The sequence below is a fragment of the Oryctolagus cuniculus genome, chromosome 5, assembly GCF_051225735.1.
Source record: "Oryctolagus cuniculus isolate XC-2025 breed Fujian yellow rabbit chromosome 5, ASM5122573v1, whole genome shotgun sequence".
Taxonomy (NCBI): domain Eukaryota; kingdom Metazoa; phylum Chordata; class Mammalia; order Lagomorpha; family Leporidae; genus Oryctolagus; species Oryctolagus cuniculus.
This window is the reverse complement of record NC_142871.1, coordinates 31556847-31829102: the sequence shown is the minus strand read 5'-3', so window position 1 is coordinate 31829102 and position 272256 is coordinate 31556847. Positions and strand designations below refer to the sequence as shown.

At 43.7% G+C, this 272256-nt stretch overlaps 3 protein-coding genes, 1 long non-coding RNA gene and 1 pseudogene across 9 annotated transcripts; 1 reads left to right on the top strand and 4 right to left on the bottom strand.

The window, feature by feature from the left end:
• Nucleotides 1–78508: 78508 nt before the first annotated feature.
• On the bottom strand, nucleotides 78509–130940 carry IL20RA (interleukin 20 receptor subunit alpha). Of its 4 annotated transcripts, none has more exons than XM_089332627.1 (7): nucleotides 130559–130940; nucleotides 102710–102845; nucleotides 96173–96351; nucleotides 94724–94899; nucleotides 94033–94177; nucleotides 88894–89033; nucleotides 78509–78846 (listed from the first exon to the last, which is right to left on the bottom strand). In XM_089332627.1, the coding sequence occupies exons 1-7, from the start codon at nucleotides 130653–130655 to the stop codon at nucleotides 78769–78771; spliced, it is 951 nt and encodes a 316-aa protein (XP_089188753.1). In that variant the 5' UTR covers nucleotides 130656–130940; the 3' UTR covers nucleotides 78509–78768. The 4 variants fall into 4 exon arrangements, with proteins under 4 accessions (XP_089188753.1, XP_089188752.1, XP_008261791.3 ...); XM_089332626.1 differs by lacking the exon at nucleotides 78509–78846 and adding an exon at nucleotides 78868–80533; XM_008263569.5 differs by lacking the exon at nucleotides 78509–78846 and adding an exon at nucleotides 83826–85677.
• LOC100349506 (non-selective voltage-gated ion channel VDAC1 pseudogene) lies at nucleotides 107670–109431 on the bottom strand (annotated as a pseudogene).
• Nucleotides 130941–131264: 324 nt separating the features above from the next.
• LOC149126456 (uncharacterized) lies at nucleotides 131265–220979 on the top strand. 2 transcript variants are annotated; one of them, XR_016233680.1, is made up of 4 exons: nucleotides 131265–131531; nucleotides 139596–139656; nucleotides 210128–210190; nucleotides 220649–220979. It is a non-coding gene; the product is annotated as an uncharacterized LOC149126456 (long non-coding RNA). The 2 variants fall into 2 exon arrangements; XR_016233681.1 differs by lacking the exon at nucleotides 210128–210190.
• IL22RA2 (interleukin 22 receptor subunit alpha 2) lies at nucleotides 195891–209606 on the bottom strand. Its single transcript, XM_002714759.6, has 5 exons — nucleotides 209324–209606; nucleotides 207953–208088; nucleotides 205545–205723; nucleotides 198980–199149; nucleotides 195891–197589 (listed from the first exon to the last, which is right to left on the bottom strand). The coding sequence occupies exons 1-5, from the start codon at nucleotides 209382–209384 to the stop codon at nucleotides 197440–197442; spliced, it is 696 nt and encodes a 231-aa protein (XP_002714805.1). The 5' UTR covers nucleotides 209385–209606; the 3' UTR covers nucleotides 195891–197439.
• A 220-nt stretch (nucleotides 220980–221199) lies between the features above and the next one.
• IFNGR1 (interferon gamma receptor 1) lies at nucleotides 221200–249862 on the bottom strand. 2 transcript variants are annotated; one of them, XM_008263570.5, is made up of 7 exons: nucleotides 249703–249862; nucleotides 232952–233066; nucleotides 231079–231245; nucleotides 229488–229660; nucleotides 227988–228168; nucleotides 223981–224108; nucleotides 221200–222312 (listed from the first exon to the last, which is right to left on the bottom strand). In XM_008263570.5, the coding sequence occupies exons 1-7, from the start codon at nucleotides 249785–249787 to the stop codon at nucleotides 221746–221748; spliced, it is 1416 nt and encodes a 471-aa protein (XP_008261792.2). In that variant the 5' UTR covers nucleotides 249788–249862; the 3' UTR covers nucleotides 221200–221745. The 2 variants fall into 2 exon arrangements, with proteins under 2 accessions (XP_008261792.2, XP_051710261.1); XM_051854301.3 differs by lacking the exon at nucleotides 249703–249862 and adding an exon at nucleotides 249414–249629.
• Nucleotides 249863–272256: the final 22394 nt, after the last annotated feature.

Below are 272256 nucleotides of genomic sequence, written 5' to 3'. Positions count from 1 at the left end.
AGCATTTGATAATTTTCGTTCTTTTCGAAAAATCAGAACAAAAATCAGAAGCGAAAATGGAGTTTCAGTTCCATCAGTCTGGTTCAATAAGCTGGAATTCTGGTGGTTCGTTATTGGTCCTGGTTACTGGTTTTCCCAGGCAGTGGATTGCTTCCACAGGTGCCCCTTGAAGCCCTTGAAGTGTAGGAACCCTCCGCTGGTTGCAGTTGGGAATGGTTGACCAGAGTTATAATGACTTTCAAAACAAGCGTTAATTTTGATGCCAGCATGCCAGAGGGCAACATCCTGTCGCAACTCCGTGAAGCTGAGAATTAATGAAAAGCAGCAAAGTTGAACAAAGTATGTATTTTTTTGTTAGTACCACTGTCAGAGAAATGGCTGGAGTAATTGTTGTACTGGGAAAAAAAATAATCTCCTTGGGTTAAAAATGTGAGTTTGCACTTACTGTGGGAAGATTAACTCTTTCATGTCTACGCACTCCTAGAGGCATCTGTTGGAGCTCTCCAGAGAAGCGGAACCTGCGTGGGAGACGATGTAAGGAACCCAGGCTGGCAGGTGGGAAAGGCAGGCAGGGTGTCTGAGCTGCAGTCTTGAGTCAGAGTTGCTCCTTCTGGAGACTACAGTCTTCGCTCTTCAGGCTTTCCCCTGGGTGGGTGAAACCCATCTCTGCCCCAGAGAGTCACCTGTTTACTCACAGTCTATGCATGTCAAATGGTCATCACATCTCTACAATGTCTTCCCAGCAACATCTAGACTGCTGTTTGAGGACAACTGGGCACCACAGTGGGCCAGATTGACATACGAAATTAACCATCACAGACACTTAGCATGGGAGGGGATGGGGTCCAGTGGGGATGGGGGAGGCAGGGATGTGATAGGAAAAGAAAAGCTCTGGAAGATTAAAAGTGCAAGTTCTGTCACATTTTCTCATTGGGCAAAGCCTAGGAGTCTCTACATGGAGCACGGAACTCAGTCCCAGGGCAGGGCAGCTGTGACTCAGGGCTGGGGCTCAGCTGCAGCGGGCTAAAGCAAGTGGCAGGCCTGGCTCTCAGGGAGGTGCTTCCGCCCCTCTGCTGACTCAGGTCCACCCTCGTCTTTGGCCTCTGTCAGACCTTGCGCCAGGCAGACAGGAGGCTTCCAAGGAGCTCCAGGATCCCGCTGTTGGGGGAACTCCACTAGAAGCTACTCTCCATTGTGCCCCAGTTCTGAGCGCTCAGATTCTCTCTTCTTTCTGAGATGACGCCTCTATCTCATACCCAGATGTGCACCTGCCTTGACAGTCTGTTCCTGTATCAGTTCTTCAGGATGCAGAGGCTGCCTTCTGCTTACTTGCCATTTCTCATCTGGAATAGGTCTCGGCAACACGGCCTGATGTCAGACGGATCTTCCGCTGCCATCTCCTTTGCTGCCCCTCTGACTGCTGTCCAGCTCTCTATTATTAATTAAGGCATAGCTCAATCAGAAGCACCAGGCCGGCCGGCGCCGCGGCTCACTAGGCTAATCCTCTGCCTAGCGGCGCAGGCACACTGGGTTCTAGTCCCGGTCGGGGCGCCGGATTCTGTCCCGGTTGCCCCTCTTCCAGGCCAGCCCTCTGCTGTGGCCAGGGAGTGCAGTGGAGGATGGCCTAGGTGCTTGGGCCCTGCACCCCATGGGAGACCAGGAAAAGCACCTGGCTCCTGGCTCCTGCCATCGGATCAGCGCGGTGCGCTGGCCGCAGCGCACCAGCCGCGGCGGCCATTGGGGGTTGAACCAACGGCAAAAGGAAGACCTTTCTCTCTGTCTCTCTCTCTCACTGTCTACTCTGCCTGTCAAAAAAAAAAAAAAAAAAAAAAAAAAAAAAAAAAAAAAAAAGAAGCACCAGGCCAATGATTGCTCTGAACATCACAGGTGAGAGCATGCATGTTTCTGGGAGTGCTGAGCAGAGATGGGCAGTGACTTAGACTCCTATAAGTCCAACAGACTTGGGAAAAGCAATCACTGGCTGTTACAAGGCCTAGTTCTCCAAGTGATTAATGGCAATACTTGGGGCATGTGTTTAGCACATCTGAGTGCCTAAGTTCTGTTCTTGGCTCTGGCTCCCAACTCCAACTTCCTGTTAATCCTGACCCTGAGAATCGGCAGTGATGGCTCAATTAATTAGATTCCTTTCTCCCCAGCGGGAGACCTGGATTGCAAGCCTGGCTTCCAGCTCCAGCCCCAGCCATTGTGGGCATTTGGGGTATGAAACAGTGGATGGAAGCTCTGTCTGTGTGTCTTTTTCTCTGTCTCTCAAATAAATGAAAATAATAGGGGCCGGCGCTGTGGCGCAGTGGGTTAATGCCCTGGCCTGAAGCGCCGGCATCCCTTTTAGGCGCCGGTTCTAGTCCCGGCTGCTCCTCTTCTGATCCAGCTCTCTGCTATGGCCTGGGAAAGCAGTAGAGGATGGCCCAAGTCCTTAGGCCCCTGCACCACGTGGGAGACCTAGAAGAAGCTCCTGGCTCCTGGTTTCAGATCAGCACAGCTCTGGCTGTTGCAGCCATCTGGGGAGTGAACCAACAGATGGAAGACCTCTCTCTCTGCCTCTCCCCTCTCTGTGTAACTCTGACTTTCAAATAAACAAATAAATCTTTTTAAAAAAAGAAAACAATAATGAAAAATAGCCATACTCATGATATCAAAACTGGGCTTAAAAAGTCCTTAACTGATTCACTGTTTTGCATTCAATTTGGGAATTTTCTTTGGCCCATCTTCAAGCTCTTTCAAATAGATGCTTTCTTGGCTTCTATTTCTCTGCTTATGTTACCAATCTGTTCTTGGATGTTATCTGCTTTTTGCATGACAGTACTTACCATGTTAATCATAGCTATTTAAAATTTCATGCAGACATGAAACTCCAAAATTTGTATCATATCTGAGTCTAGTTCTGACACTTGCTGTGTCTCTTAAGATGAATTACTTGCCTTGCCACTCAGCATGCCTAATAATTTTTTCATTATTAAAAGCCAGATGATATATTGGATACTAGGAACAGAGGCAACTAGCCTGTAACTGTGAGATTTCATGTTAATCCTACTAGAAATTGGGCTCTGTGTGGTGTTTAAGGCAACTGTAAGTGTTGGAGGCTTCTGATTCCTCTGCTGTCCTTGTGTTATCTTCCCGTTCTCCTTGAGCTTCCCTAGAGGCTCCTCCTTAAATAGAATTGGGCACATTGATTTGGTTGTGAAGTGTGGAAGAAGAGGAGTGCTCTGCAATATTAAATCCAGTGTTGTAGTGGGCTGTGCCCTTCACAGGTGTTTCTTAGCTGTTCTTTCCCTCTCCCTTATGAGACCAGAAGACCAAAGGCTCTTCCTGCAGGTGGTGTTGGCTCTTTTGTCTTTGCCCCCGGCCAATAGACCTGTGTTAGGGAGAATGCTCTGGACCTATTTCACAATGATTACTTTTTCCTTCCCCTTGCCCAAGGGAAAGGGGACCTTTCTCAGCTCTTTACCACCTGTGGGTGCCCCCCAGGACTGTGGCCCCAGCAGTTTCTCACTCTCATGATAGTTCATATTCTGCCTCCAGAAATTTATTCAAATTGCCATTTAAATGTTTCCACTAATTTATGGCTCCAGTGATTCTGCTCTTGACATGGAGATGTCAGCTGTAACTTTCAGTATTTACCTGTCTCTTGGATTCAGGGATAGCAACATGGCCTGTCACCTCAGTTCTCTAATGGGTCCAGGAAAAGCCATTGATTTTCAGTTTGTTAATCTTGTTCCTTGTTGTAAGGCTGGGCACAATAACTTCCAAGTTATTTTTACTTGCTGAAACAGCAACCAGAAGTCCTAGGTGAAAACTTCTGAAAAATCTGCTGGATTTCTGTGAAAATGGAAGTTAGACATTCCAAAGGAAGATTCCAAAGGAAGATAAGCTACCAGCCCTTCCTGCGTCCTCTGCTCTCATATCGCATGTTGAACACTGGCCATTCTTGTACTCAGCAATGATATATGCATGCACATCTAATCCAAGTGCATTGTGAGTAAGAGTTAATGCATGTGGACATCAGTATATGCCATGGTAGTTGTAGTAATATCAGTTTCCCCTTCTCTTTCTTGGGTGCTGTACTTCTGTAGTAGCCAAAGTCTTTCCCACTTCTGGATTTCCTTTTACCATGTTCCAACAGCTTGCTATGACACTTGTAATTCTCAATGTAATCTCCCTTTGTAGACTGCTAACCTGATTCATCTGTTGCCTTAGTCTCTAGATGCCATGTTAGGCCTACCAGGCTGGACTTCATCATGGCCTCTGCTGCAACTGTGCCCTCTCCCTGCTCATCCTCTGCCCCCTGCACCTTTATATACATGACCAGAACTTCTCATTCTGCATGTGCTTCCTGCCTCACCGGCTTTGCCCTGCTCCTGAGATAAATCAGCAGGGTTCTGCAGAGAGCCTGTGAGCAGAACAGTGTACTGCAGAATACCAGAACACACAACTGATGAAGTGGAATCCCAAGTCCCTCCTGGTAAGCCCTCCCCTTCCTACTCTGCATTCATGTGTTTCAGACTGCGCTGTCTTCATTCCTGCACCCCCAGGATGTGACCCCAGCCAATCCAATCAGCATTTCCTCTGCTTGGCCACAGAGGTTAGTCTGGGGATGGTCATGGGACTTGGTCAGTACCATTGAGGTACAAACATGCATTTGGAAAGACTACTGTTGTATGTCATTTTCTTACTGGACTTCAAACTGTGGGATGGAGTGAGGTGAGGCAGGTGTATTGTTGCCATCTTGCCATTAGAAAAATAAATAATAAAAAGAAAACAACAGAAAGTGGACCAGGGAGGAAGGAAAGGAGAAAGGGAGAGAAGAAAGGAGGAGTGTGGGGGGGGGCCCACTGGCATTGACCCTGGCATTATACTAACTTACATCCTGAATTCCCACAACCATTGAAATTGTTAATTACATAAAGCAAAGTCTCTTTCTGTTGTTGTTATTAGCTTAAGCCATTCTGAGGTAGAATTTCTGCCATTTGCAACCCAAAGTGTTTCAAGTAATGCAAGGTAAACAAATGATTCTCATCCAGCAGTGTAGAGTGGTGGATAAAAATAGGGTTTTTATTTGTTTTGGCTTTGCTTTTGCTATTTCACCACACAAGGTTGCCCACTGTTATGGTTTGCACCCAACAAGGTGAGCCTCCCTGTCTCCTGTCACCCCTGGCTTCTAACACACCACATTTTGCTTATTTTCTTCTATTTAGTTTGGAATCCCATCAGTTCCTGCATTCTTCCTTCACATGTTTACTGGGGATTGGAGAATGTTGTATATTGCACACTGCCATAAATATAACACCTGATTCTATGGTTGTCATGTTTGCTGTTTGCTAGGTGCAATGCTAAGTGTTTTATAGGTGTTAATTCGTTTCATTTTCTCTACCTTCCTATGGGTTGCCATTTATATGATCTCAGCCATACAAGGAGTAAGTGTGTGTGTGTGTGTGTGTGTGTGTAGTTTTGTGGTTGCAGGAACTAAGATACCAAAAGAGCAGTTGAGGTGCCATGAAAAGTGGAGTGTAGAAAAGGATTCAATTGCTGTTCTAAATGAGTATCCCCAAGCGATTCAAACTTTTGGATCAATCTCTCCTTTAATATCCAAGCAAAAAAATAACTTATACCTTCACCTTGTATGACCTGGGAATGTACAGACCTTCATTAGTGTTTCTGAGGATTCATTGAGCACCACCCCTCCCCCTCCCACAACAACAATTGCTTGATGCTAATTGCTTCCTATTCCAGGCTGCTGTGCTGATCACTTTTTAAAAAGCCAGCTGAATTGAAATATAATTTAGATATCTTAAAATTGGCCCACTTTAAGTCCATCATTACTGGTCTTTATTGTATTTTCAGAGTTGAGTCGACATCACCATCGTCTAATTTTAGAACACTTTCTTCCCTTCAAAAGGAAATCCTGTACCCATTATAGGTCACTGTGCTGTTCTTCCTCATCCTCCCAGGCCCTGGCAATAGCTAGTCTACATTTTGTCTTTGTAGATTTGCCCATTTGGATTGGTCACATCTTGCTAATCTGAACTTGCTTTTCCAGATAGTTCTTCCTAACCTACTCTTCCTAACCTACTCTTACACTCCCTCTTTTTCACTGAAGGTATTGCTGCTCCAAGGCTTGCACTGGGATGCAGTTACAATAGCAATCTATGAAGAGGGCATTTCCATGTAGAAATGGAAAACTTGAAGGTCAGAATCAGGGGTCCCTGCTCTTGGAGTTTCTGTGTTGGCTTTCATAGCTGGACCGTATCTAACTCCAAACAGGACCTTTCCCCATACTTAGCCTTCCTGTAGATTCCACTTCCTCCCAGTTCCTAATTTTTTAATATTTTTCTCAAGAAGTAACAAGAACACCTGTGACAGTGTCGTCTAAGACAAAAACACAGACATTCTCCAATTGACTTCTTCACCACTTCCCAGGATGTGGAAAACCCTTAGATATTTAAAAACCTCACCTCTTGTCTGTTCCTCCTACACAAAACTCATAGAGGAAGTTATCCTGAACAACTTTACAGTGAACACAAAGTTGATTGTCTGCCCACTGGTCACTTTCCCCCTCCCCACTCTTCCCTATTCACAGACCTCACAGTTTGTTCAGGTACAAGCAGCAATGGATGAGTCAGCATTTTTCTGACCCCATCATGGTGGACCTGTATCTCTTTGTCAGTGTTTGGTCTAGGAGTGGTCCTGTGGCCCTGCTGCAGTGAATGAAATGAGTGAGTAGATGGGCTAGGGAAGGGGCTCTGGGCAAGTTCTTCTCTATCAAGAGGAGATGCTTGAGAAGGCGTGTGCTGTCTGAACTGCAGCTGCCATTTGGCAACTATGAATGGACAATTCCAAGGATAAGCAGCAAAATACAAGGAACTAAGGAGAACAAGGAAGGAAAACCTGGTTCCCCAGGGCCTTTGCTGTGCTCCTGAATGCCACACTGGTACCGCCAACTTCCAGACTTCTTGTTGCATAAGAGAATAAGTTCCTACCTTAAAGCCGCTTTTAATCGAGTATCATTTCTCTTTCAACTAAACTTTTCCCACTGGTATCACTTAAATTTCATAATCCATTTTGCTTCAAAATGAAAAGCAAAACTTTTCTTGGTTGCAATACCAGTTTTCATCCATGCATGAATCCATCGACTGCTTACGCATTGACTTAACAAAAATTTATTAAGTACATATTTTACACCTATCTCTGAGCAGTTTGTTTCCCCTCTTTAATATCCCTTGACAGTAAAATTAACTTATCAGTTTATAGACATGCTCTTCCTAAATGGTTAGTTTGATGACAAACACTTGTCTAATCCAATATAACTAAGGCTTATATTCTGAAGTCTCTGTGAAGACCAAACAGGGTAATGTTTCTCATATTCACTACAAGTTTTAAAAAAAGAAGTAAAAACTCCACAAAAGCTGGCAAAAGACAAGAAAAGTTTTTAGCAAAGGAAGTCAAGTGACTTACATACAAGAAAAAATTCTTAACCTCACTTAAATAGGAGAAAATGAAATTAAACTGCAATGAGGGGCTGGAGCCGTGGCTCACTTGGTTAATCCTCTGCCTGCGGCGCCAGCATCCCATATGGGTGCCGGTTCTAGTTCCTGTTGCTCCTCTTCCAGTCCAGCTCTCTGCTGTGGCCCAGGAGGGCAGTGGAGAATGGCCCGGGCTGCTTGGGCCCCTGCACCTGCATGGGAGACCAGGAGGAAGCACCTGGCTCCTGGTTTCAGATTGGCACAGCGCCAGCCATAATGGCCATTTGAGGAGTGAACCAACAGAAGGAAGACCTTTCTCTCTGTCTCTCTGTGTCACTGTCTACCTGTCAAGCAAACAAACAAACAAACTGCAATGAAGATAGCTGTGTCAGTGAGGCTGCAGGAACTCAACACTCATGTTATTCACGAGCTAACATGTTGGCATGTTAGCATGAAGAAAACAAACAAAAATAAACAATACACCTATTATTTTTAAAAATGTGTTGATTTATCTGAGAGGCAAAGAGGTAAACAGAGGGAGCTCCCATCCACTCCCCAAGTGCTCAGGATAGCCAGGGCTGGGCCAGAGCCTAGGAATTCACTCCATGTCTCCCATATGAATGGCAGAAGCCAACCATTTGAGCCATCCCTGATGTCTCTCAGCACCTGCATTAGCAGGAAGCTGGAGTTAGGAGCTGGAATTGGCCATCAAACCCAACACTCTGATACGGGATGCTGATGTTTCAACTGCTAGGCAAACACCTACCCTACTGCACCTTTATTTGATCCAGCAAGTCACTATGGGAATTTGTCTAAGAAATATAATTGCACACGGGCAGAATAGCATATATACAAGGTCTCAGCTATTGTTTGTCAAACCAAAAATTATTAAAACTACAAATTTCTAAAGAGTACTGATTGAATAATTTGGGATACAGTCAAGCAATAGAATATCTGCAGCTTTTACAAATAAAGACAACGTTCTTTTGGGGAATGATCTTCAGAATAACATTGTGGAAATGTGTGTGGCGCAGGAAAGTGCATATTGTATGCTACGATGCATCTACACAAAGGCGTGACACATGTTTCTGAGCCTAGAATGGAGTCTCTGGAAGAATACCTAAGAAACTGGCCATGGCAGTTGTCACTGTGGAAGGGAATCTGCTGGCTTTGATATACAGGTTGGAGGGAGACACACTCTTGTACCTCTTTGTGCTTTCTGAGTTTTGAGTCCTGTGAATTATCTACTCACAATCAAAGTCACAATTTTAAAAGACATGCCATCATCAAGGGGGAGAAAGTCTGTTTTTCTCTCAAATTTCCCTTCCGTGAGTTCTTAGTAAAATACTGTTGCTTGTTTTCAGCTTTGGAATATAGAAGATGAGCTATCAAGAAAGATAGCCAAGGCTCAGTGAATCCTTAATGATCTCCTAAGTATGGAGGATAAATAAATGTCTAGACAATAATTCAAAACATGTGACTGTGCCCTATACGAATTTGCTTTTGATAAATATGATTTCGAAAAGTTCATGGAAAATGGAATTAACAGCTAAGTTTATTTTGGGACAAAAAGTTTGAAATCTATGCATAGTTTGAAATCTATGCATAGTTTTTTTTTGTAATGTATGTTTTCCATGAACTTTCTGAAGACCCCCACCCGGTATGTAGCGATTTAAAACGCTTTTGGATCAAAATAACCAATCTTTTGATTCTACTTTCCGTGAGCTTCCTGAAGTGCCCGTGCCTCCTGTGTGGAACTGCCGTTTTCCCTAGGCCTCCTTTTCCTCGTCTTCCTTTCACTTCTGGAACACCCTCAGTGTCAGCCCCAGATCCGGCTGCCAACCTCGCTGTGCTCTCCCAACTCTCCTTGCAGTTAGCGGCAGCCACGTGATTCATCCAGCCCCCGGGGACGGCGGGGGGGGGGGGGGTGTGAAAGGGGTGAGGACAACGTTTCTGTCACTTGTTTAAAAGACGCTTGTTGGAGCCGGCAATGTGGAAATGTATATCAAGAGCCTAAATTTTCTTTCATCTTTTTGTGATAAATATGCATCTCGGGGCTGGCACTGTGGTGTAGCGGGTAAAGCCTCTGCCTGTAGTGCTAACATCCCGCATGGGTGCCAGTTCTAGTCCCGCTGCTCCTCTTCCGATCCAGCTCTCTGCTATGGCCTGGAAAAGCAGTAGAAGATGGCCCAAGTCCTTGGGCCCCTGCACTCACGTGGGAGACCCGGAAGAAGCTCCTAGCTCCCGGCTTCGGATTGGTGCAGCTCCCACCGTTGCGGCCATCTGGGGAGTGAACCAGCGGATCGCAGACCTCTCTCTCTCTCTCTCTCTCTCTCTCTGCCTCAGCCTCTCTGTAACTCTGCCTTTCAAATAAAATAAATATTTTTTTTTTAAAAAAGATGCTTGTTGGTAAATTTTGGAAATAGGTAGTGAGGAATGTTGCACGGCACTGTGCCTGTGCTCATTGCCACTGAGTTGTTCACTTAACCATGGGGAAAGGGCTAACTGTATATTATATGTATTTTACCACAATTCAAAATACTGATACTGGAAGATACCAAAATCCAATGAGTTGTACACTTTAGGTGGGTGAATTATATGGCATGTGAATTATATTTTAATAAAGCTGCTTAAAATAAAAGATACTTGTTTAGCCTTTCTTCCTAGTTCCATAGTTTGGCTGTGGATATAGCACTGTCAGAACCAAGACAGAAGAAAACTGGGGCCCTGATTAATGCTGCGAGCAAGGCTTGCTTTTTTTTTTTTTTTTTTTTTTTTTTTTTTTTTTTTTGACAGGCAGAGTGGACAGTGAGAGAGAGAGACAGAGAGAGAAAGGTCTTACTTTGCCGTTGGTTCACCCTCCAATGGCCGCCGCTGCAGCCGGCGCATTGCGCTGATCCGATGGCAGGAGCCAGGATCCAGGTGCTTTTCCTGGTCTCCCATGGGGTGCAGGGCCCAAGCACCTGGGCCATCCTCCACTGCACTCCCTGGCCATAGCAGAGAGCTGGCCTGGAAGAGGGGCAACCGGGACAGAATCCGGCGCCCCAACCGGGACTAGAACCCGGTGTGCCGGCGCCGCAAGGTGGAGGATTAGCCTATTGAGCCACGGCGCCGGCCTGCTTTCTTTCTTAAAAAAAAAAAAAAAAAGATTTATTTATTTGAGAGGTACAGTTTTACAGAGAGAGAGAGAAAGAGAGAGAGAGAGATCTTCCATCTGATGGTTCACTCCCCAAATGGCTGCACTTGCTGGAGCTGAGCTGATCCAAAGCCAGGAGCCAGGAGCTTCTTCCAGGTCTGCCACAGGGTGCAGGAGCCCAAGGACGTGGGCCATTTCCCACTGCTTTCCCAAGCCATGAGCAGGGAGCTGGATCATAAGTGGAGCAGCCTGGACTCAAACCTGTGCCCATATGGGATGCCATCGCCACAGGCAGAGGCTTAACTTATTACGCCACAGCACTGGCCCTGAACAAGGGGCTTTCTATCATTCTACCCCTGCTCTTACTTTCAAACTAGTATAAGACAATACACTTTTGTTTGTTGAGCTTCTGTATTCAGGGTTCTTTTTTAAAAAATTAAATTTATTCAAGAGGAAGGAAGGGAAAGAGAGGAACGCCCAACTCCTGGGTCACTCTCCAAATGCCCACAACGGTCAGCATTGACTCAGGGACCCAATTACTTGCCTGGAACTGGGAATGGAACCCAGGCACTTTGATGTGTGACTCAGGCCTTTTACTGGCTAAGCCAAAACCCTGCCCCTAGGATTCTTTCGGTTCAGCAGTTTGGCCGGTATTCTAACCAATTCACAGCCACCTCATCTCTCACTGTGAGAAAGATGATGCTTTGGGGAAAGAAAAGAAACAGTAATTGAGGGCTTCGTCTGCCCGCTTCAATTCCTTCTATTTCAGTCCATTTGCTGTGGCAGTGGCGAAATACCTGCGGCTGGGTAATTTATAAAGAGTAGAGGTTAATTTTGCTCACAGTTCTGCAGACTGGGAATCCCAGGAGCACAACACCAACGTCTGCTTTGTACCTGGCGAGGGCTTTCTTGGGGCATTACTACATGGCATGGGGCATCCCACAGTAAGAAAGAGCAAGCTGGCCAGAGAGAGCTTGCTTTGATAACAAAGCCACTCCTTCAATAGCCCATCAAGCCATGAATGGATAAATCCATTCTGAGCATTGAGCTCTCATCACCCAATCACCTCTTAAATGTCCCTCCACCAGACAGCAGCACCAATGGCCATGAAATTGTCACAATGAGTTTCTGGAAGCACAAACCACAGCATCTTCCCTCCCTCCTAATGACTGGCCCGCTGCCCAGGGCTCGAGGACTCCACACTCTCAGGACCCTCTGCACGAGTTCACTTTTAATTTACTGAACTACTGGATCTGGCATTGTGGCAAAGCAAGTTAAGTCTCTGTCTGTGATGCCGGAATCCCATATTGGAGCGCTGGTTTGAGTCCTGGCTGTTCCGCTTCCAATCTAGCTCCTTGTTAATGGGCCTGGGAAGGTAGTGGAAGATGGCTCAAGTACTTGGGTCCCTGCCATCATGTAAGAGACCCAGAGGGAGTTCTGGGCTCCTGGTTTCAGCCTGGCCCAGCACCAGCAGGCAGTTGTGGCCATTTGGGGGGTGAACCAGTAGATGGAAGATCTCTCTCTCTCTGTATCTCCCTCTCTTTCTCTGTTGCTTTGCCATTAAAATAAGTAAATAAATAAATCTCTAAAAATATTTTAAAATGTATTGAAGACAGACTACTGTTTATAAGGGTAAGCTAATATTACTTACGTTTAAAGAATTGAGGCCGGTGCTGTGGTGCAGTGGGTTAAAACCCCAGCCTGCAGTGCCGGCATCCCATATGGGCGCTGGTTCTAGCCCCGGCAGCTCCACTTCCAATCCAGCTCTCTGCTATGGCCTGGAAAAGCAGTGGATGATGGCCCAAGGTCTTGGGCCCCTGCACCCACATGGGAGACCTGGAAGAAGCTCCTGGCTCCTGGCTTTGAAGTGGAACAGCTCCAACTGTTGCGGACATTTGGGGAGTGAGCCAACGGAAGGAAGACCTCTCTCTGTCTCTCCCTCTCACTGTCTGTAACTCTATCTCTCAAATAAAACGAATTTAAAAACTCTTTAAAAAAAGAATTTCATGAACAATTGGTAGTTTTGGTGAGTACATAATATAATACTCTGTATATAATATAGCTCAAATAAGAATTAGTTAATGATTTATACCAACAACAAGTAAATTGAATGTAATAGATTTATTTTTAAAAGAGCCATTGGAGTCATATCTATTTGCCATTTAGTTCTTTTTTGGAACCATGGAAAGATTTTGTAACTTGAAAGCTAAAAGATAGAAACCATTAATTTTTCTCAAATCCTTCATTAAGAACTAACTTAGAAGATCTTCAAAGCTTAACAAGAATGTAACAATAATCTCTGTGAGATGCCACAGAAAGAACAATTAGTTACGAGCAAAGAGCATACCTCTGGTTTTGTCCCTCCACATGACATAATTCCAAGGTGTCTGATGTGCTCCTGCCTGGGGATCAGCCTTTTCCTTGGTGTGACAGGAGAGACAGTGTCGGCTTCTAATCATCTGAGGCCAAGAAACCTGGCTGAAAAAAACTGTAAGTGCCCATTCGTCTTGTTGTCTTTGGCACTTGATGCAGGGCACATACTTTAGGGCAATCTGCACAGCAGACCAACTCTGTTGCTTTGGTGTGGCTACTTGGCTTCACATAGACTACACACTTCCTTGTGCTGAAGATCTCATGAACCAAAGGTGCTGTGGGGCTTGGGGCTGGCTTTCGTATAATGATGGTGTGGCTAGCATGCTAACCTGTCATGTGATTTAATGTAACAGCAACGTTGTAAATTCTTGCTGAGTAGCACGCCTGTCTTGGATTAGTGGGAGTTAATGTAGGGCATGACTGAAATGTGGAAGTCCCGACTATGCAGAGAGTGCTTTCACGCTGATTGCCTGAGTCACTGGAGACCAACTCTTCTTTCTAATCGCAATTGCTGTGGCCACTCACCCTTAACGTAGTCCAAATAAGCAACCGAGTTCAAATCGCCGGTTCCTGTTTTTCCTTAAAGAGTAACACTCCCGTTTCAGTTGAATTGCATAGGCAAGTAGGGGAAGGTTTTACATTTTGCCATTCACCTAGTGGCTGTCTTCCAAAATCTGCACAATATATTTTCTAAACATTATTACTGACTTGGTCACCGGCCATTTCTGTAGGCACTTACTGTCATTGCAATGGTATAAAGGGAAATTCACTTCACTTAATATTACCCAAGCCTTCCAGAACACTGCTGTAATCATAGGATGGCACCACCTTTTTTTTTTTTTTTTAAGGTGATGAATGACTTTGTGGGCGAATATCATCTTCTTTCATTCCGTAGCCATATGAAGAGCTGATTGTAGGAAAGGAGATAGGAGCCAGAGAGTACACTTCACAAAGGCGAGCATTCCAGCCTTCTTATCAGCTCTCGCACTGGCTGGGGCCCACACTGTGTCTGGAACTTGGTCTTGCATTCATTTAATACTCGTTCATCAATGGACAAAGGAAAGCAAAGTCATGAAGTCAAAGCCTAACTTTTTTTTCATTCTGTTGGAAATCATCATGGATTTAAACTGGCCTGATAGGTAAGCCTGATTTCCCTGTAGTGCCATTCTTGGGAATTCAAATGGTATAAATGGAATCTTCTGGATAAGGGATGGGCTGGGTAGTGTCTGCCTGCAAGGCAGGGAGCAGGCAGCATGGAGCAGTGTACTGAGTGCTCTGTTCAGCTGCGGGAAGTACTCTTGCCCAGCTTCCTGGCACCCCAGGGCTCGGGGCAGTCAGGTTTTAGGAGATTTGCCTTGGCTCGATCCAATAAAAAAGGTTCATAAAGAAACTTTTTTTTTTTTTTTTTTTTGGCTAGGATGCTTGCCTTGAAAAATAATATAGAACATTGTTAACAATTCAGACAGGGAAGGTAGAAATAGGTCAGACAAAAAATGAAGGGTGAAGTTGTCCCGGCCTTTCTTTAATCTTTTGAAGAGTGTTTGAAATAGCTCTTGGCGGCTGAAATTTGTTCTGTATTTTGGAGTTAATATCTGTGCCAGGATTTCTGTCATTTCTCTGAGAGTGGTGATCGATATAACTAATAAGTAGGAAATGACTAGACTGAGCTCATCTGATAGCCAGATGGGGCCCTACAAGGGCAGATATCTGGGGTAGTGGGCAGTCAAGTCCAAGTTTGGAGGAATGTGAGTCTTCACAGAGCAGTAAGTAGCTACTAAGTTAATGCTAAGCTACCCTAGCCGAGAAAGGCAATGTCTAAGGAGAAAAATATGAAAAAAGAGATAGCAAGCAAAGGAACAAAATGAATGAGGGGAGGGGATGCCACAGAAGTGGGTGGGTGAGTGAAAAGCCAAGGAACCTTTTCCCCTGGCGTTGGGAGTGAGCCAGTGACCCCCGTGATGTCTAGGATTCTTTTCACAGCACCAGGGCCACGGTGTGTATCCCAGCACCAACACAATCTAAGTCATAGCCGGCAGAACCTCTGATTAAAACACAGCAATAAAAGCAAAAACTACAGTCACTGACTCAAACACGAAGGCCAAAGGTGCACGCAGTTAGAGGTATTATCTGATAATCCAACAGAAGACCTGGGCCGCGGAGGAGCCTTAAGTTTATTGGTTCTAGAAGAAAAGGTAAGGAAGCCTTTCCTCTTAGCTGACAGCTGACTGCGTGCTGATGTAGGGGCCAGATCGAATTGCTAGGCGGAGCTCCATGCAGACCCGGAAGCAGGAAAATACTCTTTGCAGCAGGCTCCCATTCTTACTACCTTGAGTGGCCTCAGTCTTCCTCTTTGAAAACTGGGATAATCAAAGAGCTTCAAGAAGAAATTTTTGTTTTAGCTTTAGAATGGTAAGTAAACCTCAGTTTTTTCTTAAGACTTCCTATGTGAGAAATGATTTGCTTTAATGAATTATTCCAGCCACAGTTTAAGTGCAGACTCACGCCATGTCTCAAGATCCTCACCAGCTTCCTCCAACACCTTTGGAAGGGGCTAGTCAACAGCTGCTATAGGCCCTTCATCTTTTTTTTTTAAATATTGATTTATTTATTGGAAAGACAGAATTACAGATAAAGAGGGAGAGACAGAGAGGTCTTCCATCTGGTGGTTCACTCCCCAAATGGCTGCAATGGCTGGGGCTGGGCTGGTCTGAAGCCAGGAGCTTCTTCCAGATCTCCCATGTGGATGCAGGGACCCAAAAACTTGGGCCATCTTCTACTGCTTTCCCAGGCCATAACAGAGAGCTGGATCAGAAGTGGAGCAGCTGGGACTCGAACTTTGCCCCTTTTGGGCAAAAGGGATGCCGGCACTGCAGGTGGAGGCTTAAACTTCTACACCACTGCACTGGCCTTGGGACCTGCATCTTACGCTGCATTTCTATTTATGTTTGTGTCTGGGTCCCAGCTAGACTGACCTGCCTGGGATCAGGGTTTGGGTTTGCTCATCTTTGAGCTCCTTGTGGCTCTGATTTTTAGCACCTAGTATGCGTTTAATAAGTGGCTTATTCAGTGCACAAATCCCCTCTGGAGCACTGAAAACATATTTCGACCTTTTTTTTTTAAGGATTTATTTATTTATTTGAGAGGCAGAGGTACAGAGGGAGAGACAGAGAGAACAGTCTTCCATCCACTGGTTCACTCCCCAGATGGCCACAACAGCTGGAGCTGACCGATCCAGGAGCAAGGAGCTTTTTCCAGGTCTTCCACACAGGTGCAGGGTCCCAAGCACTTGGACTATCTTCCACTGCTTTGCCAGGCCATTAGCAGAGAGATGGATTAGAAGAGGAGTAGCTATGACATGAACCAGCACCTATATGGAATGGTGGTGCCACAGGCGTAGGCTAAACCTACTACGTTGCAGCACCGGCCCAACTTCTTGAAACTTTCTAAATTAAACTAAATTTCCAAAAACATACTCATTTGAAAGTGAGTGAAACACCTGCAACAAGACCCTTCAATGGATGAACTTGAAAAAAGTCCACTCATTGAAAATTCTTCCTGAAGTTCCTGCTATTGGATTATTGTCAAAATATTAAAAATCAAATTGCATGTATGCCTTTAGTTTCTTCTCATTTTCTTTCCTTTTTTAAAAAAGTTTTTTTATTTGTTTGAAAGACAGAGTTACAGAGAGGCAGAGGCAAAGGGAAAGAGAACTTCCATCCAATAGTTCACTCCCCAGATGGCTGCAACGGCCGGAGCTGGGTTGCTCCGAAGCCAGGACCTTCTTCCAGGTCTCCCACCAGGGTGCAGGGACCCAAGGACTTGGGCCATCTTCTACTGCTTTCCCAGGCCATAGCAGAGAGCTGGATCAGAAGTGGAGCAGCAGGGACTCGAACCAGCATCCATGTGGGATGTTAGCGCTGCAGGCTTCCGCTTTACCTGCCACACCACAGTGCCGGCCCCGTCTCATTTTCTTAGGTTGGCTATTAATCTCTTCCTGGCAAGTTAGGAGGTCCTGGTTATGTAGCTGGCTAGTCAGGGACAAAACCTTTGTTTTGTTTTGTATTCCGATCCAGTAAAGGTCCCTGGGGAGAGGCGCACAGGCAGAGCCCAGGAAGTGCCCAGCTGTGGAAGGGCAGCCAGGCAGCCTGTCCGCTGGAGCGACTTCTGTGTGGCTCGGATGTGTTCAAAGGCCTGCCGGAGCATGCTGTTTGCTCCAGTTGAGCAGCAGGGGCTGTCATCTGTATTAACTTTACTTTGAGGATTCTCCCAAGCCGGAGATACTCCATTTAAATTTCCAGATCTTTTAATTAGAGTTTCTCCTGATTGAACACCCTTAATATACAATCTGGAAGAGCAATATTCTCCATTAGATAATTATTTAAATGAAGTGCTGCATAGTTGGTTGAACAGGCATCTTAATGAGCAAAACAGATATACTCATATTTTCATTCGAAATACTTAGTCATACCACGATTCAGGATTTATAAGGGCTGCCCTCCCTGAGGTCAATGAAATCCCTGTGTCACTCATTCATGTGCATCCTGAAAAACTTTTTCTTGCCTTTTTTTTTTTTTAAAGAATTATTTTATTTATTTGAAAGAGTTACAGAGAGAGAGAGAGAGAGAGAGAGGTCTTCCATTCCACTGGTTCACTCCCCAAATGATCACAATGGCCAGAGCTGTATTGATCCAAAGTCAGGACAGGAGCTTCCTCCGGGTCTCCCACGTGGGTGCAGGGGCCCAAGGACTTAGACCATCTTCTACTGCTTTCCCAGGCCACAGCAGAGAGCTGGATCGAAAGAGGAGCAGCTAGAGCTCAAACCGGTGCCCATACGGAATGCCGGCGCTGCAGGCCGGGGCTTTAACCCACTGCGCCACAGCGCAGACCCCTTCCTGAAGAACTTTTTTAATTTCTTTCCATTTGTGTGGCCTACATGGATTGTGTAAGAGGGGTGTTGCGCTTCACTAAGAGAATTTTCATGGTCAGGTATATACAATGATGCTTCCCCAAGACTATACAAATGGGTGGAGGCGAGAACAGGAGTCTAAGCTGAAATATGTTTAGGGGAAAGCAGTTAGCTTGTTTGTGATGGTTTTGTTAGCTGCTCATGGGGGAAATGTCTTCCCTTTGCTAAGCTGGGTCAGAATTGGTTATCGGCTTCATCCGAAGCTATCATTAGATTCAAAGAAGGAAAGCTGCTGCTCTCTGATTCTCAATTTTATCAGCCTGGTTTGTTTATTGTCTGCAACAGTGATTTACATTTGAGTTTATATTACTACTATGACAGTTCAACATCTAGCCGAATGCTTCTAAATTAAAAGAAAATATGTTAATATAGTCTATCATGCTTCCTTTTCCTTGATCAATCATCCAGTTAACAAATATTTATTAGTACTATGCACTTTGGGCATGTGAAGAAGTGTGAAGGGATTTCAAAAAGTTTGTGGAAACTGGAATGAAAACATGTTTATTTTGATGCAAAAAAAAAAATGAAGTCCATGCCTACACAAGGTCTTTAAAAATTTCATAGAAAATATGGATTATGAAAAAGCTTTGTGTGTATTTCAGAATATTTTTTGCATCAAAATAAATTTACCTTTCAAACATTTTAGATATATCTTTTCATTCCAATTTTCCACAAAGTTTTGAAGCATTCACATACGTGGCAACTGTCCTAGGAATCCAAGATAGTGCCTATGCCACTACAAAGGCAAATTAAAATTAAGTAACAGCAACAGACTTTAATTTGCAAACTATAGATGGGTACTCCAAGTTAGACAATAAAGCTGGTAAGTAGCAACGTTGGGCTAAATTTCACTCCTTTGGTAAACCACTGTGGTAAACCACAGGCTTGAACGATTGGAGGCACCTAATTTGGGAATGAGAACCACCTGTAGTGGTGACTAGACCTTGAGACCGTGAGCTAGGTCTTTCAGTCAGGTAGCAAGTAGAAGAAAAACGAATTTCCCAGAAACTCTGCAAAATGACTAGACTTACCAAAATAACTACCAGAAAGGGAACCGATCATTCCAGCAACCCCCAGCCCTTCTGGAAGCAATGGACACAAGCAGCGTAACTTAAATCATAATAGTAAGGAGACCCCTTTTCGGGTGCCACAAGAAGCATTGTTACTCTATGGTTCACATCTTTTATCCTACAATGACTGAGGGGCGATTGATTTTGTGGGGTGAAGATCTTGTCGTTGTGGGAACATTCTCTCCTGCTGCAAACTCTGGGACTCTAGATTTTGCCCTCCGGATCTTTATCACAGAGTCCTTTCCTCCTTACTGGCGCTGTCCACTGGTGTAGCAGGAGCCTTGCACACCAAAGACAGCAGGTGCTTTCCTGCCTCACTCATCCTATGCTTAGATGGGTCCACTTCCAGGCTAGAAATGACCTGGAACAAGTTCAGACTCTGAATGGTTACCTGTGCCTGAAGAAGGTTAGAATGTGTTTCTGTGCGGAACTGCATTATCAATACTGAAAAACAAGAACTGAAGCTGGGGACTGGTGGCAGCCAACCATGTGAGCAGCACATCCAATCTGGGAGTTCTGCAGACCGCTGTCACTTTCAAATGCAAAGCGTTCCATTGCTGTAGAAAGAGGAATGTAGAGAAAGCTATGGGAAGGGAAGGAGGCTGACTCAGAGAACTTAAATAGGAATATTTCAGGTAACAAGCCGCCAATAGTTTTAAAAATTCACGAGTCTCCATTAAATTGAATTTCAAACACATTTCTTTCTGATCTGCTAATGAGGACAGTTTGACATTCTCCCAGGTGAAACCATTTAAGTACAAACCATGTGATATTATAATCAATTTAAGCAGCTCTCTACCTACTTCAAGTTTGTCAAAGTGTTTTACTTTTAAAGCTATAATTAGCTAGCCCTTCTAAATTCACTGTGAGGTAGAGAGTTGAATTCCCAAGTAAGCTCTAGAACTGTTGAACAAAGAACAAATAATTTTCAAAAAGAGTCAACCATTTGGGTGCTGGTTACATGGTTGTGCTCATCTTGTGAAAATTTGCCAAACTAAATACCTAGGATGATTCACTATTGTGAATATAGGAGAAGTTGAATTTAGTGAGAAATTAAAATTTAAATGAATATTTTAAGATCTGCAATAAAGCAAAAATAAAAACAATCCCTTTAGCAGTCTTTTGAAACTGCCTAGGAAAGATATTTGTTTCGCGTGCTGGGCCTTTGGCATGCAAAGCTAACCACTTACAGTGATAAAACTAACTCAATTTCTCCTATACTTAAATTAGACTTTGGAGATAATAGAATTGTGTGCTCAAGTGTGTAGATGGGAGTTAGAGTGGCAAGGAGATAAACAGATTTTTCACATGGTTAGTTTACCAGATGGTTTGCTTCTTCAATGGACCAGTTGGGTCTTGACTGCCCAATGTACAAAGAGACTGCAGTCAGCACCTCCTAGCCCAACATTTTCATTTCACAGAAAAGCAAACAGACCCCTAAGTTGAAGTTACTGGAAAGTGCCAGCCCTCTCACTCCTAGGAAGTGTGTACCTTGGATTCAGACCAAATTCCAGCTCTGTTATTCCTACAGTGGCCTTGTGGCCTGGACAAACCAAGACACCTTTCTGACTCAGTATCCCTAATTGTTCAGAGACACAACATAAAAACATGAATGTCATAGACTCACTGGCGTGAAAAAATGAAGACAACATATAGATCTTTGGATGTGTAGTAAGCATTCCATTGATATTGATTCCTGGATCACACACACTGTTCTTTTATTCACTTTGTCTGAGAATTGGGCTGGAATATTTTTAAAGGAAAGCTCCAATCTCTCTCTCCTTCTCTCCCATCCCTTGACCTGGATTTCTTTTCTGTCCCTTCTTCTTACTTACTTTTGATATTTAGCCTCTTAACAGTCTGCATGCCAATGCCAGTCTGCATTGGTTTCTGCTTCTCATCACCATGTGGCCTTCAGTCTGAAATCAGGGTTCTACTTGGACCACTCCACTGAAACTGCTATGCCAAGAACCCCAGGATATCATGCTTGCAGAAGCCAAGGCCCATCCTGGGCTTGACCTTTGATTTTTCTGGAACATTTACTCCTGTTGATCACTCTATTTCTTTTTTTAAGATTTATTTGAAAGGCAGAGTTCCAGAGACAGAGGGAAAGACAGAGAGGTCTTCCATCTGCTGGTTCACTCCCCAAATGGCTGCCATGGCTGGGGCTGGGTTAGGCTGAAACCAGGAGACAAGAGCATCATCTAGGTCTCCCACCTGGATGCAGGGGCCCAAGCGCTTGGGCTAACCTTTGCTGCTTTCCCAGGTGTATTAGCAGGAAGCTGGATGGGAAGTGGAGCAGCCAGGATATGAACTGGGGCCCACATGGAATGCCAGTGTCACAGGCAGTGGCTTCACATATTAAGCCACAATACCAGCCCTTCACTCTGTTTCTAAAACACCCTTTTCTCCTTGACTTGTACATGACTCTTGTGATTTTCCTTCTGCCTATCTGTCTACTCAAACTCAGTCTCTTTCTCAGGGTTCCCTAAATGTTGGTGGGCTCCCTCTCTCTCCTTGCCCATCTAATCCTCACCTGCGACTTCTCATGCCCCCGAGTGGCACCCAGATGGATCTTTCCACCCTGCCCTGTGTCCTGAGGTCCTGAGCTCTATATCCAGTCACCTGTGAGCTGTTTCCATTGAAGGAAACTCATCTCATCTATACTGTGCCCTCCATTGCCCATCCTCCCATTTTCTGCTCCTCCATGAGGACCCCTACTCCTGAGACCCGCCTTGCACCACCATCTACACCATTGCCTCAGCTCTCTTACCACCCACATGCAATCTAGCAGCACACTTGGCCTGTCCCTCCCCGGTGAGTATCTCTGGAGTCCTAAGTATTTCTTTTGTCCCCACACCCACTGCTCCAGCCCTGCTGTAGGCCTCTTGCTGATTGCTTTCACTCCTGAAGATCAAGTCATTTGAGGAGGAGGTGACACTGGTTTTGTTGATGCAAACCAAAGGATTCTCTTTTTAAATCCTAGAAATTGCTTTCCTTCTATTTCAAAACGAACCCAAAGTCATAGTACAACTTCTCAGACCCTTGGTGACCTGCTTTCTTTTCCAAACTTAACTCGTCCATGCCACGTCTTACAGCTGGGAATGTGCAGCTGGGACGGCCGCAAATGTCCTTTCCTTTCCCGAGCAACTTCTGCCCATCAACTGTCACCTCCTGCTCTGGGGCGGCTTCCTTCACCCTCCACACACCCATCCCCAGCTGGGCCAGCTGTTTGGCCTGATGGCTCCTTCTGTAGTTTTCTGCTCTGTGTGTCACTTTTTGCCTACTTCACTGGTTTTCCCACGAGAGGCAAGAAATGTGTTCTTCCATCTGTTTTCAGAGGGCATCAGCACGATGTCTGCCTGTCCCTGTCCCTTCATACACGCCATCTGAGCGAGTGCCGACGTGGCCAGAGCAAGCCAGTGGGGAACTGCAGTGTGGCCGAGGAGGAGGAAAGAGGTGTGAGTGTGTATGCACTGAGTGGCTGATTGACTCCTCCACAGTCTAGAACTAGCTCAAAAGTAATTGAAATTAAAAATGAGGAGAGGTTCGTTTTTTTCTCCTGATCCGCCCACATGCTCGATTCGCTGCTACATGGGAGACTAAAAGCCATATAACTTTCTGTTGCCGTGTCAAAAGTGCTGCAATGTGTCAGATGTGAGCAGCCCCTCCTGGGTGTCTGCCACCCACACGCTCAGGCTCCTCCTTACCTGTGCTTCCCCCCACCTCCTTCTGAAGTGATCAGGTATTCCCGGCAAAGCTTGCATCCCCCAGCAACTCACCTCTGATGGAAACATCCCCTTCATCCTCTTCCAGCCTCACCCTCCCCCAGTAAACTTCCACGCAGAGATCAAAGTGGATGACCTTTTAGCAATAGTAATAAGATACCTAGAGCAGAGGCACCGAATGGGATTTTTAAGCATTACCACTTAAAAGAAAAAAAAAATTGTCTGCATCTTCCTTCGGAAAGGCATCAAAGTGGAATACATAGAACTCAACTGGAAATTGTAAAACAGAAAATAGAGTGTCACAAGAAAGAAACTGATGTGAAACAGGGGCCCAGCAACCCCACAGAAACAGATTTTTCTCCTTTGAAGTAAATACTAGCAGTGCATAAATGTCTTTGACCTCATTTGTTTTCCCTGAGAAATATTAATATAGAGTGGAAGACAAAAATCCAAAGGCAAATGATTAAGCTTAATCTTATCTTTATTAATAAGTCTCTTCATTGTTATTTTACATCAAAGTCGAGATCCACTTCATTTATAAAGGGAAAGAATTTTTATTCCGTGATGGTGAGGGAAGAAAATCATTGAGTTAAAAGCGGCGCTGGGTGGAGGCAGCCTGCAATGCTGGGGAGTTTTGTACCTTTTGTCGGAACTAAATCTCAGTAAGCAGCCATCTTACAAGGATAAGAAGACATTTTGCCTGGAGGAGAGAAAGCTCCCAGTTATTCATTAGTCATAGACAGCTTCCACTTTCACTTAGTGTTTTACTAATAAAATGGGAATGCCAGGGTGATTATTTGTGCAAATTCTACTTCAGAAGCTCATTTTTTTTTTCTACAGAGGTAAGATCTCTCTATCTCTTTTAAAAGATTTATTGATTTATTTGGAAGACGGAGAGTTACAGAGAAGGAGAGAGAGAGAGAGAGAGAGAGAGAGAGAGAGGTCTTTCATCCGCTGCTTCACTCCCCAAATGGCTGCAAGGGCTGGAGCTGCGCTGATCCGCAGCCAGGAGCCAGGAGCTTCTTCCAAATTTCTCATGCGGGTGCAGGGGCCAAGGACTTGGGCCATCTTCTACTGCTTTCTCAGGCCATAGCAGAGAGCTGGATGGGAAGTAGAGCAGCCGGGATGCAAACTGGTGCCCATATGAAATGCCAGCACTGCAGGCGGTGACTTTACCCACTACGCCACAGTGCCAGCCCCAGTAAGGTTTCTTTAAGCCCCTGCTTTTTATGTTGGTTTTCAGTAAACACAGACACGAATACCTTAGCTGCTGTGACCAAACCCCTAGTCATACACTGCTCCTGTCCCTCTGCTGAGAAATTTTAAAGGGAGGAAACAAGGGAGAAGGCGACATTGGGGATGGGTAAGATTGTAGCAGAGTCTCTTTCTGGTAAGGATTTTGCCTGTCTGTTCCTTCCCCAAGCTTATTCAACTTGCACCCCTGCAAAGAGGCTGGCCCTGCCTCTTGCTTCTTCTATGATCCTTCTTTTGCTCCCGTGCAAAGCCTACGTTTTTATCTATGGGATTATTCTCCATTTCGTTCTCAGATTATTGTCCACCAGTAGACTTGATATCCTCAGCTAATTTATTCTCTAGGAGACTGGGTTTCTACAAGTAAGAGGGGAAAGAACTAATTCCTGAAAGTTTACATGGAGAGGCAAAAAACCCAGGATAGCTAACATGATATTGATGAGGAAAAATTTGGAGGACATGAGGCTTCATTGTGGCATAGCAGGTAAAGCCACTGCCTGCAACACCAGCAACCCATATAGGCGCCGGTTGAGTCCTGGTTGCTCAACTTCCCAACCAGCTCCCTATTAATGTGCCTGGGAAAGCAGCAGAAAATTACCCAAGTGATTAGGTCCCTGCACCCACGTGGGAGACCCGGAAGAAGCTCTTGGTTCCTGGCTTCCAACTGGTCCAGCTCTGGCCATTGCAGCCTTGGGGAGTGAACCAGAGGTTGGAAGATTGCTCTCTCCTTTCTATCTGTTTCTCTCTCAACTCTGCCTTTCAAATAAATAATAAATATTAAAAAAAATTGGAGGACTGACACTTCCTTACTTTAAAACTTACTGTGAACTACAGTAATCAATAGTGTGATATTAGCAAAGAATAATAACAATAATAATAACAAAATGGATCAATGGAACAGAAAGTTTGTTCTAGGAGGACCGTGGAATAGGAGTCTTGCTAGGATTTTGATCAAGGAGGGGCAGGCATTTGGCCTGATGGCTAAGTCACTGGGGAAGACACCCTAGTCCCATTTTAGACTGCCTAGGCTGCATCCCGAGCTCTGGTTCTGGACTCCAGCTTCCTGCTAATGCAGACCCTGGGAAGCAGCCGTGATGGCTCAGGTAGCTGGATCCTTGCCATCCATGTGGGAGACCTGGATTGGGTTCTTAGCTCCTGGTTTCAGGCTGGCCCCGCCCTGGCCATGGTGAGCATTTGTGGAGTGAACCAGAAGATGGGAACTCTCTTCTCTCTCCCTGTCTCTCCTCTGTCTCTATTTCTCTCTCCTAAATAAACAAGCAAATTTATTAAATTAATTAGAAGGCTGTTAAGGAGGTAGCTGCCAAATGTTGGACCATAAGCTGGTGATTTCCACACAGAATCAGGGCCAGAATAGCTAAGGCATCTGCTCTTCTGGGTTTGCTTTGTGGCTGGGGTAGAAGGTAGAGACAGAAGACTTGGGAGCAAGCTCTGTGGCGTCCACTAGGACAGGCTCTGATACCAATGTCTAGTGCCAGAATGTTTGTATGATCATTTTCTTCTGTTTCATTTCCATTTTGTTTTCTGTAAATATTTAGTAAGGTCTTAGTGTGGGCCTTTTTCAGATATGTTAAGGGGAGCGAAGGTGCAGGCAGGAGTCACACCTTAGACCAGTTGACCTTTTTTCCATAAAGGATCAGATAGTATACACTTTAAGTCTCATAGGCCACGTGGGCTCTGTCACCTCTACTCAGTCCTGACAATGTAATGGGAAAGCAGCCTGAGCCCATGAATGGATGAACAAGGCTGAGTTGCAATAATACTTTATTTATAAAAATAGACATGAGGCTGGTTTTGGCCTACTTATCTCAGTGGGTATAGAAAGTTGAATGTGATCCATCCCCAGGGCTCAGGGTAAATAATGGCAAAATTAACCTAAGATAGAAGCCTCCTGTCTGCCTAAAGGTTTGGGATTTAATTTACTTATTAAATAATTTTGGGTGGGATGGTGTTGTGGCATAGTAGGGTAAGCCTCAGCCTGTGACGCTGGCATCCCATATGTGTGCCTGTTCCTGTCCCGGCTGCTCCACTTCTGACTCAGCTCTCTACTGTGGCCTGGGAGGGCAGTGGAAGATGGCCCAAGTGCTTGGCTCCCTGCACTCATGTGGGAGACCAGGAAGAAGCTCCTAGCTCCTGGCATTGGATCAGCTCAGCTCCAGCCTTTGCGGCCATTTGGGGAGTGAACCAGAGAAGACCTTTCTCTTTCTCTCTGTGTGTGTGTGTGTGTGTGTGTCTGTAACTCTACCTCTCAAATAAATAAATAAATAAAATCTTAAATTTTTTTTAAAAGTTTATTTATTCATGTATTTGACAGAACAACAAGGAAACAGAGACAGAGAAAGGTAGATCTTGCATTCACTGGTTCACTCCCCAGATGCCTATAAGAGCCGGGGCTGAGCCAGGCTAAAGCCAGGGGCCTGGAATTTCATCTAGGTCTCTCATGTGTGTGACAGAAATACAAGCATCTGCACCATCGTGTGCTGTTTCCCAGGCCCATTAGCAGGAAGCTGGATCAGAAGCAGAGGGGACTCTGTCAGGTGTTCTGATTTGAAATGAAGGCGTTCTGAGCAGTGTGTTAACCCACAGCCCTGCAATGTTTGCCTTTTGGATTTAGCTTATTTTTTTTTTAAGATTTATTTATTTATTTGAAAGGCAGAGTTACAGAGAGAGGGCGGGACAGAGAAAGATCTTTCATCTGCTGCTTCACTCCCCGAATGGCTGCAATGAGCATGGCTGCAATGACCGAGGCTGGGCCAGACCAAAGCCAGGAGCCAGGAGCTTCATCCTGGTTTCCCACATGGATGCAGAGGCTCATGCACTTGGGCCATCTCTGTTGCTTTCCCAGGCACATTAGCAGGGAGCTGGGACGGGAGTGGATCAGCCAGGACTGGAACACACCCATCTGGGATTCGTGGGCTGTAGGCTGTGTCTACTTACTACAGCACAATGCAGACCCTTGGGTTTAGCTTAATAAGAGAGACATCTCTCCCACTCCATCACAACAACAGAGGTTTCTGTTTATTTGCCATTATTTCTATTTTGTTTCTGCTACAGTCTCAACTCCTGCAACACTTGCCTCACTTAATATTTTGCCAAAATATTTGATGAATGAAAATTGGAATGAATGAAATTCTCTTATACACACAGCAGGGTTGGACTAACATTTAACAGGTCTGTGAAAGGAAATAGTAAACAAGTGAAAAGGCCGGTTTTAGTGTTGTGAAGTGAGAGAAGAGAAAACAAATGGCCAAGAGAAGTGAACTACAGACTCTCACTGCAGATGAGCCTTATGCCTCCACGTCTCTGCAGCCCAGGTCTTTGCTCCATGTAACCCACACTGAGCATTTGGTAACTGCCAGCTGGAGGGGGGGACCCAGCTCCTGCAGGCAGAACTGATGAGCTGGGCAGGGAAGGAGCAAGGAGATGATTCAGTCTCCAGGAGGCTTCGCACAAGCCGTCACCCACTGCACTCCTTGGAAGTCAAGCTTCGCAGCATATATTTGAGTATCTCAACTAATCACGCTTTTTTGCAGAGCATGCTGTGTGGGGTTATTCACTGATGCACTTAAAATAGGGTGCCAGCTAAGCCTTTACATCTGCGCTTATTTCAAAGGAAGGCGAGTTCCCTGCCCTTTCAAGTTTGTTTTGAAAGAGGGGGCATCTCTGAGCATAGTGAGTGTGTACACCCATCAGTGTAAGCAGAAGGAGAGCCTGGTGGGGAACTCAGGATGTGACACCCTAAATACCTTGGTGTCACTCTGGCTTTCTCGCCCAGAGCAGGCTGTAAAAGGAATTCTCTCACCAGCTCTGACCCAGGACATAGGACCCTCATCCCAGGGCAGTCCTGCAGAATCTGCACCAGCTGGCCTTGCGCAGTGTTCCCCAGTTTATTATCACGAGGCCGTTCCCCCTTTTTGTCCAATCACAGGCCTCCAAGCTGTCCCCTGTCACTGAACCTAAGCAGCAAATGACCTTACCTGTGTCTTCAATTCAGAGAGCTCCAGCATCACATAAAACTTTGGTTAAAGACATTTGCAATGCTTTTCTCTTATTAATCTTTTTTAAAATTTTTATTTATTTGAAAGAGTTACAGAGAGAGGTACAGCTAGAGACAGAGAGAGAGAGAGAGAGAGAGAGAGAGAGAGAGAGAAGTCTTCCATCCACTCGTTCATTCCCTAAATGACTGCAATGGCCAGAGCTGAGCTGATTCCAAGTCAGGAGACAGGAGCTTCTTCCGGATCTCCCACAGGGGTGCAGGAGCCCAAGGACTTGGGCCATCTTCTTACTTCTTTCCCAGGTCATAGCAGAGAGCTGAATCGGAAGTGGAGCAGCTGGGACTGGAACTGGTGCCCATATGGGATGCCCATATGGGATGCTAGCACTATAGGCGGCAGCTTTACCCGCTGTGCCACAGTGCCGGACCCAATTTGTTTTTATTATAGGGGCATCAGCTGTGAGGTCAACCACCTCTTGGCTGTGTATGCGTGCATGGGGGTGAGACACAGAAACAGAAACACATACACACATACACACAGAATATTGCCTCCCCGAGGGCCTTCTAAAAACAAGTCTTCTATGGCTGGCGCTGCAGCTCAATAGGCTAATCCTCCACCTGCGGCGCCGGCACACCAGGTTCTAGTCCCAATCGGGGCGCCAGATTCTGTCCCTGTTGCTCTTCTTCCAGTCCAGCTCTCTGCTGTGGTCCGGGAGTGCAGTGGAGGATGGCCCAAGTCCTTGGGCCCTGCACCTGCATGGGAGACCAGGAGGAAGCACCTGGCTTCTCTCTCACTGTCCACTCTGCCTGTCAAAAAAAAAAAAATCTTCTGGGCTTGGTCGTCCATTAAGCCCTCTGGTGACTGTCACCTCATTATGAACTGCTTTATCAGATACTTCGGCTGTCACAGTGAAGCAGCTGCCATTTATGGCGTGGTGACAGGGCTCTGCCTGCTCTCAGCCTTAATCCTCCCTCTCAACTTTTCAAAGCAGCAGTATTCCCCCTGGCTTTAGTGATGGGAACGCTGAGGCTCAGCCAGGCTAAACAAACTCACTGAGACCACGCAAGAAAAAGTAGAAGGCACTGAGGGGAGCCAGGGAGGGGAGCCCTGTGTGGCAACGAGGGGGTGGACATGAGCGATGCGAGTCCCGCTCCCTCGGCGCCTCCTTGCCTCGTTGTAGTTCTGGTGCCCACACGCGGGTCCTCCTGAGCACCGGTGCCTGCATCGTGCCGTAGTGGAAGCTGGAGTGTCCGCACTGTGCAGCTGGGTGGGGAGTGCTCTGGGCTGGAGCTGGAGCAGTGACGGTCTCTCAATTTCTCTTGTCCAAAGAGAATTTCCAAAAGCTGTGTTCCTTGCACGCTCTGAAGTTGACATCTAAAAAACTTTTGACTTACATGGACAGAGTTGCAAGACAAGTAATTTTTCACTCTTTATTTAAAATAAAATTAATATTATTTTTAATGTATTCATTGGATCCTAAATAGCACCTGTTAAGAAAGACACACGTATATACAAGAGGAAAGTTTTGTATCATGTTTTATTCTTACATGCTGAAAAATTATGTTTCTATTACATTCTTTACCAGAATTTTATTCTAGTGTTTGCCATGCTTGAAAGATTTATATTTATTTCTGAAGAAAAAGTATATGTATAAAACTGACATCACTTTTTAATTTCCTTTTACCATAAGACCCTAAGTTGTGAAAGATTTGCTTCTGGATTAAGTTATCATTATAATATTAGTAGCACTTTGTTGGTCCTCAATACCATTGAATTACAAATGTTAATAGTTAATCTAAAAGTAAAATTCTATTAAAACTGAATCTCTTAATGACATAGATGGGGCATTTAAAAAGTTATTTCCTGTATTCATGGGTGACTATTATGATTAGAAAGAGAGAGTTTTAGCACCAATTCTCATGAATCTGTCAGTTTTTATAGATGTAGGTATGGAGAGACTTTGTCCACCAAAGTAGGTGGTTGGAAGTGAGGAGTGTTGTTATTGGAGTACCATTCAGTTTTCCGGGTGTATCCTAGTGAAGCCACACAGCCATCTGTCATGGGGAGTGTTTCTGCTGATTTATCAGCTTACTCTTCAAGACAATTGGAATCCGCTTGATTTGCAGAAGGATTTGTTACCCAGTCACCTGGGTCCTTCTTGGTCTCAGTGGGTGCCTCCGAGGGTTTTAAGCACTGAGGCAATCCTGGGTGAGCGCTGACAGGTGAGATGGGTGCCTTCCATTCCCTGCGGTGGGGAAGGAGATGAGATCAGAGAACCAGCGGGACACCTTGCACCACAGCCGCTTCCTCAGCTCCCACGGTTTTGGTCAAAAGCCCTCTTAGATGCTGAGGATCTGGGAGCTGATTTCCATAATACTCTCTGTGTCCATTCTGAGGTCCACTGAAGTGGGCACGATGGAAACTCATGGAAGAAGGGATAGAACCCCTAGGAAGGGTGGCATGGAGGGGGACGGAGCCTGGAGAGGGCAGTGCTCAGAAGCAAGGCAGGGGCTGGTGCTGTGGCGCAGCGGGTTGAAGTCCTGGCCTGAAGCGCCGGCATCCCATGTGGGCACCGGTTCTAGTCCCGGCTGCTCCTCTTCCAATCCAGCTCTCTCCTATGGCCTGGGAACGCAGTAGAAGATGGCCCAAGTTCTTGGGCCCCTGCACCCATGTGGGAGACCTGGAAGAAGCTCCTGGCTCCTGGCTTTGGTCTGGCCCAGCCCTGGCTATTGCAGCCATTTGGGGAGTGAACCAGCAGATGGAAGACCTCTTTCTCTCTGTCTTCCCTTCTCTGTCAGTAACTCTGATTTCAAACAAACAAATAAATCTTAAAAAGGGCACGATTTGGAAGGAGAGAACACTGGAGAGAAAGACCGGGTGGGTTGTGTCTGGGCCCCTGGTTTGTATCACTAGCACTGCTTTAGCTGCAGCTGCAGCTGGTGGTTCCCAAGTGAATGAAAATGGAATAACGGAGTTCACTTCTTTCTCAGCTAGGGCGCCCCGTCCGCACTTTGGAAACTGCTCCGTTTGCTTGTGTGTGAGTGAACCTTTCGGGCGTCCTGCAGAAGCAGACTCTCAGATCAGTCTGGCCGTGTGTAAGTTGGCAGGGCTGCATTCATTCATTCAGGGAAATGTTTGCTGCAGGGTGTACATCGCCACCAACGTAATTAAAATCACCCTCATGGAGGTGAGGTTCCTCAGGAGGAAAATCGATGAGCTTAATATTTAAAAACCGTCATTGAATGAGAGATGGCAAGTAAAACAACAAAACTAATTTAAAAGAATCTTTGCTTGAATTCAAAGTTCATGAAATTTTTGTTAACAGTTTGAATACATAATTCAAGGCTGAAGACTTAAAAATACTTTTGTATTTTTTAGTCTAGTTGTAACTGTGTTCACAAGAATTAAGGCCTATTTGTAGAAATTCTGCTTTTTTTAAAAAAAAAAAAAGATTTGTTTTTTATTTATTTGAAAGGCAGAGTTACAGAATGAGAAAGAGAGAGAGGAAAATCCTGCATCCATTGGTTCTTCCCCGAATGGCTGCAGAGGCCAAGGTTAGGCCAGGCCAAAGCCAGGAGCCAGGGAACTCCATCCAGGTCTCCCATGTGGGTGGCAAGCCTTGGGCCATCTTCAGCTGCTTTCCCAGGTGCTCAGCAGGGAGCTGGATCAGAAGTGGAGCACCTGGGACTCAACATGGTGCCCAGGTGAGGTGCCGGTATCACAGGCGGTGGCTTGTCCGCCACAAGGCTGGCCCCAGAAATTCTACTTTCTAAATGTGACTCTAAAGCGTGGGTGGGCATCCTATATAACACATATCTTTATGAAAGCAGAAACAGATGTTACAGTCACACCATGATAGAACAATGCCACGTATACAACTTCTATTTAAATGTCAAGTGAAAAAAAAAAAAAAAAACCTCAGAGACAGAGGCTTCCCTTAACCCATGCTGTAACCCCATCCTGGCTGATGTCAACCAGAACAGGTTCCCAACTGGTTAACTTGTTGTTAATTTGTAAAATGGATGGGAGAAGCTTCCATTATCTTAACAACTTTTTTTCTTTCTATCCCAAAATACCACTCATTAGCAAATGCCACCTAAATGGTACTTCCTTTGTGACTCTGCAGCTGTCATTGTTACGCATTCATCAGGCCCCGTGCTCTTCTGTGTATTTCTGGAAAGCTATTCATCTATTTGAGCTAAACAGACGGGATGTTGAAGCTGTCAAAATACAGTACATACTTATTTGTTTTTGCATCTAAATGAAATGTTCGGGCTAATCGGCTACAGGAATAGTATCAGGAACTTCCCAGAGATTCCCTCCCGGTAATTAAGTGCAATGCTCTCGGGCTGCAGCCCACCTCCTCCAGAAGGGCTTCCTGGCTGTCCCGGGGCCGCTCCCCATCTGCCTGCTTGCGCTTATCTCAATCAGCTCAGTGGTTGCGGCCAGGGGGCTGGGGTGGCCCGCGAAGGAGGAAAAGGGTTAATTATGGCACAGCGCCTGCAGACCGGAGCTCCCGGAGGAGGTGGCGGGGAGGGGCCCCGGGCAGGGCAGGAGCAGCTGCGAGCTGTGTGTGCAGCAAGTGGGGCCCAGCTCCCAGAAAGGGGGCCCGTCCTCGCAGCTTCCGCAGGCTCCGCCCCGCAGTCCTGGGTACATGTAAAATCGCGTGTTTTAATTGCAGCCTGAAGGGGACAACAGAGCAAGGGCTGGGAGCTTCGCGCCTGCCGGGTGCCCGATTCTCTCCTGCAACCTCTCTCCGTTCCCTGCAGGGGCTGGGCGGTCGCAGGAATCCTGTGTGCGCTGGACACCGGGCAAGGGCGCTGGCCCTTTAGAGGGGGGTCTGCGGGCATCCTCGTGCCCGTGAGAGTGTGGCGTGAAATAGTAACAATCCCTACACAAACACCAGGAAGGGGCCAGAGAGAAAGAGTGGGAAAAACGTGAGAAGCCGGGTTCTTGAACACGGGGACCCACATGTTTCACTTTGCCCGGTGCCCCCACATTAGGCAGCTGGCCCTGAGCCACTAAAGCTGACGGCTCATTAAAGAGCCCAGAGTAAAAGCGACTTCCCCAACACCCAGGACACGTGCCCTGTTGTCCAGGAGACCGGCCCATGACCCCCACGGGGAGATGCAGTATCTGAGGCCATAGTCAGCGGGCTGAGGCCCTCCTGCAGGTGGAAAAGCCAGCGGTAAAGCGAGCCAGGGCGGGGACCATCCGTGAGGGCAGGGGGTGCCGAGCAGCACCTGCTCAGACTACAGCCAGGTGGCTGTAGCTCAGATCCGGTTCATCAATTAATAATACCGTGGTCCTGGCCGAGTCACTCAGTGATCCTGGGCCTCCCGTGCCTCATCCATGGAATCATTTCTCTATCAGTTGAGAGTTTGCTTTCTTCCTTTTTTTTTTTTTTTTTAAAGATTTATTTATTTGAAAGACAGGGGGAGAGAGAGACAGAGAGAGAGAGAGACAGAGAAAGAGAGAGAGAGAGAGAGAGAGATCTTCCATCTGCTGATTCACTCCCCAGATGACCCCAGTGCTGGGCCAGGCTGAAGCCAGAAGCCAGGAACTCCATCCTGCATCCTGGTCTCCCACATGGTGGTAGGAGCCCAGGTACTGGAGCTGTCATCCACTACCTTTCCAGGTGCGTTAGCAGGAAGCCGCATTGGAATGGGAGCAGCCAGGACACTAATGCTTCAGTATGGGAGACTGTGCCCACCCCCAATAAAAAATTAAGATTTTAAAAAATTTTATTCATTTATAAAAATTTATCTTCATTTTATTTGAAAATGATAGAGAGGGAGGTAGGTGGCGGGGGTGAGGGGAGAAAGATTTTTCATCTGCTGCTTCATTCCCCAAATGCCTATGACAGCCAGGATTGGGCCAGGCTGAAGCCAGGAGCTAGGAACTCCATTTAAGTCTCCCACATGAGTGCTAGGCAGCTAAGTACTTAAGCCACAGTCTGCTGCCTGCCATGATGTGAATTAGCAGGAAGCTGGATCAGAAGCAGAGCAGGTGGGACTCAGACCAGGTACTCTATATGGGATTGATAGAGTCCCAAGCAGTGGTTTAAGTTACTGTGCCAAATGCTTGCCCTTTCTCCTACTTTTAAAAGTATTATAAAATTATTAGTTAACAAGTTTGCTTACAATGCCTTTTCCCATTATCGACACCCACCATGTCTTAGCCGTACCTGCGGTGGTGGCTGTATGAAAATTTTGTTTCTAAAAAGCGTCTTCCTGGGGCAGGTGACCAGCCTAGCAATTAAAACAGGCCAGTCTCATACTGGAGCTGGGTTTGAACTCGGCTCTGCATCTGCTTTCAGTTTCCTGATGATACAGACTGTGGGAGGCAGCTGAAGTAGTTGTTGGGTCCCTTCCACCGGTATGGGGCACCTCGATTGGGCTCCCTGCTTCTGGTAGAGTGAATTACTGGGCGAAAGCTTTCTCTTTCTCTCTTGCTCAAAAAAGTGACTTCCTAAAAGGTTTAGAAGAAACTGTAAGTCAATATATTCTTGCTTTTGGAGTTGAGAAGGCCGTGTGCATGCACACACACAGAATTTTTATGGGGCAGCAAAACTCTCCATTACCACGCTAATTAAAAATCAGGGAAAACCTTTCAACACCGAGACCAGATAAAAGGTTCATACTCATACATAAAGAAAAATTGAAAAATTCCATTAAAGACAAAATTAGGGAACACTACCCTCAAAAGAATTATAACTGGTAATTTAAAAGAAGTGTAATAACAATAGATATTTGCTTCAGAGCCCTACCAAAATTGTACCAGCATCGGTCTGGGTGTGGGGAGACAGACACCCTCCCCTCCTGTTGTCCAGAACCCTCCTGGAGGGCACTCAGTCATCCAAAGCATAAGTTGAGTGTCACCTATCTGAGACACTAGGGAGCAGAACTGTTTCAGATTTTGAATTTGTTTTTACTTTGGAATATTTGCATATACATAATGAACTACCTGGAGGGTGGGCTCTGAGTCTAAAAGGAAAGTCATTTATGGTTTGCACAAATCTTCTACACAAAGCCTAAAGATACTAGTAGACAACATTTCTAACCTTTTGGGGGAATAAAGCAAAGTTTGGTGGTATGAAATTCTCCACTTGTGGCATTATTTTGACATTCAAAAAATTTCTGGTTTGGGAGTATTTTAGATTTCAGATTTTGGGATTAGACATACTCAACTTGTATTAAAAAGTGAACACTCATTGACCTGGAGTTTTGCTATAGGTAATAACCCTGTGGAAATAGACAGAGATATAACAGTATTTATAGGAATGATGGCCACTGTTGTTTATAATAGTGAAAATCAGTAATGGCCTGGATGCTAAACAATTGGTTAAATATTTAATACATATTTATAAATAAATATGTAATAAACACTATGATATAATAGACATACTTATGTGTATGTACACATATATACATATGCATGTGAATATGTGGAATATTATTAAGATCATTACATTATTAAAATAATATAGGTGGTTATTAAGATGTGGTAATATTTTATTATATTTTAAATTTTTCATTCTGAGAGAGAGAGAGAGATCTTCCATTTGCTGGTTCACTTCCCAGATGCCCACTACAACCAGGGTTGGGTCCAGCTGAAGTCTGGAGCCCAGAGCTCAGTCTGGGTCATCCACATGGGTGGCAGGGACCCAAGTGCTTGCTGCCTCCCAGGATATGCAAGTATCAGAAGTAGAGGAGCAGGACTTGAACGAGGCACTTCAACATGGGATGGAGGCATCCAAGCAGCCAAAATGCCTGCTCCATATATTGTAATTTTTTAAAACAAAGATTTATTTATTTATTTGAAAGGCAAAGTTACATAGAGAAAGAGAGACAGAAAGGGAGATCTTCTATCCGCTTGTTTGCTTCCCAAATTGCCAGGAACCAGGAACCTCTTCCCAGTCTTCCATGTGGGAGGGCATAGGGCCAAACACATGGACCATCTTGTGCTACTTTCCCAGGCACATTAGCAGGGAGCTGGATGGGAAGCGGAGCAGCCGGGACTTGAACCAGCATCGATATGGGATGCCGGCATTGCAGGTGGCAGCTTTACTTGCTATACCACAAGCCAGCCCCATACATTGTATTTTTTTTTTTTTTGACAGGCAGAGTTAGACAGTGAGAGAGAGAGAGAGACAGAGTGAAAGGTCTTCTTCTCACTGGTTCACCCCCCAAATGGCCGCCACGGCCGGCGCTGCACCCATCCGAAGCCAGGAGCCAGGTGCTCCCTCCTGGTCTCCCACACGGGTGCCCAAGCACTTGGGCCATCCTCCACTGCCCTCCTGGGCCACAGCAGAGAGCTGGACTGGAAGAGGAGCAACTGGGACTAGAACCTGGTGCCCACATGGGATGCTGGGGCCGCAGGTGGAGGGTTAGCCACGGCGCCGGCCCCTACATTGTATTTTTTAAAAAATATATTTTTTTATTTATTTGAAAGTTAGAGTTTCACACAGAAAGAAGGAGAGGTCTTCCATCTGCTGGTTCACTCCCCAGTTGGCTGCAACAGTTGGAGCTACGCTAATCTGAAACCAGGAACCAGGAACTTCTTCCAGGTCTCCCACACGGGTGCAGGGGCCTAAGGACTTGGGCCATCTTCTACTACTTTCCCAGGCCATAGGAGAGAGCTAGATCAGAAATGGAGAAGCTGGGATTTGAACCGGCACCTATAAGGGATGCCGGCACTGCAGGCGGCGGCTTTACCCTCTACACCACAGCACCAGCCCACATACATTGTATTTTAAAATAACAAATAGCATGTGTAGTTTGGAAAAGTAGTATTAGCTGAGTGGTTCAATTCATAGATTCAGAAGCTGACTCTGGTTTTGAATCATGGCTCTACTTCCTGGCTCCTTCCCTAAATGCTTGTGAACAAGAGTAAGTTACTTAACACGTGAGTGAGGACAAAAACTGAGAGGCTCACAGATGGAAGGTGGAGCTGGGATTCACATCCAACTCTGTAAGAGCTAAAGCTGGGAGTCCAGGCCAGTCCTAGGACCTAGGACCTGTGTTCTTAACCACTGGATTATATTGGGGGGGGGGGGAGAGAGAGAGAGAGAGAGAGAGAGAGAGAGAGGTGAAGCAGAAGGGGCCACTGAGTCAATATTGTTTTAAATACTTTCAAGAGTTTATCTTGGGGCTGATGTTGTGGCATAACAGAGGTTAAGCCTAAGCCTACAACACTGGCATCCCACATGGGCATCTGCTTGCTGCACTTCCGAACCAGCTCCCTGCTATGGCCTGGAAAAGCAGTAGAAGATGGCTCAAGTCCTTGGGCCCCTGCACCCACATTGGAGACCTGGAAGAAGCTCCTGGCTCCCAGCTTCAGCCTGGCCCAGCTCTGGCCTAGCTCCGGTCGTTTCGGCCTTTTAGGGGGTGAACCAGCAGAGAGAAGATCTCTCCCTCTCTCACTCCTCCTCTCTCTGTAACTCTGTCTTTCAAATAAATAAAACAAATGCATCTTAAAAAAAAAAAAAAAGAAAGAGTTTATCTTATGTGTCTGAATTTCAAGCATTTAGTTCTACACCTGGCATAAAATAGACACCAACGAATGAACAAATGGGCTCACAGGCCTGACATACGGTGGAAATTTTTCGGTTCTTAATAGTGGGGCCATGGATTGAACACTCTGATTTGTAATTAAAAATAAAAAAGAGGAAGAAAGGACTAGACTGCTCGAAGGAAGGAGAGCCAGAGTGTGGGTGCTGACACACGCCCGGCTCAGCCCCTTTCTGATCCAGAACCTCCTCGCTTTGAGGCTGCTTGAACTCGGTATTGGTGGTTCCTGGTCTCTAATTAGAGCCCCAAGCATTTCCATCTGTTTCCTAAGAGGTTGGAGAAATGCCCCAAGGGCTTGTCACCAAAGGCCTTTCCCCTTCTAATCAGCCAGATGGCAGCTGTGGGAAGTGGCCACTGAAGCACCAATCACAATGTGATGGTGGCAGCTCAGAGCTTCAGACTTGGACTGTTTGTCAGTTGGACTCTCCATATCACTTAGGAAAGGTTACCTAATTAAAGCAGCAGCAGCGGATTCTAGTGACGTGTTAGGCCAAAATAGAAAACTACTTACGAAAATCTTTCCAGATTTAAAGTTCCTCTTAGAAACATTTAGAATTCATCAAGGCTCTTGGGAATCTCCATATTTTGCTGACCTCGGTAAGTGGCCCAAGGTGTGTGTGGATGCTTGTGCTTTCGCATTTATTTAATCATGATTTTTATATGGGATATTATATTGCCACCCCTCCGCCCCGACTCATTAGGAGCACCCTATTCATTTCATGATTCTTGCAGGAACAGGGACTAGGGAACTGTATCTCCACTGGAGCTTCTCCCCGACGTGACCGACATATGCGTTGTCACTGGCTTCTCTTAGCAAGGGCAGCACGCTGTTCAGCGGTGCCCACAGAAAGCAAGCAGAGCCTGATGGAACCACTGCAGACCCTCTGGGAAGCTGGCATTTGCTGTTTATGTGGACTCAGGCTGCAGACCCATCCACGAGCCTGTTATTAGAAGAAGAACGACATCCAGTTACCTTAATGGTGAAAGACTTATACTTACTGCTTCATGCACTGGTGTCACCTGTGATTTAGATCTAATAGTACAGAACACGAACATTGTTCATTCACCCATCCAGACACTCATGTCTGTTCACCTGTCATCCGTCCATTCCAAAGATCAGTGGGACCACTTAGCACTGAATACAGCAGGCTGTTTCTGTCGCTACAAATGTTTCCTGCTGGAAACGGTGAAATGACACGGGTTATGGTTAAATGGGAGATATTTTCCTTTCAAAGCAACCTTCTAATCGAGAGCTTGATCCTGTTCAAAATATCAGAAAAAAAATTACAAATAGAGCCCAATAGAACTCCAAATACTTAGCAAAAGCTGCCATATAAAAACCACAGAGACCTGTCTCATCTATACTACAGTGGGGATTCCAAGACCTAGAACCTGAGGGATGACAGGGACTTTGATCATCTTTTCCTTATTTCACAAGCAAATCAAAGCTCTGAGAGAGGATGGCAGTTTCCCAGTGGCTTAAGGTGACAGTGCTGCTTGGTTCTTTAGTTCTCAGATCCATGCACCTTTTCTATAAGACACACACACTTTATCTAACTATCTATCTATCTACTTACCTATCATCTTTCTATCTGTCATCTGACTACTGTAGGGACTGAGGGCAATTTCCCTCTGCTTACTGAAACTTTGGGAATGGATTCTACTAGGATAAACTGACCCTAGATGATCAGGAACAAAGGCACACATGCTTCTTACACTCATGGGAGCATCACTGGAGAGTGAGTACCCAAAAAACTCATTGAGATGTAGGAGCTGATAGACTCTCTACATAGGGGAGAGGGAGGTGGAGGTTATGGGTGCTCACAGGGGGAGATGAATGCATGATTTTAAAGGGCGATTAATGGGCCCAAAGATCTGACAATTGTCTGGGGACAGAGTACACCTGGGATCCGAGTGTGATGTCACTTCCTTCCTGAGAGGCAGGCCTCGGGAGGAACTGGTGTTTTAGAAGATAGAGGCGCTTTAGGGGAAGCCCCTCCCTGTACTCTGGGGGAAGACAGGGGAGCAAAAGACCCTGGAGGCAGGAGAGGGCACAGAGACTTTGCTTCCACGTCTGCTTTTTCAGTTCAAAATATTCAGCAAGTCCAGGTGCCATACTTTGGGGCGGCGTCCCCTGAACCCCAACATGCTATCTCACATCGCTTAAAAAAAGATCATAACAGATCTTAAAATGTGTATGAACCATGAAAAGATACGACTACAGTCCGTGTGTCTTTAAATTAACAGCTAGGCTGGTGCCGCGGCTCACTAGGCTAATCCTCTGCCTTGCAGCGCCGGCACACCGGGTTCTAGTCCTGGTCAGGGCACTGAATTCTGTCCCGGTTGCTCCTCTTCCAGGCCAGCTCTCTGCTGTGGCCCGGGAGTGCAGTGGAGGATGGCCCAAGTGCTTGGGCCCTGCACCCGCATGGGAGACCAGGAAAAGCACCTGGCTCCTGGCTTCAGATCAGCGCAACGCGCCGCCGGCAGCGGCCATTGGAGGGTGAACCAACGGCAAAGGAAGACCTTTCTCTCTGTCTCTCTCTCTCACTGTCCACTCTGCCTGTCAAAAAAAAAAAAAGTTAACAGCTAGTCAGAATACATGGGATTAAAGTGGACAAAGTTAAAAATTGTTAGAGCCGGCGCCGTGGCTCAATAGGCTAATCCTCCACCTTGCGGCGCCGGCACACCGGGTTCTAGTCCCGGTCGGGGCGCCGGATTCTGTCCTGGTTGCCCCTCTTCCAGGCCAGCTCTCTGCTATGGCCAGGGAGTGCAGTGGAGGATGGCCCAGGTGCTTGGGCCCTGCACCCCATGGGAGACCAGGAAAAGCACCTGGATCCTGGCTCCTGCCATCGGATCAGCGCGGTGCGCCGGCTGCAGCGGCGGCCATTGGAGGGTGAACCAACGGCAAAGGAAGACCTTTCTCTCTCTGTCTCTCTCTCTCACTGTCCACTCTGCCTGTCAAAAATTAAAAAAAAAAAAAAATTGTTTGCTCCGTGGAGGCATAGTAAAATATGGAGGGAGGAGCCAGTGCTGTGCCACAGAGGGTAAAGCTGCCGCCTGCAGTGCTGGCATCCCTTATGGGATTCAGCTCTCTGCTAATGGCCTAGGAAAGCAGTACAAGATGGCCAGAATCCTTGGGCCCCTGCGCCCACATGGGAGACCCAGAAGAAGCTCCTGGCTCCTGATTTTGGGTTGGCCCAGCTCCAGCCATTGTGGCCATTTGGGGAATGAACCAGCAAATGGAAGACCTCTCTCTCTCTCTCTCTCTCTCTCTGCCTCTCTATAACTCTGCTTATCAAATAAATAAATAAATCTTTTAAAAAATAAAATATGGAGGCAATAACATGGGAGCCTGTTCCTCTTCATGAAACTGCTCAGGAACTTCGGAGCCATCACTCATTGTCTGCTTGATCTGCATCCCTTCGTTGCTTCTTCCTGCCTGACTCTGTCTGGGTTTCCACCACCCCCCAGGCCCTGGGCAGCATTTGTGGCTCAACAGAAGCCAGTTTCTTCCCAGCTGCAGGCCTGGTCCCCATGGGTCTCAGGGGGCATTCCACGTCCCTGCTTGTGATTGGTTCTGAAAAACACATGCGTCTCAAGTCACCAACATGGCCTAGGGCAGATGCCTGTTGGAGCCTTTGGGGAAGCTTCTAGAAGGTACTCTCTCTCCTGAGGTTGGTTTGTGAGGCCTGCACGTCTAATGGAGCCAGTCTGTGTTGTGTGCTGGTTAAGCCCACTCAGTGATTTCCCTGGTTTGTAGCCAGGATGGGGACAGATATTTCCCCCTAGCCCCACTCCCATCCCTCCCTCTGTATATTGTTGCCAGTTCTGTAATATGCAGGCTCTCTGCGTGCCATAGTGACCACTGCAGGGAACATGGCTTCAGAATTCCTACCCCAGAGACACTTAGCAATGTAGGGCAGGTTTTTTTTTTTTTTTTCATTAACATCCCCTAAAAAGCCTTTTTAGATTTTTTTCTAGTGCCCTGGCACTAAAAATTTAATACTACAGACAGACTGAATATACTATATGTATATTTGTACTTTACACATTAAAATAGTAAGGGTTTTTTTTGTTGTTGTTCCCCAAGGACCAGTTTTTGTCTTCTTGGAGATGGGATCATATCCACTGAGGATTGCTTCAGGGAAAGACAAAAATCAGGCAATGACATGGGGTTTATTATAACAGGTGCCCCAGGATAGGGGCACCTACTCATTCCTAAAAAGTAGGGGTATTGCAAACTCTTTTACAAAACAACGTTGCAACATCTAAATATTTAAAAGTATGGCTATGGAGTGGGGCATTTGGTGTAACAGTTAAGATGCTACTTGGGACACCAGCATCCCATACTGGAGCGCCTGGGTTGAGTCCTGGCTCCTCCACTTCTGATCCAGTTTCCTGCTAATATGCACCCTAAGAGGCAGCAGGTGATGGCTCAAGTACTTGGGTCCCCACCGCCCACACAGCAGACTCAGATGGAGTTCCTGGCTCCTGGCTCCAGCCTGACCCAGCCTAGCCACTGTGAGTATTTGGGGAATGAACCAGCAGACCCAAGATCTCTTTTTCTTCTCTCTGTCTCTCTTTTTCTATGTCACTCTGCTTTTCCAACTAATAAAAAAATAAATCTTAAAAAAAACCACAAGTAATAAATATGTTGTCTTTGCAAAATAAGACATCGCTGGTTAATGTCTGTGGGCTCGACCCGTGAGGTCTGCGCACTGTTGGCATGGGTGGGGTGACAGCCAGAGACAAGTTTCAGTGAACATGTCCGCTTTATCAACCACAGAGCACACCTTTTAAAGGGCAGGCAGAGGGGGTGAAACTAATTCAGGGAAATTCTAATTCTATAGGATGAAGCCGATATTGACATTGCTATGCTTCTCCAATCAGCCTGAAGGGCACGTAGGCTAGTAGCTTTCCAGGTGGGCCCAGGCCACACCCGGGAGCAGTTTACCTGATTGGCAGAAGGCAGAGGTGGGGAAATGTGCCTGGGGCTCTTGCCACCTGCCAGCAGTCAGGCTAACTACATGGGCTAGGCAGGCAGTCTCACAGGATCACCCACAAATGTCCCCATCAATCACCTCTCAGATTTCCTCTTCTCCCCACTCCCACCCCTTAAAGGTGACCACTGTAGTGATTTGGTGTAGATCTTTCTGGATCTTATTCTAGGTATTTCATATACAAGGCTACTTAAAGAAGTTCATGAAAAATGGAATAATTAAACTTATTCCCATGCAAAACATTTTTGAAAACATGCATAGTTTTCTACAATATACATTTTACATGGGCTTTTTAAAAAAAGATTGATTTATTTATTTGAAAGGCAGAGTTGCAGAGAGAGAGAGAGAGAGATCAATTTCTATCTGCTGGGTCACTCCTAAAATGGCCTCAGTGGCTTGGGCTGGGCCAGGCTGGAGCCAGGAGCCAGGAGCTAGGAGCTTCTGCATCTCCCACATGAATGCAGGGGCTCAAGAACTTGGATCATCTTCAACTGCTTTCCCAGGCCATTAGCAAGGAGCAGGATCGGAAGCAGAGCAGCAGGGACTTGAACTGGCACCCGTATGGGATGCTGGCACCTGCTACGCCATGGTGCTGGCCCCCCTTTTCTCTCTTAAACTAGGAGCAGTTTTTTTTTTTTTTTGCAGTCATCTGGGAAAGGTGCTTCAGTTAAGTATCAGTTAGTGCTGTACAGTGAACTTAATATAGCACTTTTTCACTGATAAATTCACTGCCTTCTTTCTTTTCCCACCTTTTTTTTTTTCTTTTTGGCTAGGAGAACTTACAAGTTGGTGACGGGAGAATGAATTATTTTAAGGTTGACAAACTTCTGGAGCTCAGCCCCAGCTGATCGTCACTAGACAGAGTCACCTCTGCTTCTGTATGGAAAGAAAAGGGACACATCTCTGATGGGAGCAGCTCGTGTTGCTTCCTGCACGTGTACAGGCATGTGGAGCTCGGAGTCTGGAGCGACCCCATGCGGGAGCCTGTGGCTGTGCATCCCTGGAGCCCCAGCCAGCCTTCAGTTCTCTGGGTGGAGTTTCTGGTGGAGGCTGTACATGGCACCCATCATGTGGCCATGGCACCAACAAGGGTAGGCAGAGAGCAGCTCATCTTCACTGCAGAGATGGAGGTCAGATCTCAGAGGTTCCCTGCAAACCCTTTGACCACAAACAAAGATATTTAGTCTACATCGGTGGTGTTGGAGGCACAAGGCCAGAGGCTCAAACCGGCTTGATGAGACAATGACCACGAAAACTGTCACTTTGCCCCCTTTCAGTAGGGACAGGAGATGAGAAGCATAGGATGTGCAGTGTCACAGCTGAGTGCCAACAGGGCACTGAGCTGGCCAGGGGTGTGACAGGTGACAGAGAGAGAGAGAGAGATGCTGGATGTGACAGATGCTGCCCATGCAGGGTCTTGGCCAAATCACATTTGTTCCTGATAATAACCAGGCTGGGAGGAGATAATAACCAGGTGAGTGAGAGGTGAAAAGCACAGAGAGAGGGGAGCAAATCAAGGTGATGGTTTTGTTAAGATACTCTCTCCACCAGTTTTCCATCTCAGGACTCCAGCATGAAATCCAGCCAATACGCACTTTTTTTCAGTCAGTCACCCCAAGTCCTTTGGTGGATGGACACAGATGTAATATACCAACCACCGCCACACGGTGGCAGCAATCTCTTCTTGGCCATGAGGATCTCGCCCAGTGGGTGCTCTTCCCTTCACTGCAGAAAGAATGGTTTTCCCCCATTCATACTTTGAGAAACAAGCTGCTCTTTGAGGATCCGAGAGCTGCTTTTCTAAATGGCTTTTTTTCCCTTAAATTAATGTGCTGCAGAATAGGCAAATACCTAACAGCCCACATTTAAACTCCAGTTCACTAGATCTGTGAGACCAAATGGTTTTGCTGTGGGCTTAGAGGGGACAAGGGAAAGTGACCAGATGTTCTAATTGAGTCAGACAGTCTTGGTCTGGCAATGAGCAGGTGCTCTGGAAGAAGTCCCAGGCAGGCTCTGCTGTGCCCCTTATCTGAACCACGCTGATGAGCTGGCCCCTCTCCAGGGGAGGATGACCAGAGCGCAGAGGGATCTGGAAACCAGGAGAGACAGGGACACGTGGGAGGGAAGGGGAGCATTTACAGAGGAAGAGGTGACGCCAGTGCAGCAGGGAGGTCCTGGAAGGGCTGACCCGGAGGAGACAGATTGTCCAAATCAGGGTGACCTTAGAAACCCCATCAGATAGGGTCTTCCTTTTACAAACAGGGAAAATAAGGCCCAGGGGGTGACACTGCCTGAAGTCACGCAATGGCTGGGGACACAGCTGGGACTAGCACACAGCTCTTTTGATTACACCCAACTACCACCATCAGTCAGGTTGGAAATGGGGGGAGGGTTGCAATGGAGAATGTGGGCTGTGGCAGAAACTAAACGTGCAGAGATGGTTTCTGAATCCCTAGAGGGCCGGCCACAGCCCAGTCACTAGCACACCTCCTGGGGGTCTTTGGAGCTGGCAGATAATTCTGGTGATGAGAAGTTTCTGGGTAGTGGAAGGGCTGGTGGGCCAGGCAGCCCCAGGAGAGACCTGGCTGATAGCAAAGGCTGCTCTGGGGGTGGTGACAGATAGGAGGCTGGTGAGGCATCTGCTCTAGAATTCCCAGCGTCCTTACCCCTGCGGAATCCCCAGGTTGTGTCTTGGGGAAAACGGGCGAGAAAAGGGAGCATTTTAGGCTGTTGCAGGCAGAGGTCTGTAGGAAGACGGGTGAAACTGTGGCCTGACATGGAGCTCTGCCAACCTGGCAGAGACAGGCCTAGGCTCCTGTCTCATCACTGTAAAACTCCTTCTAGAGCAGTATAGGGTGTCAATATTTTATCACCTTTCCGGGTACTGCTTTGTTGTCTTTGTCGACAGGTGCGCATGGTCTGGGCATGGCTTCATCACATCTTGTGTGGCTCTGATTATCGTCTGGATGGTGAAGAAATGGACACAGGCCGTTCCCTGGATATGAGACACTGCAGCAATTAAGTGTCTAATGGTTGTTTTTTTAAGATGGCCAGGAGGGACAGCAGTACACAAAGGAAAATGAGGTCCTCCAGGCAGCCGCAGTGTGGGCTGGCAGTGCGGGAAGGAATGATGGTAACTGTGCTTCCCAAATGTGGCACATGTGATGTGGGTACGCTGAAGTGACTGGGTATGAAGAGGCACGTCTTTTTTTTTAAAAAGATTTATTTGTTTTTTACTTGAGAGTCAGAGTTACACAGAGAGAGGAGAGGCAGAGAGAGAGAGAGAGAGAGGTCTTTCATTCGCTGGTTCACTCTCCAACTGGCCGCAACAGCCGGAACTGCACCGATCCGAAGCCAGGAACCAGGAGCTTCTTCCAGGTCTCCCATGCGGGTGGAGGGACCCAAAGACTCAGGCCATGCTCCACTGCTATCCCAGGCCATAGCAGAGAGCTGGATCAGAAGTGGAGCAGCCAGGACTAGAACCGGTACCCATATGGGATGCCAGCGCCCCAGGCCAGGGCATCAACCTGCTGCACCACAGCGCCGGCCCCAAGGCACATCTTCAAATTAGACATTGAGAGCTAGTGTGTTACACTTATTTGCTTAGGCTGAGGCTAAAGGAATGTCTTAGAGGCTAAGATGCTCCCCGTCCCACATCTGAGTGCCTGAGTTCCATATTCAATTTGGCTCCTGACTCCAGCTTCCTGCTAATGCAGACCCTGGGAGGCAACAGGTCTGGCTCAAATACTTGGGCTCCTGTCACTCACGTGAGAGATTTGGGTTGAGCTCCTGACTCTAGACTTCAGCCTGTTTCAGGTGTTGAGAGAGTGAACCATCCACTGTGTGGGTGATCCCATGAGTTTGCCTGTTCTGCCCACGCAGGAGGTTGGGAGGGACCCTGCAGCCTGGCTGCTGGCAGGCGGCAGAGCCCCGGGCACATTTCCTCCACCCCCACCCCTGCCCCAATCAGGTAAACTGCTCTGGGTGTGGTCCAGGTCCATCAGGAAGGCTACCATAGCCTACATGACCTTTAAGTTGATTGGAGAAGTACCGCGGCACCAATATCGGCTTCATCCTATACCATTAATATTGCCCTGAATTAGTTACACCCCCTCTGCCTGCCCTTTAAAAAGTGTGCCTGGTCATTAATAAAGCCGATCTGTTCACCGAAACTTGTCTCCGGTGCTTCTTGCGGAAGAACGCCGTCACCCACCATCCTGGCAGTGCGTGAGCCTCGCAGGTTGAGTCCGCACCAATGAGATACTCTCTGTCTCTATTTCTGTCTTTCTATATAAATAAATAAATAAGTAAATATTAAAAAAAGAAGTTATAAATTTTAAAAATGATTTGGTTAAGAAAATAAGTAGAGGGCTGGCATTGTGGTGTAGCAGATGGGGCCACCACCTGCGATGCTGGCGTCTCTTGTGGGCGCTGGCTCAGGGTCTGGCTGCTCTGCTTTTGATCCAGTTCCCTGCTGGTGCTTCTGGGGGAGGTAGTGGAGGGTGGCCTGAGTGCCTGAGCCTCTGTACCCATGTGGGAGACCTGGAGGAGGCTCCTGGCTCCTGGCTTTGATCTGGCCCAGCAGTGGCCGTTATGGTCATTTGGGGGGTGAGCCAGCAGATGGGGGGCCTCTGTCTCTCTGTGGTTCTGACTTTCAAATAAATAAATAAATAAATCTAAAGGAGAGAGAGAGAGAGAGAGAGAGAGAATGAGAATAAGCAGATTAGGAAAAGCAATAGCTGTCATCAAGTGCTGTGTGCCAGGTTTTATACTGAGAGCTTTGTGTGTAGTTCCTCACTTAATCTTCACAACCCTGGGAGTCGAATTCTATTATACAGGAAACTGAATTGCAGCAAAGAAGCGTTGCTCACTTGCCCAGATCTACAGAGCTGGAAGGGCAGACCTATCTGGATCCAAATAGCCCCTGGTCTGTGTTTATGCAGAGCCCCGACTCAGCACCACCAGGACGTGTGGTGGCCGAGAATGTAGTCATGACCCTGACAGTCCTTGCTCGTGCTGGATTCCCCAGCATGGAACAGGTCCTCAATAAATCCTTGCTGAATGGCTCCATGAATGCATGAATCACACACCATGTGTGTTGACTCTGGCAAAATTCACAAGGTGTCATGTGAATGCCTAAAGTTTAGGAAGCCCTGCTCCATTTCAGTGGTTGCAAGGCTCATTCTCAGGGACTGTGCTGGGGTTAGAGGCTCAGAGGAGATGCCCGGCCTGCAATAAGGGTAGAGAAGACCAAGAAGCAGGTGTCCAGCCCAATTCTCCCAGCTGCCCCCAGAGCACCTCTCTTCTATTGCCTCTCTTTTTACTTGAACTTTTTAAAAAGTACCTTTTTTATTTCATAAATCTATTTTTAAAGATTTATTTATTTATTTGAAAGGCAGTGTTACAGAGAGGCAGAGAGAGAGAGAGAAAGAGGTGTCTTCCATCTGCTGGTTCCTCCCCTGATGACCACAATGGCTGGAGCTGTGCCAATTCGAAGCCAGGAGCCAGGAGCCTCCTCCTAGTCTCCCATGTGGGTGCGGGGGTCCAAGGACTTGAGCCATCCTCTACTGCTCTCCCAGGCCACAGCAGAGAGCTTGATCGGAAGTGGAGCAGCTGGGACCAGAACCAGCGCCCATATGGGATGCCTGCGCTGCAGGCGATGGCTTTACCTGCTGCGCCACAGTGCTAACCCCTTTTTTGAATTTTAAAAAAATGTCTCCACTGTTGCTGCAATGAAAGCAAAACAAACAAAATCCAAGCCCTCCGTGATCTGGTGCAATAACATCATTAGACCAATGAAGAAGCCGGGGCCAGGCAAGTGAAAGAAAACAAAGCCAGAGCTTGAATCCAGTCTGTGTGTGCCTTTGCTGGGTGCTTGTTTCACCACACTGAGGAAGCTGCATTGGAAGCACATTGACGAGCTCACTGTGGCGTTGATGTCTGCACCTAGTGTCTTGCACCTTGCACCTAGTGCAAGGACCAACCCCGGCCTACAGAGAGATGCATTGTCCTTGCTGGGCGTTCCCCTTTACAAAATCAGCTCTGGTGAGGCCAGTTCCCACTGTTTACTTCTTCACCCATGACAGGTCATTGGAAGCACACATGTAGGAGAGGTAGGTGGAATTAGTCAATCTACTTTTTCAAAGCATTTTAGGACACAATGTAACTGAAGCTATTGCTCAAATGAATATGCCTTAATAAATCACAGTTCCAGCCCTCAGCACAGATAAAAGATATTCAGTGTGATTGCACAATAAATGATCATGCAAGAGGAACTGTAGATTAAAGTGACAACTTCAGCAGAGGAAGAAATTATTCCCAACTCGGATCGTTTCAAGGCTGTAAGCCTGGAGTAAGCAACTGTTGAGGGCTCCTTGAAGGATTAGTGTGATCCAAGCACTCCTGATATAGGAAAGGGAAAGGCTTTGGGACAGGAGTAAGGCTTTTGAAAAAACATTCACAATTGGAGTTGGGCTCAGGGCTGCGTGGGTGATGAGTGTGCCATCATTCTTGAGGTAGAACATCTGTTTTCCTGCTTACCTGAACTAAAAGATGTGAGAGAAATTTTTAAAAATTTCAATAGTGTGGAAACCAAAGAGAAATTCATCATTCTAAATAACAATAAAACTTAAATATCCCTTAAAGGTGGTTTGCATCAACTATATGCCACAGGTCAATAAATTTTTAAAATTATTCTTTAGGACTTATAAATATTTGAAAAGCAGATGGTGCTCCAGTTGTCTGGGGTGAAGGTGAATTGTTAAGTATAAATCAATTCGTAAAATTGAAATCATATTTTAACTGAGCTGTAGATTTTTGTTACTTAGTATAATCATATTGTGAATTTTTACTGTTGTGAAGTAATCACTGTGTGTATAGAAGTTACTGAGTTCCTATTTGGGGAAGAACAAGCCTTGACATATCTATTCTAAAAATAAAGCTTATTTTTTTTTTCATTTGTGAGGTTAGCTAAGAACTTTCAGAAAGGATAAGTAATGGAAAAGTATTAACTGTTAAATAAAAAACTTTAATAAAATGATGCTGTGCCGGCATAACACTAGACATGTGTCAATGAGGTCAGGAAACAGCTCTTGGTCTACAGGAGAGTTTAACCTGTGATAAAGATGCTGCATTAGTCCTGTCTGCCTGCCACAGCAGAGTCCCACAAACTGGCTGGGTTCAAACAACAGAAATGAATTCTCTCACAGTTCTGGAGGCTGGAAATCTGAGGTCAAGGGCAGACAGGTACGTCTCCCTCTGACGTCTCCTGGGAAGACCCCTCTTTGTCTCTTCTGGTGGCTCCGGGTGTTCCTTGGCTGGCAGGGAAGAACTCTTCTCCCTTGTGTGCCTCTGTGCTTCTGTGGCATTCTCTCTGTGCCTGTTTGCAACATGACACCAGTCCCATTGGATTAAGGCCCACCCTACTCCAGTAGGACTTCATTTCAACTGATCAGATCTACAATGACCGTAATCTTATTATAGTCTGAGGTACAGCGATTTCAGCTTCTCTTTCTGGGGGATACAGATAGTATCATAAAATTATAGGAAAATAAAAGATTGCTCAAGAAATGTGACCTAGAAAATTTGTTTACTCCCTGGGGGAAAAAAATAAAGTTAGATGGATATCTCATACCATGGCCCCAAATCTCAAATGGATTAAAGTTAAACATGTAATATGAAAAGTAAAAAGAAAATATAGGTGCATATGTATTGCCTCTTAGGAGTTCAAAGGTTAACTTTAAAAGCAATAGTAGATGTTTGTGAACATCTAAGTTTATCAAAAGCTCTTAAAATTCAATTTTTAAGATAAAACCAGGGAAATATTTGCAATAATGGGGTGACAAAAACATGCAAAATTTTTCAAATTTAATAAGAAAGACATGGGGCAGGTGTTTAGCCTACTACTTAAGATGTAGGTAAATCCATTGGAATATATGTAGGACTATACTGCTTTGCAGTTACGAAATTCATGCATTTCACAATGACAACTTTAGGATCTTGTGATTGTTCCCACTGTGCCCACCCTCCCACCCACACTCCCATCCTCTTCCTTTTCCCTTTCTTATTTTCACTCTTATTCTTTACGAAGATCTATTTTCAATGAACTTTATACATATATGATTAACTCTATATTAAGTATAGAGTTCAATGAATATTATGAAAGAGAAGATAAGGAAAATATTATAAAGGAAAAGATAAACAAAAATAAAGAATAAAAAGCTGTTCATCAACATTTAAGAGGGGGCTGTTCAAAATCATTGTTTCTCAAAATGTCAATTTTGTTTCTACATGCTGCCTTTAGGTGCTCTTTTATCATGAGACTTAACAGTAAAACTTGTTCTCAAGAACCATTTCCTTTTGGTATATTAAATGGAAGATATTATGTTTTGTAAGTTATAGTTATGTTTCAGAGCTTGCAAAAGATGTATCTTCCATGGGTTAGTCCTTAAAGACAATTAAGTTTCTAAAAGGAAACAAGGATGAGGAAAGAAGGGGGAAAAAAAAGCAAAATCACCTTCGAGAAGTAATAACAGAACAGCCTTTGTCTAGGCTATTGAGGAACAGTTCTCTTAGTTTTTTTTTTATTCCATTCTTTCATTTTTTCTTTCTCTCTTTTTCTTTTTCTTTTTTGGAATAAACATGAGAGGGAGGAGGAAGGGGGTGGAATGGATGGGAGGGCAGGTATGTTCCTAATGTTGTATTTATGAGGCACATTAAAAAACAAAACAAAAAAACAAGATGCGGGTAAGATATCCTGGGCTTGTTCCCAGGCACCAGCTCCTGATCCAGCTTCTTGTTAATGTGCTCTCTGGGAGGCAGCGGTGATGGCTCCAGCAGTTGGGTTCCTGCCATCCATGTGGGAGACCTGAACTGAATTCCCAGCTCCTGGCTTCAGCCCAGCCCAGTCCTGGCTGTTGCAGACATACAGGACTGAACTGGTAGATGGGATATCTCTCTCTCTCTCTGCCTCTTACGAAAATAAATAAAGGTGTAAGAAAATTAAGAAAGGCACTAAAACTTCAATATAAAAAAGTGGCACAAAATTAAGACCAGTCAATATATTCTAACCATGCTTTTTTTCTCTACCTCTGCACTGAAACTGCTCTTGTCAAGGTCACCAGGGGCCTCCACCTTTCCTGAATCAGTTCTGAGCCCTCAGAACTTGAGCAAGTGATGTTGGCCCCATGGTCCTTTTTAAAATACCTTCCTCACTTGGTTTTTGTCACATTATGACCTCTTGGTTTGTGCCCAGGCCAACCATCAGTCCTCACCCTTCTCCACTCTTTCCTATATTTTGTAAATCACATCGTCTTCCACATGGTTAGCTTTGGCCAAAAATCTAGGCCTCGTTGCTGATTTCTCTGTCTCCCTCAAGACCACATGCAATCCATTAGCAAGCTCTCCACCTTCAGAATGCACCTGAATATGATCACTTCTCCACTTCTCCACTGCACCGCTGTTTCTCCCGGTCAAGTGTCCGTCATTCCTCCTTGGGCTGCTGTTGCTGTCTCCTGTCTGGTCCCCTTCCTTCCACTCTTGCTCCTTATATTCAGGGTCCTCAAAAACTTTACAGAGAATGTATATAATGCAAAAACTGTGCAGAGATTTGATTATATGCATGCATAGATTTCTAGGGTTTTTTTTTTTTTTTGCACCAAAATAAGTTTATCCTAGTTTTCCATTTTATTGCACCCAAAACACTCATCTTTTAAGTTCACTTTCCACAAACTTTTTGAAGCACTCTCGTACAGTGAAGTCTTCACAAATCAGTCAGGAATTCTCTCTCGCTGAGTCCCATACCCCCCATCTCTCCTGCACTCCAGCCCAGAAGCGCTGTTTCTTGCATTTTCCTTTCAGAATTATCCTGTGCATTTACCAATATATTCACTTCCTTCCATACATTGCAGTATTTTTTTTTGTACAATAACCTTCTAAAAAGTGAAATCAGGTCAGATTACTGCCTACATTGCTTAATGGCTTCCCATTGATATTAGAACACCTTCCATGTGCTCTATAAGGCCCTATGTGATACCGCCCAGTATACCCCATGTCCTAAAACCAACTACTTCACACTAGCATTTTGACCTTGTCTGTCCTCTGGACATTTGCACATACTGCTCCCTAGATTTGGAATCCTCTTTTGTCAGTTTTCTCTCCTTCATTTCATTGAGGTTTCTGTAAATTGTGACCTTGTGAGGTCCCTCTGTAGAGTGGCTTTTTCTGTCCTCTTTCTAAAATATCACCTTTCCACACACCCAACAGCGTGCTTCTCCTGTATCTTAGTTCGTTTTTCCCCACAGTTCTTCTTTCCTGAAATTCTGTTTGCTTTTTGCTATTTGACTCCCTGTCTAGACTGTACGTTCCGTGAGAGAAGTACTTTGCTGAGTATTGAATGGGGGTGGGGGGCTGCGTCTTTAAAAACATCATGAAAAATTTGCACTTTCTTTAATGGCATTTCCCATGAGCTTTTAGAAGTACTCTCATGTGTCCAAGAACTACAGCAATGGCTGGCATATGGTAACTCCTCAGTAAGTAGTCACTGGATGAAGAAAATAAGATGAAATGCAAAGATTTGAAAAGATGCTATTTCATATGAAATTGGCAATCCATAAAGTTTAAAATCATGGCTAATATTCAATCCAGCTGATAGGGACTGTGGGTAGAGTTATATATTGGTACCATTTTCTGTCTGGAAAACAATTAGAAAGCATGGGTCAAGAAAGTTGATACTGGGGCCAGTGCTGTGGTGCAGTAGGTTAAGCCCTGGCCTGAAGCACTGGCATCCCATATGGATGCTGGTCTGAGACCTGGCTGCTTCACTTCCAATGCAGCTCCCTGCTATGGCCTGGGAAAACAGTAGAAGATGGTCCAAGTCCTTGGGCCCCTGCACCAGCGTGGGAGACCCAGAGGAAACTCCTGGCTCCTGGCTCCGTATTGGTGCAGCTCCAGCTATTGCGGCAAACTGAGGAGTGAACCAGTGGATGGAAGACCTCTTTCTCTCTGCCTCTCCTCTCTCTGTGTAACTCTGACTTTCACATAAATAAATAAATTTTTAAAAAAAAAGTTGATAGTACATTTGTCTGTTGGGCACATGTCCAGGAGTCTATCACAGGGAAACATTTTTGAGATAGGAACAAAAATTCAACAGAAAGATGAGCATTGCCCAATGCAGATTACTATAAATATATAAAATAAATATCAGGTAATTTATGAAAATCTTACAGGTAACAAACACCTATTGACAAGGGGAAATTGAATACTATGATAATAGATAAAATGAATATAAAGATGTGTACATTTAAATGTAAGTTGATAAAGAGAGGCTTGTTTTTTCTAAGGGGCCCTAATGGAGTGGTAAGAGAAGAGCAAGTGTTGAAAGCTCAGCCATTGCTGATAGCAAGCTCACGTTCTGGGGTGGGGAAGGTGAGACAGGAGGGCTCAGGAGCCCAGCAAAGCTCGCACTAGACTCGCTGAGGGTGTAGACATGTGAATCACCTTGATTCTCTGACATCATAGGGCTTTGGCAACCCACAATCCCAAAAAATGGATGTGTTCAGCCAAAGCATGTTGGCTATCTCCATCTGAAGTGGATGTTTCAAGCCAACATGCCTTCCCAGGCTTGTTCTTTTTTCCATTTATTTATTTTATTTTTTTGACAGGCAGAGTGGACAGTGAGAGAGAGAGATAGAGAAAGGTCTTCCTTTGCCGTTGGTTCACCCTCCAATGGCCGCCAAGGCCGGCGCACTGTGCTGATCCGATGGCAGGAGCCAGGTGCTTCTCCTGGTCTCCCATGGGGTGCAGGGCCCAAGCACTTGGGCCATCCTCCACTGCACTCCCTGGCCACAGCAGAGAGCTGGCCTGGAAGAGGGGCAACCGGGGCAGAATCCGGCGCCCTGACTGGGACTAGAACCCGGTGTGCTGGCGCCGCAAGGCGGAGGATTAGCCTAGTGAGCCATGGCGCCGGCTAGGCTTGTACAGGCTCTTTTATAGCGCACTCATATGACCTCACCTGAGTCTCTGCAGACAGAATCCTGCCGGTTAGCTGGGCTCTACACTGGAAGAAACTGCTGACCCAGCTTTGGCATTTGTCTCCTTGGAAAATGAGAAAACTGCTGCAACCTGTGTAAAAATCCCTTCTAGAATACCCAAAAGGGATGGTTTTGTCCCAGACAATTTAGCCACTGATGCCCCCTTCCTCTGTGCCTGCCTGGTTAGGTAATGTGGACATGAAATTCTTTTTTTTTTTTCTCTCTCTTTCTTCTCTCTCATTCCACCTCTCAATTTGCATTTTCTTCTCTTCTTTTCTCAGAAGCAAAGCAAATTTCTCGATATTGCTCTTGAACCTCAATTCAGCATTTTTCTCACCTGAAGCATGACCTTGAGGGCCTACCCTCAATCCCAAACTGTTGATCAAAAATATTTCCTCCCAATCTGTACAGAGCACTTCCTTAGGGGAATCCTATTGAATAAACGTTTCTGTCGGGCCAGCGTTGTGGTGTAGTGGGTAAAGCCACTGCCTGTGACGCCAACATCCCACATGGATGCTAGTTAGCTTCCTGGCTGCTCTACTTTCGATCCAGCTCCCTGCTAATGTGCCTGAGAAAGAAGTGGAAGATGGCCCAAGTGTTTGGGTCCCTGCACCCAAGTGGAAGATCTGATGAAGCTCCTGGCTCCTGACTGTTGTGGCCATGTGGGGAGTGAACCAGCAGATGGAAGACCTTTCTCTCTCTCTCTTACCTCCCTCCCTCTCTCTTTCTCTCTGCAACTCTTTCAAATAAATGAATAAATCTTAAAAAAAACAATTAAAAAAGTTTCTGTCTCCTTACATTTCTCACAGTGGTGTATGGAACTTGTAAGTATAATGTTAAAAATGCAACATAATTGGGGCCGGTGCCATGGCTCACTTGGTTAATCCTCCACTTGCAGCACTGGCATCCCATATGGGTGCTGGGTTCTAGTCCCAGTTGCTCCTCTTCCAGTCAAGCTCTCTGCTGTGGCCCGGGAAGGCTGTGGAGGATGGCCCAAGTGCTTGGGCCCCTGCATCCACATGGGAGACCAGGAGGAAGCACTTGGCTCCTGGCTTTGGATCGGTGCATTTCTGGCCGTAGCGGCCATTTGAGGGGGTGAATCAATGGAAGGAAGACCTTTTTCTCTGTCTCTCCCTCTCTCTACCTGGCAAAGAAATTTAAAAAATGCAACATAATTTATTCTTTAATGACCACCATATATGCTGCAGTCAATCATCATGCACTCGCCAAGATAAAATCAGCCTTACCTTACTCACTTTTCTGGCAACCCAGTTATGCTCCCTATTGTTAAGAGAAAAAAAAAAAAATGAGTCACAAAGAGGTTAAGCAATCATTTGAAAAGTCACACACTTAGTGAGTGGTGAAGATGAGATGTGAACCCAGTAGTAGTCTGGTTTTTACTGTGACATGCATATATCCAAGGAGGCATGAAGGTCGTTAAGTTTTGATCCAGCTGTTGATGGAGAAGCGGGAGAAGATTTGAGAAAATGCCATGGAGGGGCTGGCATTTGGCACAGCAGATGGGCTGCTGCGAGGGTTGCCTCCACCCAGCCAGGGCCTGGCTTCAAGCCCTGGCTCAGCTTCTGAATCCAGCTTCCTGCTAACACACACCCTGAGAGGCAGCAGATGAAGGCTCAAGTGCCTGGGTCTCTGCCACCACGTGGGAGACCAGGATTGAGTTCCTAGCTCCCAGTTTTGGATGTGGGTTAGCCACAAAACAGTCTCTAACTTCAGGCTTGAGTTTTGTCTTCCAACCAATTCAGAGCCCATGGAGGGAGCTGGAGTGGAGATGGGTTGGCAGTTGGGGTGTGGCTTCTATGTACTGTCCAGTGCATCTTGCAGCTCCTGGGTGAAGGCTGGTCCTTAGGTCTCAGCTCTTCTACCCTGTCCTCCTGGAAGCCTCTCTGTTAGACACTCTGACTTCTTCTTGGACCCCAGCCTCCTCCCTAGAAGAACTCTTCTAGTTCTTCTGCTGCCTGCTGCCTCTAGAAAAGAATTCTGCGCTGGATGGAAGCCGAATGGGGGTGACCTTGGATAGTGCGTGCACTATGTGCCATTTGCAAGAATGCTCCTAGTGGATCTTACATCCAAGTCTCCTGCTCTCTCTAGAATTGTGCTCTTGAATGCCTTCTCATCACAACTTGCCTTCTAGAAGTGGTCATCAAAATGCTCATGGAAATTGTGTATTGAGAAAAAGCTATGCATGGATTTCAAAAGATGTTTGCACCAAAAGAAACTTATAGTTTAATTCTGTTTTCCATGAACTTTTAAAAGGATGCTGCAGTGAGAGCAGAGCGAAAGAAACCATTTTTCTGTTACAAGCCATTGCCTTTACATTTCATTTCCCTTCTCCTGGGCATCAACAAGGAGCACAATGAGTTGTTTTTTTTTTTTCGAGATGAAGAATACTGATTATTGCTTGGAAGGGATCATATCATTTTACACCTTTTTCTTTAAAATAATGCACCCAGAAAACTGTTAAGACTATCAATAAATCACTTTTCTGAAAATATGAATGCATTTTTAAGTCTATTATTTTCTTTAATCCTCACAAAAACTTTAGGAAGATGTATTGGAATATGATTATCTTTTGTGAGTCACAAGTTGGAATAGTTTCCTTTTTATTACTATTTTCTGAGCTGTGATTGCTACATTTAGGAAGATTTGTCTTACATCTGGTTACTTTTCTAAGCTTTTCTTCATGGATTCACCTCTGTCTTTTTACATTTTTATTTCTTGGGTGTATAGGATGTAAACATATTAAACAATAAATATTACATATGACAGTTTTTTCTTGGCATTGATTTTAAAGAGAATTACTCCAGTGTTTATTTTTTTCCTATTTTAAATCCTTATTTTCCCTTTTGTATCTTGTGAATGCTTACAGTTTTTATTTCTCAATGACAAAATACTATGCATTATTAAAATTTTGAAAAATGTATAAAGAAGGGGTTGGTGCCATGGCCCAGTGGGCTAAGCCTCCATCTGTGACATCGGCACCCCATATGGCCACTGGTTCTAGTCCTGGCTGCTCCTCTTCCAGTCCAGCTCTCTGCCATGGCCTGGGATAGCAGTAGAAGATGGCCCAAGTCCTTGGGCCCCTGCACTCACGTGGGAGACCCAGAAGAAGCTCCTGGCTCTTGGCTTCAGATTGGCACAGCTCTGGCTGTTACAGCCATTTAGGGAGTGAATCAGTGGCTAGAAGACTTCTCTATCTCTCTCTCTGTAACTCTACTTCTCAAAACAAACAAAAATCCACATAAAGGAAATAAAAATCTCACCTAAAATAACCTGTAAACTATTTTGTGTATAATTATTTTCAACTTTTTCTGTCATCTCTGTTTTTATAGTACCATACTTATCAAAACTCCTGTTATACATTTTGTTATTTATAATTTTGAGATATCATGATAAAAATCTACTTGCATACATATCAAAGTACATCTGACATTCCTAGTAAAATTGCACAATCTTAATTCTTTTGATGACTAGTACCAAAAGACTATCCAAAAAGTTTCATCAACCATACTTCCAAAAGCATTACATGAAGCTATACATTTTATTACACCCTAAACAGCCCGAGGTATAATCATTAGTTCAATCTTTGCCTACTTGATAGGTAACAACAGTGCTTTCGTATTGTTTTATTTTGTGTTTTACTCTTTCATGAGATGGAACATCTTTGTGTATACAAGTTTCCTTTCCACATTCTTTGTCCATTTTTTTTTCTGTTGAGAAGCTAATTTCAAAAACCTTATTATCTTGTAAGATGGTTTCTAAACTGGAGATATTAACTTCCTATCTATCACATACCCTAATTAGGTTGCCATTTGCCTTTTTAAACGAAATTTTTTTTAAAAAAAACTAGACACGTCTGAATGGTTATTGAATTTGAGGGACAATTTTTCTTGTTTATCTATAGATGTAATAAGTGGCAGCCATAATGCTCAATGATACCCTGGTCTCTTCATGGATGCCAGAAACTCTCCTTTGATCGGAATTTGACAACACATCTCAGGAAAACAGATCGTCCCCTCTTTCAGGGATGCCAACTGTCTCCTGCCTCAGGGGCTCTTCCGGATGGAAGAAGCGGCCCTCCCCGCCTCACTCGGAGCATCAGGCGACTGCACTAGAGTTGGACCTGACCTGAGGCTCCTTCAGAGGGCTCACCCTTGGCCAGGCTGGCCTGACAGGGGTGGCGCCAATGAGATTTCCCTCTTGAGAACCTAGAACATTGAAGCCCTCAGTGGCGCCTATTGGAGCTGAGAGCTCATGGGAGGGTGAGGGGGCTGTGCATGTTGAGTCAGGTGCAAGGTGAAGGTTCAGGAAACCTTGTGGTTCCTGAGAGGTAGAAGCTGCCCTGGGCTGGGGATAAGGACGTCGCTCCTGAGAGCTTCTGAGTTTTCCAAGTTTCAGTCTCAGATGTCCTCTTTTAGGGGTCTGTGAAAAAATCCCTGAGTTTTTTTTTTTTTTTTTGTTGCATGCCTTTCTCTTTTTAAGGTAAATGGAGGAGGTTTCTGATGATGCAATGCAGAAGCCTTCCCCGGACCCTCATGGCCCCTCCTGCTCACCATCTTACCTGGTGAAGTGCATGGCTGCTTGCTACTGGAATCCAGGTGTGTGGCTGTGTGCTACCACAAACGCAAAAGATCCTGGGTTTCTGCTAAAAAACGCAGGCATGGACTCAGCATTTAATGATCCCAAAGCTCTCCAGGCCTCTGGAATTAATGGAGCTTTTTACTGGGACATTTTCTAAACCTAATTTGACAGAACGTTGGGATGACAAAGATTCAGCGTAAACTGGAAGCCCGAGGGATTGTGATACTGGGATGGGAAGAAATGTCCCATTTTCAGAAAATGTCCTCCCAGCTGCAGGAGAGTAGTCCACTGCTGAGTCAGAGAGCACCCCTGCTTCCCGGCAGTGTGATTGCAGCTGTCTGTCTGTGCCCCTCCTCACGTACCCAGCCAGGCAGGAGCAGGTAATCAAATCACCTCAAGGGACCCTAAGCCATCTGCCCGGATCTCTGCCCCCAGCAGTGAGCTGTTGGAGAGGGCTCAGCTTTTCAGCTTCTGTTTGGAGAGCCAGGACTGAGCTGTGTCTTTAAAAACACTGATCTGCCTTGCTGACATCAAGATCAAAGAAAATCACACTGATCCCTTTGACACGCAAAGCAGAGCACAGACGTGCATTTCGTCCTGGCCAAAGGAGCTTCTTCAGGGTTAGGAAACTACAGTCTTGGGAGGTGATGAAGAGAGCGTGACAGAATGCAGTCCCCTGGCATCAGTGCCACATGGGAGTGTGCTCCTCTCACTGCTGTTCCAAAGTGTGAAAGAGAGCCCGAAATCAATACTTCAGCCGATGTGTGTATTGTGTGTTGTGTGTGCTGTTCATTTTGTTGGTATCAAGATAGTATTGTATTTAAATGAATAAATATGTGTTTGTTTGAACTATCAAATTATATTTGAACTATTAAAAATACCTAGGCTGCTGTCAGTTAGGATTTGGGAAGAGTGAAAGAGATTCCATATTGTTTACTCCTACTGAAGTCTCAAAGATACAACAACATCAGCATTGATTGGCCTGGGGTGTGCATTGGTCCTCAGCTTAAGATGCTCGTGTCTCACTTCAGAGTGTCTGGCTCTGGCTCTTGACTCCAGCTTCCTGCTAATGCAGACCCTGGGAAGCAGTGGTGAGGGCTTGTAATTAGGTTCCTGCCACCCCCATGGGAGGCCTGGGTTGAGTTCCCGCTCCTGGATTTGGCCTTGGTCCAGCCTAGACCACTGTGGGGAGTGAGCCAGCAGATGGGAACGCTGTGTGTGTGTGTGTGTGTGTGTGTGTGTGTGTTTGCATGCTCATGCAGGTGTGTCTGGCTATCTATTTTTCTGTCTCTCAAATGAATAAATGAATATTTAGAAAATAAGTGATTGCCTTCTAAATTACTTTGCAGTTTCTGGAGACCCTTGTCCTATTCAGGGATCTTTGACTTGTGTCTTAGGTTGGAAAATGGCATTTGAGATGAGGATTTTGTGGACACAGTCTGTTAGGAAATGTCCCAGAAGAAACTCGTAGGGCTTGGGAAGGTAGAACAGTGAGGTCAAGGCCAAACAAGGGTGTGAGATCAAACCAAGAACCACAGAGTGTAACTCTTCCTTAATCCTGCACTAAGACTATCCTGACTGGGGCAAGGGTTAAGAATACCTGCCACCAGTGGGCTTTGTGGTGCAGTGGGTTGGGCTGTTGCTTGGGATGCCTGCATCCCACATAGAGTGCGAGTGCAAGTCCTGGCTGCTCTGCTTCCAATGTAGCTCCCTGCTAATGTGCCTGAGAAGCAACAGATGATGGCTCACCTACATGGCAGACCCAAATGGAGTTCCTGGCACCTGGCTCAGCCTAGTCCAATTCTGGCCTGTTGTGGCTATTTGGAGGGAATAAACCAGCAGATAGATCTTCTGTCTGTCTCTATCACTATGGATTTAAAATAGGTAAATAAATTTTAAAAAATAGCTCTTAGAGGATATTAATTTCCATACACTTCTCAGTTTAGGGCCAACAGACTCAGCAGCTTTAAGGTGGCTTCCTCAAAAGAACTGCAAGGGGCCAGCATTATGGCTCAGTGGGTTAAACCACTGCCTGTGATGCCAGCTTCCCACATGGGCAATGGTTCAAGTCCTGGGTGCTCTGCTTGTGGTCCAACTCCCTGCTAAAGCACCTGGGAAAGCAGTAGAAGATAGTCCAAGTATTTTGGCCCCTGCCACCAAAGTGGGAGACCCAGATGTAGCCTCTGGCTTCAGCCTGGCCCAGTCCTGGTCATTGTGGCCGTTTGGGAGTGAGCCAGAAGATGGAAGATCTCTGTGTGTATGTGTGTTTGTGTCTGTAACTCTGCTGTTTTAAATAAATGAATAAATTTTTTTTTAAAGAGCTGCAAGTACTGGTTCTTATGAGTGAAAATGTGTTGACAGATGGTGTTTGTATGCAAAAGGGATCTCAGAGGCTATGGGTGGAATACAAACAGCAAATTGCAAGAATGAAAACCCACCCAAGCTAACTTAAGTAGAAGGGCATCTCAATTAAGACTGCATTTGGCTGCATGTAATAGAAACCTGGCTCGTTTGACTAACCAAAAGAATGGATGTTTCTAAGCTAAGAGGTTCGCAGATTGGTGGTCTAGGATTGCTTTAGCAGCTTCCTGATGTAATCTATGAGCGATGGTCCAACTCTGTCTGCTTATATTCCTATATTGGGTTGCGTTCTGAATTTTCCCCTAGGACCCCTGAGTGGTTCTCCTCCCTGCTCCTTTTCTCCCTTCATCAGGTACTTCTACTCTGTATGAACTTTCAGGTCAACTACCCAACATCAACTCCTTAATTCTGTCCCAGAGCCCCACCTCAATTTTTGGGATAAAGAATCTAAATGATGCATGGGTTTGAAGGTCCTGTGTCAGACATCCATCAGTTCCAATGGCCTGGGCCACACAGGTGTACCTGGCTGTCCAGGCCCACATTTGCTCAGGTGAAAGGAAATTTTGAAGGAGGTAATGTGGGCTGGGTTAGTACTCCCAACTGAGGCAATGACATAGCATTCACAGACAGCAACTTAGCTTCAACTCCCAGGTTAACTGTTATAAGGGTCTCCAGTGTCTTCACTCCAAGAAACAAATACGAATAACCATAGTTTAAAAAGGAAAAGTGGAAACCAATGCTCCAAGCTGATGATTATCTTGTTCAGATCTCCATTGACAAAGAACTCATTAACAACATAATTATTTGCAGATGCTTCAATAGAACATGCATATTCTCTTATTCTTAGTTACAAGTACTCAATTCATTTTAACATGGACTTAAACAATTTATTTGCCTGAAGAAGGGAGAGAGAGAGAGAGAGAGAGAGAGAGAGAGAGAGAGAAATATACCGAGAAAGCCCCCATCTGCTGGTTCACTCCCCAAAATGCCTGAAAGAACTGGGCCAGGCCAGGCTGAAGCCAAGAGCCAGGAACTCAACCCAAGCATCTCACTTAGATGAGAGGGATCCAACTACTGGAGCTATCATCTGTTGCCTCCAGGGTGTGTGTTCGCAAGGAGCTGGAGTCAGGAGCTAGAACTGGAAATTAAAGCCAGGCACTTTGTGCGTGTGTGTGTGTGTGTGTGTGTGTGTGTTTAATTTGACAGGCAGAGTTAGACAGAGAGAGAGAGAGAGAGAGAGAAAGGTCTTCCTTTCGATGGTTCACCCCCCAAATGGCTGTTATGGCCGGTGCACTGCGCAGATCCAAAGCTAGGAGCCAAGTGCTTCCTCCTGGTCTCTCATGCGGGTGCAGGGGCCTGAACACTTGGGCCATCCTCCACTGCCTTCCTGGGCCACAGCAGAGAGCTGGACTGGAAGAGGAGCAACCAGGACTAGAACCCAGTGCCCACATGGGATGCCGGCGCCACAGGCAGAGGATTAACCAAGTGAGCCACAGTGCTGGCCCCGCCAGGCACTTTGATGAGAGGCATGAGAGTATTAGCTGATAAGCTAAACTCTGACCCTCTTTTTTTTTTTTTTTAAAGATTTATTTATTTACTTGAAAGTCAGAGTTACACACAGAGAGAAGGAGAGGCAGAGAGAGAGAGAGAGAAAGAGAGAGAGAGATCTTTCATCAGCTGATTCACTCCTCATTTGGCCGCAACGGCCGGAGCTACACTGATCTAAAGCCAGGAGCCAGGAGCTTCCTCCTACATGGGTGCAGGGGCCCAAGGACTTGGGCCATCCTCTACTGCTTTCCCAGGTCATAGCAGAGAGCTGGATCGGAAGTGGAGCAGCTGGATCTTGAACCAGCACCAATATGGAATGCTGGCACTGCAGGCTAGGGCTTTATCCACCACACCACAGCATCGGCCCCAACACTGATCCTCTTAGCATAGAATTTTGATGTCCAGTCTCATGTAATTGTAGTCTTAAAATTCAATTGCAGCCGGCTCTGCGGCTCAACAGGCTAATCCTCCGCCTAGTGGAGCCGGCACACTGGGTTCTAGTCCCAGTCGGGGTGCCGGATTCTGTCCCGGTTGCCCCTCTTCCAGGCCAGCTCTCTGCTATGGCCCGGGAGTGCAGTGGAGGATGGCCCGAGTGCTTGGGCCCTGCACCCCATGGGCGACCAGGAGAAGCACCTGGCTCCTGCCTTTGGATCAACGCAGTGCGCCGGCTGCAGCGCGGCTGCCGTGGTGGCCATTGGAGGGTGAACCAACGGCAAAGGAAGACCTTTCTTTCTGTCTCTCTCTCTTTCTCACTGTCTACTCTGCCTGTCAAAAAAAAATTCAATTGCAAAGATATAAAAACAGAGCTAGAAATATTGACCAATGGTGCAAATTTTAAGAACATATTTTTGATGAGATTTGTATTTATCATAAAAAGATGCAAGAGAATTTAGGTTCTTGATATACATTTCCACAGCAACTTTCAAAGATTGCCATTGAAATAAAAGTATACATTAAAATCACTGACTTTACCAAAAATTTTCAGAGCACAACAGTTTAGTAACCTAGAATGACACCTTTTGCCCTCTAGAACACATCAATGCATCAAGGATCCCCAAGGCACTGAAGCAATTTTCACAAAATCAATGCACTGAACATTTGCTTCAATTGTGGACCAGGGATTCAGCCAGGGCCTACACCCTTACTTTATATGCTGTCTCCACAGCTTTGAAGATCTGGTTGGCAAGCTCATAGAAGGTCAAGTCCAACAATTTGGTAGGGTAGCAGAGTGCTGCTAAACTGCTCAGAGTGATTGCAGGCACAAGGGAGGAAACTGAAGTGGAGCAAGGATAAAGTCAGTTGGGAGCCACTTGATGCACACACACACCCATTCACTACTCCTGTATACTGTTCTCTTTTAGCTTTTATTTATTTGAAAATCAGAGAAAGAGAAAGAGAGAGAAAGAGAGAGAGAGAGAGAGAGAGAGAGAGAATCTTTGACCCTCTTGGTTCACTCCCCAACTGTTGACAACAACTAGGGCTGGGTCAGGCTGAAGCCAGGAGACCCAACCTCAATCCCAATCTCAGGTTGATGGTACTCACCTGAGTACTTGAGCTATCATGATGGCAGGCACCCATGTACTTGAGCCATGTGCTGCTGACTCCCAGGGTGAGCATTAGCAGGAAGCTAGAATCAGAAGCAGAGCTGAGACTCAGACCCAAGCACGCCAATACAGGATGTGAGAATCACAAGCAGGTCTGTCTTAACTTCTCTCAAATGCCCACTCCTCTTGCACACTGAGAATATAATAGACTTAGTGCCTGCCACTAGCCTCTCACTGTGTAAAGGTACCTAGGACACAGAGATTAAAAATTCACTGCCTGCTCCAAAGGGCCTATGCTCTAGCATAAAAGTTGGCAACTAAAAAGGCGATTATGGGGTAGGTATTTGGTCTGAGAGTTAAGCCAATGCTTGGGATGCCCACGTCCCACATAAAAGTGCCAAGGTTCAAGTCATAGTTGTGCTTGTGATTCCAGATTCCTGCTAACACACACGCTGAGAGGCAGCAGGTGATGGCTCAAGTACTTGGATCCCTGCCACCCACATGAGAGATGTGAATTGAGTTCCCAGCTTTTGGCTTCAGCCAGTTGTAGGCATCTGAGGAGTAAAACAGAAGATGGGAACTCTATATCTGTCTTTCTGTTTCCCAATAAATAAAAATAAATGATTTTTAAAAATTACAGTTACGGGGCCGGCACTGTGGTGCAGCGGATTAAAGCCCTGGCCTGAAGTGCCGGCATCCCATAGGGGCGCCAACTTGAGACCCGGCTGCTCCACTTCCAATCCTGCTCTCTGCTATGGACTGGGAGATCAGTAGAAGATGGCCCAAGTCCTTGGGCCCCTGTACTTGCGTGGGAGACCTGGAAGAAGCTCCTGGTTCCTGGCTTCAGATGGGCGCAGCTCCGGCTGTTGCAGCCAACTGAGGAGTGAATGAATCATTGGATGGATCTCTCTCTCTCTCTCTCTCTCTCTCTCTCCACCTCTCCTCTCTCTGTGTAACTCTGACTTTAAAATAAATAAATAAATATTTTTTAAAAAATTACAGTTACAATTTAGTGTGGAGAGTGATTAAGTGTGAGAGAAGGTTTAAGCCAGGGTGATGAGCTAAAACACATTTCAAGGATTCTGAGTGAGACATTTGAAACCCTACGTCAGGACAGTTAGTGCCAATGGAGACGTGTACAAGAGTTGAAAGATCAGGGATGTAGAATTCCCAGGGAAAGATGCGCGATTGGATGGTGGGGGTGTTGCTCTGATTTCAGAGCTGGTGTGAGGAGAGATGGGGGTTCCCAACCCTCTAGCAGTAGGCTGTCACCTGCCCTCAGGTGCCATTTCCACTGAAGACACGGGTGTCACCAACAGAAGGTCAAAGAAGTGCGAAATCCATTTAGTAGTGATTTTCTCCGCCAGGGGAAGAAAACACCCCCTTCCAGATGACTGGTGTGCGGAGGAGGCCGGGGTGATTACTTGAGGGTGGGCCATCTGTAATTAATCCTCCTGTCTCCAGGGATGGTGGGTATCAATGTATTTGATTTCTAGAAACCAACTAATACCACGGTGACCTTTCTAGCCACGTCCCTCAGGGTGAAAGAGAAGACTGAGGCCATTTCCAGACATTGCTGGTCCTTGAGCAGCTGTGGCTGATGCTCAGCTACTTCTCTTTCCAACAGAGGTTTCCTTTCCTTTCCTTTCCTTTCCTTTCCTTTCCTTTCCTTTCCTTTCCTTTCCTTTCCTTTCCTTTCCTTTTCTTTTCTTTTCTTTTCTTTTCTTTTTTTGACAGGCAGAGTGGACAGTGAGAGAGACAGAGAGAAAGGTCTTCCTTTGCCGTTGGTTCACCCTCCAATGGCCGCCGCGGCCGGCGCACCGCGCTGATCCGATGGCAGGAGCCAGGTGCTTCTCCTGGGCTTCCATGGGGTGCAGGACCCAAGGACCTGGGCCATCCTCCACTGCACTCCCTGGCCACAGCAGAGAGCTGGCTTGGAAGAGGGGCAACCGGGACAGAATTTGGCGCCCTGACCGGGACTAGAACCCGGTGTGCTGGCGCCGCAAGGTGGAGGATTAGCCTAGTGAGCCATGGCACCAGCCTCAACAGAGGTTTTCTTAAGAGAACTGAGAAGTCCACCTTGTCTCCTTGGGTCAGATCCTCCTCTGGATAAAGCAGGCTTTCCTCTGCTGCACGGTTCCAGCGGCTCCCACAGTTGAGACGCCGGGTAGCTTCCTGAGTGGCTGTGGCCCATGGGAGGAAGCAAGCACCTGCGGCTCTGGGCCCAGGGAGCAGCCCCGAGCTGCACAGGAACTCTGCATGCTGATGGGCCCAGGCCAAGCTGTCCTTGTCCAGAGAGTGGAAGCCGCATCTGGGAGACCTCGGGGCAATGCCTTCCCTGAAACTCTCCTGACCCCAGGAGCTTTTGCGGGAGAAACAGCTCATAACTACATGTAAACAATGAAGTCCAGAGCACTTAAAAGAAAAGCTCAGAATTAGGTCAGGGTTGGAAAAAAGCTACAACAGTCTGGATGCATTTTGGAGCTTCTTAGAAAAGAACGATTTTTGTGATTTTAATTACTGATATCTACTGGGGCAATGTTATTTTTTTTTTCATTTGAATGTTTAATTTTCCCAAATGTAAGCCTGAGAAATAGAAGCATTTTATCCTTTATCAAATAGCTAGGAGTCATGGTTGATACATCTGAATCAAAATCAGCTCTAAAATCGCAGTTGGCTGTAAAGAAGGCACAGAGACACAATAAAACAAGAATCAAATAAAAACAAATCCATGTGGGTTCTCTACCCACATGGCCACAATGGCCAGAGTTAGGCCGGGCTGAATGCAGGTACCAGGAGCCAGGAGTTTCTTCTGGGTCTCCCAAGTGGGTGCAGGGGCCCAAGCACTTGGGCCATCTTAAGCTGTTTTCCCAGGTGCATTAGCAGGGAGCAGGATTGGAAGTGGAGCAACCGGGACTCAAACCAGCACCTCTATGGTATGCTGGCACTGCAAGTGGTAACTTAACCCCCTATGCCATAAAGCTGGCCCCTAAATAACTTTTGAAGAAGAAAATTGCCAATTTCGTCACTAGAAAATCTGAATGGATGAACACTGCTGCGGAGCTATGGGTGCTTGAGCTAAAACTCAGCCGGGCAGTGGTCATTCTTTAGGTTCCTTGGCTGCAGAAGCTATGTTTCATTTGTGATTTTTTTCCCCACTTGAATATTCTGGAGAGAGTTGTGATTTACCGCAAAGCTGACTGCGGGGTGAGTTGTCCCTACTCCAGTCCTCTCTTTGTGGAGATCCCTCTGGAAGCACTGGGCTGGGAGTGAAGCAAGTAGCAGGGCAGGAGCCATGGCAACTGGGAAAGGAATTGGTCAGCCCAAAGCTGGCCCTGGGCACAGGCATGGCCTGAAGACAGGCAAGCAAGGAGATGTGGGGCACAGCAGATGGGCAGCACTGGGTGGAGCACCCATCGATGAATTCTGGGGGCGGGGTGGGGCCACTGATGATGTAATCTCTCTGTTAAGAATGGATCCTCATCCGCAGTGGAGGGAGGGGGGAAGACATGACGGACTTTTCTGGGAAGACTGCGGGATCAGATCGAGCCATTTTTGGATGTGAAAGTCTGTGGCTTTGCCTGTGGCAGGAAAGACATAATTGGGTGCTGCCTCCCTCCCTTCCTTTGCCCTGCGTTTGCCTTCCCACCTCCCTAGAAGCTGCTCCGCGGGCATCATTGTCCCCACTCTCAACAGGCGGGTGGCTCTGATGCCTGTCTTTCTGGGGATTCTGAATTGCAGAGAAAGGATCTTAGCAGGCAGGAGGAAACTGGTTTGCCACCATGCAAGGACTGCCTGAACAGCTCCGGAATTGAGGGAAAAAGCAGACAGAAACCTGGGAGCCGAGTCTGTGCATTCTGAGATAAATCCTGGGGTTTTCCATAACTTTGCTGGGGGCCCCAAAATTTAATTCTGAGGCACTGCCTCCTGTCTTTTCCCTGGAAATGCAGATACAACACAGAGATGTTTATGGTTACTAACTCTCCCCATCAAATATGTTGGGGTTTTATCAAAGACTTGTACACTTTTCCATTATATCAACTACCTGGCCTCAAATGATACATAAAGGCAGACTAACTGAAGGTTATTTACATTGCATATGCAATTGTATACTTGTATTTCAGGTTTTTTTATTTTTAAAGATTTATCTATTTGAAATGCAGAGTTACAGAGTGAGAGAAGGAAAGAGAGAGAGAGATCTTTCGTCTGTTGGTTTACTTCCCAAATGGCTGCAAAGGCCAGGACTGCGCCAGGCAGAAGCCAGGGGCCACCAGCTTCCTCCAGATCTCCCATGTGGGTGGCAGGGGACCGACACTTGGGCCATCCTCTGCTGCTTTCCCAGGCACATTAACAGGGAGCTAGATTGGAATTAGAGCAATCCGGACTTGAACTGGTGCCCATATGGGATGCTGGCATTGCAGGTGGTGGCTTAACTCACTGTGCCACAGCACTGGCTCTATGTTTCAGTTTTGAAAAGAAACCCACATAAGCTTTCATACATGAGTAACTGAACTATATCCAGGAGTATTAAAAAATCACTCCATTCACTTTGACGCAATTCACTTGGGTTCTGAGAGTGTCCAGGTCACACGGCAGTATGAGCTCCCTTTTCTATGGCTGAGCCAAAGAGCTGTCATTATTCTCCTAGACCCTAGACTTGTGTTTGCTCCTGTCACTGGATGGATGTTTAGGGGATAAGTCCTTTGCTTTGACTCCCTTATTGCACATGTGTTTTGAATGTTCCCATCTGAGTTTCACTGTGACACCCGTCCTTTATAGCTTGGCTGGGAAGCTGCCCCTCATTTAATTCTCACCACGCCCTCCTAATCACTTCTTCTATGAGGCTATGGGCCTCTCTGTTCCTGAGGGTAGTATTAAGAACAAAGTAAAGGTGCTCATAACAGGATTTCCACACTTAAAATACAAACCCTTTGAAATGTCACAAGTATTCATATACTAATGATAGCGAATGCAAACAGGTAAGTGGAGTGGGCTGAGGGTATGGCATAGTAGGCTAAACCTCCAGCCTGTGGTGCCAGCATCCCGTCTGTGGGCTCTGGTTTGAGATCTGGCTGCTCCACTTTTGATCCAGTTCCCTGCTATGGCCTGGGAAAGCAGTAGAGGATGACCCAAATCCTTGGGCCCCTGCACCCTCTTGGGAGACCCGGAAGAAGCTTCTGTCTGGCCAGCACTGTGGCCTGGCGGGTAAAGCTGCCACCTGTGGTGCTGGCAACCCTTATGGGCTCCAGTTTGAGTCCCTGTTGCTCCATTACAATCCAGCTCTCTGCTATGGCCTGGGAAAGCAGTAGAGGATGGCCCAAGTCCTTGAGTCCCTGCACCCACGTGGGAGACTTGGAAGAAGCACCAGGCTCCTGGTTTCAGATCAATCCAGCTCCGGCTGCTGTGGCCAATTGGGGAGTGAACCAGCAGATGGAAGACCTCCCTCTTTCTCTCTCTCTCTGCCTCTCCTTCTCTCTCCGTGTAAATCTGACTTTCAAATAAATAAATAAATCTTAAAAAAGGAGCTCTTGTCTTCTAGCTTTGGATTGGCTCAGCTCTAGCCATTGCAGCCATTTGGGGAGTGAATCAGTGGATGGAAGATCTCTCCCTGTCCCTTCCTCTCTCTGGCGGTAACTCTGCCTTTCAAATCAAATAAACAAATCTTTAAAAAAAGTTACAACTAGAAGAGAAGCCTTTGAAAACTACAGGTAAGTGGAAAGAAGAAGCCTTCACTTATGTGTACTTATTTATACATCTGTATTTATAAAAATGTACATCCAATTTATAAAAATGGGATATAATACGTGGCTTTTATTATTCTTATTCTCCTTAATACAGTGTGAAAATGTTCCTTTATTCTAATTGTTACCTAATTTTGCCTTGTACAAATGTAATCAAATTAGTTGAATTCATCTTTTATTGTTGGAAATGCAAATTATTTCAAAATCTCTGCCTTTATAAAGCAGTAATGAGCATCTCATATTCTTGTGCATTTACCTAAGAATTTCTGTTAGATTCACTTTTCTGGGGTCCAGTTTCTCTTTGACTGTAGCTCTGCTCATGGCCTCAAACTATTCTCCTTCAGTGGGAACTGATTTTTCTTTTGCTTATTGTAAAATTTATTTGAGAGCCAGAGAAAGTGGGAGAGAGAAAGGGAGAGGGAGACAGAGAGAGAGAGAGGGTGAGGTAGCGGGAGAGGGAGAGGGAGAGGGAGAGAGGAGGAGAGAGAGAGAGAGAGAAACTCCCATGTGCTGGCTCATTCCCCAATCCAGGCCTCCCATGTGGGTGGTTGGAATGCAATCACTTGGGCCATCGCCCCTGCCTTCCAGTCTCTGCATTTGCAGGGAGCTGAAGCTGGGAATTAAACTTTGCTGTGGACCTTGGGCATCTCATCTGCTAGGCTGAATGCCTGTCCCTGAGCTGATTTTTCTGGTGCAGAAGATAGTATTCCCTATAACAGATTCTTCCTATTAGTTCCTCTAATCCTTTGGAAATTTCATACTTTGAGTTTTTTACTCCTTTGTTGGAGGTCATATGGGAGTTGGCCAATGTTACAATTTCCCCATTTCCTTTTGTCTCTCAACATCTCTTCTCTGCCCTCTCTTAAAATGCCTACATTTCCCACAACTCTTTGCGGCTTCTCTTCTTTGTAGTCTATACTCTCCCTTAGCTAGTTTTTTCTTGGTTCTAACTTACAACAATGATTCTTTCCTGAGCTGAATCCTTCCCTCCAATCTTTTGACCGATTCTTTCATGTTCCTTGGCATCTCCATATGATGACAGTGCAAGTATCTCAAAGTTAGTATTCCCAGACTAAAATCGTGATTTCCTTCAACATGGACATGGACATTAAAATGCAACCCCAAAAAACCCCTTGCAGGTGTCACAAGGCTCCCAAGATCTGGTCTCTGCTTGTCTTCTGCCCTCATCTCCCAGATTCCTCCTGCTTCACTATGACAACTGCCTTCTTTCTGACCCTCCCTGCAAATGATGAGTGCTTATGTGTGTCAGAGTCTGAGCACTTGCCCCTCCCTTGGCCAAGAACCCCTTTCTAGATTGTCTTCTTGTGGTGTAACTACAAACTCATCATCAACCTCAAGATCAGTCAGATTTTCTGTTGTATGTTTTCTTTTGGAAGCTTTAGCTGTGCATTTTACATTTAGATATATGATCCATTTTGGACTCACTTTTGTGAAAGGTGGAAGGTTTTAGTCTAAATTCATTTTTATTGTGGCAACGGGTATCCAATGGATGTAAAACTGGTCCAAAATTATTTGTTGGATACACTCTCCTTTCTCCATTGAATTGCTGTTGTGAGTTTATCAAATGCCAGTTAATAATGTTTGTGTGGGTGTAATTTTGGGCATGAATTCCTGTAATTATTTAATGTATTTTAAAAATATTTATTTATTTGAAGGCAGAGTGATAGAGAGATAGAGATAGATAGATAGATGATAGATAAATAGATAGATAGATAGATAGATACCCATCTTCTGTCCTTTGGTTCACCCTGCAAATGACCACAATGGCTGGGTTAAAGGCTGAAGTCAGGAGCCCAGAACTCCTTCCAGGTCTCCCATGTTGGTGGTAGGGTCCCAAGTACACAGGATATCTCCCACAGTTTCCCAGGCACATTAGAGAGCCGGATTGGAAGCAAAGCTGCTGGGACAAGATCCAGTGCTTCCATAAGGGATCTCACATATCAAGGGCAGCTTAACCTGCTGCAAGACAATGTAGGCCCCAATTCCTATAATTTTTAAGATTTATACATTACATCGGCAAATATCTACTTGAGCAACTGCCATCAGATTGGTACTGTTTTAGGTGCTGGGAACATATCAATCATCAACAATAAAAGAAAAATCCTAGCCTTCATGGGATTTACATTCTAGAAGTCAGGTAACATACGACATGTGAGAAAATACCTTGCACTTCTCCCATGCCTTTGTGTGCTCATTTTAAATTTGAGCTCATGTGGCACACTCAGCAATATGCTGGAGCTATGAAGATATCCCTATTTCCTCCCCTTTCTTTTCATCTCACTTTTACTTTTTCTACCTGTTGAGAAAGCAAAATAATATGATATTTAGCTTTAGGCATGCCTGAGACCTTGAGTACAATCTGAAAAGAAATATTGGCTAAGTTATATTTAATAACATCCTCTGATACTTCCAGCAAAGAAACTTTTAAAAAAAAATATTTATTTTATTTATTTGAAACTCAGAGTTACAGAGAGAGGGAGAGACAGAGGAGGAAGGATCTTCCATCCACTGGTTCACTCCCCAAATTGTCACAATGGCTGGGGTTGGACTAGGCCAAAGGCAAGAGCCAGAAACTTCTTTCTACATGAGAGGCAGCGCACCAAGCACTTGGACCATCTTCTGCTGCCTTCCTGGGCTCATAAGCAGGGAGCTGATTTAGAAGTGAAGCAGCTAGGTCTCAACCCAGCATGATGGTAAGGGAGATTGGAGTCACAGGTGGCAGCTTAACTCACTGCACCAAAATACCAGCCCCTAGCAAAGAAATTTACATTCTAATGTTACCTGCCTGTGGAGGTTTCTAGGTAATTGGGTTGGGAACAGATAATATTCATTCAGATTGAAGGGTGATATAGGCAATGTGTTCAAAATGTTATGATAGTGCAGATACTAAGTTGTGTTGACAGCTTGGTCCCCAAAGTCTTGTTAATTGTTAATGGATTAAGCATGGAGACTTGATCCTATTTCAGTGTTTAGGAGATGGGCCCAGTGGGAGGCCTTTGGGTCACCAGGGAGTGTGTCCTCAGAAGGTAGTTCTCATGAGAGCGTTGGTTACAGAAGCCTGAGTCAGGCCAAGTTACTCCTTGTCTCCTTAGCTTCATGTCTTGCTATGGGAAACCCTCTCCTTGCCTGCTTCAAACCCACAGTTACTATCAGACATCAAACTAATAGGGCCTTCTGACCTTGGAGTGTGACCCTCCAAAACTACAAGCTGAAGCAAACTTTTCTTCTTGAGTTTCCTTCTTGAGTAGCTTTTCTGGGGAATTATACCTGTGGTAATGAGAAACGGACCACTGCACATGTAAAACTATCATTTATTTGCATTTCTCTGATGCATCACTGTAATATTGAGTCCTAGTATAGGAGTCAGAAAGAGATTTATGGGAACAAGCTGGCTTGTTCAAGCTTTATTTCTACAGTGTTCCCTTTTCTCACAACTCAAAAACTGTATTAAGGAAACAATAAATAAACAAAAAGGACTTGCTCAAGTATAAGAATAATTAAAAAAGGAGGGTGGACAATAATACTTCTAGTCTCAAACTAATTTCTTGTGAGGTTGAGAATCCAGATCTGCCAGTCCGGGTCTAGTGCTGAGTTCTCAGAACTTCTAATCCCCCATGTGACACATTCAAAGAAACTCACTACTAGACCTCATAGCTGTACCGAAGGGGCAAGTCTATGGCAATTGACAGAAAATAGAGAATGAGTTATAAGCTAGAGAATTGCCTGGAGAAAAAGAGGAAAGAGGACTCCAAATACTGTTTTTTCATCTCACATTACACATTCAGAAGTGGAAGGGCATGTAGAGTTCATCTATTCCAACACCCCAACACCATATAGGAATCCTCTCTACACAAAGCTTTGGTAGAAATCAGCCTATACTTGAACCCTTCTAATGACCTCATCTCATATGATTGAGAATTAAGAGCTGCCACTCAATTATGGAAAGCCCTTCCTTATTCAGAACTAAACTCTGCCTTCCAATGACTCCCAAGTATGGGTCCTAATTCCATTCTCTTAGCAACAGACCCATATCAAACATTCTTGTTTGCAGGCAAGTCCTTTGCATGTGTCAGCGATCAGGGCTCTGTTAAACCCTGAGTTCTCTCCATATTTCTCCTTCTGCCTTGGTTTTCAGGTTTTCTTTAAATTATTTTGTGGTTGGTTGAAGCCCTTGTTAAAATGTGATGATCGGGGCTGGCACCGTGGCGCACTAGGTTAATCCTCTTCCTGTGGCGCCAGCATCCCATATGGGCACTGGGTTCTAGTTCCGGTTGCTCCTCTTCCAGTCCATCTCTCTGCTGTGGCCTGGGAAAACAGTGAGGATGGCTCAAGTGCTTGGGAGACCGCATGGGAGGCCGGGAGGAAGCTCCTGGCTCTTGGCTTCGGATCAGTGCAGCTCTGGCCGTTGTGGCCACTTGGGGAGTGAACCAGTGGAAGAAAGACCTCTCTCTCTCTCTCTGTAATTCTGCCTGTCAAAAAAATAAATAAAAATCTTTAAAAAAATGTGATGATCAGGGGCTGGTAGCAGGTTAAGTGTCACTTGCAACACCGGCATCTCATATAGGCTCCAGTTCAAGTCCTGGCTGCTACACTTCTCATGCAACTTCCTGCTAACATGACTGGGAAAGCAGTGGATGATGGCCCAAGTGTTTCCCATGTGGGCATGTGAAAGCTGGAGGAAGCTCCTGGGTCCCAGCTCTGGCTTGATCCAGCCTCAACCTTTGTGGCCATTTGGAGAGCGAACCAAGGGATGGAAGACCTCTCTCTCTGTCTCAGTAACTCTGCTTTTCAAATAAATAAAATAAATCTTTAAGAAAAATGTGATGATCAGAATGACAGTCATGATATTTGAGACTAGAGTTTAGTTGGTGTGCTTTGCTAACAAGAAATGTTTTTTTATAGTTCTGTTTTTAAAAAGTCTTAATTACATTTCTCTTTATATGTTTATGCTCTTTTTGTTTCTGCAAAGGTCAGTCATTTAAGGTTCTTCATTATGCCTGGATTAAAGGTGTTTCCACTTGAAAGGGTAGTTAGTTTAAGTCTGTATTTTCACCCAGCTTTCATTTTGGACACTGGTGGTTACAAGCTGGCAGGAAATAAGGGACTAAGGAAAAGCAAACATGTTCTATTTGCTAATGGTCACTAAGCACTCATCACCAAGGCAAACCTACTACAAACAGGAACAGTTAGCTGATGTGCAGAGGGAGAGCATTTGGAAATCCTGGCCCTTCTTCCCTGCATAATAAAATCAGTTAGCACAGATCAATTGTTAGTTGTTTCATAAAGAAGGGATTAGTCTACACTGTATAATTTCTGTCAGTGGAACTGCCTGCCTGCCTCTCTGACAACTTACCAGTCACTAATGCACTATTTCCAGGAATAGGAGATGGTGTTTGCCTTGTAGAAGTTTGTGTGTCCTCATCATGGGTCCTTTCATTTCCTCCAGGGCTCAGGTATTTAGTTTTTGAATGACAGTTCTCAGCAAAGCCAGATTTTTCAGCTCATGGTCTTCAACATAGAAACTCTGTTCACCGATTTGTCAATAGCCCTTTTCTGTTCAGGATTTCAGGCTTAGTCAAAACTTTGGAAACTAAGAAGATTTGTAAACAAAAGATGACCATAATATACTTGTTTCTGACTTTTAAGGGAACATGTGTAACAACCCTCACAGTTCCAAAGACCTTGATCAATGTCACAAATCTGATACTGACCATGGGGCCTATGAGAATGATCAGCTAAAAATCAGGAGCTTCCATCACTGGAATTACATCTACATCCTGTAGGGCATGCACAGCATAGTTCTCCATTGATAGAATAATCAGAGGAACACCCTTGAGTAAGGAGACAGTTACCAATTCCACTGAAGCGCCTTTGAGTTCCATCTTGCCTGTCTCTGGTTCCCAAGGGGGAATCATGAACCTAAACTTTGTGCTCTTTCTCTGCCTTTCCTCATAGTTGTAACACACACACACACACACACACACACACATATCCCCGAACCATCTAGCATTCAGTTTTGCGTGTTTTAGGACTTTATATATTTCAGATTATCCTCTATATATTTTTCTAGGAAAATCTCTTTCTTTTCCCCATACTGTGTGTGTGAGATTCATTCTTGTTCAAGTGCAGCCATAGTTCAATTGTTTTTAAGGTTTCCTCCTACTAATGAACACTTGTATTCTTTTCTAAATTAAAAAAATAAATAAATGAGGGGGCAGCACTGTGGCACAGCAGGTTGTGACACTGGCATCCCATTTGAATGCCGATCTGAGTTCTGGCTGCTCCGCTTCCAATCTAGCTCCCTTCTAATGCTCCTTGGAAAAGCAGTGGAACATGGCCCAAGTAGTTGAATCCCCCTGCCATCCACATGGGAGACCAAGATGGAGTTACAGGCTCCTGCCTTCTGCCTGGTCCACCCCTAGCCATTGCAACCATTTGGGGAGTGAACTAGGGAATGGACGATCTCTCTCTGACTCTCCCTCTATTAGTCTGCCTTTGAAATAAATAAATGAATGAATGAATGAACGAATGAATAAAGTGAACAATGCTTCTGTGAACAGTCTTATGTTAGTCTTCTGGTCTTTTTTTTTTTTTTAATTGCTGACATTTCTTAACACTTACTTAGTGTCAAGTGCTGGTTTAAGCACTTTAATTAAATGTGTGGATTCCCTGTAAACTCTCACAGCTCTGTGAGGTAGGAACAATTATTACCCCCTCTACACTGATGAGAAGATTTGCTCTAAAGCGGTTGCAGTTGGTACATTACCTGAGATGACAATCTTGAAAGGCTAGCGCGCTGGACCTTGAATCACGCACGTGAGCATCAGTCTGCCCTTGCTACGCTATGTTGGTTCTTCTGCTAGTCACGCTCACCTGGGCCGTGTGAAAGGCTCCTTTTGTCAAAAGGACGTATTTCTCTTAAAAGGAAAAAAGTCAATACATTGAATAGAGATCGGATACCTTCTACCACCCTTGGCATGAGGGTGAGGATTAAAATCCTCAGCATAGTCCCAGCCCTTCGCATCAAGTATCCTGTGCATGAAAATACAAGTGTGTGCACAGGCCCCTCTCCTCAGTTGGCAGAAAGACTCCAACTGCAGAGAATGCAGACTGAGAAAAGAAAAGAAATTGCTGAGGAGCACAAGAGAGAAAATACAAGATGCAGCAGAACCAGAGATCCAGCTCCTTGGGATGGAAGCAGCCTAAGGCACCGCCACCCAACGCAGAACACCAGCCCCTCCCTAAAGGGAGCTAAAGGGAGCTAAAGGGAGCAGGAGATCAGGCAGTGCTGGAAGACCCTCAACCTGGTGTCTTAGTGGCATGAAAATCAGAAAGGAGAACCGCCTGTGCAATTTGCTAAAGTTCAAACCTAGCAAACTAGGACAAAATCTTGTAGCCACCACAGGCAGAGGAGCACCAGTGCTTTGAGAGGGCGAACAGAACGGCCTGCACTGCCAAGGTTGCCTTCAAGCACCTGCCACTGAGAGCGGTGCATCTGTAAGAACAGCGGAGCTCAGCACAGGGAGTCCGCGGTGACAATAAACGGTCACATGGGAGAGGCTGCGAATTCAGAAGACAACTTTTCTGAGAGCTTTTAAAGGACTCACAGTATTTTGTTCTTGCTCGCTCTAACTGCTGGTCGACTAAACAAATCTTAAAAGCATTATGCTTAGAAAAAAAGTCATTCCTAAAATCTGCCATTTCGAAGGTTCTAGTTTGAATTAGATTGGTGCATTAGAAAGTTAATCTAAGTACAAAGAGAATGAGATAGTTACATGTTTTTGAGTGAAAAGAGAAAGTTATACAAGAGTTCATTGTGATCCCTCGTTTTGGGAAAAATACATTCATTCCTTGGTATTCATGGGGAATTGATTCTGGACATCCACTTGATGCCCAAATCTGCAATGCTCAAGTCCTTTGTAGATAATTTGCATGCTTCCTCCACATGTTCTCCAGCACTTGTACACTTTAAACCATCTCTAGATTAGTTATGCCACATCACACAATGTAAGTATCATGCAAATACTTGTTATAGTATATTGTTTAGGGAATAATGACCAGCAAAGAAGGTTGTACGTATTCAGTATGGATGTAATGTTTTTTTAAGATTTATTTATTTTATTCAAAAGGCAGAGTTACAGAGAGGCAGAGGCAGAGAGAGAGAGAGAGAGAGAGGTCTTCAACTGCTGGTTCACTCCCCAGATGGCCACAATGGCAGGAGCTGCGCTGATCCAAAGCCAGGAGCCAGGAGCTTCTTCCAGGTATCCCAAGTGGGTGAAAGGGTCCAAGGACTTGGGCCATCTTCTACTGCTTTCCCAGGCCATAGCAGAGAGTTGGATCAGAAGTGGAGCACCCGGGACTCGAACCGGCGCCCATAAGGAATGCTGGCACTGCAGAAGGTGCCACAGCACCGACCCTGGGATGTAATTAAAAAAAAAATTTTTTTTCAATTTGTGGTGGAATGCACAGAGATGCAGAACCCACAGATAGAGATTTACAGCTGTATGCATTTATGCACACAGCATGTGCCTGGAAAGTTCTACATCAGAGTTTCTCAGCCCAGGCACTGATGCTGGATAGCTCTTTGTGATGGGGGGCCGCCCTGTGCACCACAGGGAGGTGAGTGATACTCCTGGCCTCTCCCCCTGCACTGTGAGATTCAAAAAATGTCTGCAGACATTGCCAAGAGTCTCATGGAGGACAAAGTTGCCTCTCACTGAGAGTCATTTCTCTACCTTAATGAATGTTCAGTGGTTATATCTGAGTGGGAGTGTTAGAAATAATTTGTCTTCTTTCCATCATTTATTTCTAGTTATTCTAGCATAATTATGCACATTTTAATATATGTCTTTTGCTATAAAAATAAAACTAATACCCAAAGCCATAGCATTCATCATTAAAAAAAATTATAGGCACATGTTTTTAAGCAAAGCCTTTAGGGGAAAATTGTAGATAGAAGATTTATGGAAGATATAATATGGGGACCCAAAAAAAGAAATAAAGAAAAACAGCTCATTTAAGATAATTTAGTGAAAATTCATCTGTAAGATGTGGAGGTGGTGAGGCGTGGGCCAGAACCGATTTGATTTATGAACCGAGAGCACCCATCCAGGATAATACAATCCTCTGTCTAATGTTCTCATTAGTTCACCAGGCTGGGCAGACTTGTGTTGTGGGTTGTATGAGTTTTTCTCTGCACTGATCTTCCTCAAGTGGAACTCATCCCTGGGGCACCAGAGTTTTTCCACGTGTGTGCAGGCCACAGGGACAAGGTCCTTGCATTCCCACGGCAAGATGTAGCACTAGGTTTCATTCACTTCACAGTAGACTTTTTGTCCACCTATTGCTCATGACTTAGGGGGCGGGGAGTCAGAGGCACTAGTAGATATTTTCATGGAGAAAAGTTATCTATCAATTTAAAATCCAGCTCTACTTGAACCTCAGGCCTAGGGATGGAATCTGATGGGACCCAGAGGACAACTTCCTGGAGCTGGTGGGGCCCTGGCCACAGGCCACAGGCTCCTCCCACACACCACCTCCAGGATGATGCGACCTTCCCTCCACTGCCTGATTATTGCCAAGATCTGCAGCAGCAAAGAGAAATGCGAGATCTTCTGACGAGCTGAGAGTGAGAAGTGATGTGAAAGCAACTCAGAGTCCCTTTCACAAGTCCTTCAAGCGCCGAGGAATTTCAGTCGGAAGGAACAGAGTGGGCAGCGGGTGACTGTTCTCTCAACTGAGCAAGCCGAGGCCTACAAGGTCTGCTTTTGAATCGACGGCAAGTGCCCCGGGAGTCCGTGACGGCAGCACAGGTGCACGCGACACTCCTGCTGTGCCACACAGCGCGCTAAATGTCTTCTGCAGGCCCCCTAGGCTTGGAATCCCCAGGCCGGCACTGAGAAAGCTATTTCTGTTTCCCCGATGAGGACGCTGAAAGGCCTCACAGGTGCTCAATAAATATTTTCTAAGTGAAATTAATAAGCCACACTGTTATCCATCACGTTATTTTCCTCTTGCTCTTGATAACGACTCATTCTTTCCCACGTCTGGACTTGGTTAATCAATGTTACACATTTGCTCTTCAAAACTGGCTGAATCATTTTCTATAAAATTTGAGAACAGGACACTCTGATTAATATAATTATGCTCTAAATTAAACCATTAGATCAGAAACTATTTGCATTTGCAGCCCTCGCAAAAGACCATGCCTCCAGAATCCATCTCTTCTACCAGCGTTGTTTGCCTGTGCCAAAAATCTGCATCAGGAAATGGGGCTTGGCTCTGCTGTTCTGAGAGAGCACCAGCGGATGATCAGTTCATGAATCAAACAAATACATTTTAAGATATACTACATGACTTTGCTGTTTCTACAGATCAAAAATAGCCAAATATCAACATTTTTATGTTTTTAAAATTATTTATTTGAGAGGTAAAGAGATGGTGTGTGTGGGGGGGCTCCCATTGACTGGTTCATTTCTCTAATGCCACAACAGCTGGGACTGGGTTAGGCTAAAGCTGGAAACAGGAAATTCAACCCAGGTCTCCCATTAAGTAATCCAGGAACCCAATTAATTGAGCTGTCACTGTTGCCTCCCAGGGTCTCATTTGCAGAAAGTTGGAGTCAGGAGCTGGAGTTGGGCATCAAACCCATTACTCTGATACAGGACATGGGAATCTTGGCCTGTGTCTTAACCACTAGGCCAAATGCTTGCCTTTGTATGTTTCACCTTAACATATTCTGTCATATTTAATAGAATTTATTTTTTAAGCAAATAGTAAAGGTGAACATGAGAATAGTTACTGGAATTTCACTAGAAAGGTATTGCTTTACAGTTATCACAATAGACCATGTCAAATTTTAGTATTCATTCTTACATATTGATTTAGCTTATTTCTATTGTATGACCCATGTTTGTTTATTAATTTTGATATGTGGTAATTTGCATATGCTTAACCATCCTCCTATCCCTGGGATGAATCCACTTGATCATGTGTATGATCCTCTGATGTGCTTTTGTTGAAGACTTTTGCATCTGTGTTAGTCACAGATGTTGGTTGGTAGCTTTATTTTGTTGTTGTTGTGTCTTTGGTTTTGGTGGAGAATTTAATCCACTTACATTTAAGGTTAATTATTGATAGGTAAGGACTTAACTCTTAGTACTTAGTCATTTTAATACTTCTTTTCTATTCTTACTATAGTTCCTTTCTCCCTCTCTTACAATCTTCCTTTGTAGTTAAATGATTTTTCTATAGTAGTATGTTTTGATTCCTTGCTTATTATTTTTGGTAAGTCTATTATAGATTTTTGCTTTGTGGTTACCACATCCATTCTTTGGTTATAGCAAGTTAATGTGAAATGGAGAGATAACCACAGAATGGGAGAAAACATTTGCAAGTTATAATCTGGCAAAAAGTTTATAACCAGAAAATATAAGGAATTCAAACAACTTAGTAGCAAAAAATTCTATAATCCAATTAGAAAATGGGCAGTAGATTTGAAAAGACATTTCCCAAAAGGAGATCTGAAAATGAGGTACATGAAAAACTTCTCAATATCACTAGTCATCAGGGAACTGCAAATCAAAACCACAGTGAGATATCACTTCACTTTAGTTAGATTGGCTCTTATCAAATGGGCAAAGGTTACAAGTGCTGGTGAGGGTGTGGAAAAAAAAGGAATCTCTATACACTGTTGGTGGGAATGTAAAATAACACAGCCATTGTGGAAACTAGTATGGAGGTTTCTCAAAAAAACCACAAAGAGAATTACCAAATGAGCCAGTAATCCCATTACTGGGTATATACCCAAGGGAAATGAATCAGTCTATTGAAGAGACATCTGCCCTCCGATATTTATTGCAGCACTGTTCACAATAGACAACCTAAGTGTTCATCCTCTGATGACTGGAGAAAGAACATGTGGTACATATACACAATGGAATACAGCTCAGCCATAGGAAAAGATGAAATCTTGTCATTGTCAACAACAAGAGTAGAACTGGAGGTCATTATGTTAACCGAAATAAGTCAGGCACAGGAAGACAAGCGCTGCATGATCTCCCTCATATGTGGAATACAAAAAAAAAAAAAAAAAAAGATCTTATAGAAGTTGAGAGCATGATGGTGTTTATCAGAGGCTAGGGCTAAAAGGGGTTAGGATAGGATGGAGAAAGGTTAAAGGGTACTAAATTACAGTTAGATAAGAACAAGATGTTCTTGGGGCTGGCGCCATGGCTCACTTGGTTGATCCTCCACCTGCGGTGCTGGCATCCCATATGGGTGCCAGGTTCTAGTCCCGGTCGCTCCTCTTCCAGTCCAGCTCTCTGCTGTGGCCTGGGAGGGCAGTGGAGGATGGCCCAGATGCTTGGGCTCATGCACCCGCATCAGAGACCAGGAAGAAGCACCTGGCTCTTGGCTTCGGACTGGCGTAGCTCTGGCCTTAGCAGTCATTTGGGGGGTGAACCAACAGAGGGAAGACCTTTCTCTCTGTCTCTCTCTCTCACTGTCTAACTCTGCCTGTCAAATAATAATAATAAAAAAAGAATAAGACGTTCTGGTGTTCTATAGCAAAGTAGAATTATACAGACACTGATACTATATATTTCTCAAAAAAAAAAAAAAACACCTAGAAGAAAGGATTTTGAATGTTTTCACCAAAAAGAAATGTTAAATGTTTGAGGAGATAGATCTGTTTGCTCTGAGTGAACATTATACAAACATCACATGATATCCCATACAATGTACAGTTTTATCTTTTAATTAAAAGAAAACCATATTATGTGGACAGATAATATACATATTCTAGACTCTCTGAGGCATTAAATGGAATATTTAATATTATAATAGTAACGCAGTGCTTCCACTGCTCAACACTTTCTTGTTTATAGACCATGTGAATGTCTTTCTAACAACACATTTCCAGAAATAAATGTAATATTGATCATAAAATGTGACATTTTCTTTCAGGTTAGTTTGGACACATGTTAAACCAAAACTCTTCAACCAAAGGGATATCTGAAATAAAAGAATTTATTGTAACTTAACAGATGCTAGCCAGAAGAGGAACAGGTCCTTCGACAAGCTCCCACAACTACCAGAGGCAAGGCTAACCAGCAGTTACAAAAATGCCCATTGGACCTAGAGCTAAGAACATTTCTAGAACAAAAAATTTGGGCAGGAAGCCATGAGCTATTTACATTGAACCTGCATTGCTACAGGTAAGAGGGCAGGATTGCAGAAAGCAGGGAATGTCTGGGGGTAGGAGGACCGTCCACAAGAACTTGTTGCTCCTGGGTTGTGTGGGATGTAAGCAGCATGCAGCGGCACTAGGGGCTCCTGATAGGATTTGAGCTAAAGTTTTAACCTACATTAATAATGCAAAACAGTCTTTTGTTGCTTTTAGTTTTTTTTTTTTAATATTTACTTACTCATTTGAAAGACAGAATTACAAAGAAAGAGGGAGAAACCCTGAGAGAGATTTTCCACCTGCTGGTTCAATACCCAAATGGGCGCAACAGCTGGGGCTGGGCCAGGCCAAAGCTAGGAACCTGGAACTCCATCCGGGTCTCCCCAGGTAGAGACCCAGGCACTTGAGGGCCACCTTCTGCTGCTTTCCCAGGCATATTAGTGGGGTGCTGGTCAGAAGTGGAGCAGCCGGGACTCGAACCAATGCTCATGTTGCTGCCACGTTAGCACCTGTCAATGTACTAACCTCCTCTGTCTTGCCTCTCTTCCACCCTCTGGGCTATGATTAAATTTAGAGCATCACAGAATTCTTCTCTTATTAAGGACAACAAAAATCCTCCACTAAATTATGGTTCTTTTTCTTACTACAAAAGAACAATATTTTATGTTTATATGCCAGAACTACTCATAAAGTATTAAATATAGCCTCCTACGGTAGCCCATAGCATGCTATCTCGTGAAGGTGTGTGCCTGGCTTATTCACCCTAAACATGGATTATCTATGATTGCATAGCAGTCAGTGGTCCTTACCCTCGACTTAGTGATATTTGCAAGTTTTAAGGGTCTCATCATTCTCACAATGTACCTAATTCTCAAAAAGTGGTATTTATAAAATGATTGATCTTTATGAAATTCTTATACATATGATAAATACTTAATTGCAGAAGTGTGCTTGTTAGAAACTAATAAACAAAGGGACCACAGTACATCCACTTGGATAAATTCTGCAGCCAGTCTGGAAAGCATTTGTTGAGTGCTGATGATGTCCGAAGCAGCGGCACTCCGTGGGCCTTCAGCATGAGACTTGCATGCATGAGCCAATCGCTCACAAGAGGCAAGAAAAAAACAAGGGCTGGAGAACAGAGAGCAGAAACAAGTCCTCATGGTAGTGACAAATCTGAACAAACTTCTCTTATCCCAGGCACTTTATTGCTGGGCCATGCATTTGCTTGCACTCCCATGCCTTGGCCCAGTAGAGGATGGGGGAAAGGGAGCTCTTGGGTTAGTTTTCCATTTGTACATATAATCCCCATTCCTCCATAAACTGCATGAGATAGGCTTCCTCTTCTTCGGGTGTCTTGTCAGCTGCCTGCTTCTCAAAGAGCCTGGATAGCAGGCTCTCCTCCATGGGTCCATCACAGTCGGAATGCTCACAGCCCTTGGGCTCCTGGTCAAAGCTAGGTAAGGAAGGTATACACAGCCGGCCAGTCTGAGGGTCCCAATCCACCACTGTCATCGATGGCTCCTCCTCCGGCTCCTCTTCTGAGTCTCTTTGCCCCTGTGCCAGGTGCTCCAAGTCTCTAAGCTGAGGGGTATATGAATGCAGTAACATTTGTAGATCCAAGTTTGCCAGAGCTACCTGTTGCATGAGTGGCATTCCATGTATGGCTGCCTCCTTCTGATCTCTGTGTTCCCACCAAATGTCGTTTTTTATATCATATTCATCTTCCATGACAGTTTGATCTCTGGGTATCGTTCTGCTCAGTGACTCTTGCTGGATTAGGGAAGAGCTTCTGGGGCTTTTCCGAGAGTCACAGAAAATTTCCACCACATGTGATGCATACCCGAAGGGTTTCACCTCCATGTCCTCCTGCTGGGACTCCAGCTCCCAGCTGGGATCTGAATCCTTAAGGCTGAATCCATCCCTACCTTCTTCCAGGAAACTCATATTCTTCTGGGGAGTTTTAGAATCATCCAGAATGTTGAGGGTGATAAAATTAATCATGATTTTTTCAGGAGGCACAAAGAATATTTTGTCAACTTCATTTCCATAGATCAAAATCTATAAAGAGAAAAGGCAATGATTTTTGCTTTTTCGCTTTAGATAGACATTAAAAATGGATGTTAAGTGGAATTTCTAGTGTCACCAGATAGCTTTACAGACTTGCTCTTCCAAGTTCATGAAAATGAGAGTAATGTTTGGAAGACAGAAACCCCTACTCATTGGGAGACAAGAGACACCAATATGCTAATGGATTACAGCGTGGATCACTGGGGCGCCTTTACCCAGTCCCAGGCTCTGTGTGTGGCTGCCGGCTCCTCTGAATTGGCTGAAGAATTACAAGTGATTTGCTTAATTTCTTGAAACTTTTTAATTCTGTAAAAATCAGAATGTGTCACAGGAAGGAAAGCAAAGGCTAAGACAGAGTTTGCAAAATTGCCTTGTGATTTATAGCGAATGTACTGTGCCCTTGTTAATCAGCTGGGGTTATGTGGGCTACCAGCCTTTTGTTGGAATGTGAGGCTATTTGATAAAAGTTTGTGGAAATGTGCAATTAAAATATAAGCTGATTTTGGTGCAAAAATTTTGAAATCTATGCATCATTTTTCATAATGTGCAGTTTTTCTGAACTTTTTGAAGATTCCCCTGTGTACATGGATTTCAAAATTTTTTGCACCCAAGTAAACCTATTTTTAACTTCATTTTCCATGAACTATTGAAGTCCCTGTACTATAGACATGAAATGTGGTTGATGAGCATGAAAACTGCATGTCGAGAGGGAGTAGGAACAAGAGTGGTGGTTCTTCTTACTTCCCCTGTGTACCATCTTAATTATACTTAATAAAGCCAGAAAGGGCAAAACACCTGTTGGCTTATGACAGATAGAGAAACTCTAAATCATGTTAGAGGCGTTCATTTGAGAGTGAAATATTCCTTGCCAGGGAGGGAAGAGGCAGACATTTGGTGCAGTGGTTAAGTTGCAGACTGGGATACCTCCATCCCATATCAGAGTGTCTGCTTCTGGTTCCAGCTCGTCCACTTCCCATTCAGCTTCCTGCTAATGTGTTTCCTGGGAGGCAGCAGGTGATGGCTCAAGTTTGGGTTCCTGCCACCCAAGTGGGAGACCTAGTTTATGTTCTAAGCTCCTGGCTTTGGCCTGGCCCAGCACTGGCTGTTGCAGGCATTTGGGGACTGAAACAGCAGATGTAAAATCTCTCTCTGTCTCTCAAATAAAATGAAAATAACTAAATAAAAATTGAAATATATATTTATTTTTAAAAGTAACGATAAATAAAGTATTAGTGGGTATACATGGACTGTGTTTTAAGAAACTGTCAATAAGGACTTATTTTATAATTCTCATTGTCATCTTAAGATGGAATTTCACTTAACATTATAAAATAGAACACTTTAAAAAAAGAGTTATGTATCTATTTGAAAAGCAGAGTTATGGGGGTGGGTGGGGAGGGGAGAGAAAGAGAGAGAGAGAGAGAGAGAGGTATCTTCCATCCTCTGATTCACTCCCCAAATGGCCACAACAGCCAGCTTTGGACCAGGCTAAAGCCAGGAGCCAGGAATGCCCCTGGTCTCTTGTATGGATGGTAGGGGCTCATGTACAGCATCTTCCACTGATTTCCCAGGTACATTAGCAGGGAGCTGAATTGGAAGGGGAGCGACTGGGACTCAAACCCTCGCTTATATGAGGTGTTGGTGCTGAAGGAGGTGGATTAACCCTCTGTGCCATAACACTCACCCCCCAAAAAACAATCTTTAGCCTCATTTTTAAACACAATTTTTATTTCAAAGAAAAGTCACATCATGAATTCTGTGAATTTTACTCCCAGGAAAGGTCTCCCTGTGCCATAAGAAGCTTATTCTGGAGTCTGGCCTAGTGTCACAGCAGGTTAAGCTGTTGCCTGCATCCTATATGAGATTTGAGTCCTGGCTGCTCCACTTCTGATCCAGCTCCCTGCTAATGTGCCTAGGAAAGAAGCAGAAGATGGCCCAAGTGCTTGGCCCCTTTACCCACACAGGAGACCCAGATGGAGTTCTAAGCTACTAGCTTCTGCCTAATCCAACCCCCACCGTTGCGACCATTTGGGGAGTGAACCAGTGGATGGTTCACTGTCTTTGTTTCCCTCTCTGTAACCCTGCCTGAATAAGTAAATCAATCTAATATATAAAACAAAGCCTACTCTGACAAATGCAAGTGAATAATAGAAAAAAATTGAACACCGAAACAACAAGAATAATAGTATGCTATCATGTACACATATATACACATGAACATATCTTTTAATAATTCCCAAAGAAATAATTATTATTGTTGCACTCATGCTTGGCCTTTCAGGGGCCTTGGGCAGATGGTCCTGTAACGTGGGGTTTACTCCTTCATCTTCTTTCTTGCCTTTTCTTGCCGTGAAGGTTCAGGTCCAGCCCTGTTCCTCCCAAGGGCTCTGACATTCCCTGTCCAACTCGGGCCCAAATCCCATTCTCCTCTTTAAGACCCCCATCTTCTCTCCCTTGGGCCACAGGCATGGCCCCCAGCTGTTTTTCTGGTTTCTAGTCTTCCTCCCCCTAACACTGTTCTAGAACAGATATCCAGTTGCATCAAAACCGCAATATTGACTACAACACTCCCAACTTAACACCCTCTGGGGATTTCTTTGTGCTGACATAATAAAGCCAAGCCCTTGCCATAGTGCCAATCCTTCTATGACCTGGCCCTCCTACCCACTCTCCAGTCTCATCTGTCCTTGCCCCTCCTCAGGAAACTTCCAGTTTAGCAATGCAATGTGGTTTCCCACACATCCACTCCCTTCGCCTCTGCTGTTTCTTCTGCCGGCATTAAATGCCCTGACTCACTCACCCTTCACCACCAGGCTCTGGCATGGCAACTGATCTCCCATGAAGCATTTCATGGCCTCCCTGTACCCCCAGCACCCCAGGGCCTCCTTTCATCTCACCCTTCATGTACTATTCTGGAAGTCCAGTCCCTGACTAGTCCTCACCCCCCAGAAGAGCAGTGACTATGACTTAAATACCTTGTGTACACCAGGATGTTGTCTAATCCAGTAACAAAGCATAAAATGTTTTCAGTGCTTAGGAATCTTTTATCTTTGGTTCTGTTTATGAGCTAATGCATCTCTGGAAGTAATTTAAACTTATCAGCCATTTAGTTTTCAATGCACTCTACCCTTAAATGGAGTTATATCTTTTTCTAGAGTCTTCTCTATCTTCTATGTTATAGAGTCTTCTCTATCCTCTGGCACTCACCAAATTTGCTGGGTGTTTCTCTTTGCCAACGTGGATATATCGGTAGATGGAATATCCCATCACAGAAAAGAGAAACACGGCCACAGATATTGGCAAAACATACCAGAAGATGATTTTAACCTTTAGCGCTGATGTTTGATCTGTGGAAAAAAGGAGGAAAGGGTTGGAGAGTTGTGATTATATGGGGAGGGAAGGCTCTGGCAATGTTAAGAGACTTTGAACAGATCATTTACATTCAAGAACCCAGTTGTCTCATCAATACCTTGAGACATCTGCGCTCAAGGTTGCAAGGGGCCTCAGAATTCTCACTCTGACAATGGGAATTAAGATATTATCTGGACTCACCTCCAACCTTTACAGTAAGGATACATTGATAATCCAAGTCAGCAGATATTTCAACATTGTATGTCTTGCTAAAAAGTTCATGCTGGCTCATGTATTTGATGGTAAGTGCATCTGATATCTGGGTAACTCAGTGTTTCAAACCAAACAAAAAACTCTCTGATCCTTTTAAGCTGTTCCACTTGCCCATGCCACTCATTTGGCTCAATCTTTTCTGGTATTGGTTGGCCAGATTTTCTGGGTAGGACCAGAGCTTAGGGATGTGTGTGGGGAGCTGGCTGAGCAGCTAAGTACTGAGAATGGTAGCAAAGTCCTTCTATGTCCAGCTGCGCTGCAGGTCCATGATGAGTGAAAGACCACAGAGCAACGAAAAAGCCTGGTGGAGAGTTTTAAGAAAAGCAGCCTTGGCCTATCATTGACCAGAATATTGAGTTGAGGCTCACCATGACTAACGTACAAAAAAAAAAAAAAAAAAAAAAAAAGAAAAAGAGTTCATGGAAAATGAAATTGAAAGATGTTTATTTTTGTGCAAAAACAATTGAAATCCATGCATATGAACGGTCTTCAAAAAGCTCAGAAAATTGCATATTATAAACACTGTGTATGCCTTTCAAAAATTTTTTTGCAATAAAGTAAACTTTTTTTTTTATCCATTTTACACCAAATATTTGGAGTACCCTTATATATATGCTAAACTCCTACAGAGATTGGAATGGTTAATTTTATATATGAACACGGTTAGGCCACAGTACCCAGAAATTTGGCCAAATAATATTCTAGGTATTTTTAGATAAGAGTAACATTTTTAATCAGTAGGTTTTCAGTAAAGCACATCACCTTCTACAATGTAAGTGGGCCTAATCCAATCAATTGAAGACTTTGATTTAAAAAGAGTGATGGGGGTTGGTGGGGGGGGGAGCATTGTGGTACAGTAGGTTAAGCCACCTCTCGGACACTCCTATCCTATATCTGAGTGCCTGGTTCAAGTCCTAGATCAATCCTTCTGATCCAGCTTCATGCTAATGTGCCTGGGAGTCAGCAGATGTTGACTCAAATGCTTGAGTCTCTTCCACCCACATAGGAGACTGGTATGGAGTTTCTGGCTCAACTCTGGCTGTTGAAGGCATATGGGGAGTGAACCTGCAATGGAAGATACCACTCTCTCGCTCTCCTTTTCCCTTTCCTCCCCCCACCCCCGCCCCGTGTCACTCTGCTTTTCAAATACATACATAATTACTAACACAAAGACTGATGACCCTAAAGCAGAGGGCATTCTGCCAGCAGACTGCCTTTGGACATGAACTGTAACATCAGTTTTCCCTGGGTCTCCACTGCCTGCCCAACAGATCTTAGACTTGCCAGCATCCACGATCTTGACAGCCAACTCCTAAAGGTATTTCTCTCTCTCTATCCTATTGATTCTGTTTCTCTGGAGAATCCTGACTTACATAGCAGGAGAAAAAGGAGCAGCTTTAGCACAAATGGCACGTGTCCTAGCATATCCCTTACATGCTAATAAAATCAGTAGGCTTGCCGTGGGTGCCTTCTAACTTACATGGATATTGGTTGGTGTTGATGCCTTGGCTTGAGAGAAAGCAACAGTCAGTATCTGGTTAACGATTCAGTTAAAGACTGGAAACAAGCCATGGCCTAGTGGTTAAAATGAAGGTTAAGATACTTACAACCCATCTCTGGGTGCCTGGGTTCAATATCCTGCTCTGATTCCAGACTCCAGCTTCTTGCTAACACAGACCCTGAGAGATAGTGGTGATGGCTCAAGTAATTGGGTTCCTGTCACCCATGTGGGAGCCCTGAACTGAGTTTCTGATCCCTGGCTTGGCCATGGCCCAGCCCTGGCTTTTATGGGCATTTGGGGAATGAACCACTGAATGGGAGGGCTTGAGTGCATGCTTGCTCTCTCCTTGTCACTCTGCCTCTTCAATAAGTAATAAAAATAAAATTTAGCAGGCCAGCACTTTGGCCTCAGAATCAGCCCTTAAGGCATGCGGATCTGACTGAAATGCCCATGAGAGTATTTCAAGCATGAAAGATCTCTGCTAGTGAGATCCCAGTGGAAAGAACGGGTCATCAAAGAAGGAGGTACCTTTCTCTGAAGGGAGGAGAGAACTTCCACTTTGACCATGGCCTTGTCTAAATATGATCAGAGTCAGTGAACTCAGGGGGCTTCCATAGCCTTGGCAGCTCATGACAAGAGCCTAGGGTGATTACTGATGCCATAAACAAGAGTGTCAATTTGTTAAGTCAACAACAGGAGTCACTGTGCACTTACTCCTCATGTAGGATCTTTGTCCTTAGTGTGCTGTACATTGAGATTTAATGCTATAACTAGTACTCAAACAGTATTTTTCACTTTATGATTCTGTGTGGGAGCAAAATGTTGAAATCTTTACTTAATGTATGCTAAACTGATCTTCTGTATATAAAGAGAATCGAAAATGAATCTTGATGTGAATGGAAGGGGAGAGGGAGTGGGAAAGGGGAGGGTTGCAGGTGGGAGGGACGTTATGGGGGGGAAGCCATTGTAATCCATAAGCTGTACTTTGGAAATTTATATTCATTAAATAAAAGTTAAAAAAAATTTAAAAAAAGACTGGCAGGGCTGGTATAGTGGAATAGTAGGCTAAGCTACTGCTTATGATGCCAGCATATCATATTAGAGTGCTTGTTCGAGTCCTGGCTGCTCCACTTTTAATTTAGCTCCCTGCTTATGCTTTGGGAAAACATAAGAAGATAGCCCAAGTACTTGGGCCCCTGCCACATGGGAAGCTCAGATGGAGTTCTAGGCTCCTATCTTTGGCCTGGCCCAGGCCTGGCCTTTGTAACCATTTGGGCTGTGAACCAGTGGATGAAATGTCTGTCTCTCTGTATGTCTGTCATACTGCCTTTCAAGTAAATAAATAGATATTTTTTTAAAAAAAAGACTGGAGTGGCAGAGGTGATCAACAATAGCCAGTAGTACAAGTCCCAGGCTCATCTGTCTAACCTGGATGTTATAGGCTCCGCACAGCATTGTGCCAAGGCTACAAGGTGCATGTGACAGGTGTCTAGACACCACTTAACCCTACTCTAGGCTATAGCTCAGTTCCATCCCTCTGATGCAGTGCTCATCCCTGGGCTGAGCCTGTCCTAATTAAAAGAAGTCAAGGGGCCAGTGCTGTGGCATTGTGGATTAACTTTCTACCTGTGGCACTGGCATCCCATATGGGCTCTGGATTGTGTCCTGGCTCCTCTTCTTCCGATCCAGCTCTCTGCTGCAGTCTGAGAAAGCAGTAGAGGGTGGCTCAAAGTGCTTGGCCCCCTGCACCCAGTGGGAGACCCAGAAGAAGCTCCTGGCTCCTGGTTTCATATGGGCTCAGCTCTGGCAGTTGCAGCCATTTGGGGAATGAACCAGAGGATGAAAGACCTCTCTCTCTCTGCCTCTCCCACTCTCTGTCTATAACTCTGTCTCTCAAATAAAATAAATAAGATCTTAAAAAAAAGAAGTCCTGAGCATAGTGACTGAGAGCATTTCGTGTGCACCAGCACACACTCAGTCAACCTAACAAAGCACGTTTGTATTCTAGAGACTGGCGAGCAGAAATCTTTTTCAATGAAACTGAAAGAGGTCCTGCTGATGTGTTAGGAAGCTGAACTTTCTAGCAGTGTCTGGAAAGGGGTCTCTGGCCATCTAACAGCTGGGATACCATGGGAAAGTTCAAGAATCAGAAAAGGCCCTGTGATTTTGTTCTTCCTCGTACACTAGTGAGAAAGTGGGCTCCATCGGCTTCTTAGGAAGAACTTAATTTAATCTGTGCTTTAGTTCCCTGAGCCCTGCCAACTGAATAAAACGATTCTCCCTGGCAATTCACTCCTGCCACTGGCACTGGTGAAGCTGTTAGTAAACAGAGCATTTTTTTTCCCAAAAAATGATAATGATTTCCTTAATTTGCCTTGTTTTGCTGTTTTACTTGTGTGATGTTTTCATTTCCTTTAACACATGGTTGAGAACCCTCCATCATATTTTTTTTTAAAAAAATATTTATTTTTTGAAAGGTAGAGAGAGATATCAATCTTCCATCTGCTGGTTTGCTCCCCATATGGTTGCAACAGCCAGAGTTGGACTGGTCAGAAGCCAGGAGCCAGGAGCTTCTTTTGGGTCTCCCATGTAGGTGCAGGGGCCCAAGTACTTGGGCCACCCTCTGCAGGGAGGTGGATCAGAAGTGAAGCTGCTGGGATTCCAACCAGAACTCCAACATGGGTGGCTGTGGCTTAACCTGCTGTGCCACAGCTCTAGCCCTAAAAGTATTTTCAGGTAATGCTTTTTTTTCTAGCAATAAAAATTGTCTGATGCTTCTGAAAGCTGGGAGCTTCTATTGATCAGCATTATTTTGACTTTAAAGAAGAAAACAAGACACATGTGAGAATTCTTAACTGTTGTTGCATAAGACAGGAAGCTATGAGACTGTGGGAGGATTTTTGGCAGTGGTTTAGAACCCAGTGCTTAGAGTTCCCCTGGGGTGAAAACACTCTGTGCTGTTGGCCGGGCTCAACGTCAGAGTCCAGGCTGTTCCATGCATTGCTGGTGACAGATATTTCTTTCTGCATTTGCCTCAACCTGTTCGTCTTCTGTCCTAGAATGTTCAATGTATTGCTAACGATAGATATTTCTGCCTCTGTCTTAACCTGTTTCTCTTTGATGTGCATTTGTCAAAACCTTGTCAAAACTGCCTGCCTTCTAGTTTTATCTGATTTCCTTCTTTAGACGAGCAGAGTTATTTTATTTTTTTTGGAGCTTACCTTGCAATGTACTGATACACTGCTTCTCGGAAGGCTTAGCAGGGCGAGGCGGCCCCGGCACGAACGACACCACACGCACACAGTACAGAGTGGCCGGCTCCAGCCAGGTGAGCACCAGCGTGTGGTTGGTCACGTACTGGGACCACTAGGACAGGGAATGGCAAACAGCAGTCAGCACCAAAGACTTCTGGAACCACCCCAGACAACTCACTCCAGAAGGAAATAAAAGAGGGAGACACCATGCCATCCTTGGCTGCCCCACCAAGCTTTCCAGTTTAGCAATGGTTTCAAAATACCCCCTCCCTTCAGCCTAGCAAAGCATGGCTAGGATCTGTACCAATCTCTGGAGTAACCCTGGATGTCTCTCTCATTCAGCTTTGTTCTGTGTTCTTGCTAACGTTTTTTTTTTTTTTTCCTTTTCCTTCTGGGAGAGGGATTGATAGGTTATGCAAGTAAAAGCACTCCATCAAAGTGAAGGGTTGCCCTCCAACAGCAGCATCACACACTGCTCCAGTCACATCTCAGTTTTCTACACATCAGCTTCAGCTGTGTCTTCCATGGCATCTCTTGAATAGCACATCTTCCGGATTCACATGGGGGAAAGGAAAGCAGCGGGAGGGCCGCTGGCTCCAGCCTTAGCTACAGAAAGTGGTGTCCAGAGTGAATGGGCCCCAGTCCACCTCCGGCTTACCATTCTTTTGGATTTGGTGTTGTACACGGACACGTTGTACTTCAGGTTGGAGTATATCTGTTGCATGGACACAGCACGGTCTTCTGGATTTTTCTTCCACTTCTCTGGAGCCGTCAGGACAATAGAAATGGACTTCTCATCAGGAGTCAGAGCAACGCCTGGGGGGCCAATTTGTGCTTAAAGGGAAGGAGAGAGGGAGGTTGCACGTTCCAGTGTAAGAATTGCCTTGGAGAAAACCGCAGTACGATCCTTCTCCGTTCAAAGGCCAAAGACCTCTAACAGAAGCCTCCTTGTATACCAAGGTAGACCCCAAGTTATGCCTGACCTTGAAGCAATCACTTGATACACCCAGATACTGTTAAAACAGCAAATTCAGGGGTTATATGTACTGAGTTCTTAACCACATAAATCAGCCATACTTCATGATGATGCAATCAAAAGTGTCATATTCCTGTGACTTGAAAAGTCCATGTGAAAGGGCATTGACATGATTTGAAAAGTGGAAAAATCAGAGATGTGATTAGAATGCTCTAGAGCAGAAGTCAACAAACTTTCATCCTAAAGGTCTGGTTAGTAAATAGCTTAGGCTGAGCAGGCCTTGGGTCTCTGTTGCTGCTGCTCCACTCTGGGCGCAGGGAGAAAGCAGCCAAAGAGGACACGTACAGAACTGAGCATGGCCCGAGTTTCAGTAACACTGTGTTTGTGAATAGACACTGAACTCCCATTGTCTTGTAATTTTCACATCACAAAATATTCTCTTGATTTTTCTAAACTGTCCCAAGTTATAAACAGCGCTCTTTGCTGCGCTTGGCCTGAGGGCTATAGTTTGGCAGACTTCCGATCTGGCAGCACCCTGGGGACAGGCGCCCACTGCAGGGCCTATGGGGCACTTTGAGAGTTCATTATGCTGGCCCTGAGTGGGTCCTTCATGACTGAGTAATACTAGCGGACGGCAAAATTACAAAGTAAATACTAGGAAGCTGTTGCTTTAAATCTGAGTTGCACCTGTGAATTACATCGGCACACTACCAAAATTATGACAGAAAGAGCCTCAGCTGGGCATCCTATGGACGTAAACCAATGGTTTATACACTGATGATGTTACAGACAACTTCTTAATTTTCTTCAAGTTACATCACCTTCACTAGACAGAGAACCAAATCAAAATTTGGTACACTTGACATTTAGCATCAGTTTTGGATCTGGGAAAGATCTTAGAGATCACCTGGTCAAACCTTTTACTGTAGATTGAGTCCCTGAGACCCCTCTCGGGTTGGAGCCCCCTGACCTGCCCACTCAACCTGCCGGCACAGAACAGAGACCAGCTGAGCCCCTTTGGTCAGGGCAAGGTGGGGGGTCTCAGGAGCCGGGACCGTGACACCAGGAAGTCAGATCACCTTGATGTCAACACAATGTTGAACTGACATCTGTGACAACTGGGTTACTTACTTTCTAAAAAGGGATAAAATCGGCCAGTTTCAGCCCATTTGGAGCAATTCGTTTCCCAAATGGCCTTCACTTTGGCATAATACTGGTGTTCATAGTCGGAGGTTTCAGCAGAAAGATCACAGAAGGTTCTATTGATATTTCTGCATTCGGGTTTATTCAGCCATTTCTTTTGTCCATATCTGCTAAGAAGGAAACTGTGAATTAATAATGTGGTGCCCTCTATGCTTCCCAATTAGAAAAAAAACAAGTCATTATTTAAAATTGAACGGAAGACCTTCTCTTCAGAAAAACAAAAGTGCCTGTCATTGAGATAAAAAAGAATGCACTTTCGCTGCTGGCAATTTTTTCATTAGCTGTCAGGGACATGAGTCAGAGTTTCTGTAACCACCTTTCTTTTCTGTGGATTATAATGTGGGTAGTACAGTTTGAAAGGGTCTTTTATTTTTATTCTTTGGCTATAATAAAATTTTTATATTTTTCATGATACATTCTTCTAGTAATTGTTCAGTGTAAGTTTTTAGTTTCCCATGTTTAGGAGGGCAATATGATGAGTTGTTTTAGGAAAAGGTAGTTTTTTTCCCCCTCCTTGGAAGCAAAATTACCTTGACATTCTCATAAAATTTAAAAATCTGTTGTCATCAAGAGTTCTGGGGAAAATTCACTGTGTTGAAATACATATCAAAATCTTTCTTTCTTTCTTTCTTTCTTTCTTTCTTTCTTTCTTTCTTTGACAGGCAGAGTTAGACAGAGAGAGAGAGAGAGAGAGAGAGAGAGAGAGAGAGAGAGAGAGAAAGGTCCTCCTTCCGTTGGTTCACTCCCCAAATGGTTGTTATGGCTGGTGCTCTGCGCCGATCCGAAGCCAGGATTCAGGTGCTTCCTCCTGGTCTCCCATGCAGGTACAGGGCCCAAGCACTTAGGCCATCCTCCACTGCCCTCCCGGGCCACAGCAGAGAGCTGGACTGGAAGAGGAGCAACCAGGACAGAATCCGGCACCCCAACCGGGACTAGAACCCAGAGTGCTGGCGCCGCAGGTGGAGGATTAGCCTAGTGAGCCGCGGCACCGGCCAAAATCTGCTTTTTCAATAATGGTAATGATGATGATGGTATTGAGTAGGTTGTTCACAATGATCTTTATTTTATTAAAAAATACAACACCCAAGGAAAATAACTATGAGGAAATATTTTTAGCACTTTTGAGGTGGGAGAGACTGAGTTTAAGCAATGTGAGATAAATGTATGTTTTGTGAGTTGGGGAAAAATGCAAAATGCACCATAGTCAGTAAAAGTTTGGTGTAGTGGTTAAGATGCTGCTTGGGATACCCACATCCAATATCAAGTGCAATGTGAGGACTCAATGAAAGGGACAGAGTTGTATGGGAGGGAGGAAAACAGAGGTGTTGGGAGGCAGGGTGGTTTAATAAGCCGGCTCTGAGAATGTGGGAGTGTACTGGGGGTACCAGGTGACGAGTGGCATTCTGGAGAGCTGAGAGGAAACTGTTAGGTCCAGGTGGAAGATGTGCATGGCTTGAACAAGATGCTGGCAGAACGAATGCTTATGACAAAATCAAGACATATTAGGGGAAAGGACATGATGATTGAGTGTATGTAAGAGATAAGGGCAGTGACCATGTCTCTTTCTATCTGGGGCAGGTGGGTGGAATGGTGGTAACATTTACCTTCACCAAGATTAGGAACACAGAAGAAGAGCAAATTTGGGAAATGTGGGTGGGAGGGCTTGGAGGAAGGAAAGATACTGAGTTCAGTTTTGACTTGCAGAACTTGAGGTGTGTAAGAGCTATCCAAATGCAGATACCCAGAAGAGAGGTGTGAGTGGGAGGTAGACATTTGGGAGTCAGGGCCATAAAACAGCTCATTGAAGGCACAGACATGAATGAAATTATCCACAGAGACAAAGAAACATCTAGCACAAGACTTTAAGAACGTCAAGATTTAATGGCTGGATGCAAAGTAGACTTGGAAATAGCAGCTAAAGAGGATGAACTGAAGGATGGCTTCACAAAAGTCAAGGGATGAATGTGTATTGAGGAGGAGGATATGCCAATGCTTATGGATGTCTTCTCTTTCCAGAATGTGGCAGCAGATTATGACAGCAATGTCTCCCATTTCTCCAGTACCAAATTTGCTGAAAGACCTTGGGAACATAGTCAGATGTGTTGACAGTCTTCCAAGTGATCACTATTACTGAGGGGCTCCCAGACTTTTAAAAAATTTCAAGTTTATTAGAGAGAGTGAGAGCGAGAGATAGAGAGAGAGAGAGAGAGAGAGGAAGAGAGAGGAAGAGAGAGAAAGAGGGAGAGAGAGAGAGAGAGAGGGAGAGGGAGAGAGAGGGAGAGAGGGAGATTCTCTTATCCACGGGCCTATTCCTCTAATGCCCACCAGAGCCAAGGCTGGGTCAGGCCAGCCTTGTCCCATGTGGGTGGCAGGGACCCAAATACTTCAGCTATCACCTGCTGCCTCCCAGGGTGTGTATCAATGGGAAGCTGTAATTGAGAGCAGTGCCAGGACTTGAATCCAGGTGCTTTGATATTGGATGTGGGTATCCCAAGCAGCATCTTAACCACTACACCAAACTTTTACTGACTATGGTGCATTTTGCATTTTTCCCCAACTCACAAAACATACATTTATCTAACATTTTAAAGCAAAAGTTTTACAAGATATTACTTAAACCCTTTTCCCATTCTAAACTACTCCATTCCATCCCTTACTATTAAATGCTAGTTACATCTCACAAAACAGACTTCATCACCTACCAACAGGTCTTGACTTGTGGTTTGAAAAATATTGTCATGGCCTGTTTAACCCTTCCCCCCTCAAACTTCCTTACTCTGCAGGGAAGCTTCCCATGACAGCTGCTGATGAAAGAGAACATGGTCCTTAAAATAGATGTGAGCAAAATGAATGACAAATGGTCCAGGGCTGGGCATGAGCAAAATGAATGACAGGACAGATACCATTCAACAGTCCAGTAATGATGCTTACACTTGTGGGGTCCTCAGGAGTCTATGCCTGCTTTCTATAATGGAAAATGTTTATCAAGCACGTGTTAGGTGCTGGTGTTTAGGATTTACATGCTTTAATTCACTGAATTTTCCCAATAACCCTAGGAAGTAGTTGCCTTTATTTTCATCCCATTTTACAGATGAGGACACTGATGCTCAATGTAACGAAGGGATCCACTCAAGTTCACATGACTAGTAAAAGGCAACTCTGAGATTTGAACCACTATTTTCTGAGGTCAAATTTTCTGTTTTTTAATGCTACATTCTAATTCCTATATTAAATTCTTTTGGTAGATATGTTACAGTTTTGTCAAAATTTCATCTTGGAAACAAACCACTCAGAAGCACAAAAGTAAAACATGTAACCTGCTCGAGGTTACGCACTAGGTCCACAGTTGGCTGTGAGCTCGGCGTGAGTCTAGAGCAGCTCGGAGCCCTTTGGCCGTGAAACTAGTCGCCCTCTGTCCTGCCCAGCTTCCACAAGCATGAGTGGCAAGATCTCTGACATGGCAAGGGTCTTTCAAAATACTCTCTTTCATAAGTTGCACAATCTAAACTATCCCCTCTCTCCGAGCAGTGAGGACTCTGCCTGTGTTTTTTTTTTAAAGGCCCATTCTGATTCACAGAAAAGCTCTTTGCTCCACCTAATGGAAGCAGTGGCAAGGGCAAGCTCCAGAGCCATTTCTCTGCAGAGTGATGTCTGCTTTCCTAAGACACCAGCTCCGGAGAAGCTCCTTGGAAGCAAGAATGGGGTTCTAGATCAATGAGGTCATTGTGAGCAGCTGCTGACAGCTCTGTTCCGTTTTTGTGGATGAAACATTTCTCTCTCAAAGGCCAAAGGGGCTTTATCCTCTTTTGTCATTATGGTCCACGTTTTTAAATTAAATTCAGAAAAATATCATCAAGAGAGAAATAAATCATGCTGAAACCCATTACCCTGAAATGTCTGGTGGCCACAACTCTGAACATCTTGTCCTGCTTACACGTAGACAGAGGGATGGTCAGCTTGCTTTATATACAAAAATCAGATCAGATCATACACACAGTTTTAATAAAAGTAGTACGTTTAATCTGAACTTTAAGAGTAAAAAGAAGCTAAAGTAAAAGTGGAGGAATTACTGAAGTTCAAATGCTTTGTCACCATAAAGGGCATACGTTCATAAAAAAGATTTTAAAGTAAGAAAATGTTTAAGAAAATTATTGAGAGTTACTTACTAAAATAAAGAAAGCAGTCAGTTCTCCACACCTATGGATTCAACCAACTTAAAATATTTTGGAAGAAAAATTGCATCTGTACTAAGCATGCACAGACTTATTTTCTTGTCATTATCCCCTAAACAATACGGTATGGCAATTATTTTAATAGCATTGACATTGCAATTGGTATTCTAAGCAATCTAAAGATGATTCCGTGTATCCAGGAGGATGTGTGTAGGTTCTGTGCAGGCAGTATCCCCTTTTGCATAAGGAACTTAAACACCAAGGAGTTGACTATCCAGGGGAGATCTGAAGAATCACCATTGGATACCTAGAGATGACTGCATTTTTCAGTTTAGATCCCATTTAATGACTTCCTACTTTGCAAATCAGTGTACTCTTAGCTCTTTGACATCTGTTGATTTGTTATATGAAGCTCAAAAATTTACAAGAACGTTCTTTAACCATATTTCCCATCACTAGTTGGTTTCAGTTCCACATTCAGGTGGAGTCAATGCATGCCACCTGTCTTTCTTACCATAACTGGGTCATTACTAAGATATTTTGGGTTCATCATGGTCTCTCTGTTAGTGGGATATCTTCTGTAGTGATTGCTTTCCCTTGGCCAGTGCCCCAACCTGGAGAAAGTCTCAGGGGGAGTGATACCCCGAGTTTCCACTTGCTTGAAAATATCTTTCCATTGACCTTACCAAGAGGCTTAGGTCACACCTTTCTTCCTTTTAGGAGATGTGTTCCGTTGAGTACTGCCAGACAGAAATTCCTTCCCCTCCCCTAGCTTGAGCTCTGCTTTTGCAAAGATGGCCATACATCATTGCATTTTTTTTAATGTTCAAGAACTTCACCAGGAAATTCCTTGCTGCTGTTTTTATTAAGTTTTCCTAGCTATTGCTTGTATTTATAATATACAATCCCAAGTAGTCTTTACTTCTTGTTCAGTCATTACTATCAGTTAGCTATAACAGGCTATATAATATTTTGATTTTCCAACTTTTGAAAAAAGGTTCCCTCCTCATTATCTGATAGTCTCTTCTTGCACAGTTTTCTCTTCTTTGAGCTTTACTCTAGAGATCATGCTGTTTATGAACCCTACACAACTATGGACAATTGTTTATCTGAATTCTTCTCTTACTTCCATGGGAAGCGATTGTTGTAACTTTTCTCCAGGGTTCTTCTTTCTGTTTCCTTCCTGCCCATAATTTTGGATGGGTGCTGTACTGGTTCTTTTGGGTTTATCACTCTTTGAATGGGGTCAGCTCTTTGCTGAGTATTATGAAGATGGGTGCAGGAGTAGGGGTCAGATAATGAGATTTTGTTCTCTACAATTTTAAACGCGTTTCTGTAAAACAACCCCTCACCTATGTCCTCACATTTGGATGGCAGGAGGCTGATGTGGCTCATGGAATGTCCACAGGGTCATGGCCTTCCTGGGCTGCCTCCCAGCCATCACCACCTCCCTTCTCTCCTGAACGTGTCTCACTCCAGGCTTCTCCCTGGGATGAGACCTGGCCTCCACAGGCAAATGCTTCTTGAACATTATTTCTGTTTCAGATCTTCCTTCTCTGACATGCTGTGGCACCTACCTGGGACTTGATGGGGAATATTTCATCAGTTTCTAGAGGTGGGAATCCTCAGATTCCCACAGAGTTACATTGTTAGGTAGACCTCTTAGGACTGCCACACTCATTCTTGTGCAATCATTTTCTGCTGTTGGAATTTGAGAAGGTTTGGGTTTGATTTCAGCTTCTGCAGCTGTTTACCTTCAGATTCCACAATGTTGGGCTTGAATGCTTCATAGTTTGTGATCTGGGATTGTGGCTATTTCCTTTGTTCTCTGAAGATGGACATTGTCTGTTTTGTACTTTTTCTTGTTAATGTTTTTGAGGGAGAGGTGAAAAGTAAAAAGGCCCATCCATTACAGGCTTTAATATTAACAGCTGTTTTCATGGAATGTGGCACTTGGTTTCATGAAGTCTAAGAATACCTCCAATTCTAGTAAGCTTGGAAGTTTCAGCGATAGATTGCCTTGTTTTCTGAGCCACAGAATAATGATATGACAAGCTTCTTTCCTCTTTAAATAACTCCTTCTAACTGAATACCCAGTGTTTTCCTGTACATGAAGAAACCATTTTCTAACTTAATCTAACAAAACATCCCAAGAAAACTTAACATGAAAAATCCAAAACTTTTCTCTGTTTCAAACACTAGTGGAATTAACATAGATGGCTTATCTTGCACAGTAAACAGGAGTCTGAATTGTGTGTTTATAAATTAGTCAAAAAGGAAGGGTCCAACTCACATGAAATACTGCACAGTGTAGGTAACATCAACTCCATGTAGACCCTCTGGTGGGTTCCACTGTAGAACATTCTTCATGTTTATGGACAAGAAGGTGACATCTGTAGGCTTAGGCAAATCACCAGAGACACAGGGAACTAAAAAAGGAGTAGGGTAAATGAAAGTTTTGGTGGAAGGCATGGAAAATACAATCTCTGTAGGATAAGCACTAGACCATCTCTAGAGATACCGTCAATGAACCATGCCTTTCAGTACGCATGCCCTGTGAATTTCCTCCCAAATGGAATCTGAGCTGACCTTGTGACCCACTTCAACTAAAGATATCTGACAGAAGTGACTATGGGACTGAGCCATAAAGAGGCCTGGGAGATTCCACTTTTGCTCTTTTGAAAGCCATGAATGCCATGTAAAACATGCCTGTTGGACAGATCATGCTGAGAAGTGACATGAAAGAGAGGCTCAGTTGATCCTGTATCTCAGCTGAGCCCAGCCTTCCAACTAAGGGGCCAGAAAGAAATCATTCCAGCCCCGTATGCTGCTTGAGAGACTCTAAATGAGACCAGCAGAAGAACCACCCAGCTGAGCCCAGGTCAATCCCCAGAATTGTGAGAAATGATAAAAGTACTGTTTGTAAGTACTAAGCTTTGGGGTAGCTTGTGATGCACCAGCAGATAACTGAAGCCAACCTATATTAGATATGGAAATACATTTAGGATAGATGCCCCTAAAAGGCCAGAGTTTTGGAAATTAGAATTGGGGTCTGTTTTGCTAAAGTATATAATAAAGAAATAATTAGATTAAATTGGAAAGCTTTACTTTATTTAATTAAATACTGACATGTTTACCTAATGGCATCCTAAAGGATCATTTTATAGAAATCCTCTGTAAAGAAATGGTAAAGAACTGAGAAACTATCCTAAAATTAGAAAGGGATAAGACAGAGTGGGGAATAATTTCTTATAAATGAAAATAAGGAAGATCCTCAAACTAAAATAAATAAGAAAACTCAGAGGTAATATATAGGAATCAAAATACTAATTTAAGATATTGGTAAAACCACAAAGCAATCAGGTTTTACAAAGAGCTTCTCTTATCACGAATATGCATTTCTAATCAATAACCTTGGAAAATATCAAATTTTGATATTACAAATCAAATTCATGAAAGGCTCAGTCACTGGGGGCTGGTTCAGCCTGGTTAAGTCCTATAATACTTGTGTAAATTGGCTGGGACTAATGTCAGAGAAAGGTATTTTCTTTATGTGTGGAGTAATCTTTGGCTAAGACTAGCTCTATGTGATGTATTATTTCCACAGCAAACGAGAAGGAAGAAAAGCATTCTTTACTTTAGAATTAAGCTTTGTAAGCTGACCTGGATTCTAAACAAAGTAAGCTCTCTAACATATAAGTAGTTGAATGTGCATTCACAGGTATATGTGCATGTGCAATATTTGTAGTGACTCTGACTTTCAAGCTTGTTTATTTTAAAAATATCTCAGTTTTACTTTTAAGAAGAAAGTTAAATACTTAAAGAGAAGTCATGTCAACTGCTCAGTGAGAAGGTATATGTAAATAGATGTGGAGAGAACCTCAGAAGGACTTAGCTTGCTCTGTGTTTATCTTTGCTTTCAGTTCTCCTAACTCTTTGGAACCACTGCGGCCTGTATCGACATTTTCAGGATACCACGCACAGTGAATAATTGTCAATGATTTAAAATTGCTTTGTGTGGCCGGCGCCGTGGCTCAATAGGCTAATCCTCCACCTTGCGGCGCCGGCACACCGGGTTCTAGTCCCGGTCAGGGCGCCGGATTCTGTCCCGGTTGCCCCTCTTCCAGGCCAGCTCTCTGCTATGGCCAGGGAGTGCAGTGGAGGATGGCCCAGGTGCTTGGGCCCTGCACCCCATGGGAGACCAGGAAAAGCACCTGGATCCTGGCTCCTGCCATCGGATCAGCGCGGTGCGCCGGCTGCAGCGGCGGCCATTGGAGGGTGAACCAACGGCAAAGGAAGACCTTTCTCTCTGTCTCTCTCTCTCACTGTCCACTCTGCCTGTCAAAAATAAAAAAAAAAAATTAAAATTGCTTTGTGATATTATTAGGTTCTAAGGTTTAATTGGTTTTTATGAAAGAGAGAATGTGGGGAAGCAGCACCACTGAATGCAGTGTCTCCTACTCCTTCACAAAAAATCCCAAGGATATTTCCAGATCTAAAATGCTGTGGTTCTGGAGAACATGTGACAAGAAGTTAGCATCATATAATAAACAAAAATTTAAAAGACTGTGCATTATAATATTATGGATGAAAGACATTGCCAGAACATGGCTTTGTAGAACTAACTGATAAGGAAACAGGATAATCTGATTTGTGGCAACATGAATTTCGAGTTATAAATAAAACACAGGTTATCATAGATATTATAGTCCTCGAATACTTACTCAGTGTTCAAGCTGTACAAACCTTTTATCTCCTACAACACTGGTTTCTATTTGTCTTTTAATAAAAGCAAACAAATCAAAGATCCCTCAAGATGCCTAAAACATACTCCCAAAAGTTTCTAGAAATAGCTTGGAATAAAAGGAATGCATTGATCACTTTCATTTATTGCTTCTTGATTCTCTGAAATGAACTATAATCTGGAATGTGCTTTCAATCATTAATGTTCACTGATTCAACAGATTCTCTGATTAATGCTTTGTACTTTTTAAAATGATTCTACCCTGATGCTATGCCAATTCAAAACACTGACAAACTCTAATAATAGGTTAAACAAAAGGAATTAATAACATGATAATAAAACATTAAAAATTTTATCATCCCATCTTATTTTTTGAAAAGGAAATGTATTTGATAATAAGTGCTGCGAACTATCTAGATACCTCTTCTGCAGGTCTACATCTAAATAAGTCAAATCTCTCACCACAATTGTGAGAGAAAGTTTTCAAGATGACCTCCTTGGAAGATCCCTTTCTGTAGCAATGATAGCCTGTACAGTTCTGTCCCTCTTTATACCTGGGTTCATCTATGTGACCAGTAGGATATGACAGAAGTGTTGATGTATACTTCCAAGGTTAGGTTATAAAATATACTTGTGGCTTCTATCTTGTTTTTGCTCTCTTGGGTCACATTCTCTGGGTAAAACTGTTGCCTTATTGTGAGGAGCCCTGTGCTATGGAGAGGTCCATCTCAAAAGTAGGGGGCTTGCAACAGTTGGGGAAGAACTGAATGGAATCTCCTGGCAAGAGGCACATTGGTGAGTGTAAACAGGGTTCCTCTGGCCCCAGCTGAGCCTGCAGAAGACTGCAGCTCTGGGCTACCTTTTGGCTACACTTCTGTAAGAAACCTTGAACCACAACCACAAAGCATCATAGGACCCTGACTCTCAGAAACTGTGTGAGATAGTATTTGTTGTTCTAAGCTGCTAAGCTTGAGGTAACCGGTTACATAGCAGTAGTGAACAAATACAAGAATGAACCTAAACATAAAAGAAACTAAGAGAGACCAATCACTAGAAAAAGAAGCAAATTAAACTGGAGGAAGAAAAAAACCTGATCCCCTCCATTCCCAATAATGTTATAGGCAACTGCTATTTTAATGATCTTGGAAAACATTCTTTTTAATAGTCAACTTCTCTCTTTATGAAGAAATTAAAAGCCGATGCAAAGATCACAAACTTACACTTTAAATAGAAAATGAGGCTCACAGCAACCACATTTTAGAGTTTTTTAAAGACAAATGTCTGGGATGAGTATTGTGGCTTGCAATGCCCACATTCTATATTGGAGTGCTGATTGAGTCCTGGCTCCTCTGCTTTCTATCCAGTTTACTGCTAATGTGTCTGGGAAAGCAGTGGATTATGGCCCAAGTAATTGGGCTCCTCCTACCCACATCGGAGACCTGGATGGAGTTCCTGGGTCCTGGCTTCAGGCTGGCCCAGCCTGGCACTTGCAGGTATTTGGGGAGTGACCCAGTGAATGGGAGATCTCTCTCTCTCTCTCTCTCTCTCTCTCTCTCTCTCTGTGTCATTCTACTTTTCAAATAAAAAATAAACATTTTTCAGAAAAGATAAATTCTTAGTTAAGCTTGTTGTACCAACAAGAACTCAGAGCACTAAACACCTTGAATAGAAAACCATTTTACCATGGCTGTGACTGATTTGTCGACTATTTCCAGAAAAAGAATACTACAGCTTTTCTGCAGATTCTTCTTTTGGGTTGATATTATTGATTGCATAGGCAGAAAAGATAACTGTTTTGGACCATCTCCTTGTCAATAAATGAAAGTATTATCCAGCAGCAGTCCTATCATGGGAAAAGTAGGGTGCCTCTTGGTATCAGCCCATCTCTAAATCTCCCTAGGACACAAAATATTCTTTGCTATGACATGGTCTGCTGCTTTATGAACCATTTTTTTTCATCAGAGCAAATTAAGCCATGTTAGTTACCCTTATTGGTATCAAGCACATCTTGTTTCTGTGCTCATAAAAGTGTTATTTCCAGAAATGGGTACTTAGCAATTGTTGTGAGCTGGTCATAATTTGTTCACTGGTATAATTTATAATTTTTGTTGATTATTGAATTGTCATGATTTGCCTTGGATTCTCTCACATGGACCACTTGCTCCTGTGGATGAGTTCTGATTTCCATAAGGACATAAGAGATCTTTTTAGGTAGGATTACAGTGAATGTTGAAAGAGATCCACTCTTCACAGGCTACAAAGCCCTGTTTTAATAGTAGGTATAATACAACTATATATATATATATATATATATATATATATATAACTCAGTTTGCACAGGACTTAAGAAAAAACACATATTGATGAAATCTTTATGTGTTAGTTGATGTAATATGTAGTTGTGTGGCAAATTGGCCTGCACTTAATAAAAGTAGTTGCTAACATCTATTGACGTCTTACTGTGCAGCCAACATGGTTCTATGCACTTTCCACAACAAACTCAGGCTTCTTTTTTTTTTTTTTTAGGTTTCAATATTTTATTCAAGTTTTATTTTAAGTGATGTTAATTACAGCATTTGAAGGGGAGGAATCTAATTCCACACAAAATGAAAGACTCTAAAATGTACCCATTAAACTGCTAAAAAATAAACTGAGTGGTGAGAATACAACAGAAGTCCAATTTAGATTCCGGGTGTTGTCACCCCAGGATCACAATCACACCGGCTCTGCCCCACGCTTCGCCTGAGCTGCAGAAGTGATTTCATGCTCTGAGCAACACAAGAAGGAACTGAGTCTGAATCGTTGGATTCGTCACATCCACCCTCTCCACCCCTGAATGGCACGAAGGACACAGCTACCACACCCAGCAAACTACTTTTTGGTGTAAAAGAGGAGATGATGGACTGGGGTGGGGCAAGGTCATGAAGATCTGTCTAAAAAGTCCCTTTCGGATGAGTCTGTACACCCTATCAAGCTACAAGCCTCTCATCCGCAGGTTAGGAGGCCACGGTTCCATTCACTCAATGTGGATTTACAAAGTGTCTACACAGTATCAGCTTCCATTGCATCTATTTGTAGATAAAAAAGAAACCTGGCATCTCTGGGAGTCACTAAGTCCCCCAAGTCTGCAGCTGCAAGGACCTCTCCTTGGACTGGGGTTTCTTCTGTACCTCCGCAGGGTAACACCTGTAACCTGAAGCTCTACCGTGATACTGAGCAACACTTGCATCCCAGACAGACAACATCAAAAGGTACACTAAATTCTGAAGGTAGCTATGCTGCAAAATAGTTTAAAATTAAACGCTTGCACAGTATTCATTTATGCCTGAAACTCCAGTCCTAGACCAAGCTTGTGGCCGCCAGCGTTGACGTTCTTGCCATCCAGCAGAGCTGAGAGCGTCAGTTTGATACCTGGCTTTAGGGTCTGAGTGTATCCTAATCCTTCAGGCTGGAGTTGTTCACTTTTGCCGAGAAGCAGGCGTCAGGGTCGATCTGATACTTGGCTGCTATTCCAAAGCGAGTGTTACTGTTTCCTGCTGTCCAGGCAAGATTGACGGCCGTCTCCAGCTTCTTGTTCACCTTCTGGTAAATGGAGCCGCCAAACTCCGTTCCATCGTTCACATTAGTGTGGAGCTGGAATTCGTCGGTCTTGTAGCCGACGGCAAAGTTGCTCTGGGTGACTCGGGACTTGGCAGTCTCAAAGTTCATCTGGTAGTCAGCCAGCCAGCCCTCGTAACCCAGCACCAGAGCGCCCCGGATGGAGGGCCCAGCGATGTCGAAATCCACGTCGCAGCCCAGGTTGATGTGCTCCCGCTTGTAGCCTGTCTTGATTTTAGCATTTTTTTCCCCAGTGTTAGGCGAGAAGGAGGAATCGAAGGTCAGCTTCAGTCCACGTGCAAGCTGGTCTTCCACGGTGATCTCGGTGCCCAGCGTGTTGTCGGTGTTCCATTTCTCCGTAAACGTCAGCCCATACTCGGTCCACCTGTACTTGGTTTCCAGACTGCCCGTCACTTTGGTGGTCTCAGTGTTGGCTGAGCCTGAGCTTGTAAATTCCAATCCATTCTCGGACTTTGTTTTCAAATCAAGCTTTATTAAGCCAAATCCGTAGCCCTTGGTGAAGACATCCCTGGCAGATTTGCCAAGATCGGCATACGTGGGAGGTACAGCCATCTTCTACTCAGCGGCGGTGGCGGCGGGAGCGGTGGCGGCTGCGGCGGAGGCTGCGGCGCTGAGGAGCGGGAGGCTTCTTTTTTTTTAAAGATTTATTTTATTTATTTGAAATACAGAGCTAGAGAGAGAGGTCTTCCATCTGCTGGTTCACTCCCCAGATGGCCGCAATGGCCGGAGCTGTGCCGATCTGAAGCTAGGAGCCAGGAGCTTCTTCTGGGTCTCCCACGTGGGTGCAGGGGCCCAAGGACCTGGGCTATTTTCCACTGCCTTCCCAGGACATAGCAGAGAGCTGTATCAGAACAGGAGCAGCCGGAACAAGAACCGGTGCCCATATGGGATGCTGGTGCTTCAGGCCAGGGCTTTAACCTGGCACCACAGTGCCAACCTCTCACCTCCACTTTTGATCCAGTTTCCTGCTAATATGTCTGAGAGGCAGCTGTTGATGGATGAAGTACTTGGGTCCCTGCCACTGCATGGCAGACCTAGATGAAGTGCCTGACTCCTGACTTCAGCCTGACCTAGCTCTGGCTGTTGCGAGCATTTGGGAAGTGAACTAGTGGATGGAGATGCATTTCTCTTCCTGCTAGAATATCTCCTTAATTTCCTCCCATACCTGATCCTAGGCAATGAAAGTAGAAATTCTTCTTTTTGTTTGTTTAAAGATTATAACTGAAAGGCAGAGAGAGAAAAAGAGAGAAAGAGAGAAAGAGAGAAAGAGAGAAAGAGAGAGAGAGAGAGAGAGAGAGAGAGAGAGAGAGAGAGATATCAAGCATTCATCTACCATCCACTGGTTCACTCCTCAAATGGTTGCAACAGCTGGGGCTGGACCAGGCCAAGGCCAGGAGCCTGGAACTCCATCTGGGTCTCCCACATGGGTGGCAGGGGACAAGTACTTAGGCTACCTTCTGCTGCTTTCCCATGTACATTAGCAGGGTGCTGGATTGGAAGCAGAACAGTCAGGACTCCAACCAGCACTCTGATACAGGCTGCTGGCATTGCAAGCAGCAGCTTAACCCACTGCACCAGTGAGCTGGGGGTGGAGGTCAGTACTTCGGGCAGAGACTTCAAGATGGAAAAGGGCCCATTCAAGAAGAGAGTGTCCTTGGAACTATTCAAAGATCAGTGTAGCTGGAAAACCATGAAGAGGAGAGTGGAGGAGGACAATGGAGCTGGATCCCCCCAGGGTCTGTTAACCCTGGGAAGGAGTCTAAATTATATTTGAAATCCAGTGGGAAATATTGAAGGCTTTCCAGTAGCAGGGGCCAGGAGTCTAGTTATGTTTCAAATGGATCCCTTCACTACTGGTGGGCGGGGAGAGAAAAAGTTGGTGGCGGCCTGAGTAGCAATGGCCATCTTAGGAAGACAGTAACTGCAGGAGCCTCAGGGAAGGAGGCCAAGTGGGCAAGGAGCAGGCTGTGCAGGTGGAGGTGGGCCAGCAGCTTGGAGCTGTTGATTCGCAGTAGAAGCAGGACCTCCTAGACTCACCAGGAGAAGCAGCACTGTGAAAGCTAAATTAGCAAGTGAGGATTTATCAATGAATTTTCCCTGTATCTGTTTTGAGGATGCAAAGGAGTGATAAAAAATCAAATTAACACCTCTTTTTAAAGGAAGAGAAATAGCACATTTAAAAAAGAGAGGCAATCTGATGATTAGTATTCTCTTGTGGTTTGAAAAGTCTTTTTAAGGTCCGGGATAGTGGCATAGCAGGGCTGGCAACACCAGCATCTCATATGGGCACTAGTTCATGTCCTGGCTGTTCCACTTCTGATTCAACTCCCTGATAATGGCCTGGGAAATGTAGCAGAAAATGGCGCAAATCCATGGGCCCCTGCCACCCATGTGGAAGACTCGGATGAAGCTTCTGGCACCTGGCTTCAGTCAAGGCTAGGCCAGGCTGTTGTGATCATCTTGGTAGTGAACTAGTGAATAGAAGCACCTTCTCTCTCTCTCTCTCTCTCTCTCTCTCTCTCTCTCTCTCTCTCTCCCCCCACCCCCATCTCTATCTCTCCCTTTCTAACTTTCAAATAAATAAATAAATCTTAAAAAAAAAAGTCTTTGGGGCCAGCGCTGTGGCGTAGCAAGTTAAACCACCATCAGCAGCACCAGTTTCCCATATGGGCACTGGTTTGAGTCCTGGCTGCTCTGCTTCTGATCTAGCTCCCTGCTAGTGTGCCTGGGAAAGCAGTGTAAGACAGTCCAAGTGCTTGGGCCCTTGCACCCCGTGAAAGACCTGGTTGAAGCTCCTGGCTCCTGGCTTTGGCCTGGCCCAGCCCTGGCCATTGCAGCCCTTTGGGAAGTGAACCAGTGGATGGAAGTGCTAAGCTTTCTCTCTCTCTCTCTTTCTGGCCCCTCTATAGCTCTGACTTTCAAATAAATAATTTTTTTAAAGTCTTTGCAAGGGCTGGTGTTGTGGTATAGTAGGTAAAGTTGGCATCCTGTGTGGGCGCCTGTTTGTGCCCAGGTTGCTCCACTTCTAATTGAGCTCTCTGCTATGGCCTGGGAAAGCAGTAGAAGATGGCCCAAGTCCTTGGGCCCCTGCCACTCACGTGGGAGACCAGGATAAAGCTCCTGGGTTCTGGTTTCCACCAGGGTTGAGCCAGGCTGTTGCAGCCATCTTAGGAGTGAACCAGTGGATGGAAGATATCTTTTTTCTGTCTCTCCTTCTCTCTCTGCAAACTTTGACTTTCAAATTAATCCATCTTTTTTTTTTCTTAAAAGTCTTTGCAAGTTTTTGGATACTGTTTCAACTCTAAAAAACATAAACACAGTGCTGAATGCAAACTCCATTAAGATAGGCTGTTTTTCCACCCTGCTGGTACTGATAAGGTAATCTGATCTGTGCCAAAGTGAAAATAGGTCACACCCACATCGATCTCAGAAGTTATGTGGCAATTTATAGGTAACAGATATTTTTGTTAAAGTAGATTTATGACCTGGGAACACGGCACTGATTCTCTACAGATTTTACATCCTAACCTAAACGGATTGTTGCACACACATGCCTGGAAGCGCTGTGTCAGCAAAGCCTTGGTTTGGCACACGGGTTCTTCACTGTCTGGCCTGTTCCCTCCTTTTGCAGTTCTGCCCAATACACCATGTTCACCAGCCACACCAGATTACCTTCAGTACTCAAACGCAATCTCCCATTTTATGCCGTTTGGTCCTCTTTGCCTACAGTGTCTTTTAGAATGGAAAGATTCCTTGTTCCTCCAATCGCACATCATTTACTGAGGATTGGCTTGGGCTATTTTATTGACCTGATAGACTGTGAAGCCATGAGGGTGTGTACAGTCTTCGGTAAAGGGAGCTTTCCTGACTGCAGACTTAGCGTGGAGACTGGCTTTGCAAGAGGATCTAGAAGAGAAAGGGCAGGAACTCTGGGCTCCCTTTGAGCTTCCCTGACCAGGGTCTGGGCTTTGGGCAGAGGAAGGAGACTTGAGGGAGCCACCTGGAGTTGTAGCAATTGATGATGGCTTCTGTCTTAATCAAGCTGTGAGGGGTTGGCAAAGAGGTGTCCACTGAATGACCTGCAAAGTGACTACAGGTTACTTCTATCTTGTAAGCCACATCATTTAGATTTGTGTCCCCTCTGAGTGTTTGTTTTCCTTTTGGTATACCTTGGGGCTATAATACGAATGCACATAGCCCTGCATTCCCCACCTCCAATGAGTGTGTTCAATCCCAACACCAACGTGATGGCATTTGGAGGTGAGGGCTGCTGGAAGGTGACCAGGTTGTGAGGAGGAGGTCTCATGTGTGGGGTTGGTGCAAGAAGAGGCCCTGGAGCCCTCTCCACCACACGAGGACACAGTGAGAGGGTTCTGTCTGTGACCCAGGAGGTGGGCTCTCGCCACACACTGAATCTACTGGTGCCTCTGACCTTGGACTTGCAGCCTCCAGGACTGTAAGAAAGAAATTTTTATTGTCTATAAACCACTGAGTCCATAGTACTCTGTTAAAGCAGCCTGAATAGACCTGGTCTTTGTTTGTTTGTTCATTAAGGGAAAGAGTTTATTGGGAGAAACCTGACAGACTGGAGGGAAGGGGCAAAGAAGGAAAAGAGGGAGAAGGAGAGCCTAAAAGAGAGAGGGAGAGGAAGAGGGAGAGTGAAAGAAAGAGAGAGAGACAGAGAGAGACAGAGAGACGGAGGGAAAGATCAGGAGACAGAGAGAAAAAGAGCCACGTGTTCAGGAAAAGGTTCTTTTAAAACTTTGCGGGGTGGGGAGGGGCAAGAAGGGAAGTAGGAGCACAGAATCTCATTAGGATGGGGGTGGAGCTGACACTGGTGGTTGGGTCCTGTGGCCACCTGGCTTCCAGCAATGGCAGCAGGGGCTAGAGCCTAGGATGGTGTGAGAGTTTAGATTGTGCCATGGATTAAGACTGTGCCATTTTACTAACATTCCCCCCTTTTAGTTTTTATAAAGCAAGAGTTGGATGAGATTACATTAGCCCCCAAATAGACTTGGTCTTCGGGAAAGCCTTCTGACATAGCCTCATCTATATTGGAGTACAAAAAGGAGATTTTCTGTCTACACTTCTGTTGTTCCAATAGAAAAGAATGGAGAAATGAGATTTAAAGTGGGTAAATTTAAGATCCCTTCATTAGTGGAGTTTTGTAAATGTGGCTGCTACACTGGTTCTAAGAGTTACCTTGAATCCATGGGCAGCAAGATGGTATGTGATGTTTTTTCTAAAGGCTTCAAAGCTCATACTAAGACTACCGTTCAAGGGTATGGCAGTTCTAACTTTATGCCTGACAGCGACAAGTATTTCCATTTTGTTATAATGCAGGAAAAGCCTATGACTAATTAGTACCTATGAGCATCAGTAAAAGGAGGTGAGGGTCTCAGGGTGAACTCACTAGGAGTTCTGCAATCTGCTCAGGGTGCCTACTTCTCTCTCTTTGGTGGCCAAGGCCTCTGACTTCCCCATTGCACAGTATATTCATCAGATAGTGAGAGGAACGACCAGATTGCAGGAGACTGAACCACCAACTACATTCAAGTCTTGGGGCTTCTACTTCGGGGTTATTCAAATTTCTCAAGCTCATGACTACCTAGGGAAGCTTTAAAATTGAATAAGCCCTGAGCCGGCGCCGTGGCTCAATAGGCTAATCCTCCACCTTGCGGCGCCGGCACACCGGGTTCTAGTCCCGGTTGGGGCGCCGGATTCTGTCCCGGTTGCCCCTCTTCCAGGCCAGCTCTCTGCTATGGCCAGGGAGTGCAGTGGAGGATGGCCCAGGTGCTTGGGCCCTGCACCCCATGGGAGACCAGGAAAAGCACCTGGATCCTGGCTCCTGCCATCGGATCAGCGCGGTGCGCCGGCTGCAGCGGCGGCCATTGGAGGGTGATCCAACGGCAAAGGAAGACCTTTCTCTCTCTGTCTCTCTCTCTCACTGTCCACTCTGCCTGTCAAAAAAAAAAAAAAAAAAATTGAATAAGCCCTGCCCAACCCCTGTCCAGAGACAGTTCCCAGAGGCCCAAGCCTGCTCTGTCCTTCTGAAGGTAGAACAGTGGAAAAATCGTGAGACTCTGAGTTGTTAGTTACTGGCACCATGTCTCTTTTTTTCTCTTTCTTTTTCTTTTCCTTTTTTTTTTTTGACAGGCAGAGTGGACAGTGAGAGAGAGAGACAGAGAGAAAGCTCTTCCTTTGCCGTTGGTTCACCCTCCAATGGCCGCTGCGGTGGGTGCACCGTGCTGATCTGAAGGCAGGAGCCAGGTGCTTCTCCTGGTCTCCCACGGGGTGCAGGGCCCAAGCACTTGGGCCATCCTCTACTGCACTCCCTGGCCACAGCAGAGAGCTGGCCTGGAAGAGGGGCAACCGGGAGAGAATCTGGCGCCCCGAGCGGGACTAGAACCCAGTGTGCCGGTGCCGCAAGGCAGAGGATTAGCCTAGTGAGCCACGGTGCCGGCTGGGCACCATGTCTTAAAAGTCTTTGTATGCCCAGCACCTGTCAAATGCATGCTTTTGAGCTGAACTGATCAGGGCCCCTTGGGGCTGATCTAAATCATGGAGATAGGGCTGAACTCATTTCACGAGAGCAACTGAATCGGGATGGAACGGCCTGAACCACCCAGGGGTTACTGCCTGACATCCCCTTAGTAAGCGTCTATTGCAGCCCGGAGATTATGATCAGAAGATACTTAGGGCTGCTTTTTCATGAAGGAACAGTAGGCATGACAAGTGATTGCTACATACACAAGTGTATTTCTAAATAGGAAGGCAATTTCATAGGCTGCAAGAAATAAATTCCAACCCCAAGTCAGTGTCCTACAGTAGGAATGTGGTTAAAAAGACTTGATGGACAGAAAGCATCAGAGAATGATTAACCAATTTCAAGAAGCAGAAGGTGTAAATAGCTACATCCTAACCACCAAAGAAGGGCAAGACAGGTATGAGTGCTTTCAAACAGATTATCTCAAATACTTTTCTAACTGTATCATGTTGAAAGGAAAGTTATATTTTCTTCTGTCTCAGGTTGCAAACCATTTCTCTTGAAAGATAGTAGTTGCCCTCTCTTCTTCTCCCTCCTAACTATATAACAGTGCCTTGAAAAGCAAGTCTTTTAAACAGCATTTAAAATACAATTCAGCAACTACTTACCTGAGAAAGAAAGAATACAACCATTTTCTGTCTGACATCCCCTTAGTAAAATATAACCATTTTCTATAAAGGAGAGAGCATGGGTTGGTGCTAATGTTAGTTCTTTTGACCTCAATTTTCTTCCCCTAACCACCATCCGCACCATTATTTCTTGACTATTCATTGCTATACTTGTGTACTGCCCTAGTTTTCTCTGCCATATTACTGTCTATGTACACAGGGGACTTCTACCTACTGTATCATCTGACCTTTATAATTCCTCATGTGGGCAGGTCAGGGAGAGCTTCTAGAACAACCATTCTTGAGTCACACTGGAGCCTCCTTCCTGCCCTACCAGTTGTGAGCTGCTAAATAAATTAATCCCTGTGTCTCAATTTCTCCCTTGTGAAATAGAACAACACTATTTACCTCTTAGGCTGGCTGGGATGGTTAAGTAAGATTCTTTATTGAGAGTTCCTAGAAGAGTGCTGTCACAAAGAAAAAGCTCAGTAATTATTAGCTCAGTTTTGTCTTCCATAGCTACTGTTCTCATCTTAAAAGTGGACAGGCAGAAGCCTAGAGGGCAAATGAGTTGCCTGTGGTTCCTCAGCGCTCGGGTGCATGCTCAAGCCCATGGTGCTGACTGCTACAGGCTCTAAGTTACTCACCAACAACTGCCTTTAGGAAATGCTCTTCAGTATAGCACTGGGGAAGAAAGGGTTATGTGCTTAGTGTAAATCGTGCATGTCATAGATTCAAGCTTCTAAGGAGGGATAGAAGAAAGTCAATGAGGCTGAGAGTATTTCAGGCATGGAAAGCCAAAACACTCAGGCAAAACAAACAAACAAACAAACAAACCCTAAATGAAAGATCTCTGCGAGTGAGATCCCAGTGGAAAGAACAGGTCTTCAAAGAAGGAGGTACCTTTCTCTGAAGGGAGGAGAGAACCTCCACTTTGACTATGACCTTGTCTAAACAAGATAAGAGTCGGAGAACTCAAGGGGCTTCCATAGCCTTGGAAACTCATGACTGGAGCATGGGGAGATTACTGAGGCCATAAACAAGAGTGTCAATTTGTAAAGTCAACAACAGGAGTCACGGTGCACTTACTCCTCATGTAGGATCTCTGTCCTTAGCGTGCTGTACATTGAGACTTAATGCTATAACGAGTACTCAAACAGTATATTTCACTCTGTGTTTCTATGGGGGTGCAAACTGTTGAAATCTTTACTTAATGTATACTAAACTGATCTTCTGTAAAAAAAAAAAAAAAGAAGAAGAAATTATCAATTCCCAACTTGACTCTCACTGGGATTAAACATGACAATAGGTCTGATCTGATTTCAGCATCATTTAAAAAATCATCTATTATTTTTCACTTTATGTTTCTGTGTGGGAGCAAACTGTTGAAATCTTTACTTAATGTATGCTAAACTGATCTTCTGTATATAAAGAGAATCGAGAATGAATCTTGATGTGAATGGAAGGGGAGAGGGAGTGGGAGAGGGGAGGGTTGCGGGTGGGAGGGACGTTATGGGGGGGAAGCCATTGTGGTCCATAAGCTGTACTTTGGAAATTTATATTCATTAAATAAAAGTTAAAAAAAATAAAAAGAAAGTCAATGAGGCAAACTCAAGTGATTCTGCTTCTCTGAAGCTTTGCCTGGTGGAAATGTACATATTCTCATCATTAGTAGGCTATAGCCTACTAAGAGCTAGAAATAGAAACCATGAGAGACACTGGAGTACAGTTGAGGACAGACACACACAGACGGCTCAGCTTTCATGGAGCAGATGTCTTATGATCCCAGGACACAACCCATCAGTATATTCTTATCCTGCCAGCTAAGTGGATATTTATGTGGGTGAGTGGTGCATAAGTCATACAGAAAAATCCATGTATTTCTTGGTAGTCACATCTGAATACGTAAATCCATGTGCTTAAACATGGTTTTGAGTATTATGCTGTGGTGCTTGGTAGGAAGACTTTAAAACAAAGACTTCTTGTAAAAGTAAATATATTGGAGTTTACCTACCAAAGAACACATATCTTCAAGTTAATTTACTTGGAAGGGTTTATGACTATTTCCAGAATACTGTTCAGCTCATGGCATTTGGGAGATACTTCTTTTCAGCTACAATTGCCTTCAAGTATGCAAAAAAATGCAATTGCCTTTTAAAAATGCAAAAAAATTCACTTTTGTTTTTAAATTGTTACACCTTGGTTTTGCTCTATATAGTATTCTCCAGCTTGGTTATGTAAATTTGTTGAAGGTGATTTTTGAAGGATTTTGAAAATGAAATTCTCTCCCCAAAGATGAAGGGTTGCCACTTAGTGGGATATTCTGAGCCAGGTCTACTTGCATCTCTGAAAAATGAGTTTGAGAAATTCATTGTTGTGAGACTTTGGTGCATAGCTTCCCAAAATGCTTACTTAGAAGATGCCATTATAAATTTGTATATGTCAGCCCCATTGTTTGTTAGAAAAGTCAGTTCTACTGCCTTATGTCATCTTTTATTTGAATGTCTTCCTCCTCCTACCTGTTAGAAAATATTATCTCTGAGAATAGGGACCTAATTTTCTTCACATTTTGTGATCTCCAAAGTGTTTCAGTTGGTAATAATATTATCATAACTGTGGAAAAGTAGATTTGAATGTGGGTTAGTATCTCTACTACTTGATGCTATGCTTCAGAAAGGAAAATATCAAAGAAAGAATAGCGTCAAAGACAAACCACTTGGGATCAGTATTAGAAAGAGCAGCTGTTGGAAATTCCAAGCTCAAACAACAGATATTTATTAAATATGAATATATATCTTCCATTTTATTCTTTAAATGAGTTTTACAGGTAGTACTTCTTTATATTTCCTTCAGAGGCAATGTAAATTTTCCAGGAAAATCTCCATGGGTTGAAATTTTCAAAAAGAAAGTCAATAAAATAAAAATGTAAGGGGTGGGCATTTGATCTAGTGGTTAAGGCATGGGACAATGTGTCTCCAAACCACACCAGACTTCTTGGCATTTGAGTCCCACCTTGGGCTCCCAATTCCAGCTCCTTCCTTGTTAATGCAGATTCTGGGAGATGGCAAAAATAATTGGATCCTCTCTCTCTTTCTCAAAATAAATAAATAAAAGCACTTTAATAAAATAAAGAAGATGAAAATATGAGCAAAAATAAATTTAAAAAGTAAGGGAGCTTTAAAAACAAGTATATATTGGACATTTGTAAGTAAAAATTAATAGAAAAGATAAAATGTAAATGGTGGACAAAAGATTAGCAAGGGGATAGAGAAAGTAAAACAAAGATTTTATCCCATCCATTTTCATCAAAGAACTGTGAAGAATGTCATCAGTGTGTGAATTTTCAATGCTTACATCAGTCAGTGCCTCTGTTGAGAAGAAACAGCAAAGCTATTTAACAAAAAATAAATAGGATCAATGTGATGAAAAAACACCCTCTTCTAAGGTGCCACATTCATTCATAAAGATCACATTGGTTCACTCTGGCCATTGTGGCCATCTGGAGAGTGAACCAATGGAAGAAATTGAAGAAAGATAACTTTCTTCAATTTTTACGTTTGTCTATTTAATTTACACATCAACTTATGACATCATTTTCCTTAAGAGAAGAGAAAGAAGCAAAGAAGCAGAAGGATGGTATTGAGTCTTTCTTTTAAATTTGAGAGGCAGAGAGAGTGAGCGAGAGAGCACTCCCATCTACTGGTTCACTCCCCAAATGTGTGCAACAGCCAGGGCTGGGCCAGGCTAAAGTCAGGAGCCTGGAACTTCATCCAGGTCTCCCATCTGAGTGGCAGGAGCTTGAGTACTTATGCCATTGTCTGTTTCCTCCCAGGAGGTATTAGCAGGAAGCTGGATTAGAAGCAGAGGCAAGACTCGATCCCACACACTCCAATATGGGGCCCAGGAGTCTCAAACACAGCTTAACCTTTAACCTGCTGTGTCAAAATGCCTGTCCCCCAAAATTTTGTATGTCCTTGATATAATCTTGTATCCAGGCTGTGATCAAAGCAATGGAAAAGAATCATTAGAACTCCAGTGTAGGGCTCACTCACTCAGTATGAATTGCAATGAGTTCAGTGGGAGAGAAAGACTGTGGCATTGTGACAAGGCTTAGGTAATACTGTGGGAAACTCTCTGAGGGGAGCCTCCGGAAGCAAATCTGAGAAGTACTACCCAGGGCTGTTCCCAGCAGCCAGAGAGGGATAAGGGGAATCAGATCCAGTGGCAACTGTCCCTAGGACTGGCCAGCCCCGAGGGCAAGGCATGACTGGAGAAGGCTCTCCTAGGCAGGTGGAGGGAAAGTGCTGGCCTGGCAATGTGCATGCAGGGGTCTACTGTGGGGTGTGATATGGGACTTGCCCACAAAGCAGCAGCAGAAGAGAAGGGGCTGGTCTCCTCTCTGCTGACTTCCGGCTGCCATTCCTCCCCTTCTTCTGCTCCGAGGTCCTGGCCACGGGGACTTTCTTTACATTTCAGCAGACGCACGCTGGAGCAATAATTCAATGTTGCATTTCCTATCAGCTTTCAATCAGACAACCTCTGGGCATTTTGGTGGGTATTCTGAGACAAATGAGGTTGACTGTGGGCTCTCAGACCTCCCAGCTGAGCACCATGGAGACGGAAGAACACAGCAGCCTTCAGAACACACGGCCCGCAGGAGTCACTCTTCCCTGCAGGGACAGGGAGATGTTGGGATGTTTGTGAGGGCGACCAAGACGACGAGGGCCGGATCTTGTTAGGGTTGAATTATGCCTTGAAAAAGCGTAAGTGGTCCTGCATAAAAGCAGAGCAACTGTGAAGATAGGACCCGTGGGGAAGAGTTAAAGACCCCTGTATTACTTTCTTGTGGCTGCCATAACAAAATATCACTAAGTGTGTAGCTTAAAGCAACAGGACACATATTCTCTCCCAGTTCTGCAGGCTGCATGTCTGACATCAGGGAGTTAGGAGGGCTGCGACTGCTCAGAAGTGTCGAGGAAAGGGATCCTTCCTCGCCTTCCCCAACTGCTAGTGGTCTCAGGTGTTCCTTGGCCTTTGGCTCATGGTACAAGAGCTGCCGTCTCTACGTACCTCTGTCTTCTCACGGCCTTTCTGAGTCCCCTCCTCTTCTTACAAGCATCCTAATTCTAAGATGATTTCATCTTGAGATCCTTAACCAAATTACACTACGAAGATCCTATTTCCAAATAAGGTCACATGCTGAGGTTGGGAGGGTGGTGGACTTTTCAGTAAAAGATTTTATTTATTTATTTGAAAGGTGGAGTCTCTCTCTCTCTCTCTCTCTCTCTCACACACACACACACACACACACAGAGTGAGAGAGCGAGAGAGAGCTCTTCCATCCATAGGTTCATTCCTCATGTGGTAGCAACAGCTGGAGCTGAGCCAGCCAGAAGCCAGAAGGCAGGAATTCCATCTGGGTTTCCCATGGGAGTGGCAAGGACTCAGATACTTCAACCATCATTTGCTGCTTTCCAGGCACATTAGCCGGGAGCTGTACGGGAAAAGCAGTCACTGGAGCTTGTATGGGCACTCCAATGTGGAATGCAAATGTCCCAAGAGGCAGCTTAAGCCACTGCACCACAATGCCAGCCCCTGGACATGACTTTCTGTGGGGCACTATTTAATCCACTGTTGGGTTGACAACATCAGAACAGCACAAACAACATGGAGACGAGCAATTGAGATATGCCCTTTGCTCACATTCATTAAGCTGACAGGATCTTTAAATGACAGTATTGACTAAGGAAGTAGAAGAAGCTGTATTAGAAACCACAGCTGCGGTGTTTGTGCTTTCCAATAACTGCTGGCACTTTGGCTCAGTATTGCAAAGACCCACAGACAAGTTGGCCACCATGCCTGCCAGTGACCTTGAGGTCAGTCTACAGGCCCAGAGCTCCTGACTCCCACTCACTGGAAAACTCTCACTCTCGGACAAATTATCCTTTTCATGGGATTTTGTAGCTATTGGTTTTTTGTTTGTTCATTTTTAGTTTTAGAAGAAAGGTGTGTGAAAAGGAATATTAACTGCTTGGTAATTTATAGATAGACTATGCTTAGTGAAATATTCAGCTTTATTTTCTTGCTATTATTTGAAGTAAAAAGACGAATTTATACTGGATTACAAATATTTTACATAAAAAGGATGGCAACCTATGAAGGAAAAGCACTCTAAGGAATACTAACTTAAAAATCATATTAACTTGGGATATATTTAAACTTAAAAATTTATTTATTGGGGGCCGGTGCCATGGCGCAATAGGTTAATTCTCTGCCTGCAGTGCGGGCATCCCATATAGGCACGAGTTCTATTCCTGGCTGTCTCTCTTCCAATCCAGATCTCTGCCATGGCCTGAGAAAGCAGTGGAGGATGGCCCAAGTGCTTGGGCCCCTGCACCCACATGGGAGACCAGGAAAAGCACCTGGCTCCTGGCTTCGGATTGACACAGCTCCGGCCATTGTGGCTATCTGGGGAGTGAACCAATGGAAGGAAGATCTTTCTCTCTGTCTCTCTCACTGTCTGTAACTCTACCTCTCAATTAAATAAAATCTTTTAAAAAATTTATTTATTGAAAAGGCAGACACACACACACACACACACACACACACACAGAAGGAACTCCAGGCTGCTGGTTCACTCCCAAAATACCTACAATGGCCTGGGCTAGTGGGCAAGGCTGTGGTTGAAGCCAGGACCCAGACTCAATCCAGGTCTCTTATATGGGTGTCAGGAATCCACTTAGTTGAGCCATCACCATTGCTTCCCAGGGTCTGCATCCACAGAAATTGGAATTCAGGAACTACATCAAGAAATTGAACCCTTGTGGGACATGGGTGTGTTAACCACTAGGCCAAACATCTGTCCCTATGTAAAAGTTTTGAAAACTCGAAGTGGAGACATGTTTTAAGGTAATCCAGTATTGTTAAATCTCATTACCTCGAATATATCATTCTCCTGTTATGGATTGTGTGTGATACACCATTTTGCACTTAAAATCTGTGTACTCATTTAAAAATAACAAGTTGAGCACTCAGTAGATAATTTAGTAGTTATTTTACAAAGCACACATTTTAACTTCAAATGGAGAGGGACACTGGGTTGAAACAATATGGACAGCTGTGCCTTACACAAGGACAGGTCCTTGTTGGAGCAAGCAGAGGGTTTGCAATGAAAGCACCCGCCCAGAGCGGCAGAGGATGAAGTAGAGCAAGTTCCTCTCCTGAAGAAATGCGAGCCTCATTAGTCTTTACTGAGCACCCATGGACAGTTCTCCCTTATGTTCATCTTACGAAGAGTGCAGGAGAAGATCTCGTCTCTGCCTTCAACTTTCTCAGAAGAGCCTTTCCGCCCTGACATTTCCACGGACACGGGCCATCGATCTGATGAAGATGAAGAACAACTGCCTGGGCTGAAAAAATCGGCTTTTCTCCACATGGGAGGCCAACTCGATGGATTCTGCTCACTCCCCGACAAATCTCTGAGGGCATGGCAGGTGTTAGGAGTCGAACTGCTCTACCCCAAAGCAATGAGTTAAAATCTTCATCTCCAGTATCTCAGAATAGGACTGCAACTGGAAATAGGATTTTTACAGAGATGAGCAAATTAATAAGAAGTCTTTAGCATGGGCAGAAATCTAACACTGATGGTGTCTTTATTAATAAAAAGTGTGTGTGTATGTGGGGGGTGGGGAGAAACTTTGACAGAGATCAACACGCACAGAATCTTCTGGAAAAAAGTGAGATGAGACCCAGGAAGAACACCGTGGAAAGATGAAGGCATGTGGACAGCCACCAGAAGCAAGGAGGCAGGAATGTGGCAGGTTCTCCCTTGCTGTCTCACAGGAAACCAACCCTGCTGATGCCATGGCTTCAGACATCTCCTCTCCAGCACAGTGAGATGATGAGGTGACGTCACTTAAGCCACCCAGTTTCTGGAATCTTGTTGTGATGGCCTTCAGAAACTAATACCACAGGTGTCTACTGCTTGCTTGTAACTCATCTTGAAAATGAACACAATGGGTTGGCACTGTGGCTCACTTGGTTAATCCTCCACCTGCAGCGCTGGCATCCCATTTGGGAGCCGGTTCTAGTCCTGGTTGCTCCTCTTCCAGTCCAGCTCTCTGCTGTGGCCCGGGAAGGCAGTGGTGGATGGCCCAAGTACTTGGGCTCTTGTACCCACATGGGAGACCAGGAGGAAGCACCTGGCTCCTGGCTTTGGATCGTTGCAGCACCGGCTGTGGCAGCCATTTGGGGAGTGAACCAGTGGAAGGAAGACCTTACTCTGTGTCTCTCTCACTGTCTATAACTCTACCTGTCAAAAAATAAGTAAAAAAAAAAAAAATGAACACAATGAAGGGCCGGTGCTGTGGCATAGCATGTAAAGCCACCTCCTGCAATACTGTCATCACATATGGGTGCCAGTTTGAGTCCCGGCTGCTCCTCTTCCCACTCAGCTCCCTCCTACAGCCTGCGAAAAGAGTAGAAGATGGTCTAAGTCCTGGGGTCCCTGTATCTGCGTGTGAGACCTGGAAGAAACTCCTAGCTCCTGGCTTTGGATCGACTCCACTCCAGCCATTGCAGCCATCTGGGGAATGAACCAACGGATGGAAGACCTCTCTCTCTGCTCTGCCTTTCAAATAAAATAAATAAATAAATAAATCATTTCTTTAAAAAATGAACACAATGTTACTGAAGAGAAAAATGAATGCTCTAAGGGCCACCGAGTCACCAGAGTGATTAGGGGATTGGTGTAGGTGAAAAAAGGCCCGTGAATTTGGGAAGGAGGACATTTCCACAAGGAAATAATGTAAGCAAACACTTGTACTAGAACCCTGCGGTTGCCCAATGATCCCATGTCACCAAAATACCAAGGCAGCTGCATGGAATGGGACCCTGGATTACCCAGCTGAGAGGCGGCTGGAGGAAAAGGAGACGTGTTGAAACCAAGAGGTAGAAGGAAAGCTTGCCGGCAAGTCCGCACAGGACCAGGTATGCCTGTTCTCTGTGCTCCAGGTGGAGCTGGCATTTGATCATGCAGAAGAGAAAGTAGCTGAAGTACCACTTTGGTAGTTCAAAGTGCAATGCTGTGATCACTACCCTCCAAACCCAATGCATTTTGCACAGATAATATTTATAATCAACACAATTTTCTGTCTAGAAAAGAGGAGCCTTAAAGACCACCAGGACAGACGTCACAAGTCCTAGATAAAATATTACTCCCTGCTTTCATTCTCTATACTCTGAGAAGCAAACAGAAAGGAAATCGCCTTTGTACAGTGAAACTGCAGAGATACGGAATTCTAAGTTTGAATGAGAGGTCAGGGTCTGTATCCTCAAGACAACAAAGATGAGGAAGGAGGCACCTCGAAGACATCGGAAATGCAAATTCTCTAAAGCAAGGACCTGATGCTGAATCATGTGAGGATAACCTCCCAGATGTCATGTTGAGAGTGCCGTAGACCAACAACCTCAGCATGATCTACATACGGGGAGTCAGCCCGAGGTTATACACACATGCTGAACACACACTTTAAACACCAGGAGAGGCACAGGACTGGGATCACATCACAGGGGAGGTGGCTGGCGGGGAAGACACAGAGGAAAGTGAGGGCTGCCTTCAGTGCTAGCATGACCCAAATTGAAATACAAACAGTAGCACATGACCCTAGCTTGTGACAGTGGGTAATGAAGCTGTAGAAGGGGCCAAGAATAGGAGAGGACCAACTTAGGTGAGTTTGGTCAATAATGTCTTAACTGGATGCTATAAAGCTAAAGATCAAAGAACCACACAGGGATGCTGTAATCCAATTAGGAAATTATGTTTCTTGTAGGATCATGGATTAGCAATTCTGGTGCTACTTTATACTAGAATTAAACAAATAATTCAATTTGTAGATAACGATACCTGGGTTTTTCACTATTGAAGAAAGAAGTTACAAATAAAGAAAAAGGAAGGCTGCAGTGAATCTTGTGCTGCGGATTGAAATCAGTGGTATCAGTATAAAGTCATGTTCTTGAATATATGCAGTTACAGAGAGAAATATACACATACATATTTATGAAGAGAGAGACAGAGATATAGGATATAGCTATATCCTATCTATCTAGATATAGGATATAAAAGAGGATATAGATGTGTGTGTATAACTGGCTTAGTATCTGCATTTGTATTTCCCAGTTCTGTCTTCCGAGAGAGCCTAAAAATGATTTTCCAGTAGCAATGAACATGCTTCGTATCCAGATCTTGGTTTCTAAACACCGTTCTCTAGTGGAAGGAACCAGAGTTCCTTGGGGGAAGTGGTGAATTCCAGGCATAAGGCACAGAAAATACAAGCTAAGTCTACAACATTTTGTGGTGCTAGAAAGACGTGAAGTGCTCAAAAAGAGCTTCATAAAGGGCTTCTTAAAAGGATCCAAGAGCCAAACGAAGACACTTTTAATGACCAAGGCAGAAAAAAATCTGAGTACGAAAACAAATAATGATAATATTGGATAAGAACTTGAAGAATAAATATGAGTCTAAATTGATATATTTCAATAACTGAATAAATGAAGGAAAAAATTTCAACTAATAAATGTAGAAGAAAAGAATGGAAAATAGAAGTGAGATTTAAAAATCACTCTTAGGCAAAATAGTTGTAGCAGTCAAAATCTATTGATGAGGTCTAGCATTATTGTGCAGTCAGTTTGAGACCTGGCTGTTCCACTTCTGATCCAGCTCTCTGCCAGTGCACCTGGGAAAGCAGCAGATGATGGCCCAAGTACTTGGGCCCTTGCCACCCATCTGGGAGACATAGATGAAATCCCTGGCTCCTGGCTTCAGTCTGGCCCAGCTCTGGCCATGGTGACCATCTGTAGAGGGAACCCGTGAATGGAAGATCTCTCTCTCTCTCTCTCTCCCCTTCCCTCACTCCCTCCCTCCCTGTCATTCTGCCTTTAAAATAAATAAAATAAATATATTTTTTTAAAAATCCACTGATGGATATTAAAATTACTGGGTATAAACTTGGGGAGAAATAAGATATTTGCATAATCTCAAAGTTTCTCTCCAGATGGTATTTATTCATCACAAGGTGAAAAATATTAACTTTATATTCAGAAACCAAGTGATGGGGGGTAACATGAGCAATAAGAAGACAGGCTGACAGCACACATGATTTGACATGATGTACAGAGAAAAACAATATCAATTATGTGTTGTTCTTGCACAGAATGAAGGACCTTATTCTAATTGTGAGTCCCAACTGAGGGATATTCTAGGGACAAGATGACCAGAATCCTCAAAAGTGTCCAGGTCAAGAAAGCAAAGAAATGCTGAGAAACTGTCACCATGGGAAGAAAACTAAGAAGACAGGACAAGGAAAACACAGTGTGAGATCTCAGGCTGGACACCGGACCAGAAAAAGGGTGTTCGTGGAAAGATGGGTGAGATTCCAGCAAGGTCTATAGCTGAGGGAATAGTACTATACCAGTGTTGATTTCCTAGTTCTGAACATTGTGAGAGTTATCTAAGATGTTGAAACTGGGGAAAGCAAGGTGAGCTATGGAAACTCCGCATTATTCCTGCAGCTTTCCTGTAAGTCTAAAACTACAGTTGTGTGTTACTTAGTCTGAGAAATGCACTGTTACAATATGGGTTACCTTTATTAATTATTTTGATATTAATATCTTGAGGCCCTTGCCGCCTATTCAGATAAAGAATTCTGCATATCGGCTCAAGTAAAACAGGAGACGTGGTAAGGTTTAGCATTTATTTAGTGAGAGAAGTACACAGGAAAGTGAGGGCTTTATTTAAGAGAGAAAGGAGTTTACAAGTGTGAGCTGAGGAGTCCATACCAGGCAAAGACCAGGTTGGGAGCCTCGTGTGAGAAATCCACAGGCCAGAATCACACTGAGCAAAGCATGCAGTTAGGAGTGACCACAGGTAGTGTAGCAGGTGTGGGCAGGAAAGCAGGGGCGAGGGGAGAGGTGTGGGACAAGGCAGGGGCCCAGCATGGCTCCACACCTTTTATTTGTTTCTAAAATGGGAGCAGTTACATAATCTAATCAACAGGTGAGCGTATATAGGTAGAGGCATGAGAACACGAAAGGGAGCAGGAGATGTGGTTTTCCAGCTCATGAATCTAATTTTTAATGTAATCATATCTGCTTGATTATATAAGTTAGGCAACTTCATCATTTTGCAAATGTCACAGAGGGCACTTACACAAACCTAGATGGGATAGCCTGCTACACACCTAGGCTCTATGGTCTAGCCTACTGCTCCTAGGCTACAAACCTGTGCAGCACACTACTGTATGGAGGACTGCCGACAATCAGAACACAACAGAATTTGTGTGGCAATGGTACAGCAAAAAATATGAGGTGATAGGAATTGTTCAGCTCCATTAAAATATTACAGAACTATCTTTGTATATGCAGGTGGTCATTGACCAAAACATCCGCATGCGGCACAAGACTCTAGTTAAAAAAAAAAAAAAACCTGAAAGTTTAGGTCACTGGAATCATGTGTGTGTGTGCGTATGTGTGTGTGTGTGTGAGAGACAGAGAGAGAGAGACAGAAAGAGGGAGGGAGGGAGGAAAGGAGAGAGAGAGAGAGAGAGAGAGAGAGAGAGAGAGAGGAAAGTATGTCTTGGAATAACTTCTCAGTGAAATAAAATATGCAGTCTTTTTGTGTTTATATCAAAGAAGAGACATTTCAACCAACACTGCCACTGTGTTAATTATGGTGTACTAAGTCTCATAAACCCCATGGTTGTAGTACCATTTAGCCTGCATTCGAAGGTTCCAAAACTCAAGCTAGGCCCAGTTTTTCACAGACATAATACGCTCCATAGTTTTTCCTCATTGGGGATTTGGGGAAGTCCTTGAGGGAGGCACAGGGGAAGGTCACGGCAGGTGTGAGCAGGGGTTAGCTGGGGATGGAGGGGGAGGGGAGGCATTCTAGCAGCAGGAACTTCAAGGTGGGAAATAGCTCCGCCTGCTCTAGGGACTGGGAAAAGGCCAGCACTGAAGAATTCCAGGGTGGGAGGTAAAGCTGGCCAGGCAGGCCGAGGTGGGCCCCAGGGGCCTGCAGGAGAATTCAGAGTTCGATAAGCGACCGGGTGAAAACCCTGCCCTGGAGAGCTCGGAGGGCAAATGACACGGTGTCAGCCCTGCCTTGGGTGCACAGCGTGTCCTGAATTCCCTTTCAGACTTCACCTGAAACCTCAAGATTTTTCTTAAAATGTTGGCGCCAGCCTTGAGTCTTTCCTTTCTTTCTCTTTGGATCTTTGGGCATTGCACAGCCTGATTCAACACCCACTGGTGTGACTGCTAAAGCTTTCATCTACCGTCCTAAAACTCTGTGCAGGGCAAACACCGCAGATGCTCCGCCAATTCAGAGCAGGGGAGACACGGGCGCCTTCTCCCCTGCCTCCCCAGCATTCCTTAGAAGACCCAAGGGCTTCAAAAAGCTTCTTTCGCTTTTTTGCCAATTTTGTTTAGAGGTTAAGTTTACATAGTGCTTCAAAAAAGTTCATGGAAAATGAAACGAAAAAAAAAATAAGTCCCTTTGGGTGCAAAAAAAAAAAAAAAAGTTAAAATCCATGCATCACCCTTTCCACAATGCACTTTTTCCACAAACTTTTCGCAGCCCCCATCATAGTGCACCGTTTTCAACCGTTTGGGCACCAAAGCCTAACCTGTCTTTTTATTCCATTTTCTCTAGAACTTTTTAAAAAAGTACCCTCATATTGCTACCTTCTACTGTCACTCCCTACTTCAATTAAGGAGTAAGTTTTCTTTTTCTTTCCTTTTTGATGCATAAGAAAGCCAATCCATATTTGTTCCTTGAAGGCTCAATATCTGGCTGCACCAGTTGTGGGCTCTTCGCATTCAGCTTACATGAACAGGCAGCTACAATTTCTGATGTATTTTGGGTTTGGAAGAGAAGCTTTTTTCGTGTGTATAATACTTGTTCAAAAATCCCTCCAAGATCAGCACGCACACGTGTCTCACTTCTGCTGCTACCGCGGAACTTAGCCTTTTCTCGGACAGCGAGCACTCCGCAGTTTCACGGACAACTTTGCTGCTGCACTCACTACTGCTGGATCATCAGAGCTTGATGTAAATCAGCTAAGAACAGCATCCCGGGAACTTTCCCCAATACGGGGGATGGGGGGTGGGTGGAGGAGAGGCAGAGGCAGAACCAGGTTTCTTGGTTTTTTAAAAAATCTTTTCTCCTGCACCTGAGATGCAGGAGAAAATAAAAGGAAACCATTTACTGAATCACTGTAGTTCCGTGGATTCTCACTGGTAGCGCTTAAACTTAAAGTCAGCCTTTGCCATAAACCAGAGAAGAGTTCTGTGATTTCTGAAGACTCCCAGGGCACGGATCTGTACGCGGCCTTAACTGGAGGGGAAAAGCGCGGCCTCCTTCCAGACGCTTCCCGGGACTTCTCCCTGCGTGACTCACCCCGCACTGTTGGCGGGCTCCGGGATCTGCGCGGGTGGCGGGGCCGAGGCGCGCGGGCGAGCGCGCCCCGCAGGCAGCCGTCGGCCACCGCAAATCGATCAGAGTGGCCGCTGCACACTCCCTACCCCGCACCGTCGATCCTCCCAGCCCCGGGTGCGGGACCCACCTACCTGCGCTTCCCGGCGGCGCCGCCGCGAACAGCAACAGCAGCAGCAGCAGCAGCTGCAGGGCCGGGCGGCCGCGCTCGGGGCACCGGGGGGCGCGCATGGGTGGCCCAGCTGTGTCACTTCCACAGAAGCCGGCCCTGGGGCCCGCGCCCCTCCAGGAGCCCCCGGGGGAGCCCCGCGCGCGCCGGCCTGAGCGCAGCTTCCCGCGGCTGCAGTGGCCGCGGCGCTCGGGCGTTCAGCGCTGCGAGCCGGGGAGGGGCGTCCACCTGCCTGCTGGTCGGTTGCACCGCCGTGAGCTCCCAGGAGCCTGCGAAGGGGCCTCGCAGAGCGATCGCGGTCTCCGGGCTTATCTGATGGTCACAGTTCAATGCCGGAAGAAGACCGACTGCCAGGCACACCGTGCTGGATGGCATCCAAACCTGCCAACCTGCAGCCAGGTGCCGTCCCATCGAACAGGTGAGGACCTGTGTGCCGTGGCCTCCAGCCTTCCGGGCCGGGACCGACTCCAGGCTGAAACACAGAGGAAGAAGCCATTTAATTGAGATGCATTCCGTCTCTTTCCCCCCAAAATGCCTGTTGTCAATGCCTAGGTAAGAGAAACGACCCTAGAATTTGATCTTAGGGGGAAAAAGTCCTCAGTAGTTGGGAAAAATAAAAAGCTTTTGGTGCGGAAGGAGGGGGATGTGAAGTGATTTTTCAGAGTCCCCTCCAAATGGGACGTCAGGCAGGGCCACTCTGAGGCCGGGACTCAACAGGATCCATCAATCCATCGTCAATCGTCAGTGGGCGCCTTTGGTTCTCACCAACAGGGGGCGTCAGAGGACTAGCGAAAACCGGAAAGGGAGCCATGGGCTTCCTGCGTGGATCGGATGTTCCGGTTGGCGGGAGCCGCCAGTTCCTTCTGCCCTCAGGGCGGGCGTGGTTTGCAGTGGCTCCGCTCGCTGTTGTCATATCCCGCTTAGTTCTGCTCTCTGTGGTCAGTACCCTCCCCCTTTACTTTCTTATTTCGCCGACAGGTGTGGAACCGGCTCCTTGCAGATTTTTCCTGTTACAACAACTGGGGCAGCTTCTGTGTGTGGAGAGAACAGAATTCCGGCACATTTCAGGAGGCCTCTGTGTTACCCGGCCCCATCTGGGCGATCTGGAACTGCTGTTGTTTTAACTTTGAAACTGGAAACTGTTAGTTAAGTGCCACTGTGGTCATCTTAGGTCTTGTGGGTTACAAGTATGTGGGTAGGAGTATGGTTGCTACAAGACTCTTGGGGTCAGTCATTCTTCAATATCTAAATTATCGGAGCTGCGTGCACTTCTGCTCAAGTATGAATGATTCGTGGCCTTAATTAGGGGCTGAAGCAGACACATAGAGGAGCCTCCTTTATCTCCTAATCCTTTTGTACATGAACGGTGACATTGCGTTATTTCACCAAATTGCCCCTCCACCTAGGAAGTGGGGACAGGGGCCTAGCTGGGACTTGCTGTTCTCTGCCCCCATGAGCGAGCTACCTCTGGTATAGGGACCACTTTGTGCCTGCCTCTCCTGCCCCCTCTCTCATTCTCTCCCTGTACCATGGTACTTACCAGAGGGCAGGCCAAGCTCCCGGCACTCCCCTGTCTCCTCTGGGTGCCCGTGGTTCTGAAGGCTGGGCACAGCCTGAGAGCTCTCTGGCTATTCACTTCAGAGTTTTCTCAGTATCTTTAATTTTTAAAAAAAAAAAGATTTACTTTATTCATTCAAAAGGCAGAGTGACAGAGATGGAGAGAGAAAGAGAGATTTTCTGTCCACTGGTTCATTTCCCAAATGGCCAGGAACCTGGAACTCCATCCAAGGTCTCCCATGTGGGTGGCAGGGGCCCAAGCACTTAGGTCATCTGCTGCTGCTTTCCCAGGTGCATTGGCAGGGGCTGGATTGGAAGTGGAACAGCTGGAACCTGAACCATGGGCCAGTACTGCAGGAGGCAGCACGGGTTAATTGCTGTGCCATCACACCTGCCCCTCGGTACCTTTAATTCTAACCTCTTACCCATCTCTGTTAACATTGGAGGTTTCACCTCAAAAACTCCAGCAGCTCATTCTAATATTTCTGAAATGATTCAATCCATTCAAACAGATGTTTTCTTCTATTTATCAATGTTACACCCTGGATTTATCACATTGAGATTTTAATTTGTGGGACCTGATGGACCAATGCATGAATTACTTCTGGGCTTTCTGATCAAAAAGGTCATAAACCAATACTTCCCACCTGTCACTCCAGAGCACTAATGCTGTACAAAAAAATTACAAAATTTTCCATTTCTAGATAATTCCTAAATGGTGTCCAGGGGTGATACAAAATAGTGATGTGAAGCCACTGAATTCATACTCCGAGCCAGACACTGTGCTATGCATTTTTTTTAAAGATTTATTTTATTTTTATTTGAAAGAGAGTTACAGAGAGGTAGACACAGAGACAGAGGTCTTCCATCCGCTGGTTCACTCCCCAGATGGCTGCAATGGCCAGAGCTGCGCCGATCTGACGCCAGGAGCCAGGAGTTTCTTCTGGATCTCCCACGCGGGTGCAGGGGTCCAAGGACTTGGGCATCTTCTGCTGCTTTCCCAGGCCATAGTAGAGAGCTGGATTGGAAGAGGAGCAGCCGGAACTAGAACTGACACCCATATAGGATGCCAGGGTTTCAGGCCAGGGCATTAACCTGCTGTGCCACAGCGCCAGCCCCATGTGCTATGCATTTTATCTTGACTTCCTCCTTCAGTCTTGCTTCAGGTCTATAAGTTGGTCGTGGTACTCCAAGTTTCCCAGTGAGGATCCAGGCTTGGACAGGCCACTCACTGAATGGGCAGCAGACTGGAATCTGATTCCCAGTGAGTGGAATTCCAGAGGCTGTGCTTTTCCTGGATTTCCTTCCAGGCCTCTTACACTTAAGAAAATGAAGCAAATGCATTTGAGGTGGGAACTGTAAGACAGCACACCCATGAAAACAGGCACTTACCGATTTATGGAAAGGGGTCACTTCTGCATTGCAAAAGGAGCTTTTCAAATGCACATCATTGGACATACAAGTATATCAGATGTAAGGCCACACAAAACACTCCAAACACTGGAGTTAAGGGAAAGGACTTATGGACAGGGGAAATCTGACAGGCCGGAGTGAGAGGGTGAAGAAGAAAGGACGAGAGAGAGAGAGAGAAAGAGAAAGAGAAGAAAGTCAACAGAGAGCATATGTATGGGAACCAAGTCCTGTTATACCCTTGCAGAGAGTAGAGAAGTGGGAGCAATGAATCCCATTAGTGTGTGGGGGGGGTGGAGCTAAAGCCTTGTGATTGGGCCGTTTGGTCACCTGACATCTAGTGAGCCAGGCAAGGCTTAGGACAGAAGCTTACTGTGCAAGATGGCGACAGGACCAGAGCCCAAGATGGCACCGGGGGTTTAGATGGTGCCACAGATAAGACTGCGCCGTTTTGCTATCATCAGGGACAGGTTCGGATTGCTTTCACGTGACTGCTCCTAAAGCAACCTGAAGACTTGGAAGCAGTTAGGAGAGAATGGATAAGATAAAGTTCTCTGAAAAAGATTGGGGAGTGTGTGTTAGAAAAGCAGAGAGGCTGGCGCTGTGGCTCACTTGGTTAATCCTCCGCCTGCTGTGCCAGCATCCCATGTGGGCACCAGTTTCTAGTCCCGGTTGCTCCTCTTCCAATCCAGCTCTCTGCTGTGGCCCGCGAGGGCAGTGGAGGATGGCCCAAGTGCTTGGGCACCTGCACCTGCATGGGAGACCAGGAAGAAGCACCTGGCTCCTTGCTTCGGATTGGCGCAGCGTGCTGGCTGTGGCTGCCATTTGGGGGTGAACCAATGGAAGGAAGACCTTTCTTTCTGTCTCTCTCTCTCTCACTGTCTAACTCTGCCTGAAAAAAAAAAAAAGGCAGAGAATCCCAGATAGACAATAAACATCAAGGAAAGAACTTATCTGATTTCTAAAGTGCTTTTACTTTACTATTCTGTGTGGATATTTGAGGGTCACTAGCAACATTTACATTATTGCCATCTTCTTAAATCCTAATGCTGTGTAATATTTACAATCCTAAGGAATCCTATCTCACCAAATCTTCCTGTAGCTCTTTCAAAAATTTTTTGAGAAGCACTTCATGAATTTTTGCAAAAGATTTGTTTGTCTTTTTGAAAAATGACCTATTTGAGAGGCAGAGAGACAGACATATAGAGATAATTCCCATCCACTGGTTCGTTCCTCAAATGCTTTCAGTGGCCTTGGGTAGGGTTTGAGGACAAAACCAGGAGTCGAGATCTCAATCCAGGTTTCTCATAAGAGTGACAGGAAGCCCTGCTGCCTCCCAGGGTCTACATTAGCAGGAAGCTGGAGTCAGGAGTCAGAGCTGGGACTGAAACCCAGACACTCTGACAGGAGCACCAGCATCCTTATGCCTTAACTGCTAGGCCAATCACTCACCGGGTTCATGCACTTAAAAAAATGCAGCTGTGAAATGTAACACACATGCAGAACAATGCACAAAGGGAGATGTTATGGCTCAATGAGTTGTTATAAAGTGAATGCATTGATAAGTACCATCCAAGTCCAAGATATAGAATGATGCTAGATCTACAGAAGCCGCTTTGGCACCCCTGATCCTGTCCCCCAAATCATTCTTTGTGTATTATTCTGTTTCTGGCTTCTTTCTCTCAGCATCGTGCTTCTACAGTCAGGCCTGTTATTGCCAATGGCTGTAGTGATTGCAGTGAAGGTCTCTTAGTATGACAGTCTTTGATGACACCAACATTGGGCTATTACCAGTTGTGGTGCTTTGAATGTGCTTGTACCTGTCTCTTGCCCAGGAACATACAGTTCTGCCAAATGCATTTTGCCTAGTAACAAATTGCTGGGCATGGACTACACGTGATTTCAACTTAAGTCAATAATGGCCAGCAAGTTTTCACAAGTCGTTGTACCAGTTTACATGCCCGTCAGCTGTGAAGAAGGAAAGTTCTTCCACATTCTGGCCAATGCTTGCTGCTTCAGGTTTCATGCTTTTAGCCGTTTGAGAGGGTAACTAATAGTATCCATTGTGGTTCTCATTTGAGTTTTTCTGACCATCACGGACATGGAAAGAATTTCTTCATAAACTTAGTAGGCATTGGAAATATTCTTTTGTGATGAATCTACTCAAATTTCTTGATTTTCCCCCTCAATTAGATTGTCTTTTTATTTTATAATTTGTTTAAAAGAATCTCCTACATATGTCAAAATTAGACCACTGGCAGTTATATGAATGGTACTTTAAAAAGTTTCTGGAAAATTGAATTAAAAGATAAATTTATTTTGGTGCAAAAACTTTAAAACCCGTGCATAGTTTTCGGTAATAGAATTTTCCATGACTTTTTGAACATCACTCATATGCATAACTTTAAAAAAAATTACACCAAAATAAGCTTGTCTTTTCATTCTCTTTTCCATGAACTTTTTAAGTATGTTGCGAATATCTTTCCCTTTGTTGTAGCTTGCCTTTCTACCCTCTTAATACTGTCGTGTATAAAAGAAGTTCTTAACAATTCTCTCTCTGCCTTTTATTTCTGAAGTAAAGAAAAGAGATGCATAAAATTATGTTGACAATGTAGTAGGGGCCACTGTTGTGGTGTAGTGGGTAAAGCTGCTGCCTGTGATGTTGATATACCATATGGGCACTAGTACATGTCCCAGCAGCTCTAGTTCCTGTCCAGTTCCCTGCTAATGGCTTGGGAAAAGCAGCAGAAGATGACCTAAGTGCTTGGGCCCCTGCAACCTAATTGGGAGACTCAGAAGAAGCTCCTGGTTTGCTCCAGCCTGACCCAACCCTGGCCATTGTAGGCAACTGTGGAGTGACCCAGTGCATGGAAGGTTCGTTCTCTCTCTCTCTCTCTCTCTCTCTCTCTCAATCTGACTTTCAAACAAATAAATAAATCTTTAAAAAAGACAATATGGCAGATGGAAAGATCAATTAACAGTATATAAAGGCCCCATTTATGGACTTTTGATAAATTACAAAGAGGGTATTTCAGATAAGTGGAGAAAGGATGAGATTTTTCTGTGAATGGGTAAATTTTTTGAGTAAATTGAGTATTTGCTATTTCACAACACATACAAAAATAATTTCAGGTGTATTGAAGAGTTATTTTGGGTTGAATTATATTCTCCTGAATTCACATGTTGAAGTCTCAAACTCCAGTAACTCAGGATGTGGTCTTACTCAGAAGCACCGTTGTTGCAGATGCAATTAGTTCCTCCAATATGACCGTGTCCTTATAACACAGACATGTGTGTAAGGAGAATGTTATAGGAACATAAAAACAGAGAGTCTGAAGTGCTATAAGATAGGGACAGCAAGAAGGCTGGTGAACCACTAGGAGCTGGGAGAGAAACATGGGACAGGGCCCTCTCTCACAGGACTCAGAAAGATCCAACCCTGCTGATACCTTGACGTTAGACTTTTGGCCTCCAAGGCTTTCAAACAATAAATTTCTGTCATCTAAGCCACCCAGATAGGGGTACGTGGTTACAGCAGCCCTGGGAAACCAATACAAGAACTCAATGTGAAGGCAAAACTAGATTACTGATGCCATAGACAGGAGTGTCAATTGGTAAAGTCAACAACAGGAGTCACTGTGCACTTACTCCTCATGTAGGATCTCTATCCTTAATGTGCTGTACATTGAGATTTAATGCTATAACGAGTACTCAAACAATATATTTCACTTTGTGTTTCTATGGGGGTGCAAACTGTTGAAATCCTTACTTAATGCATACTAAACTGATCCTCTGTAAAAAAAAAAAAAAAAAAAAAAAAAAAGAAATTATCAATTCCCAACTTGACTCTCACTGGGATTAAACATGACAATAGGTCTGCTCTGATTTCATCATCATTTTAAAAAATCATCTATTATTTTTCACTTTATGTTTCTGTGTGGGAGCAAACTGTTGAAATCCATACTTAATGTATACTAAGCTGATCTTCTGTATATTAAGATAATCGAAAATGAATCTTGATGTGAATGGAAGGGGAGAGGGAGTGGGAAAGGGGAGGGTTGTGGGTGGGAGGGACGGTACGGGGGGAAAGCCATTGTAATCCATAAGTCGTACTTTGGAAATTTATATGCATTAAATAAAAGTTTAAAAAAAAAAAAAAAACTAGGAACATTTTAAAAGCCCATATAGTGCATTATCTTGGGGATAATGTATTTATAGTACCTTGGGGATCAGAAAACATCTCTTAAACAAAAAGAGACTGCCCATTAGATAAAAAGATTGCTAAGTTTGACTACATTAAAATTAAGAATTTTCAGCTCATCAAAAGACAAGAGACAAACTATTGAAGTGAAGGGACAGGCTTCCAACTGGAAGGATACATATGTATCATCCATAACATATTATGCAGAGTATTCTGCTAGGGATACATACATTCTAGGTGTCTACATATATCCTGGAATTTATAGGCAACTTTCACTTGATTTCAAAGATTTTTTAACCCAAAGATTTGTGATGTTGTTTGGTCATTTCTTTTTCTGTTTTGAAGTGGAGAACTACTATGGAAAATAGAAACAGCACCGTGAAACAACAGCTTCTGGAAGGGTTTATAAATAGTCCTGCAACTTCCTTTAGTCAGTTCTATATAAGAAATGGTGGTAATAAAGAAGATGAAAATCCTTGCAAATGTTGAATGACCTTGACATTCATGATTACCAACAAACTTCTCAATGCAGCAACTGTTGATAATAATTCAGCTGCTAGCTGTGTCTGCCAGGCATGCTAATTAGCCAGAGTATGTGAAAAGAAACTACCGATCCTGCTTTTCTGGTTTGGAAAAGCACAGCACGTTAATAATTTGTTTTGGTCCAATTCCAGGGATAGTCTGGCTTTACCAAAGGTTCAGCATAGTTCCTTCTTCTGCGTAATTGAAGGAATCAAGATTTGAAGAGTTTTGAAATGCTAGGTCATTTTGTAACTTTTCCAGAGTAGTTAACATAATTTTGAAGATTAAGAATAAGGTTGGGCAATATACACCAAGACAGCAAGGTTTACTGCACAGTTACAGATTGGCAAATTAGATTTCATTTGCAATAACAGCTACTATCATCAAAAGACCAGAAAGTGAAAGATAAATCCAGACTAGAAGAAGAATTTGCAACACATAGACATGTACTCACATGTACATAAAATGCAGAAAATATAACTCCTACTGATCAGCCAGAAGAAAAGATGGATAGATAGCCAATATGAAAATGGGCAAGACATCAAAGAAGGGGGTACTTTTCTCTGAAGGGAGGAGAGAACTTCCACTTTGATTATGGCCCTGTCTAAATGCTGATAGAATTTGTGGACTCAAAGGGCTTCCATAGCCTTGGCAGTTCATGACAAGAGCCTCGGGTGGTCACTGATGTCATAAATAAGAGTGTCAATTGTTAAATCAACAACAGGAGTCACTGAGCACTTGTTCCCCGTGTAGGACCTCTGTCCTTAATGTTTTGTACAATGTGAATTAATGATAAAACTTGTCTTCAAATAGTACTTTATACTTTGTGTGTCTGTGTGAGTGCAAACTGTTAAAATCTTTACTTAATATAGAGTTGATCTTCTCTATATAAAGATAGTTAAAAATGAATCTTAATGAAGAATGGGATGGGAGAGGGAGTAGGAGGTGCGATGGTTTGTGGATGGGAGGCTGGGAATGGGGGAAGGACTGCTATATTCCAAAAGCTGTACCTATGAAATTTATATTTATTAAATAAAAGCTTTCTTTAAAAAAGAATGGGCCAGAGTTTGAGCAGATACCTTACAGAGGAGGAAGATATCAAAAGAGAAAACAGGCCTCTTAACACTTCTGGTCACCAAGAGAATACAAGTTAAATGCTTTGCTGTTGATATCTTGAAATTCTTCATCATTTTATCTTTAATCCTGTTTTACGTAAATCAAGTTTTGGGAGACTGTGGCGCATGTATCCAAGCAGTTTGCATGTCTGCCATGTTGGTTACCCTGTTCATCGGTAGCATTTGCTATCCCACAGGAGCATGAAATTCCGGTGGAGCCAGCGTGTCTGAGTTGGATGGGACTCAAAGGAGTACACGGTAAGTGGGGGACTGCAAAAGCTGTAGAGCCGTCGTCTTCATTTGAACCAGAACTTGCTTTGAAGACCCAAAGAAGGCAAGGCGGTTTTAAGAAACACTCAGAAAATCAAAGAATCCTATCATAGCCTTTCTCAAGATCTTGCTTCTTTGCATTTGTCAGCCATACATGCTACAGATGGTCACAGAGACAGAACAGGAAAGATAAGGTAATCCATAGCTCTTTTTTCCTTTCAGTCCTCTCTCACCTGTCAAATAAAGGTAGAAGGTGGTAGCATAAGACACATGCTTAAAGTGAAACTAAAGTATTTCACTTAGTTTTCTGTGGCATTTTTTTTGTTTTCATTTGTTTTTGCTTTTCTAAACATTTTATTTGAGGTTTACAAATTTCCGGTATTTCATGGATACAGGTTTAGGAACATAGTGATACCCCTTGCCCCTGCTCCTCTTCCTTCCTTTCCTATTCCCACTCTTAATTGTTACAATGATCTACTTTCTGTCTACTATTTACTCACAAAATTAACCCTACACTAAGTAAAGAGTTCCACAAATAGTATAAAGAAAAAAAAAAAAACCACACTGTTTCTCAACAGTAGAGACAAGGGCTGTAAACAAACATTGAAGACCAAAATGTCAGTTTCACTCCTATACATATATTTTTGGCACTCTACTAGTTACCACAGATCAGGGAAAACGTGGAATTTATCCTTTTGGGACTGGCTTATTTCACTAAGTGTAATGATTTCTGGTTGCATCCATTTGTTGCAAAAGACAGGATTTCATTCTTCTTTATGGCTCAGTAGTATTCCAGAGCGTATATATACCATAATTTCTTTATCTCATCATCAGTTGATGTTCATCTGGGTTGATTCCGTACCTTAGCTATTGTGAATTGAGCTGCAGTGAACATGGGGGTACAGATCACTCTTTCATATGCTGATTTCATTTCCCTTGGGGAAATTCCCAGGAGTGGGATTGCTGGGTCATATGACATTTTCAAGAATGAGATGCATATGCATAGATAAGCTACAGTCTATGAATTATGCAATTTGGTGCTCTTGCATACATGTTAAATGTTCTTACATCAGCATTTAAAATTAGCATTGCAATATAAAAATGAATGATTATATTCAAGCTACTATTTTAACATTTAACTTTTTTTCTTACATAGGGTGACATTAAATAGCAGATAAATACAATGATAAGTTGAGATTGAAGGAAAGGGAGAGAGATCTAGATAGATATTGTGGAGAAAAACCAGAAAAGCTTTATATTTCTATTCCTTTAATGGCATTTTCCCCCAATTCTTTAAATGAATGACCTTGCATTTTCAATTGGCACTGAATTCTAATTATGTAACCAGTCCAGCTTACAAATCAATCACTGAAATCCTGAATATATACTCAACCAAAATAAAGGTTTTGTTTTTAACCAAGAGACATGTCCAAAAATATTAACATAATTAGTCATAATGACCTCAAGCAAGAAATAAACCAAAAGTTTATTGGTTGTATAAACTGTAGTATATTCATATAATGAAATACCAGACAGCAATGAAAATAAATAAATTACTGCTACATGCAGTAACGTGAATTTCACAGATGGAAAAGAACCCAATGCAAAAAGACCATTACCATGTGATTTCATCTGTGAGCAGGCACAAACACAGGCTGAATGAAGCTATGGGGGCCGCAGCAGCAGAGGAGCCACCCCTGCCTAACAGTCTCTGCCTTTCCCTTGAACTGCATTGTCAACAGTGGCATTTTGTGATGAGCCCGCACTGTGTCACTTGGTGCCTGCGTTTCCAATTCAAAGGCTGCCTGTGGTCAGCTTTGTGCCTCACGTCTTTAAAACATGGAAACAGCACTTAGCCTCCTCACTTCTTTTCTTCTTTAACTATAACAGATGTGGATTGCTGTCAAGTATAATTGTTTTTATTTCAGTCCCAAGGATTTAATTTTCAGTTTTCTCTAGACGCTTGATTCTGCATGAAAATCACCTTTCAATTGCTTTTCTCTTTGGAATTCTCTTGACCTGACCCCTCACTTAATTTTGGTTTCTGCTCAATGTCCTCAGACCCCACCCCAAAGAACACCAATCCCCTTGTCAAACTCTGGGCCTTACGTAGTTTCCTTGTTCTCTTCTGCTCTTAAAATGACCCAATATTAGGAGATGTCTGTGTATGTATACATGTGTGTGTGTACACACGTGTGTGAAGTTACTGTCTTTTCCCGCAAGAGCATAACCTCCAGGGGCTAAGATTTCCTCTTTCACTCACTGGTTGGCACTTAGCAGGTGCATAGTTAAGCATTTGTTGACTGAATGACACCTGATTTTGAAAACCAAGAAAAAGCACAATTTTGGAATTTTACCTTTTCTCCACTGTTAAGCATCCTCAGGTACTACCTTTTATGACGCTGCTTTAAGCAGTGGAACTCCAGAGAGACATGAGAGCTTATCCTAAAGGCAAAAGGTGGCGAATAGGAAGCATACGTGTTGTGGGTAGAAACTGGGGTGCAATCAGAACCCTCCTGTAGTTTCTCGGGGTTCCCGTGGTGGGCGCAGGAGGGCGAGAGCGCTCTGCACAGCGAGAGGCACGAGAGCGCCGCTAGGTGTCGCTCTTCGCTCACGCTCCTGCTTCTCGGGGTGGGAGAGGTGGGCAGGACTTTGTGTGTTGGGGTCCCACTGAGTCTTCCCTCCTGAGTATGCAGCCTCCTGGTTTACAACCGCGACAGAGGGCACCGACTCACCTGGACGGGTCTGCTCAATATGGAATCACTTACTGTTCCTACATAAAATTGATTTTTGGTTCTGAGCAGCACAGAAAGATTTAGAAGGGACGAGTGGTCTCAAGTGAGGCTCTCAGCTTTAGTCTCTGCCCACAAGACCTCGCTCCAGAGAAGGAAGGCAGCTGCCAGGGATCTGTCAGTCAAACGGTGACGGACGTATCTGCAGGAGCAGGCTTGGAAGCAAGGCTTCATTCAAACGGCACACCCACGTCCCGCCGTTAAGACACAGAGAAGTTATGTAATGGAAAACAAGGGTCAATGGCCAGCTTCCGCTGCACCAGGACACTTGCTCTCACATTTAACAAACTTCTGAGTGTCACGAGGCTGCAGTTTGAGTCAGTTCCTCTTCAGCTAGTGGCATGAAGAATCACATAACAGTGGGGTCGGCCGGCTGCTACGTCTCCTGGTGCCTTCCCCCTTGAGGCTGTTTAAGCCCACCTTTCTCTTCCCTTTCAAGAAGCTGGCTGTCTTCCTTTTAGGAATTCAGTCATCTCTCAGTATCGGGAGGTGGTGTTGGCGGCAGGGTAGGTTCTAGGACTTCCACCGCCGCCCGCAGGAAGCCCACATCTGTGCAGACTCCCGCCACTTCTGTAAACTCACCAACTCTTTGCATGTAATCTAGGCACTCCCTCCCGTGCGTTTTAAACCATCTCTGGATTACTTACAGTACCCAATACAATGCAAACGCCAAGTGTAGTTGTTCGACTTCACTATTGGGGGGAATAAGGATAAGGAAGAAACGTCTGTGGGCTCAGAAGAGATGCGTTTTTCCCTAAATGCTTTTTCCTCTGTGGTCGAATGAGCCTGCAGACCCAGAACCCTTGCGTGCAGAGGACCCACTGGGTTTCTTGTGCACTCCACTTATTCCACTTCCAACAGAAACTTGGTGAGTAATCTCTTCCGCTGTGCTGCATACTGTTTTAGGGCTGTGGCTGCAGTAGAGACACAACCAATGAAGTCCTTGCTACATTTCAGTGTTTCATCAAAGACCAAAATCTTAAACCAGGCAGAAGGCATTTGGTCTATGGGTTAAAATGCTCACATGCCACATCAGAGCGCCTGGGTTCTTTTCCTGGCTCTAGCTCGGGATTCCAGCTCCCTATCAGTGCTGGACCTGGGAGGTTGCAGGTTTTAGCTCAAGTCATTGGGTTTCTGCCACCCATGTGGAGGCCTTGAACTAAGCTCCTGGCTCCCAGCTTCAGCACTGGCCCAGTCTCAGCCTTTCTGGGCATTTGGGAACTAGACCAGTGATGGGAGCTGGCTCTCTCTCTCTCTCTCTCTCTCTCTCTCTCTCCTGCTCTCCCTACATCACTGTGCCTGTCAAAAGCAAAACATGCTTTTCAAAGATGAGTGTATTTTGGTACAAAAACAGTTTGAAACCCATGCACAGTTTTGTTGTACTATGGATGCGGGATGCGTCTCCTAGGTCATTTCCCGAAGGTCAGGGGTGCAGATGAGCTGAGCAGTTGATTCAGTGGGGGGTGATTTTCAGGAGCACATGCGTGTGCTCCATGTGGGTCTATAATGCGGTTCATCTTCATAAAACCCCGAGCTTTATGGGTTTCAAAGCATTAACTCATGTCTTTGGAACACCCCACATAGATTATTATAATTCTCTGTGTGCTGCCTGCCCATCTGCTTACCTACAGGAATTACAATCAGATGGAATGGCCCTGCTCAAATCTAGGTTCAGAAAAGAAATATGACAATACTTGAGTCCTTTTTTTGTTTTGTTTTGCTGAAGAAGCACAATTCTTTTTACACCCTGCCCGGCGTAAGAATGAAAAGCGTGTTACTCTGTGACTCTCTTGCTTTCAATTGGGGAGAGTAGGAAATTATTAAAAGAATCTTTGCCTCCCCCGACCCCTTACATCTCGATCAGAATGTGTCAGCTCTCAGGCAGTATGCCTGTTTAACTGCCTGCTGCCTTATATATGCCATGGCTTCTACTTAATTTCAGTTTGCAGATTTAGCACAATTATAGGGAAACAATGCATAGCAGCACAGTCAGGTCACCTGCTCATGCTTTCAACGCAAAAGAGAAAGTGGCAGGTAGCATAATCAGATACCCCTTAGATTCCTCCTGTTCTGATGATCAAATATGAATTTCTTAGTTGAACACAAGCAATATACAAAAAAAAAAAAAGCTCAACTTTCAGCTCCTCTCACCCCATTTATTTCCCCAAATGACCTCTTCTGGCCATAAGAATGCATCTAAGTATAAAATCAAGATGAGCTCCACATAGTACAAGAGCTATGCTTTCTTCTTCTCTTAAGAAATGAGTGTTCTGTTGCAAAGACCGACTAGAATGTGTGCAAAAGAAAGTGATGTCCTGATTTAATGCCTGGTGGGTCCATTTTCTTCTATTTAATGGCCACAGATTCATACTCTTAAGCTATGGGATCACTGGTAGAACACGGTGAGAGAGTATAATTTCATCCTTACTCTGGGAAAACAACTACAGCTCAAGGAAAAACATCTCTTCCCCGCCCCACGCCTGTTTTATTGACACTTGTTAATGCTGGCACCGTGTTCATCTTTTAAAAATTTTTTAATTAATTTATGTATTTTGACAGGCAGAGTGGACAGTGAGAGAGACAGAGAGAAAGGTCTTCTTTTACCGTTGGTTCACCCTCCAATGGCCGCTGCAGCTGGCATGCTGCGGCCAGCGCACTGCGCTGATCCGAAGCCAGGAGCCAGGTGCTTCTCCTGGTCTCCCATGCAGGTGCAGGGCCCAAGGACTTGGGTCATCCTCCACTACACTCCCTGGCCACAGCAGAGAGCTGGCCTGGAAGAGGGGCAACTGGGACAGAATCCAGAGCCCCAACCGGGACTAGAACCTGGTGTGCCGGCGCCGCAGACAGAGGATTAGCCTATGGAGCTGCGGTGCCAGCGACACAGCTCTTTCCCTGATGAGGTACAAAAGACACCACACACAAGAACCTTGGGATTCCAATGATGGTGAGTCTGAAAATGCGTGCATGCCCCAAGAACAAGGGAGGGAAATGAGGAAGAAGAATCTTTTGTTAGTATTTTCCTCAATGAAATGTTATCACTGCTATTTTGCTGGCAGAAAGGAACGTTGTAGAATTCAACAGATCTGTCACTTTCATTTTTACTCTCTTTTCTATTTGGCCATTCTCAAAGAGTCCTGTTGTTGTTACGCACTAATGCAACTTGAAGAGAAAATAGTTATAGAGCCAATGCTTTTACATAGTCCAAAATCCAGTAAATACCCCCAAACTAAGCACACATTTGGCTTAGCAATTAAGGTACCAATTAGGATGCCCATGTCTCATCTTGGAGTGCCTGGGTTCAAGTTCTGGTTCTGCGCCCTGTTCCAGCTTCCTGCTAATGCACACCCTGGCAGGCAGCAGGTGATGACTCAAACACATGGATTCCTGCCACCCATGTGGGAGAGTTGGATTGAGTTCCAGGCTCCCAGCTCTGGCCTGGAGCAGTCACGGATGTTGGTGGGTATTTGGGGAGTGAACTAGTGGATGAAGGATCTATGTCTGTCTGTCGGTCTCTGTCTCTCTGATTCTCTGCCTTTCAAATAAAATGAAAATATTAAAAAAAAAACTCTAAAAGCATGATCAGTCTTAGTGGGTAGCTAGGCCAGGCCTCAAGGGAGATTTGGAGAGGGAGAGCAGCTTCATGGTACTGGGTAAGGCAAGTGGAAGTGGAGAATGAGTGGGTACACACCTTGGGGCCTTGCACTGTACCAGTGGGTGAGAGTACTTCAGGACTCTACAGTTTGACTTTGAAATGTAGCTGTGGAATTTCCCTCACATATTTTTCAAGTGGCCAGTGTTGTGGTGCAGTGGGCTAAGCCACTGCCGACCATGCCACTAGTATTGCGATTCAGAGTGCTGGTTTGAGTCCTGACTGCTCTGCTTCTGATCCAGCTTCCCTCTAATACTCCTGGGAAAGCATCAGATAATGGTCCAAGCACTTGGGCCCCTGCCACACACATGGGAGACCAAGATGCAGGTCCGGGTTCCTGGCTATGGCCTGGCTCAGCCCTGGCTGTTATGACCATTTGGGGAGTGAACTGGCATATGTAAGACTCTATCTCTCCCTCTTTCTGTCAGTCCACTTTTCAAATAAATAACTTTTTTTAAAAAAATGTAAAAGCTTTTAATATTTATAAAATATTGTCATATAAATATATAAACAATGAGAGTATGCATGGGTTTCAAACATTTTTTGTAACACAATAAACTTATATTTTAATTCCATTTTTCTGTGACCTTTTGAAGTGCCCTCCTATAAAAAAACTACTAATGAGATATTCTGCATTATTTTCTTCATGCTAGGCCTTGGGAGGTTGGCATGTATAGCTATGAAGTTTCTTTTCAGTTGGTTTGTTTCCCTCTTAATTTAATTATAGAGGGTTTCCCGAAGTGGGCCTGTAAACACTAATTCCAAATTTCAACAAGTAGTATGGGACAAACCCCAAGGTCAAAACTATCCATGCTTTTCTGCAAGACCACTCAGAAATTTTAAAACCTAGAGTGCATTGTGAATCACCAAGAGAGGACTCATAAGGAGTTATACTTGAATTTATTTGCTGATGGGCCTCTTTTTTTTCTACAGCATAACTTCTGGCACTAGTATTGCTTGAAATGACACACAAGCTTAAGTAATTTATTTTAAAGAAGCTCACCCACTTGAGGATACCGATGGATGGCAGGGAAGATGTTTCATTACTTGTGGAATAGTAGAGACAATGGGCCTGGGATTGAAGTATTATGTAGCTAATCAACAAACCAGCCAACTCTCAGGGACAAAGTCATTGAGAGTTGACAGTAACTATGCTTTCATTTCACAATATTTACATATAAATGAAATTTGGAAATAGCAAGCCATCCTGAGCTCTTTAAGGATCAATTATGTAAAATCAGAAATATTTTTATTTCATTCTTTCAATCCACCAGAGTTGATATCCAAAAATTCTTGATTCCTCATATGATCTAAATATCACTAGCTTGTGGTGTTTTTGTCCTTCTTTTACTGGGTACAATTGTCCTTTTTAGGATGTGGCTTCACTAGAGATGAATAAAAGTGAAATACAACTGAATGCTGCTTGATTTCATAACTCCGTAAAAACATATCGACCAGTTTGAATTGGCCTATGAAGAGCTCATTCTGTTCATTTCTATGCCAGCTTTCCTAATCACTCTCATTTCTGTGTTCAGTGGGACTTTGTGATGTCTCTTTGTATTCTACCAAATGCCATAAGTCATGGCCAACTTCTTTTTCCTAATTTACTGGTAGGGGTGACATGTATGGTTGCATTGTTTTCTCTTTGGCATTTTTATAAAGCTGAACTTCTTTTCTGAAACTACATTCTTAAATTTGTCCTTAAAAAATCGTTTAACTCATTGGCAGATTGTAATGAACTTTACTGAAAAGGTAAAGGAGAAACACATTTTAGATAGAGAGAACTGTTGAAGTCATAAAGGGGGTACCAGTTCATACCCCAGTGTCAACATGAGGGGTGTCTGGGTCAGTAAAATTGAGAGGGATAGATTTTGATTGAAATATTAGAATTTACACTTCTACCAGATAGATTCAAATAGAAATATTTTTAAAAAAGATTTTATTTATTTATTTGAGAGGTAGAGTTAAAGACAGAGAGAGGGAGAGACAAAGAGAAAGGTCTTTCATCCACTGGTTCACTCCCCAAATGGCTACAATGGCCAGAGCTGGGCCAATCTGAAGCCAGGAGCCAGGCACTTCTTCTGGGTCTCCCAAGAAGTTGCAGGGACCCAAGCACTTGGGCCATCCTCCACTGCCTTCCTAGGCCATAGCAGAGAGCTAGATTGGAAGGAGCAGCTGGGACGTGAATTGGCACCCAGATGGGATGCCAGCACAGCAGGCAAAGGCTTAGCCCACTACACCACAGTGCTGGCTCCTAGGAATTATTTATTTTTTTGACAGGCAGAGTGGACAGTGAGAGAGAGAGACAGAGAGAAAGGTCTTCCTTTGCCGTTGGTTCACCCTCCAATGGCCGCCGCGGCCGGCGCGCTGTGGCTGGCACACCGCGCTGATCCGATGGCAGGAGCCAGGAGCCAGGTGCTTTTTCCTGGTCTCCCATGGGGTGCAGGGCCCAAGCACCTGGGCCATCCTCCACTGCACTCCCTGGCCACAGCAGAGAGCTGGCCTGGAAGAGGGGCAACCGGGACAGAATCCGGCGCCCCGACTGGGACTAGAACCCGGTGTGCCAGAGCCGCTAGGCGGAGGATTAGCCTAGTGAGCCGCGGCGCCGGCCAGGAATTATTTTTAAAAGCTATCAAATTAAAAAGGAACTTTTCACTTATAGCAGTTTAGTTCTGCTCCTGAATTCTTTCTTTCTTTCTTTTTTTTTTTTTTTTAATTTTGTTTATTTGAAAGACAGAGACAGAGGTAGACAGAGAGAGACACAGAGAATCTTCCAATCCTTTGGTTCACTCCGTAAATATCCACAAAAGCCAGGCTGGGCCAGTCCAAAGCCAGAAACTGGAATTCAATGTAAGTCTCCCACATGGGTAGCAAGAACCCAAGTAGCTGAGTCATCAGCTGCTGCCTTCCATGGTTTGCGTTAGTAGGATACTGGATCAGAAGTAGAGGAGCCAGGACTTGAACCAGGAACTCTGAAATGGGATATAGATGGGATAGGCATCTTAACTGCTGCACCAAAAGCCACTCAGTACCTGAATTCTTGTGTGTGCCCTTTCCTCAGTGCCCCTCTGTTGCCTGTCCTCCATCTGGGAAATGGATAGAACCTTCTTCACTCTCATGAAGTTTAATGAATCATTTTATTATGCCTCCACTTTTCCACTAAGCTAACGTGTAATTAGTCTTTGTTTTGAAAGCCCTCTAAAATCCTTGGTTGTAAAGTGTACCATATTAATAAATTAGTAAGCAATGAAGCCTTGCCTACTATTAAATACTAAAAGGGGGACATGCATTCACTTCTGTCCTGGGGTGTTCTATCAACTCAGCTCAGGAGTGATCCCCCATTAGCTGTCTGACTGGATTTCTAAATTCAAAAGTGGTTCAAAAGTGGAATTTCTTTCTTTAAAATTATACTTTAGAAAGGGCTTTTGTAGGAATGAATGAACGAATTCTTACAACACTGTAAGGTAGAAGGCTATGACCTGCTGACATAAACAAGAAAGCTCAGGGTTGTCTGATGACGTGATATCCTTCTCATTTCTCTCCATGACCTGCCTTTTTTTTTTTTTTTTTTTTTTTGACAGGCAGAGTGGATAGTGAGAGAAAGAGAGACAGAGAGAGAAAGGTCTTCCTTTGCCATTGGTTCACCCTCCAATGGCCACTGCGGCCGGTGCGCTGCGGCCAGTGCACCGCACTGATCCGAAGCCAGGAGCCAGGTGCTTCTCCTGGTCTCCCATGCGGGTGCAGGGACCAAGCACTTGGGCCATCCTCCACTGCACTCCTGGGCCACAGCAGAGAGCTGGCCTGGAAGAGGGGCAACTGGGACAGAATCCGGCGCCCCAACCCGGACTAGAACCCGGTGTGCTGGCGCCGCAGGTAGAGGATTAGCCTATTGAGCTGCTGTGCCGGCCTCCATGACCTGCTTTCAAAATATTCCAAGCTATTTTGAACAACCTATGACCTAAGAGAGTTTATATATATATATATATATATATATATATATATATATGTTTTTAAAGATTTATTTATTTATTTGAAAGTCAGCGTTACACAGAGAGGGGAGAGGCAGAGAGAGAGAGAGGTCTCCCATCTGATGGTTCGCTCTCTAGTTGGCTGCAACAGCCAGAGCTGCGCTGATCGGAAGCCAGGAGCCAGGAGCTTCTTCTGAGTCTCCCATGTGGGTGCAGGGGCCCAAGGACTTGGGCCATCTTCTGCTGCTTTCCCAGGCCAAAGCAGAGAGCTGGATTAGGATCGGCACCCATATTGGATGCTGGCGCTTCAGACCAGGGCGTTAACCTGCTGCACCACAGAGGCAGCCCCGAGTTTTTATATTTTTAAAGGATTGTTAAAATAAAGATGTATATGCCATGGAGACAATATGTAGGCTGTGAAGCCTAAAAGAGTTGCTGTCTGGCCCCTTACAAAACAAGTTTGCCAACCTCTGGTTCAGTAGGTAATGCAAGTCTCCTCACTCTCTAGAGACTGAGCATAATTCATTTTAGAAGAACATTTGGAAAAATTAATAATAACTCAACAAACTAAAATAATCTTAAAAGAAAAATAATTAACTCAAAAAATATAAAATATTTTTCAAAACAAAGCAGTCTGTGTTTAGTGAAGAATTCCAATTTGAAAATAAACTGTACCTGTCTTGGACCAGTAACATTAACAGCCAATTATGTATAACTCTTCCCAACTACGTGTTGAGTGGGCATCAAGTTGATAGCTTCAGATTGGCCATGATGGAAATATTTACACTGCAGAAAATGGCAAAATCTACATCAGGGCCTTTTCTCTCACAAAAGCTTGTTTGAAGACATTTACCTGTAAGCCACTAAATGTACATCATTGGGTGTCTGAAGTCTTTCACAACTCAAACTGATGTATTTATCCTAGTTTAAAAAAAATGGTGCTTTGTGATTTCATAGACGTTAACATTTGACATGATACTGATGATTTTTTTTAAAATTATTTATTTGAAAGTCAGAGTTACACAGGGAGAGGAGATGAAGGGTGTGGGGGGGTGTCTTCCATCCAATGGTTCACTCCCCAGTTGGCTGCAATGGTCTGAGCTGTGCTGATCCAAAGCCAGGAGCCAGGAGCCAGGAGCTTCTTCTGGGTCTCCCATGTGGGTGCAGGGGCCCAAGGACTTGGGGCATCTTCTACTGCTTTCCTTGGCCATAGCAGACAGCTGGATCGGAAGTGGAGCAGCTGGGACTCCAACCGGCGCCCACATGGGATGCCAGCGCTTCAGGCCAGGGCATTAAGCCACTGCACCACAGCGCCAGCCCAATACTGATGATTTTCTTAAAAGCTGATGACAGGGGCAGATTGAATCATCCCTTTGTCCTTCATATCCATGCTGTATACACTGCCTGCCCTTTAGGAGCTGTCTTAGTTATCAGATCAATTGTCACAGATGGCAATGCTTGTTTTAAAGCAGCCCCTACTTCACTTAATAATGGCCCAACGCACAAGAGTTAGTAATGATGGCAATTCTGATATACCCTAGAGAAGAAATAGAGAGCTCCCTTTAAGTGAAAAGATAAAAAGTGAAATCAAATATTGTTGAGAAAAAGAGAGCCCACATTCACATAGCTTTTATTATAAAATGTTGTTCTAATTGTTGTATTTTAAAAGATTTATTTATGCATTTCTGCATTTAAAAAGTAGAGTAATGGAGGGAGAGAGAGAGAGAGAGAGAGAGAGAGAGAGAGAGATCTTCCATCTGCTAGTTCCTCTCTCAAATGGCATTAACCATCAGGGCTGGGCCAAGGGGAAGCCAGGAGACAGGAATTCCATCTGGGTGTCCCACATGGGTGGCAGGGACTCAAATACTTGAGCCATCATCTGCTGCCTTCCCCTGATGCATTAACAGGAAGCTGGATCAGAAGTAGAGCAGCTGGAACTGGAACCAATACTCAGCTATTGGATTCTGGAGTTGGAAGCAGCTTAACCTACTGTGCCACAATGCCTGCTCCTTTATTTTTAGTTAATGTTGCTCATCTCGCATTTTGCCTGATTTATGATTAAGCCTTCTTGTAGCTAAGGTTAGGGCAAAAAGCACGGTATATGTAGGGTTTGGTACTATATGCAGTAGCAGGGGTCCTCCAGGGGTCTTGGAACACAGGGACTACCATAATCAGGCCAGTCAGCCTCTGTGTGCTGGTATTTCCTTATCTGTAGGACAAGCTTAATGTCACTCACCTTGCCAGTCAGTGGGAGGATGAGACAAGATAATTCATGGGAAGACGCTCTGCTATCGGTAGCATATCACACAAATGTAAGGTGCTATTATCTTGCAGCAAATGATCTTGAAATGTGTGCAGTGACACTCAAGCTGACATTCTGTTGAAAAGAAGAAATAGATGAGTTGGTCCCATTTCCCTCTGCCTGTCACCCTCTTCTGTTAAAAGTGGTGAATCACTGCTCAAAAAAGGATACAAGGCCATCATAAAGACTCACAGGGAGGTTTTCATTCCACTTAGAGGAGCTCTGATGGCCCCCTGTGTGACAGCAAAACCGAACTACTCACTGGAAGCGAAGGGCTGATAAACAATAATTTGTTCCATATAATTATTTTTTATTACACAAAATACAATTTTTGTAAAAGTATTTTAATTTTATTCTTTTAAAATAGAAGTTGTGCTTTGTACTGGCAAAATGGTTTTATATTTATGCAGTTTATCACTATTGCAAAAGTTTGGTGTGGGGAGCAACTCGGACTAGACTAAGTTACTGGAATTAAGACTTATTCTATGCATCTGCTCTCCCACAATATGGCGCTGGGAGAGGAGTAAACAGCTTCTACGCAGCTGCCTCCAGTTCGACCAATGACCTGCAGGAGCTGATCCTGCTCCTGATTGGAGGAGAGCAGTGTACTCGGTGTGTGGGTAGCAGAGTTGGGATTGGTGGAAGAGGACTATAAAGGAGGAGAGAGACAACATGCACCAGGAACATCTATCTGAAGGAACACCTGAGCAGCCCCCAAGAGAGCCGGCCGGTGGTGTGCCGCTCCCCCGCGGAAGTGGGGAAAATGGCAGGGGGGCCCGCTCCTCCACGGAGATGGAAGGACGGCAGCCAACCCGGGAAGAACCAGCAGCAAACCCGGGGAGGGCCGAGCAGACAAAAGAACAGCACAGGGTCCTGTGTCGTTCCTCCGCGAAGAGGGGGAGCGACAGTTTGGGAAGAAATTTGTTGGAAATATATAAAATATGGCGAGTCTATTTCTAGTTTTTAAAGGAAACTCCGTAGTGTTTTCTATAGTGGCTGCACTAATTTACAGTCTCATCAACAGTGTATAAGAGTTCTTCACTAGCTGTCTTTTGGACAACAGCCATTCTGACAGGGCTGGCGTGATGTCTCATTGTGGTTTTGATTTGCATTTCCCCGATGGTGAGTGATGTTGAGCGTTTTTTTCCATGTATTTGTTGACCATTTGTATTTCTTCTTTTGAGAACTGTCTATTAAAGTCCTTTGCCCATTTCTCAGCTAGGTTTTTTAAAATTGTTGAGTTTTTGAGCTGCTGATGTATTCTGGATATCAGTCCTTTGTTGGATAAACACCTTGCAAATATTTTTGTTCTGATTTTGTCAGCTGTCTCTTCAATCTATTGATTGTATCCTTTGCTGTGCAAAAGCTTCTCAGCTTGATATAATCCCATTTGTCTAGTTTTGCTTTTATTGCCTGTGCTTAGGGAGTCTTGTCATAGGATATAGCAACCCCAGGATTGGGTTATTGCCCAAAAGACTTGAACATACTGTATTAAAGAGATACCTGCAACCATGTTTATAGTAGTACTATTCACAATAACCAAAGTAGGGACTCAGATAAGGTGTCCATCATCAGATGAATGGATACAGAAACTGTGGACACACACAGGAACATTATTCAGCTATCAAAAGAATAGAATTTCATCATTTACAACAAAATAGTTACACTGGAGGACATCAGGTTGAGCTAAATAAGCCAGATGGGGGAAGACAAATGTGCATGCTCTCCCTAAAAATAATAAAAAATTCATAAAACAAAAATAAAAGAAGAAATGCTTGCGTGTAATACAACTGTGGCAAATATAGCTTTGTCAAACTTTGTTTTATATCTCTGTCACACAGATTGTTCAGAATGATATACTACTACAATTTTCATGACCTGTGATAATTTAGAATTTACTGTATGTGAGTGAAATTGACATCTTTTCAATTGCCTATATTCCTGCCGAACTATGGTCTTTAAACTTTTTACTTGCTGAACTGTTTATTTAGTGGAGTATTAAGCCTTTGAGTGTAATGTAAATTAAAAATGTTATCTAAAAATAAAAAATTAAATAAGCTAAATAAAATGATAAAAAGATAAAATAACTACAAATTAATGTTACATGGTAAGATGGAACTGCGAGAGATCAATACTTACTTTCTTGTTAATATTTTCTAGTGGCTCTCTAGTGTGTTTCTTTTTTTTTTAATTAATTAATTTATTTGAAAGGCAGAGCTACAGAGAGGCAGAGGCAGAGAGGGAGATCTTCCATCCACTGGTTCACTTCCCAGATGGCCACAATGGCAGGAGCTGGGCTGATCCAAAGCCAGGAACCAGGAGCTTCTTCTGAGTCTCCCACATGGGTACAGGAGCTCAAGAACTTGGGCCATCTTCTCGTGCTTTTCCTGGCTATAGCACAGAGCTGGATGGGAAATGGGGCCTCTAGGACTCCAACCTGTGCCCATATGGGATGCTGGCACTGCATGGTGGCTCCCCCCGACCCTCCCCCCATGGCACAGTGCTGGCCCCCTCTAGTGTGTTTCTTTTTTTTTTTTTAACATTTTTTTGAAGAATTATTTTATTTATTTGAAAGACAGAGTTACAGAGAGAGGTAGAGCCAGAGAGAGAGAGAGAGAGAGAGAGAGAGAGGTCTTCCATTCCGCTGGTTCACTCTCCAAATGATTGCAATGACCAGAGCTGAGCTGATCAAAAGGCAGGAGCCAGGAGCTTCTTCCAGGTCTCCCACGTGGGAGCAGGGGCCCAAGGACTTGGGCCATCTTCTACTGCTTTCCCAGGCCATAGCAGAGACTGGATCAGAAGAGGAGCAGCTGGGACTAGTACTGGCACCCACAAGGGATGCCAGTGCTTCAGGCCAGGGCATTAACCCACTGCACCACAGTGCTGGCTCCCATAGTAGCTTCTTTATTAGAGATGGGTGCCTAAGGGGAGGCGGGAGCTTAGCATGAGTGCCACATGAGCTTGCTGTCTGACCCCAGGCCAGGCCGTTTTCCAAGAGGGTCTGCAGCGGGTCTGTAGGGAAGAAAAGCAGAGGAGAAAGAGCTCCCTGCTCTCTGGGGCTGGTTCATTCCAAGAACAGGAAGGGTGGGGCAGTACTGAGACAGCTCAGCTAGTCTTCCTCAGTTGACCAATCAGGTAGCAAAAGGTTTAGAGTGAGGCCCAGGTTAAACACTTTAAGGAAGTAAACATCAGGAAGATTGAAGATGCAGTTCTATTAGCACCAGTGATGGAATCTACCCCCCCCCCCCTTTAAAAAATGTTACCTATGTGTGGTCTCCTATAAATATCTTTCTTTTATTCCTGAATGTTACAAAGGGGCAGGATGAGAGGTTAGTAAAAAGTGGCTATAGTCAGCATCTCAGTGTGGTAACAGTTTTATAGATATGTATACAATTATTATACAATGTGAAGATGTACAGTTTATTGAGTGTCAATTATGCCACTAAGACTATTAAGCTTAAAAAACATCACTGACCTTTTGGACGGGTTGTTGCTGTGGGTGGGGTGCTGACAGCGGTAGCCAGGCCTAACTTGAAGGTCAAGGTTGGAGTGCTGCCCCTGACATGTTGCTTGCCGTGACTGCCTGGAGCTCTGGGGTGAGAAGAAGTGCAAACATGAGATGGGGCACAGAGTGGCTGCTGCGATGGGTGGGCATTCTGCATGCTGCTTTCTCTGCACGGCTGCTGAGGTTGGCTCTGGAAAGACTTTCCTGTTCAGGATTTACTGACATCCTTCCCATCTGACTACTGGCTGAGACTTTTAGCACACACAGAAAAATGATACAGAGCAAGGGGCCGGCATTGTGGCTGCCACCTGCCACATCGGCATCCCATAGGGACACCAGTTTGTGTCTCAACTGCTCCACTTCTGATCCAGCTTCCTGCTAATGGCCTGGGAAAGCAGCGGAGGATGGCCCAAGTGCTGGGTTCCTGCCACCCATGTGGGAGACTGGGAAGAAGCTACTGGCTCCTGGCTCTCTACTTTAGCCTGACCCAGCTTTGGCCGTTGTAGCCATTTGGGAAGTTAACTAGAGGATGGAAGATCTCTCTGTGTCCCTGCCTCTCTCTCTGTAACTCTTTCAAATAAATAAAATAAATATTAAAAAACTAATACAAAAGGGTACATGTTAAGTACTAAAGTCCTGAGGAAGTGAAATTTCTGTCTGCCAAATTGTCACGGAAGCCTTTATGGGAGATGTTAGTAAGCCGTAAAGATGAGAAAGGGGTTTGAAGCTTTCTTTTTTTTCCTTTTGCAAGATTTATTTATTTATTTGAGAGTCAGAGTTACACAGAAAGAGGAGTGGCAGAGAGAGAGTTCTTCCATCTGATGGTTCACTCCCCAACTGGCCACATGGCTGGAGCTGCCCTGATCCAAAGCCAGGAGCCAGGAGCCAGGAGCCAGGAGCCAGGAGTTTCTTCCAGGTCTCCCACGCGGGTGCAGGCCGTCTTGGGCCATCTTCTACTGCTTTTTCAGGCCATAGCAGAGAGTTGGATCGGAAGAGGAACAGCCGGGTCTCGAATTGGCGCCCATATGGGATGCCAGTGCTTCAGGCCAGGGCATTAACCCACTGTGCCACAGCCCCAGCTTTTTTTCAAAATCCTTTTTTTGTGCATTTAATTTTGGGAAAAATTACTGGTGTTCTTGGAACTCCGATTTCTCATCCACGAAGTGGGGATAATATAATTCTTGTGATGACTCAGTGAGACAATATAGGTAAGTGCCTATTGCATACCCTAAATGTAATAGCTTCTCGATGAATAATTCAAAACAAATACAGTAGTTGTGCAGACTTGGGCAAAACTGGGAATGAGGCTGTGGCCTTTGAGCCCGGCAAACTTGGGTCTATTAGTCTAGTCATTCCACAGCCAGTGTAATGACAACCAGTTCCTCAGAGATGACACGGAGTGTGTGGGGGGGGGTCATGTTACCCATGGGGGGGAAGCGGGGGAGTAGCATCTCATGCAATGCCCCGGTGTGAATTGGTGACAGCACCTTGGGATATGGCCACAGGAGGTCAGTAGTGTGCTATGGTTCACAAAGAAGCAAGAAAACTTCTCAAAGAAGCAAAACAGATAGGAAGAGCCTCCTCTTCAAATCTTTAATCCATAAACTCCTTATTCTAAGTGAGCAGGTTGTCATTTCTTCCATATTTTCAGGTACCTTGACAGATTACTTTGAATAAAGTCTGCTCTCAGCTTACAGGATGGACTAGATAGGCACTGGCATCTTAAAGACATAAATGGTGATACTGTTGTGTGTGAGAAATGGGTATTTTTATTAAACCCCTGTTTTGGTCAAGAGTGTTACCACATACATCACATTCAGATCATGTCTTGCTCTGTTTTGTATGGTTGTGACAGAATATGACAGAATACCTGAGGCTGGATGGTTGCCAAAGAATAGACCTTTTTTATATTTATTTATTTATTTGAGAGGCAGAGTTACAGAGAGAGAGAGAGGGAGAGACAGAAGAGAGAGGTCTTCCATTTGCTGGTTCACTCTCTAAATGGCCGCAATGGCTGGAACTGGGTTGATCCAAAGCCAAGAGCCAGGAGCTTCTTCTGGGACCCCCAAGCAGGTGCAGGGGCCCAAAGACTTGGGCCATCTTTCACTGCTTTCCCAGGACATCAGCACTGAGCTGGATCAGATGTGGAGCAGCTGGGACTCGAACTGGCACCCATATGGGATGCCAGCACCAGAGGTGGAAGCTTAATCATTGTGCTACAGCACCAGCCCCAAGAATAGGCTTATAGTTCTGGAGACTGAGAAGCTCCATTATCAAGGTGCTGGCACTTGGTGTGGGTCCTCTTGCTGCATTGACCGTGGTGGGAGGCAGAAGGCCAAGAGAGCACAGGGTAGAAAGGAGAGGGGCTGAACTCACTTTTCTAAGTGCACTTTCACACTAGGCAACCCACTCCCACAATGACATGAAACCCATTCATGAGGGCAGTGCCCTCCTGACCCAGTCGCCTCTTATGAAGCCGCAACACTATTGCTCTGGAGAACTTTGGGGGGCAGATTCAAACCATAGCGGCACACAATATTTCAAAGGAAATGCGCTCAATCATTTGAAACATTAAGCAGGATAAGATATCTTGGATGTGCCAAATGGCATTTCAGTATCTTGGATCTCATTATCATTGCCAATTGCTTATCTATTTGTAGTCTTAATCTCTCATCTTTAAAATGAAATTAGGGTCAGGTGTTGTGATTCAGCTGGCTGAACTGTTGCTTGGGAAATCCACATCCTATATCGAAATGCCTCTAATTCAGCTTCCTGCTAATGTGTCTAGGAGGCAGTGGTGATGGCTCGAGTACTTGAGTCCCTGCCACCCATGTGGGAGATCCAGCCAGATTTTGAAGCTCCTGGCTTCAGCCTGGCCAAGCACCAGCTGATTCAGTCATTCAGGGAGTGAACCAGTGGAAGAGTTTCTCTCTCTCTCTCTCTCTCTCTCTTTTTGACAGGCAGAGTAGACAGAGAGAGAGACAGAGAGAAAGAGAGAAAGGTCTTCCTTTGCCGTTGGTTCACCCTCCAATGGCCGCCACGGCTGGCACACTGCGGCCGGCGCACCGCGCTGATCCGATGGCAGGAGCTAGGTACTTATCCTGGTCTCCCATGGGGCGCAGGGCCCAAGTACTTGGGCCATCCGCCACTGCACTCCCTGGCCACAGCAGAGAGCTGGCCTGGAAGAGGGGCAACCGGGACAGAATCTGGCACCCCGACTGGGACTAGAACCTGGTGTGCCGGCGCCACAAGGTGGAGGATTAGCCTAGTGAGCCGCGGCGCCAGTCATCTCTCTTTCTCTCTCTGTCTGTCTCTCTCTGTCACTCTACTTTTCAAATAATAAATAAACAAATAAAAGTAAATAAATCTTAACACAAAAGAAGAGATTAATACAGTTATTGCCGTAAGTAAGAAAATGTGGGTGAAGCTGCTATCATCACACTCTAAGCATTTTGTGGTTCTGGGTGTCCAGTGCCTCTATTTTTGGGGAGACTTCAAAGAAGTGTAGGAGAGAAGTTTGGCCCAACCCCAGTGGAAGTCAAGGGAGACAGATCTATTTCCTACTCTTTGACCCTGGGCTGCCAGAGCTTAGACATGTGATCAAAGCACAGCCAATCAGACCTCCTCCTGTGCCTGGGCATCTCAAAGACTCGAGGCCAACTGGATGTTGTTTGTTGTAGTCGGAGTGCAACTGGTGGCCCAACTGGTATCTGAGATCAGCAGAGTCCAGCCCACCCTAGTTCCTGCCTAACTAAGCATAGATCTAGAAATTTTGGATACTAATTTATATCCTTCTAACAAATTAATGTTTTGGTTAGTAAAAATCTGCTGTTATTTGCAACCAGAAACACTGAAGAGTATAAATAACACTGAAGAGTACAAATATCAACTCTACGTTTACAGTAACTATATAAAATTACTGGTTAAAGGAGGATTCTGAGTGATGGATAGAATTTCCCCTGGAGTTTAGTCCATAATACTATCCATGATTACAAAAGAAAATCTGGATAACTCAAAAGAAGGCTAGTTGACACACCAATAGGAATATTTCCTAGGCACAAAGAACAGGGTTCCAACCATCCTGTAGTCGGGAGCCAAGCAGCAGAGCTGTCCAAGGGTGGCTGCGGGTGCTCATCCTTATTTGTTGCCTGGATGAGTTAACCAGCTCCTAGGTATCTTTCCTTTCTTCTACTTTGAGAGGCGGCACCCAAGCTCAGCTTCCTAAGGTACCAATGACTTCCTTTCTCATACCTCTGCTCCCAGCAGCCCTTAATGAGGCTAAATGGAAATATCTCTGAAACCCACAGGTAAGAGAGAAGTAGAAACAGTGTGTGTACCTGTGTATGTAGAACATGTTTCCATGTTAAAACCTGGATTCCAGTGCAGAAATCACACAAAGGCCATCTCCATTGTATCCACAGGTGAATCTTTTCTCTTCAGGTGATATTAGACAAATCATTTTTTTAGTTTCTAGAGTTAAATGTTGCCTGTTTCTGAGACGTTTCATTATGATTTAAAAACAAATCACCACCACCAACAACAAAACAAACCAACCCCAAACCACTGGTGTTTGACTCTCCAAACTGCTTTTCTTGCCTGGTAGCAGACTCAGCAGGATGACAGCAGGATGACTTTCTTGGGGGGAGAAGCTCCTTCTCTCCCCAACCCCTGCACCAACCCTAGAGCCTTCACCTTGGAAATGAAGTGCTCAGAGAAAATGAGCTCTTCATAATCATTTGGCGTTAGTGGGCTTGCCATCCGTAACAGGGGAAGACATTTGTCATCTATATTCCATCATCTACATTCCAGGTTGATGATAAAACCGTCTTATAAAATTGGTTAATTATGCTGGGGTCCAACTGCTTGTTATGTTGGAAAACTAGGGTTTGAGGGCAGGTCTGAGATAACGAGATCGACAGTAAGGGAAGATTCAGTTGATGGTTTTTACTACTAGTAAAATCTGAAAGCTTGCAAAATCTCAGTAGTTCCAGTTCTGTAAAACAAGGTAGTTTTTCTTGCATCATCAATATTTGAAAGCCACTTGACCGGCCATGTGGGAACACCTGTATTTCAAAGCCTGTGAACAAACAGCTGTGATATCATGGTGTTCTGGTGAATCCTGTCTGCATCTTCAAGATGTGTAATTTCACATTTGTGATGTTTACAGACGATTTTGCATGTAGAGTACTAAATAAAAGTTAAAATGAGATAATATCTTGGAAAAGAAAGGATGTGGCTCATTTGCTTTTTAAAATTCATTTGCTTTTTTAAACTCAAACTTAATACTATTTGCATAAGTCTTTCTCAATTCTTGGGTACTTTCAAATTCAATTGGAAGTCTTAAATGATTGCTTTCTATATCAGAGACATACTTGGCAGAACTCCTTTTCTTACCAATTGCAATACACAAACCTTCTTATTAATGTAGGTCTGGAATGTGGTAAAAGCAACATTATCTTTTGAAAATGAACATATGAGAAATATGGGTAACAAAATGCAATAAAAATGCACGGGGCCGGAGCTGTGGCTTAGTGGGTAAAGCTGCCACCTGCAGTGTCGGCATCCCATGTGGGTGCTGATTGGAGTCCCAGCTGCTCCATTTCTGATCCAGCTCTCTGCTATGGCCTGGGAAAGCAGTGGATGGCCCAAGAACTGCACCTGCGTGGGAGACCCAGAGGAGGCTCCTGGATCCTGGATTTGGATCGGTGCATCTTCTGCTGTTGCGGCCAATTGGGAAGTGAACCAGCAGATGGAAGACCTCTCTCTCTGTGTGTGCCTCTCCCTGTCTCTTTGTGTAACTCTGACTTTCAAATAAGTACATCTTTCAAAAAAAAAAAAAAGATAATGACTTAATGTCATGGTATAGTAGAAATAAAAGTTACTTTTCCTGGCAGATAGTCATAAATGAACTAATGGGCCATTAGGAGGACCTCTGTAGCCTGAGATGTTAACATCTGGGCCACACTGATGGCTCTGCAACTGATACCACATTTCAAAGTCCAGGGTCAGAATTTCTAACTTGCTGTTTATAGGCATACTTGCCTCCAATCAATCTCTTTTCATTGTGACTTTCCCATTGTTTTTATACTCTAAAAGCACTTTGCCTTCTAGACATTTGGAAAATATTCAAAGTATTTTCTTCTAGGTTTATTTTTGGTTTGAGGTTTTTCAAAATTTCAATTTAATTCATTGATCAGTCTAGGATTTGTTTTTGATGTATGGCATGAGTGGAAGATGAGAATTTCCTTTTGACTGAACCCCAAAGATGGGTCCCTCAGCCTGAGTCTCATGCAAATAAATGAATGAAGATGCCTGGTACCAAGTAAGCTATCCACGGATTTTCTGAGAAATACTGTTTTTAAAAAGAATGACAGTTTTTATATATAACTTCAGGCTAGCCCAAGGTTTTTTTTTAAACACAAGGAAGCATTTTTTGTTTTCCTCGGTTATTCAAGGCATATAAAACTTTACTTTTTACCTTATTTCAGACTCTCCATATCTCATTCTGTTGGTATATAAAGACTTTAAGTTTAGATAACTCTCTCTCCATCCGCAAGTATTTGTGCACACACATCCTTTAGTCATCTGATCATCCAGTCACTGCTAACCCTTGTGAAAACAAAATGATTACTTCCAGGTGAATGAGGAGCTTTGGAGTAGGATTCAAGGGACTTGCTGGATTTGTTCTTTGCCAAGTGAAGCCCTCAGGAGGGGATCTTGATTGAGATGGAAGCATGGACATAGATAAGTCCCCAGCCAATGCTTGATTTGAATAGATATATGGAGCTGGGGACAGAATTGACCAGATGCTGGACCATATGATAAACACAGAGGATCACGGTGTGGTATAAAACCAGGCATTTATAGGGTACAGCTGGCCATGCATAATCCTCTACTAATTTATAAGGCAGAAGCATCTGCTCTCTAGCTGCCACTCTCCAGTTTTCTAACAGCCTTGTCTCCTTGTTTAACCGAGCAACCCATGATGTTGCAGGAATGAAAGCAGGGAAAGCTGTCCTGGCCCAAACTTCTGCTTTCCAGAGGAAAAAGAAAGACCTGGATTCTTTTTTTGCAACCTACTAAGCTGTTTCTCCCAGATAGTGGCATTTTCAACATTGGATAGGGTCTTAAGATATTTCTCTCTGCCTCTTAGAAGAGGAGAATTTAGGCCAAAGTAAAGCCCCACAGTGCTTGCCGTTAGAGGTTGTATTTATTTGTGTTTAGTTTAAAACAATTAGTGGGGGCAGGCATGATGGGGCAGTAGGATATGCTGCCTCTTGGGGTGCTCACATGCCCCATCTCTGTGCCTGGTTGGAGTCCTGACTACTTCGTTTTTGATTCAGTTTCCTGCTGATGCACCTGCGAGGCAACAGATGTGGGCTCATGTACTTGAGTCTCTGCCATTCTCATGGAAGACTTAGGTGGAGTTCCTGGCTCCTGGCTTCAGCCTGGCCTAGCCTTGGCTGTTGCAGGTCTTTGGGGAGTGAACCAGTAGATGGAAGATCTTTGTCCCTTTCTTTCTCTATCACTCTGCTTTTAAATAAATAAATAAATAAATAAATATGTGTTTAAGAAATTGACTAGCATGCCTTGGAGACTACAAAATTAGAAGGTAGGAGCTATGATGCTATCTTGGCCCTATAATTCTCTTCCCCAAACCATTTGAGAGGGCCTGTCTTCCCAATCACCAGTCTTTCCCTCACTTACCATTTTTCTGTCTACATCCTGTGAGGGAAGGGGTGGGGATGTGGTGGCGGCATGCCTTTCCTTACCTACTAGACTAGGCCCATATTTTTCCCACCTCTCTGTTTAGTCCCTTTGAGGTATTGGTTCTTTGAGGTTTATAATGTTTGTATTTTAAAAGAGATTTTTAACACTGATGTTATGAAATTCAAAGGAAGGATGATTTTTTTTAAAAAAAGTTTATTTGAGAGGCAGAGAGAGTGAGTGAGAGAAGGAGAGAGAGAGAGAGAGAGAGAGAGAGATTGATTTGGCTCCCATATACTGGTCCACTTCCCAAATCTGCAACAGTTGGGACTAGAACAAGGCTGAAGCTAGAGAGATGGGAACTTAATCCAGGTCTCCCATGTGGGTGCTAGGAACCCAATTACTTGAGCCATCACCACTGCCTCCCCAAGTTTGTATTGGTAGGATGCTGGCATCAGGAGCCACAACTATGAACAGGAATCAAACCCAGAAACTCCAATGTGGGGCACAGGCGTTTTAACCAGCATCTTAACTGCTGTGCTAAGTGCCTGTGCCTTGCTGACAGAAGTTCATTTCCTGAGAAACATTGGTAGAAGAGTTTAAGGAGAACACCACTTCCCCTTCAGATAATACTTTTTGGAAGAAACCCAATGGTCTGGGATTTAGAAGAGGCTTTGGTCCTATTCTGCCATGAACACAGGCTGTGATGTCATGTCACCCAGTCTCTTCATATCTGTGTTTCCAGAACTTCACAGTGGGAATAATATCTCCAACTCACTGTGTTTAAGTACCTTTTAAGATGGAAGGTATTAGAGCTGGCGCCGCAGCTCACTAGGCTAATCCTCCGCCTTGCGGCGCCGTTACACCGGGTTCTAGTCCCGGTCAGGACACCGGATTCTGTCCCGGTTGCCCCTCTTCCAGGCCAGCTCTCTGCTGTGGCCAGGGAGGGCAGTGGAGGATGGCCCAAGTACTTGGGCCCTGCACCCCATGGGAGGCCAAGATAAGTACCTGGCTCCTGCAATCGGATCAGCGCGGTGCGTCGGCTGCAGCGCGCTGGCAACGGCGCGCCGGCCACGGCGGCCATTGGAGGGTGAACCAACGGCAAAGGAAGACCTTTCTCTCTGTCTCTCTCTCTCACTGTCCACTCTGCCTGTCAAAAAAAAAAAAAAGATGAAAGGTATTAGACAAATATATATGATGATGGTTAGATCCTTCTGTGGGCGTGTGAGTATCAGAGCTATAAGTAAGGTGACCATGTAATTTATCATCCAAACCAGGATATTTTTGAAAGAGAATAAAGCTGAGGGGGTGAACACTGTCCTAATGAGTAAGATACCTGCATCCCGTATGGAAGTGCGTGAGTTTGAATCCCGGCTCTGCTCTTGATTCCAGCTTCTTCAGAATGTACATCAAGGGAGGTGGCAGTTATGGCTTATGTAGTTGGGTCCCTGACACTTGGGAGGCCTAGATTGAATTTCTGACTGCCAACTCTCAGCTCCCAGCTTTAGCCTGAAACAATCCCAGTTGTTGTAAGCATCTAGGGGATGAAACAGCAGATGAGAGCTCTGTCTGTCTCTCAAATGAAAAGGTAAGGAATGGATGGGATGCTGTGGTAATAGTAAATCATCCTGGAAATATCTGGACATATTGTATCCTTGGTCTTTAAAGGCTGCAGAAGCCGTATGATCTAATTACTCACACTATGAGTTTTGTCTATAAATACTTCTTTACCTTTAGGAGAGGAGTCAAAATAAATATGCGATATTTCCATTTATATGTTAAATGTTTGAGGAAACCAAGCATATTGAAAAAAATTCAATGAGAATTACATTCAATGACCTTCCAATTTGACCCAGCACAACCGTGGCCGTTTGTATTACATATCGCCTCCTCTCCCATCCAATAATTTTGATAATGCAGTAGCAAAGACTCAGGTCAGGTGTTGAGATGAGTTCTGCAGTGCTTTGTAGGCAGTAGGCAAGGATAGGGGGCAAACATTGGCCATGTTGAGCCCTTAGCATTACCCCCTTCAATGCTACCCATTTCTCCAGAGGCCTGAAAGCTGTCTTTGAATGTCCACGATCTCCCCACCATGTCCTGCTCTAAGACTTTCTTCACTATAAGAGCCCTGGATTAGGCTCAATGAAATTTCCCAAACTGATGTGGTCGCAAGAAACACCTAGGGTGCTCTTCTGGTGGTTCTGAGTCACAAAGTCTGGGGGGAGTGTACTTACTGATTGTGTCTTTCACTTAGTTGCCAGGTGACTCACATGGTCACATGGCTCTGAGACACACGGACTTCATATATATAAAAGTTATTATTTTAGCCAATTTTCTCGAAGTGTGGTCTCCAACTAGAATACCAACATCACTTGGGGACTTGGTAGACTGCAACCTTAGCCCAGCTGAATAGGAACGTGAAATGTGGCCCAGCTGCCCAGGGTTTTAACATGCTCCCTGGATGGTTCTCATGTGGGTTAACATCCCAGAACCAGTGGTGTAGATCAACATTTTTCTGTTGCCCTCCATTTGACAGATAAGGAGTGATTGCATTTTCCCTCTCGCTTCTGGACATTGGGTGTTGAAGTTAGTTAGGGACACGTGCAATAATTCCCAGGGGAAGGCAACAGATGGTTTCGGCTGTTGAGACTAGGGCATCAGTGGGTATGGTCCTTCATTCTCTGTCCCCACTCCCAGAGCCATGGGTCTTGTCTGTAGATCAGGACTCAAGTTTGCCCAAGGGAACTGCTAAAAGACACAAGGCATGCAAAGAGTCAAACCCCAGTGGTAAATCCGGCTGTATAATAGTGACTCCCCACTGAGAAATCCCCTGAGAACCCAGCTACCAAGAAGCCGCAGTTCCCCCTAAAGAAAGGCGAGTTTCATTCTCAGAGAGGTTCCAGCCCTGCTTTCTGTGGTCAGCACCTGCTCAGTCCCAGGGTGGTCGAGGAAGGCCTCTTCTAATCCGTGCCGCAGAACGTCTGAACTTGAAACCTGTGGAGGAGAGTGCTGCGGTTGAGTCACACATCTTCCTGTCCCACCGGTGGGAAAGACCGAGCATCCTGCTGTCCTGGTTGTACTCAGAACCGGCTTTCCCAAACTTCCGTCACTTGGTTACAGCTTTCGCAATTCTTGCAGTGTTCAACTTCAGGCTGTACAGATTTTGCTGAATGGTTTTCATTTGAAAAGATAAGCAGATTTAGAAGACCTCACAAACGAAATTGTTAAGACAGTACAGAATCCCTCTATACTCCATACATAGTTTCTCCTATTATTAATATCTTCCAATAATAGTGCAGACTTGTGACAGTTAATGAATTAAAACAGATATTTTATTGGGGCCGGTGTTGTGGCATAGCTGAGGAAGCCACCATCTGAGACACCCATGTGAGTGTTGGTTGGAATCCCAGGTGCTTCACATCTGATCCAGCTCTCTGCTAATGGCCTGGGGAAAGCAGCAGAAGATGGCTCAAGTGCTTGGGCCCCTGCATCCACACTGGAGATGTGTATGAAGTGCCTGGTTACTGGCTTTGGCCTGGCCTAGCCCCGGCCATTGTGGCCACCTGGGCAGTAAACCAGTGGATGGAAGATCTCTTTCTCTGTCTCTCTCTTGCTCTGTAACTCTGAGTTTCAAATAAATAATGCAAAATTAATACAATATTAATTAAAATCTGCGCTTTATACATATTTCCTTAGTTGTTTCCTAATAGCATATTTTGTATATCTGGATCCCACTTCAGACACCACATTAAACTTAGCCATCACATTGTATTTGAGTCCTCACTCAGACCAACTGAACAGTGAACTGATGCAACAATGATGGCACCATGGCCACTGCGACTTCCATGAGTTTCAAAGCCCTTAGTCAGGGAGATGTTTGGCCTCGCAGTGAAGATGCCCACATCCACATCTGAGTGCAGGGCAGACCCTGGGAAGCTGCACATGACGGTTCAAGTGGCAAGGTCCCTGCCACCCACGTGGGAGACCTGGACTGCATGAATCACCGGCATTGTAAGCATTTGAGCAGTGAACTAGCAGATGGGAGCTCTCTATCTGTCTGTCTCTGTCTCTCACATAAATGAAAGCAAAAATCCTTTGTCTCTGACCCAGCATTCTCATGTCTTCTGCCAGCATCTAAAAAATGTTGATAAGCTAATTAGTTAAATTCCAAGCAGGGTAAACATCAGAACTCTTATGGTTCATGGCAAATTTTTGTTGCACAATGGCAGTATTTAAGAAAGGATATGGAAATATTAAATTCATGAGTATTTAAAATAATCAAGTTATAAAAGGCTTAAAAATAGCCAGACTTATAAACAGAGTAACAAGCTGCATGGGTTTAATTTAGAAACTCAAGGAATAACAAGGGATTTGAATTATTAATATTCACATATTATTTAAAAATCATGGTATCCTCTGAATAATTTTTCCCTACACTCACACTCTCACTCATTATCATAATGTCTTAAAACTCATATAGACAAAATTGAAACAAACCTGAATTGGTGTCATATTGAAATTCATTCTGTAAGTGCATTTACTCAAAAGTATTTATGGCTAAGAATGACAAAGCTCTTGTACCTTCAGAGGTATTTGCATTTTAGCATAAGACCAACAGCTTTACCCATTAGTGGAATTTCTATCTATGGAATTTAGGGCACCAGTGTGGAACTAGTGCACCTCAATTCACGTTATGAGGCAAACACCTATTTTGCAGATTCAAAGGACAATCTAAAAGTTCTCTATCTTGATCTAGATGCGTCCTCAAAACCTAGAACTAGTGCATAATTGGTGTTTGTTAAATACTTGCATGTACTAAAGGATTGTAATAAATTAATTAGTGATCAGATTCCAGTCATGGTCAGCTTTTCATTTTAGAAAGATCACTCTGGTAGGGGTATGTACATTTGATGACAGCAGGAAATGCTAGGCAGGAATACAAGCAGGAGGCCTGTGACAAGCCCTAATAGTAGACATGCAGCCAAGGCTAAAGGGTTTTCCACCAAAATGTTACCTTCTTTAGCCAATAATTGGCCTCATTCTGGAAAACGTGTATTGACTTGTTGCCACGCCCCAAGGGAGACTAAAGGGCAGACTATGACATTCCATGTGACTTGGAAGCCCTAGCTTTCTACCATGAATGGTACTTCTCTGGACTTCAAGCCATGAAGCAAGAGGGGCATCTTACGATGCCCTTTAAGTTCTTGCAGCACAAATAGACTGTAAGACACTGAGAACCAATGTGCAAGGTGACGCACTGTGAGAGCAAGTGACCTACTCAGTCTCTTCCCGAGACATGCCACTGTTTTCGCAACATGCTCATGAGCAAGCCTGAGCCACAGGCACGGAGGCACCACATGCCTCAACAATATGGACTTCCTCTTTCTTAGGAGGGCCTGGCTGCTGCCGCACTGAGGGCCGTGTTAGCCCACATCAGTCAGCATCATGCAAACATCGCACCTACTGGTGTACCTTGGCTGATGGGGCAGTGATCTGTCTCCAGTAGCATGGACACAGCTAGATCTGGGTTGGTTTTCTTAAACCACCAGGCTTCTGAGTAGCCCAGCACCTGTGCCCTTTTTGAATGTCTTATTCACCATCATGTTTTACAATACAGAACTGAGTCTGATGAAACAACTCAACTGTAGTTGGCCTTGGGTCTGTTTGCTTCCAGTCAGTTATCTGAGTCATCGAGCACTTGCAAAGCTCTTTGCTGGATGTTAGTCTACAGGTTGGCATATTTCCCTTTGTGTAGGTTTGACCATTATACTTTCCTCTTTGAATGGCAGATACCTTGAGGCTACTTGAAACAAAGTGGCATGGATAGGAATCTGAATCTGTTCTTTGCCTGAGGTTTCTCTATGGTTGGCAGGTCTTTGAGAAAGGCTATAACAGTTTTACTTCTTGCAAGTTGGACTGTGTTATCAGTTGGCTTTTCAAACCTTATAGTATCACCTTTCTTGATGCTGTTTTCTTTCAACTCTGCTTTCAAGCTTGCCAATTCTTGCCTTAGTTCATCACTTTAAAAAAGCACTCTTTTTAGCAATAGCAAAGTGCAGCCAACACAGATTACTATTATGATCCTTTCTGATAGATTCTTTTGAGGTGATTTTCTTCTCCAATTATTGTAGGTGATCATTTTACCAAATATTTTGTGACAACAGAACAAGGGTCATTAATCTTTTAGCATGAAGTACCTGTGTCCTATCACCTACTGAGGTCAAGAACTAAGCTCCTGGAAAAAGAACACAAAATGCCTTGGTTTAAATGTAGTAGATGTACACTATGTCATTGTATATGGTTATAAGGATCTTGAACATCAGTGGATTTTGGTATCTGCAAGGGTCCTGAAACCTACTTTATTTTCTGTGGTGGCTTTTGTACAACAGTTGAACTGAGTCGTTTTGACAAATATCACACAGCCTCAAGTCTAAAATATTTGCTCTCCAACCCTTTGCATAAAAGGAGAGGTGATTCCCTGTCCAAGGCTTACTGATAGGATGTCTGGTGTTGGGGCCATACACGCGAATATTTTGAAAAGGCTTCTTGCATACTTTTTAAGTTCACCAAAGTTTAAGAAACAGGAATTATTTCTCATTCTTTTCCCCTCTTCTGCATTTTTTCTCCTTTTCCCTTCCCATATCCAACCACCCCAAAACCAAAGTCTTATGAGAAACACATAGGGGCTTTCCAAGTAAGTACAATGAGTAGCAATCTCTCTGGTTTCTCAGGAACTGCAAAATTCCTGTTTAAAACTGTTTAAATAGCAATGGTTTTGGACAAAAGTAGGAAACTGACATTTCTTGTACATCAAAAAAGAAAATGCAATTCTTCTCTATAGAAAACAATATTGACATGCAAGTTTATTTGTGTGCATATGTATGTATATGAATTTATGTCATGTGGATGTGTAACACACAGGTGTATATATATATATATATATATATACACACACATACACACACTGGAAGAGCTACTTTGGATCAAGCCCATGATTCAGCCAAGCCAGCATTTTGTTTCTGTTAAATGTCCCAAAGAACAAAGCTACTTTAAAACCTTCCATAAACAAGGAAATTATCAAACAATTGAAGCTTTCACCTCATTGTCAATGTCAAAGTTGAAGGTCAAATCTAAACTATTTTACTTTCCTTTAGTATTCTACTTGATTTTATTTTTTGTGACTTTGCTCATTTTTATTTTGAAAGGCTGAGTTAGAGAGAGAGAGAGAGAGAGAGAGAGAGAGAGATATCTTCCATCTGCTGGTTCATTCCTCAAATAGCCACAACAGATAGGGCTGAGCCAGAATGAAATCAGGAGCCAGGAGCTTCTTCCAGGTCTCCCACATGGGTGCAGGGGCTCAGGCACTTGGGCAATACTCTGCTACTTTCGCATGTGCATTTGCACAGAGCTGGGTTGGAAGTGGAACAGCTGATACTTGAACCAGCACCTATATGGATGCCGACATTGTAGGCTGTGAATTACAACCCTTTATGCTACAGTGCCAGCTTCTGTTATTCGTGATTTTATTAGATTCCCTGGACAAGGTACTCCTATAAATACTTAACAAAACAATCATTATTTTTGCAAATATCTTCTTAGTTCCTTGGGGGAGGCAAGCTCTGCATAAAAGTCTGTTTATAGAAACATAACTTTTCAGATAACGAGGTATTAAATACTCCAGTCCAAGTCTCCCACATGGGTGGCAGGAACTAAACTCTCTGAGCTATCCCCTGTTGACTCCCAGGATCTGAATAACCAGGAGGCTGGAACCAGAAGCCAGAGCCAGAAATTGAAAATAGACACTCCAGTGTGGGGGTGTGGGCATCTTATTTGACATGTTAACCAACAGGCCAATTTCCTGGCCCAGTCATATGAATTTAGATAAGTGTTCTATGATCATTCAATGGGAGAAGACTGCCTTTTAAACAAATGGTGGCTGGAAAGTTGAACTCCACATGACAAAGCATGGAACTGGATTCTTACTCTACATCATACCTAAAGATTGACTCAAAATACATCAAAGACCTAAGTGTAAGAGATGAAACTATAAAACTCTTAGAAGAAAATGTAAGGAAAAGAAAACATAGAAATATTGGTTTATGAAACTAAAAACAGAGTGAAAGGCAGTCCATAGAATGAGAGAAAATATTTTGTAGACCATACATCTGATAAAAAGTTAATATCCAAAACATGTAAAATACAGCTCAACAACAGTAGAACAAACAACCTGACTTAAAAATGGGCAAAGGACTTAAACTGATTTTTCTTGGAAGAAGGTATACAAATGACCAAGAAGCACATGGAAAGATGGCTAACATCATTACTGATTAAAAAATACAAATCAAAATCACAGTGAAATATCATATTATAATAATAGTAGAGGAACTATTTTAAAAAATCCCAAACAACAAGTATTGATGAGGATGTGTGAAACTGAAACCCTTCTGCTCTGTTAGTGGGAATGTAAAATTGTGCAGTTTCTGTGGAATAGAACAATTCCTCTGAAATTAAAAATATGATTACCGGGGCCGGTGCTGTGGTGCAGTGGTTAGAGCCCTGGCCTGAAGTGCTGGCATCCCATGTGGGCTCCAGTTTGTGTCCTGGCTGCTTCTCTTCTGATCCAGCTCTCTGCTATGGCCTGGGAAAGCAGTAGAAAATGGCCCAAGTCCTTGGGCCCCTGCACCCATGTGGGAGACCTGGAAGAAGCTCCTGGATCCTGGCTTTGAATCGGCACAGTTCCAGCCATTGCGGCCATCTGGGGAGTGAACCAGTGGATGGAAGACCTCTCTTTCTGTCTCTACCTCTCTCTGTAACTCTGTCTTTCAAATAAATAATAAAATAAATATTAAAAAATATGATTACCGTATGTTCTAGCAACTCCATTTCTGGGTATATTCCCTAAATAATTTAAGCAGGGACTTGAAGAGATGTCAATACACTCATGCTCATAATAGCATCATTTGTGATGGTCAAAAGATGGAAGCAACCCAAGCACCCATCAGCACATGGTTGGATAAACAAAACATGGTATTTGCTTGTGGTAGAAAATTTTTTCAGCCTTAAAGAGAAAGGAAATTCTAACATGTCATATGACTTGGATGAGACTTGAAAATATGCTAAGTGAAATAAATCAGTCACAGAAAGATCAATACAGCATGATTCCACTTATATGAAGTATTCAAGTAATCAAACTCATAGAAACATGGAGTAGTGGTTGCCAGGAGCTTGGAAGAAGAGAGAAACTGGAGAGTTAAGCATAGCAGTTCCCCCTTATCCATGGGTTTGCTTTCCAAAATTTCAGTTACCTACAATCAGCTAAGGTCTGAAAATATTAAGTGGAAAATTCCAGAAGTAAATATAAATTGACCTGTATATTGTTCTGAGTAGTGCGATGAAATATTACATTTCCTGCTACATTCCTGCCTCTTACCTGCATCATGCCTTTGTCCAGTATATCCATGGGTTGCCTGCTCATTACTCACTTGGTAGTTGTGTGGGTTATCTGATTGGTTGTCATAGTATCATTGTGTTTGTATTCAACTAAACCTGGCTGTACTTAATAGTGGTCCCAAACCAGAAGCTTTTATTACAGTATTCAAATATTGTTATGATTTCCTATTTTATTACTAGTTATTATTAATTACTTACTTAAGTGCCTAGTTTACAAATTAAGCTTTATCATAGGTGTGTATGTATAGAAAAACATAGTATAGTAAATATTACACAGCAATGGAAATGTGTTCTGACAGATACATCTTTTGGTTGTATAAACTTCAGAGAACACAATCTTAAAGCAGCTAAGGCATCATTAGGTGACATAATCTTAGGGGACACCATTGTATACATGGTCCATTTGTGAAAGAAATATCATGGTGTGGTACTATCTGTGGTTTCAGGCATCTGCTGGTGAGCTTTGAATATATCCTCATAGATAATGGAGCACTTTTGTATAGAGTGACAGTGATACAAGGTGAAAGAGTTCTGGAGATGGATGGGGGTGGTGGTAACAACAATGTAAATGTACTTAATGTCACTGATGTGGCATTAAAAACAGTTCAGATTAGAGGGCAGGCATATAATCTATGTATTTTGTTAAGACTGCTGTGTATGATATTGGAGTATCTGTTTCTGATAACTGCCTCAAGTTCCTGGCTCTGGCTTCTTGCTAATGTGACTCTGGGATACGGTGGTGATGGCTCGAGTAATTGGGTTGCTGCCACCCTTTGCGGGATACCTGGATTGAATTATTGGCTCCTGCCTTTAACCTCAGCCCAAGCCACAGTTGTTGTGGGCATTTGAGGCGTGAACCAGTGGATAGGCTCTCTCTCTTTATCTGTGTCTCTACTTCTCAAATAAATTAATTAATTTGAAAAATAGCTAAGGTAATGAGTTATGTTCTATACATGAGGATACTTCAAATAGCTCATGGAAAATGGAATTAAAGTATAAATTTGTTTTGGTACAAAATAATTTGAAATTCACTCATAGTTTTTTCATAACATACATTTTCTATGAACTTTTTGAAGACCTCTCATACACTCATACCACCCCCTTACCCCCAAATAACTTACCCAAACACAAATATGAGCTTAAGTTGAACCTTTGATGACTTATCTCCAGCTGACAGCTTGGCTGCAATTTCATGAGAGTTCCACGAGCCAGAACCACCTAGCTAATCCATTCCAAATAATTCCTAACTCTTACATACATAGGAAAACAAATATTTATTGTCTTTGACTCTTAAATTTTGGAATCATTTGCTTTGCATCAACAGATAACTAGAACAGTTGGAGAAAGCATTTCTTGTCTCATGGAATTATGCAGGGTGAGTGGCCTCCTAGGAGCAAAGAAAGAACAAAAGTGCCTTACAAATGGTAAGGGCTTGGATACCTGTCATAATGGTATGCCCGACAGCCAAACAGAGAAAATAATAAATGGTACCAACTTGATAAAAAACAACTTTTCCCTCCAACCTATGTTGCTTGAGCGCTGGTCTTGGGAAACCCAGAAAGACATTGTAAAATCTGGTTGGGAGGGAGAAATAAAGAGACCCCAGACCTGTTTATTGCTATACTACTTGAGCCACGGCTCAGTACAGAGATAATGAGATAAATGAGCGGAGGGAATAGGGCAGTGTAGGAAAAGGTTTGAATTGCACAAGATTGTGGTTTTGGTTTAGCCTAGATTGGATGTGTTAGTTTTTAGAAATTGTGGTAAAATGGGGGTTTTCAAAAAGTTTATGAAAAAATGCATATGTTGAAAAATTATGTATAGATTTGAAAAATTTTTTGCACTAAGGTGGATTTATTTATTTATTTATTTTTTACATTCAGAGTGGACAGTGAGAGAGAGAGAGACAGAGAGAAATGTCTTCCTTTGCTGTTGGTTCACCCTCCAATGGCCGCTGCGGCTGGTGTGCAGTGGCCTGCGCACTGCACTGATCTGATGGCAGGAGCCAGGTACTTATCCTGGTTTCCCATGGGGTGCAGGGCCCAAGCACTTGGGCCATCCTCCACTGCACTCCCTGGCCACAGCAGAGAGCTGGCCTGGAAGAGGGGCAACCGGGACAGAATCCGGCGCCCCGACCGGGACTAGAATTCGGGGTGCCGGTGCCGCAAGGTGGAGGATTAGCCTAGTGAGCTGTGGCGCCGGCCAAAGATGAATTTATAAGTACATGTCTGAACAGGAAGTAGTTTGAGGCACTAAGAAGGATAAGACATCAGTTTGAAAAGATTTCCCTATCACAACACCATGAATTCTGCTAAAATTGAAGCAGGAATAAACATTAAAATGATGGTAAAACTTGTGTGGGAGAATAGTGGAATCATCAATGCTTTATGAAATGTTTATGGTGACAATAACCCAAAGAAACGAGCAGTTTACAAATGGATCATTTTAAGAAGGTATGAGATGATGTCGAAGATGAAGCCTGCGAAGCAAACCATCCACATCAATTTATTAAGAAAAAATTCAGCCTGTCCATGCCCTAAGTGAAGAGGATTGATGATGACAGCAGAAACAGCAGTGAACACAACAGACATCTCCACTGGTTCAACCTACACAGGTACGACTGAGAAATTAAATAGGAGTAGATTTTCTGCTCCGAGTCTACCAACACTGTTGTGTCCAAATCAGCTACAGTCAGGAGAAGAGCTTTCAATGGAAATTTTAAACAGACAGGATCAAGACCCTGAAGCATTTTGTTCAACACTTTTAACAAGAGATGAAATCTGGCTTTATCAGGATGATCCAAAAGACAAAGCACAATCAAAGCAAAGGCTACCAAGGGGAGGAAATGGTCCAGTCAAAGCTGAAGCAGATCCTGCCAGAGCCAAGGTCATGGCAAAAGTGTTATGGGGATGCTCTTGTTGACTTTCGGGAAGGCCCAAGAATGATAACCTCTGCTTATTAGGAGATTGCTTTGAGAAAGTTAACTAGGGGCCAGCACTGTGGTGCAGTGGGTTAATGCCCTGGCCTGAAGTGCTGGCATCTCATAAGGGCACCGGTTCTAGTCTCAGCTGCTTTACTTCCAATCCAGCTCTCTGCTATGGCCTGAGAAAGCAGTGGAAGATGGCTCAAGTCCTTGGGCCCCTGCACCCATGTGGGAGATCTGGGAGAAGCTCCTGGCTCCTGGCTTCAGATCGGCGCATCTCCAGCCATTGCAGCCAACTGGGGAGTGAACCAGCAGATGGAAGACTCTGCCTCTCCTCTCTCTCTGCCTCTCCTCTCTCTCTCTCCCTCTCTCTCTCTGTAACTCTGACTTTGAAATAAATAAATAAAATCTAAAAAAAAGAGAAAGTTAACTAAAGCTTTAATGGAAAAAAGCCCAGGAAAGATTGATCAAAGAATCCTTCTCCAAGAATATTCTGCTCATTCCTCTTGTCAAACAAAGGTAATATTGCAAGAGTTTTGCAGAAGGAAATTGTTACACAAATCCACCTTACAATCCTGATTTGGCTCCTTCAGACTTCTCTTTTGTTTCCTAACTTAAAAAAATTCTTTAAAGGGCATTTATTTTTGTTCAGTGAATAATGCTTTAAAAAAAGATTTTATTGAGGTGGTTAAATTCTTAGGACATCAGTTCTAAATGGTTGATATCACCACTAGCAAAAATGTCAAAAAATGAAATTGATGAAATTTCTATTGAGAAATGAAATTTATATTTCTGAGGACCTTTTGAAGTCCTCTCATACCTCATATACACACACACAAAAACCTAAACCTCTTGTGAGTGTGTGAGTGTGTGTGTGTGCACATGTCTTTCATAACACAATGTCAGAAGTGGCATACTCTTGCTCCCTCTATAATGATCAGGTCTGGGATACATGAGGGGACTAGACTAGAGTGTAGACATCAATAGGCAGGAATTGTAGGGGGTCAGTCTTGGAATCTGGCCACCATGCCTCATGTTTCAGCCCTCTGCAAGTCTGCAAGCCCTGTAGCAAGTTACTCCTGGAGTCTTTGAGCTCCAGCAACCCTCTTGTTTTGGGACCCTTTAAGACAGCTCTAATCCGGTTATCCCACTTGTCTCATGAGAAAGCCATTACTCTTTCCATACTGAATGGTAGAAATGCAGACTTAATGTTACTGCTTCTGTCTTCTGCCATCCAGTCTGCTGTGCCCCAGCTTCTTGCTTTCAGAGGTCTTCAGGAGGAGGACATGCACCAAATGTATGTACTAATATGCACTGGTAGTTCATCTGTACTGGTGCAGATCTGCACAAATCTAGGCAATGTGTCTATTTCTCTAAGAGCTCTCTCACAAACCAACTCTGGAGCAATGGAGTGAGTGTTTGAGTTCTGGCAGCTCTGCAAACCCCAGAGGGAGAAGGACTATGCAGGAGTTATTCTCTTGGAGTTCCTCTGAGCACCATGACTCCTCCTCCGAATTCTCTTTTCCATAGACTCTTACCTTCTGCTCCTGTAAGCTGCCTAGGGTGGTTACTAGTTCTCCCTTCACATTTTGGCTCTGGAGAGAGATGCCCTGCAGAGCCTGGTTGCTTTCCTTAGAACACAGACATGCTCATTATCCAAAGGCCTCAGCTCTGGGCTCTAACAGCAATTCTTTTTTTTTTTTTAACTTTTTAAAAAATTTTTATTTTCCCAAAGAAACCTTTTATGCAAGGAATACAAACTTCACACATTTCATAAATACTGCTTCAGGAACATAGTGATTCTTCCCACTGTACCCCCCCCACCCCACTCCTACTCCTGTTCCTCCTCCCTCTCCTATTCCCAGTCTTCTTTTTTACTAAGATCTATTTTGAATTAGATTAACACACAGAAAATTAACTCTATACTCAGTAAAGAGTTCAACAAATTGTATGAAAAAAAAAAAAACTTCTTCAACAGTCAGACAAGGGCTGTTCAAAGTCATGGCATCTCCAAGTTGATTTCACTTTTTTTTTTAAGCATTCCTTTTTTTTTTTTTTTTTTGAGAAACTTAATTAACTTTAAAGAAGAACCAAGAGTGATACATCTTTTGCAAGCACTTAGACATAACTATAACTTATGAGACATAAGCATTTCCTCCACTTAATACACTAAAACGAAGTAAATCTTTGAGAACAGGTTTTACTATTAACTCTCATAATACAACTCTTGGAGGACAGAGGTCCTGCAAGGGAAGTTAGCGCACCATAACTCCTGTTGTTAATTTAACAACTAACTCTCTTATGTATGACATTGGTAGTCACTGGAGGCTCCTGACGTGAGCTGCCTAGGCTGTGGAAACCTTTTGAATCCACAGACTCTCTTGATGGAAAGGCCTCATTTCACTTCCTGTTCTTTGTGATGACCGGGGAACTGGAGTGGGGGAGATCCTTTGTGCTTCACCCCTGCCCAAGCCTTTGTAAGAAGAGCAGTCTTGTCCCCAACATGTACAAGGAGTGAGAACAAGCGAATGAGGCCCACTTTTATTTTCTTTTTTCTTTTCTTTTCTTTTTCTTTCTTTCTTTTTTTTTTTTTTTTTTTTGACAGGCAGAGTGGACAGTGAGAGAGAGACAGAGAGAAAGGTCTTCCTTTTGCCGTTGGTTCACCCTCCAATGGCCGCCACAGCGGCCAGCACATCACGCTAATCCGAAGGCAGGAGCCAGGTGCTTCTCCTGGTCTCCCATAGGGTGCAGGGCCCAAGCACTTGGGCCATCCTCCACTGCACTCCCTGGCCACAGCAGACAGCTGGCCTGGAAGAGGGGCAACCGGGACAGAATCCGGCGCCCCGACCGGGACTAGAACCCGGTGTGCCGGTGCCGCAAGGCAGAGGATTAGCCTATTGAGCCACGGCGCCAGCCAAGGCCCACTTTTAATGTGTCCAAACATTAAAAAACAAACTGGAAAACCAAATAGATCCTATTATGAAATCTTGACCAATGTGCCTTCATATCATCAAACCCAAAAGCCATGGTTTTTATATGACTGAAAGTTGCTCAAATATTAAAGATGACTGAAGTTAATTACCATTATTTTATGTTTAGGTTTTCTGTTAGCAAATCAGTTGTGCTCAGATGAGTAATAAGCTAAAGATATATATGATTAATACAGCATTAACTGTTTATCATTATTTGCTTCTTTTATATAATTTAATATTCATGCCTTCATTTTTAATACTTTTTGTAATTACTAATGATGGTATTTTAACAAAGATTTTCACTTACTTTATGTTCTACTGATTAATGTAAATTAAACCACCTTCCTGTAATTGTTGTAACAGTTTTATGTTTTTCTTATTGATATTTTGATTTGGAAAACTTTGGCTTTACTAAGCCTTGGTGGACTGCTTTAACAAAGTGAAATAGCCAAATATAAATTGATTTTGTTGTTGTATTTGTTTCATTTTTAGAAGTTTTTGCTGATTTTGTTAATAGTATGCAATGGTTCTTACCAAATAACTGCAGAAAATAGAAATTCAAAATTCATTTTATTTTCTGTCAAAGAAAATAATTTTCTGCCTACTCTTTGGAGAACCTCATTGTTTCACACTACTCTCAGGACAATTTAACAGCACTTCCCCAGCATACTCATTCTTCTATCTGAAAGTGGCTTGTAAGATCAATGTATGTGTTTGATAAAGTCACTTCTTCTTTAGGCAGATGGAAATATTTGATATCATCCAAAAAGTGTTCCAAACAGTGTAGCTGTCATTGACAAAGTCTTAAATCCTGGTAGTAAATTCTCACTGCACCATTCGCGGCACAAAGATTGGTTCTGGTCACAATTCTGGGTGTACATTTTTATTACCAACCCTAGTAGCACAATTATGTTTCCTCTTGGCAGTCTTTTTAAGTTACAACTAAAATTTCAGATGAAGTAATTTATGGTCCAGTGTTGTGATACAGAGGGTTATGCTGCTGCCTGTGATGCCAGATCCTATATTGGAGCACCAGTTTGAGTCCTGGCTGCTCTGCCTCTAATCCAGCTCCCTGCTAGTGCACCTGGGAAAGATGTGAAAGATAACTCAAGTACTTGGAATCCTACAGGCACATGGGAGACCAGATTGGAGTACCAGGTTCCTGGCTTCGTCTTGGCCCAGCTGATGGTTGTGGCCAATTCGGGAGTGAACCAGCAGATGGAAGATTCTCTTTCTCTTTCCCCACGCCATTTCCCCAGGACTCCCATGTGGATGGCAGGAATTCAAGTACTTAGGCTATTGTCTACTGCCTCTCAGCACATTATTAGGCAGCTGGGTTGGAGGCAGAGACGGGATGTGGGCATTTCAAGTGGCAGTGTAACTCACTGCACCACAATGTCTGCCCCCCTTTTAAAAAGGAGTTTTCTTTTTCCTCCCTTTGAAAAATTGCAAGTTGTTCCATTCTCAGGAAAATGAAAAAATTATATTTATTTTCTATTATGAAATCCAGGTTATCAATTCCTACCATATTCTCATTGATCCAGCGTTTACAAATATAACTCTGTTCAGTATTTGGGGAATTTGAATGTGTTTTATCTACATATAATTAAAATAAATGTTTTTATACCAAAATATAAAATTATTATAGGATTATTTTTTCAAAAAGTTATGTTTCTGCTAACATATTTGGAATGTGTTAATAGAATAAAAGGTAAAATAAAATTATAATTTATGACTATTGCATAATTAATTAAATTGAATTTGTAATTAATAAAAGTTTAAAATAAAGATAATTTAAATTAAATTGAAATTTGTTTGAAAGTTTAATTAAATCTTAAGTGTTTCATGAAAATAATACAATTCTTTTTCTTCTTTTTTTTATTTTTTTAAAAATTTATTTATTACTTATTTGAAAGCAGAGTTACACAGAGAAATTGAGAGGCAGAGAGAGAGAGAGAGGTCTTTCATCCACTGGTTCACTCCCCAGCTGGCTGCAACACTTGGAGCTGTGCCGATCTGAAGCCAGGAGCCAAGAGCTTCTACCGTGTCTCCCATGCAGGTTCAGGGGCCCAAGGACTTGGGCCATCTTCTACTGCTTTTCCAGGCCATAGCAGAGAGCTGGGTTGGAAGTGGAGCAGCCAGAACTCGAACCTATGCCCACATGGGATGCTGGCACTGCAGGCTTTACCCACTATGCCACAGTGCTGACCCCATAATACAATTCTTAATTCTAGATTTCCATCTAGGTAAGCAATTGGTATTACTCTTCATGATATTACATCTGGACCTATTGGATCCAATTTTTATGGAAAAAATGAATTGCTCTATATTGCAAAATATTTGTTAGCCATTGTGTGCAACTGATGCACTTCCCATACAAATTTGCCAAAACTTTCAGCAACATGTTTTGGAGCATGAACAGAAGCAGGAGAATGGATTTTTCTAGAAAGTGATGTGTTTTGCAGACATATTTATTTCAATGTTGTGAGAAAAGAAGGATTTGGTTGCCTTGCATCTTACTAAGAACTCTGCCTCTGGATTTTCCCAGAATCTGCAGCCCTCTGCTCTGCCATGCTCCCTAACAGAGCCTAGCGCTGTGGGCTATTTTGGTTCCAGTCATAGGGCAAGAGGTATAGAGAAGTGTTCCCTGTGGTCTAAACCTATGGGTCAAGACTACAGATAGTTTTTGGTATGGTTTATACTGTCAGCACATTGGATGAGTGCAAAAATATCTGTTCAGTATGTTTTTACCGAATCAGAGAATCTGCGTAATTAGGTTACCTTAACTGAGAATGGATCTGGTGCTGTGAATGCCATGAACTCAGAGCAGATGGGGGTTGATGGAGATTTTAATGTTCCAGGAGCTCTAGTGTCATATTGGTTGTAAATTGTTTTATGTCTAATTAATATTTTAAATGTATTAATAATTGACATTCTTAAAAAGATAACATTTGTCTAAATATTCACATAATGTTATACAAGTAAAAAATATTAGGAGCTTAAGCAATTAGATTTCTCTGAACATTTCTTAAAAACTTAATCGAAAGCTTTTTAAAATTTAATTAAAATAAAGATTCATAAGTGGTCTAAGTCCCATATGAAACACATAAAGTACAAAATATTGCTAAGTTTAGAAGGCTTATTAAAGCTGTTACTCCAAAACAATTATAAAGAGCATAGAGGAAGCATCACTTTTTATTCTTATCCTTCACATTTCCAGAGTTTTGCTTTTTCGCTTTTGTGGGGCTGTTCACAATCCTGGCAGCCACAGTTTTATTATTTGCTTAGGATTTTAGTGAACTTATGGGACCTTAAAGAGAATGAAGGCCACCACAGACCAGGTTCTGGGGTGCAAGTCACTCTCCTTGAGTTGGATTGTATAAGGCTGCTCGAACTCATGTGTGGTTCAGAGGCTGAACCTGTTTTATAAACCATATCACTCCTTCCTTCATGTTCCTGCTTCTTACATTTTTGTATATTGTCATAGACTTCTGTTATTCATGTTTGATAGCAAGGTAGACATTAGCTTACGTGTGTGAGAGGGGCTGTAGAACAAAAATGGGAATTTTTTGTGTGGTTTAATGAGGGAAGCAGCTTACAAGCATGCCTTGGGAGCAAACTAGCATCTGCACTTCAGAAGTCTTGTCCATGTTCAATAACTGCTAGGTGGGTCCCAGGCCTCTCCCAGAGGCAAGCTAGGGTAATCTTTGCAGCCCTGCACCAGGAGGTTTTTAGATCCAATAACACTGTATTGATAGAGTCCTGGGAGGAGTTTCATGAATTCCACTCCCACAGAGCCCTCCACCCAGCAATCTCCTAGAAGAGGAAGGGGAGAGGAGAAATGGTGGGCTACACCCTATCCATAGAGACTCCAGTCTGAATGTCCTTTGCTGAGATGACTGCCTGATCTGTCAGGTGAATTTTTTTTTTTTTAATTTGAAAGGCAGAGTTACAGAGAAGGGGGGTGGGAATATAGAGATCTTCCATCTTCTGGCTCACTCCCCAAATAACTGCAAAGGCCAGGATTGTGCCAATCTGAAGCCAGGAGCTCCTTCTGGGTCTCTCATGTGGGTAGCAGGGGCCCAAGGACTTGAGCCATCCTCTGCTGCATTCTCAGCACATTAGCAGGGATGCTTGATTGGAAGTGGAGTGACGGGGACTCGAACTGGTGCCCATATGGGATGCTGGCATTGGGGGAGGAAGGCTTAATCCATTATGCCACAATGCCAACCCCTGTCATCTGTATTTTTTTTTTTTTATTAAACTTCACTAGCATGTCTACTGCTACTCTGTGTCTCATGTCAAAAATTCTTTTCTTGATTGAAGACAAGAACCTCTAATACAGCCATCTCTGGTATTTGGTGAGAGAAACACAAGTATTTATCATTAGTATTTTATTGAAATTAGTACCCATAATCAGTGGACAGACACACACAGAAGTAGACAAGAAATATCCATGAATATAATTTACCAATATTTAAAAGCCAATACAATTGCAAATAATCCATTCCATTGATGTCTCTTCGGTATTATAGCCATTTTTGTGCATTTCATTTTGAATTTTCTCTTTTGAGCTTTATTTCGAACTCTCTCAAACATGGCGTAACTTGATGGTCTGGACCCCTTTAAACTGCTGCTGCTTGCTCCTTTTAGCTTTGCCCTTCATGCTTTATGACAAAAAAAGTATGCTGCAAGTCAGCCTAGATGTATTTGTGCAATAAAGACTTCGGGGGCTGGTGCTGTGGTGTAGCAGGTAGAGCTGCTGGCTGCAGTGCCAGCAACCCATATGGGCACTGGTTCAAGTCCTGGCTGCTCCACTTCCGATCCAGCTCTCTGCTATGGCCTGGGTAAGCAGAAGATGGTCCAAGTCCTTGGGCCCCTCCACCCACGTGGGAGACTTGGAAGAAACTCCGGGCTCCTGGCTTTGGATTGGCACAGCTCCGGCCGTTGCAACCACCTGGGGGAGTGAACCAGCAGATGCAAGACTTCCCTCTCTCTCTCTCTTTAAATAAATATTTAAAAAAAAAGACAAATAAATGCCTACTTTCTTAAAATGAAAAATTAAAAAAAATAAAGACTTTGAATTGGAGGTTTAAGTTAGGGACTGAAGCGGGAGGGTGGGAGTGCCCACGAGAATTGTAAGGAGCCAGAGCTGCTACTACTGCTGTTCACTGAACAAGAAGCAAGAACATTTTTAAGACTACAATTCCACACTAATATTTCCCTTTGATCATACTATCATACCTAATTTTTTAAACTTTTATTTAATGAATATAAATTTCCAATCATACCTAATTTTTATAATAACCCTGGTTTTGTAGATCATTACAATATCCTTCTAGGGTAATAAGATAAATCTTTAGAAACAAGAAAAGAGGGAACATGTCTTTTTATTAGAAGGTTAATGAATGCCTACTCATGAGTCATTAGAGGGAAACGTGTGGGGTATGTGTGTTGTGTAGTGTAGCATATGTATGTATAGAAACGGCACCCCAGGTTCTAGTCCCGGTTGGGGCGCCAGATTCTGTTCCGGTTGCTCCTCTTCCAGTCCAGCTCTCTGCTGTGGCCCGGGAGGGCAGTGGAGGATGGCCCAAGTCCTTGGGCCCTGCACCCGCATGGGAGACCAGGAGAAAGCACCTGGATCCTGGCTTCGGATTGGCGCAGTGTGCCGGCCGTAGTGGCCATTTGGGGGGTGAACCAACGGCAAAGGAAGACCTTTCTCTCTGTTTCTCTCTCTCACTGTCTAACTCTGCCTGTCAAAAAAAATAAATAAATAAAAAAGAAATTGTGTATGCAGTGTGTGTGTGTGTGTGTGTGTGTGTGTGTTGTGATGAGAAGGGGGAAATAGGCTGAGACTTATGCTAAGACACGTGTGACACTCAAACATTTTTGTAATTTTTGATATAAAGTTTGTTTTCCCTCTCTCTTTTGACATTTATTAGATTAAATTAGTGGGGAGTGCTGGTTTTGAGCATGTTGGTATTGGAAGGATTTTAGCTTGAGTCAAAGGGATTTATATTTATATATATATACATAAACATGTATATATATATAATACCACCTTTTTTCTATTTTGAAATAAAATCTGAAATTCTCTTGCTTTAAAGATAGAACTTATGCCCTCATGAATGGTACATTGTAGATGAGGAAAGAGAGAAGAGGTCTGGTGTAGAGTTATGGTGGCTCTTTAAGTGACAATAAAGTTATTTACAAATTTATACTGAGGGAGATTTTATACAGAGGTGGGTGGTCCAGGCACATCCTGGCAATGCAGTGAGTCCTCGGGAATTCAGACTCATTTTGCCTTTCCACACTGAACTCCTCCTGCAGGGGTTCTTGTCCAGGGCTCAAGCTGCTCACTCTGCCATCAGGACCAAGAGAGAAGGGGCCAGGGGAACAGTGGCAGCAATCTCTAGTAATAATGCAATGGAGTCTTTGGGAAATGTACCCAGCAAAGGTGGTAAAAATGGAAAGAAGGAGATGAGAAGGGAAAATCAATAAGATTGGGAAATGGATTGCTTGTGAAGGACAAAAGAGAAGAGAGGTGCTAAGCAGGATGTCAAGTTTTCTGGTTTGGTGCGAGGGTGACACCATTCACTTAGAAGTAGTGGAAGAGGATTGGGCTCTGGAGAGAGAGGCTAGCGTTGGATATGTTGAACCTGCACTACCTTTATACTTGATCTTAGCCTAAAGGCTGAGAAGCAATGAGCTACCTTTCAAACAACCAAAAAGAGATATTAAGTAGACAGTTGGACACATTTGCTGTATTTCTTCACTATGAAGAGAATCCTTTTGTCAGAAGCAGTACTGTGTGGTCAAACATGATGGTGAATAAGACAGTCAATAAGGCCTTAGGTGGACCACACAGAAGCACGATGAGCTTGGAGAGCCAACCAAAATCCAGATGTGTCCACGCTGCTGGGGACAAATCACTGCCTCCTCCAAGATATGCCAGCAGCAAGATGTTCTCACGATGCCTATTGCTGATGTCTACCTCAGTCAGGGGGACTCCATGCTGTTGAGTGGAGCCTCCATGCCCGTGGCTCAGGCGTTTGCATGTGATCACATTGAGGAAACACTAGTGTGGGAAAGGGACTCAGTATGTCACATGTTCACAGAATAGATCACTTTGTCCATTGATTCTCAGCGTTTTGAAGCCTGTTTATGCTCTAAGTACATATTGGGGTGGGTCCATTCTTTTTTCTTTTAAATTAATTTATTGGAGCCAGCATTGTAGTGCAGTGGATTAAGCTACCCCTAGTTTTTGTTTTTTTTTCTAAAGGATTTATTTATTTGAAAGTCAGAAGTACAGAAAGAGAGAGAGAGAGAGAGAGAGAATCTTCCATCTTCCAGTTCACTCCCCAGGTGGCTGCAACAGCCAGAGCTAAGCCAGGCTGAAGCCAGGAGTTTCATCTAAGTCTTCAACATGGGTGGCAGGAGCCCAAGCACTTGGGTCATCTGCTGCTTTTCCCAGGCCATTAGCAGGAAGCTACATGGGAAGTGGAGCAGCCAGGATATGAATTGGCACCCATGTCAGCATTGCAAATGGCAGCTTTACCTGTTACATCACAGTGCTGGCCCCTTGGGTCCAGTCTTAAGATGCCCCTCCTGCCTCATGACTTGGTGGCTTTCCTCTTATGAAAAGCTCAGGTTACTTGATTACATATCGGGTCATGGTCAGCCTGTGAGTCTCCTCCATGACTCAGTAATACATTAATATACATTGCAGAATGAGACAAGTTATTTGCTGAAGAGGATAGAATTTTGCTTGAAAACTCAAGAAGCCTTGGCTGTGTGTCTACTATAGAGTCTTGCCACAGCCTTCTTGTTTGGTCTCCTGCCTGGTGTTTCCTGCTTCTACCAAACTTTCATGTCGCCAGCAGAATGATCCTTTTAAAACTGAAATCTGATCATGTCTGAATCTGATCATTAGTTCATTCAATCACGATCCTTTGACACATAATTTTAATGAGCATGGATTACATGCTAGTTCTAGGTCTTAAGGATTTGTCAGAGAACAGAATGGAGGGCCTTTGCTTTGTGGCATTGTTAAATCTAGTGGAGGAAGAGGAGGAAGGGGAGAAGGGGGAAGAGGAGAAGTGGAAATTCTGTGAATGAAATAGTTTTTTTTTTTTTTTTTTTTTTTTTTGGCAGGCAGAGTGGACAGTGAGAGAGAGAGACAGAGAGAAAGGTCTTCCTTTGCCGTTGGTTCACCCTCCAATGGCTGCCACGGCCTGCACACTGCGCTGATCCGAAGGCAGGAGCCAGGTGCTTCTCCTGGTCTCCCATGGGGTGCAGGGCCTAAGCACTTGGGCCATCCTCCACTGCACTCCCTAGCCGCAGCAGAGAGCTGGCCTGGAGGAGGGGCAACTGGGACAGAATCCGGCGCCCCGACCGGGACTAGAACCCTGTGTGCGGGCGCCGCAAGGCGGAGGATTAGCCTAGTGAGCCGCAGCGCCGGCCAATTGTGATTTTATTATAGCATTGTTAATATTAGTTTGAATATTGTACTTGGATAGGTGTATGATAGATATTGGTACTTAATTTATCACCAACACTTGTATCTCTAAATCTAATTCAGTAGAACGTTTTAAAAATGATCATCTCATTTTCATTGATCCCTCACTATTCACAATTATTTTTGCTGAATCTTTTTCCTTTAGTGACAATGCAGTTATTTGTATAAATTCAATAGCAACTTTTTTTGGGTATGATATGTGAAGTTGATTTGCAACTAATTTTTTTTCTTTTAGACTTTCAGTAAATTTATTTAATTGGGCAATGACAAGCTCAGGATTAAGGAAAAATGTTGTACTTCCTATTTGGAATAATTGCCTGAAACATCCCCTTGGAAGCTATCCTGGTTACTACAGCTCTTTTATGGTTTCCAGAGATCAAGCCTTAATGGTAGCCAAGGTCATTTCCTGGCCAACTCAGACCTTTAGAAGGTTTCTCAGACACTAAATCACCCACATGTAGAAGTAATGCAGGTAAAATATGATGGAGATGAATTTCTCAGGTTTGGCTTTCTATGTTGGAATAGAAGAGTAACTTGGAGTGATGAGGACTTTTAGAAAAGTAATTCCTACAAAATCTTTCAGTGGAAGTTAATCTTCTCTTCTGGGCTTACTGGATGCTTAAGGAGGTAGATTTGTTGGTGATACACTGCAAGTTGGCTTCTCATTGTGTTTTAGTCAGTGGATCAGTTTAAAACACAATGATATTATTATTGATAACAGGGAATGAGCTGTGAACAAAAAATCTGATAACTTGTGAAGGGAAAAGGATGACTACATGTCCTTTAGTTGTCAAATGGGCTCAGCTTTGCCTCACTAATTGCTATTTATTAGGGTATTTAACTCATCAGTTCAGGCCACTGTGACAAAATTATGTAATTGGGTAGCTTAAGCAACAGGTAGTTATTTCTTTTTTAAATATTTTATTTATTTATTTATGTATTTTTTAATTTATTTGACAGAGTTAGACAGTGAGAGAGAGGAGGAGACAGAGAGAAAGGTCTTCCTTCCATTTGTTCACCCCCCAAATGGCTGCTACGGCCGGAGCTACACTGATCTGAAACCAGGGGCCAGGTACTTCTTCCTGGTTTCTGACGCAGGTGCAGGTGCCCAAACACCTGGGCCATCATCCATTGCCTTCCTGGGCCACAGCAGAGAGCTGGACTGGAAGAGGAGCAACTGGGGCTAGAATCTGGTACCCATATGGGATGCCAGCGCCGCAGGCGAAGAATTAACCAAGTGAGCCATGGTGCTGGCCCCACAGATAGTTATTTCTAACAGTTTTGGAGGCTTGGAAGTCCAAGATCAAGATGACAGCAAACTCCAGATCTGCAGACTCCATCTTCTTACTGGTCTCACATGATTGAGAGAAAAATCATCTCTCTGGCGTTTCTTCTTACAAGGGTGTGAGTCCAGTTGACCAGGGCTTGACCCTCGCGACCTTATTACCTCTCTAAAGCCCTAACTCCATCACACTGGAGACAAAAACATGCAGATCATAATGTTCAGATAAACAACTTATAGAAAAGTGAATGCAAGTTACTTTCTCTAATGCAATGAAAATGAGTTTTCTGTAATATATGTAAATGATTTCCAGTAGAAAGGACAATATGAAAGGTTGTGGCTTCATTGACCTGTAGGACATTAATCATATCTGTAGCTAAATTAGTGTTCTTTCTTCAAATGACTGTAAGTATTTCAATTTCTCCTATAATCATTTCAGCAAGTTTTACCTTCCTTCTAACTTCCTCATTCATGAGTTAAATCTTAAGTACATGCTCACTCAAAGATACACACACACACACACACACACACACACACCCCATAATGAAAGATGACAAAACACCAATGAGAATGGCTAAAATTAAAAAAAATGTTGATGATGAGTACTTACAGGGATGTAGGACAAATAGAATTCACTTATACTGCTGATTTGCAATATAAATGGAAACAATCAGGGCCAGCACCTTAGCATAGTAGGTTAAGCCTCTTCCTGTGCTGCTGATATCCCTTATGGGCACCAGTTTGTGTGCTGCTGCTCCTCTTCCAATTCAGCTCCCTGCTATGGCAAGTCAAAGATGGCCCAAGTGCTTGGGCCCCTGCACCCATGTGGGAGACCCAGAAGAAGCTCTTGGCTCCTGGCTTTGGATCAGGCCACCCCTGGCCATTGAACCAATCTGAGGAGTGAACCAGTGGATGGAACTCCTTTCTCTCTGTCTCTCCCTCTCAGTTTGTAACTCTACTCAAATAAAGAAATAAAATCTTCAAAAATAATAAAAACATAAATAAATTGAAACAATCACTTTAGAAAAGCAAACTTATTGGCATCCTTTAAAGCTTAACGTTCTTAAACCGTAAGGCTTATCCCTAGTGATATAACTAACATAAATCTGCACTTATGTCTACCAAAAACATACATAAGAAGAGCTGTTAAAATTTGTTTGCAATAGTCTACAACTGGAGGCAATCAGTTGCCTGTCAAAAGATTATATAAATCTACACATCAAAGCTGGAACTGTGGATAAGTGGGTAAAGCCACCATCGGCAGTGCTAGCATCCCATATGGGCGCTGGTTTGAGTCCTGGATGCTCCACTTCTGATCTAGCTCTCTGCTGTGGCCTGGGAAAGCAGTGGAGGATGGCCCAGGTCTGTGGGCCCCTGCACCCCCATAGGAGACTGGAAAGAAGCTCCCAGCTCCTGACTTCAGATTGGCACAGCTTTGGTCATTGTGGCTATCTGGGGAATGAATCAGCAGATGGAAGATCTCTCTCTCTCTCTCTCTCTCTCTCTCTCTCTCTGCCTCTGCCTCTGCCTCTGCCTCTGCCTCTCTGTAACTCTGCCTTTTAAATAAATGAATAAATAAAATATTTTTTTTAAAAATTTACACAGGAATTTAAAAAGTGAATTGTTGTTACTATATAAGTTATATATAATTGTTGTTACAATATATTTTACATACTGTTGAGTGGAAGAAGCCAGGTGCAGAACACTACACACTGTGTCATTCCACTTACATAAAGTTTAAAGTCAAGAAAATCTTGTCTCTAAGATAGAACTCTGGGCCAGTGCCACGGCTCACTAGGCTAATCCTCCGCCTTGCGGCGCCCGCACACAGGGTTCTAGTCCCGGTCGGGGCGCCGGATTCTGTCCCGGTTGCCCCTCTTCCAGGCCAGCTCTCTGCTGTGGCCCAGGAGTGCAGTGGAGGATGGCCCAAGTGCTTGGGCCCTGCACCCCATGGGAGACCAGGAGAAGTACCTGGCTCCTGCCTTTGGATCAGCGCGGTGCGCCGGCTGCAGTGCGTCGGCCGTGGCAGCCATTGGGGGGCGAACCAACGGCAAAGGAAGACCTTTCTCTCTGTCTCTCTCTCTCACTGTCCACTCTGCCTGTCAAAAAAAAAAAAAAACAAACAAACAAACAAACAAACAAAAACAACTCTGAATTGTTACCTGGGGGAATACTGAATGGGGTCTATAAACAAGCTCTCTTTTTTCAGGCAGTTATTGTTGACCTATACTGTAAAGATGTGCGCTGTTACTCCATGTGAGTTATAATTCAATTTGAAAAGATAAAATGGATTTGTGGTAGCTTACAAGATTTGTAGGGGTTGTGGGGGCAGACAAAGCCACCATAGGGAAGTTACACAATCAGGAACAATGTCCCTGTTGTGTCACCAGGTGTCCATTGAAGACCACTGCCATGACTGTGCACGTCCATGTGGCTAAGACTCCTTAGTGTTCCAACACTAGACAGCCAGTTCTGCCACTAAAATTGCAGCTACCACTGTCTCCATGCCACTTTCCCACCCCTACCCAGGATGAATTCTGCCCAGGATTGCTCACTTGGACCCTAACTTCCAATTCAAAGTCAGAGCCAGGATATTTGGTAGATATTTGTCCCTTGGTTGAAAGGGAGGTTGGGAGAGAGAGCATCTTCCTACTCTTTCATGTACAAGGGGATTCCTCAAAGAGAAGGAGGAGGTTCTAATCTGAAGCATCTTAGAAGAATAGCAACTATGGGCATGGACGAAGCAGTTCAAATTGTCAATCAATACTCAAAGTAGGCCCACACTGCTCTAGCCACTGTGCCTGAAAGGGAAGTCCTGGGAGCAGATTCTCTATTATGTTTATTGTTTTTCTTCACTCATTCAGTTGCAGGAAAGCAAAGGAATGTGTAAACATTCAGAATGAAGTTGCTAGATTAAGTTCAAATCTTAGGGTCTGATTAATTCTTTTCCTTCCATTTTGCTTTTAGGGGTTTATGAAAAGTGTAAGTAGAGACTTCAATGACTTTTTCCTTAAAAATGAGATTTATTACATTTATTACTTTTTTTAAAAAAGATTTATTTATTTTGAAAGTAAGAGTTACAGAGAGTGAGGCAGAGACAGAGACAGACAGAAATCTTGCATCTGCTGGTTCACTCCCCAGATGATTGCAACCCCCAGGCATGGGTGAGATTGAAGCCAAGAGGCAGAAGCTTTATTGGGGTCTCCTGCGTGCGTGGTAGGGCCCCAAACAAACACGTCTGTTACCTTTTCCCAGATCATTAACAGGAAGCTGGATGAAAAGTGGAGCAGCTGGGACACAAACAAGCACACCTACAGGATGCTGGCATCGGGCGACAGCTTTATGTGCTCTGCCGCGATGCTGCCCCAGATTCATCACTTTTAATAATGGACTTATTCTAGCAGAATGCTCTCTTATTAATGTCAATAGATCTTGCTTGTGCAGAACTTGACTGCTTGTCAGCACCTTGCCTCCACAGCTTCATTCCAGCCATTGTTACAAAATCACTGATGGCCTGCGTTTGTGGACTGGGATTATTTTGAGAAGAAACAAAAAATAATAGATTAATTTTAAGTAATACAAAATATTGTTCTCCACCATAATATGGAGGGGAGTCAGGTATTGCGTGGACTTTAGGCAAGAAAGAAAGCCTGCTCTTAGTGGGCATTTAGATTAAAGAGCCATGGAAAGAAACAATCTCCTTTAGAACTCCACAGTGAGAAGGAGAGCTATGTCTTTGTCAAAGAAAACCATTCTCTCTCTTTTTTTTAAGATTTATTTATTTTGCTTGAAAATCAGAGTTACACAGAGAGAGGAGAGGCAGAGAGAGAGAGAGGGAGATCTTCCATTCGCTGGTTCACTCCCCAGATGGCCACAACAGCCAGAGCTGCGCCTATCCAAAGCCAAGAGCCAGGAGCTTCTTCTGGGTCTTCCACATGGGTGCAGGGGTCCAAGGACTTGGGCCATCTTCTACTGCTTTCCCAGGCCATAGCAGAGAGATGAATTGAAAGTGGAGCAGCTGGGTCTCGAACCAGCACCCATATGGGATGCTGGCACCACAGGCGGTGGCTTTTACCCACTATGCTACAGCACTGGCCCCAAAGAAATCCATTCTCAAAACAGCAGAGATAGCATGCCAGGAGCCTACATTGGCAGATGCTGTGGTGTGTGTGTGTGTGTGTGTGTGTGTGTGTGAGAGAGAGAGAGAGAGAGAGAGAGAAAGAGAGAGAGAGAGAGGGAGAGAGAGAGAGAGAGACAGACAGACATAGAAAGAAAATGAGGACATTGCAGATGGAGTATAAGCAGTGTTTTGTGCACTGGCACTGCACTAGCTACACCTTATGATGCCATAAGGTTTGAACTTGGAACATTCTACGTAAGTGAATTTTGACAGAGCAAAAGGATTCTCTGGTTATAGAATTCTTAACAGCTATATTCTCTGAAGAATATCACATGGAACTTTTATTTCTTTTATGAAAGAAATAGAAATAAAATCCACTGTATTTAATGCTATGGAAACTGCTAATTGAACTGCTAATTACCAAGATGAGAATTTGCTGAAAACACAGGCCCTTGGCTCACATAATTTCTGATTAAATTCTGACCTGGATAACATCCAGATTTCTACAGGACTTTCCCATGCTCACTCTGTGTTCATCAAATCACCTAAGAAACATACACTTTCCAGCAATGTTCTTGGTGTTGGCTCAGGCCTGGCAAGGGCCCTCTTGACTCTATCACATCATGGGAGGAGTGTGTGTGAGGAAGAGATCACATCACTAATCAGGAAGCCATAACACTCCAAAATCGCACCTTGAATTAACTTAAGGATCTCTTAGGAGTCCCCACCTCTTAAAAGGCCCACCTCCCCATATCACCACCGTGAGGACCAAGTTTCTGACATATGAACCTGTGAGGTACAAATGCCACCTAAACCCAAGTACGGTTTTCTCCATCTGCTGGGAAATTGGCCTGGCTCATCCTTACAGTCCATGATTCCAGAGGAGAGAAGAGGCTTTCTTTGTCCAGACTGATATTAGTATTTGAAGACAGCTCTGATGGATCTACCTGAGATAATGCTCACCAGGTGATCACCCCCATGCGTGTGTGGGAGGGAGGTGTGGAGACCCTGTGATAAGATTATGAAGAGGACCAGGAAAGTGGTGAGCAGGGCTATCAGTCTGTCATCTGAGAGTGTGGGGTCAGTGGCTGGAATGAGGTACAGGTGTGACAAGACAAGTAGGGCTGCAGAGGGCACTGCTAGCTACCACTTGCCTCTTCTCACCCAGCTCCTGCCTCCTGAGGTTGTAAGAGATTAAACAGACCTACTTCCAGGACCACTGGCCTTGGACATGGCACGGTTCCCGGGACAGGTAGAAGGGCCTTTTTCCTGCAAAGTGTCGTCTGGAAGCAATTTTACTGGGAGCAGCACATTTGGTACCTGGTCAATCTTTTACAGATGAAAAAGAGAGGGGCCGGCATCGTGGCTCACTTGGTTAATCCTCCGCCTGCGGTGCTGGCATCCCATATGGGCGCCGGGTTCTAGTCCCATTTGCTCCTCTTCCAGTCCAGCTCTCTGCTGTGGCCTGGGAAGGCAGTGGAGGATGGCCCAAGTGCTTGGGCACTTGCACCCGCGTGGGAGACCAGGAAGAAGTACCTGGCTCCTGGCTTTGGATCAGCGTAGTTCCGGCCGTAGTGGCCATTTTGGGGGTGAACCAACGAAAGGAAGACTTTTCTCTGTCTCTCTCTCTCACTGTCTAACTCTGTCAAATAAATAAAAAAAAATAAAATAAAAATAAATAAATAAATAAAAGAATTAGATGGATTTTTCAGACCCTGGAAAATCACTTAAACTGTCTGAAGCTTACCTATATAAAGTAGAAATACTCATAAGTTCTGTTATAGTTTACTTGTGGTTTACCTCTTTAGGGTTCATGTGCTAGAATCTTGGTCCTTAGTGTGGTGGTGTTGAGGTGCTGGAAACTAAGTCGTGGAGCCTAGTGGCAGGTGCTTAGGTCATTGGGAAAGTGCCCATGGAAGGGATCCTCACAAGCTTCCTGTCTGGCTGTGTGACCTTTCTCCCTTCTACACTCACACTGTAGTGATGCCATCCACCAGGAAGTCATCACCGGAGCCAAGCTAATGCCAGCATCACGCCTTTGAATCTCCAGAAATAGTCAACAAATATTGAGTGTCTACCTTGTACCATTTCTGTTCTTGGTAATGGAGATAAGTCCAGTAAAACCTACCAACCAACCAACCTTGTCTTTGTATTCTGGTGGAGTAGGGGAGATAATACTATCAATAAGTAAACTATATAGCATGTTGGGTAATTTAAGTGTTATGAAGAAAAGTGAGGGATAGAGCAAGTTGCAGGGTATAAGTTGCAATTGTAAATCAAATGGTGAAGGAATTCTTGCCACTAAGGCATCCTTCCAGCAAAGTCCTGACTCAGGCAAGAGAGTGAACCCATGGATATGGATTCTGCCTCATAGGAAATGGCTGGTACAAAGGACTAGAGGGCAGGGCATTTGGATCTGAGGGCAAGTCATGGAGTCCGTACACTGGAACAGAGTGAGCCAGGTGGGAATTAGGAAATGAGATCTGGGAAATGATAAGAACAATCAGGTCACACAGAGTCTCGGAGTTCATTATGAGGATTTTGGGTTTTTACACTTATGGAGTGGGAAGCCCTTGGTGGTCTTAGAGTAGAAGAGTGACAAGATCTCATTCATGCTTCAAGGCCCACCCTGGCTACCATGTTGAATGTAGACCAGAGGGAGGTAGCCAAGATGGAGCCCAGAGAGGTGACTGGAGGCACCCCCAGATAAGAAATGATAGCATCCTAGGATAAGGCAGTTGTGAGAGGGGCTGTGTTCTGGAGGTAGAACCTATAGAATTGATTGATGGATTGGCTATAGGATGTGAGAGGAGGGGAGGAGCCAATTACAGCCCCAATGCTTCAGGCCTAGGCAGTTTTGAGGGTGGAACTGCATTCAGCTCTAGGACACACTCAAGGAGTCTGATGTCCTGCTCAATGCTGTCTGTCTCTTCCTGACTGGAGTTTGCAAAGGGCCAGGCTGATCCTGATTTCACCTGACAGACTTAAACACTGTCATCTTCTTTTGAAAGTCCAAATAACAAGAATTTCAGAATGCAAAGCAAAAACCTTAAAGGGTTTATTGAAATGTATGACAATATTTTATAACACAATCAAGAATGTGGCAATTATAATTTTTCTCAAAGTATTTCATTAGGTGAGCATGCCTACATTTGCCCAAGCATAAGAGAAAAACCCCCAAAATCACACAAAATAAAACATGATACTAATAATGATTATGAAACAACTACACTAAAAAAATCAGACTTCATACTGAATTTCATATACTTAAATGTTGGCCACATCTAATCCCTCCCCTCCCCTGATCAGTGCTCTTAATTCACCCTCTTACCCCTAAAAGGACTAAAGACAAAAAAGGAATGAGCAAAAATAAAAATTAAAAATGACAGTAATTCAAAACCAAGATAAGTGCTAATTTTTTTTCACTCTCTAGGTTTACATCCAAATCAAGGTTTTCTGACCATACAGGAAAGCAATTCTCTACTTCTTGTTCTGTCCCTTATTCTGTTTCCTCATACATTTCTGGATAATTTTTAATCCATTTATTAATACAAGTAGATATAACCAGACATAAAACTATATTGTTCTCATATTTTGGAGTGATTTTCATGATAAATTGCACACCACAAATGTTATCCCATAGTTATGTCCTCCTGAGAAAGACAACAGTAAACATCTATGGACTAAGCCTGAGTGAAGAAGGCAGCTCTCTGTTGATGACACTGAGCCTTGGGACACCAGTCTTTATTGATAAGAGACAGAAGTCATCCAGAGAGCTTTGAGGAGCCAAGAAACCTCCCAAAGTACCCATACTCTGTGGTCCCTTTCCTATAAGGAGATTATGAGGGTGCTACCTGCGAGAGATCCTTTGCCAAGATGTTTGAATAATATTTGTGCCACGGACTTGGAGTGATGGCTTTTTTGTTGCTGAAAAACATTATACTCAATTTTGAGAATATAAAGGAATTCTTCTAAGACAACATTAAAAGCAAGACAAAACCAAAAACAATGAAATGAAGGGAAATTATTTTGGATAGGTTTCCTTTGATAGTTACATGTGGTTGTTGATAATCTTAATCTAGATATTAATCCAGAGATCATAAGAACATTTTTTTCACATAGTGTACTTATTTGCATACAACAGAATTTAAATCAAAATTTTGGTGCATTAAGTGGAAATATTTCACTATAGATATAAAAATGTATTTGTAAATAGAAATGCATGGAAAATATTTGGCTTAAGACTACGGTAGTCTCTCATGGTACTTTTTAAAAATATTTTTTAACATTTTATTAATGCCAACTATTCCTTGGTTCTGAAATTTTTAGTTGGTTATCTTAGAAGAATGGAGATTGCTTTTAGGGATGTTACATTCACAAATGAAAATCTGTATGTCATAGAACCCTGTCGGCGCATTGTTCAAATGAAATATTAAAAAAAAAATGGATAAACACAGAAGGCCCTCAAGCAAAATAGTGAATACTGCTTTAAGAAAAGGTAAGAATAGCCTAAGATCCTTTGAACACAAGCAGTGCGGTTTTCAGAGAGCTGGTGATTCGCACGTGGCAGAGCGCTCCACACTTCACAAAACGCCCACACATCTCTCTCCACTTCTCTGACTTTTTCTGTTTAACATGGGCTGATAGATTTCAGCCACTACACAGTAACCAGAGTGCAGCGGGACATCTGAGATTTCAACGACTCTTTGAGCCCCTTCATAAATCTTTCGTTCCTACAAAGAAAAGAAATCAGATGATAAATGTTTCCAGTGAGCTATCAATTTGCTCTGTTTGTGGTAGAATGTGTAAGTGTAGGTGGTCACAGTAGCAGATGGGAGGTGGTTTCCTGCCCAGTCACAGCCTCCATCCCCAGGTTCCTGGCCTGGTGCAGGAGGGCTCAGGTGAACGTGCAGGTACAACCTGACTTCTCCCTCATGGCTGCTGATTGACACAGCCTCTTTCACGAGAGGAGAAAGGAGTAGATTTGCCAAAATAACTGTAGATGTGAACCATGTGGCCCAAGAGGCAGCAAGTGGGTGAGAGAGGGAGAGAGAGAGAGCAGGAGCCCTTAGCTCTATCTCACTCCCACTTCCCCTTCCTGGTCACTGCATAGTTGGGTGGCGCTTTACTCCTGGCTGCTGGTGAGATTGCTTGTTTTCTCCCTTCCCACCTTTTTGGCATCTCAGTGCCTTTGGAGGAGTTTCTGTTCCTCACTACCAAAAGAGCCCTGCCTTAGAAGGCCGTGGAAAAAGGTACAATTAACCACGGAACCCTGACAAAGGAACTGACCCAAGAGTACGGTGTCATAGCAAAACTGGTCGAGATATTCAACGCTGTGACTCATAACACGAATATTGTATCAGTTAAACCCAATCCAATAGTTACAGCAAATCTTTAGACATGCAGAGAAGACCAAGTGCAGACAAGCTGAGTGACTTAAAGGGCACATTCTCAGACAACACTCACACACAACACACATACTTCTATTCATGCATATACACATCTACATAAATACACATATACACAAATGCAATCACACATCTACACACATACACATGCTGCTACATGCACATACATACTTGTAGATGTATACGCAAGTACATCCACACATACATACACGTCTACACAGATACACACATCTACACATGTACATTCATTTACACAAATCTACATGTGTACATACATTTACACAAATACTTGCACACATCTGCACACATACACATATACACACAAATGTCACCCCCTACACAAACATCTACATATATATGTATATACTTACGTATACATATACACAAATACATGCTCACATATACACGCATCACAAATACACTAATACATCTACATACACCTAGAACTACTTACAGATATACATGTACATACATTAATACAAATACATCCATAAAAACACACACATACTTACATATCCATGTTCACACATATACACATTCACATACATACAATTCTGGTGGTGATGCAAGCAGTTATTTATCAATGATGGAGAACATGAGAAAGAATTTTAGAAAGCTAAGAAAAAATAAGAAGAGACAAAGCAACAACACAGAGGACAATGTTAGTTAAATAAATAGAAGAAAAAATACCTCTTATCCATCTACCCGAACTTACCTTTTTCAGTGAACTGTTAATTATAAAAACACGATATACTAATTCATAGTAATTTTCCACTGATACATTTCTTCCTGTTTGGGCTCTATATGGGAAATCCGGAGCTTGGAGAATAACCAGTGCAGATCCATTAGCTTGGGTTATATTCACCACTGGAGGATCAATTTTTGCTGGAGAAAGAATAGGAAATTTTGACAGGTTATTTATGAATGTATTATTGTGCACATTATGCATATGATGCATCATGATTAAATTCAGAAATCTGGCAAAAATCAAGATGCAGATTCACTGATGACTGGGGCAGCCCAAATATCTGGGGTGTTTCTTCGAAGATACTTCTGTTTGCCGAGGATGGATGCTTTCTGCTTCAGCTTTAAGGCATTGATTAGTCACTTCCACAGTGCTCTGGATTCTTTTAGAAAATTAAACTTATGAAGTTATTTGCAGGGGAAATCTTAGAGAAAGGCCTTCAAGATGTGAAATTCCAAAGCAGCTTTAAGCCCATTTGAAGACATGTCACTATAACATAAATTCAACAGGATCACGTCATATAGTATGAACAACTGGAAGAATCAAAACTGAGAATCTGGTTCAGGCATTTTGTTTCTGATAACCAAGTCATTATTGACTAGGAAATGGGGTTATATAGTCACTTAAATTTTTTACATTTTTTAAATTTATTTAAAAGACAGAAGGGGACACACAACATACAGAGAGAGAGAGAAAGAGAAAGAGAGAGAGGGAGAGAGAGAGGGAGGGAGAGAGAGAGAGAGAGAGAGGTGGAAGAAGGGAGAGAGGGACAGAGATAGCACTCTGATCTGCTGATTTACTCCCCAAATGCCTGCAATGGCCAGGTATGGGCCTCTGTTAGAGTCAGGAGCTAGGAAAACAATTGAGGTCCCCACATGGGTGGCAGGAACCCAATTACAGGAGCCATCACCACCACTTCCCAGGGTCTGGGTTAGCCGGAAGCTGGAGTCATGAGCTGGTACCAGGAATCAAACCTAGGTGCTCTGATGCAGAACACAGTTTTCTCAACCACTAGGGTGAATACTTGCCCTGATAGCTGCTTTAATTGTTCCCATAATCACTGCGGTATTGCTAAGTATGGATTTTATTGTTGTTTTCTTGTCTGGTATTCATTGTAATTTTCAGTTTGTAGATTCATATCTTATCTTATAATTCTTCAAAATTAGGTATTATCTCTGTCTCCTCCTCCCCCCACCCCGCACAAGAGTTCTTCAAAATTTTTATAGAAAAAATGGAATTAATGGGGCCAGCACTGTGCCTTAGTGGGTAAAGCCTCTGCCTGCAGTGCTAGCATCCCACATGGGCGCCAGTTCAAGTCCTGGCTGCTCCATTTCCGATACAGCTCTCTGCAAAGACCTGGGAAAGCAGTAGAAGATGGCCCAAGTACTTGGGGGCCACCTGCATGGGAGATCTGGAAGAAGCTCCAGGCTCCTGGCTTCTGATCAGTGCAGCTCCAGCCACTTGGGGAGTGAACCAGAGGCTAGAAGACCTCAAAAATCTCACGGTGTTTTAATCTGTGTGCCCCTCAACAGTAGGAGCTCTTTCTCTCTTTATTTGTCTCTCTTTCAAACAAATAAATAAAAAGTAGAAAAGAAAATAAAGGAATAGTAAAGAAAAGAAAATAAAATGAGTCCTATCTGAAATCCTGCAATTATTTTTTAATCCAAGAAGTTCTGAGGTCAGATAATATTGAAATCTTATCGAGCTCTTTTAAGTTAAGTGACTTGGGTTCTGTTTTGCTTTGTTTTAAACTTCGCTTTGTTTCCTGATAGATTTCAGGAATCAGAACTTCATAACATCCTGCTGCTCAGAAACAGGCCCCAGGGGAGCCAACTTGGCTCCTTAGCTTGTGTCAAACTCTGGGAACACGCTGTCCTAAGACCCTGGAAGCATATTTTTTAAAACTGGCTTTTCAGAAAGCCTTAGGAGAGATTGGAGGAGAGGACAAAGCTAGAGGGTGAGGAGACAGATGAATGGGCAGGACTCCTAACTGTTGCTTCAAGAATAGCTCTAATTTTGACTGTTGTTTAGAGGAGGTTTCTTATTCTTCTACCAACAAGGTCTTGGAATAAAAAAGATTTTCAACACTGTCCAAGGCTTTTCTTTGAAAGTGAAGCTAGTCATAAAGAAAAAAATGCAAACCCCTCTGAACTTGACACTATACCAATTTACTTTTTCTTTTTTTTTTCTCTCTCTTTTTTTTTTTTTTTTTTTTTTTTTTTTTTTTTTTTGACAGGCAGAGTGGACAGTGAGAGAAAGGGAGACAGGGAGAAAGGTCTTCCTTTACCATTGGTTCACCCTCCAATGGCCGCTGTGGCCGGAGTGCTGCAGCCAGCGCACCGCGCTGATCTGAAACCAGGAGCCAGGTGCTTCTCCTGGTCTCCCATGTGGGTGCAGGGCCCAAGCACTTGGGCCATCCTCCACTGCATTCCCAGGCCACAGCAGAGAGCTGGACTGGAAGAGGAGCAACCAGGACAGAATCCGGCGCCCCAACTGGGACTAGAACCCAGTGTGCTGGCACCACAGGTGGAGGATTAGCCTATTGAGCCGTGGCGCTGGCCCCAATTTACTTTTAAAAGTCATCAATTTATTTATTTCAGAGGCAGAGACACAGAGGAACAGAGAGAGGAGAGCGAGTGAGCACACTATCATCTGTTGGTTCACTTGCCAGGGGCTGGACCAGACTGAAGCCAGGATCCAGAGACTCAATCCAGGTGGCTGCCAAGAGAGGCAGGAACCAAACTAGTTGAGCCATTCCCACTGCCCCCAGAAAGCTGGGATCAGACGCTGGAGCCAGAGATTGAACCCAGGTACTACAATGTGTATCATGGATATTCTAAATGGCTTCTGAACTGCTGGGCCAAATCCCACTCTCACCATTCCAGTGTAGAACAAAGTGACCAATGTCTTTGACTACTTTTACCTGACTGACCTAATGGAGCTGACAGGAGGAGGCTTTGTATGATAAGTAATTTTTAACTTGATCCCATTTCCAGACTGGAGTATGATAATCAAACCACTCTTGCAACTGCCCCTCACGGTGGCCATCAACTTAGTCATGCAAGCTTCTGCTAACTGGAGAGCCAGAAAACACAAACTGAGTTTTCTGAGTTCCACTGTGGTTAGCATTTTGGGCATGATCCAATTAGTTTGTCTCTAACTGGACATGCGCCAGTTAGAAGAGGTTTATGGATGAACTCCTGAGTATTGAGATCCAGAATGTGAACATTTCTGTTTCCATCTGAATGCACCCACTGGAAGGAAGTTTTTAAGAATTCTAGGTGGGGGTGGCATTGTGGTACAGTAGGTTAAGCTGGAGGGCCAGTATGTGTGCTGGCTACCCTGCCTATGCAGCTGGGAGGCAGCACTTGATGGTCCAAGTACTTGGGTTCCTACCACCCACATGGGAAATGTGGGTGGAGTTCCTGGCTCCTGGCTTCTGCTTGGCTTGGCTTTGGCTGTTGCAGGCATTTGGAGAGTGAACTAATGGATAGAAGACAGCTCTCTCTCTGTCTCTTCCTCTTCTGTCAGTCTGCCTTTCCAGTAAGTAAATAAATAAATCTTAAAAAAATATCTAAGTGGGTATGGAGTAGCAAGGGACCTAGAGGAGCCAAAACAATCTTGAAAAAAGGAGAAGAAAGTAGGACCCATATCTCTCATTTTCAAAACTTCCCACAAATAATAGTAATCAAGAGAGTGTGCTACTGGCACAATTGTACGTTGTATAAAATTATACAGTGTATAAAATTGAGTCTGGAGATAAACCATTCTCCTAGGGTCAACTGATTTTCAACAAGATTTTGAGTCACTCAATGACCACAGAATTGTCTTGGTACTGGGAAAACTAGATAGCCACGTGTTAGGGGGAAAAAAAAGACATGGAATCCCTACTTCACACCACACACAAACATGAACTCACAATGGATCCAAAACTTAAACATAAGAGCTAAAACTATAAAACACTTATAAGGAAATGTAATATAAATCTAAGAAAATGTGAATGTGCCACCAAAAGCACAAACAACAACAACAAAATAGACTGGACTTCATTAAAAAGAAAAATTTTTGTGCTTCAAATAATCTCACCAAGAAAGTGAAAAGACAACTCACAGAAACTGATAAAATAATTAAAAATCAAGTTAAAGATAAGGCACTGGTATCCATAATACAAAAGGAATTCATACACCTCAAAAATTCAAAGATAAACAATTCAATGAAAAGAACAGACATGGAGCAGGCATTTGGTCTAATGATTAAGATGCAGGTTATATGCTTTGTCTCATTGCCTGGCTTTGCCCTGACTTTAGCTTCCTGGTATTGCAAATCCTAGGAAGCAATGGCAGTGGATAAAATATTTTCCTTCTGCCACTTACATCAAAGACCTAGATTGAACTTGCAGCTCCTGGTTTTAGACCAGTCCAATCCCAGCCATTGTGGAAAGCCCCACCTTCTCGTCCTCACTTTCACTCTCCCCTTTTCTGCTTATCTATCTAGCTAGCTATCTACTTTCTCTCAAATTAAATTTAAAAAAAAGGGGCAAAGGGTCTGAACAGAATGTAGATTACTGGTTCTTTAGGACTGGGGATCTGGGGTGATGAAGGGATAGGATAGAGGATAGTCAAAGGGTCTGGAGTTTCTTTCTGAAGTGACAAGAATGTTCTAAAATTGACTCAGGGTGATATGTGTACCTATCGGTGAATATCATGAAGCCACTGAATTATATGTGCTATGGATGAACTGTAAGGTGTGTGAATTATTTCAATATAACTATTTATAAAATCCAGGTGGATGCAGTGACAGTCCATTTTCCCCAAGTCCCTAGTAACTGTATGAACTCATGAGCAAAAGCATCATGTAAAAGGGATGGAGGCTATATGGAGACTCAGCAATATCGAATTCCTCTTACCAAGGCTGGGCTGACATTGCTTCCCAGCAAGGAAGACCAAGACTGAACCCCTGATAAGTGTCATCCTCCAGGGGCTCTCATCAGGGTTTTTTGGTCCTTTCCAACAGGGAAGGGACAAAAGCACTAGAATAGACACTCTTCTGGCTATCAATTTTTTCTTCATTACTTCAGTATTTTCATTAACAGATTCCTCTCAAATACATGTACCCAGATGAGTGTGTGCCTTATTCATGAACATGGTACTCCATGGTACATTGTATATAACAACTAAATTAAGTTAATGTGGTAGAAATGAAGCAAGGTCTTGTAGGAGTATTTAGCTGTATCAAATACCTCATCCCTGAAAAATCCCTGGCTTTATTAGAAGGTGAAATGGACAATTGAAAACTCAGTTTGACAGGCAACATGTTGTGGGATGGTATGTGACTGGGTATATGTTCTAGGGCTTTGAACAGTGTATGTTGATATTTCTTGCATACACAGAACTTGCTGGTCTAGTATACAAGAAATGGAAGTGAGGGGGAGCACCATTCATACTCAGGGAATAACTCCTGAAATATTTTGTTTTCTAACTGCTTGAACTTTAATTCTTCTGTGCTGCAACAAAAATCGTTTCAAAGAATTGGAAGTTGGAGATGCCTCTCCACCATTTGGAGCTCCCCAATCCATTGAATCCACAAAGAGAAAATGAAGTTGTTCTGTCTGGGGTGATGAGTTCTGACCACCAAGGGGAAACAGAGTTAGAAGTACCACAAGGGTCAGGTAGAAGGATGCTTTGTGTACTGTGGTGTACTTCCTACAACTTCCATATTCAGTAAGAAAAGTTAGTATAAGATTATGTCAAGATGACACAGGAAAGGCCAAAAGGACTCAAAATTCCTCATGGATGAGTTCAGGTACTGGCTGAAAGGAGAGTGGACACTGAGTTAATAATGGGGGCTGAAGGGTCAGATACTCACTACAGCTTCATGATTAGTAGCAATTATGAAGCTTGCAATAAACACCTATATTTATTTTCTATTCTGTTATTCATATCATTACATGGATACCTTAAGCACCTTTTTTTCTCTTTTTTTATACAAGGTCTATTGGTAATGGTGAATTTTATAATTCATGTCTTAGATTATATTTTTCTGCAATTCTGACTAAACCAGAAGAAGAATAAACATTATTCAGAAATCGATATTGAGAGAGAACTTCAGTTCTCTCCTTTAGAAGGGGGTTAACTAGAAGTTATAATTTCCTCAAAAGAAAAATTCTTCTAGCATGAGTATTTTGGAGAACTTAACCCTCATATTTGGGGAGGTATTGGGCAACACAGCTTCTTTTCTGTTATCTACAAATGCTTGTTTTTAGAAGCTACAGTGTGACCACATGGTAGAGGGAAGGCCCTGCAGTTAGATGTAGCAGAATTTGAATCCTAATTTGCACAAAGCTGACCAAGAGACCTGGCCCCTGCACCTTGGTCTCCTGGGATGCCAGATGAGGGTATTAGAAGCTAAGTCCTGGAGCTGTTGAGGGCATCAAATGAGCTGCTGGTGGATCTCAGTAAGCACAGAGCCGGGTGCCCAGACACACTAGGGTGCCAAGGACAGGAAGAGAAAAGCAGAGAATGTCCAGGGCACTCACTTTCCCACAAGGGCGTGAAGCGCTGTGACATGCCCCAGTCTGAGTGGCTCCCAGGGCAGGCTGCCTGCACTCTCCCGTAATAAGGCTCCTGTAGATGCGAAGTCTCATTGGTCAGGTCACAGAAGAGTTCTCGGATGCCCCAGCAGTCCTGTTTGTCTTTCCATTCACTCTGTCCATACCTGTAGAAGGGAAAAGTCAAAGAGCTGACTTTTTGTTTCTCCAGCCTATTAGGTTTTTGACTTTCTTCTCTTAGTTGTAATAGTTGGGTGGAAACCCACCTTCTAATGCTCATATCAGCACCACTGGGAGAGCCTAGACCATTCTTAAATATCTTTAAAAGCATTGCTTCCTGTTAGCCCAAGCACTCTCTTGCTGATAAATATGCTCAACCCTGACATCCCCTGTAGCCCTCACATAAGCGTTTTAATTTTTTTTACTGCTCATCAGCTTCCATTGTTGAGTTCTCACTCTCCATGTCCTTAGCGCTTCTGAGGGTTCAGCTCCTTGTGGTTTTTCCCCACTTCTCACAGACTTGCTGTTGAGTAATCTGGCTGATTCTGAGAAGCTGCTACCACTTTTCCTCCCAGCTTATGCTTACCCAACACACAGGGTTAGTTCCGTCATCGAGAAATGAGTGGAAGTTGTAGTGGGGGCTCTAAAGGGAGCCCTGTGCCCAGGGGCTGGGCGAGAGGAAGGGTGGTTAGGTGAAGAGGCAGGCAGGTTGAGTCAGCCTGAGATCAGGAGATGGTGTATCAGCCTAAGGGAAAAGTGATGGCCTCACTTCCTTACCTGCTCCACAAGTCAGAGCACATTGCTGCCTGGGAAACAGCAGGAACGGGAAGCTGGGGAGAAAGGTTTCCCCGAGTACTTATTGATGGACTTGGAGTCTGACTTTGTAGCCGTGTAGTGGTGAATGTTGATGATACCTGTATTAGGTTATCTATATGATGGCCACAGTTCCATTGTGTCAAATTAAAGCAGAATTTGGAAACAAATAATTTTAAAAAGAATGTAATTAAGACACACATTTATTTTAAAAAATTGCTAGTTTGGCCCATATCTGCATCTGAGTTTTGGAATTTTTAAAGAAAAAAAAAAAAGCTGAGCTCTATTGTCTTCCATCTCATGTTCCATCTGTATCTCAAACTAGGCCAGAAGAGGAATATCCAAAAAATAAACAAACAAAAAAAACACTCCAGGAAATGTATGTGATGTGTAGAAAAGCCTGCCAGTTTCAAGTTAGGAGTGCCTGTTTCCAGGCAGGGATCCAGGAAAGGATATGATCCTATCTGAGTTTTTGCACCCATCCAACAGGAGTAACCGAAGATCGCACGAGAGGACTGAGCAGTGGCATGTTTGTCTGTGTCCAAGCTTGCAGTATTCATTCCGTTTTGAAAAGCATTTTCAAATCAGTAAAGCCACTCTAAACAACAACTAATTAAAAATATGTTTGCATACTCCTTCCATGTTTGCCACTGCTTTCATCTTAGTTGAGTATTGCTCTGTGCCAAACAAGTTGTTTCCAGCATTCATTCAACAATCAAGTAGAATGTTGCCCTTTTATCCATGGGAGATATAGTCTAAGGTCTTCCATGGATGTCTGTGACCTGGGCATAGGCTATGTTTTTGTCTTATAGATTTGTAACTCTGAAAGTTTCTAAGTTAGGCAATAACTGATAACAAAATAATATAATTATAAACATATGCTGTGATAAAAGTCTTGCCAATGTGTTTTCTTGTTCTCTCAAAATATCTAATCACCCTGTACTCATAATTCTTTCCACCTGTGATAATGTGTGATGAGGCAAAGCATATGGGATGTGATGAAGTGAGGTGTAGCCGTGGTGATACAGTCAGACACTGTGAGAGGATTACTTGAACATAAGCACTGCAATATTGCAGCAATGAAGCTGATAACCCAAACTGTTGTTAAGTGTGGAGCAGGTGGCAACATACACAGTGTGAATGCTCTGGACAGAGGGATGACTCACATCCTGGGCAGGTAGGAGCAGGACTATGTGGGATTTCACCATACTACTCAGAACAGCATGCAACTTCATGATTTCTGGACATCTTTGTTAAACATTTTCAGACCATGGGTAAGTGAAGCTGCTGTGTTGAGAGCCTACCATGTGCCAGGCACTATTGTAGCGCCAAAGGCTGGGCCTTTAAGAATTCAGTGGAAGTCTCTTTAGGCTGAGGTAGCTATTGGCCCCACTGACTGCAAATAGTCTTGCAATTTGGACTTCCTGGACAGCTTTCACCGGTAACAAGTCATTTCTACCCCAGCCTCTGCTTCTTCTCAACCTCTCTGAAAAGGGAAAGTGCTCGTATTTGAACACTCTTGCACTCTAGGATGTGTTACTCCGTGGCCTTCTCTATTGGGGGAGGAAGCTCAATTTACTTACATTTTGTGTTGCACGAAATAGACATTGCTGTTGCCAACACACATCCTCCCAGGCTGCCAGTGCAAAACATTGTGGAAATTTTTGGACTTAAATTGTACCTTCTGAGGCTTCAGAGATCCATGGACTGGCTGAGATCCTAAAATAGTAAGAGAGGGGAAAATATTGAACATTGCTATGGGCACCATTGTTAACAGAAGTTTTCAGTGTGATCAGTGCATCAGGGGTCCCTGCAGCAGCTACTATTAAGTGCAGGTGGTGGAGGTGGAGCCTCAAACTCAACATGTTGAACCTTCAATGACTATGATGCAGAGCCAAGTTTCAGAACAATGTGTGTTAGGCTATAAAAAAAAGTATGCACTACTAAGGCACATTCTGAGAGGTAGCAGGTAAAGGCTCAAGCATTTGGGTTGAGTTCCTGGCTTCTGGGTATTTGGGAAGTAAACCAGTAGGTGAGAGTTAGTTTCTCTCTCTCTCTCTTCTCTCTTTCTCTCTCTCTCCTAAAATAAATTAATACAAACAAAAATAAAAATAGATTTGACAGCCTTCTACCCTATTCCCCAAAGTTGCAGAGAAAGTAAACCTGTTGAAAAAATGTTGTCTTTAGCTCCTTCCCAGATAGTAATAGGCTATGATGACAGAGGTGACAGACCCACACCAAGACCACTTACCTGCCTTCCTAGGAGCCAGTACATAACCACCACTGTTATGCAGAGTCTGCCTGGAATTAATTTGGCTCCCAGAGTTCAGCCCAGCTCTCCAATCCCCTTTCTCAGTTTCTTGCTCAGTCTCCCTATCTTGCCTCCAGGTAGATCTGCCCTTGATGTCCCACTCCTGAATTGCTGTTCTTGTCTGCCTGGCTCTAAGTACTTAAGCACCCTACTGCAGAGGGACACTGCTCTAATCACTTGGCATGTATTAACTCAGTTATCTTCACAGTGACCCACAATCCCCATTCTATAGGTTAGCAAGTTGAGGCATGGGAGTGTTAAGTAAATCACTCAGATTTCCTAGCTAGTAAGTGGCAGAGTTAGAACCCAGATGCTGACAGCTGGTTGAAGTTTAGATACTGGTAACCATGATGCTATAATGTCCCTTGAAGGCAAGCAAAATTCTGCAGAGAGCAGTGGGTGGACAACTGTCCTGTATGAAGCTTCTTGCACACTCAGGAGTGCCTCCTTTGTAGTAGGTACCCATCAAGGACATGCAGAATTATGCAGACTGCAGACAGAACCTAATCCCATGCCTGCTCTGAGCCTTTGGAGACCTAAGAAACCTGAAAATTCGACAAAACCCAGAAAAGTACCACTGCCATTTTTAACATCAGCTCAAATAACAAAGCTAGAAATCATTAAAAAATAACAAGGCGCTTACCTCCTATACCAGTCAGGAAGAAATGGATGAGGAGGCCCAGGAAGCAGTGCTTAGGCATCATGGTCCCAAGTGTGACTGACTGCTCTGGCAGCCAGGGTTTCTTTCAATGGGAAGATGGCTCAGAAGAGGAAACTGAAAAATCCACAGCCCTCTCCTGGGTTCTTCACCTTTGGTTAAGTGGTTCCTTGAAGCAAATTTGTTACTTCATACTAAGAAGGAACTTCAAAATGTTCATGGAAAATGGAATTAAAGATGTTCATTCAGGTGCAAAGCTTTTTTTTTTTTTTTTTTTTGAAATAAAAAAAAATCTAAGAGACCACTGTTGTGGCACAGCAGGTAAGCCACTCCCTATGTCACTGTGGTGCCAACATCCCATTCCTGGAATGCCAGTTCAAGTCCCAGTTGCTCTGTTTCTGATCCAGCTCCTACTAATGCACCTGGGAAAACAGCAGAGATGGTCCAAATGCTTGGGCCCCTGCCATCCACATGGGAGACTCAGATGGCATTTTAGGCTCCTGGCTTTGGTCTGGCCCAGACCTGGCCATTGCAGCCATTTGGGGAGTGAACCAGAGGACAGAAGATCTCTTTCTCACTCTTGCTCTCTGTCACTCTGCCTTTCTGAAAACAAAAACAAAAACAAAAACAAAACAAAACAAGAGAAGAATCCATGTATTTTTAAAAAAAATAATATACGTGAATTTTGAAGGTCTATCATATTATTTTAGGAGTACTATAAAAGTGTAAGAATCACTTCCAAAAGTGTTTGCTGTAAGTCACTTTTATAAAGAAGCTTGCTTTTTCTAGGGCTGTGTTAGCTGTGGAGAAGCAGAAGACCAAGGCTGGGCAGATTGTGCAAGTTGTATGCAGGTGAGTGAATGAAACAACTCAGGAGGCCCTGAGGGTATTTGGCCCAGCAGGCAGAGAGGCTGCCAGTGACTAAGACAGGGTAATTTGAGTGACGTGCTTGCAGCCCCAGATTTAGGACACCTGGCAGTGGCTCAAAGCAGGTGAGGCCTCTTGAGTCTTCCTTTTCCACCCTTTTTGATAGCTCTCCAGAGAACCTTCCTGGTTTGTCTCGTATCCCCTGATATCCTCTAGCTCTGCCCTGGCCACCTGGCTCGTGGTGGTATTGGGCTCCACCTAATGCCTCTTCCTTTTCATTCCTACCCCCTGTTTCCAGCAATGCAAAGAGTTTTGAGCCTATCAAATGAAATGATGGCTTACAAGGAGGAATGTGGGAGATAATCATTTGAGACTGTGTGAGATCTTTTTTCTGTTTCCATTGGAAATTGCATCTCTTCTTGGCCTATGCTTTATTATATCATTTTTCTTACCAAATTGTTTTTAGCCACATGTTTTTAGGGACAATCAATTTATACTTTAAAGCATGAGAAAGTAAAAAAAATACTTTTTGTTGTTATTAAAAAAGAGACTGTGGGGTCAAAAGAGGAAGTGCGTTCTGGTCTCTTTCTTTTTGTGTAGTCTCTTTCAAGTTCTTAGAAGAATAATCCCTTAAGTAAGGAAGAGTGATAGTTCTTGACCATACCTGTCCACCTGTCCATCCATTCATCCATCCAATAACATTTAACAAATATTTGCTTCCCTACCATGAATGAGGTATTGCTCTCAGTTGCAAAGACTTAGCAGCAAGTAAGACAAGATTTTTCTCTTGCCTTCCCAAAGCTTACTTCTAAAGGTGGAGAAGAAAGTGCTATGGCAGCACTGTAACTTCTATTTATCTCCTTATCTGTCTCTTCTTCTTCTTCTTTTTAAACATGTATTTATTTATTTTAAAGTCAGAGTTACAGAGAGGAAGAGAGAGAAAGAAATAGAGAGAGGTATCTTCTATCCACTGGTTCACTCCCCAGATGGCCATAACAGCCAGCACTATGCCAGGCCAAAGCCAGGAGTCAGGTTCATCATCCAGGTCCCCTATGTGGGTGGCAGGGGCCCAAGCACTTGGGCCATCTTCCACTGCTTTCCTGAGGCCATTAGCAGGGAGATGGATTGGAAGTGGAGCAGCTGGGACACAAACTGGTGACCATATGGGATGATAGCATTGCAGTGGCAGCCTAACACACTTTGCCACAATGCTGGTCCATCTTTTTTCTTTAAAAATATTTATTTATTTATAGTTATATATATCTATCTATCTCTATATATCTATCTACCTACAGAGAGAGGGGCGCGGGCGGATAGGGGGAGACAGGCAAAAGTTCCCATCTGCTGGTTCACTCCCCCAAACACGTATGATAGCAGGGATTGGGCTGGGGGCAGACTGGGACTAACTCTGGGACCCTGGAGCTGTACTCAGGTCTCCCATGAATGGAAAGGGCCCAACTACTTAAGCCGCCGTGTTCTGCCTCCCAGGGTGCACGTCAGTAGAAAGCTGGAATTGGGAGTGGAGCCTGGACTCGAACCCAGGCCCTCTGATAGGAGACGCTGGTATCTTAACTGACATTGTAACTGCTAGGCTAAATGCCCATCCTTATCTTCTGCTTCTTAAATAAGAGACAAACATTTTCAAAAGCTTGCTTGCCAAACCACTTTGCTGCCTGCTCCTAACCACAATGATTAGCCAAGACCAGACATGTAGCTGGCAGGGGGCATGCAGAAGAGCTAAGTGCTGCCGATGTGGAGGAGGCCGAGTCTGCAAGACAGCACGAGGGACGACCTCCTGTGCAGAGAAGCAAGCAGAGGGGAAGTTGTTCTCTCAAGGGCAGAAGCCACACTCCTGCATCTCCAACTCCATGTCCCAGCATCTGTAGACAATGATTCTAGATACTTGGTTGCCTGAGATTCAGAGGCCTTGAGTGGAGCTGAGGCCATGCAGGGAAAACCTCGTTTGTGGTCCAAGTGCCTTAGGGCAGAGACTGGAAGCCAGAAGGCCAGGCCACCACCGACATCACATAGCCAATTCCGCAGTTCTGTGAGGACAGCTGTGTGACGTGCTTTTTGGAGCCAGAGCCACATGGAGAGGGTCATGAAGAGATCACCAGAGCTTCCAGTGCCTACCTGCTGCATCAAACTTCAGAATCCAGCCTCCTTATCTCCACCACATGAAGTTTTCCTTGCTTCTAAGGAAACTCAAGCTTTTAAAGAAGAAACGTGCAGCATTTCACTTTCCTGGTATTCCATCCCTTCTAGACTTCTTGGCCTCCTCTTTCACTTACTTGCTGATGTTGCCCCCTGAACTCTAGGCTTTGCATAAATGGGGGGTGATAATCTGGTGTGGAACTGCTGGTTTGCATGATCTTCAACACCAGTAGATCTTGTCTTGAAGTGAGCTAATTGCATCAAGTTCCAGGTAGAAAAAAAGAAAAGAAAGAAAATATTCTAATTCAAGGTTTTATATATAGAACATCAGAAAATAAAATTGAAGTTTCTACTGACACTGTAGAACAAATAAGGAGAAATTAGGGAGAAAGGGGAAGACTATATGACAGTTAAGGACTGAACTTTCCAAAGATGTGAGCTTTTGTGTTGTGTTAAATTTCAGAAAGCAAACTGGGCCTGTCACCATGCAATGTGCTCCTTAATTGTGTAATATCACATCCTGTGTGAAAGCCAGCACTGCCAACAATGCCTCAGGGTAGATGAAAAGATAAAATAGATTTTTATTTTCCCACCAATTTGGAAGAGGAAGAATTTGTACATAATGGTGTCAAATGAAATGCCATTTGGTTTGAGAAGAAAGAAAATCATAGTTAATGAAGTCTCTGTCTTGCAGTAGTCATGAAATGCAGGCTCCAGACTCATTCTCTGCCTTCGGTTCCCTGCCCTCCTTCCCCCAGCTCCCTCCTCTCAGCAGGGACCTTGACCCTGACAGTGGATGCCTCCAATGATTGGGTCTGCTGAACACTTGACCTCAGGCAGATAGGATTCTTTTTCCTTCCTCCTTGTGACTTCCAGCCAACCAAAAATTTATCTAAGCAAGATATTTTTTTTATTTGACAGGTAGAGTTAGACAGTGAGAGAGAGACAGAGAGAAAGGTCTTCCTTCCATTGGTTCACCCCCCAAATGGCTGCCATGGCTGGAGTGCTGCACCAATCCGAAGACAGGAGCCAGGTGCTTCCTCCTGGTCTCCCATGCGGATGCAGGTGCCCAAGCACTTAGGCCATCCTTCACTGCCTTCCCGGGCCACAGCAGAGAGCCCGGGACTAGAACCTAACGCCCATATGGGATGCTGGCGCCGCAGGCGGATAATTAACCAAGTGAGTCATGGCGCCGGCCTGGCATAATTTTTGTTTTTAGGTGTGACATGGGATTTGGGTCACGATTTTTATGTTTTTAGAGATGCGTATTGGAGTACCATAGGTGAAGTAGCATACTGTCTGGGATGTGTTTTGAAATAAAAGCTGGGGTTAGGGAAGGGGTGACTGGCCACAAGATGACAACTGTTGAAATGGGAATTGCTCACACGGAGGCCCATTGAACTGTCTGTGTTTGTATATATTTAACTTTTCATAGCAAAAGACAAAAGATGTTAAAACTTCATCCAGGGACAAGTGTTGGGTGCAGATGTGAAGACACTGCTGGGGATACTTGCAACCGATATCTAAGTGCCTGGGTTCAAGTCCCTGCTCTGCTTCCAATTCCAGCTTCCTACTGATGCACACGCTGGGAGGCAGCAGGTGATGGCTCAAGTACTTGAATCCTGGCCATCTGTGTGGGAGACCCTGCCCTGCGTAGGTTTACGGGCTGGCCGGCCTACCTGCCTGCCTGCCTTCCTCCCTCCCTCCTTTCTAGTGTATATTATGTTTTTGTGTGTCTATCTCTCTACTTTTTAAATAAATGAAAAAATGAAGTAAAAAATATTTTAAAAAGCTTTATCTGTGAGATGCATTTTTTTTTTGTTTGACAGGCAGAGTCAGACAGTGAGAGAGAGAGAGAGAGACAGAGAGAAAGGTCTTCCTTTCTGTTGGTTCACCCCCCAAAGGCCGCTATGGCCAGCGCGCTACGCTGATCCGAAGATAGGAGTCAGGTGCTTCCTCCTGGTCTCCCATGCAGGTGCAGGGCCCAAGCACCTGGGCCATTCTCCACTGCCTTCCAGGGCCACAGCATAGAGCTGGACTGGAAGAGAGAAGCAACCGGGACAGGATCCGGCACCCCAATCGGGACTAGAACCCGGGGTGCCAGTGCTGCAGGTGGAGGATTAGCCAAGTGAGCCGCGGCGCCGGCCTGTGAGATGCATTTTTAGAAACTCATTTTGGGGGCCAGCGCAGTGGCTCACTTGGTTAATCTTCCACTTGCAGTGGCGGCATCCCATATGGGCGATGGGTTCTAGTCCCGGTTGCTCCTTTTCCAGTCCAGCTCTCTGCTGTGGCCCGGGAGGGCAGTGGAGGATGGCCCAAGTGCTTGGGCCCCTGCACCCGCATGGGAGACCAGGAAGAAGCACCTGGCCCCTGGCTTCGGATCGGTGCAGTGCGCTGGCCGTAGCGGCCATTTGGGGAGTGAACCAATGGAGGGAAGACCTTTCTCTCTGTGTCTCTCTGTCTATAACTCTACCTGTCAAATTAAAAAAAAATGCATTTTGACCATTGTAATGCCTTTTTAATGGTAACAATATCCACAAGATCTAGTAATTGTGCTGTCCTATGATCCTCACATGCATTATTATAGCTAGTCCTCCCAACAGGCAGAGCTTGGTGTCATTATCCCCATATCACAGATGGAGAGACTGAGGCACAAGAGGTGAAGACAACTACTCCAAGACTCTCTAGCCAGGGGTGACAAAATGAGGTGTGGAAGCAGGTCTGGCTAACCTTAGCATCCGGGGAATATTATAAAATCTCTGATGTTACTCTTTACTTTTTAAAAAAGATGTATTTATTAGAAAAGCAGACTGACGGTGGGAGGTGGGGGAAGAGAAGGAGAGACAGAGAGACCCTCCATCCCTGGTCCACTCCCCAAATGCTGTCAATGGCTGGGCTTGGCCAGCCAGAAGCCAGGAGCCCAGAACTCCATCTAGGTCTCCCATAAGGGTGGCAGGGGCCCAAGCACTTAGGCCATTTTCTGCTGCTTTCCCAGGTGCACTAGCAGGGAACTGGATCAAACTGGTGCTCTGATAAGGGATACTGACGTCACAAGGGGCCACTTAACCACCTGCGTCCCAATGCAGGCCCCTATTCTTGTCTTTTCATTATTATTATTATTATTTATTTATTTATTTATTTATTTGAAAGACAGAGTTACAGAGAGAGGTAGAGCCAGAGAGAGAGGTCTTCCATCCGCTGGTTCACTCCCCAAATGACCACAACAGCCAGAGCTGAGCTGATCTGAAGCCAGGAGCCAGGATCTTTGTCCAGGTCTCCCACACGGGTGCAGGGGCCCAAAGACTTGGGCCATTTTCTACTGCTTTCCCAGGCCATAGCAGAGAGCTGGATTGGAAGAGGAGCAGCCGAGACACAAACCGGCGCCCATGTGGGATGCCGGTGCTGTAGGCTGGGGCTTTAACCCACTGTGCCACAGCGCCAGCCCCAGCCCCCTATTCTTCACTTACAAGATTCATACCATCAAGGGACAGAATGATCTCAAAGAACAGTAGGCTGTTCACCACTGTAGTTATGTACGTACTTAAACAAATGCTCACTGGACATCCACTGGGTGCCAGCCCTGGCTGGTGTCAGGGATGCAGAGAGGAAAAGGCCAGCAGAGCCAGCCGTCCTGGAGCCCACATCAGTTCCTTCAGCCAGATCTTAGAAGCAAAGAGCCACCTGTTCCTTATGCTCCTACAGAGAAATGTTTACAGACTGGGGTGGAGTATTATGTGGTCAGTGTTTATCGTGGAAAGGAGTCTGAACCAGGCCCTTTCCCTCAGCCATGATTTAGCGAGCAGATGAGCATCTTTAAGATTCATTACAGGGGTGGGTGTTTGGCCCAGCCGTGGAGACACTGATTAGGATGCCTGTGTAGTGGAGAGCCTGTGTTAAATTCCCGACTCCAGCTTGAGACTCTGGTTTCCTGTTAATGCACACCCTGAGAGGTAGCACTGATGGCTCAAGGAATTGGGCTCCTGCCACATATAGGGGAGACCCGGGTTGAGTTCTGGGATCCCAATTTAGCTCTGGAGTAGCCCTTGGCTCTGTTGCAGGCACTTATGGGCTGAATCCACATATGGGAGTGTTTCTCTCTCTCTCTCTCTCTCTCTCTCTCTCTCTCTCTTCCCTTCCCTTCCCTCCCTCCCTCCCTCCCACCCAGCTACCCAGAGCTGCCGGGAAGTTTCCCGTACATGTGAGCAGGAATCAAGCTGGAATCAAGATGTGTGGAAGGGCAGGGTTCTCCACAGGTCCTTGTCTGGTTCTTTTCTAGATCCTACAGGAGGGATGTTGAAATAATGGGAAATCAGCAATTTTACAGACAGCATAGGTGGTTGAGGTAAAACCAATTCATTGAACTTGGCAAGCTGTTAATGCTGTTTTTTTGCTTTTGCTTTTGTTTTGGTCTAGTTCTTTTGCCATCTACAATGCCATTGCTTTGTTCTATATATTTTATTGATTTCTGGTCAGTTCTGGCTTGCATGAGTTTCTGTAATACTGCAGAAGTTTTCAAATTTTCTAGAATCACAGAAACAGAAATGTTTCTTTAATATGTTAGACAAATGATATAATAATATACGCTATATATAAAAAGTGCATATATGTGTCAAATAAATTATATTTTTAAAAGATTTTATTTATTTTTTTTGAGAGGTAGAGTTACAGACAGAGAGATCTTACATCCACTGGTTCACTCGTCGAATGGCTGCAATGGCTGGAGCTGGGTTAATCTGAAGCCGGGAACCAGGAGTTTCTTCTGGGTCTCCTACATGGGTGTAGGGATCCAAGCAATTGGGCCATCTTCCACTGCTTTCCATGCCATAGCAGAGAGCTGGATCAGAAGAGAAGCAGCTGGGAAATGAACTGGCATCCATATGGGATGCCAGCACCACAGGCCGGACACTTAGCCTATTATGCCATACCACCAGCCCCAATAAATTGTTTTTATAAATATTTTTATTTTATAAACATGCAGAGAAATTTACTTATATATGCTTATTTATAATTCTATAAAACATGATAAAGGAGCCAAACGGATATGGACAGATGTCAGAGGTGGCGATGGAGACGATCTGTTTAGCCAACAGAAGTTTACTGAGCCCTTACTCTGTGCCAGGCACTGTCCTAGGTGCTGGCAATATGACCATGGCTTAGATAAGTTTTTGTCCTCATTGCGCTGACATCTCAGAGTTCCTGGGGAACCAGGAGGCAGATGATAAAGCAGCAGACACAGCACCCTGTGTCAGGTGATGATCAAATGCTATGGAGGCAAGGTCCAGGGGAAGAGAGGGTGGTAGGAAGTTGCCGCTGCCAGTAGGTGTGAGGAAAAGCTTTGCTGTCCAGGAACTTGGGAGCTGGGCACTGAGCTGGGCCCTGAGCTGGGTGGGGCAGGGAGCCAGGTGGAAGGATGTCCAAGCAGATGGCCCAGCAAAGCCTCTGCTCCTGACTGCAGCTTCCTTTTAGTGTGCACACTGAGAGCCAGAGGGGGATAACCATGTGGGACACCTGGATTGTATTCCCAGATGCTGGCTTTGGGTTGGCCCAACACTAGGCATGGCAGGTGTTTGGGTGAGAGAGCTCACCAGTGGGTGAGAGAGCTCTGTGTCCTTCACCCACTCTCTCTTCTCCTCCCTCTCTAATAAAAAAACCCGCAAAATCTTCGTAGTAGTTAATATGGTATTGTGTATGTGGGGGAAACCAATGAGGTAGCACAGGTGAAGCCCTCGGCAGGGCACCTGGCACACAGTAATGACTCAGTATATGTTGGTTGTTATTTCTTTCTCAGCTCCCAGATTACAGAGCTTTCTTTTTTTTTAAATTTTTTTATTTTTATTTTTTGACAGGCAGAGTGGACAGAGAGAGAGAGACAGAAAGGTCTTCCTTTGCCGTTGGTTCACCCTCCAATGGCCGCTGCAGCCGGTGTGCTGTGGCCAGCGCATCCCACTGATCCGAAGGCAGGAGCCAGGTGCTTTTCCTGGTCTCCCATGCGGGTGCAGGGGCCCAAGCAGTTGGGCCATCCTCCACTGCCCTCGCTGGCCACAGCAGAGAGCTGGCCTGGAAGAGGGGCAACCGGGACGGAATCCGGCGCCCCGACCGGGACTAGAATCCGGTGTGCCGGCGCCGCAAAGGCGGAGGATTAGCCTAGTGAGCCGCAGCGCCGGCCTAGATTACAGAGCTTTCTAGAGAATCTCAGAGCATCTCCCAAACCCAAGCATTTCCCTTTAATAAGGAACTCAGTACTGTTTAGCAACCTTTCACCATCTCAGCGGCATAGACAATCATCAGATGCTAACCTCTGACTTTATCTTTCCTTATCTGCTTCACTCCCTCATCCTCCCCTTTAGTTTTTAGCTATCTCCAAAATGTTTCTATTTGGTTTATCTCGAAGCACAAATTAAGCACCCAGGAAAGCATTTTCTACCCTAAGCTCTCACTGCCACCAAACATGAGAACAGTGAATGTGGGCTGCTGAGATTTATTAGGAAAAGCGTGAAAGGCACAATCATCAGCCTCCACTCCCTGGGCAAGCGACTTAACTTGCTGAGCCTGTTTGTTCATTCACACTCATTCATTCCCCATGGGCAGCTCCCTTAGAAAGGGGTGAGAAGAGTTCTAGCTTCAGAAAGTGGGAGCACAGAAGGGCAAAACATAGAGAAGTATTAATTAATGCTCATAAATTAAGCTTATTTGGAAATATGGTCTCTTGGTACCTGCAAGGGATGTGTTCTTGGGTCCCTCTCAGATACTAATGTCCAGGGGTTCTCTAATGCCTTATATGAAATGGTGTACTATTAGCACTTGGCCTATATACATCTCTAGACTACTTGTAGCACCTAATACAATGTAAATGCTTTGTTAATAGCTGCTATATTATATTGTTTAAGGAATAATCACAAAGAAAAAAGTCTATGTATGCTCAGCACAGATGCAATTTTTTTCAATTATTTTTGATCTTTAGTTGGTTGAACCCTGGGATACCTGCACATATAGATGGCCAATTGCAATGTCTTTGCAGAGATCAAGTTAAATAAGATGGGGTCATACTGGATTAGAGTAGGCTCTCATCCACTGACTCATTTCCTGATAGAGACTTGGACACCAAGAAAAATAGGGAAGAAAGCCACATGACAAAAGAGGCCAGAAGGATACAGCTACAAATCAAGGAACGCCAAGGATGACCAGCCGACCCCAGGAGCTGGAAGCAAGCACTTGTTCCCTCCCCTGGAGCTTTCAGATAGAATCTGGCCATACCCAAATCTTGATTTCAGATTTCTGGTCTCCAGTGGTGAGAGAATACAGTTCTGTTGTTTGAAGTCATCCATTTGTTGTAATTTTTTTTATGGTGGCTACAGGAAACTGAAAGTAACAGACAAATCCCTACCTCATTCATATATGAACAAAAATCTGGATAGGAAAAACATTAAATGTAAAATGAAACCATAATCTCAAAATATCAGAAGAAAATGTGGATGAAAATTGGTATCTTCTTGGTATCTATGTTCCTTAAGAACATAAGGAAATGATGAATAAAATAAAACATTCAATGCAAGATATTATAAAATTAACATGTCTCTTGTGGACATTCAGGAAGACATAAGCAGCCCAGAAAGAAATGGACAAAGGACAGGATTAGTCAAGTCACGGAGGAAGGAGAATTACCTAGTATTGAAAACACACACACCGCGGCTGATGAGTAAAGAAGCATCAAGGCATTTTCCCAGTAAGACTGGTGTCAGCGCGGGTTAGCTGGGGCAGAACAGGTACTTCATTCGCATCTGGCAGAACACTCTGGCACAGTCCTCTTGGGTGGCAGCAGCTACTACCCTATCCTTGGCATTCCAATTCTTTTCATGTTTACTTTTTTCCCTATTGTAACTCATATACTTTTCATTAAAAGGGAGATTATTCTATCAAAGAGAAAGTTCTTTATGGGTTGTGATACATACTAGAATGTTGGCTTGAAACGTTAACTCCAAAAATACCTCCAAAACGAGAAAGACAGTTACACTGCAAATGACGTCAGTGTTGACTGCTTTTTATTTCCACTGGTAAGATAAAATTGGCACCTGATTTTCATTTCAATTCTTCAGTAAGGAGAAATACATTTTCATGGCTTATTTTCTAATTTACTCATTAAATTATATTAAAATTTGTTTTGCCTACAAACTCACATGTAGGATTCATGTGAGTCCTATCCTAATCCTTCTATCCTCTTAATAATTCCAAGAACTATTGTAAAACAGGTATTAACTCTTGGCTTGCCTTTCACTGGGATTCTCTTTTCAGACCACACACCTGTCAAAACTCCTCCAGGGACCTGCACTGTAGTGCAGTAGGCTAAGCCGCTGCCTGCAGCACCAGCATCTCATATGGGTGTCAGTTTGAGTCCTGGCTGTTCCTCTTCCAATCCAGCTCTTTGCTAATGGCCTGGGAAAGCAGTGAAAGATGGCCCAAGTGCTTAGGCTCCTGCATCCATGTGGGACCCAGAAGAAGCTCCTGGCTCCTGGCTTTGATCATCCCAGCTCTAGCCGTTGTGGCGACTTGGGGAGTGAACCAGTGGATGGAAGACCTCTCTCTCTCTCTCTGTGTCTCCCTCTCTCTATAACTCTGCCTCCCAAATAAGTAAATATATTAAAAAAAAAAAAAAACCTCCTCCATCCATTCCTGTGTATCTGATCCCCACCTTTATTTCAAAGACTCCTGAATCCACAAAGATTAGATATGAACACTTGAGAAAATAATTCTATAGGATGAAGGCATGGAAACAAACATTGGAGAAAAACTATTCTAGTCAGCTTTGAAAGACTGCCTGAATGTGAAGTAAACAAACACAAAAATAAGTTTTAGAATTTTTTATTTAACAATCTCTAGACATTCCATAAAAATATATACATGTTCCTCTTTACATCCTCTATTAGTTTGCATTTGAAACCCAGTTTTGAAAAGCTTTCAGGATTTCTTCCGAAATTAGTCATCTGAAAATACTACAAATGTACATGTACAAAGCCGAATCCCATGTCGAGGCACAGAGACTGAAAGCTCCCACTGTCTCTTCACACGGTGAGAAAGGACCCTGGGACATGACCTCCAGGGGTACAGGGGTCCTGGAGCACGTTCACGGTTAGTGCAAACTCATCTAGGGAGGAAGGCTCGGAAGCGATAGTGGCGATTTTTCTAAACAGTGTCTGTAGTTTGCAGACCATATGGGACAGTGCACAACAGAATGCTTACATATTTCTCCAAAGCCAAACAGGCCGTTTGGTTAACAAGGACTAAGATACAGTTTCTGAGTTCATTTTTTTTTTTTTTTTGGTCAAGAAATCGAAGCAGAGACACTGTCCAGGAAAGCCAGGTCCTTCAGAGCTGGTGTGTCTTCACGGATCTTACGAGGATTCTTTGGCATCTGTTGCGAGTCTGTAACCAATCAAGGCCTCCTTAGGATGCTCTCCCACAAGCAGGTCCACCATCACATGTGGTTTGTCGTAGCCAAAGGAGCTTGGGCCGTTTCTCAGTGGTAGGGCCTCTTGTCCTTGCGGCTTTATTTCAGGTTTATGATTTGTGGGGAACTCTGAGTCTGACAGACTCCCTGACCCCGCAAGGCCACTGTCAGAGGCATTTCGGGAGTGATACGAGTTCAAGGCGACGCTGTTGGCTGCAGACAGGTCGCTACCTGAATGGAAAGAATTTTCTCTCTCTGGTGGAGTCAGGGGCCTGGCAGGGGCCACATCCGAAGCCACCTCCTCCACAGCCACCACTTCAGCAAGGTCTCCCGTGTGCCCAGCTGATCCTGGGCAGTCTGCTCCGTGCGGGCCCGGCCCTTCCTCTGGGGACAGCTGCTCTTCACAGAGCACCTTCTCGTCTTCCGGGACCAACGGCTGGCAGGAGGTGACAACCGACATGTATTTTGAGTCTGGTTTCGTCTCCGATGTGGCGTTTCTGACCACAAAGAGCTAAGGGTAGAGAAATCAATTGGAGAGAATAAATTGTTAACCTTCAGCAGATCAGCCAGCAGTAAATTTAGAGTAACATTTCTGAATGCCAAGTCTTGTTTTTTTTAATGAAAAGAACCAGATTAAGATCAAAAACTAAGTTTTAGGATTTTTAAGAGTGATTCAGTGTCTCACCAACAGGTGTTGCTTTTCATATATGACCTGGCACGTGGATGCATGTTATATTTGTAATGGAAGCACAATTACTTGTTTTTATACACTGTTTTCATTATCTGTCTACATGATTGTCATTTTTGGTGGCTGATCTTATTTCTTTACACTGATAATTTCTTCAATAGATATTAATGTGTTCCAATGTTTACTAGTTACAGAATGTGCTGAATATTTCATGCCATTGTAAAATGCCTTTCCCAGAATGAACTTTCCAGAGTGCAGGAACGGCAAAGGGCCCGCGCACGGCTGGCACTATCACACTGTGTGCGCATGTATGATCATCTTCCCCCAGGCTACATTCACACCGGGTCACACGAGCCATACTCCTGCTGGCACTACTAATAGTGTGAGTTTGCCTTCTCTAGTGAGTGTAAAACTGTATACTGTGAGGTGGCTTCATGTGCAACTCCCAGCAAGGCTGTTACCATTCATACATGAATTGCTTGTTAACTGCTGGCAGTTCTCATCCACTTAAAGACAATGCTTTTACAGCAAATTTCACTGCACCCTTTGAACCTCATAGATACTATCCTTGCCATATTTGATTCAAATAATTATCGTTCTGTCACCTTTGAAATGTCAGACATTAAAATGTCAGACTCCTGTGTCAGTCTCATTTTTGGCCATTTTCCCCTCTATCCTCCAACCATAATAAAGCATTTCTGGCTGGCGCCATGGCTCACTAGGCTAATCCTCCACCTGCGGCGCCGGCACACCGGGTTCTAGTTCCAGTCGGGGTGCCAGATTCTGTCCCAGTTGCCCCTCTTCCAGGCCAGCTCTCTGCTGTGGCCAGGGAGTGCAGTGGAGGATGGCCCAAGTGCTTGGGCCCTGCACCCCATGGGAGACCAGGAGAAGCACCTGGCTCCTGGCTTTGGATCAGCGCAGTGCACTGGCCATGGCGGCCACTGGAGGGTGAACCAATGGCAAAGGAAGACCTTTCTCTCTGTCTCTCTCTCACTGTCCACTCTGCCTGTCCAAAAAAAAAAAAAGCATTTCTGTGTTTGCAGATCTTCAAAAGTCACACTGTATGGGCTCTGAGCCTGAGCATACACTGTCCCTCAGCACCTGAACAAACTCCTGGCTGTCCCTCAAGCCTGACCCAACATCATCGCCTCTGGAAAAGCCACGACCTCCCTCCTCACCCTCACCACGTCTTTACTGGCTCCGACAAGTGTCCATGTCCATCGTTCATGCATCACACTCTGTACCCCTGTACACTGATCTTTTCTTACCAGCCTTGTCTGTGCTTTTGCCCTGAGAACAGAGACGGTACCTGGTGCACAGTACAAAGTGTGTGGTTTTGGATGCGTGGTAGATGGAGTGATTTAGGGCAGGTGGGATGCTGCTGACCATCATTCCACTCTAAAAACAAAATCTCAGGACCTGCCCCCAAAGGTTCAACTTAACACTTAAAATATATTCAGGTAACTACAGAAAACCACTGTAACACATTACCAAGGACTTGGGTAACTTTATGTTTGTCCGCTTAAGTGGACTGATCTTCTTAACGCGATAGCATGCGAATACCAGGATCACTATTACAAACAGCAGGACAGCAGCCCCAACAGGAATCCAAATAATATCTACAGAGAGGGAAAAACCACAAATGAGAATTGAGAAGAAACACTGCTATTATTTCTATCAAAAACTCTTGGTGTTAAGAGACTCGCTGCACACTGAGACCGGAGGCAGGCAATCTGAAGGAGAAAACAAAACAAAACGAAACAGGTATTTGTCCTAGAAGGGCTTCTGAGTCTCCCCAGCCCTGTCGTTCCGTAACTCCTTGCGACTGTTTGTCATGACCAACCCAACACAGTTAAAACAGGCTTTTCATAACAGTTTCCTTCCAGCCTCAAACATAGGGTGTTTCCAGGGTTATGCTTTCCTCTGAGTTAAGAAGGCAAAAAAGAACTTAAAAATCTCCCTCTCCGGGGGTGGGCATTGTGGTGCTGTGGGGTAATCTGCCACTTGGAACTCCCATATTCTATACTGGAATCCTGGGTCCAATTCTGACTCCTGCACTTCTGATCCAGCTTCCTGCTAATGTACCTGGGAAGGCAGCCCAAATACCCCAGTTTCTGCCACCCACGTAGGAGATCTTGGTGGAGTTCTTGGCTCCTGGCTTTGGCTTGGAGGCATCTGGGAGAGTGAACCAGTGAATGGAAGATCTCTCACTATCTTTCTCCATCACTCTGCCTTTCCATTAAATGAATAAATAAATTAAAAAAAATCTCTCATTAAAAATAAATTCAATGTTTATAACTCCTAAAATAACTTGGCCCCATTCATCAGATTTTTCAGTTATGCTGATTTATTTCAAGATTACAAATACTTATATAAAGATGCACAGGTGCACACATGTGCACACACACTCACACAGAGACAGGAATAAAGTCCCCTTGATTGCAAGTGAGAAACAAGAATAAAGTAAAACGGGGAAAACTTACATCAGAGCACACACTTCTATAATCACCATTGTGTGTTCTGCCCTGATGCTGCTTTTTATTTTCACAGTGCAACCTTCGGTGTGACTTCTTCCTCAATTCTCTCTTTCAGATTAATAGCACTCCACATCCTGGGGCACTCGGCCTCCCTGACGGCACTGTAGTGTCTCTAATTTCTCTAATTCCTATTCCAAAGTTACTTCTTTGAGATAGGCCCTGTAGACATGACTACTTAATGAATGCTTATTTCACGCTTATTATAGGACATGAAAAAGACTTAATCCTTACAACAGTGAAAGATAAAATGACACAACTCAGAAGAATAATATTCGAAGTCCCACAGGTTAAGAAAGTATAGGGTGTAAGGCACTGTGACAGGCAGGCAGGGAGTGCTGTCACCCAGCCATGGTGGTGCCACCTAGTGGCCATAACACAGACCTGTTTAAAACTTAAAAAATAAATAAATTTGGGACATTTACATTATTTTAAATTTTGCACATTAAGTAGGATTTTGTTTCAAGCAGCATAATTCCAATAAGCACAATATATACTGTATTATCTTAAAACAATTATTTGGTTTTTAAAAATATTTAGTTGTTTATTTGAAAGGTAGAACTACAGAGAGAGAGAGAGAGAGAGAGAGAGAGAGAAAGAGAGAGACAAAGAGAGGCTTCTCCATCCACTGGTTCACTCCCTAAGTGACTGAAATGGCTGCAGAGGGGCCAGGCGGAAGCCAGGAGCTTCCTCCAGGTCTTCCACAAATATGTAGGGGCCCAAGCAATTGAGCCATCCTCCACTGCTTTCCAAGGTGCATTAGCAGGGAGCTGGATCAGAAGTGGAGCAGCTGGGTCTCTAACTGGCACCTTTATGTGATGCCGGCATTGCAGGCAGTGCCTTAACACACTGTGCCACAGTGCTGTCCCTGTTATTTGAAAACTTCCTATAATGGCTGAAAAGTTATTAGCATCAAATTTTAGGTGTTTGGCCAGATTTCTCAGTCTAGATTTCAGTCTTTACAAAGTAATGTGTACTATAAAATTTCAGTACATCTTTTAGCCTTGGAAAAACATTCAACAAACATCTTAACAATATACAAAGTCACCAAAGCATGATTTATCATGGTGAAAACCTATAAATAATCTCTAAAGTCTAAAAGCTGGGGAACATTCAATAAAAATAATACAATTTACATATTGAAATAATCTAGATGAGCATGTGAAATCAATGGAAGGATTTTTATAATATACGCTTACAGCACTACACAAAATTACATACATATAACACTAGGACCATGGTTATATAGCAAAACTAAAGAGAAACAGTATGGAAACAAAACACCAGGGGTAGGTGCCTGGCATGGTGTTTAAGGTGCTGCTTGGGCTGCCTGAACCCCATCTGGGAGAGGCTGGTTCAAGTCCTGGCCACTTTGCTTCTGATCCAGCTTCCAGCTAATACACATCTTGGGAGGCAGTAGACAATGGCTTAAGTATTTGTGTCCCTGCCACCCATGTGGCAGACCTGGACTGAGTTCAAGGCTCTTGGCTTGGGCCTGGCTCAGCCCAGGATATTGTAGGTATTTGGGGAGTAAAACCACCAGACAGATGGAAGATCTCTCTCTCTCTGTTTCTTTCTGTCTTTCAAATAAAAAGAAAACAAATAAATCCAACAAACTTTGTACAATGGGTTATTATTTTGGTTTTTTTTTTTTTTGGATAGTGGAAATACACATAATTTTTTTTTTTTTACATTTCAAATTGTTTATATTAAAGATCTGAATTTTCAAGCATTTCAGTAATTGCAAGAAAAGTCCAAAGTCTTTTTAAAGGTACCTACCCACTTGAGAATGCCAGTTCTAAAGGTCTATTAAATGTATCCTCCCAGGGCTGACGCTGTGGCTCACTTGGTTAATCCTCCGCCTGCAGTGCCGGCATCCCATACAGGTGCCGGGTTCTAGCCCCGGTTGCTCCTCTTCCAGTCCAGCTCTCTGCTGTGGCCCGGGAGGGCAGTGGAGGATGGCCCAAATGCTTGGGCCCCTGCACCTGCATGGGAGACCAGGAAGAAGCACCTGGCTCCTGGCTTCAGACTGGCACAGTGCTGGCCATAGTGGCCATTTGGGGGATGAACCAATGGAAGGAAGACCTATCTCTCTCTCTCTCTCTCTCTCTCTCTCTCTCACTGTCTATAACTCTACCTGTCAAAAAAAAGAAAAGAAAAAAAAGAAATGTATCTTCCCACAAAGAAAGATAACACAATAAATGATTTAAAATGTTATAAAAGTGACCCGTAATTCAATATTCAAACTGTTCTGTATTTATTTCTGGATATTAATTTCTGTTTTTTGTGAACAGGATTCATAATGTTTTGCAATGTTGATGTGACAAACTGAATTCTGGCTACTCATAATCCTGAAATTATGTATACAGTTTTATGTGTCTGTTACATTGTTTTCTTTCCTGGGTCAAAAGTCTATCATAGGATTTTCTGTATTGGTTGTTTTGGATTTTTTAATGCCTGAGAAACTATTCTTTTTTAAAAAAATAGATTTATTTATTTATTTGAGAGGTAGAGCTACAGACAGGTTGAGGGAGAAACAGAAAGGTCTTCCATTTGCTGCTTCACTCCCCAAATGGCTGCAACAGCCATAGATGAGCTGATTGGAAGCTGGGAGCCAGGAGCTTATTCCGGGTCTCCCACATGGTGCAGGGGACCAAGCACTTGGGCCATGTGTCAGTGCTTTCCCAGGCCATTAGCAGGAAGCTGGATTGGAAGTGAAGCAACTAGGACATGAAACGGTGCCCATTTGGGATGCCAGCACTGCAGGTGGAGGCTTAGCCCACTGTACCACAGCACCAGCTCCAGAAACTATTCTATTTTTAATGTTGAACATCTCTGAGGAATGGAACTTCTGAATATTTTAGAAAGGAATGTATTGAAATTGCAGATAAATTTGTCTCTTTTCCACATTACTCCATTTTAGCTGTCATTCTCCACATATTTTTTTAAATGGCAAGAACTTACCATTTATACTACGATTGAAAATGGCAATACAGACTTCTTTAGACTTCTCCGTTGTAACATGCCACCTGCCTGAGACGCCTTCTGCTGAAATGCAATACTCGGCGTTCAGCGAGGACACTGGTATACTTAACTCACACTGGGTCTCATCGCAGGGGTCGCTAACTTGTTTTTTATCTGTGTTCTATATGGAAAAAAAAGAAAAAAAGGCAATGAAAATGCATGGCTTCTTTCAATCTGAAAACAAAACAAAACAACAACAACAACAAAACAACAAACAAACCCAACACCATATTTATCCTGGTCAAACACCTAAAGAAAACACGGATGATGAATACTGAACATGACTGACAACAGCTTTGCCATCAGACAAGAGGTTCAGCACAGCATGATGACGTGTATCCATCAAAATCTTCCTTGCAGGGACTGTGAAGTTTAACACCTTGAGGAGCAGGGATATTCACTGCAGCTGTTAAACCAACAGACGTTCCTTCGTCCAGAGACAATGGCTGTTGTGGACCCAGGAGGCCAGATCTGAGTCTCCCAGGCCATGCCACGGAAGGGGAGTTAGAAGTTACTCTGCAGCCACAGAAGATTCGTGAGCCGATTTGAAGCAGTGGAGTAACATGAGGGGCTTTCTACTCGAGGACGACCCTGCTAGCAACCAGAGTGATACTCTCCGGTCTAAACCAGACGGCACTCTGCTGCTCACCTCTCTCCAGAGGTGCCACATCTCCCTGGGGGTTCAGTGAAAACCTGGCAAGCCTGCAGAGACCTACCCCAGTGCGCCAGCCCCTGCCCTCACTGCTCGCCGGCCCTGCCCACTGGCCTCCCTGCTCCACCCCTCCCAGGTGGGCTTCGATCCTCCAGGGTCTCTGCTGCGGTGCTGGGCCGAAAACGCCCTTCTCACCCATGTCCACGGGGCTCACTGCCAGACCTCCTGCAGCCACATCTCCAGTTAACGCCCCCACCTGCGCTGCCCAGCCCCTTCCCTGCTGATCATCTTGTCTGTGTTACTCCCTGCTGTCCTCCCGGTGCCCAGGAGGCACACGTAGGCGCCTGAGAAGTATCTGTTACATAAATGAGTGGCAATGCCATGGAGAATTGATGGAACAGAATAGCTCTCATCACCAGTGCCGGAGTAATGTCATTGTACCCCCACAGCTGTAGAATTGACTTTTTCTTTCAAAAATATTTATTCAAACTACAGCTGCCTGTTATTTTACATCACCACCATTGAAGAAGAAGAAAATTCAAATAGCCTCATCTCAGCAGTGGAGAAATGGAGGCACACAGGGTACAATCCTGCATTACGGCCACGTGCTAAACGAGGCCAGGAAAAACTGAACACTCAGAGTGACTCAGTCCACACCAGAGCCTTCTAATGACATTCCAACATACTTTTCTCTTACCAAAATCTACGCTTGCCTGAATTTTCAGAAATGACTTAAGCTAGCTACAGACTAATTTTCATTTTGGAAAAAATGAAAGAGAAGCACATACCTCACTGCCCTTCACTCTTATATACACATGGTACTCAAATGCATAGCAGGCACTGTCCTCATCATACATGGCTCCCAGCGTTTCTCCATTGATAACAATTAGAGGATGAAATATATTAATAGCAATGTTGTTGTCCACCTTCCTAACGTTGAGTGCAGGTGGTCCAATCTTTCCTGGGGGAAGGAGGGGTGGTATCATTAGTGCTGGCCTTGGAACTTCAGAGAACATTTCACAGGAGAATCAGAATCAGTGACTCAAACTACTGATTTTTCATTTCTGTTGTTCAACAGCAGGACTACATTTAAACCACTCTCCACAAAGATCTAGAAGATATTTTAAGTATCCTTAGTAAAGAAAACTTTAATGGACTTCAGGCCAGAACCACTCTCATCTTAGCTCTTCTTTAGAAGTTTAATTTCATTTCTAGTTCTACAGGAAAACAACCGGTCATAAAAGTCAGGGGCTTGATATAGTAGGCGCTCCATCAAGTAAATTTTTCCTTTATCCCTGTTTCTGTAGATTAAGAAGCCTGGTTTCTATATTTAAAAAAGTCTTCAAAAAGGCATTTGGTTATCCTCCCTCACTAAAAGTTCTATAAAAGTTTACTAAACGCAACTTTTACTGTGAGAACCAGAGCTAGATGTTAACGTATCTGACAAATTTTTTTTTATGTCTTTGACGTGTAGGGCTGCGTCACTGAACCATTTATTTGTCACATATGTACTGCACCCCTCCTGGGCATCCTCAGGGCCTAGCATGCTTTCTGGCACATACTAGGCCCTTGATACATCTCTGTGGGAGAAAAATGACACAGAGCTGATGTGCTTATGAGACGACAAGGGCATGGAGTCTGGAGACTAGCAACTGGTGAAAGGTAAGGAGAGGAAGGGCCTATGGCAGAGACGGAGCCAGCACAGCCTGAAAAGCTGGGTGAGCACTGGCAAGGCGGCGGCTGAAGGAACAACGCAGGGAAGCTGAGGGAGGAATGGCGTGGAGCTGGAGGAAAGGCCCCAGAGCCCTAGACCACTCAGGAGCTGTCGAGTGCCTGAGCTTTCTTTTATCCAGGAGAGAGAGGCTGTGGCCCGGGAGGGCAGTGGAGGATGGCCCAAGTGCTTGGGCTTGGGCTCCTGCACTTGCATGGGAGACCAGAAGGAAGCACCTGGCTCCTGGCTTCAGATTGGTGCAGTGCCGGCCGTAGTGGCCATTTGGGGGGTGAACCAATGGAAGGAAGCCCTTTCTCTCTGTCTCTCTCTCTCTCTCACTGTCTAACTCTGTCAAATAAAAAAAAAAAAAGGAAAGGAATGACAGAGAAAATTGTGCATGAAAGGGTGGTGCAGAGGACAGCTGGCCAACACTGATCTGGACTTGCACGCAGGGGCCATGTAATGCTTTACAAGGGGCAAGGCAATTGCTGCCTCTTAACCCTGTTCTGTGGGGCTTGGAAGACAGGAAAGATACTGATGGTATTCCTCCAGATGTTTCCCTGGCTTTGTGATTATCTTTGGTAAGTATGAACAAAAGCAAAAATATACCTAGGACATGTACAAGTGCTTTCAAATTTCAAATTTGCATGTGTATACATTCTACTTACCTTGTTTACATAAAGTGAATTCCTTTGACTCTGCATACATGGATTCCCTTTGTCCGACCCTAGCTTTAACTCTGGCCCACAGAGGACTTGATGGATCATCAATTTGGTGAAAAATATTACAGTAGTGATGAGAGATATTAACGCAGGCATCAAGCCACACTGCACTCCTAAAACAGAAAGGAATACACACAATAGTAGCTTTTATTATCGTATAAACTTGAACATTCCGTCTGTGCTTTGTTCATCATTCAGAGCATGGAGCTGGTATAAAGAGCTGAATAAGAACAGGATGGAGAAGTTCACACAAAGTAGGAAGTCCCTGCTCTTTGGTTAGAAGTATAGATATCTTAAGCAATTGGGGGTTATGGCCATCAGATGCCACCAGTGGAAAATCTGAGGATAATCTGGATTCCCCCCAAAACTTAAGTACTAATAGGTTACTGTCGACTGGAAGCCTTACCAAGAGCATAAATAGTTGATAAATATATATTCTGGGGGCCGGTACTGTGGCTTAGTGGGTAAAGCTGCCGCCTGCAGTGCCAGCATCCCATATGGGCACCAGTTTGAGTCTTGGCTGCTCCACTTCCGATCTAGCTCTCTGCTATGGCCTGGGAAAGCAGTGGAAGATGGCCCAAGTCCTTGGGCCCCTGTGCCCATGGGGGAGACCTGGAAGAAACTCCTGGCTCCCGGCTTCAGATGGCACAGCTCCAGCCACTGTGGCCATCTGGGGAGTGAACCAGCAGATGGAAGACCCCCACTCCCCAGCTTCCGCCTCTCTGTAATTCTGACTTTCAAATACATAAATAAGTCTTAAAAACAAAACCAGATATTCTGTGTTATATATACTTTACAGTGGCTAAAAAAATGTGAAACCATGAGAGGTCACTTTTTACCAAGATATACAATTTAGAGAGATGAACTGCTCAGAGAATGAGTGCTGTATACTGTTTTAGGCAGCTACTCAGAGTGCTAGAGCTTACCACAATAGCAATAAGAAGTGGCTATGAAATTATGACAGCAGTACAGTAAACCATAAGGTAATTTTATGTAGTTCCCACCTAGTACTGCATCTTTATGTGTGTTCACATTTCTCTTGACTGTTAAGGGCACCATGTGTGGGCTAGAAAGTGCAAGTGAAAATTTTGGTAAATTTTAGCTTTTTTAATAGACTTGTGCATATTTCGTGGTAGTAAATTATAAGGCAGACTATATTTGATGCACTTATGACATACCTCACCTTTTCCTAAGTTTTCCAACTAGGCTACATGGTTCCTCTAGGAGGTTTTTCAAATTGTTGAAAAAAGTCCATGTATTGGCAGAATCATGCAGTTCTAACCTGTGTTGTTCAAAGGTCAACTGAAATACAAACTCCTTTACAATGAAGGTGTTCAATTCAAAATATAGGTCTTCTACAAATCATATCTGTTTTTAAAACTGCTTTTTAAACAACTCTAGATTGCATTAGGAGAGATATTACTTAATTATAGAATCAAACACATTTCAAAGACTCCTAACAGTTTTAAAAATTTTTTGTTTGAATTTTATAGCTTTCTACTAAAAAACATACACCCACACACACACTCTCCTACACACTCACTAGAGGAAGATGACATCTTGCCTATCAGCTTTGTTTATCATGCCTTAAAATTTCACAAGTTAGTGGTGCTTCTCTACTTGGATTTTGACAGGAAGAAGAAATAGGAGGCAGGAAGTATTGTGCAAGATGTAATTACAACTTTACCAATCTGGAATTCTGTAAGTAGTTCAGGAAGTTCTGCCACATGGGAGGGAAGGATGATGGGAGGACCACAAAGAGTTGACAGAATAGGTGAGGGCTCAGATAGAAGCACAGGCATAAAAGAGCAACACTTACTCATAGGTCTTCACTTGAACAGTAAAAACAGGGGTCTTTGGCATGTTCTGGTACTCCCAATACAGGACTGGGTTCAAGTTATAGGACTCAACTGTAACACTGGTTGGCTTAGGCACTGCAAGAGATTCAAAAAGCAAAATGGTAAGAAACTATTAACATTACAAAGCCTTATTGTAAGATGCTATTTTAGTCAAATTTGTGTATGTGAAGAAATGTGGAATTCATGCTAAGATTATTTAAATTAAGAATGGATTCCTAGAAAATTATTTTATTAAAAATATATAGAAATGTGTTGATTCATTTTAAATTATAGAAGCATCATTGTGATATAAGGGAAATAAATGCATGTTACATTCCTTTATTTGAAATGCTTATGCACTGAAATATTTGGGCATAGCTGAGTATTCCTAATCTGAAAATTTGCAATCTGAAATTTTTCAAAATCTGAAACTTTTTGAACTGTTGCTCAAGAAGTTTTAGTTTTCTGAGCATTTCAGATTTCTTACTTCTTGATTAAGAATGCTCAACCTGATGCAATGAATTTCCAGAATCTTTTAGAAGTTTTTATAAATAAATGCATTGCTTATTATAATAATAATTCTCAATTCACTTAATCACTACAATCTTTCATATTTGATGCCACATACTATATCCAATGCCTAAAGAACTGGCTATGACAAGGATGGGCCAGTCTCATTCTTAAATATCAACAGGCTCTCAACCCTATATCTAGTACTATTATATCTTGAAGGCCCTGTTGATAGCACAGCCATAAATGTCTAAAGATTGACTGCAAGAGCCTTTGACCATTTCAGTTGTGTCAAAATTTTGCTCTTTGAGATATTATAGGGCTTTTTATAAAACATCTTTCCTGTCTTTGTTCTTATAAACTATTTTGGAAAATCTTTGTTGATGAAACTTGGAAGACTCACTAGGGAAGAGGTAGAAGTCATTTTAACATCTTTAATCAGACACTAACAAAACTATAATCTACTTATCAAAAGCAGCCATTTTCCTCTGTTCGTCCACCACTTCTTGCAAAACTGAACACACACATCTCACCCCTTCCCTTCATTTCTTCATTAACAAGAAGGTGTGGACAGAGTTAGTCATAGGACCCCAAATTTAAGGTCATTCAACCCTACCAAGCTGGAAAATTTTATTAAATATGATTTACTGATGTAAAAACGAATAAATAACTGGCAATGTAGCCAAGCATAGTAGTTTCTAAATATAACTTATCATCATCCTCAATAATCGTGAGAGCACCAGAATTTTATGTATTTTTTTCATGCTCCTTGGATGATAAAAATGATTGCAGGTTTCTAACAAGTGGACTGCTTTAGTGAGAAAAATATTTCTTGAGTTGGACATTAAAAATCCTGGGTACTTTCCTGATTGTATTAACATCATATATGTAAGATACTGGCTTCCTGTTGATGGCAACTACACTTGTCCAAAAACTAAAGTTCTAATTGTCAAGTACACACTGGCACATTGCTTTAGTTTATGGTTATTTAGCATATGTATTATCTTTTCAAAGCAGAACGTGAACCAAGAATCATCCATGTAGATAACGTGAACTATATACAAATTTTTTTCTAGTAATTTTTTTTTCTCCTTTACGGCAGTGGTTCTTGGCAAGGGTACATTAGGCAATGTCTGCAGACATTTCTAGTTCTCACAATCTGGAGGGGGTTGGTAAGACTGACACCTAGAACATAGAGGTCAGGGATCCTACTAAATATCCTACAGGAGACAGAGCAATTCTCTACAACAGAAAACAGCCAAGTCGCAAATGCCAACAGTGCCAAGGCTGAGAAATCTGGTTTTTGACAGTCATAATTTAAGGGGTGTGTTTCTGTATCTATGTATTTAGAGGGAAAGACTATTTTAGACCAATACTGTGTATCTCATGCCCCCCAGATGAGATTTGGTTACTGCCAAAATACCCAACTTCCATTTTATTTACCAAAGTAGTAGAATAATTTGCACAAAAAAGGTTGAGATTATGAAGCTGGCTGGGGGTGGGGGTGTCTCCTAGATTCAAATATTTTGCACATTACTGACTGGACTTTTCTGTGGGCAATAACCAGACACTTTTCTACTTAGGTTTCCTAAAACACTGCTGATGACTGTTGGTGCCTGTTACCTTTGGTTCTCTAAGCATCTTCCTTACAGGTGAACTACAAAGCCCTGGTCCTGCCAGATAGCCCTGGCTCCTCTCTTCTGGTTTTGATAAGAGTTCCTATAGCCATACATAGCCGTGGTATGTATGCATACCACTGTGGTATGTTTGCACGTCAATTTCCTGTAACAATCTAGTCCCCAAAAGTTCACAATTCATAGTTTAGGTAGAAATAAAAACCACTTCCGACTCTAGGATTCAATTCAACATTAATAGAAAATAACACTCATGCAAATAAATATAATTTTGCTACCAGATTAAGAGCAGACATCCAAGCAGAGGAAGCACACAGAACGCTAACAGGACCAGAAAAGATCTTAGCCATGACACACTGTAGTCAAACTTTCAACAGTAAAACAAAAAGAAAAGTTTCTAAAATGTGCACAAGAGAAGTGCCAGATTATGTTCAGAGGATCTCCAATTAGACTCACAGCTGACTTCTCATCAGAAACCCTACAAGCTAGAAGAGAATGCAAGATATAGTCTAAGTCTTAAGGGAAAAAAACTGTCAACCCAGAATACTGTTCCTGCAAATCTCTCATTTATTAATGAAGATGAAATAAAGGCCTTCAAAAACAAACAGATATTAAAAGAATTTGTCATCGCTCATCCAATACAAAAGATGCTTAAGGATGTGCTACACACAGAAACACAGGAAAATAACCATGATTATAAAAGACTGTGAAGGCAGAAAATCCTCCAGTAAAAGTACAAAAGAAATGCAAAGTAAACAACAGGAGTATTTATGGAAAAATGGCAGGGCCAAGTTGTCATTTATCAATACTCACCTTGAATATAAATGGCCTCAACTCTCCAGTTGAAAGATACAGACTGGCTGAATGGAATAAAAAACAAGATCCATCTATTTGATGCCTATAGGAAACAGATCTCACCAACAAAGATACATGCAGACTGATGGTGAAAGGGTAGAAAAAGATATTCCATACTAATGGAAAGCAAAAAAGGGCAGGTGTTGCCATCCTAATAGCAGACAAAATAGACTTTAACACAAAACTTGTTGAATGAGACAAAGGGCACTACGTAATGATTAAGAGATCAATTCAGCAGGAAGATCTGACTATAATAAATGTATATTCACTCAATTACAGGGAGCCTGGCTATTTAAAAGAAATGTGAATGAATTTATAGAGAGACACCAATTAAAAAAATACTGGAAGCTTCAACACCCCACTTTCATCAGTGGACTGATCAACTAGACAGAAAATCAACAAAGAAACAACAAAGCTATTCTAGACTATGGACCAAACAGCCTTAACTTTTCACTCCACAGTAGCAGAATACACATTCTTCTCACCAGCACATGGAACTTTCTTTAGGACAGACCTTATGGTAGGCCATAAAGTAAGTCTCAGCAGATTCAAAAAAAAAATCACATCATACCATACTTCTTCTCTGGTCACAATGGAATGAAGCTGGAAATAACAATCAAGAATCTCCAGATCATATGCAAACACATGAAGACTGAACAACATGTTCTTGAATGAACAGTGGGTCATACAAGAAATCAAAGAATCAAAAAATCTTTTGAGAAGTCAAAAAAATTTCTGGAAACAAACGAAGATGACAATACATCATATGTAAACTTATCGGAGGGGGTGGCGCTGTGGCATAGTGGGTAAGCTGCTGCCTGCAGTGCTGGCATCCCATATGGGCACTGGTTTGAGTCTTGGCTGCTCCACTTCTGATCCAGCTCTCTGCTGTGGCCTGGGAAAACAGTAGAGGATGGCCCAAGTCTTTGGGCCCCTGCACCCATGTGGGAGACCTGGAAGAAGCTTTGGATTCCCGCAGTTCTGATGGTTGCAGCTGTTGGGGGAGTGAACCAGAGGGTGGAAGACCTCTCTCTCTCTCTCTCTCTCTCTCCCTTTCTTTCTCTTTCTCTCTCTGTCTCTGCCTCTGCCTCTCTGTAAATCTGCCTTTCAAATAAATAAATAAATCTTAAAAAAATAAACTTACGGGATACAGCTGAAACAGTATTAAGAGGGAAGTTCACAGGAATTGGTACCTACATGAAGAAATTGGAAAGGCATCAAATGAATGAGCTATCAATGCATTTCAAGGACCTACACAAACAACAATAAACCAAACCCCACATTAGTAGGAAGAAAGAAAAAATTAAAATTACAGAAGAAATAAAACAAAACTAAAACAAAAAACATAAAAAAAATCAGTGAAATGAAGAGCTGGTGTTTGAAAAAATAAATGAAACTGATATACCATTGGCCCAACCAGCCAAAATAGAGGGAGAAGAACCAAATCAACAGAATGAGAGATGAAAAATGAAATGTAACAACAGATACCACAGAAAGAAAAAGAATCATCAGGAATTACTATACCACAAAGAGCTGTATGCCAAGAATTTTGGAAACCTAGAAGAAATGGATAGATTCCTGGACACCTATAATTTAACAAAAATGAGTTTTGAAGACACAGAAACTGAAATGGAACAATAAACAAGATGGAAACTGAATCAGTAATAAAGACCCTCTCAATAAAGTAAAGCCCAGGACCAGATGGCTTCACTGCTGAATTCTACCAGTCATTTAAAGAAGGACTAATTTCAGAATGGCAGATGCCCTAAACAGCACTCTGGCCTCAGAATCAGCCCTTAAGGCACTCGGATCTGGCTGAAGAGCCCATGAGAGTATTTTAGGCATGGAAAGCCAAGACAGTCTGGCAAAAACGAAAAACAAAAACAAAAACAAAAAAACAAACAAAAAAACACCTAAATGAAAAATCTCTGAGAGTGATATCCCAGTAGAAAGAATGGGCCATCAAAGAAGGAGGTAGCTTTCTCTGAAGGGAGGAGAGAACTTCCACTTTGACTATGACCTTGTCTAAATAAGATCGAAGTCAGCGAACTCAAAAGGCTTCCACAGCCTTGGAAACTCATGACTTGAGGAGATTTCTGATGCCATAAACAAGAGTGTCAAATTGTTTAGTCAACAACAGGAGTCACAGTGTACTTACTCCTTATATGGGATCTCTGTCCTTAATGTGTTGTCCAATGTGAATTAATGCTATAACTAGTACTCAAACAGTATTTTACACTTTATGTTCTGTGTGAGTGCAAACTGATGAAATCTTTACTTAATATATACTAAATCGATCTTCTGTATATAAAGAGAATTGAAAATGAATCTTGATGTGAATGGAATGGGAGAAGGAGTGGGAGATGGGAGGGGTGCGGGTGGGAGGGGAAGTTATGGGGAGGAAAAAGCCATTGTAATCCATAAACTGTACTTTGGAAAATTATATTTACTAAATAAAAGTTTAAAAAAAATAAAGAAGGACAAATTTCAATTCTTCTGAAACTGTACAAAACAATTCAGAGGGAGGGAATCCTCCCAAACTCCTTCTATGAAGGAGTAATTCCTAAACAGAAAAAAAAAAATACAATAGAGAAAGAGAACTATAGAGCAACATCCCTGGTGAACATAGATACAAAAATCTTCAATAAAATACTAGCAAACTGAATTGAACAACACATCAGAAAGATCATTTACTTGGATTAAGTGGGATTTATTCCTGATATACAGGGATGGTTCAACACTTGTAACTCAGTAAATGTGATATGTCACATTAACAAACTGAAGAACAAATATCATAAGCTTATTTCAATAGATACAGAGAAAGCATTTGTTAAAATACAACATCCTTTCATGATGAAAACCTTAAGCAAATTGGGTAGAGAAATAACATTCCTCAATACAATCAAGGCAATTTAAGACAAACCCATGGCCAGCATCCTACTGTATGGGGAAAAGCTGGAAGCGTTCCTACTGAGATCCCCAACCAGGCAAGGATGCCCACTCTCACCATTGCTATTTAATTTATTCTTGGAAGTTTTAGCCAGAGCCATTATGTAGGAAAAATAAATCAAAGGGATACAAACTGGAAAGGAGGAAATCAACTATTCCTATTTGCAGATGACAAGATTCTATATGCAGAGGATCCAAAAGACTCTACCGAGAAACTATTGGCTCACATAAAAGAGTTTGGTAAAGTGGCAGGATATAAAATCAATACATAAAAATCAGGAGCCTTGGTTGAGAAAGAACTTTTAAGATTAGCCCCATTCACAATAGCTCCAAAAAGAATTAAATACCTTGGAATAAATTTAACCAAGGATATCAAAGATCTTTACGATGAAAATAACAAAACACTAAAGAAATAAATAGAAACACAGTAAAAAATGGAAAAATCTTCCATGTTCATGGATTGGAAAAATCAACATCATCAAAATGTCCATACTATTAAAAGCAATCTAGGGCTGGCGCCGTGGCTCACTAGGCTAATCCTCCACCTTGCGGTGCTGGCACACCAAGTTCTAGCCCCGGTCGGGGCACCGGATTCTGTCCCGGTTGCCCCTCTTCCAGGCCAGCTCTCTGCTGTGGCCAGGGAGTGCAGTGGAGGATGGCCCAAGTGCTTGGGCCCTGCACCCCATGGGAGACCAGGAGAAGTACCTGGATCCTGCCATCGGATCAGCATGGTGCGCCGGCCGCAGCGTGCTGGCTGCGGCAGCCATTGGAGGGTGAACCAACGGCAAAGGAAGACCTTTCTCTCTGTCTCTCTATCACTGTCCACTCTGCCTGTCAAAAAACAAACAAAAAGCAATCTAAAGGTTCAATTCAATCCCAATCAAAATACCAATGACATTCTTTGTAGATCTAGAAAAAAATCATGCTAAAATTCATATGGAAGGCTGGTGCCGCGGCTCACTAAGCTAATCCTCCGCCTTGCGGCACCGGCACACCGGGTTCTAGTCCTGGTCAGGGCGCCGGATTCTGTCCCGGTTGCCCCTCTTCCAGGCCAGCTCTCTGCTGTGGCCCGGGAGTGCAGTGGAGGATGGCCCAAGTACTTGGGCTCTGCACCCCATGGGAGACCAGGATAAGTACCTGGCTCCTGCCTTTGGATCACCACCGTGCGCCGGCCACAGTGCACTGGCCGCGGCGGCCATTGGAGGGTGAACCAACGGCAAAGGAAAACCTTTCTCTCTGTCTCTCTCTCTCTCTCACTGTCCACTCTGCCTGTCAAAAAAAAAAAAAAATTCATATGGAAGCACAAGGGACCCTGGATAGCTAAAGCAATCTTATACAACAAAAAGAAAGCTGGAGGCATCACAATACTTAATTTCAAGACATACTACAGGGTAGTTATAATCAAAACAGCCTGGTACTGGCACAGAAACAGTCAGGTAGACCAATGGAACAGAATAGAAACTTCAGAAATCAATCCACACATCTACAACCAACTTACCTTTTACAAAGGAGCTAAAATCAATCCACGGATCAAGGACAGTTGCTTCAACAAATGGTGCTGGGGAAACTGGATCTCCATGTTCAGAAGTATGAAACTAGACTTATACCTTACACCTCATATAAAAATCCACTCAAAATGGATCAAAGACCTAAATCTACAACCTGATACCATCAAATTACTAGAGAACACTGGGGAACTCTGCAAGACATTGGCATAGGCAAAGATTTCTTGAAAAGTCTCCAGAAGCACAGGCAATCAAAACCAAAATTAACAAGTGGGATTACATCAAACTGAGGAGCTTCTGCACTGCAAAAGACACACTCAGGAAAATGAAGAGGCAACTGACAGAATGGGAGAAAATATCTGCAAACAACACAATTGATAAAGGGTTAACATCTAGAATCTATAAAGAGCTCAAGAAGCTCAAGAATAATAAAACAAATAATCCAGTTAAGAAATGGGCAAAGGACTTGAGCAGGTATTTTTCAAGAGAGGAAATTAAAATGGCCAAAAAACACTTGAAAAAATGCTCAGGATCACTAGCCATCAGGGAAATGCAAATCAAAATCACAATGAGGATTCACCTCACTCCAGTTAGAATGGCCCTCATACAGAAATCAACAAACAAAAATGTTGCTAACGATGTGGGGAAAAAAGTACCTTAATCCACTGTAGGTGGGAATGCAAACTGGTAAAGCCATTATGCAAGAAAGTATGAGGATAACTCAGAATTCTGAATATAGACCTACCATATGACCCAGCCATCCCACTCCTGGGAATTTAACCAAACCAAAAGGTAATCAGCATCTGAAAGTTATCTGTACTCCCATGTTCACTGCAGCATAATTCATAATAGCTAAGATATGGAATCAACCCAGATGTCCATCAACTGTTGACTAGAGAAAGAAATTATGCTATATATACACTATGGAGTACTACTCAGCTATAAAAAATGAAATCCTGTCTTTTACAACAAGATGGTTGCAACTGGAAACCATTATTCTTTGTGAAATAAGCCAGTCCCAAAAAGACAGATATCACTGTTTCCCTGATTCAGGGTAACTAATAGAGTACCTAAAATATAATGTTTAGAAATGAAATGAAATGGATATTTTGAGATTTGATAATTGTTTGCAGCCCTTGTCTCTTCTGTGGAGGAATAGTGTTTTTTTTTTCTTCATAATATTTGTTAAGCTCTTTTACTTAGTGTAGGGTTAACTATACAATCATTAAGTAAACTGAAACCTTTGAAAAAATTAAGAGTTGGTATGTGAGAGGGAAGAGGAGAAGGATTGGAGCTTGGATGAGAGGGAGGGTAAAGGGGAAAGTATCCCTATGTTCCTAAATCTGTACATATGAAATACATGGAACTTGTATAACTTAAATAAAAATTTTTAAAAAAGCAGAAAGTAGGGCCTTCACCACTTTGTCTGAGCTCTTGGGAGCTAGATTACAGCTCATCAGGCACATTTTCTACATGCCACAATACAATATGGCTATGAAGGCAATAGTGTTGCCAAGCTTTCTGCTACTACAACACAAGAATGCTCATTCTTCCAATTTTCAACAATAGCAGCCCTTCACTTCCTTTTAAGCCCCTCTTTTAAATTATTCCCAACAGAAATGACTTTACAATTGTATATACTTGCCGGCGCTGTGGCTCAACAGGCTAATCCTCTGCCTCGCGGCGCTGGCACACCGGGTTCTAGTCCCGGTTGGGGCGCCGGATTCTGTCCTGGTTGCCCCTCTTCCAGTCCAGCTCTCTGCTGTGGCCAGGGAGTGCAGTGGAGGATGGCCCAAGTCCTTGGGCCCTGCACCCACATGGGAGACCAGGATAAGCACCTGGCTCCTGGCTTCGGATCAGCGCGGTGCGCAGGCCGCAGTGCGCCGGCCACATTGGCCATTGGAGGGTGAACCAACGGCAAAGGAAGACCTTTCTCTCTGTCTCTCTCTTTCTCACTGTCCACTCTGCCTGTCAAAAAAAAAATTATTCCCAATAGAAATGACTTTACAATTGTACATACTCAATGCTAAATTCCTTTGAGAAAAGACCAACAAAAGCCAATCTACACAACTGAATATCAGATAAAGTGCATTTGTAATTAGGAAGCCGCCCTTGAAACATACCTTATAAAGCCGCAAACAAGCGGAGACTTGTGCAGTATTACATTGGTGTTTAAAAGGAATCCAATTGTGTTTCCCATTATTTAGATAAAAGTCTGACAATGGTTAGATTACGGCAAGGACAAAAATCACAGCTTTCAAAACAATCAAGACAGATGGTAGTAGGACAAAGAGGCTTCAGTGAATTATAGCAGACAGAAACAAGTACAGGATTAAAAGAGAAACTTTTGGTTATTTACCCCCGTAGATAAAACTTGTGGTTTTAATGTTACCAGAAGAAAAATCATGCAGTTACTAGACATGTAGCTGGTTGTGGTTGCCTTTGCCAAAAATCACGTGATAAACACATGAGTAACTTTCCCATTAAGTTTCTAGAATTTTGTTAACTTGAAGTTTAAATAGTTTCATATTCAGATTAAGCTAATTAAGGATTACAATAAACTTCTAATCATATAATTACATTGTATAAGTAAACATATTTGTGGAAACAGCAAATATCTGTGGAGTTTACAGAGAGTGATTTTGTAAATAACTTTACAATTTTCCAATTAATTGTAAATGCTCAGATGCAGTTTCATGTAACTCATGCTGCTTTTGTAAATGGGTTCAGAATTACTTGGTGTATTTTATCTGTACACTTTAAGGTCTAATTCACAAAACTCCAGATCTCACAGTTGAGGATTTAATAGAACCAAACACGGGAAAGCAGAATCAGCTTTTCCTAACATTCTAATTACATTGTGGAAAAGAAGGAGAGTTCTGGGAAGAGCCACGTGTTCTCTCAGCAAGTTGGTAAGCCAGGAGACACAGGATATGAACAAAGAGCAAGGGAGAGGACAGAGAGGATGGGTGAAGATCAGCAGGTGATGGAGCAATGTGACAGCCAGGACCACAGCAACCCACACAGCTCTGCAGTAACTGCTATGAAGGGAGGGGACAATCGACAGACACCTGTAGATTATAGTCTGAAGACACAGGCGATTTGCTCTGCTTGGATGGGGGAGCATAGCGCTGTCACCTGTGCGCCACCCCACAACCTTTGACCCAGGGGTGAGGAGTTCATTACCTACTTTAACTCACAAACATACAAAGACTGTACACATATGCAGAATGGAGCTACTGACGACAGACCCCGACAGGGCAATCTGCTGCCCAACATCTCTATGGGAAGAACTAACTGAGGGAGCACATAGAAGGGCAGCAGGGCCAGTCACTAAGCTGTTCCTCTGGGTTAAGTCGTCTGACTCTACAACTCAAGGGGGGTGGGGGTGGTGGCGTTCACCCTAGGTGTTGAGATGCTGCCTAGGATGCCTGCTGCCCATATCAGAGTGCCTGGCTCTGAGTCCGAGCTCTGCTCCAGATTCCCGTTTCCTGTTAATGCACATCCCGGGAGGCAGCAGGGGATGGCTCAGGAGTGGGTCCCTGCCACCCATGTGGTAGACCTGGATTGAGTTTCAGGTTCCTGGCTTAGTTGGGTAGCTCTAGCTGTTGTGCACATCTGGGTTGTAAACCAGTAGATGGGAGTGCTCACTCTCATGTACTCTCTCTCTGCCTCTCAAATAAATAAGTAAAAATTTAAAAACAAAAATGCTCCCGATAGAAGTATCTTGGCCCTTTTCTGAATGAACAACTCTCAGAGAAAAGCTCTAACATCTGTCCCATGTTAAAGGTATGGGGCCATGTGCATTTTCACAAAAGGTTTTTTTTTTTTTTTTTTTTTGATACTACAAACTAAGAAAGACATGAGTAATCCAGACAGAAAACCTGAAAACTATCAGATCAGGGTTTTTGTGGCTTTGTTATAATACATGAGTATTTACAATTACAATATGAGTTATTGTCATCCTGACTGGCTTGATAGTGCTGGTGAAGTGATATTTAAAAAAAAATGCTTTCCAACTTTCATCTTAGTAAGGAGAACATTCCCCCTGGATTTAAGATGAATCAGGACATTCGATCATTTTTACACATGATGTTCCAGATATTCCAAGACTTTAACTGATATATCTTATCATTTCGGAGCTTTGAAAGGAATTCTATGTTGACCATCTTGTGAAACAAAAGGAAAAACAGTCCGTTTCTACTTCCTTCTACTATTTTCATGTATCATCAGAAAAAGGTAGGTTCAAATCCAAGGGTTTGATGAGGGTGCCTGAAATAATTCAGGTCTCTCTCTTTTTTTAGATTTATTTATTTACTTGAAAGAGTTACAGACACACACACACACACACACATATACAGAGGAGGGGGGGGAGAGAGAGGGAGAGAGGGAGAGAGAGAAAGTGAGTCAGTCTTCCATCTGCTGGTTCACTCCCCAGATGGCCGCAATGGCTGCAGTGGCTGGAGCTGGGCTGACCCGAAGCCAGGAGCTTCTTCCGGATCTCCCATGCAGGTGAAGGTCCCTGAGCACTTGAACCATCTTCTATTGCTTTCCCAGGCCATAGCAAAGAGCTGGATCAGAAGTGGAGCAGCCGGGACTCAAACCAGCACCCATGTAAGATACCGGCACTGCAGGCAGTGGCTTTACCTGATAAGCCACAGCACCGGCCCCTCAGGTCTCTTTCTTACTCTTTATCAAGGTTCCACAGCTGGGTCAAGATCCCCAGAGTGGAGCTTCAGTCTTTGGACTTCAGGCCCAGTTTTGGTTTATCACTCACTCTCTTTCTTTCTCTTAAAATGTGGAGCCCAAAAGTGATGCAGGAGATGTAAATGAAATTCTCTCTCTCTCAAAACTAGGCATACTGAGGGTTTACACTGACCTGGGAATGAATTAACTCCCGCCCCTTGCCCCTTGCAATATCTTTCAATCAAACCACCCCCAAGCTAAGGCTTATCAGATACAAATGTGCTCTGATACTTTTTCTGACCTGAAACCCAGCATTTTATTCTTGCTCCTATTAGTCTGATTTCATCTAGCTTGGTTTGGTGTGACATGGACTCTGACTGGACTGGACACTCTAGTTCATGAAATAGGTAATTTCCTAAGACTAATTCCCTGTGGACTAATTCAAAGTTGAGACATAGTTTAGGAATTAGAAAAACAAAATTAGAGCTTTGCAGTTTACAAAAATAGGAAAAAGGTGTTAGACTACATTAGCTGTTGAGTCTATTTTAAAGTTCTCATATTGACTTACATGAGTTTGTTTTTTAAAAGGCCAACACTTTCTCCTATATATCTAAAACAATTTAACATTTAAAAATACATTTGTTAAAATAATGGTGCAAATTATTAAATGATAATCACTGACATATATTAAGCATTTACTACAGAACATGCAATGTGCTCAACTTTTTATTAATTATCTCAGAAAATCACCATAAAATATCATTATACATATTTCACCAATGAGAAAACAAAGGCTAAGAGAATTTATATAGACTTGACAATATGCTAAGTTTCCTTGGTTTGATTAAGAAACACTGCTTAAAGATCTTTGTGATTTTTAAAATGTTTTATTTATTTATTTGAAAGAATTACAGAGAGAGAGAGAGAACTTCCATCTGCTGGTTCACTTCCTAGACGGCTGTCATGATTGGAGCTGGGCCAGGTGGAAGCCAGGAGCCAGGAGCTTTTTCTGGGTCTCCCATGTGGATGGCAGGGGCCCAAGGACTTGGACCATCTTTGACTGCTTTTCCCATGTGCGTTAGCAGGGAGCTGGATCGGAAGTGGAGCAGCTGGAACTCGAACCAGCATTCATATGGGATGCTACCATTGCAGGCGGTGGCTTTACTCTCTACGCCACAATGCCGGCTTCTATTTGTGATCTTTTAATAAGAGGTAAATAACTGTCATAAATAAAGTGGAGTGAAGATAACGCTTTTTTTTTAAGATTTATTTATTTGAAAGGCAGTGCATCAGAGAAAGGGAGAGACAGAGAAAGAGAGACAGATACATTGAGGGAGAGATCTTCCCTCTCTGCTGATTCTCCAAATGGTTTTAACAGCCAGGTCTGGGTCAGGCCAAAGCCAAGAGCAAGGAATTCCATCCAGGTTTCCCATGTGGGTTCAGGGGCCCAAGTACTTGGGCCATCTTCCACTGCATTCCTAGATGCATTAGCAGGGAGTTGGACCAGAAGCAGAAAAGCTGGGACTTGAAACTGTACTCTGATATGTGATGCAGTGCCCCAGGGAGCAGCTTAACCCGCTGTGCCACGATGCTGCCCTGATACGACTGTTTTCTGATGACTTCATTGTCATAAGCATCCGCTTAAAGTAATGCTGCCTGGTTCGCATACACTGTCACAATTTTGTGTTGGCCACTGCAAAACCTGAACAATGGATTACAATAAATAATCCCTCTAAAGCTAAACAGATACCTCGCATTCTGATTACTACGCAGTGGGATGACTGAAAAGAAAGACAGCTCCTTAATAAGAAAAGGAACCAACCTCTTTCAGTCAGGAATTCATCTGATTCTGGTTCAAATCATTCTGATTCTTTCTCCAACTAAAACAGAGCCTTTAATTATTCATCGAGTTTATAAAATAATGAAATATTGCTGTAGGCTGCCTAATGTTGTGATAGTTCACTTTTTTTATATAGAACCAAAATATGGATCTTTCAAAGTCTGTATGAATCAAAAGAAAATGAAAAAAAAAAAGTAATGCCCTATTCACTAACTATGATGAAAACGCATGATCTTAGGTACTTTGAATTTCTGAAATAAAACCGGAAGCCAAAGGAAACAAGGACAAATGTCATCTCTGTGCAGGGCATTCTTCCAAAGTGAGAGAACAGTGTAGAAGCGGGTCTGACACAATACAGAAGTCAGTCAAGCGCCCTATGGGAAGGAAGGCTCTTCAGCTGTACCCAGAGTGCAACTGCAAACTGGAAGCCACAGCTACGGAAAGGCAGTGAAAAATCTAGGGAAATGGATGTGCGTGTCCTTAAACACGGCATGAAAAATATGTAGTATGAAAAAGCTATGCATGGATTTCAAAATTTTTTGCACCAAAATAAACTTATTTTTTAACCTCATTTCCCCCACAGACTTTCTGCAGTTCTCTTGTATTGCAAATACACGATCAAAACACGGACACCTGTGTTTAATAAAATGCTGGCTAGCAGAAAGCCACTCCCAAGAGAGGCAGGCAGGCAGGCAATCCCACTCCCAGGACAGGCTTGAAGGACAGGCAAAATTCCGGTCAACAAGGAGGGCCGTGAATTCAGCAGGACGGGCCAGATGCTTGGTTTAGCTCTCTGCCCACCCCAGAAACCTAAGTCATCCTTCCCCTACCTGCCCACGTGCCGTCAACCAGAGCCCTGCTGCCTCTGCCTGCTGAATACGCCTTCAGACCGCCCTCTTGGGCGTGTCAATCCGTACTGCCGCCTCCCCCGCAGGCAGCGGCCTCCTAATTGGCCTCCCTCCTTTGCATGGACCCTCAAACTGTTTCATGAGACAACTGGGGTTTCTCAGTGGCATCCTGCATCCTGCATAGCATCATTTCCCTTTGGGAAAGCATCCAGTGGCTGCCTAATGCCTTGCACAAGGCGTCGCGGGCACAGTCCTTTGGAGGCTCAGCTCCTGTCTTCTTTCAGAAATACCTCTCCTCTTCCGCCCTGCAGGCATGTCTTTCCCTTGGGAGCCGGCACCCGAACCCAGCAGGGCAAATCAGAATCTTGCCTTGGAACTTTGTTAGGATGGAGGAAGCTGCAGTACGTTAAAATAAGCAGCTCTCACCGTCCACCGATCCTGCTGTCAACACCCAGACAGTGAGAAATCAGAAATGGTGAATTCTGGCAGTTTGAGTCCTGGTTCTAGCTCCCTGAGGCCCTCTAGTTTTCTGCTTAGCAGCTCTTGGATTCTCTGAGCCAATACTTTTGTCTTTTTGCTTCCGTTAGCAAGAGCTCTGCTCCTTTCCCTTACTGTGGTATGCGAGGCACTTCACTGTTTCCTATCTGTGATCTGTGCAGCTAGCCCAGTTTCCTTGCACCCTCACTCACTTGGTCTATGAGACAATGCTTAAATACTCCACTCATCCAACATGCTGCTTCCCACCTGTAATCCTGCACACACAAATCTCTCTGCATCCGGGGTACCAAGGTTGGGGTCACCTTCTTGGTGAAGTCTTTCCTGATTCCCCGCCCCCATCCCCAACAGAACCAAGCACTCATTCTGCTTTCCAGTAGCCTTTGCCCAAGTTCAAGTTCTTATCTCAACGTCTTTGCAACGGCTCACGTGAACAACTAACCTGCCCTACGTGGCAGATAGCTGAGCAGTTAAAACGAACTTAGGATGCCAGAGTCACACCACCGAGCTTCCCACGGAACAGCAGTGACCCCTGCTAGCTGGGCACACCTCTCCGAGCCTCCAAGGCTCACGCATAAGCAGAGATATCCATAGCGCCGACCTTTCGGGGTCGCTGTGTTCAGCACTTAGAAGAGTGTGTAGCACTGACAGCGCTTGGCTGCTGTTACTGTGATTCTGGAAACCAGGAACTTGGTCATCACGATGCGCTTCTTCCCAGCACTCCACGACCCAAGGAAGGGCTGGGTGTGACCGGGGCACTTGGACCAGACGCTGAAGAAGAGGCCACAACACAGATGGTCAAGGCCTGGAGTCGGCCAGGATTAAGGAGGCCGGGCCTCCCGGGCAGCTGCTACTAACTGGACACTGAAGATGACACTCCAGCCTGAGACAGTGTGCACGTGCGAGACACAGCGCATTCACTGATTTCTCCCGAGCTCCGCGCCACGCTTACCTCCCAGCGTTGGAAAAGCCACCTGGGCTCCGCTTCCCGGGAGCCTAGGGGAGCCTGAGGGGCTCAGCGCCGCGCCTCCATAACGCACTAGGCGCGCACGCATTCCCGCACCCGCAGACTCCCGCAAGGCCACCGGTGACCGCCCCTGTGGGCCCGCGACACAACACACCTGTCTCCCGCCCTAGCATTCGGGTCCACCCCAGGGACAAAGCACTGAAGCTACGAGCTGCGCCCATGGGGTCAAGGGCGGAGGAGGAAATCACCGGTCACAAGCACCGACGGCACGGAAGCCCGCGTCGCGCCGCGCTGCGCTGGCAACCACCAAGGGGCGAGCGCCAGGTGGGCAAACCTCGGGACCCCGCGCAGCTTCCCGGCGGCCGCCGGCGCAGGGCGGGGCTTCCCGGTCGGGGCGGCTCCCACGCTCCCTCCCGTCTCCACCCGGCCGCGAGTGACAGTACCCGAGGACGGCTCCGGATCCGCGGTGCTCAGCCCAGCGCTGCTCCCGGCCGCCGTGAGGAGCAGCAGAAGGCCCAGGAGAGCCATTCTGCCAAGGACGGACCCCGGGACCCCCGGAGCGCCTGCGGGAGCCCGGCGGCAGGGCCCTTCGGCCTCGGACTCGCGTCACTTCCGCGGCCCAGTACCCAGCTGCGGTGGGAGGCGGGGCTGGGGCGGCTCGGCGGGGGCGTGGCCAGGGCGGGGCGTGCCCGCGGGGGTGGGGTCAGGACGGAGGGGCGGGGCGCGGGCGGGAAGACAGCGGAGGAGGGCTCCCACGAAGCAAAACGACGTGGGGTCGTCCCCTGGGCTCCGGGGTAGGTGAAGCGCTGGGGCGCAAAGGGAACGTTCTTTCGACTTGGGTCTGCCTTCCACAGTTCCTCTTCCTGTTTTTGCAGTGCCCTGGAGTCGCAGAACTTTGCCTAAAACACAATTGGGCCACAATCCTTGTTTGGCCCTATTAGATGTCCAAGAGGTCTCTGGACGCCCTGGAGCAGGAGATTTTAGGATAGGAATGGTCCTCAAATTCCGCCTCCAATCCCTGCATTTCCCCCGCCCCTGCCCCCCGGAAGCTAAGGCGTCACTAGTGAACCCGTTTGTATAAACTGGCATAACCCAGATCAACTTTATAGCTGCTTTATTCTTCTCAGCAGTTAACTGTCGAACAGAGGATCCTGAAGCAGCTCTCACTGAGCTCTTGCACTCTTGCCTCCGACCACATTTGCTATTCCGGGTCTCTCCCGCTGCATGCCAGCGGCCTTGGCTCCTTGCCCTTCCCAGTTCAATGGGTGCTGTACATGCCTATGACAAACTACCTCACCTACTTCAGTTCTCTGCTTCTCACAGTCTTGCACAAACTAGCTGCAGCCCACTCTCCCTCACCCTGCCATGCTGTTTTTTCATGGCACTTTCCACCTTCCCCAGTATCAAAATATGCATATTAGTGTCAATTTTCTCTCCCTTCTAGAAGGTTCACTACCTAGAGCTGAAATCATTGGTATTCAATTAGTACTTGATAAAAAATCCATGATTACATTAGCATTCAGGAAAATTCTAGAGAGCAGAATCTTATGAAGACACTATAAGCTAGCGAGGAATTATCAGCTACATCACACTGTCTCTTTTAAATATTTATTGATTTGAAAGGCAGAGTTACAGAGAGAGAGAGAGAGAGAGAGAGAGAGATGGAGAAATCCTCCATCTTCCATCTGTTGATTTCACTCCCCAAATGGCCACAACAGCTAGGTCTGGGCCAAGCCAAAGCCAGGAGTCAGGAGATTCTTCTGGGTCTCCCATGTGGGTTCAGGGACCCAAACATTTGGGTCATCTCCCATTGCCTTCCCAGGTGCATTAGCAGGGAGCTGGATAGGAAGTGGAGTAGCCGGGATTCAAACCAGATTCATATAGGATGCCGATGTCCCAGATAGTGTCTGCCATGAATATTTTCTCTGATGTTTTTCTGATATCCATTATGCAAAAGGCACCTTGTAGTCATTGCAAGAATAAATAACTGATCCCTGCTGTTTGGGAGGTTCTGGAATAATACAAGACCTGATTTTCCGTTTGTGGACCTCTTTATAGTACTCATCACGGGTTGGGATACCTGAGAAGCAGATTCAGAAGTAGAGATTAAGGTGCAAGGCATGTATTAGGGAATGCTGTTAGGATAAGACCCCGGATGAAAGGGAGATGGAGGGAGAGGAGCAGAGGGAGAAGGTGATCTGTGATGCCAGCTCAACCAAGGCTTCTGCAGGGGCTCTGCACCTGGGATGGCCTCATGGAGGTGTCCTAAGTCGGTGTGAGGGGCACTGGTGAGTCACTGAGTGCAAACTGCCCCTGGAATGAGAAGGAACTTGGGGTGATCCCTTTCCACAAAAGAAGGCTGACAGCAGAGGGTGTCTACTAGCAACACTGTCAGCAACAATGAGGGCATGGGACTACGTCTTCTGTTCCTAAAGCAGAATCTGCAAAGCTTTACCATTACAGGGTCTGCCACAGCACCTGTTCATCCAAGGTTCTGTGCTAGTTGTTTGGAGGTCAACGCTATTTGTTTATAAATTCACTAATTATTGAACATTGCAGCATGTGTCAGACATTGGTAGATACTGAGAGATACATCTGAGCGAGACAGACATGGTCCCTGCCCTCAGGGAGTTATGGTCTACTGTAGCAGATAGGCATTAAATAAGATACTGTATAAGTAAGTACTAAGATTGTGGTGACTGTTCCCAAAGAGAGCAGCACAAGGAAAGGAGCATAAATAGGGATGTAACTTAGTCTAGGTTTTAAGGCAGTTCTAAAGGAAATAACAGTTTTGTTGTGACCTGAAACATAGGGGAAATTAGCATGGATACATGTGAGAGATGTGAGTATATGGGTGTATCACATAATCCTAAGAGAGGTGGTAGGGAGAGCGATAAAATATATTTTAAAGTCCAGTATAAGTCCAGTATTTAAGTCTTATATAGCTAACACAGAAGCAATTGGTAAATTTTCAATTTTTAATGACTGGAGAATATCCAAGTATATGTTGGTTCCCACATTGGCCTCTGATGAGTTTTTAAAAATCAAGAAAACAAATGTGGGGGCCGGCGCAGTGGTATAGCAGGTAAAGCTGCTGCCTGCAGTGCCGGCTTCCCACATGGGTGCCAGTTCTAGTCCTGGTTGCTCCACTTCTGATCCAGCTCTCTGTATGGCCTGGGATAGCATTAGAAGATGGCCCAAGTCTTGGGCCCCTGCACCACATGGGAGACCAGGAAGAACCTCCTGGCTCCTGGTTTCGGATCGGCGCAGCTCCAGCCATTGCAGCCATTTAGGGAGTGACCCAGATGATGGAAGACCTCTCTCTCTCTCTCTCTCTCTGCCTCTCCTTTTCTCTCTGTGCAACTCTGACTTTCAAATAAATAAATAAATCTTTTTTTAAAAAAGAAAACAAATGTGGGGTGAGAGGTAATTCCAAAGCCAAGTGCCCATTGCAGTGCTGTTCAGGAATAAGGCTGCATTTTGAGTGCCACACTCAACACAGGCCTAGGGAAAGCTCACAGGCCATAAGTAATTTAAGAAATTACAAATCTTACCCAATAAGAACAAAGACCGGGTGTGCATACATTTTGACTCCAGGCGCTGTACATTTCCTTCCTCCTTTTCTCAGGAGCAGAAATATCTGTTTGCTTTCCTTTAAAGGGGACAGCTGAAATTCTGTACCTGAAGCACATAGTTTGAATTCAGCTGATTATTCTGTGAATTACAGCCCATAAACTTGCTCTCCTCCTCTCTGCCCTTGCCTTCACCTCTGCACTGCCTTTTCCTTACCTTCCTTTCATTAAAGCACTTTTTACCATCTGGAGAGTTTGTTGGGAACTTCATCTCCATATAAAACATACTTCATATATATTTCATATCTCCATAATTTTGAAATACATGCATTTTTTCATAATAGTCATTTCCCACTAACTTTTAAAGACCCCTTGGTATGCATGAATTTCAAAATTTCTTTCACTGAAATAAATTTCTATCTTTAAATTCCATCTCCGGGGCCCGGTGCTGTGGCGCAGTGGCTTAAAGCCCTGGCCTGAAGTGCCGGAATCCCATATGGACGCCGGTTCTAGTCCCGGTTGCTCCTCTTCTGATCCAGCTCTCAGCTATGGCCTGGAAAAGCAGTAGAAGATGGCCCAAGTCCTTGGGCCCCTGTACTCACATGGGAGACCCGGAGGAAACTCCTGGCTCCTGGCTTTGGATCGGCACAGCTCTGCTGTTGTGGCCAATTGGGGAGTGAACCAGCGGTTGGAAGACCTCTGTCTCTGTCTCTACCTCTCTCTGTAACTCTGTCTTTCAAATAAATAAAACAAATCCATCTCCGTGTACTCTTTGAAAAATCCTTTATAAACATATGGATATATAAAATTCTTTTCAGTTGCCTCTGTCTTCCACTAGAAAATAAATTCCTTGTTTTCCTCTTTGTCATATCCCCTGCACCCAAGCAAGTACCTATCTTTTTCATTAAAACTTACTGAATACATATATGAATAAACTAAATAAGCTTGTAAAGAGATGTAGAATTGAAGTGGTATAGTTCAATTTATGATTCATTAATCTGCAACTGGGTTGGTGATGAAAATTTAGAGACCTTTCTTATGGACATCATACTGCTACTAAACAAAGCCCTGCACACAGACTTCTTCTTAGCTGTCATGCTGACATCCAATCACTTCTGTCTACCCCACAGGCAGCAAAGCCTCTCAGTAGATAACTTTTCTCTGAGTACTACCTAAAGTAGATGCTCCATGCTACAGACACTGTTCTTAACTGGCTGCAGGTGTATTTCTAAACCTCCTTCTTTCCTCATTGTTCCCACTAGAGAGCCTGTAAAAGCTCAGTATTCATTTTTATAACTTTTGTGGCAGCTAAGTGTAGTCATGTGCCTTAGTTTTGGCCAATGAGACACAAATTGTGATCTGTCCATCTCTGTGAGTGTGTGTGTTTGTGTGAGAGAGAGAGAGAGAGAGAGAGAAAGAGAGAGATTGGGAGGGCATTTGAGGGCATTGTGGGAGAACATTTTCTTTCTCATAGAAGAATCAGACACAATAGGAGAGCTTGCTGGCCTTTATCCTTTTCTAATCTTCTTGCCTTGAATGTGGCATAATGATACCTAGTTCTGCAGCAGTCAATTTGAAAACAAGAAGCAACAAGATTGAGAATGCAAAATCAACAGATATGAATGAAAGAGTCCTAAGATTAAAAGCCTGAGTCATCAGTGTCAGTATTGAGCAACTGAATCAATCTCTGTGTCTGGACTTCTGTTATGGGGGAAATAATAAATTCTCATTGATATAACCCATCATTAGGTTGGTTTTCTGTTAAATGTGCTGAATTTTTTTCTCATTCAATGTCAGACCAACCTAGGTCACTTCTCTTTCAGAGAGTTATAAATCACAATGAGGAGAAGAGGGTGGCTGGGAGAAGGGAAAAAAGCAAACAGAAGAAGCCATAAAGTCGAGAACAGAAGGTGGAAGTGCAGAAGAGTATGCAAAGAAGAGCCCTTACACTGGGGAGAATTCGAGGCCCAGTGCAGCTGCAGCGGCACCAGAGACCTGGGGGAAATGCCCTGTCACTCACCAATGCTCCCTTACTGGGGTCCCTGAGGACCAGCTCACTGGTGACTCCTCGCTCCTCTGATTTTCTCATTAATCTCTGCCAAGATCCCACCCCTCAACACTGTTACAACAAGGACTATGCTCCAACAGACAAACCATCACTGTAATAATGGGGGAACAAGTTCATTTATCAACAACAGTATTTGATAGCTGTAAATGTAATCTGAATGTCTGTTCCTTGCATTTGAAAGAGTCCCACTATTACAATTCTTAGCGATGTGTGTGGTCAGTCTCCTAAAAGACAACTTTGTTTCTCAGCTCCACACAAAACCCTCAGCCAGAAAATCTGTAGCTAAAAAGAATGAGCAGCCCAAAGAAGCATGTGCTTTGTCTTCAGTGTCACTTCCTCTTTCAGTGCGTCTTCCCCTCATCTACGTGCTGCCTCTGTCTGCACCAATGCCCACTGAACTCTAGCTGCTTTTCAGACATCTGCAGTCCTCCTCTGAGAATACCTAGAACAGCCCTGATTCACAAGGCTTAAGGCTTCTTTCCATTCTCATCTTCTGTCAACATTTAGGTAGACACTTCTGCTTTTAGGGATAGCACTGAGCAGTTTTCTTACTCCACTTGCTACAACAAAATAACTAAAATTGGGTCATTTATAAAGAAGACGGAGGGGTCTATGTTGCTGACAGTCTTGAAGACTGAAAGTCTTGGACAGGGCGAGCCCCTCGGGCTGGATTGTGAGACTGTGAATGGCATCACGAGGAAGGACCATGTGTGAGAAATGCAAGTGGCACATGCGGAAGAGACAAGACACCAGGGGGTGATCTTGTTTTAGAACTGATCAAGAGATAATAACCCACCCCCACGAGAAGAGCCTTAATAATTAATCAGGAGTGGTGGCTCCATGACCTAATGGTCTCAAATATCCCACCAACTGTCAATGTTCTTACATTTAGGACTAAGCTTCAGAATGACTTTTTGTGGGGACTAACCATGTTCAAACCATAGCAGTAATACTAGGTGAATAAATTATTGTTAACAATAGTATTTGATAACCGTTTTGGGCTAATTCTCTCAAGCATTTTGGTATTATAACAGTTCCAATGGTGCCACTGGAGATCTTGACAGAAAAGTAGAGAATAAGCTATTTTGCACTGGATAAAGGGTCTTTTGGTGCTTTTCAAATCATGACCTGAGAATGCATCTCCCCAGAGGCATGACATACCTTATCCTAGTAAGTACAAATCAGTAGCTCAGAGATTGAATGAAGCCAACAGAAAAGTTTTATTTGGTCAATTGGGATAATTTTCTTTTTGTTGGTTGAGGCAAGGCCTGCATTCCTGCGATGTTTTTGCTATCTCTATGTACTACTAGTAGCATAAATGCCAACACTAGGTTTCTGAAGCAGAGCAGAATATTATTTATTTATAGGAGATAATCATATCTGCTTCCCTTTGTTCTAATTCTTATCCCCATGGCCATGCAATGAGAACCATATGTGTCATCTGACATGTACTGGCATCTACTGCAAGCAAAGGCACCCTCCCAAAAGAATCTGTCATTTCCACTTGATAAACAAGCAGCTTCTTCCTCCTCTGAGATACAAAGAGGAATCATGGTTGCAGGGGTTGGCACATCAGCTAAAATACTGCTTGAGATACCTTCATCAAACTTACATCCCCTGAACTGGAGTCTTGGCTCTACTTCCTGTTCAACCTCCTGCTAAAGCACCTAGAATGCAGGTGATGACTGAAGAATTTGGGTCCCTGCAACCCCCATGGGAGTCCTAGATTTAGTTCAAGTTTCCTGGTTTCATCCTGGCTCAGCCTAGGCTGTTGCAGGCATTTGGATTATGAACAAGCAGATGGGATATTTCTTTGTGTCCAGCTCTCTCTTCTCTCTGCCTTGAAAAAATAATAAAATTAATTAATTTTTAATTTTTTAAGAAAGAGGAATCTTTTGATCCCTAGAAGAAACAAATTTTCCCTTAGCACACAGAGAAGTATCCTAGGTGTTTATCTTCAGAATGTAAATAAATTTCTCTCCTGGAAAGTTAGGGCTGGAGTTGTCTCCATGGTGCTGGGGAGTTCATTGTTATTTGAAATGACAAATATATACTTGTGGGGGAGGTAAGCCTCTGAAATTCCCATTAGCTATTTCCTCAGGAATTCACTGCCAGGCTTGTTCTTTTAGCTCAGACCCCAAGTCTCAGTCACATGTGCTCAGAGAGCCCTACCCAGGCAAAAGTGGAACTGATTTCCTCTCTGGGATGCGCAGCTCACCATGTCAGTCATCTCACATGCTGTCTTTTTAACCTTATCACCTTGGTTCTTGCATGTAGGCATTTGCCAAGATGATCCTCAGGTGCTGTCACTGGAGAAAAGCCGTGGGAGCTGTGGGTTCTTGTTTTCCTGCAAGAAGGAATTCAGGCATGAGACAGAGTGTGAAGTAGTAAGGATTTACTGGAGACAGGGCATCTGTTAGAATGGAAGGCATAGGGAGAGAGTGCCAAGTCATGCCAGGAAAGCAAGTACATGCACACTGGGTGTGTGTTATTCACTGCACTGCCTTCTCCCACCTCCCACCTCCCAGGGATTTATTTAAAAAAGAGCTTTTTCTCTGATGGTCAAGGGATGAGAAAAGGAAGGAGAGGGAGAATGGGTAAGAAGGAGAGAGAGGAGTAAACTCAAAAGGGTATTCTGGCTTCATTTATCTTGTAATAGAAATTTGTAGCAGCTCAGAGGAGAACCCAGCAGAGAGAAGTCAGTTCTCCATGGGGCAGGGAGTGGTCAGGAAATTCTTTATAGCAGAGGAGGGGACCTTTGAACTAAATCTTGAAATGATTATAATCTCACCTTGGGTTCCTAGCAACTGCCAAATAGTGATAGAGAAAAAAAATAGAAAAGCTTCATGGTAGGTTTAGTGATCAATAAGGAATTACTATATTTTTGAAGAACAAGTTTGACTGCTTTAGATTTCAATGTCAGGTCCAGATCCCAACCCCATCGTTTGTTATTTGTGACCCTTGATTAGTTCTTATAGCTTTTTCTGCTTCATGGAGCTCATCTTTAGAATAGGTGTGATAGTAACACACACCTCAGCAGAGTAGATCCAGGAATCCAGGGAATACATATAAGTTGTGCTGTGCATGGGACAAAGTTCTAGCTAGATCATGGCTGGTGTTTCTCTTTACTTAGGCTCCTCTGGTCATAGTTTCATCCTCTTCTGGCTGTCAGTCCCAGCACACTTCATACACAAGCCCACTGTACTTGGACATATTCTACTTGAACTTTGGCTATTTCATGGGCCAAGACCGAGACTGACTGGTGGTTGGCAAAGCCACCTGCTGGAGTTCCTCAGAGTGCAGGCAACAAGCCAGCAAGCCCAGTGATGGTCACAGATTATTGGGGAATTTCTTTTTGTGAAATGGATGAAATCCTGAAATAGATGCTCAATCTCACCCTCTGATTTAAATGGCACAAGGAGTCATTAGAGATGACCTTGAACCCTGTTTGCCATGGAAACTTAGTTAGCCACTTAGAAACTGACATGAGGGAGGCTGCTGAGAAGTTGGCCTCTGAGAGAAAGCCACCATGTGGATGAAGTATGGCAGGGTGAGCAGCAGGGATGGGCAGTTAGTGAATGCCAGTGGCATCATTCATAGCCTAACAACCTGCTTTCTGTACATTTGGGTGTTAACTCAGTGTTAAGGTTTCTTAAGTTTTGCCTGCTTAAGGTAGTGTTATAACAAACACACACTATCTTTCCCAGACTGCTACATGACTAAAATTCTGCAAACACACTTTGTGCAAGGCTTTAGTTGGAAGGGAGCTGGCAGAGGTGCCATCCTGTTGATGCAAGATAGTGGCCAAGATCACTGATTCTCTATTATATTTGTCTTTCTCCTCTAGGCCTCATTTTCTTCCTAATGGAAACAGCTGTACATGGCTCCTCAGAGTCTAGAAACTTGCAAACTAAACAGATGAACTAATAGAAAGTATTGACTCTTCAGTTGGAAAAAAACTGATATGTTAAGGATAGGGCTGGGGAAAATTGGATTGTAAAGTTAGCCTTTGAGACAGATACGATGTTTTTCAGAAGGTGGAAAAAAATTTCCAATCAAGTAGCACTTATATTCCAGGAGTCCTCATCTGAGGTACTGTCAAAGTTAACACCATGGTATGGGTTGTGGGGGTGAGGTGGGGTAGTGAGTGGAGGGCTTGCGTTCCTTTGTTTACTTTGGTTGTTTAGGAAGTCTGAAGCTGTTGCCTAATCCTGAAAGAGAGAGAGAGAGAGAGAGAGAGAGAGAGAGGCTTTCAAAACCTCTCCCAAACAGCTGGTATCCTGGGAAGTACTGGGACTCTGGTGAGAAACAAGAGTGCAAATGGACTCAAGCAGACTGAAGTTCTAAGGAGAGACACACTCACCAGGGAGCATTCTGGAAGGGTGGCTCTCTGCAAGCACAGCAATTCTAGCACAAGGCATGAGAAAGCATACAGGTGCATCTCTACTCAAATTCGCTGTCCAGGGGTTAGAGCCATTATTGAGACCACCATGCAATCTTGGGTAAGTAGTGAGGATTGATTGGTTCACACAAATGAGCATGCTGGTACTGGACCTGAGGGTAGCTTTAGTGCTGATTCACACAGCTCTGCTTTGCTTCTTTTGTCCCTTCCTCTTCTTAGGGCTGACTTCCTCCTTGTCACAAGGTGGATTGCAGAAGCATGCAAGCCTTTTGACCCCTTTCTTCCCACTTAGATAGAGAGAGAGGACATTTTCCACCAATTTCAAAGTCTCCATGATCAGTTTCTGTGGGCAGGAAATAGTATAGGCAGTAGTGTCCTGGGCCTAAATTACCAATGTGGTCCTACCTAGTGTAAAGGGTGGGGTCCACTTTCCCCAAACCCCATGACAGCTATAGAGTAGGGGAGAGCTGGGCTGGATAGTGCAAGAGCCAAGCCAGCCAGAATGTTTAGAGGGGATCTCAAAACTCACCAAGGCATGGTCCAAAATAGCTAGCAGCAAAGACCTTTAAAGCACCAACATACCTCGTGAGATATTAAGAGTAATTGTATAAGTCAGGGTTCTCCAGAGAAACAGAGCCTATAGGATGTATATATAGAGAGGTTTATTTTAAGGAATTGGCTCATGAGTTCATGGAGTCTGACAGTCCCAGCTCTGCAGAGTGGGCTGGCAGGCTAGAGACCCTGAGAAGAGCTGGTGTTGCATTTCAAATCTAAAGACCTCTGCTGGAGGAATTCCTTCTCATGCAGCTTTGGGGCACTGGTCTCAGAGTGAACCGAGGAAGGAGTTGGCACAGAGCTAAGCTCCCAGGAGCAGGCCTGGCAGCATAAGAGAAGGCTGGGCTATCCTGTTATACAGTTGAACTTGTCCCCAACTACCTCTTGGAGGCAAAGCATCAGAGAAGGGCCAATGAATTGGGACCTGCTCCAGGAAGGAAACATTGGTGTCCAGCACAGTTCTCACTTGTATTCTAGGCATGGGGCTTTAGGAAGATGGGAAATCTGAGACAGAAAAGAAATTCAATCATTGAAGAAGTTAAGGGAGATGATGAATTGTGTCCTGAGCTTGCCTTGTAGGACGTGGGCATCATTTCTGATTGGGTGAGGCTGAAGACAAAGTCCCTAAACATGAAGCAGTTGTTGTCTGTTCTCAAACTTTGAGAAACATTCTTGCCTTATCTCTTATCAGTGCCTTACAATTATCCGCTCCGTAGTCATATTATTAAAAAATTATTGTGATTAAGCATTGTATTAAACTTAAATTACTTTTATAATTCTTTTAAGATAAGGGAATAAAATTACAGAAATAATAACATTTTGGGGATGGCACTGTGACATAGCAGGTAAAGCCACTGCCTGAAGTGCCGGCATCTCTTATGAGTGCCAATTCAAGTCCCAGCTGTTCCACTTTTGATCTAGCTCCCTGCTAATGTGCCTGGGAAAGTAGCAGAAGATGGCCCAAGTCCTTGGGCCCCTCTATCTGTGTGGAAAACCTGAAGGAAGCTCCTGGACTCTGGCTTCTGACTGGCTCAGTTCTGGCTGTTGCAGCCATTTGGAGAGTGAACTAGTGGATGAAAGACCTCTCTTTCTCTCCTCTCTCTCTCCCTCTCTATCTATCTCTCTCTCTACCTCTGCCTCTCTATAATTCTGCCTTATAAATAAATAAATAAATACATGCATCTTTTAAAGAAAAGGAGAAATAATAATCTTTTGATGGTAGAAACATTCTCATTTTCTTGTCCAAAGAGTTTAGCTAGCTCTAATCATGACTTTCCTCTTTAGCAGATGTTAAATTCTAATTATTATTTCATTATTAGTCCAAAAGATGTGTATTTTTCAGCTGTGGTTTGAGATGTGAGAGTTCATGTGTCAGCAGGGGAGAGCTGCTAGGGAATTTGCTGGGCTATAATCATAGTTTTTAGCTAGAACACTCACTGTAAACGTTGTTTTAGTTCAAAATAATAAGAGAGGATTCTTTTTATTTAGTGGAAGATTTTGGAAAAAAGAAAGCATGAAAAAAATGGTCATCCAACTTATCTTTAAAAGGGTAAGATTTGGATTTTAACAAATCAGTTCATCCAGTCTAATCTGTAGATTTGGAAACTAGAGTAAAAGATTTAAAGGCATTTTGGTTTTTAACTATTTATTTCAGAGGAGGCGAAGAGAGAGAGAGAGAGAGAGAAAGAGAGAGAGAGAGAGAGAGAGAGAGAGAGAGAGAGAGAGAGAGAGGGCTTCTACCCTCTGGTTCCCTCCTCAAAATAGTACAAAGGCTATTGCTGGGCCAGGTGGAAGCCAGGAACCAGAAGCCAGGAACTCAGTCCAGGTCTCCCATATGCATGATTAGAACTCAACCACTTGAGCTGTTAGCTGCTACCTCCAGAATATGCATTAGCAAGAAGCCACAGTCAGGAACCAGGCACTCAAATATGGAATGCAGCTTTACCACCAAGCCAAACACCCACCCCTAAGGAGATTTTAACAGTCCAAAATTTTGCACTATTCAAAGTGGTAGCTACTAGATGTATGTGTTCTCTGAGCACTTGTAATGTTTCAGTCCAAATTCAGCTGTCTGTAAGTGTGAAATATATACTAGATCTGAAACACTTAGCACAAAAGAAGAATGTAAAACATGTCACTAATATTTTTAAATATTGATTACAGGTTGGAAGATTGCATTTTGAAATATTGAGCAAAATAAAATGTACAAGCAAAATTAATTGCAGGTGTGTGTTCTTTATATTTATTTAAGGTGGTTACTAGAAAATTTAAAATTACATATGGGACTGGCATTGAAATCTGCTGGACTAAAGAAGATGCCCTTCATTTCTCCCCATTTCTCTATGTATCTTGTGGTTGCTGGGTGGGTCTCAGACTTTTTTGCATGGTCACCACAGCCTGCCATTGGACACAGTGTTCATGGCCTGTTTGATTCCATCACATGTTGTGTATCTCACTGGTCAAATCTTCCCCAATCAGAGCACTACTGCTGTGCTTAACACGGGTGATGAGCTGGCACTGCTAAGCACTAGATTTCAGATCCTTTGCCGGCCTTCCGTTTCATCATTGTGAGGCTTTCTAGGAACTGTGCCTAAAACAAGAGTGCTTTGAAATATTCACAGAAAATGGAATTAAAAGATAAGGTTATTTTGGTGCCACAGATGTGGAAATTCATGCCTAGTTTTCTCATAATAGCATTTCCATAATATTTTAAAATATTGATTTATTTTAACTGTGAGGGGGGTGGAGAGAGAAAGAGAGAGAGAGAGAGAGAGAGAGAGAGAGAGAGAGAAACATACTCCCATCTACTAGTTCACTCCCCAATGCCAACAACAGCTATGGCTGGGCCATGCTGAAACCAGAGCCAGGAGTTAAATCCAGATATCCCACTTGGGTAGCAGGAACCCCAAGTACTTGAGCCATTACCTGCTACCTCCAAGGGTGTGTTTTAGCAGGAAGCTGGAATCGGGCATCAGAGTTGAGACTTGATCCTAGGCATTCAAATATGAGCTATGGACACCCCAAGTTGTGTCCTAACTGCTAGGCTAAACGCCCTTTCCCTCCATGAACACTTTGAAAACTCTTTCTACTTCTTTTGATGTTTCACATAGCAGGTGGCCTGGCCATCTCTTAATACTGACCTTTGATCTAACACTAGTTACAGAAACTTGTCATTTGCTTTACAGTTTAGGAAGCTCTTTTAAACAACCATTGTGTTATTGGATTCCTGTAACTGTAAGCTATAAGTAATATCAAAGTTGTTTTGATCATTTTGTAGATGTGGTAAGAGAGAGGCAGATCAACTATCTGAATTGCTGGCATCCCAAGCCGTGTGACTTGGTTGACTCATCCTGCAGCCTGGACCCTGGAACAGGTGTGTCCAACACTCTTTCCACCCTTGTGCACTTCCTGTCTGCATGTTGGCTGAGGAAAAGTCCCCTTGGCTCTGACTGTTGAAAGAACGTTTTGTATTTTAAGCTGTCCATCAAAGGCATCGAGTCATGGGAAGGGAGAAATGTCCAGTTTTGCAAAGGAGACGAATCATTGTTACAAGACTGAGGAAGCAAAGATTTGTATTTGGGGAATTTTTTGGGAGGAGGACAAGATTTTTGTTGTTGTTGTTGGTGAAACAAATGATCGGGGAAAGAAAGAAAACATTCCAAGTTTTTGTTTTCCCTTCTCCCTCTTAGTGTAAGTTCTTCCATTTTATTTCCCACAGGCCACATTTCTTATGAATTTTAATAACTTTATATTAAAATACTCATTGGTTAAAATGATTTTCATTTTTTCCATGTTATTGCTTTCTAACTGTGTCCTTAATTGATTGCCTCTGTATGAGTAGCTGGTACCAATGCTCCAGAATTTTTGAGAATTCTTTCCTTTCCTTTCCTTTCCTTTCCTTTCCTTTCCTTTCCTTTCCTTTCCTTTCCTTTCCTTTCCTTTCCTTTCCTTTCCTTTCCTTTCCTTTCCTTTCCTTTCCTTTCCTTTTCTTTTTTCTTTTTTTTTTTTTGACAGGCAGAGTGGACAGTGAGAGAGAGAGACAGAGACAAAGGTCTTCCTTTGCCATTGGTTTACCCTCCAATGGCTGCCGCGGCCTGCGCGCTGCGACCGCACTGATCTGATGGCAGGAGCCAGGTACTTATCCTGGTCTCCCATGGGGTGCGGGGCCCAAGCACTTGAGGCATCCTCCACTGCACTCCCGGGCCATAGCAGAGAGCTAGCCTGGAAGAGGGGCAATGGGGACAAAATCCGTCGCCCCGACCGGGACTAGAACCTGGTGTGTCGGCGCCGCAAAGGCGGAGGATTAGCCTAGTGAGCCGCGTCAATTTGTTAAGTCAACAACAGGAGTCACTGTGCACTTACTCCTCATGTAGGATCTCTGTCCTTAATGTGCTGTACATTGTGATTTGATGCTATAACTAGTACTCAAACAGTATTTTTCACTTTGTGTTTCTATGTGGGTGCAAACTGTTGAAATCTTTACTTAATATATGCTAAACTGATCTTCTGTATATAAAGAGAATTGAAAATGAATCTTGATGAGAATGGAAGGGGGGAGGGAGAGGGAAAGGGGAGGGTTGCGGGTGGGAGGGAAGTTATGGGGGGGGGGAAGCCATTGTAATCCATAAGCTGTACTTTGGAAATTTATATTCATTAAATAAAAGTTAAAAAAAAGAATTCTTTTCTACCCATATTCATGGATGAACTTCATCAAACAAACTCTACAGAGGTTGCTCATTCTTCTCTTCCTTTTCTGCTTGTCTGGTCTCATCCACCTATTCTCCACTCATCTGAAAGAAAGGCTTATAGAAAGTGTCCTTACCAAAATCAACTCAAAATGGAATAGGAGACCTAAATCTATGATGTGATACTCTCAAATTGCTAGAGAACATTGGGGAAACCCTACACATCATTGGCATAGGGAAAGATTTCTTGGAGAAGACCCCAGAAGCACAGGTGTTCAAAGCCAAAATTAACAAGTGGAATTACGTCAAACTGAGGAGCTTCTGTACTGCAAAAGACACACTCAGTAAAGTGAAGAGACAAGCGACAGAATGGGAGAAAATATTTGCAAACAATGCAACTGACAAGGGAATAACTTACAAAATCTACAAAGAGCTCAAAAAACTCAACAACAAAACAAACAATCCAATTAAGAAATGGGCAAAGGAAATGAGCAGGCATTTCTCAAGAGAGGAAATTCAGATGGCCAATAAACACATGAAAAAATGCTCAGGATCACTAGCCATCAGGGAAATGCAAATCAAAACCACAATGAGGTTTCATCTCACCCTTTTTAGAATGGCCCTCATATAGAAGTCAACAAACAACAAATGCTGGTGAGGATATGGGGATAAGGGTACTTTAATCTATGGTTGTGGGAATGTAAACTGGTACAGCCACTATGGAAGACAGTATGGAGATATCTCAGAAATCTGAATATAGACTATACTACCATATGACCCAGACATCCCTTTCCTGGGAATTTACCCAAAGGAAGTGAAATTAGCATATGAAAGAGTTATCTGTATCTCCATGTTCATTTCAGCTCAATTTACAATAGTTAACATATGGAATCAACCCAAATGTCCATCAACTGAATACTGGATAAAGAAATTATGGTATTTATACACTATGGAATACTACATGGTGGTAAAAAAAAATGAAATCTATCATTTGCAACAAAATGGATGCAATTGGAAGCCATTATACTTAGTGAAATAAGCCAGTCACAAAAGGACAAATACCATATGGTCTCTCTGATCTGTCGCAAATAATAGAGTACTTAAAATGTAATCTATAGGAGCAAAACTGACACTTCGAGATGAGATGATTTTGAATAGCCCTTGCCTTGACTGTAGGGGAATAATGTTTTTCTTGTATGTTTGTTTGTTCATTCTTGTGCTTTGCTTCTTTTTTTCCTTCATACTAATCCATGAACTCTCTACCTGGTTTAGGGTTAATCTTATGAGTATAAAAATTAACTGAAAATGGATCTCTGTAAAAAATAAGAATGAGAAAGATAGAAGGAGGAAGAAGAAAGGGGGGGTACGGGTGGGAAGGAGGTGGGGGGGAAGAAGCATCATGTTCCCAAATCTGTATATATTAAATGCATGAAGTTGTATTCTTTAAACAAAAAAATTTTTTTTAAAAAGTGTCCTTACCTCCTTCCAGGAAAAAAATGACATCGTATTTTCTCACTGTTAGAAATGCATAGATGAGTCATGTTCAGAGCCTAATTATTTTCTGTAGGTTCACTAAACGTTTTATTGCCAGCCTTCAAGGTTTTTACAAATATTTAGTACTATCTGAGAGGACTAGTATTAGGTCCTCTACTTAAAAAGACAAAACAAAACAAAACACAGTTGCCTGCTATGGTGGAATGAATTAAGTTCTCTACCAAGAAAGTAGGTTCATTGGACATTGTTATTTTTGGGGCCTAGTTTTATGAAGGGTTTTAAGATCTTTAAAATATCCAATTTTATCTCTTTCTGGGAAGAGAACTATAATACTTTAAAATTTTTTAATGAATTCTAATAGATATAAGGAAAAGTACACATATCAGTAACCAGCCATCAGTATTTAGACAAGGCCATAAGCAAAGTACTCTCCTCCTTTCAGAGAGAAGTACCTCCTTCTTTGATGGCCATCTCTTTCCACTGGGATCTCACCCACCAAGATCTTTCATGTAGGATATTTTTTGCCTCAGTTTCTTGGTTTTCCATGCCTGAAATGTTCTTCTGGGCTTTTCATCCAGACCAGAATGCGTTAAGGGCTGATTTTGAGGTTGGAGTGCTATTTAAAGCAATGGTCATTCTGAGTCTGCTGTGTGGACTGCTTCCCATGTTGGAACATTCACTCCTTTTTAATACTATCATTATTACTAGACCCTTAATCCTATCCATATGATCACTTTAACACTTAAGATGCTCTTTTTATCACCCAGAATAAGGGGATTTGGGGGTCTCATAGCAAATTTTTAAACTGTACCCTTAGAAGTAAGTCCATAGGAATGTATGTAGAATTATAGAGCTTTATAGTTACAAACTTCATACACTTTATAATTACAACTTTAGGAAAATGGTGACTCTTTCCACCATGCCCACCCTCCCATCCATACTCCCAAACCCTCTTCCTTCTCCCTCTCTTATTCTCACTCTTATTTTTTTATTGAGATATTTTCAGTTAACTTTATACGCATACGTTTAACTCTGTGTTAATTAAATAGTTCAACAAATAGTACAAAACAAACAAACAAACACAGCTCCTCAATAGTCAAGACAAGGGCTGTTCAAATCATTGCTTCTCAAAGTGTCAATTTCACTTCTACAGATCACCTTTTAGGTTCTCTGTTAGTTATCATAGGTCAGGGAGAACATGTGGTATTTGTCCCTTTGAGACTGGCTTATTTAACTGAGTATGATGTTTTCCCATTTTGTTGTAAACCCATTTTGTTGTAAGTGACCAGGTTTCATTTTTAAACCACTGTGTAGTATTCCATAGTGTACATATCCCATAATTTCATTATCCAGTCTTCGGTTGACAGGCATTTGGGTTGATTCTATGTTTTAGCTATTGTGAATTGAGCTGCAATAAACATGGGGGGTACAGATAACTCTTTCATATACTGATTTCATTTCATTTGGGTAAATTCCCAGGAGTGGGATGGCTGGCTGGGCCATATAGTATGTCTATATTCAGATTTCTAAGGTTATCTCCACACTGTCTTCCATAATGGCTTTAGCAGTTTACATTCCCACCAACAGTGGATTAGAGTACATTTTCTCCCAAATCATCACCAGCATTTGTTGTTCATTGACTTTTGTATGAAAGTCATTCTAACTGGGGTGAGGTGAAACCTCATTGTGGTTTTGATTTGCATTTCCCTGACAGCTAGTGATCCTGAGCATTTTTTTCACGTGTCTGTTGGCCATTTGGGTTTCTTCTTTCCAAAAATGTCTGTTTAAGTCCTTGGTCCATCTCTTAACTGGGTTGTTTCTTTTGTTGTTGTGAGTTTTCTTGATCTTTTTGTAGATTCTGATTATTAATCCTTTATCAATTGAATAGTTTGCAAATAATTTCTGCCATTCTGCCAGTTGTCTCTTCATGTTCCTGAGTGGTTTTTTTTTTTTTCCATACAGAAGTTTCTCAATTGGATTTAATCCCATTTATTAATTTTGGCTTTGATTGCTTGTGCCTCTTGGATCTTTTCCAAGAACTCTTTCCATATGCCAATGTCTTGCAGTGTTTCCCCAATGTTCCCTAAACATTTGATGGTGTAAGGTCATAGATTTATGTCTTTAATCCATTTGAGTGGATTTTTGTGCAGGGTGTAAGGTATGGTTCTTGCTTCATAGTTCAGCACATGGAAATCCAGTTTCCCAGCACTATTTGTTAAAGAGACTGTCCTTGCTCCAGGGATTGATTTTAGCTCCTTGGTCAAACATAAGTTGGTTATAGATGGTTGGGCTGACTTTTGGTGTTTCTATTCTGTGCTATTGGTCTATCCATCTGTTTTTGTACCAGTACCAGACTGTTTTGATTATAACTGTCCTGTAGTGTGTCTTGAAATCAAGTATTGTGATGTCTCCAGTTTTGTTTTTGTTGTATAAGATTGCTTTAGCTATTTGGGCTCACCTGTGTTTCCATATGAATTTCAACATCATTTTTTCTATATCTAAGAAGAGTGTCTTTGGTATTTTGGTTGGTATTGCATTGAATCTATAAATTGCTTTTGGAAGTATGGACCTTTTGATGATATTGATTTTTCCAATCCATGAACATGGAAGATTTTTCCATATTTAATAACTTCTTCTATTTCTTTCTTTAATGCTTTGTAATTCTCATCACAGAAATCTTTGATGTCCTTGGTTAAATTTATTCCAAGGTATTTGATTTTTTTTGTAGCTATTGTGAATGTGACTGTTCTTAGATGTCTTTCTCAGCCATGGCATTGTCTGTGTATGTAGGGGCCAGCCGCACCAGTCGAATGGAACCTGATGGAGGAAGTGGGAATGAAAAGAGGGACAAGGGCACAGAGAATGGAGCCAAGACAACAAAGCTGATCAAGGCTCATTTATTCCAGTGTCTCAGAGATATTTATGCATAACCAGCTGCAGCTCAACGCAACTCAGAAGTTAACAACACGTGCAAGCAACTTATTGGGCTTTCTGCAACACAGTCATAACATAGTTAATTTTAGCAGAGTGCATCTTCCTTCAACATGGGAGTATGTGACTTTCTCATCCCAGGAATTCTACAAGCAAAGACTAACCTTGACTTGTCTATGACTTGTTTATGGGCTGCCTACATGTGTATGCAAAGGCTATTGATTTTTTGTATATTGATTTTATATTCTACAACTTTACCAAACTCTTCTATTAGTTCCACTAGTTGCTTAATGGAGTCTTTTGGATCTTCTCTATATAGAATCATGTCATCTGCAAATAAAGGTAGTTTGACTTCCTCCTTCCCAGTTTGCATCCCTTTGATTTTTTTCTTGCTTAATGGCTCTGGCTAAACCTTCCAGGGCTATATTGAATAATAATCATGACAGTGGGCATCCTTGTCTGGTTCTGGATCTCAGTGAGAATGGTTCCAACTTTTCCCCACTCAATAGAACACTGGCTGTGGGTTTGTCATAAATTGCCTTGATTGTGTTGAGGAATGTTCCTTCTATACCCAGTTTGCTTAGAGTTTTCATCATGAAAGGGTGTTGTATTTTATCAAATGCTTTCTCAGCATCTATTGAGATAATCATATGGTTTTTGTTTTTGTTCTTAAGTTTGGTAATGTGATCTATTACATTGATTGATTTGTGAAATTTGAATCATTCCTACATGCCAGGGTTAAATACCATTTGGTCCAGGTGAATGACCTTTGTGATGTATTGTTGAATTTGATTGGCTAGAATTTTGTTGAGGAGTTTTGCGTCTATGTTCATCAAGGAAATTGGTCTGTAGTTCTCTTTCTTAATTGAATCTTTTTTCATGTTTACGAATTAAGGTGATGATGGCTTCGTAGAAAGAATTTGGGAGGATCCCTACCTTTAAATTGTTTTAAATTGCTTGATAATAGAGTTAATTCTTAAAATGTCTGGTAGAATTCAGCAGTGAAGCCATCTGGTCCCAGACTTTTCTTTGTTGGGAGGGTTTCTATTATTGATTCAATTTCCTTCTTGGTAATGGTTTAGATTTTCTATGTCTTCATGGCTCAATTTAGGTCAGTAGTTTGTGTCCAGGAATCCAACCATTTCTTCTAGGTTTCCAAAATGCTTGGCATACAGCTCTTTGTAGTAATTTCTGATTATTCTTTTTTTTTTTTTATTTCTGTGGTGTCTGTTGTTACATTTCCTTTTTCATCTCTAATTTTATTGATTTGAGTCTTCTCTCTCTCCTTTTTTGGCTAGTTGGGCCAATAGTGTGTCAATTTTCTTGACTTTTAAAAAACAGCTCTTCATTTTGCTGATCTTTTGCATTGATTTTTTGTTTCAATTTTGTTGATTTTCTTTAATTTTAATTTTTTTTCCTACTAGTTTTGGGTTTGGTTTGTTGTTGCTTTCTAGATCCTTGAGATGCATTGATAGTTCATTTATTTAGTACCTTTCCAATTTCTTGATGTAGGCACCAATTGCTATAGACTTTCCTATTAACACTGTTTTTTGCTGTATCCCATAAGTTTTGATATGTTGTATTGTCATTTTCATTTGTTTCCAGAAATTTTTAATTTCTCTTTTGATTTCTTCAATGACCCACTGTTCATTCAGAAGCATGTTGTTCAGTATCCATGTGTTTGCATATGTTCTAGAGATTCCTGAGTTGCTGATCTGCAGCTTCATTCCATTGTGGTCCAAGAAGATGCATGGTATGATTTCAATTTTTTTGAATTTTCTGAGACTTGCCTTATTGCCTAGCATGTGGTCAGTCCTAGAGAAAGTTCCATGCAGGGGTGAGAAGAATGTGTATTCTGCAACTGTAGGATGTAAAGTTTTGTAGATATTTGTTAGGTCCATTTGGTGTATAGTGTCCACTAACTCTGATGTTTCCTTGCTTATTTTCTGCCTGTTTCATTTGTCCATTGCTGAAAGTAGGAGTATTGATGTCCCCCATTACTAATGTTTTTGAGTTTATGTCTCTTTTAGATCCTTTAGCATCTTTTAAATAGTCAGGTGCCCTGTAATTAGGTGCATATACATTTATAATAGTTACATCTTCCTGTTAAATTGATCCCTTAATCATTACATAGTGCCCTTTTCTCTTTTAACAGTTTTTGGGTTAAAGTCTATTTTGTCTGATATTAAGATGTCTACATCAGCTCTTTTTTGGTTTTGTTGGCATGATATATCTTTTTCTATCCTTTCACTTTCAGTCTGTGTGCACCTTTGTTGGTGAGATGTGTTTCTTGTAGGCAGCAAATATATATGTTTTATTTTTTAATCCATTCAGCCAGTCTTTGTCTTTTAACTGGAGAGTTGATAAGTAATGACTTTGCCCTGTCATTTTTCCATAAATATTCCTATTTTTACTTTGGATTTCCTTTGTACTTTTACTGGGCAGTTTTCTTCTTTTACCTTGTTTTGTCCTTACACATCTTTTGCAAAATTGGATGGGTGGTGACAAATTCTTTCAATTTCTGTTTGTTATGGAAGGTCTTTATTTTACCCTCATACATAAATGAGACCTTTGTGGGGGTATAGTGTTCTAGATTGATAGTTTTTCTCTCTTAAGAGTTGGAATATATCTCAACATTCTCTTCTAGCCTATAGGACTTCTGATGAGAAGTCCTCTGTGAGTCTAATTGGAGATCCTCTGAAAGTAATCTTGAGTTTCTCTCACACACATTTTAGAATCTTTTCTTTATGTTTTGCTGTGGAGTGTTTGATTATAATGTGTTGTGGTGAAGATCTTTTGTAGTGATGTCTTTTAGGAGTTCTATATGATTCCTTTACTTGGATGTCCCTTTCTTTCTCCAAATTAGGGAAGTTTTCTGTTACTATTTCACTAAAAAGGCCTTCTAATCCTTTCTCTCTTCCATGCCTTCAGGAACTCCTAGAACCTGTATGTTGGGTCATTTGATGGCATCCTGGAGATTCCCAACAGTGTTTTTCAGTTTTCTAATAGTTTCTTCTTTTTTTTTTTCTGTCTGTATATTTTCTGCAATATGTCTTCTAAGTTGGATGTTCTTTCTTCTGCTTTACTTGTTCTGTTGTTAAAGTTTTCCACTGCATTTTTTATGTGTTCTATTAAATTCTTCATTTCCAAGATTTCATTTTGCCTTCTCTTTAAGATCTCAATTTCATGGGAGAAATTTTCTTTCATGTCATGTATGGATTTCATTAGTCCATGCATTTTGCTTCTGATTACTTCTATGTAATATTATGATCAGTTTTTTTATTTTTATT

Coding starts and splice junctions, on each gene's coding strand:
- IL20RA (XM_008263569.5), bottom strand. CDS start 130,655: ATGCGCGCCCCCCGGTGCCCCGAGCGCGGCCGCCCGGCCCTGCAGCTG. Junction 96,352..102,709: donor TACACTGTGCAGTATTTCAT/GTGAGTTGGACC, acceptor CCTTCTTAGCAG/ATATGGACAAAAGAAATGGC. Junction 85,678..88,893: donor AGAAACACCCAGCAAATTTG/GTGAGTGCCAGA, acceptor TTCTCTTTATAG/ATTTTGATCTATGGAAATGA.
- IL22RA2 (XM_002714759.6), bottom strand. CDS start 209,384: ATGATGCCTAAGCACTGCTTCCTGGGCCTCCTCATCCATTTCTTCCTG. Junction 205,724..207,952: donor TATTTCGTGCAACACAAAAT/GTAAGTAAATTG, acceptor TCCCTTCTACAG/GTATGGACAGAGTGAATGGA. Junction 197,590..198,979: donor TTAACAGTTCACTGAAAAAG/GTAAGTTCGGGT, acceptor TTTTCTTTGTAG/GAACGAAAGATTTATGAAGG.
- IFNGR1 (XM_008263570.5), bottom strand. CDS start 249,787: ATGGCTCTCCTGGGCCTTCTGCTGCTCCTCACGGCGGCCGGGAGCAGC. Junction 229,661..231,078: donor ATTCACTTTATGTAAACAAG/GTAAGTAGAATG, acceptor TCCTTCCCCCAG/GAAAGATTGGACCACCTGCA. Junction 222,313..223,980: donor TAAAGTTACCCAAGTCCTTG/GTAATGTGTTAC, acceptor CTCTACCCTTAG/CTCTTTGTGGTCAGAAACGC.